The 288,358-nt window shown below is 35.6% G+C and overlaps 2 protein-coding genes across 7 annotated transcripts; one reads left to right on the plus strand and one right to left on the minus strand.

Moving 5' to 3' along the window:
• Positions 1 to 9,573: 9,573 nt before the first annotated feature.
• Positions 9,574 to 41,522, minus strand: PURG (purine rich element binding protein G). Its single transcript, XM_019750506.3, is given in 4 exon segments — positions 9,574 to 9,778; positions 9,781 to 9,814; positions 40,205 to 41,077; positions 41,389 to 41,522. Coding segments are annotated over 3 exon segments (969 nt in total). The 5' UTR covers positions 41,072 to 41,077; positions 41,389 to 41,522; the 3' UTR covers positions 9,574 to 9,710.
• A 504-nt stretch (positions 41,523 to 42,026) lies between these two features.
• Positions 42,027 to 158,313, plus strand: WRN (WRN RecQ like helicase). Of its 6 annotated transcripts, none has more exons than XM_074329689.2 (35): positions 42,027 to 42,212; positions 65,744 to 65,848; positions 66,499 to 66,611; positions 70,217 to 70,362; positions 70,832 to 70,980; positions 71,732 to 71,881; positions 73,010 to 73,079; positions 78,913 to 79,027; positions 83,515 to 83,935; positions 85,984 to 86,064; positions 88,529 to 88,667; positions 89,951 to 90,026; positions 91,543 to 91,610; positions 92,568 to 92,676; positions 93,254 to 93,322; positions 100,786 to 100,868; positions 104,651 to 104,757; positions 109,137 to 109,324; positions 110,894 to 111,068; positions 114,528 to 114,709; positions 116,961 to 117,062; positions 117,351 to 117,443; positions 121,476 to 121,617; positions 127,429 to 127,599; positions 127,677 to 127,774; positions 128,581 to 128,656; positions 129,472 to 129,548; positions 133,058 to 133,133; positions 133,364 to 133,476; positions 135,653 to 135,767; positions 142,608 to 142,739; positions 145,384 to 145,546; positions 152,338 to 152,555; positions 155,589 to 155,714; positions 158,110 to 158,313. In XM_074329689.2, the coding sequence occupies exons 2-35, from the start codon at positions 65,756 to 65,758 to the stop codon at positions 158,227 to 158,229; spliced, it is 4,356 nt and encodes a 1,451-aa protein (XP_074185790.2). In that variant the 5' UTR covers positions 42,027 to 42,212; positions 65,744 to 65,755; the 3' UTR covers positions 158,230 to 158,313. The 6 variants fall into 6 exon arrangements, with proteins under 6 accessions (XP_074185790.2, XP_088649608.1, XP_074185791.2 ...); XM_088793482.1 differs by having other exon boundaries at positions 42,029 to 42,212; positions 155,625 to 155,714; XM_074329690.2 differs by having other exon boundaries at positions 42,029 to 42,212; positions 129,475 to 129,548.
• Positions 158,314 to 288,358: the final 130,045 nt, after the last annotated feature.

The following is a 288,358-nucleotide window of genomic DNA, read 5'->3' on the forward strand; positions in this document are numbered from 1 at the left end:
GAACTGAAAACATATGCCCATGTAAAAACCTGTACATGATTGTTCATAGCAGCATTACTCATAATAGCCCCCGAGTGGAAACAACTCAAATGTTCATCAACTGATAAATGGATAACAAATCTGATATATCCACACAATGGAGTATTATTCAGGCATAAAAAGGAATGAAGTACTGGTAAATGCTGCACCATGGATTAATCTGGAAAACATTATGTTAAGTGAAAGATGCCAGACACAAAAGGCCATATATTGTATGATTCCATTTATGTGAAATGTCTGGAGTAAGCAAATCCATAAATACAGAAAGTAGATTAGTAGCTGACAGCCCCTGTGAGAAGGGAGGAATTAGGATTAACTGCTAATAGGAACCAGGGTTTTTTTGGGGGAGTGAAAATATTCTGGAATTAGATAGTGGTGATGGTTATGCAACATAGTGAATAAATTAAACCACTTAAGTAGAGCTTTAAAATAGTGAATTTTATGTTATGAGAAGTAGTATATCTCAATTTGAAAGAAAAGTTACTTAAAAAAACAATGAGGAGTAAAAGATGCAATGTTAAAAAGGTAATTTGGTAATAGTGTAATTAAGTATAGTAAAATTCCCTTTTTGTTTTAGAATTATGTGTGTATGTTAATATATGCATGTAAATAAATTTGGAAAACTGTTCAGTGAACTGTTAACAATAGTTATCTCTCAGGAGTGAGATTATGGAGGACCTTAGCTTTCTAAGTAATACATTTAGGTACTATTTGATTTAAAAATATATGTATAACTTTTGTGATTATGTAAAATCAAAGACTTTTAAATGATTACAGAAAGATGCTAGCAGAGTTTGATATTGAATATATTATATAGGAAATTAAAAAAATATTTAGATTATACAAAAATCACTCCATGTTTCCTTTTTGTATAAATTTAGATTTTTTAATATTGAAAGAATATTTTCTTTCAGTATGTAAATATATATAACATATATGTGAGATATTTGTATATTGAAATACTTTTTAAAGTTTTAAAGTAGTTGTTTCTTGCAGTAGAAATTTGACTTTTGAGCTTCAGAGTACTCACAAATATTTTAGTGTTATTTTTAAGTATATTACTCATGGTCAGTTCAGACTCCAATGAGGTTAATCCTACTCTCTCAATTTTGAGTATAAGGATCAAAATTATCCCTCTCTCAGTCTGAGTCAAATAAGCACCAACATGTCATCAGTAGCTGAGATGAGAGAGATCTTTGAGATCACAGCGGTCTTTCCCTATGTGATGGTGTGGCAGCCATGAAAATGCGCCTCCCAGATCTCCTACTGCAGGCAGGATAATTAACCAAAGCAGCAGTTACTGTGCTCTGACTTCCATCTCTGTGTTCACGCCAAGATCCATTTCCCCTGGATTGTTCCCAGTGACTGTCATGGCAAGGATTTGAAGGCAGACCCATTTCTGAAAGACATAGGACTCCTCTGAAGGGCATCTTAGCTTGAGGACTCTCTGTGGGCCTTGCAACAACTTCCTTAGAACAGTGCTGCAGTCGGACGTCTTCCCTCTCTCCTTCACAGGGGCTCCATCAGCATCGGCTTGATGGTTCTCCCAGTCTCCTCCAGCTCCCCATCTTTCCTCACCAGCATTTGCCCCAATAAATCTCTTATATATCTAGCCCTATCTTAACTCTTGCTTCTCAGATGACCTACACAAACACAAGTAATACCACGAATGATCCAAGAAAAGATTTTGATTTGGGACTGACCCACTAACCATCCAATAGGCAAAGAGGATATTAACCTGGGTGATAGGTGGGGCATGGATAGTCCCTAGCCTACAGTGGTGGGTGACTCAAGTGTTAAAAGACTTCATTGATGGTGACCCCTAAATGCCCTGGCAAAGGAGAATGCTGTTGCAGATGTGATGAATAGACATTTGAAAGCTATGGAGAGAATAATGTCCTCAAAGACAGCAGAGTTGGCTGATTACTGATAAACTGTACCAATGCCAGCACAGGAATAATGAGAAATCCAGAGCCACTATCAAGCAGTTAATGGCTAACTAAGTGTGAGAGCCAGAGGGTCTCTTCGATAGCTTATAAAAAGGCCTTTACCTCCTCTCGTGTGGGAGAGCAGACAGAGTTGAACAGGCTGAAGCTCAAGCAGAATTGCAGAGATTCCCCAGATGTTTAACTGTTCAGCCAAGAGAAATATATCTGATATATCAAGATATATTTAGATAATATATCAAGATAAATATATCTTGATAAATATACCAAGGTGCTGGTCAGGGAACAGCTGATATGCTGAAAAATGGGAAGAGGACCTGTAGATGGATGCCTCTGAGTATACTATCTCTGCAGGATTCTTTCCTGCCCCCGCACCACCACCCCCTTCCAAATCCTTTAGGCCTTCAGAGGTGTTCTGTCCTTCCCTGGTCTGCTAAGACTTAGCACTTGTATCATGTTAAAAGATGTTGCAGAGACCTCTCCCTCACAAGGCACATGTGCTCCCCTCTGCAGCTGCCCTCACCTCCTCCCTGTCTGATAACCAAGGTTCAGTCCCAGTGTAACCTGGATGGGTATGTGCTGGGAATGGTTAAGAAGGAAAGCGAGTATACACCAGAAGAGCTGCAAGAATTAGCTTGCATATATATAGACAGGAGCTAGAGGAGTACACCTTGGACTCTATTTTGAGAGTGCTTGATAAGGGGTTTGGACTTTAATTTTTTCGGTACCTAAGATTTTACACGTTGACAGGAACCTCAGGGAATGCAGCAAACACGCTGCTTGCCCCTAAGAGTGGTTCTTACAAGTCTATCAAAAACAACGTCAAAGAACGACAACATTCAGTGAAGTGGAAATTTCTGAGTTGCTCTTAGCAGGAAAGGATTCAGCAACAGGTCTCGGCTGCAGTGCCAGCTACACTGCTCATTGGTCCTTCTGGTCAGACGAAGGATAAAGAGGCCGAGGGAAGTGGGAGCTCCAGAGTGTATCCTGGGACCACCCAGGCTCTTGCCACTTCAGTTGGGGGTCCAAGGGTCAGGAGCATGCCAGGATACCTTCTCCTAAGTAAAAAACATATTGGTGCATCTTGCACCCCATGATTAAGGAAGCTCAGCACCTGGGTAGGTTTATTGGGCTTGGCAGACGACACATTGGCCCATGTGTACAGGTAACTGCCAGCGCTGAGTGGAGCTCAGAGCATGAAAGGCTCTGCAGCAGGTGCAGCAGCCTTGCTGCTTGGTCCGTATGACTGAGCAGGCCCTGTGGCTTTGTCAGTGTCAGTGATGGGAAAAGATGTGGTGGGAATGATAGAACTTTTCGAAGCCCCATTGGAGGAATCACAATGCAAGCCCCTGGGATTCTGGAATAAGACCATGCCAACCAGCAGGGGTTAGATACCTTTTGAGAAACAGCTCTTAGAGTGTCCCTGGGCCCTGGTAGAGATGATGGTTGTGGACCCTGGGTATAGAATTGCCCATTACTATTTGGGTTCTGTTGAACCTTCTAAGTCATAAATTGGATGGGCCAGTGGTAGTTCATCATAAGAGGGAAATGATATATCCAAGATCAAGCCTGAGCAGGACCAGAGATCGTGAGTACATTGCATGAACAAGCAGCCCAAAGCTTGTATCTTGACCGCTCTCAAAGAGATGCACCAGTGTCCCTCTCCTATCTTACACCTATGGACATATGGCAGTTCCCATACAACCAGCTGAAGGAGGAAGAAAAAGCCTGAGTTTTGTTTATGGGAAAAGTGGCTAGGTATGTGTGGGTGCAAGCTGAAAATTGATGGGGTAGCCTTGAAAGACAGAGGAGAGGAAAATCTTCCCAATGGGCAGAGTTGCAAGCAGTGTATCCGGTCATCTACTTTATACATGGAAGAAGTGGCCCGAGGTGAAAACACTTATGGTACCTGGCAGTTGTTATTGGCCTGGCTATCTGGTCAGGGGCCTGGAAGAAAAAGGACTGGAAGATTGGGACACAGGGGTGTGGGGTAGAGACATGTACTTGGACTTATGGGAGTGGGCATGAACTGTGAAGAGTTTTGTTTCTTACGATAACGTCCACTAGCAGGCATCCACCATGGAAAAGGCACTGAATAACCAAGTAGACAAAATGATTCAGCCAGTTGACGTCAATCAGTGCCAGTAGCCACCTCAGAACTGGCATACGGGGCACAGGAAGAGTGGCCATGCTAGCAGAGACAGGCATCCAACTATTTTGTAGTGAGGGAAGTGGATGGCATAGGCCTATGACATGACTATGACTATCACACCAGCCAGAAGAAGCCAGCGTCACTGAATACTGAAACAGCCTCCCAAAGGCACAGCAGATGCACCAACTTGAGGTCAATACTCTGAAAGCATGGGATGTCCCCCTTCAAGATACAGTACATGCGTTAAACCAGAGACCTCTATGTAGTGCTGTGCACTCAATAGGAAGACCACATGAATTGGGGAATCCGGGGTATGGAGGTAGGAATGGCCTCACTTACCATTACTACCCATGACCCACTGGGGGAGTTTCTGCAGCTCTGGGCTTTGCAGGGTTGGAGGTTCTTGTCCCCAAATGGGGCACATTCTTGCCAAAGGACACAACCAGGAACTGTAAGTGACAGCGGTTGCACTTTGGATTCCTTATGCCTAGGAATAAGCAGGTTAGGAGAGGGCTCACCATCTGGGCAAGGATAATTGATCTTCATCGGGAGAAAATAGTGTGCTTTAAACAATGAGGGTAGGAAGAAACATGGGTGGAACTCAGGTGCTCATTCTTGCGTCTTCTTCGTACTTCCTTGCCCCATTGTAACTGCTAATGGAAATGTGTTGCCACCCCGGCCTGAAGAGGGTATGATTACAAGAGACCAGACCCCTCGGAGTGAAGGTTTGAGTCACACCACCAGGTAAGCCATTGAGTCCTGCTGAGGTGAGGGGCAGTTTAGAATAAATGTGGAGGAGGAAGAGGATGAGTTCCCACTGGGGCCCTGAGATCAAACGCAGCACCACGGGTTGTGCTTTATCTTACTCCCCTTTTCTGAGCTTTTCCCTCAGAAAGGAAGGCCTGTAGGGACCATGAAGAAGGTGCTCCTCCAACTTAGGATGAGATGTAGATCTGTGCAGTGCAAACAGAAACCTGTGGTGGCCATAAACATGTATGTCTCAGATTTCCCTTAATTGATCCACAGACTTGCCACCATGCTCTGAAATCTATCACCACGTTTGCATGAGGTGTGCTTCCCTACGGCCACTCCCAGCCAATGCCTGAGTGTGGCAGGGATAATGAGCAGGCCCATACCTGTAAGATGCTGGCCTCCTGCAGGGTGACTCTGGCTCAAGGACTGCCCATAGGACTGGCTGGAACTTTCTTAGAACTGTGCCCAAGTTCAAGAAGTCACTTCCTTACTCCCTCCCTAGTTTATTCTCCTTCACAGGCGGCAGGCCTGCATCATAGTCTGATGGCTCCTTTTCCATGTTCCCTCACTGGCATTTCTTCTAATAAATCTCTTGCACATCTAATCCTATCTTGGCATCTGCTTCTTGGAGGACTTAGACAGACAGCTCATATATATGCCTGTGGGCGTCGAAGGTAGAATGGTAAATATGTCAGTCTTAAATCTAGTCAACTGGTAGTGGCTGCCAGGGGTTCTGGGTTGAGACAGACTCTAGAGCTGTATCTGGTGCTTTGTAAAGAATGCCATGACTTATTGGCAAGGTCTGCCATGAAGGCAAGGAAGGAGGGTCTTGACATTTCATTAGTAGCTACTTCTGGATTGGGATGTTCCCAAAATCTCTGTCAAGAAGGGTAATGATCAGAGAGGTGTTGTATGTGAAACTTGTGTTAATGATGAATGATATGCATAATGATAGTGAATGATTAATAATGATGGTTAATGATGAATAAAAACGACATAATAATTATATGATGTAATGATGTAATAATATGACTAGATGACATTATTTAAGTAAAGATAATGCTCAATGGTAATTATAAAATGGTATTATATCATTAAGGAGCCTAAAGTCATACTAACACAAGATAATATGTGGTTTAAGCATATTGTTAGGTTGGTGCAAAAGTAATTGCAGTTTTTGCAATTATTTTTAACGTTTTAAACTGCAATTACTTTTGCACCAACCTAATATATAAACAATAAAATTTTCACCCTGAAAGTGTCACATGGAATCTAGAAAAAAAGATTCAAAGCATAAGAATTTGTTAGTGGTCTCCATCTCTGACTTGACTGCTCTGATGAGCTGATGTGATTATTTCTGTTTCCTTGGCAGGTCTGTATTATGGAGCCCATCATAACATACTGCTGTTCCTTAATACTCATTTCCTTTTATATGACTTTGCACTTGTCAAGCAACATTCTGATGTTAGTTAGATTTTATAAGGAGATTTTCCTACTAGATAGAAAATGTGATGATCAGTTGATATAGGTTATTCTAATCTATCTAGCATTTATTTCCTTGTTGTAAAAAAATCATTTTTAAAATCATAAAAATACATACTGATTATTAAATAATTTAAAAAGTATAAAGCAAAATTTGAACTCCACTTCTTATGTACAGTTTCCTTTCAGTTCTATTTTGCAGGATTAACACTATTTTTTTTTTGTCATAAATTAATTTTCTCCACTGAGTATCTGCTGCTCAAGGTGCTTTCTTTATAACCTTGTTTTAAAGGAATCTCTTGTGTATTTACCCAGAATGAACTAACAAAACTGAGTTTCTAAATACATAAAACTGAGGGCCAACCCTTTCATTCAAAGGTCTTTCTAGCTTCATGAACCAGTCTTTCATTAAGTCTTTTATGATGGCAAACATTATGCTTCTCAAAAAGTGTAAGCTTTAGCTACCTCTCACAGAATATGAGACTAATTTATGAGAATATGTGTAATGCTCTGCTCACTGCATTTTGTGGTTTGTTCAGCCTTATGAACTACCACCACTCATTTGATTTTGTGCAAATTGTATTACACCTTAGTTATTTTCTAGGAGTCTTTTCACTGCCCCAAGGATAAAGTGGTGGAGGGAAGGTAGTGTAAGAAAAGTGATTTTAATCTTAGTGTGAAGTCAGGATGCACCTACTAAGACAGTTTTATAAAGAATGCATGAAGACATATCTGAAATTATGTCGGTTATAGATTGGCTTTAAAAAAAAAAAAAAAGCTCAAGATTATTATTGGCCATTTTCCAACTCCAAGCAATTCCTGATCTGATGAGAAAAATTAGTTCCCTAAGATGAATGAGGGTTAAGTTTTTAATGTACATGAAATTTATTTCAAAAGATGTTCCTTAATGAAGACCATCTGGATCATTATTGAAAGTGCTTTCATTCAAGGATTTACATAATGAGCTTAAGATCGCCAAAGGAAATTATTATCTTAGGAACAGAAAACACACCTTCCCAAAATACTGTTGATAAAACTATAAAGACAAATATAATTTTGTAACTTTAATAAAGCTTAAATAATGGTATTACTTAAAGAGGGAGGGACTACATAATTTTCATAAATGAATCAAACTTACAAAGTGTACTCATTTTATTTGAGGTTGATGAGTTTTAAAAATAATTTCATACAGAAAAAACTGATAAAAAATTTTGTGAGAATAAATTTTTCAGGTGGGACAAACAGGATGAACAATAATACATAAACCTAGTGAGTGTGGGGACACAATTAGAGATATTTTCATGTAGATTAAAACGTACATTTTTTTCAAAAGCAATTTATTCTCTCAGCCTTTCATAAATTAGAATTAATTTTTCTTTCAATTAACAGGCAAAAATATTACCACAGAAGTAAGATACTCTAAAATAGTCATAGGCCTACCTACTCTTTCTCTCTCTTTTTTATTAAAGAAAATCTGGAATTATTTTGTAGCACATTTATTACTTGCCAGTTTCCATAAAATGAAATGCTGTAAAGGTACTTACAAAACTATACAGTAGAAATATCTGGGCTGTGATTTAGTAAATATTGCATTTGTTCAAGTCCTGGAGATGTCGGCCTACTATCCATATTGGCTCTATTTTCTAAGCTTCATTTTCTGATGTTAGAAGTTAGGCATGATTGATTAACTATTTGAGGCAAAATTACTGTACCTTACTTTATATAATAAAGAACGACTGTAGTATGGGAGTGTCATTTCAGTCATGGGACACACTAGATTAGATTGATAGGTTTGATCATCTTCTATTTGAGATCAATGATTGCTGCTTGCAGAACGTTAATAGATGTGTTTTGATCTTTTCTTTTTAAATTTAAGATTATCTATGGGCTAGGCAAAATACCAAGGTCAGAATGTAAATTTGCACACTGCCTTAATATTGAATTTAGCTCTGGTTTAAGAGAAACAGCTCTCTACTCTCATGAGAATAGTAACTTCATTTGTCCTAATGCTGTGATTCTTAGTGCAGATGCTAAAATTAAACATGCAGTAAGATGACTGCAGGGGTCATTACGGCATAGGATAACAATTTGTCCTGGGAAGTTCCAATTTCATTTTTCCATCCTTATTTTCCTATGTGTGGAGTAGAACTTTTACTTTAAATATCAGCATACAGGGACGGCCTTTTCATTGTCATTGGAATTGCAATAAAGGTTTTGAGGCATACTTGCTTCCACGCAAATGCTATCTCATGGCTCAGCTAGATGATAAAACTTTATTAATAAAGTACTAAGATAAACAAAGGCACTCTAATGGCACATTTTTGGTTTTCTCAACTTACTTATTTCCGGGTTTGATAGGTCTAGTTTTTACAGATCTGATCTAAACTTGATTTTAGAAGCCAGGCCAACTGCATTTAAATTCCCAAAGTTACTATAATTTTGTAGGCACAAATGAAATAACAAAATAAACACATGGTAAGATCAATTTTTGGTTGACATGAGGGCCCAGTAGAACTAATCTGCTTTCTAAAAAAAAATTAAATCCAAACTAATGACACATATAAACCAGTTTATTAGATTGTCAGTGATACTTTGAGACGTATTCAAGTTAGTTTATTTTACTTCATATAAACAGAGGAAGGGAAGAAAGTTTTAAATTTCAAGCTTTGTTCCGCATGTGTGCAGTTAGCATCCACAAAAGCACCATTGGATATGGAAAAATTAGCACCACAGAATTTTAGGACCTAACTGTTAACATGCATCACTGAAAAACTTGGAACATGAAAATGGAAGTAGTACATGGTATGGTCTGTTATAAGCAATACAAGGCAATTTATGATTTGTTTTCATACAGTACAATACAATCACCAATCAATGAGAACCTTTTAAGTACAAGACAGGACAAAAAACACTTTGTACCCTGTTAACACTAAAGCAGTTACAGATTTAAAAACATGTTTCTTGTAAGAGGCAGTGGATTGAAATTATCCTGCCTCCTCGATTTTTAAATTGAGTTATATAGTTACATGATCTCTTAAGAAAGTATTTTCAAATTTATGTCTCTCTACCTCAATGCTGACAAATGGTCTTTTGAAAATTGAAAGGCTTGATGAATCAAAAAACCAAAATAAAAAGCCTGATAGAGTTAAGAAGTACTCCAGTGTGGTGGAAGATATCCCACATAAGATCAGTTTGAAAATGATGTCAGTGGTGTTGACACTTGTCTTCCCTTCCGTGGAGGAATGTCAAGTACAGAAGCCTTGCATTCTTGATGAACTTCGGTTCATTTCTTTCACCCAGTGCCTTTATTCTGAAGTGTAACATAAGAGACTTATTCCTTATTCCTCAACTGTTTTTGTAGTGTCATAGGGCTGTTCCTTATGCTGGATTTGACAACAGTGAAAAGGTTGATATTCTCTCTGGATTTAGGATAATTTGTGAGCTAAAGAAAAAATATTAATTTAAATTTAGCATAGATGAAATTTTAAAGGGAGTTTTACTATTTTTACAGTACAAACCCATAATGAATATCATTGAAAACCTTTCTGTTAGAAAGCATGTAACAAACCCTCAATTTTAAGTTGTGTCTAGGCCAATTTTGGCATATTAGAGGATTACTGTATAAGAAATGTGCAATAAGAATAGATAGATACAGGTATATTCAGATCTCAATGCATTGATGTCAAGGAAAATATATTTTTACTCACCAAGAGAAGAATATACCTTGAAGCATCTATGCAGACACATGAATCAATCATGTGTCTGCCCAAGTTCTAATTCTGGAATAGTGATAACAGGGTCGTTTAGGAAAAAGTACTCAATTACAGTACGGCAGCAATTTTACGTTGTATGTATTTAACAGCAAAACATTTTTGAAAATAGATTCAGTACTATACGATTAAGTTTACATTTCACCATTTCTATACTTGTAATACATGCGTTTATTTATTTTCCCAGTTTTTAAAAATCCCACTAGGACCAACATCTTTCAGAACAACAATCTAACATTAAACAAAACCTTCTAAGGAAAATATTTAGCATCACAGAAATTTGAGAAAAGTCTGTCCGCAGCATCACAAAATACTCAATAGATCTACATTTAAGATTGTTCATGCCATGACATTAACATACCTTTGGGTTAATATATCTTATTTTAAAAAGAAACAAAGAGACAAACCAAAGAATTGACATGGAATTTATCTTTAGTCCCTCCTTGGTAAGAGAAGACCTCTAATAAACTTGACTCCTTTCCGTACTATGTAATGATAACTGTGTCTATGAAGCAGCATTTACATTTAGTAAAACATTTAAAACTAGTGATAGAGATATGGCCACCACAGAGAAAGAATTAAAGGTAAGTAAAATTGTAGACAAATGTTTTCGTGTTTTTTTTTTTTTTTAAGTGAACTGTCCCCAAACAAAAAAGAAAGCAAAGTTTGTTCACTTTGAAATATTCTTCTGTTGAAATACTCTTCTTGGATAAAAGTTAGCCTATCTTTATAAATATCAAAAAGATGTAAGGTTACACTTCAAAAAAAATTTAACTTTTGAAAAAAATTATCCAATGTGTTTTTTTGCTGAATGAAATCCATTGTATAAATCAATTAGTAATTTTTTTGAAGAGGAAACAGCTATACACAGAAGCACATCCATGTTACCAGTTTAAACTTGATAATTCACCAGGCATGGCTGATTTGAGCATAGAAGAAACAGAACTGATTTCTTTTTTTTTTTTCCTTTACTTTTCTCTATTTTTCTTTTTCTTTTTTAAAAAAATTTATTGGGGTGACAATTGTTAGTAAAATTACATAGATTTCAGGTGTACAATTCTGTATTACATCATCTATAAATCCCATTGTGTGTTCACCACCCAGAGTCAGTTCTCCTTCCATCACCATATATTTGATCCCCCTTACCCTCATCTCCCAACCCCCCACCCCCCACTCGCCTTACCCTCTGGTGAACTGATTTCTTAATGTTTTAGGTTTACATTAATAAAAAACTCAACTAAACAAAATTGAGTTATGACAGGCTGGCTTAATAGTTTTGATTGCCCATATATTGGACCAACATTTCAAAACAGTAGTACCAATTAAAAATAAGATTTAAAAAAATAAAAGCTGTCAAAATTAGCCTTTAAATTTTACATTTTAACCTCAAATGACTGTAGACAAACTTAAACTAACAATTTTGCCATTATATCACTTTTGTTACTCTTGAGTTTTGTTTCTGTATTGTTCATTGTTTATATTATGTAATGCAATTTTCTGTTAAGTTAAAATAGTTTGAATTATAAGAAGCGTTAGAAAAACACATAAATAGGATAAATTTATAAAAGCATAAAGAATATTTTATGGAATTTTAGACAAATTCTATACAGATAGCTAGTTCAAGGTAATAAAGTGCCTTCATTTCCAAGTAACTGTTTTTTCACTAAAATATTTTAAGGCTTTATAAGAAACTTAACATTATCAGAAGTTTAATAGTATTATGGGGTTATGCTATTAATTAGCATTCTTTTGTAGTCTATTTCATTTACTCTTTTAATGCATATTAGGTTAGTTTTAATAATAAGCAGCTTAAATTGATAAAATTTGAATTGTAAATTCTAAATTCATTTTGTGAGGAAAGAGAAAGATGTACAATTTCTAAATGTGGTGATTTGTACATAAGACTCACATTTTGCTTCTGAACAATCTAGTTTTTGTCATAATGTACGGCAGCTAATGTCCCTCAAAAATTCAACAGGATATTTAATGCATGGCAAACAAGGACATCATTCATATATTCTGTTGTCTTTATATTTAAAATGATTGTGCAGCCTCAAATGAAAAGACCATAAAAAAACCTAAGATAAATTCTTTACATACAGGCACATAAATATTTTATTGCAACAGCTGATGTATAATCTGTATTGATGCCAACATCTAATGTTAAGGCATTTATATTTGTTTTCATTTTGTTTCTAATACCCATGAGTGTGTCACAGTAAAATACTGGTAACCTAATAGAAATATATATAGTAGCCATAATCATACAGAATTCTATTTCTTCTTATCATTTCACTTTGGAGGATATGAGCGTATTTTAAACACAGCTGTATACTTAGTTCTGTTGGCAGCTTCAGATTTTAAGATAAATTATGACTATATGGACACCAACTTACTCAATTGATTATAATCAATAAAAACTAATTAAAATGTTTGAATATTATCTTTCAGGAATTATTTCTGTCAGAAAATTACTAAAGTTGGGCACCAGATTAAATAGCCATGGTACCCAAAATGCTTTTCTAATTACCACTGGATTAATTTAAAGTGTTCCTTAAATTAGAGGTTTTTGAGGTTAGGATGGAGGAGGGAAGCTAAAACTCATTGCAAACAACGGTTTAAATTAAATATTCCACATACATAGAAAAACAGGAACTACCAGTAGGTAAAAAGTGCTAGTCTTAAAATTGGGTTTGGTTTTGAATCTAAAGCCTAGTAATTCCTGGCAATTAAAAAACAAATAAAATGGCATAAACTTTTATAATTGCACATTCCTTTACCAAAGTGCCACAAGTTACCAAAAGTTTTTTAGATGCACATGACGCTACTTTTCATAATTCAAGTCTATATAAAGTTTTACCTTTTTCATAATAATATAGTACAGTTTCACAAACTTAGCAGAAGTATAACGAGGAAGATGAATTTTTAATTTTCTAAATACAGTATAATGTGTTTTTAAAAAATGTTAGAACCTTTGTCATTATGAAGATTCAAATCGAAGTCTAGCTAGAGCATTCCCATAAAATCTGAAGATATGAGAATTTATTTGGGTGAGTTTTAGTAATACTTTGTTATGCAGTGCACAGACATCATATGCTTTCTTTTTTCAAACCATAGGTTTAGTTATCGTGTTTTAATCTGACTACATATTATCCTTACTTACTCTCTTTAATTACTGAAACAACAATATATGTAATAACCGAGTTTTGAAAACAGTATTAGAACTGAGGGTTCCAGCCTTAATTGCTCATTCCTATTAAGCACATCAAAAATGTTTGATGCATGGGTTATTAATTTTCATGCTTCTATCTCTTTATTCTAAGTAGAAATGCTAAATGGAAATGTATAAAGATAAAATAATAAGGACAAAAGGACATTAGAGACAAAAGCACCAATACATAGAACAAATAAAATAATAAGCAACTGTGTGGAAGTTCTCCATATTAATCAATTTGTTAAATCAGGGGAAGACAATAAAAAATGAAGATCTCTTTATTAAGTAATAATTATATTAATGTACATTTTAAAAATAAGTGACATGCACATAAGGTTAAATTTTAAATATTTTTGTTGGGTGTGATGAAGTTAAACTAGAGACGTGTCTCATTATAAACTGAGATCCCCCAAAAAATCATATTGTTCAGAGGAAAGAGAATGTAAATCATATCATCTGTCCTCTATTACACCACAGGCTAAACATTATTACCTCATTTAATTAGGGTGAAAAGCATAAAAGAGCTAATGTTAAAATTAGTATTAGTTCATAGTCATGTAACATTAAATGACTATAAAAAAGGAACCCCTTCTTTTTCCAATAGTTTGAGAATCTCAATCTTGGGTATAATGAATGACTATATAAAAACATACAAAAGAAATGCTCAATTCTATAAATTCTTCATCTTCTGAGCATGTAGACTGGGATACAAATTGGCATCCTAGGCCTCTGAGAGAATTAAGAAACTTTAAAAAATAAGTAAAATCAGAAAGGATCAGGCATGATAAATCATTGATAACAACTTCCCCAAACCTAGAATACTGATAGGTTAATCACAAAAAGGTTAGATGTTCATTCTATGTAATTTAATGAACCTTCTTATAGTTTCTAAGTATGAAAGTATAATCCCTTGTTGGTAAGTAATAGTCTTGGATAGTGGCAGCATTTAAAAATTGTTAGAGATAAATACATTAAACATTGACATGCAGATTGTTAATAGAAGCTGCAAACATATGGAAATTACACATTATATTTGATATTCCATCTATATTTAGCTCATATAATACCCCAAATATATGATTCTACAATCTCTCTTGCTAATAGATATTTTCTTGACTTTGCAAAAGGCAGGCAATTCTATTTACCTAATTTAGCTTTTCCTTGGTAACAGTCCTATAGTGATGACATAAATACAGCACATACCTATGAGAACTGTTTCTACCATATAATTTAATGTTGTATGCTATTATTCAGCTCTTTTATAGCACTTTTCATTTCCAGAATGCCCCACAATTAGTTATGATAAATATTTCTCATTGTCTCTCCATAAGGAAGGCAAAGCTAATAAATTGCTTCTGCAGTGGTGGAGCTACAAAGGGTTTTAAAAGATCTTGTATCTCTTTTCCGCTCTGTAGGCAGTTATCTAGCATTGCCATATGCTAACTATCTACCGTGTTTCTCCGAAAATAAGACCGGGTCTTATATTAAGGTTTGCTCCAAAAGATGCATTAGGGCTTATGTTCAGGGGATGTCATCCTGAAAAATCATGCTAGGGTTTCTTTTCAGGGAAACACGGTATACCACATGCTCCTTGGAGCCAAAGACTAGATTTTATTGTCTGCTGTATATCCAGACATAGCAGAGTGTTTAGCTTATGCTGTATGCAAAATAAAATCTGTTGATTTAATGAGAAACGGGATTGAGAAAACAGCCCCCCCCAACTGAAAAGCTGTGCTTGCCCGCTCTTACTTCTCCACTAGAGTAGGGTAGGTGATATTACTTCACCTATACAATAGGGTAGTATTACTGACTCTTAAATCATTATGGCAAAGCCTACATGGTATGTGTTCTCCAGATGACCAGTGATTTGATGGACTGTTACTACAACTACTTCTAAAATTTTGAATTACTCACCTTTCCTTTTGCCAAGTATTTAAATTAAAGGTTGTTTTCAGCATATGATACACTATTCTTTTCTTAAACTAATTCAGGCATAAAGAACAAAGGAAATAATCCTCATAGGTGTATAATCATTAGCATAATTATGGAAAATATCAGAAGGGAATGAAGACAGTTACACATATAAAGCAAAAGGAATTGGGGACTAGTGGATCTTCAATATTTTTGGAAATTAGAGCAGAAAAGTGAAGAGCCTTGAGAAAGTGATTTTAGTGAGCTACGTGAATGCTGAGGTTAAATTAGATTATGTCAAAGTCTCTTCCAGCTCTAAAATTCTATATTGTGCTATCTGCTTCCTCTTCTGATCAGATGGGTATCTGCACAGTATTCAAAGTATATACTTTTTCTTCAGACTTTCTGTTTTTTTAATTTTTGTGTTTTTAGGAGGGTGCAGCTCACAGTGGCCCACGAGGGGATTGAACTGGCAACCCTGGCGCCGTCAGCACCACGCTCTAACCAACTGAGCTACGTGGCCACCCACAAAGTATATTTTATTTTTAAGAAACAAGGATAGTTAAACTCAAAATGTTTGATGTTTTGGAACTTTTGAACAATGGTGAATATTAAAGTTTTCTTTAAAACACCATCACTTCTTTTGCAACAATACCATGTAAAGCCTTTTAAATCCTGAATAAATCTACTTGAACTATTTCAAAATAATGTGGATGTTATAAAACTTCATATTGTCAGCAAAATTAGCTCCTGCTCCTACTACTTTACATGAACGTGTCCCTTAAAGAACAGGTCTTACATTCAGGACCTTATTTCCAATTTCAAAGGGAAGAAGGTGAAATTATTTCTGGTAAAAATTAGAGTTCTGGTTTTAAATAGATCAGTGGAAAAACAAATGATTATCACATTAAATTTTAATCTAAACTGTTATACATGTTAGTAAAAACAGAACTATTAATTAGAACATTTTGACTGAGAAGCAACAAAAACATTGTTCATTCTTAAACTGGAAGCAAAAATCTAATTTTTATTAGCCAGAACCATAAATACATGGAACGAGGAAAGATGATTTACTATCAGCCTTAATTTCTGCTAAGCTATTACTTTTCAAAATCCTTCAAGCAGTTGTGTACCAACTGGCAATCAAACTTATACCCTTCTAATATTAAACTGGTTTCATCACTCATACTCAAATAGGAACAATGACCATAGTCTCATTTTTCCACATGGCAACAAACATTATCAACAATTAATTAAAATTAATTACAACTAAAATGATAAACTGCTTAAAGAATTCATGTATATTGCTCAAAAGTGGTTAAATGTCTTTATAATAGAACACATATCTTTGAAGCTTAGTATGGTAGCACTGCCAGTCCTCTTTATGGGTTAAATTATACTAAAGAGATTCTCTTGGTAGTTTAAACGTAACTTCCTGTTTAGAAGAAATAAGACTTAGGCCAAATTCTACACTAAAGTAGGTCATATTAAAGGGAAGTTTCAGAAGTTTTTGAATTATCAGAATGAAATATGAACATGGTAAAATAATTTAGGAACTATGGAGAAAAATAAGTATGAGAGGGAAGAAGGAAGGTGTCTGTTTTTAGTGGTACTCAGAAAGTCAAAAGAAATGAGAAAGTAAGTGGATGAAGGATTCAAAGAATGGGAATAATCTGAAAATGTATTAATATTCTCTCAGTAATCTGGCAAATTTATTTTATTTGAGTGCTGTTTTCCATAAAACTGATACACGCTCTGCAGTCCCATATGGTTATTCTTTCCTTTGCTGAATAGTTGTATAAACATTGAAATGACCTACAACTTTCCATAAAGTTAAGAAAGTGCCAGTTGGGTATGCCTATAGTATATAACATAGTGTTCTGGGATCTCTTGGTGGTTCAGCAGCTTCTTATTTTAGAATCTTAAAAGGTGGAGACGGTAAAAATTGGGATGGACTAGCCAAAGGCCAGCTCAAGCCTCTCCCGTGATTAGTTATGTCAAAATTCAGATTCCTCTTTGGTAAGGACAGAATTATCTTGCAAAAGGCAACAGCAGATAATAAGAATTCACCCTTTTGATTTATGTATTGGTACATATTTTACTATGGCTCATCAGAGTCATGGTATAATCTTTGCTTACATTTATTGCCACTCTCCAGAATCTCAATGAATCATTGCTTAAAATCATAAAATTTAAGCAAAGATTTAGCAAAAATACAATCTGGATGTTGCATTCATTGTATCTACTCTCCTTTCATTTATATAAATTATGGATCAGAGTGAATGTCTGGATCCACTAACTTAATAAGGTCTGTTATATAATTTTAAGAGTACATAAATGCTACTGAGGTTATCACCATCATAAGAAGTATATCCTCACCTGAAATTATTTTCACATTTACTTTCCAAGGTCAAAGCAGAAATATAAAGTGAAAGAAGCAATAACAAGTCTGTGGCCATTGCAGTTGCTGAAGTACACTTGCTCAGGACCTCTGTTTTTAATAGAATAATTTAGTCTCCCAAAAGAGTACCTCTTGATACATTAATTAAGGTGGGAAGAGTTGTTTGAATGCTAGGAGTACTGTATTGAATATTAATATTAGAGGTTATTTTGTCCCCTCAATTATTAGTACCTATAGGTTTGCTGCTATGATTTAGTAGTAGTATGTGTCAAATAAGATACTCAGTGAAGATCTGCTTATTTCTTGCCTGTTTTTAAAAAAATACCGTCAGCAATAAAAAAAGAACTATCTACTGATAAACTCAACAACATGGATGATCTTAAAGCAGGCTGAGTGAAAGAAGCCAAATACAAAAAATTCATGTTCATTTCTATGAAATTTCAGAATAGAAAAAACTAACCTGTGGTGACAGAAATTAATCAGATCAGTGATTGCTTTTGGAAGTTGGGATGGGGAGGGTGGGAATGTTTACTGGGAAAGGGACGTGGGAATTTTCTGGGGTGGGAAAAATGTTCTGTGTCTTGATAGTCATCAAAACTGATCGAATGATATATTAAGATCTGAGTATTTCACTTTATGTAAATTATATCTTAATTAAAATGTTGAAAAGCATTACTACTAAACACAATATTCTTGCTCAAGCATTAGAGGTTGGGTGGCATTTTTCTTTTTTTCATGTCAAAACTTCTCTCTTCATACTGTCCCATAGAGAGTAACAGATCGATCCTAGAATAGGAGCCATGGCTTCTACTGTACAGAGGACATGGATTTTATATAAGGGCACTGAACCAAAACAGGTTTTTTATTACTGAAGAAAAAAGAAGACAAATTCTTTTTTGGACCATATTCAATGTATCCGTTCTAAGAAAGGCTATAAAACGTATCTTATGTTTAAAAAGTACACTAGTTTCCCAAGTCTGATTTATCATTGTGAAAATATTAGTTTATAAAACCATAAAATTAATTAAAAACTTGGCTCAAATGCTATTTAAAAGTGATCATGGCAATATGTCCTTTACTTTTTTGGGGGTTCTCCAAGGATGGGTAGATATCGTGGAGTAAGTAATACACCACTAGTATTAGAAGGAGACTGATTAACTTAAAACATTTAGGTAGAAGGAAATAAGGTTTTACCTTATGCTACTTACTTGGTGCATCATCAACTGTATATATGGTATATCACATTTTAAAACCATTTTGAATGCTAGTAATTGGGTCCTATTTTATAATGCCTACCTCTCCATTTCAAATCTAAGGGGCCATGTGTTCATGAGTTTTAACGGGGTTACATTCAGAGTCAAAATATCCAGTGAATTCCCAATTTCCTACTGAAATAACTTTATTATACTATCTGAGAATTCTAAAAATAAGCAAAAAACAATTCTACTGGTTCTGGGAAGAAAATAGTAATATCCTGAACAGAGCTTATCTCCAAATAATGACAAGTATTCATGGGCAAAATTAAAACTGTAATAAAAAGTCAGATAATTATTTCTCCAATGTATTTCTTTTTGTAATTCTAATTCAAACCCACCAATGGTTTATGCTGTTGTAAATGCACATGTCATACAAAGACATCTTAAATGACATATAATTTTACTATTCTTCATCACCTCCACCTGAGATTAGAGGGGAAAAAAAAAAGTAAAAGTAAGCAATTTCCCTAGCACAATGCCTGGCCTATAGGAAGAAACTCGTAAGTGTTTGTTGAATAAATAAATGAATGCTTTCATTTCCCTCAAATTGCCATTTCCTACCTCAAATAGTGGCTTCTTACTGCACATTAAAAATTCAGTATGATTGAAGAGGAAAAGCATAGGCACATCCTTAATTAGCAAAAAAAGCAATGCTCTGAAAGTATTAAGCCACATATCATTACTGCTGCTACTGCTATTCTGACATAAAAATCACATAAACGTAAATCGACACAATTGTAATATAACAATGAACTGACACAAGATAACCTATATGTTTAGCTATACATTATTAAAAAAAACCTCAGTGACATTAAAGGACATCGTTTCCTTCTCCAGAGTGATCAATAAAAACTTACGTAATTAATAGAAAGGATAGCTGTGAGATGTTTCATGTGAACATATCTGAGATGGTGAGAGGTTTAAAGGATTTGTAAGTACCAAAGGAAAACAGAATACCAAGTGCTAGAAAAAATACAATTCAAGATTATATGAAATGAGGAAAAGCTCAGTATCAGGATGATCTGTAGGAGCCTCTGCCAGTAACTGGGCCCTAAATTCTAATGGTTCCTTTACTATCCTGAAACCAAGGGGTAAGGTGTGTATCAACTATGAGAAAGCTATTTTTTTCAGAGTCAAAATGACCTACAAACATAATCTTGTAATAATGTTTTCAACTTTCAAATTAAATAAACAAATGACAAACTCTTCTAGCTAAGAGAAAACAAATATTCTGAATGAATCCCAAGTACTATCTCCCACTCATTTTCAAGCAAAGTAATAGAGAAGTAGACATTGAATTGTGGAAAGACCATTTAATAAGGTCTAGTTCAGGCTCTGAAATGACTAATTAAATGATTTTGAACAAGTCACATGACATCTTTAATATTTTCTTATGTTATAAAATGAGGGTGTTACATCACTCCCACGGCTCCTTCAGGGAAAACAACAAACAACAAATCAGCAAAGTTCATGGCAGCTTTAGACAAGAAAATCTTAAGTTGTCAAGTCATTATAGAGACCTACACCAATACTAGGAAACAGGTGAATGTTATCCTTTTAGTAGTAGGGGAATTGGTCTTTAAATCATGCAAAATGCCTAATGATCATCTTTTTAAAAAAAGGAGACAAAGCAGTTCTGATTTTCTCCAGCAATAAAAGTATGCTTTACTATTTCTGAGTCTGTGCACAGCTTTCCTTTTTTTTTTTTTTTTTTAACACGTTGCATACGGCGGGGTTTAATCATCCGTACGCAACGTGTTAAGGAAGGTGCAGCTTACAGTGGCCCGTGCAGGGATCGAACCAGATACCTTGGTGTTAAGAGCACCTCGCTCTGACCAACTGAGCTAACTGGCCGCCCCCTTATTTATTTTCTTAATGGTGACTTTTGATGAGCAGAGATTTTTAGTTTTGATGAAGGCTAATTTATAATTTTTTTTCCGTTTATAAAAGTGTTTTTGTTTCCTGTCCAAGAAATTTCTGCTTAAGCAGTTGTGTGGTTGCATATTTAACAGAAAACAGTTTCAAAGGATTATAACTAACTCAACTCCCTTGCTATACCTGAGAGTTCCTGTGGTAAAAGAAGGCTCCTTTTCAATTTTGCATAATTTGGTTATACCTTCTAGGGAATGATATATTTTATGGGTTGGGAAAAATAATGGTGTTATTAATATTTATTAAATGCTTATTATGTGACAGAAACTTTGCTAACTGCTTCATGCATCTTAAGACATTTAATTTTCTTTAAGAGAATTCTTGTTGACTCTAGGTTCTGTGAGGGGAAGGAACAGTATCTGTTTTGTTACTGATACATCCTCTGGCCCTAGATGATGGCCCAGTACACAGTGAATCATTAATAAGTATAAACTAAATGCTGATTGAATAAATTCCCACAATAACTCTATAAAGTTATATAATTTGCCCAAGATTATACAATAACTGACAGAATTTGGACTTGAACCCAGGACTGCCTGGCAGCAAAGTCTGGTCTTTACTATCCTGTAGCATGTGTTTCCTCGAAAATAAGACCTAGCCGGACCATCAGGTCTAATGCATCTTTTGGAGCAAAAATTAACATAAGACCCGGTCTTATATAATGTAATACAATATAATATAATACCGGGTCTTATATTAATTTTTGCTCCAAAAGACACATTAGAGCTGATGGTCCGGCTAGGTCTTATTTTCGGGGAAACACAGTACTAAGACCACTGAGACTCCTGATAACTCTGGAGGGACCCAGCGCCTAAAAATACAGCAGAAATTACTGCTATTACTTAAGAAAGTAAAGCAAATGAGTTAAAATTATTATTGTTTTATTCCTCTCATAGCAAAAAGCACATGTGGAACTTCTGTAAGCTCCTTCTTGATAATCCTAGGCATATCGATCATTTTATAACTGTGGTAATTTGTGCAGATTGAGCCATTATGAAACTTTTATGGCCATAGAAATGGAGGGACAGAAAAATTCAATGTGCATGTAAGAATTTAGAGTTCAGCCTGCTAATTCCTCAGTCATGATGCTACAAAACCATGGTTAACTGGGAAGCCAGGAGCAAGGTCATTTATATAATGGAATTTCCTAGTCAACAGAGCTTTAACCATAATGCTTTAATTCTATTGAAACTGAATCCAATTGAATCTTGAATACATATAATATAGTGAGCATTGTTAAATTTTGTGGTGCTCTAGGATCTTCATGGTTAACAGCGATAATTCCCTTATAATGATGTCAACGAAGATGTGGGTTCTTGGGTTAATTTGATAAAAACTCAGAGCATCCCTTTCAAACAGGATTTTGAAAAAGCCTGCTTCCAAATTATTATGTGGTCATTTGTCTCTTGTTCATAACAGTGTAGGCAAAAAAATTCTCTAATTGATTTTTAACTGAACTCATGCAAATGAAGTATGTAGTTTTATCTCTTAAATTCTGTAAATAACAGTTTTTGAAGGGTACATTTTTTTTTGTTTTTTGAAGGCAATGCAGGCGCTATGACAAGACTTGTGTTCACTGGACAGGAAGGGATCCATCTATATTCTAGACATTAGGATTAAGTTCTGGAAGTTTCACTAAGGTGCAAAGACTAGGGAGTAAGACAAAATAATAGAGAGGGTCAAAGACTCAATAATTACAGGCAAAGAGGCTGAATCTAGGTTTGTGTATATTGAAGGCCAATATAATGACTTGATATGCCTTCTGCAAGGGCCAAAACAGTATATTGAGTGCAGAATTGAGCCTAAAGTTGTGACCAAAACAGGAAAATACCTAGGATATCTTTCAAAAACCCATTTAGCTATAAAAACATGTTTCATTTTACCGAATTTTGATGTCAAGTTTACCATTTAAAATTTCTATAGTGTTATTAAGAAGGCTTCAATGTACAGTGGGCTCCTTATAAGCTTTGGTATTTTATTAGACTGCAAAGTGATCTATACCAAGTCATTTAACCTGCCAAGGCCAGTTTTCTTCATCTGTTAAGTGAGGCTAGTGATATCAAACTAATCTAATCTAAATCAGTATTTTTACCAGGATGAAATGAGATATAATACTATGTGAAAAAACATTGAAAATATGTGAAATTATATGTAAATTATATTTTAAATCCCCTATTCTTTTTACATTTAACTGGAAAATATTGCAGAATTAATAGCCAGTTATGGAAAAACCTTCAGGACTAATGAACCTTTTGTACCAGTGACTAATTGAATTTATGCATTTTTTGGCTCTTCATTCCAATGTGCCTACAGTAAAAATTATTACAACTTCTGATTTACTAACACAGTCCTGGTAGAATCAGGCTTATTTTTTTGGCTGAGACATTGGTAAGATGGTCATAGTTGAGAACACGGATGGATGGATTTTTGTAAATTAGACATGTGGAGAGAAAAGGAGTTTGTGAAGATACTGTATGTGTGACGAAAGTGAAATAAATTTAAAGTGAGAATGAGTACAAAAGCCTAGGAGAGGGAGGGCCAATATGTGATATGAATGTCACTACTCCTTGTCTTCCTCATCCTTTCCCCAAGTCAAACATCCATGCACACACAGAAATCACAGCAGTCTTTTATGATGAGCCTGCATGGGGCTTCAGTCATCTCCAACCTAGAGCTCACGAAGTCATTACCACTTGAATATAATAGGCACATGAGATGAAAGAGAATTATTATTTTCTTCCTAGGACATCAAAAAGAGATTTGGCATGGGGAAAACAGAATTATTGTTTTAAATAGTATCGCTATAGCTCTCTAAATTGGCATCAATGAGATCTAGTTTGAGCACTATCACAGAATATAGAAAATTATGCTTACAGGATAAATTGTTAAAGGAAAAATAACACGCAGCATTTTACAATAGTTTCAAACATACTTCCAATATATACCAACACAGTGACACAAGGCAGATAATCAGATTAATATCTGATGAATGGAAAATGAGTGTGATTAAGCTCCAAAAGCTGCCTTGAATCAAATAATTTGTACATGGCACACTTAAAGCTAATGGCAGTGAAGTATTTTATTGTATCTCTATTCCCCGGCATAGGTCCTGGCACAGAGTAGCCACTCAACATCCATTGAGTGAATAGAAGAAGATAATTTATCTATTAAGCAAGGGAAATAATATTTCTAAAGTAAAATTCAGGATGTGCAGGAAAAGAAAGATCCCATATTCTACCACACCTCAATTTGTGAGTCAGTCTTTGAAATAAAATGACAAAGGTGAGACCTTAGGATTCTTTCAATGTCATGAATACTCAAAATAGTCCAAATAATACACAACTAAAATTTATTTGGCTTTATTAATTGTAGCACAAATATAACATTCATATTTACTTTGTCGTTATTTTGTAACAAAATTATTAAAACTAACTTGTTATTTAGAATTGAACTATTGAAAATCTAATTTAAGAATCAAGTTCTGTGTTTACCTAAGATTAATTTTTTCCAAATAATATAAAAAATTCCACCAAATAAAACATAGATTTTATGTAGTATGTTTCAAGTGAAGCAAATCACCTTAAAGGAAGGTATTGCTTGAATCCCAGCTTGGTATGTTGTTAAATGTAATAGTTGGGTCTTTTTAAAAAAAATGAGTCAAACAATAAATGGTAAATAATGAACCAAATCGCACATAGTTACCTAATGACCCAAAGGATCCTTTAAATACTAGGAATACAGTTTAATAATGCTTGAACAACAATAATGCAAACTAACTTTAGTTATTATAAATCAAACAGACATCCTTTACTCTAAGTAAATTTAATATTATAATTGATAAAGTAGGTAAATAATTGTCCAAGAAAGGCTCAGAAATTGGGGAATTTTCAGGTTGGCGTTCACGATATTTGATAAGGATTCCTACTGGCAAAATATTAGTGCTAGCTTGTGTTTGAGAATACAGAGGAGACATTAAGATCTAGACAGCATGTGCCCTGAGGACTGCATGGCACTAAGTGAATTTCTGTGATTTAGGTGTGATAATGGTGAGCAATGAAGAAAGATCTTAAACAGTGAAGGGAGCACTGCAAAGAAAAAAAAAGTAACTATTTAGTATCTTATTGAACTAAATTTACCACAACTCTTTCACTAAATCTTTCCAACTCAAAAGTTTCTTCTTACTGAGAATTTCTTATTTTATAATGAAATCAAAGGAATAATGAGATTTAATTTTGAAGAATTCTCTTTGAAGTAAATATTGTCAATATATTGCAGCAGATCATTAAAGAAAAATCTGGGCACTACAAAAAGTATGGAATTATTTTAAATTGTTCTCAATAAATTGCATTTGTCTGAAAAAAATCGTAAGACTACACTGATATTATAAATTGTTAAATTCATAAAGTGAATAAAGATTCAGTTATCATTATCCAAGAATCACAATCAATGAGTTTTTGTGTTAGTTCCAAGATAAATTAGGCTAAGAAAAGGTAGATTTCTTTTACGTCAAAATCATAAGCATTATACTCATCATTGCTGGTTATTTAGATGGATATTTCTTCTGGATTTCAGACTTTATTGACTTCTTAAAAAAATTTTAATGACAGAGGAAGACAAATTTTTGAAGAAAACTTTTGAAAAATCTAAGAGTTTTAGGAATGTTTCTTGGGTTGAGGATTTTCTTACTGCCAATGATTTTGAAAATAACATTTGAAAACACTCCATTTGCAGAAAATGCACTTTTATTTATGCCTATTTCCTCCCAAATTATGTTTCTAATTAATCTGCTTAAAGGTGAACAGTTTCGTATTGTACTAAACTATGATTTTGAAATCATTTATCGAACAATAACATTGTCAAAGTCCAGAAAAATTTCCAATCTACTACATAAATAATGCAAAAACAATCCTAGATTGTATAATATGTAGGAAAAACCTACAGAAATTCCAGGATTTACACCTAATTGCCCTGGTAACTACCCTCAAACCTTCAACAAACACAAACAAGCAAAGTATCCCTCTGGAGTCCCCTAGGTTTCATGGGGGAATAAAGGGTTAGCATTCCCTGTAAATCAGTGGAAAGCTACCAGGATAAAATATCTTTCATTTGCAGTCACCCAAAGACTCTAAGGATCTCTTAATATAAGCACAATTGCTTTGTAATTGTAAATCTTTCTACAGGTGAGAACTACAACAGTACAGGATAACTATAAGGATTATACCTGGATAGCTAAGTGGCAGTAACTATAAACCCATTACTGATGGGGGAAAGGTTAAGCAAAGATCTTTCTTATTTAAAAGCCGTTGAGAAGTAGAATGGTGGTTGCCAGGGGATGATTCATGCAGGGGGGTGGCGAATTGTTCAGTGGGCAGTTTCAGTTTTGTAAGATAAAGAAGTTCTGGAGATTGGTTGTACAACAAGGTGAATATATTTAACCATATAGTTGGAAATGGGTAAGAATGGTTAAGACAATAAGAAATGATTAAGATGGTAAATTATGCTATGGTATTTTTTCTTTTACCACAATTTAAAAAAGCTGAACAAGAGCAGAAGAGTGAGGTATTCAGATTGATTAAGGATACTTTTTCTGCTCCTAATAAACTGTAAGTTTATATCTAAAAAAAACGATTGATAAAAGTCATTTGAGATTTAGAGGGTCAACCTGTGAGAAGGCAAAAGACAAATCACCTATGAACTTGACTCAGGCTGGAAAGGCTCAGCATGCTTTGGTGATGAAATCTGGGGAGCATGCAATCAGTGGTTACATGTCAAGTAGTTTGAATTTGAGCTTAGGAGGTGGGGGAGAAACTAGCATTCCCGGTAATCATTGCCCAGAAAGCTAGCCAAAATGATAGTATAAAACCTTAGATTAAATATTTGGATTTATGTATTTAGCCTCTGTGTTTACAGTGAGCCTTAGATATTACTTGTTAATAGCATAACCAAAAACTCATTACCCTAGGGTGTTATGGCTGACAGTATTAAAACTAAAAACAGTCTAGCTAGAAAAATGATATGGAAGAAAGGAAGCAAGTCTAAATCCATGACAAAGAATGGTCTCCAGACCACTTGTATCAGAAAGAGCAAGACAAAAATGGCAATTTCTGAACCCCACTTTGGACCAACCAAATCAGAATTTCCAGTGATGGGGACCAGAACCTACATTTGTAATATCTGATGTACACTACTGTTTGAGAATGACTGAACTACATTTTAAATGGAGAAACCGTTATCACTTTAATGGAGGTTAGAACTCATCATAGAGCAAATATAGAGTTTAATGCTTAAGGGTATTCTTAATGACATCATCATGGCCAAGATCCTTTGAGTTCCTCAGAGGCACACTGAAGATTCTTTGCTGTTTCAAAGGAGGGAATACTGGATTAAAGCAATCTCTTTGAAGTAATATTAGAAGAGACACATTCTTAGGTGAGTCAAACGGTAGTTTGTGCTGCAGGAGTCAGCTATCTGGCTAAGCCTGAAATTTGTAGGGCTACACTGAGAACTTTCATAGCTCTAAAGCAGGGATAACAAATAGCAAATATTTGACATAAATGCTGGTCTTTCCTTCTAGGTGCAGATTTCAAATTCTCAACATAGCACTTTGGGGTAGCCAATAATTGTAGTAACAAGATAAAACCAATTTGTCATTACTTCTCCAAGGGCAGGGAAGGGGTGGGGGAAGGACTGGGCCCTCTTTATAATTTTACACACACACATACCCACACATGTAATATTTGTGCACAGTAAATTTTACTTAGCTAAATATTTAGAAATGTGTCATACAGATATAGTTTATAGACTTTGGTGTAATACATTTCAACTTAGCTCTCCAAAAGGTATTATTATTTGTTCACTTGAAATTTGGAAATGTTACAGCATCACCAGAAAGCACAGATGACTGGAAGAAGTAATAAGAAAAAGTGGACCCTGCAAATGAGAACTGAGTTTCATATTGGTTCATACTAGATCCCTGAATTTATTTATTATTGATTGCCACAGCTACCCTTCTGCCCTTTATTACGCATTGAAACTCTCCAGGAGAGAATCATGCATATTACTTGCAGCAATAATCAACTTACTTGGAAACTTATTCTCTTACACAAAAAATTTAAGGTGAAATTAGCAAACTTTTTTTTTAATCATAAGTTAAATTAGTAGGGTAAAAAAATGGAGAATGAAAATATTTTATTGCTTCAATCTTTAACTAGAATTTAATCTGGATTTTTATAAAGATAAACTTTATTTAATAATACCCAATAATTTGGTTTTCCAATTTACTGTACTATCGCTTATATCTTTCCAAATAAACCCGTAGCAGGTACTTTTGAAATAGCAATATAAATACTAAATTTATTCTTTCATGTAATTGTTTCTGAAAAAAAAACGATTAAAAGCGAACATTTTCTTATAAAAATGATAAAAGCTAGACTTAATTTTGCAGGGCAAATTTCATAAAACCTACCTTAACTATTTAATTAGTAAAGCTCATGAAATTTTGCAAACTGTTTCTTATGTTGTTTTGCAATAACAAGGGTTGGGAGGAAATAAGTTTTTTCTTAATGTTTTCAGAATAATACTAGAAAAATTGAAATCACACTTCTTTATTCAATCCTGTAAATTAACAGAGGGCCTGAAATCAAAAGTTCCAAATATTATTCCCCAAAATTCTGTCTCTCAGAGTCGAAAAAAATCTTCAAGGCAATAAAGATCAATCTTTTTTCTGATTTATTAATTTGCTGTAGGCATCCTACTTTTTAAGTGCATGTTTTTGTCTCTGCCTTAAGTAATTCCAGTAACAGGGAGGTAACACTACTTCTGGAGGTGTGCCCTCATGTTGAGTTGAAATCTTTAAATTACTATTCTGTCTGAAGCCTACTCAGGTTATAATTCTAAGACTTAAATGTTTTTAAAGTCTAAAATTTAAACTGTAGCTATAATACAGACAGGACAGAGAATTTAAAAAAGTTATACTACCTATAATGATACTGATTTTTTATGTCAGCAGTTAATCTTTTTACAATTAGGAATTCATTCACTGTTTTGGAACACTAATCATCAAAGGGGTAGTAATTGCAAAGAGAAGTTCATGAACTCATAGAACTGCCAAATACCTATAAATAACTAATTTAGTATTTCTGATAGGATGTGACTTACTAGAATGACAGCTATTAAGAGGTTATGTATAGTCATATGTATTAACTGTGTAGATGTATATATAAAATACGGTTTTCTTAATTTTGATTAACACATTAATTATAGAATGTGTATAGGCTGGTAAACATAAATTATTTTTAAATGTTAGTTACATTTTCAAGTAATATGCTTAATGTGTGTCCCAGGTGAAGTATTTCTAAATTTAAATCAATGGGTCTAATTGTTAATTTTTTAAAAGTACCGTAAGTACACTATAGTATATATATGGTTCCTCTATCCTACACATATAGATAGGACACAGGAAGGTGGTAAAAATATAGCTTTTAAAAGAGATTTGTATATTTCTTACCACATATATCTTAAGAGATAATCAATATTTTAAGCTTTAGCCTTTATTTTGTTTACTAAGCCTATTTTAGTAATTATGAACCATTTGAACTACTTGACATATACAAAATTATGTAACTAAACCAATTCTAACTTCTTCTTAAGTCCTAATATTTAATATTCACTAAAACTTGTATTAATAATTCTTGAGTACAAATTATTCACTTTCTTTTACTAAGATTTATACATCAGAGCTATTTAATAAATTAAAATGTGCTTTAGTCTCCATAAACCATGTTTCCCCGAAAATAAGACCTAGCCGGATCATCAGCTCTAATGCATCTTTTGGAACAAAAATTAACATAAGGCCCGGTCTTATTTTACCATAATATAAGACCCGGTCTTTGAGACCGGCTCTTGTATTAATTTTTGCTCCAAAAGATGCATTAGAGCTGATGATCCGGCTAGGTCTTATTTTCGGGGAAACAGGGAATTTGAAAGCTAAGCTTTTCATACATGCATTCATAATTGTTTATTTCTATCAGAATTATCTCAAGACAGCTGTCAAAAAATTAGAGGGAACTGAGAAAAGTTACTAACTGTAATGAAAAGACAAAAAGGGAATAATTTTTACCCAAACTCTAGTCAATTTAAAAAAAATGTTGCTTGTTTTAAGATTTGTAAACTTCTCAAGGCAGAATGAGTAGCACCAAGTCTTTCTTTCTACCAAGATGATACAATTGTTTTGACCAAGTTTCTCCTTCACTGTCTTTTATAGCTAAGGTAAAATCACATCAACTTACATATAACACTGGTTCTCAAAGTATGGTCCCCTGATCAGTTCACCTGGGAAAGTGTCAGAAATGCAAATTTTTAGTCCTCTCCTCAATCGCCTCTCCCCCAGACCTAAGGAACAAAAACTCTGGAGGTGAGGGCCAGCAATCTGTGGTTTAACAAAGCATCTTGGTGATTTTAATCACACTAATGTTTGAAAACCAGTAGCCTAGATCAATGGAGAAAAATGTCTACCTGTAAATAGGACAGTCATCTCAGTTTATCCTGCTGGAGTTAAAGAAGAGGACACAGCAATTAAATATGAAAATGAATGATGTAGGAAGAGTAAGATGGCAGGAAAAAGTGGCAAAAAAAATCAACATAACTCACTAATATTGATAAAAATTATTTTCAACTGATTTAACCAGTTATTTTGGGTTTATGAAAATGAGATTGCAGACACAGAGTGAGGAGTAATTTGTCTCCTCTCTGGTCTTAAGGGTAGAATTGGGATGACCCACCTACATATTCATCTGATGCCTTTTAAAAAAATTATTGACATTTATTTGAAATAGAGGTTCAACCTGTAAACTAAAGATCAAATAAATTGTATTATTAGCACTACATTTTAACCACTTAGATGAAGTCTGCTATAAAAGCAAAGGTCTCTTGGAACTAGCCTCATATATAGAGAGCAGTTTTGGATAAAATAATTCCCAGTCATTTGATACAGATTTATTTATAGTGGTGTTCGGAGGTAGATTGTGCTTTATTAGTTTGGGGGCTAACTTTCAGAATAAGTTTTAAAGGAAGTGTGGTCTGAATGAGCACAATTTTTGGCTTGTCAGTTGGGGTTCAAATATATTAGTTCTGAAATATCAAACCAGTGTCTAAATCTCTGGAAAATTATTAAAATGGAGATGATAATAGGGCTGTTATGAGGATTAGAAATTATAGATATAACGGTTCTAGTATATCGATAGTATATGGTAGGTATTCAATATGTAATGTTTATTAGTCCGAATACACTTTGACTCTTCCTTTTGTTACCACCTTCTGTTTAAAAATGGTCATGGTACAATTTTCCTGAGGCTTAATTCATTTCTGAAGTTACCTATCAATCATGTTAGTCAAAATATTTTCTGAAGATCCACTGTATATTGAAAAGTTGGAGTGACTGTCCTTTCAGTCCATATCATCCCAAGTGAAATGTCTCCTATTCACCCTAGAATGTTATACAGAAATATGGTGTAAGTGTGGAGATTAGTTGAGTGAAGTGATAGCCTTTCTTTCTTAGAGTCTATAGACCTAGTTCATAGGGCAATTTCTAAATTTTCAAAAGAGCAGCTTTAGTCTTTGTGTTTCAACTGTCATCTGAACAAATAAATAGGATGGAGTGGGGCCATGGTCATAGTGGGAGAAATTATAGTGTTGTTACCCAATTCCAACAGTACGGAAGGGAGGAAAAGAAGAGAAGAAATGAACAAAATACACGTGTATATGCACTTCAAAAGACACTTTGGTAACTTTTAAACATTATCTTTGATAAACAAATAGGCACTAAAAAGAGACATGTAAGGAGAAAGGTGTCACTTTTTTAATCCTCTCTATTGACAGTGGTGGTGGCGGACTGGGGTTCCTAAATAAATGCCACTAAGATAAAAACCTTGTGTGTGCTTCTTCTCTTACCCTCCAATCATCAACCTCTGCAGTTTCTCAAGGCTAAAAACAAATAAACTCCTTATGATGTTTTATCTTTGCTCACCCTACTTCTTATAGGTCCTCTAAAGCAGAACCATACTGTTCACAGTTAAGTGTCCTTCCTGATTTTCTTTGTTAGATGTCATTATTTGTTACATAGGACGTTCAATAGGACCAAAGAAATAGAGGTCAAAAGCGGAACTTGATCGTCAGGGACCACTGCAATGATAGTTGCAGTGTGTTGTTGTGTTATTTAGCAATGCGACTTAGGGTTATTTCAGGAACAATGGCATTTCAAGAAGTGATGTTAATTTTTTAAATCTTTTGCCATGCACAATATAAAAAATGATTACAGAATGTGTGGAAACAAGGGATGCTTCCAGAGAATGAGACCTCATATAGGTAATAAAAATATTTCTTTAAAAAAATTAAACCATAGGATAGTTAGGTAGTTAGTATACAACAATTTGGTCTTAAAAAGGACTAGGAATAAAATTTTATTTTGTGTGGCTAAAGAGATACATACATGTTATAAAACTGACACTTCTGCATGTTCCTTTGGGTATTTTCACAGGTTGCTGCATTACTATAGTTGTTTTTAATATAAAGAGAGAATCTCTTACGTTTTCCAATTCTGGTATTTTCTATATATTTTTTTCTTACACACTCCATTGATAGAGAATTTAAAAAGTTCAGAATAGGAGGCAACCTTAGCTTCTGGCACAATCTTGTTCATTTTTCATATAAGGAAGCCATACAACAGAAGTTAAATGATTTGCTCAGGGTCAGGCTATACCTTGGCAGAATTAGGTCTTATTCTTTCTCAAATACTCTTTTAAAGGTTAAATAAACAGGGATTTAGTTTTGAGAATGACTTAGTTCTCTCATTTCCTTTAGATTGATTTTTGTTACAGGCAAGCAAAATAAACAGCCACTACCATTCTCTTCTCTCTTTCTTCTTTTATATTACCTACCTCTAGGCAATAACTTCATCAAATCCACAACAAATAACAAATTATATCCTGAAGAAGAGTATTATCCTACAGAACCACTTTCTCTAAGAAAAATAAAATACTAAATATTTCTGAATATAGTACTTTCAGGTAAAAGAAATTCTGACTTTAATCAGATCAAATATCGTAATCAGATTTATAACATTATTTTGATAATAACAAAACCCAACAACTCTTGCCCCTCCCAATCATACCTTTTGAGCAACTCTAACTTTCAAATACTATGAACACTTTTCTTAGGGATTACTTCCCCTTTTCTTTACCCCTGATATTTCCTAGGGGGGGGGGAATATGAAAACAATGAAAACTTTTGAATAGAATAACTTACAGAAACCAAATATAAGGGGGTAAAATGGGAGGACAGACAACTCCTATTCAATCTTAGAAAAGTCAACAACATTCAAGAAACCGTATATTCCATTTAAGTCAGTATTTTCTTCATATTCACATCACAAACTAAAATCGCCATAACAGCATAATTCATAAGTTTTTATTTACTTAAGTATATGCCATTGGCCCCAGTAAGAATAAGCAACTTCTCACAAGGGATATTCAAAAGAAGGTGAAGTTTGGAAAACAATTTACCACAGACCAGCAATACGGGACACTCCTTGAGTAAGTACGGGTAATCATTATTTTTTTTAGACCAGATTTAAGAAAAATTCATTCTTGAAGGTGAATTTACCTTCCTTTTGACCCTTCTCTTTAAATAAGGAACAACACATGTATACCATTTTAAGCTTAAACAAGTAAAATACCTGGAGATCTTTCCCAATGTTGTATATTCTGCAAAGGATAATTACTTGTCATTAAAATAAGTCAACTCTTAGGCTTTAAAAACATGTTAAAGAGCATCCTGTCTTCTAACAACACCTCATTTTACAAACAGAAAATCATGCCACCAATTATGTAGATATGATTCTAAAGTTTAAACCAATGCTTTCATTTTTAAACCTTTTAGTATTTTCATAAAATTTACAGATACCAAACCATTAAAAAATTCTTTCTCAACCCACATATGCTTTAAGATATTCTTAATAGTATTGGATCTTTTACTCTGGTTGATTTAATTTATAACTAGATAGTATCCTTCTGGGTTCAAGTATGGGACCTTCAATTTTTCAGATAATTCTTCTTGGTGGTCATTAGAAAAGTGAACTTAAATGCCCCCTTGATGTGAATAAAAAGAGAATTAATTTTTTTTTTGGGGGGGCTGGGGAGGAGGTTGGGGAACTATTAAAGCAGCTTTGTTTACATTTTCAGGAATAGCAATTTTGCTAACTTTATTTTTAAACAATTATATTTGCTAGAATGGAGATGGTTTAGTTGTATTTGTAACCTCATAGCCTTCCGCAAATCATTGTATCTTCCGGTCCCAAGGACATCTCACAGACTCTGAGTCCTTCAATGGGGAATCAATGCTTTAAAAAATCAGGACTAGTTTTATTCCTTTGTTTAGTCTTGGATTTGACTAATTTGCTAAACTAATTATTCATTAATAACCTTCTCCCTTCTCATCATAAAAATGAATAGGTCATTCATTAATAACCTATACCCTTCTCATCATAAAAATAAAATCTCATGTTAATAAATCAAAATATTTCAACAGTCTTAACTTTTGCTATAGTTCTAGTACTTGCTCTTATAACTTGTTTGCTTTTTTCTTAAAAAATAAGATAACAGTAACAGAATCAATAAAAATTGACTAGAAGTAATAATTTACTAAAGCTTTTAAATATGGGTGTTTTTTTAATTAGAGAACAGAGTTAATCTAAAATAACACTTGGCTAAGTAATTTAATATTCTGTCAGTCCTGAACTGTATTACTCAGGAAAAAGACCAATACTTTTTTTTGAGGGAACAAAGAGGGGAAGATAGGAAGATGAGGTGGTTAGGGATAGGGAAGGTAAATTAAATATTTATAGATATTAAAATACATACATACAATATTTGCATTTTTAAGTAAATACCAATGGAATTCATTCAAAATTTCCTTGAGGTTCCCTCGGTGTAATAATATAGTTTAAATTAAAAGCTATGTTAACTAGATCAAGTATGGTATCTAAGTAAAAGGGAAAAAAATTCACTTAGAATAACAGATCTAAAACTGATATTACTGGTATAGGATAGTGTATATGGTATGTTTTAATTTGTATGTTTAAAAGGAATATATATACATACACATATGCTTGTATATGCATAGAAACTCTAGAAAGATACACAAGAAATTGGTAACGTTGGTCAATGCTTTTTACTTTCTACCCATCTGTAGCATGGATATTTTGTTTTCCCCATTCAAAAATATTGATTAAAAACTCACTACTAAAATAAATTTAAATCACTTAAAAAGTTATGTCAAATTAAGAAAAAGGACTTTTTTCACATCATACAAAAAATATACTAGCACATATATTGTTTTCCTAAGATCCACATAAATTTGGGTACATTTACTATATGACAGAGTAACTGTAATCTGAAGACTCAATTTTCACATGACATTAAATAGTGAAAAACACATTTTTCCTGTACCTCACTGCTACAACATTGTGGACTATGGATTGTCTCAACAGCATGCTAATATCCTTACTCTCTTTCTCTGACGGGCTAGCAATTAGATACTATTTCTCTATGAAACTCAAGAGATCTTTAAGGAAACTTCAGATTTTAAGAATCTTATTTGGCAGTGATAAGTATTATACCTGTATTATTCTGTTGGCATAGAATCAATTCTAACTTCTCTTTGTGGTTTACTTTGGATTTTATCCTGCCAAAGATGTTTGGTTTTTTGGTAAAGACAGACTTCAAACTATGTGGTGACCAAGCAAAGCCCTTATATAAAGTTTGGAATCGGATTTTTATAAATAGTTCCAATGAAAGACATTTGGGAATAGGCAAGAAAAGAAATTTTACACTTACAAAACAATTTTCAGGACACCACTTAAAATTTCAAAATAAGTCCTACTCACTTAATTACTAAAATAAACCATAAAACAAAATGGTAGTACATACATCAATGGTAGCTGCTTATTGAAAATGAGTGTCTGAGGGCATATTCCAATTTCATCCTCTTCAAATTATGCAGCTCAGATAAATGTTTATTTTACTGAAAATATGTGCAAAATTACAATATAAATACATGATTATATTAAGATGACTATTTATAATGTATTCGTATCCATAGATATAAAATGAATGCAGTAAATATAGCATACTCTCGATGAATTATTAGTACACAGTGTTTCTTAGTAAAGTACATACAACCTATTATTAAACAACATTATCTAGTTTTGAAATGTATATCCTAGGAAGTTTTTAGGATGGAAGGATACACTAAATCCCCCAGTATACCCTTTTTGGTCGGTGAAACTTAGTTCTTAAAATTTTGAAATAATATCATATTTATCTTACCAACTATTCTTAGGCTCTTTGCATTTCCTCAATTTGAAACTTTATTTCTTTACTCTGGGTATTTTCTTAATGACACTATATCAGCCAACCATACTTTTAATTCTAACACAGTATCATGTACTGTCTTTTCATTAAACACATATCAACAATGAAACAGAATCATTAAAAATTTTTTTGTCAGCACAAATTCTCAAAATTAACATTCAGGGTATTATGGGGCATCTCAATTAGATACAGTCTCAACTTTAATATTAATCGGGGCTAGGCTTTTTTTTTTTTTTGATTCTAGTCCTTAAAAATACAAATATGAACTCTACTTTAAAATTATTTGTTAAATGTATTGGGAATTGTTTCAAAAGCATCATCTACCCTGCTCCATTACACTGATTTAATGGAAACGTTTTGCTACAGCAGTTCCAACACAAACATATGCATGCAAGAGATCACCTTATAGATTCTAACTACGTAGTTATTGAAACACATCCCACCTGTCAAGTGGCATAAATGTACATCTTTTATATACAAAAGGTAAAGTGCATTATTAAATTAGTGAACTGACAGATTGTCTGCCTGGACCATATAGCTTTCAAATAGACAAATGTGAAATTCTCCCATTAGAACCAATTACTTCAAGAGGTTCCAACTAGCTTTTCCACCCTGTCATTTATTTTTTGGCCATGCTCTTTAGTGCAAATAAGCTTGTGTTTGACTCAAGTTTAAGGGACATGGCAATTTGGGGATTTAACAAGAAAAATTATAAAATGTGGCAGAACGTTAATACTTTTATAATACATTGCGTCTTTTGCATATAAGCAACAGATTAGTGCTGCTTTCAATTGCTAGGAGCACACTGCCAACTATTATGAGGAACCCGTTTCCAAATTTCATACTATTAGCTTATATTATTACAGTTTGAGTCTGTACCACATTATGCTTGGATTATTATGTGCAAACATCATCAGTGTTTTAGAATTATACAGTGAACTAGTAATTTTGGTTACTAACGTTAATGCTCATTTCTGACTGCTAACATCCAGATGCCTTAAGAGTTTAATGTCTTCAAGGCAGGGATCCTATTATTTTGAAGAATACCATGTACACTTGCAGCTTCACTTATGTCACAAATGACAATAAATAAAATGTATATTGCACAGATAAGAATAGTAGCTTATTTTATAAGATACATGGCAATACGTGTCCTAATACCAGAGTTTTTAACTGGATCTTATTTGATTATGGCTAATGAATGATTGGGAATTTAAGTATCAAAAAATCATAGCATCATTTCACTTTTCAAGGAATACATTAACTATGAAAACATGAAACAAAAGGACTGGTAGAAGGCTTAATGATTCTAATGTATAGTCAATTGCCGGTATATACGGTATATATGCATCTACCCAATCTATAGCTTTGAGATGGTAAAAACTTTGAAGTACACATACAATGTGGAAAATTTGGCTGCTTAACTAATTCTTTCCTTAAATTAATGCAAAATTTAATAATATTTATATACAATGAATTAAAGATATTTAAGTCTGACATAGTATTGCATGTATATGTATATATATATAACACACATATATACATACACATATATAGACACACACACTCAAATCTTATCAGACAAAAACCAAAAAAATCATTTAGACTTAACGGATATAAATATTTTAGAAGGGAAGGATTTAAGAGAGCGTATATAGTCACAGCAATAGTGATAGGAACACTCAAATACTGGAATATTCACAGCTCCAGTTTGCCAAAATCTGACAGGTTGATTATTATTAATAGGCACTATGATGGGCAGCAATAACAATCAGTAGTACAGTAATTCAAGTGCACACCACTCCTTCATATACCAAAAACTACTCTTATCAAGCCTATGATCGTTATTTTACAGTTAGGACGGTTTAAAAATCCTTGCTACTTTTAGAGTCTCAACACCCACCATGTGCTATTAACTCTAGTTATTAACATTATCTTCTAACCTTTAATTGTTCCATAGTGATCCAGATGGTCCACAATTATAATGAACTAATGACATTCCTTCATACTACTTGAGGAAATGTGAAATACAATCTGCAAACCAGCACCAGCATATGTCTGGGTTACTGATTGCTTGTTTTTAAGTAACATAAACCAGTGAAATTACTTTTCTTAATTCATATCATAAAGTTTTCTTAGTGACTTTACTTAGATGTATTTGGGGACAAACTTCTGGAGGAAAAAAAACTGTTAAAATAGTTTTGAATTACCTATAGCATATAAAAGAAGAGCTATATTCTGATCTCAATCCATGCAGCCAGCTCTCATCAATGAGAGCTATATTTGGGGGTTGAAATCAGTGTCTGGCTCTTAAACATGATTATATGGACTTATTGTGTAGGAGGGGAATAAAGCCAAGATAAAAGACAGTAATTTCATTCAGAATAAAATGTAGCTCAACAGATAAAAATTCAGTTAGTTAATACAGGGTGGGTTGGTACACATATACACTATATCCACTTGTTTAAAAAATTGCTTAGGTGTTGAAAAATTGCTGTGGCACTTCCTGGAAAGTAATTTTTAATACAGGTAAATGGGTGAGTCTTGTGTAAAGTAAACCTTTTTAAGTATTATAAAGAGCACCATGGAAAATGCCTGAATTTTCCTTTTAAATAAGTTTATAACCAATCTTCAAATATATTTTTCCCAGACTGAAAATTTATATTCTGAATGCTTTTTTGAGAAAACATTTTCTTCCTGGAATTAAAACACCTGTAAAAGTCAGGTTTATACTGGAAGTGTTGACACAGTTTTAAGGGTAGAAATTGCAAAAGTGTTACTAAAATATATTATTACAGATGTATTTTTATATCAGTTAACTGGTGCACCAACCCCTCTGAAATAGTGTTAAAGAAGAAGCATAAAATATAACACCTTGAGTCCATGATATATTTTGGGAAAAAACCTCTCACAACCTTCAAATTAGCAAGAAAAGCTAAAACATCAAGATTTCCATAGCAAAGCCATAGGATGAAGCCTCCCACTCAATAGTGACATAAAAGTAATTCCTGAAACTTTGGAGTGAATAAAATATATGATACAATAAACAGAGGTAAAGATGGGATTGTACTAGTTTAGAATAACCAATTAAAACTTTCCCATGGCTTTGATATGGCAACTATAAACTGTAGGGTTACCACAAAATTTGAAATTATAGAATACTATAGTAACTCTAAGGTTTGATTCTTAAATGGTACCTTTTAATATTCAGTTATCCAATGGACAATCAATATATTTCTACTTGTACTTTTATAAATATATTTATACTATTTTTGAGGTCAATTTCTGTTTCTGTGGTAACTGTCCTACAGGTAAGCTTCGCAGCTTTTAATGAAGTAGGGATGGAATACTTTTTTTGGGAAATTGTTAAATAGTAATTCACACTTCCACATTAGGTATATGTATCTTTTTTTCAGGATTATGTCATAGTGCAATGTAAATCTTAGTTATGGTATTTAGAAGGTCAGAATATCACATTTTGTGCTGATTTGCATACTTCAATAGTCTGGAGCAGATGAAGCAGCTAAACTATTTAGCTCTGGGAAGGTTGGAATTCCCGTAAGAATTATAGTGTTGTATGCAGTAACGTAACATGAGAATCAGACTCCTTGAAGTATAAACTACTAGAGGTATCACTAATAACAAAGGGCCAAAAAAGAGTAAAAACTTCTTCAAATGATTATGGATCAGTACTTTAGCCAATTTATGATTTTAAATTTTGCCTGATGGAGTTCAATTTCACTCTAGTCGAGGCATTCTTGGTCTTCACCACTGGCCCTTCTGCCATCCATTCTCTTTTCTTTATGGCTGTTGCAAATTTTCCTCATCTCTTCTTCATACTTGATAAAATTCTCCCCAAACCTTGTCCAAGCTTTGAATGGAACAGTAATAGTATTACGGTAAGGTGGCCTCACTTCACTTACCTTCAGGAAAATTCCATATTTATTAGAGCCCACATCAAAGTAGAACCTTTTATTGTCCACTCTGAAAGAAGTCCCCTCTGGGAGTTCAAGTGGGTCATCATCTCCACCTCTTCGTTCTTCTATGTCCCCTTCGCCATAGTCTTCAATTAGCTGAACCAAGGCATCACGAAACTCAATCATTCCTTGTGCTGGGAGGACAATAGTCTGTTCTTGGCCCAAACTATGGCCAAAATAACCTATCATGCCAGTCCCACGCATCATGGTTTGTCTAATCCTTAGGAAGCGACCCCGCTGATTTTCCTTTAGGTCTAGATAATATTTCCTATTGTCCCTCTCTATGTAGTCGGTTTTAAGGACACTGTGAGGGTGCTCCTCGGAACCCACCGACACTGGTGGGGAGGGTGCAGAGTGCTTCTGTCTTCTCCTGGAGCCTTGTTCCTTGCAGTGGCCGTGCTCTTGCCGGTGGCCTTTCAGGCCCAGGTGGGCGTAATGCTCGATGAAGTCCCCTAGACAGTCCTTCAGTTCCGCTGCCACTGACAGGGAGAGGGTCAGTTTACTCTTTCTGATATTGTCCTGCCGGCCTCTCCCTATCCACACTTCGGCTATCTTTAGGAACCGGCCCCGGGAGCTCTGCTTCACGTCTAGGTAAAACCTCTTTTTCTGGATGTCCACTCGTTTGGAGGCCAGCTCCTGGATTTCGGCTGCGCCCCCAGGCTGATTAGGGGTGGCTGAAGCCACGTAGTGGGGGTAGTGGGAGTGCTGGGCCTGGGGATAGAGTCTACTCTTGCTTAGGCCAGAGCCCCCTACATTCTTGCCGCCGCGGCCGCGGCCGCTGCCGCCGCCTCCCCTTCGCCTGGCTCTTTCCATCTTCAGCTGCAAGTGACAAACAGACACACGGGGTGGGGTGGGGGAGGGGTGTTGAGAACAATCGCAGACGCCCCTCGGCCTGCGCTGCCCCCGCCTCCGCCTGGGACCCCCACACTGGGTTCCGCTCCCACGGCGCCGGCCACCCCAGCGCAGAGCTCCGGCCCCTACCGGACGGTCGGCGGCGACGGGCGGCATACCCAGTTCTGCACCGCGCACACAGCATCCCTTCGCCACCCCTGGCCTCCCGCTCCCGCTCGCCGCCGGACCGCCCGCCTCGGGCTCGGCAGCCCCGGGGTCCCCAGCCAGCAGACACTCACATCAGCGTTGCCATCACCGCAGCCACCGATGCCCTTCACGACCGCCGCCGCCGCCAGCGCTCGGCCCCTCTGCTGCAGCCGCCGCAGCCGCCGCCCCCCTCCTGCTTCCCCGCCGCCGCCGATCGCACCACCTCCCGCCGGAGGAGCCGGGCAGGGGCATTGCCTGCGGCGCCCACCGCCGCCGCCCCTCCTGCGGCCGCTGCGGGGGCCGCCGTCTCTCTTCCGGCACTAACCCGACACCCGCCAGGGAGGGGAGGAGAGGAATGGGGAGGGTGGCGGGCAGTGGACCCCGCCTCCTCTAGCACAACCCGCTGAATGGAAGAGGGGATATCGCGTTCTCCCTCGGGGTGCGCCCTGATCGAAGCCCAGCGCGTGGGGATGGAGCGTGAGTGCGAGGTGACCCGACAGGTGTGAAGATGGGAATAAGGACCCGGGTGGCGAGAGTGTTCTGACTTCTCCAGAATCCGCCGGGAAGTAGGACTCTCGGCCCACCGGCAATCGCACAGAGACTACACTTCCCAGAGTGCTCAGCAGCAGCGAGAGTCCCTGCGCATGCGCACCGCTCAGTCAGCTGGGCTGTCTTGGGCGGGCTGAAACGGGGCGGAGCGGAGGATGGGGCGGGACGGAAGGGGTAGGACAAGGTAGTCTCCCTTAGGTGATGTGTACTTTGTGCGCCGTGACGCTCCAGCGTGCATTCTGCAGAGCGGGAATAAAGCCTGTTGAATTGGTGTCTAGCCTGGATTTCTGGGTTCCAGGACCTGGTGTTGTGAAGCTCCATGTCATCCAGCTGAAGGAGAAGATCCGTTGAACTGGCTCTTCTCAGGGTAACGTGTCCTCCCCACCCCTACTTCCGCCAGCTCCAGACCCTGGGCTATCACTCTAGCCTTCTCCGACCCTGGAGGTGCTCAGTTCCGCAGAGCAAGCCTTGGGCTGTGTGAGAGGGATCCTTAGAAACGGACATCTTCCTTCTCCTTTCCACCTCCGAAGCACCCAGGAAAAGGAATCCTGACCGCTCGCAGGCCTTCTCAGAGCTGTCAGTCAAAAAGTGTGTTTTCTCATCCCTTCTGCCCCCAGCTTGTGCCTTTCATGTGGTCTTAGGATTCTCTCCTTTCCATAAGGCCTTTACTGCTGCAGAAATTGAGCCACTCCATGTTTACACAATAAAGTCGAAAGAGATAACCTGATGCGCGTAATTTAACAAATTATGTTGGATTTCTTGAGTTCAAGTCAGTCCTTAATTTTTTTGTTTTGTTTTCTGGCTGAATCTGAGTTGTTTTCTGGATAGCTTTGAGTATGTAAAAAATACTACTCCCCGTGGAAGAGGGTAATAAAATTCTTAGGATGCAAATTTAGCAGTCTTTTAAGTCAGGGTACATTTTTGTATATTAACTTTTAGGGAGTGGAAAGTCCGGTGGGTAGGAGAGTTCAGATTTGATGTCACTGAATAGAAGAGTGGTCTAGGCTGTTTACATAAATTTGGAAGTCATCTGTGTGCCATAGATAATTTTAAAGTCATCAGACTGGATGTGATCTCCAAGGGAGTGCATGTAGATAGAAAAGAGAATGAACAAGCCTGAATCTAGAATGCTGTGATGTTTAGAGTTTGGAGAGGTAAGGAAGTACCAGCAGATGGTACTGAGAAGGAATTCTTATTGATGTAGTTGGAGAATCCAGAATTGTCACAGAAGCCCAATAAACTGTTTCACGAAGGTGGGTATGATTAATTGTGGCATATGCTGCTGGTACATTGAGCCAGATGCGTACTGAGAATTGACTAGGATTTGGCAACATGTAGGTCATTGGTAACCTTGATATGAGCCCTTCTGGTGGGATGGAGCCGATACAGTGGGTTTAAGAGACAATGGAAGAAGTGGAAATGGAGATGCTAGTCTCCAATGGATGACTCGTTTGAGTAGTTTTTCTATAAAGGAGAGGAATGGAGCAGTTAACCAAGAATCAAAAAACATTTTTTTTTTTTTTTTTTTTTTAAGATGGCAGAAATTGCAGTATGCTTATATACTGATGGGACTTTGGGACTTTTCTGATAGACTAGTAGAGAGTGAAAACATTGAGTAGATAGGGGGTATGGAATCTAGTGCACACATAGAGGGGCTGGATTTAGGCGCACAGTTAGCTTATGGGGAATATATATACCTATATATCTCTATATTTGTCTGTCTTATTCAACCTCGCATCATAATAGCATGGGCCAATTCTCAATTCCTTATTGACACACACACACACACACACACACACACACATATGAGTATGTATTCCTCAGTTGGCAAGCGGGAGACTTAGGAGAGCCAACGGTATAGTTCTAGTTCAAGTCTGAAGGCCTGAGAACCAGGAGAACTGATGGTATATATTTCAGTCTAAGTCTGAGTTTGAAGGCAAGAGAAGACTAATGGCATAGCTTGAAGACTGTCAGTCAGAGTGAATTCTCCCTTTACTCATCCTTTTTGTTCTATTTACGTCTTCAACAGAAGGGGAGGACAGTCTGCTTTACTTAGTTTACTGATTTCAGTGTTAATGTCATCTGGAAACAGCCTCACAGACATACCCAGAATAATGTTTAGCTAAATATCTGAGCACCACATGGCCCAGTCAAGTTGACACTATAAAATTAACCATCACAGTAGAGTATATGGGCATAGATGCAATTATGTAAATAAAATCAGAGTAGGAGCTTGTGTAAATTCTTTTTTGATTGCTTAAGTGAAATCTGAAGCAAGGTCATAGGCTTAAAGTGAGGAGGAGGGAGGAGATATGATAGATTTAAGTAGACAGGAGAAGGTATGCAATAGAAGGGGAAGATAGTAAATAATTAATGAAAAGTAGAATTGCTAGGAAAACTAAGGGCCCACTTGAGGTTGGTGGTCAAAATTTAAAATGACACCAGTCAACATTGGTTGTGTTTTTTACCCGCTGCATTCATTCAGCTGCATAGTTATAGGCACTGAGTAAGCAACCCTGTTTTTATTCAGGGTTAGAGTTTTGCTAGGAGAGAATAATGAAGCCAGCGGTGGGCAATGAAGCTAAGGGAGTAAGCAAGGAAGTAGTTAAAACTTTGTAATTTAAACTGGAAGTAAAGACTACTAGGGGGTGAGGCAAGTGAAAAGGTAGTAGGATCATTGGATTATTGGTCCCAGTTGGGTCAAAAGAGCGTTTGAGTTGTGCTTCTAGAGCGAATGAGCTTGAAAAATAGATGTTGATTGGGTAGTGAGTTGCTTGGGATTGAGATTATGGAAGGATTTAGTCATTGGTAATGAAATGATGTCCTCATGTGAACAGCCCAGTGGAGCAAGGTGTAGGTAAGATTATTGGAGGAGAGCTACTCAGAAAACTGAGAGACAATATTGCGCACCAAACATTGTGACCTACTGGACGAGTAGAGGGTAATAGGGGAGGCTATAGATATAAATGGCTACAGTCCTGGTGGCCACGGTGATGAGCATGGTCCATTAACACTTGATCTGTATCTAACACTGGAAAGTTAGGTATTGAGTTATGTATGGTTACATGGCAACTCATAGCCTATCCATAAGCCCTCATGGACTTCTGATCTTTAACCAAAGTGTTCTTTTATGAGTGGCAGATGACGGGAGGCATCTTTTCTTAGTTGTTGGCTTGAAATCCTTCACCAAAGGCTAGTGATAATGCAGCTTCTGTAGAAAAAGCTTTTCTTTCTTTCTTTTTTTTTTTTTTTTGTAGGCTTCTGCTTTGGCTTGTCTTATCTCTCAGGGTTGTGAATAATTTATTGGTGAGGAGGCAGGCAGAGAAGTAGGAACATTCTATGACCTATAATTTTATATCTAGGAATCTATCTTGTAGAAATAATAATATGAAAGCCTAAAGGTGTACACAGAGGTGTTCACTGAACGTTAGTTGTGATAAAATTTGCAAGCAACCTAACTGTCATCCATAGGGAATAGTTACTATTCAATAGGAATATCAATATCAATAGGGATAAAGAACATGCAATTCTATATAGTTCAAAAAGTCAGATCACAAAGTGGTCTTAGGTTTTACTTACCACATTCCATCAGCAGGGATATGTTCAGTTGCAAATAATGGAAAAGCCAAATCAAACTGGCTTCAGCCATTAGAGATTGCTTATTAGCCTATTTAATTGACATATCCTGAGACAGGGTGACCTTGAGGCAAGTTCATTCAGAGCTCTGACTGTTTTTCTGGCCCTGTGCTTGGCCTTCTTCCATGAGGCATGAAGGTGCTTTATCTTCTGGGTGATTTCTTCTATAGCCACAACCATAGCGATGTATTTCCCCCTTCACGTCTAACCGGAGCCAAAGCCTTGTTTTCCATACCATGGAAGGAGAATCCTGAGCTTTGTTACAATTGGACCACCTTGGATCCAGTAATATGAACAGGAGATGTAGACCAGAGAACTGAGACCTGTGTAATAGTTCTTATCCCTGAATTAATGGTGTGGCAAGAGGAATGGGATTTCCCTATTGGCCTTAAAACAATTGGGTGTCATTCCTGGCACTCACTGAGAGCTGAGGTGGGGAGTGCTAAATGGGTGTGTTACTGTCATCTTTCTTAGTATTAATGTAATCAAGCCTCTTTATCTTCCTCTATTCTTGATTTTACTAAAACCATGACACTGTTTATTCTCAGGATCCCAAAATGGAAAAATATAAGTCACTTTATTATTTACAGAGTCCCTTCCTGTTACTCTCAGATTGCTCAAGAACAGAAGGAGGTATACAGGGAAGAGGAAAGGAGCGAGGGAGAGAGAGAGAGCAGGAGAGGGGTAGACATCATGCTTGCTGAGAAACAAACTGTAGAATACTAATTCTCCCTTCACATACCTGACCTCAATTCCATTCTTTTACTTGTAGGATCCCCTGTTAACTGATTATATATCCTCCTGAATTGTTCTTTGCCTTTACAGAGACACAGAATTTCATAATTTAAAATTTAAATGGTATCTATTACTAAGTTTTTTTTTGGTTTTACTTAGCACATATGTTACAGAACTTCTCACTGTAATACATATAGCTGTATTTTATTCTTTTACTTACTGTTTATTATGCCGTATTATGGATATGTTATTGTTTAACTATTAATTTACCCTGTTAATTGCTTCTAGTATTTTTGCTATTACAGACTGATATAGTGAACATTCTTTGAATACATCTTTGTGCATATGTGCATGTATTTCCATAGGACAGATACAATTGTTCGTTTGAAGGGTATGCAGATTTAAAGTTTGGATAACTTCTACAAGTGATCAAAACTGTCTTTGAAAATGCTGAGCCAGTGTCTATTCTTTTGTAAATATTGTAGAAAATCTTTTTGACTTCTGCTGACAGTGGTATATCAGAATTATAGACAGTTTTGTTGGCCTCATTTATTGAATACTTTGTTTTTTCTTAAATATTAGGAATGCCTTCTTTATCAAATATGTCAAATTTCTATATTTACGTGGATCTGTTTCTGGACATGGTATGTTTTATTCCTTTGATTATATCTTAATTTTTATACCAATCCCACACTATTTTGATTACTGCTGTTTTGTACGGTTTTATATTTAGTAGAGTGAGTTTCCACTTATTGGTCTTATTTTTCAAAAAAAAGTATTTACTGTTCTTGAGCATTTTTTTCTTCCTAGTGAACCTTAATATAAACTTGTGTGGTTTGATGAAAATCCTGCTGACACTTTTTTCTTGGTATTGCTTCTGGAGTGTATTGATTTAATTCATATATTTACAGTTTTGAGACTCACTGTATCTTGTCTAGCCCGTTTTTCCACGTCTTAGTAAACTTCTCTAGTTATTTTTAAAATGGGTCTTATATATTTTATATTAGGTTTATTCCTCAATGGTGGTCATTTTTGCTGTTAGCTGAGTTTAGATATAAATTATATTTTTAATTCCTTCTTGCTTGTGTACAGAAAGGTACTTAATTTATAGAAAAGCACTTAATTTGGGTATGCTTATCTTGAATCTAGTCATCTCAGGAATATTTGTTCCTTTTAATTAAATAGATAAATTACCTGCCCTCAAAGAGATACCAGGAAAAATTACTTATTTTAGGAGACTTTAGTTTTTTGATAAAAATTAAGCTTACCTCTTGTAAAAGCTGGTTAGTAATAGCAGTCAGACTCTTTTAAAGGTGATTTTGTTTCATTGTTGATAAAATGCTTAATATACGGAAGGATTAAGAAAGAAGATGGTTTTTAAGTAATTTCTTCATGGGGAAATAAGAAATTAAAACAATTTCACATTCCCCCAAAATAAATAGAACCAATGACCTTCCCTCCTCAGGCTACTTCAAGGCTTTGTTTCTTTTTGACTCATGTTCTTGTCTCTGCATTTTTATGATCTCTTCCACCGTGAGTCTAATAGGCTAGCTTCCAGGGAAGGGCAGAGATTCACCTCTATTTAAGTCTCTTTTAGACTAATAAGATAGAGGGATGGGATCTTTCTAGTCTGTGGTAGGAAAAATAGAAGCCATTGGAAGAAGTATCAAAGCTTTGTTGTTTCTCCTGGAACTTTTGATGTGCAGGCATGATACATCATCTATTGGTACCAGATCTGCTTTTGCTGTTCATTCGTAAAATGAAGGCACTGAAATACAGTAGAAAGATAATTGGATTAGAAGATAATTTTTGCCTTCTAGGAGGTGTTATAAAATTGCTGATTTTTTTCCTTTTATTCATTTTACATAAACTTGCCCTGTCTGTGAAGAGACTATTTTAGGAGTTCTCATGAAAGATTTGCATTAGGAAAATTTATGGTTGCTTTCGGAATTGTGTATTAATTTTCTAATTTATTTTTCACCCAATCTTTGTTTTTTTATCCTTAACTAGTCTTCCCACATGTAAATTGGTCTTTTTTTTTATTTTGCCCCCGTCCCCCCCACCCCTGCTTTTTAAGCCATTGGTTTTCAGTCGAGTTGTAGTTAAATTGGTTTTATTGTAAAATTTATGCATTTTTATTTCTACCTGGCAAGGCTGAATTTCAACCTAATGCAGAGCTTTGCATCTGAAAGTGAAATATCACTCCCATTTAGTTATTTTCTATTTAATTGCTACTTAATGTTATTTTGGTTCTTGTTGTGATTTAAAAAGGTTTTGAAACTATGACGTTACAAAAATTATGGTATTGTAACTTTGTGTAGCTATTTTGTTTATTCTTATAATTTATTTTTATTTAGGATAAGGGATTAAAGGAAGACAAGGATTGACCATATAAATTTATTTTCACTTATATTTGTGTATTAGAATGCAAGCACAGAAAACTTGATTCAAATAGGCTTAAAAAATAAGGAAATTTATTATTAAAATATAACTTGAAGGCTGAGATAAGGCTGACTTGAAGACTGGTTTGGTCTATTGACGCTGACTCCATTTCTCATCTTTGCCTTCTGTGTGTTGGCTTCGTGTCTAAGTTGGCGTGTCCCCAAGCTGACTTCCATGATGGTGGCAAAATGGCTTTAGAAGGCCCAGGCACCTTCTCAAATAGAGGGCATCTCTTCTGGTAGCTTTCTTACCAGAGGAAGGCAGTGCCATTCTCAGAACCTTCCCTAAACACCTCCTCTTGTGTCACTGGCCTGAATTAAGTCATTTATTTTCTTATTATACTAAATCCAGGGGAATGTCTTGAGGGTAGGCCTGAGTTTCTGAATCATCGTTGTGGCAAGGGGAATTGGGACTCCCTTTAGATTAAGTCATTTATTTTCTTACTATACTAAATCCAGGGGAATGTCTTGAGGGTAGGCCTGAGTTTCTGAATCATCATTGTGGCATGGGGAATGGGACTCCCTTTAGATCAGCTGGGTTTATCATGGGAGCTGGGAGTGGGAGCAGCTTCCCTTAACACATTGGTTTTGTGGGTAACTGGTGATTATCTGAATTAAATTTATGGTACTGTAAAAAGGGTGCAGGGTGGAATGGATACAGCATAGGCAACCATCAATGTCCAATTCATAATGAGTCCTATAAAATATCATCGCAGACCATCTGAAGTAACAGTAATCAATATAAAAGGAAAAATAGACAGAGCAAGTTTTAAATGGACTTACTTGAAATCTTTCTTTGCAGTTTCCCAGTTTATAATGGTTGATTTCAGCTGACTGGCTATAGCTACTTACAGAACAGAGGAAATTCATTAAAAAAAATGAATTATTCAGTTGGATCGTGAAATTCAGTTATAAAGCACTTCACTGTGCCGTGGATTCAGTTCAGGTCAAGTCACGTTCTGGTTTGTGGGCAGTGAGGCTTTTCACAATGACACAGCATAGAGAGAGGCTTTTATCTTTTCCCCCTGTTGCCAGCATTTTAATGGCACTTTATTGTATTAATTTGGTTCCATTTGCACTTTATTTCAATTGACTTTATTAACAGTTTTTATTTATACTTTATTAATGCAAATTATATATTATATAATGTTTGACAGTAATGAAAATTTGGTAGACAAAGAAATATAAACAAACAGGTCTTAAAAAAACACAACCGAAAACATCCTGTTGCTTTTTAAAATTGCAGTGACTTACTATAGCCAAACCAAATGCTAGTAGGTAGTTTTATTTAGCTTTTCTAAATTTGTTTGGAGGGAAATTAAGATTAGCAGAAATCTAGCAATGGATTAATGGAAGTCTTGAAAGCCTCTTTAGGGAATTTACTGAGGGCTTTGTTATGTATTATTTGGTTCCTCTTTGTTTTTCTCCATCCCCTCCTATTTTGTTAATACCTGAAAAGTAGAAAGATATTCTTAAAAACAATACAGGGCAATACCCTATAAATTACACCTTCTACAATAAAATATAGAATGTGTATATGTGTATATATATGTTTGTATATGCGTATGTATATCTGTGTGTGTGTGTGTATATATATATCTGATATACAGAGGGTGCCAAAAAATGTATACACATTTTAAGAAAGGAAAAACACTATTAAAATTGCAATACTCAATATACACCGATAACAGAAGATGAATACAAGTCACGTTTGACTTCTGCAATTACAAGAGGTGCTCGAAGTGGTACCATCAGCATCCAGACACTTCATATTACTGCGACTACTGCTTGAGCAACGTTAACCAAAGTGTCCACGTGTATACATTTTGTTGGCACCCCAGTATATAAACTACTTGCTAATATATTAAGTATAGTTAAACTAAAAGGGCAAGGTTATATTTTCAGAAAATATGTCATATAATAAATTAAATCAGATCCAGAATTTTTAAAGTTCATTGCATTGTTAATTAAGTTTGAAAGGCTTTTTGACTGGAAGCTGTCTCTCTTGGTGAAAATAACAAATTGTATAGGTGAAACCCAAAGAATCTAAACAAAATTAAGGCATTGTTAACCAAATTGAATTGCCGAAGCATTTAAGCTGCTTTGGTTTTATAAGCTTCCTGTGTTAGGCTATTGAAAATACTTATTAATCCAATCTTATACTTATCAGTTATTGAAATTTCCTTTTTTCTATATTCTTTTCTACATACATGAGAAGTTTGATGAGTATATGAAGTTTACTACTGTAATGTATTAATAGATTGTAGACTGAAACCTCCTAAATATATTTTGTGTACTATAGTTAGAGAAAGAAAATAGATGCATGTTGAAATTCAGTACTCCTTGGGTCAGGTCTGATTGGTAAGAAGGAAGTCTTCTTGAATAAATAAATTAAATCCATTTTCTCTTCTCTATTTTAATTTATTATTATATTTAAAAGAACATTCTCCCTGTGAAGCCTTTCAGTGCTTAATTAACTTTGGATACATTTATATGCTTTGTCTAGTTTGTAGGGATTTGGTGTCTCTATCTGAGCCCACAAATTCTTCATCACTCTCAGTGCTCTAAAGGGAACGAGGTGTAAATAGCAGTAAATGATCTACCACTAACTACTCCTATCAGGATACCGGCTCATGTTTAACTAACTGCAGTTTAAAGATGTGACATCATGTTTATCTTCACATCAACCCTGTGGTCAGTAAGGCAATTAATATATAATAAAAATGTAATATAATAAGGCAAGTAATATAATGGGAATTTAATCCTGTTTTACAGATGAGAAAATGAAATTTTAGAAAAGTGGCTTATCCAAAGTCACATGGATACTAAGTGGCCAAATGTCAAAGAATAATTTTTCAAAAAATTAAAGACCGATTCTTACACAAATATAGAACGAACACATGTCCCATTTATTCAGTTCAGTACAGAGGGAACCAACAGAGATAAAATTGTTTCAAGGAGGTACAAAAGTTATATATATATATAGTGTATTAGTCAGGGTTCTTCTGAAAAACAGAACCAATAGGAGATATATATCTATATTTATGTCTATATCTATGTCTATATCTATATCTATATGTATATCTATATCTATATCTATATCTATATCTATATCTATATCTATATCTATTTAAAGAAATTTATTATAAGGGATTGGCTCATGCAACTATGGAGGCTGAGAAGTTCCGTGATCTGGCATCAGCAAGCTGGAGGCCCAGGAAAGCCAGTGGTGTAGTTCCAGTCCAAACCTGAAGGCCTGAGAACCAGAGGAACCAATGGTGTATGTCCTGCTCCCAGTAAAAATGCCCAAGAAACAGGAGTGCTGATGTGCAAGGGCAGAAGATGGAGGTCCCAGCTTAAGCAGAGAGCAAATCTGCCCTCCTTGGCCTTTTTGTTCAATAAATTGGATGATACCTATCCTCATTGGTGAGGGCACTCTTCTTTACTCAGTCTGCCTGTTCCAATGCTAACCTCCTCTGGAAACAGCCTCCCAGGCGTAACCCAGAAATAATGTTTTACTTGCTTTAGGCTGGTAACCCTTAGCCCAGTCAAGCTGACACATAAAATTGACTGGCACATATAGACATTGGAGAAAGAACTTTGCAATAAGATTTCTAGGTTAGATGCAAAGATGTCCTTAGGGCAATAAAACTGTAGCCTTTGAGATTATTTTTTCTACTGGATAGAATTCAGTTGCATCTTTACCAGACAAAAATTTACAAGTTAACGTGAAACTTCATAGAGTCTGAGTTTTTAATCAGTAGTAAATGATGTGTCAAATAAAGGTATGTTTCTTTATGAAATAATCCTTGGGTGGGTTTGTGCTCCTATAGGACACTGAAAGAACATACTGTCTTCTTTTTGTCATACTTCTATCTTTTGGGTTCTTTTTCTTGACACAGAGTGATATTGGAGCCTAGCCAGGTTTTCTGACTCCAAGTCCAGATTTCTTTCCACTCCCCTGCTTCTTCATAGTGTAATTTTTAATAGACTGGTCTGCTAACTTTTGAACTATCAGCTAGTCTTTGTTATTAGTTGTCCTTTGTGCACAGTGATGGTGATACAGCTTTCTTCCTCTGAGAAACGTTGTGAAAGTCAATGGATATATGTAAAACTTACATAAATGCCCAGAGTGATAGCTTATGTACCATGACTGCTCTTTTATGACATTTTGTTAGCAAATTTCAGAGCAATTATAAACATTCTTGCATTTTTGATTAAATAATCAGATTTTATAAAATGGTGTATTTCATCAGATTAGCCTTACACATTTTGAACAAAATAGAACTGAACCATTTTAGGTCGTAAGTGAAAATGTATCCACATTAAACAATATAATTGCCTATCAGAGTTAAGCATTGAACTATTTGCTGATAATTTTTTCCTGGACTTGAAATTATCTGTATCTGAAATTGTTATCTGCCATTTAACTTAACAGTGGTGTTTTTTCTCTTTTTTTGGTACATTTCAAAACGGTTGGGATACTTTATTCAGTTTAGCCCTCAAGCAAGTCAGTTACTGTGGTAACGGGGTAATGGTAGGTATTTATCTCCTTGCCTGAGTTAGAGGTTTTAGGAACAAAGATATCTCTGAGCTAATCTACTGAAACCCAGTTTTCTCTGGAGACTGGTGTTAAGTCTGTCTAGAAGATAACACTATTCTAAGTGGAAAAATATGTGCTCTTGAGATGAATTTCCAGTCTGCCAGAGTGAAATAGAATATGGTTTAAAAGCCAGGTGATTAAAGACTGTCCCTTTTTAGCTGATTTGGAATGTAATTGTTCTTAATTTTCCTAAATTTCTTCTGACTTAAATCTTATTGGTGTGATTTCCATTGACATTAACCAGAAATGGCTTCAGTAGATAGCTTGCCCTACAATTAATTGCTGTCAAATAAAATCACTTAAGATGAATTTCTTTCAAAACATAAGTCACAATTTTGGAAGATAATCCATTAACATTTAATTGACTAATATTGCTAAGCCTATAGTAAGCCCATTAATTTAGCTATCATAAGGTCCATTTTGCAACTAATTTTTCAAAAAGGTTTTACTAGGAAGTTGTATTCTTACTAGGTATTTTATGAATGTATAATGGTGATTAAAAAATAGCCATAGTGGGTTGATAATAACAGCAGCATTGGACATTTTCCAATCTTAGAGCATTTTGTCTGTGTTTTCCAGCAGCAGTTGGGAAACTGACCAGTGGGGCACATTTGACTTGCTTTTGTACTGACTATGAGCTAAATGGTTTTTACATTTTTAAGTGGCTGAAAAAAAAATTGAAAGAAGACTATTTCATGAAATTTGTATACATTCAGATTTCACTGTCTATAAATAAAGTTTTATTGGAGCATAGCCATGCTTATTCAAGTCTAGTCAATGGCTTTTGTGCTGTAATGGCAGACGTGACTAGTAGCAACAGAGACAATTTGCCTGTGAAGTCTAGAATATTTACTATCTGATCTTTTAGAGAAAATGTTTGCTAGCTCTTGTTTTATACTATAAAAAAAATGTTGCCTTGATTGTTCATTTAGAAAAAACTTTTCATCTTTTGCTGACATACTTCCATCCCCCATTGCTAAAAGTAACAGATGTTCTTATAGAAAACTTGGAACATTCAAAAAAATATAAAGAAGAAAATTAAAAGCCATCTGTAGTTGTGGGATAACCATTAATATTTTGGTATACATTGCTCCAGACCTTTAAAAATATATAATATGTATATATACATATGATATACAGAGGGTGCCAAAAAATGTATATACATTTTAAGAAAGGAAAAAACTATTAAAATGATAATACTCAATATATACTGATAACAAAAGATAAATATAAGTCACGTTTGACTTTTATAATTACAAGAGGTGCTCTAAATGGTTACCATCAGCGTCCAGACACTTCTGATTATGGCGAGCTCCTGCTTGATCAACATTGACCAAAGTGTCCACTTGTATACCATTTTTTGTCACCCCAGTATATATTTATCATACACACACACACACACACACACACACATTTATTTTATAAAATTAGTATCACTTGCTTTTTTTCACTTGATAAATTATATGAACATGTTTTTATAAATGTGTAGCGCTCTGTTTTATGGAATCATTTATTATATAACCATTTTTCCCTTGTAGTCTGTTTTCAACTTTTTATTATAAATATATATTACATTATATATTTTAAAAATATTGTATAACATGGATGACTGTCCTTACATATAGATCTTTCTGGGGGAATGCTGGTTATTTTTGTACGATTCTGAAAATGAAACTTTGGGTAAAATGGTATAAAGACTTAAGAAGTATTTTGAGGGAAATTTTGGTATTGCATGAAAATACGTCTTGGCCTGCCTTCATGAAGAAGATGGCTTATCTTCCAGTTATCCTGGGCTCTGGATAGGTACATTAATTTTCATACTACCCCTTCAAGCCAGTCCTTTTAATAATTTGACTGTTAAAGTATATGGTTGATACTGGCAGTTGATGGCTGGAATAACTTGGCCAGTGCCGTACACTGGGTTCATAGTTCTTACTCACAGTTCTGCAGCTTGGGAAAGTAAATCATTTGTTGGGTGGGCATTCCTAGCATGAGTTTCAAAGCCATGGAGTGGAGTAATGCTCCAGGCCAGGATGCATTGATACAGTAAAGTCAGAAGTGAGGGAAGGAGGGAGATGTGCTCCTTTCATTTTCTATTCCCCTACTTAGGTAGATACCCCAGCCTACCACCCTGTTTTTTGTGTGTACCTCTTAAAGTAAATACTATTGTTAGCATTTTCTAACTCTTTCCCCATCACTCACTTTGCAGTTGTACCTAGAAAAATGTACCCACGTACTTCACTCAAAGAATGATTTGTGAGGGGTATTGACTTAAAAATTTTTTAGGGATACCCATACCAGCTGGTAGCATTGATCTGTCTATAGCAGAGGTTATAAATTGAGAGGCTCAGAAGCTAAATTTTAGGGTCTTGAAAATTGATATCAAATGGAAGATAGCATAGTGACATCCAGTTCTTTGTCTTTTGAAAAATTAAGTCTGGCAACACTGGGTCCACTCTGACTATTGGCAAGAGTTAGCTGGAGCAACATTAGTAGCTTCCAGTTTGTGTTACAGCATAGTGATATGGGTTATAGGTAATGCAAGATTTTGATGGTTGCATATTTTTTTATAGCTTTCAAGCATATAAAAGCATTTTATAAAACAAACATTCAAAGATTTATAATAAGTAAAATTATATTTGAACATTCTTTATGTAGGTCCTTTATAAACTAATTGAGTTCAATAACATGTATGACTATGCATAGTAAACATGGTCAGAAGACTTGTGTTGTGCCTATATCATGTACTACGTCCTTCTGATTTTCCTGTTAGATGATTTCCTATCTAATTATTACTTTAATTGTGCATGTGTACATTATTTAATCATCAGGAAAGTTATGTGTGTTTGCGTACATAAAATTCTTTAAATTTTATTTGTCTTAATTTTTGTAATTTTACTGCTAACATAGAAAAGAGCATGATTATTAGCTAATTGTTATTGTATAATATTTAGTGTTCTGATAGAAAACAATTTTGTTAGTTTTCTTGCTTGTTGTTTAATTTTTAGTTATGTATTATGGGCTTTTAATGTGACAGTGTGTCAAACCCTGAGTTTGATAGGATCATATGATTTTAGAATTTAAAGAACTAGTACTTATATCTAAAAATAATAATTGAAAATATACAATTCAGTTGATTCAATATAGAAAATACAGGCCTTTATAACTTCAGAAATTCATATAAAATATTTTCGATTATTCAGAAATATATTTTACTTAAAATTTTTAAATATTAAACTAAACGAAAATAAATATTTCACTAAACCCAGTTTTTGTTTCATCTCCTTAATTAAAAAAAATTTTGTATAGAATGTGTTAAAAATATTCATAAGAATTCAAACTAAAAACTGACAAAACCTTTTTCAAAACAATTAAAGATCTACAGTATTTTAAATACTTTATATTCAAATAGATTTAATTTCTACAGATATTTACTTTTTCACTATAGTGTCTAATATATTGATTAAAGCCGGAAAGTTATCTAATTTATCAAACATAATAGTAAATATTTAATCAATAAATAGGCAATAAAAGATTATCTCAGAATTGGATTTGGTATTGCTGTAATTCTTCACTTTTCAGCCTAAATCAAATGAAGTCTGGATGTCAAACAAAATAAGTCTGTGGTATCTTTTTATAAAACATCTATTTTACTAAACAGAAGATTTAAACTTTTGAAAGCATCTTTGAGTACAAAATATGAACAAAGTTCTTTTAAGAGATTGATAAAAGTAATAATCAGATTGAGCTCAAGAAGCTAGTTACAGGATTGCACAGTTAAGAAAGCCCAGATACGTCACTGCTCTTTGTTTCTACCTGTATGGAACACTATGTTTGAGACCAGTGAGGCAAAGGAAATGGAAAAGTTGCCATTTTCGATTATTTTATTAGAAGATATGTTGAATATTTGTCCAATATATAAAGTCAACTCTAGCCCAGAAGATTATTTAATGAAAAAGGTGTTCATTGAAGATATGAATCTGTAAATGTTGGTAGTGGCCCTCAGTTAGAAGGCTGTATAGAATTCTTGAAGAAAAACACCTGGAAGGACATTATTTCCTTGGCAGAGAAGTTCCAACAAAATCAAATGTGGATAAAATATTCAAAGTTAAAAAAAAAAAAGAATAATTTGAAACATGAAAACAGAAGTTTGGGACTGACGGTAACAGGAAGGTATAAAGCCTTTACATTAAGTTCAATATTAAAAAACAAAACAAAACTGTTATGTTGTCTTATTCACAGAGAAGCTCTTATATGCGTATATTAAAATTTGCCTATAGTTCTAAATTCCACATGAAATCATGTTATAAAAATGATAAACCTAACGAAATCCAAGCTGCTATGGTAACTCCTTTTCAGCTTTAGGGAAATAAATGTGATTAGCTATTTCATTATGGAAGTGTATTAACAATCCAAAGGACAATTTATAAACTAAAAGAAAAATTTCAAATTATTCTATGTAAATGAGTCTTACTTTGCAGATTTGAAGTATAGTTATTGGCTTCGAAAAATGATATCCTTAACTGACATTTTGAGCCTTTGAATTAACTTAATCCAAAGTGCAATGATCATGTGGAAAATATATTAATGTGTACTCACAAAGTTCACGGATGGAGAGTAAAAATTTAACTTTGGGAGAGTGAAGTAGAAAAATAGTTTTAGAAGTGATGTTTAATTGGTGTTATGTGACTATTAAAGAAGAATTAATAATCCTGTAAAATCAGTGTGTGCCTGAGACAGAGCTTTAGCGTTATATCGAAATACTTGATAATAAATTCATTTGTATTCAAAGCTTATTTATATCAACAGAAAGAATGAACATATTTTTTAGTAGAAGAAAAGGAGAAGCTATTAAATTTAAAGAATTTTAGCATCCTTCAAGTACAATTTAAAGATATTGAATTGTTGGAATGCTGGCTAATCATGAAAAAGGAATTTTCAGTGTATTGGTGCAAAGCCTCCTTCTGCCATTTACTACCACTTGTGCTTACAAAGCTTCTTTATGATGGTTGCTACATGGAATATTAAGAAAATGTTAAAAGATCTTAATCAGGAATTGTATGTAGCCTTGTGAAGCATAAAACCTACTATTCAAAAGTTACATTCATCTAAACAATTTCAATTTTCTTATTTAAAGAGATTGAAATTTTTAAATTTATAAAGAATATATAATAAAAGTCTTACAAAATTTTATGTTCACATTCCCAGTTGCCCTTCCTAGAGTAGCATAAAAATATGTTCATTTTCTGAATGTGCCATGAACTTGTAAATGTTGTCAACTCCTGGTATAGACCTTCCTTTATAAATGATGTGGGCAATCGAAAATTATAGTGTACTTGAAAAAAAACATATATCAAGTTCACTAAACTGAACAGTTGACCCTTGATAAAAAATAATTTCTAATCAAAAAGAGAACTTAAAGTTTCTATAAGTATTATCAATGGATTCAAGAGAAAATGTTGAAACCTGTTGGAAACGGAAAATTTGAGGGTAGGAAAGGAATTAAAACATAATTTCCTAAATAAAATGCTCAGTAGAATTACTATGGTAGAACAAATAATGGCTGAAAATTAAATAGGTTTTTGTTCAGTGAACTGAACAACTGATTGATCCTAGGAGGGCCGTTTGATCTTTCCTGTCTTAGAGGACTTCCAGAGGAAATATTCTGATGGGCTCAGTGTGCTGGGAGGCTAGACCTTGAGATTACAGCTTTGGAGATCTGTGGATAGAGAAACTGCCTCCTGATGCTTCAGTAGAAAACTTGTTTCTTGGTTCCCCCTTTGCAGCTTCCTGAGGGACGCTAAGAGCTGACCACTGCTGATGGTACATAGAGTTATATAGACCAAATAATATAACAGTCCGCTTAAGGAACCCAGTATCAGTGGAAAGAACCATAGAACAATATAGAATAGGAAACTATTGAAACATCTTTGAAATAGTTAGGTTATAATTTTTGCAAAAGAAAGAAATAATAAACACATTTAGAGAGACTCAATTTGAGAACAAAGAAACTGTCCAGAACTGACAATCAAGATCTTAACATTATAAAAATTCAGTAGACAAACTGAAAGAGGACTATCACTCAGAGTGAAATTAGCATTTTGCAAATCAAGTGGAAGAAGTATCTTAAAGTACAGAACAAAATTAAAGAGGTGGTAGGAAGGAAAAAATAAGAGTAGGAGAAGAAATTCAGGCCAGAAGAAATTTACCAGCATGTGAGTAAATGGTAAATGTAGAAAGAAAAAAAAGGAATAGATGTGATAATTAATAACTAAGCTAGTAATAGGGGTATATTATTTTGCTACAGCTGCCATAATTCAGTACCACAAACTGGATGACTTAACAGAAGTGTATTGTATCAGAGTTTTGAGATGTTGGCAGAGTTGGTTCTTTCTGAGGGCTGTGAGGGAAGGATCTGTTTCAGACCTTCTTTCTCCATGGCTTGTAGATGATGGTCTCCATACATTTTTCCACATCATCTTCCCCCTATGCATGTCTGTCTTTGTGTCAAAATTTCCCCTTTTGATAAGGATACCACTCATTTTGATTAGGGACCACTCAAATGACTTCATATAAATTTAATTACCTCTGTAAAGACTCCAACTAAAGTCACATTCTGAGGTACTGGGGGTTAGAACTCCAACATATCTTTTTTGGGGAATGGATATAAATCAACCCTTAACAAGGGGAAATTTTTCTGATATTAAGAAAAGACTTGGATAGGAATCCTTTCCAAGGACTCATGGATCCCAAGGAGAAGAAAGAATGTACACTTAGGATCTTAAAATATAGATCCTAAATTTATAGGAAATTATAAAAATTCTTGAAAGTCTTTCAAGCTCCCTCACAGGGAAAAGAGATTACTCACAATTGAAAAAAGTATCAAAAACAATGGATTTCTTACTTGCGATATTGAAAGGTAGAAGACGGTAAGAGAACATCTACAAACTACTGAGAGACTGTAACACTCAGCCAACACATTTTCATTCTCCTGTTTAAAAAAATAAATTTTCATATATGCAGTGGATCAGTTTATTACCTACATATTCTACCTGATGAAAATAATTGGAAAAAGTCTGCTAAACAACAACAGAGTCAGATATTCAAGACAGGTTAAGATGAAGAAGAAACTAGTAAGCAATATATACATTTACATATATTTAAATTTATGCATACATTTATATTAAAGTGGATGGTGAAATTTATAACTTAAATGTTTAGAAAATAGTAAGGATTTTTGAAATAGAAGAGCAATACTAAGAAAATTAACCTGCTGTAATAAAAACCATAGCATCAAAAAACAACAGTTAAAAGTGTGGGAAAGTAAAAGCATTCTAAGAGTTTTGCCTTGCTAGGTAGATGGTACAAATGTAGGGTCTTTGTGGGGAAGGGATTTAGTTTTATTATTTTGCTGAGATAGTACAGTAATAGTAGGATGGAAAAAAGTGAAATTTTAACATTGACAATGGGGAAAAAAGAATATGAATGATAATTTCACCCAGTCAGAAAAAAAGGAAAAAGAGTAAGAGAAAACTGAAGAAAGGAATATAAGTGCTAATCAAAGTGAGATGAAAGGGAAAACTCAAGTTTTTACACTAACTGTGAATAAGATGAATTTCCTTATTGAAAGACAGACGTGTTCAAATTGAGCTATTCAAACCATAATACAAAAATAACAATAAAAATCCCAGATATTGTTTAAAGGCAGTCTTTAAAAAAGTGATAAAGGTTGAAAAGTGGCAGGTAGTGGTAGATAGGCAAGATGATTCCAGGAAAGTCCAAAGCACATTAAAATACATTCTTTATTTCAAAGAGGAATTTAAGATTCCTTAATGGTATAACGTGAAGCATTATGAAATGCTAAAAGACTTGGTTTTAGAAAAAGATGTGTCAAAGTTGTTCGTACTTAACAGCATAACAGTTAAATATATAAAGAAAAAATTCTATTGTTCAATAACTTGGGTCCTTTCCAAGAATAACCTTTATTTGATCAATGATTAAAATCCTCATATACGCTGAACAATTACCCTATTGCAAATTATTCTGCAACTTTAATTTTCTCTGTGTTTTATTGTCTGTCCCAAGATCTAAGTAAATTTGACAAAGATGTTAGGTTTGTAAACAAGTTTACTTTCAAATTCTTTTCCTGGAAGCATCTAGACAGAATTTTATGTTCAAAAGAGAGTATTTACATCTAAAAATTAGACACTTCAAATTAAAGTGCTTTTAATGTTGTAGGTGGCTGTCGTAAAGCATTATTGAAGTTTATTTTTGTTTTGGCAGTGTGAAGGAATTTCTTATGAAATTCCAAGAATTTATAGTTGTTTTTATAGAGTGATGTATTATTTGCAGGAACCTCAATTTTATGGAAGTTTTGCAAATGATCTACTCTGCGTACAGCAAAATCTTGTTTTCCAACTCTATAAAATATATTTTAAGGTTAAGAATAGACCCTCACATCATTCTCAATGGAGAAAAGCTAAAAGCATTTTCCTTCAGATCAGGACCAAGACAAGGATGTCCATTTTTACCACTTTTAATCAACATAGTGCTGGAAGTTCTAGCCACAGCAATCAGACAAGAAAAAGAAATAAAAGGCATCCAAATCGGAAAGGAAGAAGTAAAACTTATTATTTGCAGATGACATGATACTATATATAGAGAACTCCAAAGATTCTACCAAAAATACTATTAGAACTGATAAATGAATTCTGTTAAGTAACAGGATACAAAATTAATATTCAGAAATCAGTTCCATTTTTATACACCAATAGTGAACTATCAGGAAGAGAAATTAAGAAAACAATTCGATTTAAATTGCATCAAAAACAGAAAATACCTAGGAATAAGTTAAACCAACGAAGTCAAAGACCTGTACTTAAAAAATTATAAAGCACTGAAGAAATAAATTGAAGAATGTACAAATAAATGGAAGCATATACCATGCTCATGAATAGGAAGAATTAACATAGTTAAAATGTCCATACTACCCAAAGCAATTTATAGATGCAATAGATATAGATAGCAATTATAGATAGCAATGCAATTGCTATCAAAACACCAAAGGCATTTGTCACAAAACTTGAACAAATAATCCTAAAATTTATATGGAACCATAAAAGACCCCAAATAGCCACGGCAGTCTGTTGAGAAAGAAGAACAAAGTTGGAAGCATCATGCTACCTCATACCAAACTATACTACAAAGCTGTAGTAATCAAAACAGCATGATACTTGCATAAAAGCAGACACAGAGATCAATGGAACAGAATAGAGAGCCAATAAATAAACCCATGCCTCTATGGTCTAATCTGTGACCAAAATGGATGAAAGACTTAAATGTAACTCTACTATACTTAATACTTAAATGTAACTATACCCAACACTAACTATAAAATCCCTAGAAGAACATAGGCAGTAAATTCTCTGATATTGCTCTTACTAATATTTTTTTCTTATCTATCTCCTTGAGCGAGGGAAACAACAAAAAAAAAAAATAAATGGGAGTATATCAAACTAAAAAGTTTTTGCACAGCAAAGGAAACCATCAACAAAATGAAAAAAACACAGCCTTCTGAATGGGAGAAGATATTTAGCAATGATACATCTGATAGGGAGTTAATATCCAAAATTTGTAAAGAACTCATACAACTCAACACCCCAAATACAAACAATTCAGTGAAAAAAATGGGCAGAGGACCTGAATAGGCATTTCTCCAAAGAGGACATACAGATGGCCAACAGGTATATGAAAAGATGCTCAACATCACTAATCATTAGAGAAATGCAAATTAAAACCACAATGAGATACCACCTCACACCTGTCAGAATGGCGATCATCAATAAATCAAAATACAACAAGTGTTGGGGAGGGTGGAGAGAAAAGGGAACCCTCGTGCACTGTTGGTGAGATTGCAAATTGGTGCAGCCTCTATGGAAAACAGTATGGTCATTCCTCAAAAAATTAAAAATAGAACTACCTTATAACCCAGCAAGTCTACTTCTGGGTATTTATCCGAAGAAATCTAAAACACTAATTTGAAAAGATGTATGCACCCCTATCTTCACTGCAGTGCTATTTACAATAGCCGAGGCATGGAAGCAGCCTAAATGCCCATCAGTAGATGATTGGATAAAGAAGATGTGGCACATATATATGATGGAATACTACCTTTCCATAAGAAGAATGAGATCTTACCATTCCTTCAACATGGATGGACCTAGAGGGTATTATGCTAAATGAAATAAGCCAGACAGAGAGAGACAAATACCATATGATCTCACTTATATGTGGAATCTAAAGAGCAAGACAAACAAACAAACAAAAAACAGAGACTCATAGATGCAGAGAATAAACTGATGGTTGTCAGATGGGAGGGGGTTGGGAGCTGGGTGAAAAAGATGAAGGGATTGAGAAGTACAAATTGATAGTTACAAAAAAGTCACACGGGGATGTAAAGTACAGCATAGGAACTATAGTCAATAATGTAATCACTATGTATAGTGCCAGGTGGTAATAGACTTATTGGGGGATCATTTCATAAATTATATAAATGCCTAATCACTGCATCTGAAACTAATATAAAACAGTATTGAATGTCAACTAAAACTGAAAAAAAGACAAAAATGTTTAAGAACAGACCATATACATATACATATACATATATACACTTTGGGACCAACTTTTGACTCCTGTCAAAGGTTTTCATTTGTGGCAAATGTAAACTTATTAATAACCACTAACATTTGTAAAATGCCTTACAGTGAATAAAGCATATATGAGTATATTTTACTTATTTTATCTTATTACATATAATGCAGGTGCTAACACCAAGAATTGAGTTGTCAATTCTGATTTAGTGAATCATAGATCTTACCCAACTCCAAACTTTGCTAATGATTCGAAAAGTACAGGCAAGCACCAAGTACAGATGGAATATTTCTTTTTTTGGAACCCCAAACTGTTAGACACAGATCCCCAAAATGACCTTTTCTTCTATATTAGGACATGTTATGGTTTGGAATAACAGTAGTTTTGAGCAATGTGTGCAAAAAAGAATTGCACAAAGGTGGTTTTGGTTTTGGATCTCCTGTTTTATATTCTCTTAATTACACGGCTTGCTTGACTATCTTGATATACCTCTTTGGTATTTTTCTGTTTTAAATACCATAGATAGCTTTACAGGCCTATCATCTGGTTTGAGATCATTAGCATGTTTCCAGGATTCCTGATGGAGATTCCCGTCCCCTAGAAGGAAGAGTGAGTTACTAGTCTGCGGTTAACCCTTTCCTTCCCAATACGTAAGAGTGGTGGAGTTTGTTCTATGTGGGAAATTTTTCTAAAGTAATCTTTAAAATTTTCTTCCATACATTATCGATATTTTCATTTTTAGGGGTTTATGCTTGGCAAAATGAGCAATTAAAATGGATACTTGTTGGATGTTGTTTAATTTCTTCAGAGTTTTTATTGCTAAATATTAATAGGGATGACAGGCTACCCCTAAATCATAAATAGTTGTTTTGATTATTTCTCATAAATATGTTTCATCATAAGAATCTACAGGTATGTGTTCAAATCTGCTGCCCGTTTCCTAAAAATTTGAAATAATTGTTAGTATAGTTGGGGTTTGAAGAATTTTATTAAGAACTAAAGTTACTTCAATTTAGTATAAGTCACATGGATATAGATCCATTTTACCATTAACAAAAGAAATAGATCATGATTCTTTTATTCATTGTGTTCTCTATAACCATTCTTGAACTTTGATTTACACTGAGGACAGCCCTCAAAACTAGTAACAGATTGAAAAAAAATCCTCTAGGAAACTCTTATTTTTAGGGAAACTTGTTCACTTGCTAGGCCAAGAACATAAAACAAAACAACCCCTTCCCCCCAAAAAACACACAACACCTTAAGATAGCAAAGCTGTTATCTTTCTCAAAATTTCAAGTAGACTTGTGAACAAATCTAACAGTTTGCTGAGTTTATTTATATCTTCGGATAGACGATAAGAAAATTAAAGATGTCAAACATTTATAGCAATTTATACACCCAAGTATTCTCATCATTATTAGTATTTTTATTAGTTTCAGGTATATAAAGCAATGTAATAGTTAGACATTTATACCCCTCACAAAGTGATATTCCTCCCTCCCCCTAAGTATTCTCATTATTAAAAAGATAAAGATTATTTCTTGAAAGAATCAGTCATAGAATAGTAGGATTTTGAAACTGCCAGAACCTTAGAACTCAGTTAAACTGGCTCACTTATTTTGAAAAGGAGAAATAATAAATGTACATATAGTTATTAGATCTAGCGTATTTTATCTATTCTTTTGTGATTCCAGCTCTTAAATCCTGTATTTGAGCCTAGACGTCATAACTGACTTTAAATATGTATGTTTGTTTTTCAGTAATATCATCAGGCCTATCTCTGAGTTTGTACTTATTCACAATTCATTGTTTTTTTGATTTTGCAACTAGACCCTTTTAAAGATGAATGAAGAAAAATTGGAAACACCACAGAAGCGGAAACTTCCTACATGGATGTCTATGCAGAATACGACATGTGCTGTACAAGCAGCAAAGGTATGCAGTTCATCAATTATTCCTGCAGATGGGAAACTATGTAAATTTGACTGTAAAATGAGGCAATCCCCACTTTTACACTTCAGGTTATTATTTAAGTTAGAGGAACTGTTGTGGAATGAACTCGAATCTAGTCACTGAATGGGTGAATGGGATTAAATTTCAATTGGACTTACAAAATGAGAATTCTCACTCTGTACATTCCCTTTTTATCAAGTTTGGGTGGTTGACCTTACTACTTGTTTGCAATGCAGATGATAATTCAGACAGTATTTGCTTTGCTGAATTTTTATGGTTGAATGAGTTTAGGTCTTTGTAGATTTAAGATCCACCAACCAGTCTTCAGTCTTCAGCATTTTAAGGCAGCATTATTACATCTGGAATACTAATATAATTCCAGAAAAAATTAATAAAATAAATTTATATGAAAATAGTGTTACTTGCAAATAAGCTTGTTAGACAAATAATTTTACAATGGATGGCTTTATCTTTGTTACATTGTCCCTATGACTTTATTAGTCTGTAAGTCATTAGTTTATAAAACTTAGAACTATAATGTGAATGCGTCAGTGAACTTTATTATTTTAATGAATATTTATTACTTAATGTGAACTTTATTTGCTCCTTTTTGGAATTTTATTTAACTCCAGGCATCTGTTCAGAAGAGTGTTTTTGAAGATGACCTCCCTTTCTTAGAATTCACCGGATCCATTGTGTACAGTTTTGAACCTAGTGATTCTTCTTTCCTATCAGAAAATATTAGGTAAGAGATTTGAATTTCCTAGTTTCGTTTGAATTTGGACCCTTGGGAGGTAACTACCTATTGTGGTAATATTTGTAAGTATACTGAGTATACTGAGTTTTACAATTGTGGTATGTTCAATAGATGATTATGTCTGTATGTAGAATATCAGTGATACATTTTAATTCTTTTTAAGTAAAAATTTAAAATCACTGAATTAAATTTGTAATGTACCTGTTTATTCATTCATAAGCCTTTCTATTACTTTAGCTAATTTTTTACTTTCAATACTTAAGGTGTTATATATAGAAATACTGAACATGTGATTATTTCACCAATTTAGGGGAAAAAATGCAAGAATTATTTAAACTCTAATGCCCCTTTATATTTCATTAAAAATAATATTGAATAATGGCTGTGATTGGTTTTGTTGCATTTAGGTAGCAACAATTATAGCAAATTATCCTTAAAATAACATTAGAAATAACTGTATTTTAAAAATTATCTTGTTAAATTAGGACTCTGCAGTAATGCAATCTAAGACTTTTGAAGCATGTTACAAGAGGTAGTAGGGTATTTATTTTGATCTTTGAAGTTGTTGTACCTGTTTTTCTTTTTAAACTATTATATATTGGATTAAAAGAAGCAGAAGTAAGTTAAGCTATTTATTAATGATCTTCTGGTGGTAGATGTATTCTAGAAATAGCATTCAGGTGTCCTCACTCCCACTACAGTTATCTGTCCACTTTTGGGTCTTATATAGAACTTGTCTCACAGAGAAGATAATATCTGTTATTTGTGGTTATAAATTAACTCCACCATTTTACCTGCGACAGTGCAAGAGTATGTCATATCTGAAGGCAAAAAGCATAAGTGATTTGAAGAACGTAGTTTTGATGAGTTGTATATGTTTTATAAAAGGCAGGCAGGTTTTTTTTTCCACCTCTGCCCACTTTAAAGATTTTTGCTTTCACAGATTTTCAACATTTTGATTATGATGTGCCCTGTGTAATGTGGTTTGTGTTTATCCTGCTTGGTGGTTTATTTTGAGCTTTCTGGATCTGTGGGTTTATTATTTCTTGCAATATTTTTTTTCTTATCCTGTTGCTCTTTTCTTCTCCTGGTACTCTCTGTATGCAGAAGTTAGATAGCTTGATACTGGGCTGTTGATCCTGAGGCTATCTTTCCTTTCAGTCTTTTTTTGATTTCTTTCGTTCTTTTTTGTTTCTCTTTACTTCAGTTTGAATAGTTTGTTTTACTATGTCTGCAAGTTCACTTACTACTTTTTTATTCTGTAGTGTCTGATTTGCTGTTATCCCATCCTCTGAGTTTTTAATTTTATTGTATTTTTCACCTCTAGAAGTTCTGTTTGTTTCTTTTTCTTTTTTTCTTGTTTCCTTGTGGTTGAGAGCCCATGCTCCAACCAGCTGAGCCATCTGGGAGCTCAGTGGCAGCACAGCTCAAGGTACCGTGTTCAATCTTAGTTGTAGGGGGCAGAGCCCACCTTCCCTTGCAGGAAGAGGAGTTGAACCAGCAATCTTGTGGTTGAGAGCCCACCGGCCCATGTGGGAATCTAACTGGCAGCCTTCCGAGTTAGGAGCGCGGAACTCCAACTGCCTGATCCACTGGGCCGGCCCTATTTGTTTCTTTTTAAAAAACATTTTCTATTTTGGTTCTCATAATAGTCATGTTTTCTTTTAAATCTTTGAACATATAATAGCTGTTTTAATGCCCTTGTCTGTTAATTCCATTCTAGTTATTTTTCCATTAAATGATTTTGACCTTGGTTATGGGTCACATTTTCCTGTTTTTTTTCTCATGGCTTGCAATTTTTGATTGGATATTGTGATTTTACCTTATTGAATGTTAGATTTTGTTGTCTTTCTTCAGAGAAAGGAGCTTTGCTCTGTCAGGAAGTATCAGTTTTACATGTTGAGGCTTATTTTTAAGCTTTATTAGGACAGCTTTCTAAAGTAGCCTTCACTCTGGGCATAATTTAGCCCTATAATAAGGTGCGATCCTTCTGGAGTCTTCTCTGACTGCTCCAGGTGATCAATAAGAATCTCTACTCTGGCTTTTCAGAAGTTTAATGCCTCTTACTTCTATGTGAGCCATCAGAATTGCTCAGCTTACAGTTCCCTGGTTGTTCTTTGTCCAGCCTCATAGTTTCACTCTGTGCTTGCCTGTCCTTACCTGCCTAGCTCCCTCCTCTCCAGAATTTCACTCACAACTTCCAGTTGCCTCAACTTCTCTGGCTCAGAATCCTGTCTCCCCAAATCAGTGCTCTGCCTTGGATTCCCCTTCCTGTTCTGTTTGGAAAGTATTCCAGGCAGAAAGCTGGGCCAACAGTAGGAGTCACCCTTAGTTTCTCTTCCCTCAGAAAGCGCAATCCTGTACTGCCTGTTGTCCAGTGCCTGAAAACTTTTGTTTATATGTTTTGTCCAATTTTCTGTGTTCATGGAGGAAAGGTATATCGGAATCCCTGTTATTCCATCTTGTCTCAAAGCAGAAATTGAGTTTGAAACATTTTTAAAAATACGTTTTTAATTTAAAAAAATTTGAAATATGCAAATATAAACAGTAATAGATAATACAACAAGCACTTATATTTCTTCCACCTAGCTTTATTAAATCTTAATATTCATTTTCTTCAAATCTTTATTAAGAAATAAAACAATAAAATAACAGCTGAAGCCCCATGCATGTCCTTTTTGATTCTCCCCTCTGCAGCCATCTGAGATAACTTCTATTATGAGTTCAGTGTTTAGCATTCCCTCACGTTTTCTGTAATAGTCATAATTTTATATTTCAAAATATGTACTATTATTTTACCATTTAAAAACTTGAAAAAATACTATTACACTATATGTATATTCAGCCACTTATCTTTTTCATTCAACATTTTATGTTTTTGAGAATTTTTCATTTTGGAATACATAGTTCTATTTTACCTATTTATATAATATGTTTTGTTTCAATATGCCATAATTTGTCCATTCTTTTGTTGATGGAAATGTAGTTTGTTTCCATTCTTGCCAGTAGGAAGATTATTGTAATGAACATTCTTAAATGTTTCTGTCTGGTTGTGCACATACGAGAGTTTCATGTATTTATGAGAAAAACTTGCCAGGTTATACATAGTGTTTCTACATTTTTAGCTAGATATTGTCAAAGTTTTTCCAAGAGGATTTTACCAACTTAAACATTCACTAGTATATGAGCCGTCCCACTAGTAGATATCCTTCTCAGCACTTGATGTTGTGAGACTTTGATTTTTACCAAATATCTTTGAAATTGTATATCTTTAATTTGCATTTCTCTGATTTCTGGTGAGATTTTATGTCTTCACATGTTTGTTTGGATTTATTGGCCATTTGGATTTCCTTTTGGGAATTGCCTATTCATGTTTTTCTCCATTTTTTTTTTTTTTTACTGAATTATTTGTCTTTTTCTTACTGACTTTTCAAGGAATTTTTACTATTTTCTGGCTATTCATTAGCAGTTATATGTATAACAGATATCTTCTACTATTTGTGGCTTGTTTTTGAACTTTTTAATGATGTCTTTACTTATGCAGAAGTTAAAATTTTAATGTAATTGATTCATGTTATTTTTCCCCATTTAAGCATGAGTCTGTCTGATGGAGATGTGGTAGGATTTGACATGGAATGGCCACCAGTACACAGTAAAGGGAAGCTGAGCAGAGTTGCACTAATTCAGTTGTGTGTGTCAGAGAGCAAATGTTACTTGTTTCATATTTCCTCTATGTCAGGTTGGTATCTTTTCTTTGTTTCATTTCTTTATATAGTAAATAATTATATTAACTTTATTTCTATAAAATTAAGTTCTTGAATTACCTGACACTTCTCTCATCACGTTATGTTTAAGTATTTATGTTCCATCTGATTGACTCATACCCGTTTTGCGTAATTTTCACGTCTCTATCGTTGATATTATTCCTGTTTTAGAGAATAGAGAACTGAAGTTTAGAGGGGCTAAATGACCAGGATTATACTTTTAGTGCTAGTAGAGATAGCATTCAAACTAGTTATTTTTCTTGTCATTTATCAATCAAGGACTGTTTGTTTTAGGTAAGAAAAGAAATACTCATAGTGAATGTGTTTCTGAATTTAAACTTAACATGAACGTAGATTTAACTGTACACATAGAATGTGTAATAAGTAGAAAATAAGTCCATCATACTTGATAGAACGTATGGAAATAATAATAAAATGTTATAGTTTTTCCTCAGGGATTAAAAATGTTGCTTGAAAATGAAGCAATTAAAAAAGCAGGTGTTGGAATTGAAGGTGATCAGTGGAAACTTCTGCGTGACTTTGATATCAAATTGAAGAGTTTTGTGGAGCTAACAGATGTTGCCAATGAAAAGGTAGCCATAATACATATATTATTTTCATAAACAAGATAAATCTGTGTTTCATAGAAAGTCTCTTCTATCTGAATGTTAGACTTTTTGGAAAAATAATTTAAGCTGTATGTTTTTATAACAAAGAAGTCCCAAATGAGTGTTCCATAACGAAAACCTTCAGTTCTAATCTATTGCTTTAGCAAATAGTTTCTTTAAGCAAGTTCTTCCCCTATATTAGTACTATTTCACTTTGTTTCACATATTTGCAAATTTAAATATTGTATTTTATCTCTTTAATCCATTTATATCAATACCCAATTCCTATTTTTTTTTTGTTTCTTTTGAGAGCATAATGCATCTCTTGTGATAGATATCATGCTCTTAGTGGCAGTTTGACCATCAGTTCCATCGCCCGTATTTTACATATTTTATTAATATTGTCATTAGGTTAAATTCTCATATTTAGCCAAGTATTCGTTTGGCTGGGAAGTAGAAAGCCTACCAATCTATTAAACTTTTTTTCCATGAACAATACTTTTATAATCCAAGAATTTTAATAACTGCATTGGGGAATTTCCAGAATTAAATTCTTATAAATGTGGACTGCAAATGAGTTTTTTAATGACAAGAAATATATTAAGGACTGTCTATGCCTTATATTTTGGTATAACATTTCCAACTTTATTTGTGGCACGGTCATTTGGTAGTTTTTAGGAATATCTGAAAATAGAAGGAAATAATTTTTGCTATGTTGATTGTTCATTACTTCTAGCTGAAATGTAGACAGACCTGGAGCCTCAATGGTTTGGTTAAACACCTCTTCGGTAAACAGCTTCTGAAAGACAAGTCTATCCGCTGTAGCAATTGGAATAATTATCCTCTCACTGAGGACCAGAAACTGTATGCAGCCACTGATGCTTATGTATGTACCAAAGATCTTTAGATATGATGCATTTTTTTCAACCTATAACAAATTCCTTTAGAAAAATTTTATTGTGGTAGTAGCACAAACTCAGCTAAAACATTTAAAATTGGTTTGGCATTAAAAATGCTTAGGAAGACTTTCAGTGAAACTGTTAATTCTCAATATTAATGAACAAGTACCAATCAACAGATTGTTCAGTGTTAATTATTTTTATTGTCATGAAGCCAAAATAATGTCCAATTTGTATGTAAAAAATGTGAGTTCTCCGAAAACATGAAAGGCTAGTAAGCTCAGACTGAGCACACACAAATGGTATTGATGATGTTGATTTATAAGCAACTTCAGAATAAAAATAATTACAAGATAGTTTCTATATTGAAACTGGCCTTATTTTTTCTATTTAAAATGTGGTAAAAATTTAGAAAAATTGCCTCCAGACTTAGCTTTCCACTGCTGTTAGATGCATTTTCATATTTATAGTATATTCGTACATAATGAAATCTGGGCTTATCTTTATATATAGCACTATTGGTTTTTTTATTTCCCAAGAAGTATATTTTATGTCCTAGTCAATTTTTCTCCCCTAATTCATACTTTTATTTGTAGATGAATATCTTGTTGTTTCCCCCGCTTTTTTTCTCATCTACTTTAGGAATGGAAACTTTTATTTACAAACAGAAAAATATTCAATTTTGTCAGAAATCAGTTAATAATTTTCTTTATGTTCTGTTTAAAAAAATCATAAAACTTGATAACTAGCTCATGTTTTATAGCATTTTTATTTTATAGCATTTTCATGAGAAACCAGTGTGACTTGATTGTTCCTATTAACAGTACTTAGAAGAAGGACTGTTTATGGATTGACTAATACCTGCTTATAATATTGAGTGTTAGAACATGAAAACTTAAACTTTTATTTTTTAAAACATAGACTGCTTATTTTCTTCATTCTCACAATTGGTATGGTGAAAAAATGAAGACATTTAAATCACTGTGAAACACAGTAGGTTGAATTCAGCTTTTTGGGTGCTTCAGGAATCACTGTTTTAGGTTTTTGTAAAGATGGGTCAGAGTTTTATTTTGGTGATTTTAGTATGCACTTTTCATTTTTCTGTTTTTCTATAGGCTGGTCTCATCATTTATCAAAAATTAAAAAATTTGGGTGAGGATGCACAGTTGTTTGCTATAAATAAAGGTATGTTATGCTCTAAAAATAAAAGATAACATTTGAATTTGCTTTTTTGTTAGGTTTATCTCCAAAAAGACAGTATTTATACAAGTGCAAAGTATTTAGTATTATTACAACTTCTCGACTGTCTGAGCAGTGTTGACATTAGGTTAAGATCTATTTGGCCAAAGATAAGGATTTCAGACATGTTACTTGTGGCAAAGCAGGACTTAACTACTTTAATGTTGTAGCATTGCTGTTTATTAAGCTTCTAGAGTTGGGGCTTTGTGGCTTTTATAACATCGGTGATACAACCAGGTTTGTCCCAGTTTGAAGAGTATACATCCTTGTTATAAATATTTGGAGTGTGTAAGCTGCTTTATAGTACCCTGGTTTAAATTTCTGTATTTTCTCCAGGGTGGGATAACTCTACTGTTTGTCTCCAAAAAGAATGGCTGCCTCATTCAACTTCAGGGCCTTTCTCGGATATCTCGATAGGTCAGTGATAACAGACCAAGGTAGTAAATTGGAAGGGCCTGGACTTTTGTGTCACATAGACCAATGGTGGAATCCCAGCCATGTGACCTGGAATTTACCCATGTTTGAGTGGGTGATACGTGGGCGATAGCATAAAAAATATTTCATAGGATAGTTGTGGGTACTAAAAGGCACACACTCTTCAAAGCGCCTATATTGCTCTGTATGTAGTTGTTATTATTAGTCTTGTAGCTTCCTCTTAGAGATTTTAAGTAATTGTGTTTGTTAAGATGTTAATTAAATTAGGTGATTTTGCTAAATAAACTTAAAAATATGGCATGACCTTATTATATAAAATTATATAATATCCTGTATAATTGTTACAAGAAGGGATCCATACCCTCTGTTGTAGACCCTCCTTTACAAAATGTTAAAGTATAAGAGGATTTCTTATACTTTCTTTGTCTCCCTGGAAAACCACTTCTGATGAGCACAGGCTGACTTTCTGTAGCCAAGTTACTGTCGCTAGAAATTATCTTGATTACTGAGTCAGGTAATATGTTTTTGAAGCTAAGCTAGATAACAAGATATAAGAACTTGTTTAACTCATAATAGAATTGAATTCAACAGAGGAGATTCATGATTTTCTGATTTTGTGGTTTGCAGAATTGCTTCTAGGTTACACTTGCAATTTTGTCTGTCATGAAAATGCTTCTGAGGAATGTTTAAGCTATTTCACCAAAGTAACATATATTTATACTGGAAGTCCTGGTATCTGTGTACCTGCCATTGCAATGCTACATTCTTTGACCCTCACTTTTATTCTGTATTACATTTTATATCTAAGTATTTTGTGACATCTGAAGTGCTGTAACTTGAGTAGGATGCCAGTGAATTGTAATTAAGATAATCATTACTTTTTTCCCCTCCCTCCCTTCCTTCCTGATATTAAGTCAGAGATGTTGACCTCACCTGTCTTGACTTTCCCTGGTCTACATATGGATGATATTTTCAAGTGACCAATTTTGATATTATTATAAGATTTTGTTTTTTTCTTATTATTAAAGGATAAAAATAGATTAGAACATTAGAAAATCAGAGGATATTTGCACATTGTTTCTCACTGTTAAAATATTAGGTTATTCCCAATGTGATAGTTAATAAGCACTAAATGATATAGTAGTTAAGTATGTATTTATTCACTTATTAAATATTGTTGAGTGCTTTACAATGTAGGGATACAGTAGTGAACAAGACAGACATAAATCTGTTTCCTGAAAGGAAAACCTACAGTTTTGTAGGAATACAAAGAACAAAAAGGTAATTCCAGTGTGGAGAGATGAGTCTTATGATGTGGGAAAACAAGTGCTATGTTAGCACATAGGAGAGGCGTCCAATGCATGTTTGGAGGTATTAGAGAATATTTTCTGGAGAAAGTGATGTTTAAGGCAAGACCTCAGATAATTGCAGTAGTTAGCTAGCTGAAGAGTAGCAGAAAAGTGTCATAGGTACAGAAGATAACAGATGCAAAAGTTTCAGAGATAAGAGAATTCGTGGTATCTATAGGCATGTAGTTCAGTGTGGTGAATCATCAAATACGGCAGGGTGAGAAGTGAAGGAGAAGCAGAAAAAGGAAAGCAGGTAAGTCATGTGAAGGAGTTTACATTCCCTGCGAAGAGCTATCGAGGGTTTTAAACACAGGAGTGACGTGAATTACATTAAGTAATGACTTGCGCTGTAGAGCAGAAAATGGATTGTAGGACGGCGAGGGTTGCAGTCGGAAGATCTGTTAGGAGGCTATGCCACTACGTAATCCAAGTGAGGTGATGGTGACTTGACTTGGGGACAGGGAGAAGTGGATAGATTCAGAATACATTTAATAGGGCAGTAGGATCAACAGAATTTGATGAGATGATGAGAGCCACGTGACAAGGATCATTTCTGAGTTGTCGGCATGAGCAACAGAGATAAAAAATATTGATGAGGAGGAGCCATATTTGGAGATGAGGAGTCATGCAGTTGATTTTAAGTATGTTAAAGGAAGGAAGGCTTTGAGATAGCAAGGTGGAGGTGGCCAGAGGCACTCAGACATACAGCCTGTAACTCAGAAAACAGTTTGAGTTAAAAATAATTGGGAGTTAGAGATAAAGAACTGGGGCTAAGAACTTGAGGAATCATAGTATTTAATGTTTGCGTGGAGGAGGGGCCACCAGAGGAGTTGCTGTGGGCATAGAAGGAAATTAGGAGGTGTGGGGTGCAGAAGACCAACTTAAGAACATGTTTTAAAAAGTAGGAGGATGCACTCAACTGTTTTAAATTCTGAGAGTTTGAGAAACTGAGGACTTAGAATTAATCATTAGATTTGGCAATGTGGCAATCATTTGTAACCTTTTACTGCAGCTTTGGTGTACTGGGTGACACAAGAGGGTTTTGAGGAAAGAGTGGTCTTTTGGGGCATGTGCTGGTAAACCAGAAAAGAGTCCACAGGCTTCGGTACTAGAAGGTGCTATAACCATAGCAAGAGTGGAGTAGGGAATGATGTGGGTGGAAATCATTATCATAAATGGAGGGCTAAGTTAGAGCTAAGGAATGTGAGAAAGCATGTGCAAACAGCTTTTCTTTAGAAGCTTGTTTTGGAAAGGGAATATTAATGTGTTCATATAACATATTTGTTGAGTGTTTATTATGGGTCAAGTACTGTTCCAGTTGTTTCACTTGACTGAAGTGAGAGGGAACGAGCCACGTGGATATCTGAGGGAAGGACATAGCAGGCACACTGGCAAGAAGGGGCAAAGCCTCTGAGTGTGATTGCTTGCCTTGTTTGAGAACACTGAGCATAACTGAAGCCAAATGAGTAAGGATGAGAGCAGTAGGAAATGAGGCTAGAAAAATAGCTCGGGCCATATCATTTAGAGCCTTATACGCTGTGACTTCATGTTTTATTAATTAAAATAAATACAATGAGTGATGGGAAACCGTTACAGGATTTGGAGCAGAATGACATGATTAAAATTTTATTTTAAAAGGATTTTTCTGGCTGCTATAGAGGGCAAGTGTTTAGGCAGAGAAGTCAGTTAGGAGGCTGTTGTAATAGTCCAGGCAAGAGATGATAATTGTTTGGATTAGGCTGGTAGCAACAGAGGTGGTGAGAAGTGGTAGATTTTGCATATGTTTTGAATGTATATATTGTGAAGAATTTGCTAATGAAGTCTCTGTAAGGTGTGAGATATAGAGACTGAGAAAACAATCCAGATATTTTGGTTGGATCAGCTGATTGAATGGAAGGGTCTGTTAATGGAAAAATTACCGGAAGAGCAGGTTTTGGTGAGAAAAACCTAGATTTCGGTTTTGAACATGCTAAATTTTAATTCCTTTTGATATCTAAGAACATATCTTGGAAATGTGATTCTATGGTGAGGGGAAAGGTTGACACTGATGTAACTTTGGGAATCATCTGTAGGAAGATGGGAGTTAAAACAGTGAAACTGAATCAGATAAAATAGGGAGTGAATGGAATGAAGAACCGAAGAGACTCAAGTATTGACATCAAGGGCACACCCACATTCAGGAAGATGAGGAGAGTGCAGCAAAGAGAACTGAGAAGGGGCAATGGTAATGGAGCAAGTGTAGGAGGTGTGGTGTTCAGAAACTAAGTGTAGAAAATGGAGGAAGTTACCAACTATTTTAAATACCTTGGAGAGTTTGAGAGAGGTGATGAGGAACTAGAATTAACAATTAGACAGTGTGGAGACCGTTAGTAACCCTTCCCAAAGCAGCTATGCTGTATTGGTGGGGTTGTGAAAGCTGACTTGGAATCCGTTTAGGAGAAAATGGGAGTAGAAAATTTGACATAACTCTTTCAAGATATTTTGCTATAAATGGGAGTAGTGATATGAATACAGACTAATTAGCCCATTGGAGGTAGGACGATGAGATAGTTCTCTTCGTCTTGTTTCTATTTTCTTAGTGAAATAAGAGGTGAGTTGTTCCCTGAGTAAAAGGAGAAACAAACTGATATTGGATGCTGGAGAGAAAGAAAGAGGTATGAAACAGTCATCTTGAGAGTGGGAAATGCAGTCATTACTGAGGGTTCACTTGAGATCTGTGTCATGAATTTAAAGCGATGTGAGGTGAGTCGTCATAGATGTGTTTTATTTTCAGCTGTATTCAACTGTTTGGGTCTAGACATCAAACAGGTAAAAAAGCTGGATTTAATTAGAGTAGGGATTTTGCCAGGTAAATACCCTGGAGGGAGGAAGGAGCAAATGAGTTCAGTCCATAAAAAGCGAATGCTTACTATAATATGGGTAAGAAAGGGGAAAGTCAAAGGTGGTGGAGAGTGGGAGTGGAAAGGATAATAGATAAGAAGAAGGCTGTAGGGGCAATGGATTTGGTTCTGCAAGTGTGAAAGAATTGTTGTGTTGGAGACAGCCTGTTTGGAAGAAGGAGAACATGCTGGTATTCAGAGGGTGGAATGCTTGCAATTGAAGTTTGGAAGTGGTGACTTCATTGGCATTTATAAGGTCCAGGGTACGGCTTTGGGAATGGGTGGCTGAGGTTAACTGAGGAAAAGATTGTTGGAAATGGAGGGATCAAAGAACTGAAAAGGTCACACTTTTAGGTGGAGCATCTCTGTGAATGTGGAAATCATTAGAAATTATCACTGGAGTAGTAGTGATGGGAAAGGTAGTGAACCAGGTGCCAAAATCTTCAATGAATGAAAGGATGTGATTTTGAGATCAGAAGATAACTGCAGCAGTCAGGAGGAGCAGATTGTATACGTTACATGTTTACGAGGAGCTGAACTTTTTGAATGACAAGGTAAATGGTAATAAAGAGTAAGAACTTCTAATCCAGGGAAAGGTTTGGGAAATGAGAGCCAATTTTGTGGTACTGATGGGGAATGACATGCCAGGCAGAATGAAGTTCAGAGTTTGGAAGATGATCACTGATTAGAAAGGCCTCATGTTTTTTTTGGTGATGACTGATAATGAGGGCAGTGAGGAATGGCTATTGGGGAAGGTCATGTTTTACCAAACTGTATTTAATAAGTAGCAGCCACATGGTGTTATATTAATTTCTGATTTTAAAATAGTTCAAATTCTCATTTCTATCTTCTCCTTCTGCCTTGGTTGATAACCAGTGGGTTGTAATATGTATGAATGCATATCATTTCGAATTTATTCTAAAATTTAAATAGCAAAAATTTTAAAGGGAAATAAAATGACTACGATGATTTGAAGATAGGATAAGGAAGTCTTTTTGTTGGAATTCACTTAAAGAAAGAAAATGAAAATGTGAGCCCTAATACTATTTAAATAAATGTCTAAATATGTATCTCTGCTTTATGGTTTGCAGATTAATATTAATTCTTTTTTTCCAGAGGAAGAAATACTACCTAGTGATATGAAGAAACAATTGGCTTCAGTCTCTGAGGAGATGATGGATCTGGCTAAGCATCTTCCAGACAGTTTCGGAAAATTGGAAAATCCACAGAGGTTAAATATCTTCTGTTTTTTTGTTTGTTTGTTTTTTGTTTTAAATCAGTTCTGTCTGTTTTTATTGTGTTTTTCTATCTATGAGGAATTACTGTTCATTAAAGTAGACCCATAAATTTGCTTTAATACATGCACACAGACCGATGTATGAATTTGAGAGATATCTTTCCAATTGTTAAATTATGCATCTGTCAACAAAAAACATCCAGCCTAAGAGAAAGCATATAAGAGTTTATTTGAGCCAAACTGACGACAATTGCTGGGAAGCAAAATCTCAGCGGACTGAGAAAGTGCTTTGCGAAATGGCGGTTTGCAGCTTATTTTATACATAAAATCAAAAGAAGAAGGTTACATGAAATCCGTTGGTGATAGATTAAGGGGGTGGGAGAAAGCAAGTGGGGAAATCTCTGGGATTGGATAAAAGTAAATTGGAGAGACAGGTACTTCTTTCACATAGGTGGGTACAGGATAGTTAATAGTTCTCATTAGGCATGTTGATCAAAAGACAAGAATAATAATGAGGGATTCTGTACTTTCCTGCTCTGGTTGGGGCGGGGGGATTACTGACATTCCAAAGAGGTTATTTTAGCTGCAAAAAAACAACAGGCCCACTTACAGGCACAGATTACCTTTATGAAGGAAGCTAAAGATGTGACTTCCTGCCATGGCCCACGTAATTAGGAAATTTTTTTTATGCTTACACCATCTTATGTGGTTATTTTCAGTCTCCTGAGCTTGTCAGGTTTAATACGTGGCCCCTTTCCCGTCCACACATAAAAAAGTTTAAGGCTTTTCTGTCTGCTTTGTAGGATGTTTTATGAAACAAAGCAAAATAAAGTTCATAAGTCCACGTGAAGGAAAATATTTAAGAGTCAAAGTTATCTTTTTCTTTGTTTCTATGGGCATCTTTCATTTAATTATATTTTGTTCACTTGAAATCTATAAATAAAAACTTTTGTATTTACAGCTTCAATTTTCCCCTTATTATCTGATTATTATATAAAAAATTCCACCTAGTCAGTTCACTATTAGAACAGGAGGCATTCAGCTTTTAAAGATCATTTTAGAGCTAATGTACTAGATAACTTGAGATATTTGGATTAACAGACATGGGTCTACTGGTGCTGTGTAGCTAGCTCTTTTTTGGAACCAGGTCTTGCCCTAGTCTTACTTGCTGAATGACTTCCTTGTTAAATCTCTAAAAGCAGGATTGCTCTTGAACAGTGAATGAATACAGTGTGGTAATATAATTTTGAGGCAAAAATGCTTTGTAGAAATATGAAGCGGTTGAAATAGAATTCTGACTCTGACGAAATGAATGTTAATGTATTCTGTTTTGGATGAGATTTGTGATATATTTTGATTGAGAGATTTCCAAATAGAATATAGAAATTCAGCTCTTTTTCGAAGTCATTTTTTTCCTTCTACAAATTTGGTTTAGTAGTTTTTAATATGATTTTGAGAATTTCTGAAAGATGTAACTCTCAAATGGGAAGGGTACCAGTAAAACCATTTCTTATTCATTTTCACATTTTTTTCTCTCCATGAAAATGAGAAATTACCTTTTACATGATGTTTACATACATTTCAGATTTTTGTTCTGGCAATTAAAATACCTATTGAATGTAAATTACATATGCTTTAATGCTTTGCTTTATAATACCAAAGCTAAATAGGTTTCCTTAAAACTTGAGAATGGGAAAGACTGGATTCATTTTTAGTAAAGATAGATCTTGTAAAGTTTAAGTGCCAAAACAAGAACTAGTTAAATCTCTTATTTCAGGTTCTTTGTAACAACTCTTCAGCAATACCTAATTATGTAGATTATACCTCAGAGCCATGAGGGAACAAAAAAGGCATCTGAATAGCCATAATACATGCTCTAAGCATGAATTCACCTGACTGCATTTGTAGTGGAGTATGTGAGGCTACATTCAGAACATATTTGCTTTTCGTTTACAGATACAGTTTGCAAGTATCCAGTTAAAATGAAAACCAGGTATGGATAAGGAATGGTATGCACATGACAAATCTGGAGATTACAGTTGGCTGTCTCTGAAGGAGTGGCCAAAACTATAAAAATTAGAAGTAAGAACTTTTAGAATAGAGATTTGTCACAAAAGGGAACAGCTTTATGCTTCCAGTGGACCTGGGAAGGTATTGGACTATATTGAGTCATTGATTTAAATTCAGTACATATCTGTTGTATTGCTGTCATGCACTTGACGGTCTGCTGGGTGCTTAGGTTGTCTGCAGGCTACTACGTAATACACATAATAACAATCCTAAGAAAGAAGGAAAAGTACACTGTGCCTTACTGAAGAAGGCAGGACAGCTTTTGGTATTATTTAGAGTAAATAGTTATCTTACATAAAACACATTATTCTCTGATGTTGGCACAGGATAAGTGAGCCCTTGCAATCTTGCCAATCTATGTGTCACTCATTGTTGCTGTGTTTATATGTCACAACACTCCTTGTGCATTTAACAATTAAACTGTGTCACTTATCTGTTCCCACTAATATATTTACATACATGTCTTATATTTGAATACCTGTGTATAATGCTAAATGTTCTTTATAAGATTTGAAGAGTTTTAGATTGTTAGAATTACTGAGATTTTAGGTTTAAATTTAATTTTGCCTATGTTTGTATTGATCTAGACTTGGTCAACTTAAGCTTGAGCCCAACTTTGGAGTATTGTTAATAGTGCTATTTTTCAGTGTGGAAATAATTCATGAAACAACTCAGCATTTTTAATAGTTTATTCCCATGAATGATCAAATCTTTATTTGAATCATCAGTATAAAAACTTTAAAAGTCATGTTAGATTTTATTAAGTATTGATTTTAATATAGAAAAATTAGAAGAGCTAAACACAAGCATTAGTTACATAGTAAAGCATGTCTCTTTGATCATTATATTTCCTTTTCTCCCTCAAATTTCTACTTTTGTGAAGTAACTGAAAATTGCAGGAATAAAGTCCATAACCAACAGGCAAGATAGTGTGCTTCATTTTACACTCTGGCAGTGGTTTTCCTCTCCAGTTAACCAGGACTGGTTATAATATAGCTGTATAAAGTCACTTACTTAAAATGTTATATTAGCGGGCCGGCCTGGTGGCTCAGGTGGTTGGAGCTCCGTGCTCCTAACTCCGAAGGCTGCTGGTTCGATTCCCACATGGGCCAGTGGGCTCTCAACCACAAGGTTGCCGGTTCAACTCCTCGAGTCCCGCAAGGGACGGTGGGCAGTGGGGCCTGCAACTAAGATTGAACATGGCACCTTGAGCTGAGCTGCTGCTGAGCTCCCAGATGGCTCAGTTGGTTGGAGTGCGTCCTCTCAACCACAAGGTTGCTGGTTCGACTCCCGCAAGGGATGGTGGGCTGTGCCCCCTGCAACTAGAAAACGGCAACTGGACCTGGAGCTGAGCTGCGCCCTCCACAACTAAGACTGAAAGGACAACAACTTGAAGCTGAACGGCACCCTCCCCAACTAAGATTGAAAGGACAACACCTTGACTTGGAAAAAAAAAAAAAAGTTATATTAGCAACTATAATGAAAGAGTTAAGAAATTCAGTTCATATTTATTTATATACATCTTCTCCATATTTTTTTACTTCTTACATTTGCCCAGTGAAGGAAATTTTTTTCTATTATAAAGAGTATGTCTCTAGTTTTGAGATTTTTGAAGATGCAAAACAGCATCATTTTCGAATATCATAAGCACTCTTAGGTCTTGCATTTGGGACTAGTTTGATCAGTAAATGGAAAAAATGAGGTAAAACATGGGATCATAAACATTTTCTTTTAACTTAACATATTAATATGTATGTGTTCCTAGTCTTTTGGCATACATCATGGCTTTTTCATTAAATATTGGCCTGCTCTTTGGAGTTTTGCAGTTTCTTGTTTCAAACATCAATATGTATCACCTACAATTTCCAGTTTCAGTTTCTTTAAAATGGAGAGAAAACTTCAGACACTTGAAGCAATCTGAATGCAGAGTCCTAATATTTTTCCTCCAAACTTTTATAGTTATTTTAACTAGTTACTCAGACAGAACTTTTTTTTAAAAAGGCATTTGCTGAGCCTTTCCATATGTTCAACTTAGAATTCAGTGAAATAGCATTCGTTTTTTTTTGGTGGTCATGTATCACACTGATTTGATTTACATTTAATTAAATTAATTACCATCAAAAGTATGGCTGACATAAATATTTAGTTTGGGACCAAACACTGCTGTACTTAATAAGCATACCAGTAAACTGTTGAATGCAGAAGTGTGTTGCTGTACTAGAGAGCAGCCTGCCAGCGATAAGCATACGTATAGTGGGCAGTAGGGAATGAAGAGCAACCTTAATCTAATGTGTATTTAAGTGGAGGTCAGTTTAGAAAGCTGCTACTTATTCAAAAGCATTAAAACTTGTCCTTATAGTTAATGCAATTAAAGTTGAATGAACTTTTCTTAACTTTGTTTTTTTTTTTAGGGTTTCTATACTGTTGAAGGATATTTCAGAAAATCTACATTCAGTGAGGAAGATGATACTTGGTTCTACTGAGACTGAATTGAGGCCCAGAAGGAATTGTAACTTATTACCATTGGAAGATCCACCTGCTGGTAGAGTACAACAGAAACAAAATAAAGAAGGTGAAATTTTCACTAAAGTTAAAGATGAGACATGGGACACAGCACTTGATAATTTAATTACACATGATGGAGAAAATGTGCATGGAAATGGAGTGAAACGAGGAGGTGGATTTGAAGATGGACTAGAAGACATTAACTTGAAAGAGAATACAGAAGGAATTTATTTGATGTCCTTAGGTACTGAAGAATATGAACTCAAAATTTTGGAACAGCAGCCTCAGGAAAACGACCTTAGTGATGTTACTTGCCAATTTCCTGAGGTAACTAAATAAAGAGAAAACAATTCTCATTCACTAGTAGGGGTTGGCTGATTTTTTTTTTTTTAATTTAAAGGGACAGATAGTAAATATTTAGGCTTTGTAGACTGCACAGTCTGTGTTGTAATGACTCAATTCTGCCAACTATAGACAAAAGTAAACAATTGAGCTTGTCTGCATTTCAGTAAAAGTATTTATAAAAATAGAAAATAGGCTGGATTTGACTTGTAAGCCATATTTTTTGCTTCTCTTGACTTGGTATAATAAGAAACATCTTATAGTCTTATAGTGGAAAGATTTCATGGTGTCAGTAGGCATTTGTTGTAAAATATTATTTTAGCTCTTCTGATTCTTACATAATACATATCTGCTTTTTTTTTGGATTCCCTACATATTTACTAGTGTTTACTCTTATGAACTTAATTTTTGGGAGTATTTTTATTTCCTCATACAGATTTTCTTTACTTGCTATTATGAGAGGATTCCTCATAAATGGATGTTTTTGCTTGACACTAACATTTACTGTCATATGGAAAGTCAGTGACCTGTGTTTTTTTTTTAATAGATTATTGTTAAACATTCTATATTCTCTCTCAACTTCATGTTTTGATTTCTAATTATGTTCTGATTTGATTAGTTTGTGAGATTTTGTTTTTCTCTTGGCCATGTTAAGTATATTTTTTTCAAATAATGAAATTGTATAGAGGAATGTTTCTTTTATTGTAAAGACAGATCATAAAAAGAGACATCATATAACTATATTTTTATCTCATTCATTTTTTATTAGTTTTAAAAATTATCTGTGATACCCGTATTCAGTAGAATTTTATACTTTTTTTTTTACAATAACTACATTTGTAAGCTTTTTAAAATTAGATTTAAAAGTCATTTAATAGGGTTATTTCTCTCTCAGTTCTAATGGCAATCAAAGTCTCAGTGTTTGAGAAATTCTTTATGTTTTTGTTATTATTAGTAATCATTTCTATCAGCATATAAATACACTTTATTTTAAAATTGTTTTCAAACTATTCTCATGCTGACAATTTGTAAAACAGATTCCTTTTTGGGAAATGTCTTTTGCTATCATCTGCATTACTCTTTAATTTTCTAGAAATTTCATATGTGTACAGTTTAAAACGATGTTTCATATGGAATTATGGTCTGACTGACATCATTTACTCCAATTATTGCCATTTTTTACTGTGTAATAATTATTAGTATTTTTTTCCCTTTATTTGTTAAAGACCCCGTTTAAAAAATAAATTTTTCTCTTCTTGTATAAAAGTTGTTTTAAAATCTTCTTTTAAAGCTTAATGTTTGCAGGATGTTTAAGACTATACTTTCTTTTCCTACCTATAGTTTAAAGATTAGACATTTTGGTGGGTGTCCTCTCTTCTGTATTTCTTTTGTGGATATCTTCTACGCAGGTTCCCATGCTGTAGGACACTTGCTTCCTGGGTATTGCCAAATTATTACAAAGGTTCCTCATATCCAAACATCAGCACTGGCTAAATAAATAATTATCTGATGCTGTTTTTAAAATATATGTAGATACTATCTGTAAAATAGTGATTTATGTAAAAGTAGTTTTACAATCATAGTAGCTTTTTATGATCTTTTTAAAATCAATGGATAGAAAAGAACAACTATTGTTCCTGGCTTTGGACAGAAAATTTCAACCTTTCAAAGAAGTTCTTGGACTCAAAAAGTTTGGGAAACACAATTTGACATTGTTTAACCATAGTTGAACTTGTCTTTGTATTCTCATTTAGAGTGTGGGCTTTATTTCAAGTCTGTTTATCTTGTCTATCTTTCCAATTGCATTTCTTTCTTTCTCTTTTTATTTGGTTCTTTGTTTCTATGTTTATTCCTCCTCTTTCTTCCTCCCTACAACCTTCTCTTCCTTATTTTCTTTCTCTCTTCTTATCATATAAACCCAAAAATATATATTACAAATTTACCTATTAGACAAGAGAGCTATATTTTGTAGAAAAGAGGGTATGGAGTCAATTAGATGGGAAATTAATCTTTGAATTCTTTTTTTTTTAAAGCATTTATCTTCCAATGATAATGAAGAGGATACATCTTATGTAATTGAAAGTGATGAAGATTTAGAAATGGCAATGCTTAAGGTATGTTTAAAATTATAGAAAATTACTTCCAAATCTATCCAAAGGAAATTTAATTAAATAAAATGTTACTTAGTTCTAAACTGGTCCCATCACGGTGAGATTGCTATCAATCATGTAACATTAGATTTTGTTTTCTAATTCATATTTCTTTATATCTTTATATGGTCTATAAATAATGTTTTAGTAGCGATATACCAATTTTTACATACTAGAAAACAATTACATCACTTTCTTTTAGTCTTTTTCTGAAATGTGAGTAGTGATTCAGCTCTCCAGCATAGGTTTCCCTTTCTTCCCATTTATGTACAAAGGTCAGACAATTAAGTTCGCGAATATTCCTCGAAAAAGTGCTACATACCTCATTGCCGAATATCACTGTGGTCACCTTCGAAGTATTCCCCCTTGGGAAGCTATGCGATGCCAACATCTAGTCTACCCTTCAAAGCAATTTGGAACTCTTTTTCTGGAATGGCCATCAGAGCTGTCATTGTATTACTCTTGATGTCCTGAATGTCATCAAAATGTCTTCCTTTCAATATTTCCTTTCTCTTTGGGTAAAGAAAGAAGTCAATTGGGGCCAGATCAGGTGAGTAGGGAGGGTGTTCCAATACAGTTATTTGTTTACTGGCTAAAAACCCCCTCGCAGACAGTGCTGTGTGAGCTGGTGCATTGTTGTGATGCAAGAGCCATGAATTATTGGCAAAAAGTTCAGGTCGTCTGACTTTTTCATGCAGCCTTTCAGCACCTCCAAATAGTAAACTCGGTTAACTATTTGTCCAGTTGGTACAAATTCATAATGAATAATCCCACTGATATCAAAAAAGGTTAGCAACATCATTGCAACAAGTTCACGAACTTAATTGTCAGACCCCATATATCCCCTTTTATTTGGAAGTTCTGTTTTTATACGTTCAGTATTCTTCTTTCTTTCTTTGGTTTTATTTACTATGGGTACTTTCTATTTTGTAAATAATTTTCTAATATTTTAAATGGTTCAGTTTTCCCATTACCAATATTGAAATTACTGTTTTATAATTTATGTATTTTCTACTCTATCACCTAAGCTCCAGTTTCTTTGTCAGGTGTTGTGAACCAAAGATGAATAATTAGGGGGAAAAAAGCCTAAATTCAGCCTAATTAAGTGAAAAATGAAAATACAGAAGTTCACCATTATGCATACTTTTTGTTCCTCATTTTTAGATCAATGTGATGTTTCTTTTATGAAATGAGATTAGGTTTTTAATTCTTCAGTTTTGAGGCAGAGTAATGAGTAGTGATTAGGAATGTGGATTCTGATTTTAGATGTAGGTTTGAATCCCAGCTTCTCCATTTATTAGCTGTGTGATTTTGAGCAAGTTTGTTACTCAGTTAACAGTTGTAATTATTATTTAAGCTGTTACTTGTGAGAGCTTAGTACAGAGCCTGGTCTTTTGTAAGTGTTTAATAAATATTAGCTAATAAATATTAGCTAATTACTAATATTAGTAATAATAGACATAAACTGCTAAATCATGTTCCTCTATTGATTAACCATTTCTCTGAAGAATACTATTTAAGTACGTTTGTAGGATACTTGAGGACTTCTATAAACTTACATATTGAACCTCTTAGAATTAATCTGGAGGCCCATCTGAGAGAACTGTATTTTCAAAATTCTTTTCTAAGTATGTTTGTTGACTTGAATAAAAAACAAGAAACAAAATCACTTTTTCCCCCCTTTTCTAGGCCTGAAATGAATACACTTTTAAAAAAAACCTTTAAAGTCAAATTTATTAAATGGAAGTTTTATAAACAGAAAAAAATAAGAACTGTGGTTTAATAATTCTTCCTGTCACTTCCCAGTAAAAAATTTACAAATGAAACAATTTTGAACTATCCTAATATTCTTTAAATAGACAACTTTCATTTAGGGGAAGAAATCAGATATACTCAAGCCAAAATAAAACCAAAAAACTTTATGTCACATTTATAATGTTTCTTTCTTAAAATTATTTGAATCTTTTCTGCTCTGTTTTGACAATTCCAGAAACACATTTATTGTTTGCTTATAGTATAAACTCAAAATCAATGTGACTGACGTGATACAGAGGAATTCATTACAAAAATAACATTGAAACCCACATTTACCACTTGGGAATTGAAAACATTGAATTATGATAAAGAAGAACATGTTTTAAATTATATAAATTCATAATTTATGATAACTCTCCCCAGGTGCAGTTCATTATATGCTATTAATGACCCCTGTTTATGCTGAAAGTATTCCATCTCTGGCCTTGTGCCTTAGAAACCATTCTTAAGCACATACATATTTAAACTGGAGCACGCATGTTCTTTTGTGGTATTCCTTGTACATCTGCCAGCTTTGAACAAAATTGTAGGTTCTGTTAATTATACTTCTTTTGTGTTTGGTGAAAAAGATACGACACCATCAATGGTTTTAAAATTAGTTTTAAACTTTCAGTCTTTAGAAGACCTAAATAGTGGCATGGTAGATCCAATTCATTCAACATGCACAGAAGTGGAAAGAAATCTCGATGTTCTTTCTAAAGAAAATGAAGATGAGGTTGAAGCTATTGAAAAGGAAGAAGAAGATGATGAAGGTAAGCACTGTGCTATGTTTGAAATGACTCACCTCTGATACCTATCAATGACTTTCATTAACGGTCCAGTTTTTAAATGTTTTGAAGGTCAAGGATGTTGTGGCATATAGTTAATTAGATCTTAAAAACTTGTCATTAAATCCCTTAGTGCTTTGGTCTTCATAAAGCACAATAACTCTATTTATAAAAATAGAGTTATAGAAGGGTTGTATCATTTGGTGACTATGGTGATGTGAAACGTTTCATCCTGAATTTTATATTCTGTTTATCAAAATCATAAAAAATGTTAATAAAAAAATCATAAATTACTTACATTAAACATTATTATAAATGACATAGATACACAGTATCTGTTTCTTAGGAGCTTATTACTTAAAATAACTGGCACAATTTCAAATAGCAAAATGGACTAATTTTCCTACTGTGTGTCCTAACTATAGTAAAGAAGCCACTAAGTGAATCTCCTATTATTTAAATGTAACAGTATTTATTACGGCAAACTTTGGAGTCTTCTCATAAATCTAGAGCTCTATTTCATCAATGTTATAACGTGCAAATTTAAAATACATTTTGTAGGTGGAAAACATGTGAAGATGTTAAAAAATGTTTTTCCCTTTGTTTTCTTGTATTAAATGCAGACATAATATCTCCAAATCAATTTAGTTTTCTATTTAGAATTGTTAAAGCTGAGAAGTATAATATTGGATTTTCATTTGTTCAGAGATGAATTATCTTGATTCTTTGTGTTCTTTCTTGGCCACTAGTGAATCTTTCAAACTGAGCAGAAAATGAAAATCAGTTGGGTAAAATTAACTAACTCCCTTCTGTATACAGTTAGAATTTTGATCAAAGATTTGGTGGAATGGTAACTAAGATGAAGATTATATTTTATCTGTGGATTTTGTGACTGTAGTGTAATTTCTGATTACCATTAGTTGAAAGATGGTTTATTATAAAATTTGGATTTATATATAGCTTGGGTCTAAATGTTAGTTTTTAGAAGTATAGCAAATACTAAAACATTGTTTTTTTTACAGTGCTGGCAAAGTATGAACCACAACAAAGTTCTAAGCCTTAGCATTAGGTCTTTCTCAAGGTGTTTACCTGGAGGCATGACTGGTACCCAGACGACCAAATTGGTTGAATTTAAAAGACAGAAAACAGTTACCTTTGGTACCTATCACTGTAGTTTTTACAAGAAACCAATGAAATAAAGCTTTTATTCCCTCTCACCCTATGTACCTCTATTTTTAACATAAATGCACATTTTGTTTTATTTTAAGACCATTCAATACCAGAACCTAATGCAGATCAAATTACTTGCCTCAAGACCTACTTTGGCCATTCCAGTTTTAAGCCGTGAGTATAATCTCAATTAATTAAATTGCATATTTACTGTTTTCTTCACAAGGGAATAAAGGCTAAGAATCCACCTATTTAACAGTAACAGCACAACTTATAGTTTATACATGCACACTGTATTTCTTATAAGTGACTGCACACTTATTTTGAAGTAATAGTTATATAAAATTCATATCTGTAAATTATTTTTTTAAGCAAGGAAAAAATGGTTTTCCTGACCATAGAGAGTGCTGGGTAGAAACTAGTTTAAATACATTAATAAGTGAATCTTAATTTAATGGTGACTTGTTTTTCATTAAATACCTGTGTGCCTATTTTGTGCATCTTATTGTCCAAACCATGCTGATGTAATAGAAATTCATAAGACAACAGTTTGAAGAACAGTGATAATCTTTTCAGTTTTAATATATTCAAATGTATTTACATCTAAGGGGGCATCTTTCAAGTATTGAAACGAGATGAGGAACAAGTAAATTTGAATCAAACTAATAAGAATGTAAAAATCTAGACTGGAGTTTTTCTATTCTGGGAATTTAAAATTTAATCCATGGAAGCATTTCTTTCCGTTTTCCTTTTGATTTTAAAATTAAAAAAAAAAATAAACTGTGTCTCGTGTACAGAAAAGTGCACATAAATGTACAGATCAATGGATTTTCACATACTAGGCATCCGCTGTGACCAGCTCTCAGATAAGAAAGAATAGGTCATTATCACCACACCAGAAGATCACTTTTCCATTTGATTTTTTCCGTAATATTTTATTTTTTAAAGTGTAAAGATATACAGTAAAGTTGGAATTTTTTTTTACTATGAGTAACTGTATATTCAGCATTTTACTATACTTGCTTTATCACATTTACTATACTTGCTTGATCCATCGATCATCTCTCTATCCATTTCTTAATTCCTCCAGTTTTTAAAATTCATCTCAAGGTTAATTGTGGATATCGTTATGCTTCCCTCTAAATACTTCAGCATATAAGTCATTAACTATAGTTAAATACTTATTTATTTTTCTTTTGATGTAAAATTTAAATAGAAGGAAATGGTCAAACATTAAGTGTACATTTGCAAATCTTAAGTGCACTTGCATCCACCCATGTAACCTAAACCCCTATTAAAATATGGAACATTATGATCACTCCAGAAAGTTTCCTCATTTTCCTTCTCAGTCAATCCTTGCCGCTGGATAGTTTCTCTTATTTATTTTAAATCAATGATGCTATTGGAAATCTAGTTTGAACCTTGAAATTTATTTTACACTTTAGATATCTGTAATAAAACCTAATACATATACCAATTGAAACTCCTAGTTGTTCAGTCAGTTTGAGTGGGAGATTGATCAAATGGGTGTCTTCATTTAAAGTTCTAGGGTTCCTACATTTTTATATTGAAGATAAAAAATATAAAAGAAATGCTATTAGAGGAAATGAAAAAATTAAATGAGTTTCAGCTTGTCCTTTGAGTTTCTTATTAGTAAAACAAAATAGCTTTTTGCTTTTTTATCCTCCAGAGTTCAGTGGAAAGTGATTCATTCTGTGTTGAAAGAAAGAAGAGATAATGTTGTTGTCATGGCAACTGGTAAGTTATACTTAAGCAAATAAATAGTTTAATCATTTAATAAATAAAATTTAAAGATTTGGAAATGCCTAATCTTTCATTAAACTCTCAAAATGCAAATAAAGTAAGTAGTTCCCATTTATACACGGTTTTACTTTCTGTGGTTTCAGTTACCTACAATCAACCACTGTCTGAAAATACCGCATGGAAAGTTCCAGAAATAAACAATTCATAAGTTTCAAAATGCCCACCTTTCTGAGTCTCATGATGAAATCTCACACAGTCCCACTCTATCCTGCCCAGGATATGAATCTTCCCTTTGTGAAGCATATCCATGCTGTGTACACTACCTGCCCAACAGTCACTTAGTAGCCATTTCAGTTATCAGATCAACTATCACAGTATTGCAGTGCTTGTGTTCAAGTCACCCTAATTTTACTTAGCAATGGCCCCGAAGTGCAAGAATAGTGATGCTGGCAATTTGGATATGCCAAAGAGAAGCTGTAAAGTACTTCCTTTAAGTGAAAAGGTGAGTACAGTTCAATAAAGTATTTTGGCAGAGAGGAGACAGACCACATTCCCATAACTTTTATTACAGTATAATGTTATAATTGTTCTATTTTATTATTAGTTACTGTTAATCTCTTACTGTGCCTAATTTATGATTTAAACTATCACAGGTAGGTAGGTAGGTATAAGAAAAAACCATAGTATTTATAGAGTTCAGTACTATTCATGGTTTCAGGCATCCACTGGAGGTCTTGGAACATATGCCCTGTGGGTAAGGGGGGACTGCTGTACAAACACAAGTAGTGTAACATACAGAAGAGAGTGACCTGAGAGTAGATGCTTAAATTTATACAAGAATTTGCTCTTGGGAAGGTAGCATATTAGTAAGTGACCATTAGTATGTTGCAAGAAGAAATCAAAGTATCAAAGTTTTATTTTTATTTCAATATGTATTATTTTTATTTCAAGGATATGGAAAAAGTTTATGCTTTCAGTATCCACCTGTTTATATGGGCGGAATTGGTCTTGTCATCTCTCCTCTTATTTCTTTGATGGAAGACCAAGTGCTCCAGCTTGAGTAAGTAATGTTTTCATTGCCATATTATCTCTTTTTTTTCCTTCTGTGAAGGAAACATCTGATCTATCATGGATATTAAAATCTAGTTCCCAGTAACACATTTCTGTAAGTGTTGCTTTATCTTTATAAATAATAAATGACACTTTAATGGAAGAACTCACTTTCTTTTTTGAGATCTCTGTAATTCAAGGCCACCAAGTGGCCCTGAAAAAATTTTTTTAAAAGCAAACTTTATGCCAGTTTAAATTGTCTATCTCAAAATTATTTTCTCTTTTAGTTACTCTCGCTCTTCAGCTCAGTATGAAGTGTATACATGGAAGTCTGTATTTTAGTGATGAAAAAATTTTAAACTTTTTTAACTTGCGTTTGCAATTTTTGTTAAAAAACCCACCTTTACAACCTGCCTTCTCATATGGCCTTTGAAGGAATTTATCAGATTAATGAGTTACGAAATGAGTGAGAATTGCAAAGAAGAGGAATGTACATCATTATGTTTCTTTATTTCTTCTCACTTAAGAATGAAGTTGGTATATGTAGTGTGTACATGGCTCCAGAATATTTGTTTTCTTTCTTATAGACTGTCCAACATTTCAGCTTGTTTGCTGGGATCAGCACAGTCAAAAAATGTCCTACAGGATATTAAATTGTGAGTAATTTTTATTATTTCTAATCAGGTGGTCATATGTCTATGGTATCTGAGAGAATTTTGTACATAAAAAATTTTATTGAATGTATGAACAAAATGTCCATGATTTAAAGATGTAGTTTCTTTTTATAGTACATTTGCAGAACTGTTAATCTTAAAATCTTTCACATTTAAAGAAATTTGGTTTTTGGACTGTAAGGTGAACATTGTAATCATAGGATTGTAAAATTTTGGTTTTGGATGAGAACTTGGACAATTTCTAGTTTTTGCCTCATTTTACAGATGTATAGTTTTGCCTCACTTTACAGGAAACTGAGGCTCAAAGAAAGTAATTTGCCCAGGCACTCACTCAATGAATTAATGGCTGACCGGGGACTGGATTCTAGATCTCTTGCCCCACTAATCCCCCATTATGACATAATTCCTAACAAGAATAAAATTGTCAGACACACACAAAAATACATGTATGTGTACACTAATACACACACACACACACACAGTGCCAAAGAAATGTATACACATTTTAAGAAAGGAAAAACTGTATTAAAATTGTAATGCTCCACATATACCGATAAGAAAAGATGAAGACAAGTCATGTGTATACATTTTTTTGACACTCCTGGTATATTCAAATACAAACATACAAGCATGTATTTACTGAGTTTTGATAAATGCATATAAATATGTAACCCAAACCCCTATCAAAATATAGAATATTACTGTCACTCCAGAAAGTTCTTCACGTCCTTTCCCAGTTTATGCTTTTATCTTCCATCCTATAGCAAACCACCATTCTGATTTTTTCTACCATATTTTTGTTTTGTCTATTCTAGGACTTTGTATAAATGGAGTCATACAATACGAGCTCTTTTGTGTAAGACTTCTTATTCAGCATAATGTCTTGAGAATTCTCCATGCTATTGCATGTACCAGTAGTTTTTTTTTTTTTTAATACCAGAGTGGTATTTTATGGTATGAAAATACCACAGTTTGTTCTCTCATTTCCTTATAGCTAGATGCCTAAGCTATTAGGGTTTTGGGCTGTTACTAATAAAGCTGCTGTGAATATTCCTATAAAATATTTTTTGAACATATTTTTTGTAAACATTTTTCATCACCTTTATTGAGGTATAATTGACATGTAATACATTTTACATACTTAAAATATGTAATTTAGTCAGTTTTTGGCATCTAAATCAGCACGAAATCATCACCACAATCCAGATAATGGAAATACCCGTCATCCCCAAAGTTTATTCATACCTGTTGTAGTCCATTCCTCCCACCTTTCCCAACCTTCTATACCCCACACACCAGATCACCGCTGGTCTACTTTCTGTCACTATAGATTAGTTTATGTTTCCTAAAATTGTACCTAAACAAAAATCAGTCATACAATATGTGCTGTTTTGTCTGTATTAAATCATACAGCATCACTATTTTGAAATTCATTCATGTTGTTACATGTATCGAGAGATTATTCCTTTTTATTGCTGAATAAATTACATCATATGAATATGCCACAATTGTTTTATCTATTCACCTGTTGATAGCCATTTCAATTATTTCCAGTTTTGGGCTGTTAAAAATAAAGCCGCTATGAACATTTTTATATGAGTCTTTGTGTGGACATACGCTTTCATTTTATTGGTATAAACCATGGAGTGGAATGACTAGGTCATGTGGTAGATAAGTGTTTTAACTTTTTTTCTAATTGTGGTCAATTTACATAATTTAATATTCATCATTTTAGCCATTTAAAAAGTGTACAGTTCAGTGGTTTTTAATACATTCACAACATTGTGTAACCATCGCCACTAATTCCAGAACATTTGTATCACACCCCAAAATAACTCTGTATCCATTAAGCATTCTCCATTGTCCCCTCCCTCACCCCCTTCCAATCTAGTTTCTGTCCATGATTTGACTATTCTGGACATTTCCTATAAATGGACTCGTACAGTATTGTAGTCTTTTGTGTCTAGCTTCTTTCTCTTAGCACAATGTTATCAGCACTTCATTTCTTTTTATGCAAATAATATTTCATTGTATGGATGTATCATATTTTATTTATCCATTCATCAGTGGTAGATATTTAGGTTCTTTCCACTTTTTCGCTATTATGAATGATGGTACTTTGAACATTTATGTACAAGTTTTGAAATGAACATGTTTTCAGTGCTTTTGTGTATATGCCTAGGAGAGGAATTGCTGGGCCATACGATAATTATTCTATGTTAACTTTAAGACACTTCCAGACTTTTTGAGAGTAGTTTCTTTCTTTATCTATAGCCTCTATATGTCTTCCTCATTCTTTTCTCTGTGGAGATAAGCATTCCCTGCCTTTTTCGTCACAAGATAGGAGAAGATTGCTTTGCAACTCCTGTTTTTACATGTTGCAGGTCTTGCCACCTGCAGAGACTGACTGGTTGTTTCTTGATCAGAGAGACCCTCAATTTCTAGGACAGAGATTGATTGACTTGACTTTGATACAATGTCTAACCCTGGCCCAAGAAGATTTAGGCAAGAGCACAATACATAGGCGAAACAGGGTGCTGTGGGTTTAGTCATGGAGAAGGGGCAGGGGCAGGATAATGGGTTGTAACTCTCCAAGAAGGAGGGTAATATATGGGTGGATTGCTTACACATAAAAAGGTTTAATATAGGCTTGATCATTTAACTCAAGGATCAAGTTTTGTGGCTAGAGTGTTAGAAATCAGAACCAGGCTTCTAATGTCACCTTAATGCTGAATATTCCTGGACAGGCATTGATAGTTTTTATTTTGAAACACTGAAGTGAAATCAAAGAACAATATATGTGGATAAATATATACTCATATATACACTGGGGGGTGCCAAAAAATGTATACACATGACTTGTATTTATCTTTAATTATTGATATATATTGAGTATTAAAATTTTTTTTTGATTTTTTTAAAATTAAAGTTTATTGGAGTGATAATTGTTAATAAAGTTATGTAGATTTCAGGTGTACAATTCTGTGATACATCATTTATGTCACATTGTGTGTTCACCACCCAGAGTCAGTTCTCCTTCCATCACCATATATTTGATCCCTTTTACCCTCATCTACCACCCACCTCCCCCTTACCCTCTGGTAACCATTAAACTGTTGTCTGTGTCTATCAGTTTTTGTTTCTTCATTTGTTTGTCTTGTTCCTTGTTGTTTTCAGTTTTATATACCACATATCAGTGAAATCATATGGTTCTCGACTTTTTCTGTCTGACTTGTTTCACTTAGCATAATAATCTCAAGATCCATCCATGTTGTTCCAAATGGTACTATTTCATCTTTTATTATGGCAGAATAGTAGTATTCCATTGTGTATATATACCACATCTTCTTTATCCAGTCATCTATCGAAGGACACTTTGGTTGTTTCCATGCCTTGGCCACCATAAATTAAGCTGCAGGTAACATCGAGGTACATGTATCTCTATAGATAAATGTTCTCAGATTTTTTTGGGTAGATACCCAGAGAGGGATTGCTGGGTTATATGGTAATTCTACTGTTAATTTTTTGAGGAACCTCCACACTGCCTTCCATAGCGGCTGCACCAGTCTGCATTCCCACCAACAGTGTGTGAGGGTTCCTTTTTCTCCACAGCCTCTCCAACACTTGTTATTATTTGTCTTGTTGATGATAGCCATTCTAACTGGTGTGAGGTGATATTATGGTTTTTATTTGCATTTCTCTGATGATTAGTGATGTTGAGCGTTTTTTCATATGTCTATTTGCCATTTGTATGTCCTCTTTGGAGAAATGTCTATTCAGGTCCGCTGCCCATTTTTTAATTAGATTGTTTGTTTTTTGTTGTTGAGTTGTATGAGTTCCTTATGTATTTTAAATATTAGTCCCTTATCAGAGGTGTTGTTTGCAAAAATCTTCTCCCATTTCGTTGCTTGTCTCTTTATTTTGTCGATAGTTTCTTTTGCTGTGCAGAAGCTTTTTAGTGTGATATAGTCCCATTCATTTATTTTAGCTTTTACTTTCCTCGCCTTTGGGTTCAAATTCATAAAATGCTGTTTGAGCCCAAGGTCCATAAGTTTAGTACCTATGTTTTCTTTTATGCATTTTATTGTTTCGGGTCTTATGTTTAGGTCTTTGACCCATTTTGAGTTACTTTGGTACATGATGACAGACAGCAGTCTAGTTTCATTCTTTTGGACGTGACTTTCCAATTCTCCCAGCACCATTTATTGAAGAGGCTGTCTTTTCTCCCTTGTATGTTTTTTGCTTCTTTGTCAAAAATTATCTGCCCATATTTATGTGGGTTTATTTTGATTCTTCATTCTATTCCATTGGTCTGTGTGTCTGTTTTTCTGCCAATACCATGCTGTTTTGATTATTGTAGCCCTGTAGTACAAGCTGAAGTCAGGGAGTGTGATACTTCCAGCATTGTTCTTTTTTCTTAGGATTGCTCTGGCTATTTGGGGACTTTTCTGGTACCATGCAAATCTGACAATTTTTTGTTCTATTTCTTTAAAAAATGACATTGAGATTTTGATGGGGATTGCATTAAATCTGTATATTGCCTTGGGTGATATGACCATTTTAACTATGTTGATTCTTCCAATCCATGAACATGGAATGTCTTTCCATTTCTTTGTGTCTTCTTCAATTTCTTTTAAAAATGTCTTACAGTTTTCAGTATATATGTCTTTCACATCCTTGGTTGAGTGTATTCCTAGATATTTTTGTTGTTGTTGCAATTGCAAAATAAGTTGTTTTTTTATTTATTTTTCTGCAATTTCATTGTTAATATATAGGAATGCAATGGATTTTTGTACATTGATTTTGTAGCCAGCAACTTGACTGTATTTGTTAATTGTTTCTAATAACTTTTTGGTGGAGGCTTTAGGGTTTTGTATATATATATAGCAACATGTCATCTGCAAAAAGTGATAATTTAACTTCTTCATTTCCAGTTCAGATGGCTTTTATTTCTTTCTCTTGCCTGATTGCTCTGGCAAGGACTTCCAATACTATGTTGAAAAGCAGAGGTGATAGGGGACAACTGTGTCATGTTCCTGAACATAGAGCAAAGGGCTTCAGTTCTTCACAGTTACTTTGATATTAGCTGAAAGTTTGTCATATATAGCCTTTATTATATTGAAATATTTTCCTTCTATACCCATTTTTTTAAGTGTTTTAATCATAAATGGATGTTGTATCTTGTCAAATGCTTTTTTCTTCATCAATTGATATAATCATATGATTTTTGTCCTTTATTCTGTTTATGTGATGTATCACATTGATCAACTTGTGTGTGTTGAGCCATACTTTTGCCCCTGGCATGAATCCTACTTGGTCGTGATGCATACATCATGTTATGTATACATCTTTTTAATGCATTGTTGCATTCGATTTGCTAGAATTTTGTTTAGGATTTTTGCATCTGTATTCATCAGCAATATTGGTCTGTAATTTTCTTTTTTTGTGTTTTCCTTACCAGGTTTTGGTATCAGGGTAATGTTGGCCTCATAAAATGAGTTAGGGAGTATTGTCTCTTATTGAATTTTTTGGGAAGAGTTTGACTAGGACAGGTATTAGATTCTCGTTGAAGGTTTGGTAGAATTCACTAGTGAAGCCGTGTAGTCCTGGACTTTAGCTTTTGGGTAGGTTATGGGTGACTCATTGAATTTCCTTGCTGTTGATCAATCTGTTTAGATTTTCTAATTCTTCTTGATTCAGCTTAGGAAGATTATATGTTTCTAAGAATATGTCTGTTTCTTCTAGGTTATTGAATTTGGTGGTGTATAATCCTTCATAGTATTCTTGGATGATCCTTTGTATTTCTGTGGCATCCGTGGTGTCTTCCTCTCTTTCATTTCTGATTTTGTTTATTGTGTCTACTACTAAGCTGGTTATTTCATTCTTCATTTCTTTTATTGAGTTCTTAATCTCCAGAAATTCCACTTGGTTCTTTTTTAAAATTTCATTCTCTTTGGTAAAATGTTCATATTGTTCTTTGATTGTGTTTCTGAGTTCATTAAACTGCCTGTCTGTGTTTTCTTGCATCTCATTGAGATTTTTAAGGACTGCAATCTTGAATTCTGTATCATTTAAGTCACATATTTCCATGTCTTTAAATTCATTTTCTGGAGACTTTTCATTTTCTTTCTGAGCTGTGTTGTTGCCTTGATTATTCATGGCAATTACTGATTTATTATTTCTCTTCCTAGAGATCTACAGGAGTGGGTTCTGCAACAGGTTGATAGGAAGAGGTCTTTCTTTTGTTTTCCAGTAGGTGTTGGTAGAATGTTTTATTTACTCTCTGACTGCAGCCTTTTATTCTCTCTCACATTGTCGTGTTATATTTTCTCTGCACTGTTCTGGCTTCTCACACAATGGGGGGATTCCCTGGAAGGTGGGCTTCTACTTGGTGAACAAGTTGCCTGGGTCATGGGGCACTGTCTTCGAGGGAGATGTGGAGAGCTTCTGAAGTTTCAGAGCCTGTGTGTTTCAGTGGCTCTGTTTACTCCTGTAGGGATCCCCCCAGATAGTTGGGGACAGGGGCGGGGTGGGTTGTGAGAGGAGGCCCAGAGCAATGGCAGTGACCACCATCACAGCCAGTTCTGCACCCAAGGCTCCCTCCCCTTCGCCAGAACTAGTTGGGCTGACAGTCCGTGGCTGAAGGCCACAGTTCTCAGAACTGCAAATATTCTGTTCTTTTGATCTGACACTGCAATTGTTCAGCTTCTAGCACTGGGACGGTGGGGGCGGGGCAAGCTCTGGGAGGATAAGGAGGGGGCGTCTAGGCTCCGTGCCTGTGCATTCTCTCCTCTGCTCGGTAGTGAGGGCTTAAACCACCGTTTTCAGCCTCTGCCCTCAGTCTTTGCTCCGAGTTCTTAGCTATGAGCATTGAGTTCAGCCGTGTTATGTATATACTGTCCCCTCAGCCCTGTGGGCCATAAGTGGAGCCATAGCAGTCTGAATTCTTCCCTCTCCCGCAGCTGTGGTAGTTCCATAATGCAGGGAGCTTAGAGTACTGACCTAGGTCTGGGTTCTGTGCCTGCCCAGCCCCTTCCCTCCTCCGCTGCTCACCCAATTTGCCCACCTTTAGATGACTTCAATTGCGTATCTCTTAGTCTTACCTGTCTACTGTGGAGGGAGTCCTTTCTGGAATTATAGTTGTTTTTGTTGTAAATTCCAGGGGAGATTTCAAGAGGCTCACCTCATGCTGCCGTTTTTATGGCATCATCTGTATTGCAGTTTTAATACTGTTTTTTCCTTTCTTAAAATATGTACATTTTTTTGGCACACTATATATATAAATATATAAAACATATGTTTAGTTTTTAGTAAGTAGCATAATGTATTATTTAAAAAATTATAATTTATAATCGTTTTAAGTTGTAATTCATTGGGTGATTATTTTCTTTATTGTAATGTATTTCCTGTCCTGTTTTCTTTTTTTTGTTTGTTTGTCTTTACAGAGGCAAATACCAGATTGTATACTTAACTCCAGAATTCTGCTCAGGCAACTTGTACCTATTCCAGCAACTTGAGGCTACTATTGGTAAGTAATATAATAGGATCCTTTTATTGGTAAATGGTACAATGTAAGTATTTATTGAATTGAGTTATCTTTTAAAGTTAAACTTATGGATGAATACTGGATTTCACTTCTGTTAAAGTTTATTTCAAACATTATCTCCTCCTGGAAATCTCTGACTCTCCAACTTGGAGTCTTTCCTGACCTATCCCATTATACCCTGTAATTCTTTCTGCCATAGAAATTAGGCTCCTGTATTATAATTATCTATTTATATATCTGTTTTCTTCTGCTAGACTAGAAACTTTTTGGGGAAAAAATTACCATTTTTATTTATTTATATTTCCCTAGTGCAATGTGTGGCACATAGTAGCATTTAAGTGTATTGTTGAAAGAATGTTGAATCTCAGATTCTATGAAATTATAATTTTCGTTTTTTCATATTCTGAATCTAAATTAAATCTACCTTTGTTTATGAGACTCACCCTTCAACCTTTAGAAAAGTGTAGAACCCTTCAACCTTGAAACATCTGATTTAATGCCTGGGGTGGAACCCTAACATCTAGTTTTTCATAGGTGATTTTGATGTATAGTCATGGTTGGAAAAGATAGTACCTTTGATTATTTGCCCCGTGATTATGATTAATAAAAAAAATTAGATAGTAAGTCAGAGCTTATTTCCTAGAAAATATAAATATAGAATTAGTCAAAAGCTGACAGTTTTTTTGGGACTTAAAAAACTTTTGTCTCTTTGTTTTTTCCATTTTGATTGTTAGGCTAAGCTAACTAAGAATTGCAATCAAGCCTTCTATTGCAAATGCACATATTTCAAACATTCAGTTGAAGCAACCAATCTTAGTTTTGTGATATTATATCATTTCATTGTATTATTATGCATTAAAATAAATCCACATAAGTAAGGGTTTCAACGTTGCAGCATCTCATTTAATGGTTACTTGTATATACCTTTAGGAAAGCATTTAACAGTTTTTCTAAGGATATCATGAAAACAAATTTGTATCATTTTAGTATGTGCTAAATACCAGCAAAAGAATGAGGAAAGAAATTAACATTTGATTAAATATATTATCAAAGAGTGCATCCATCAGCTGTTAAACTCCCTTATTGGCATATTACATTTTTGCCTTTAATTGAAAACAAATTTGGTGTGTCTCCTGTTAGGTTGTATGAAGTTCTTATGAATATTTTACTTCAGATTAAGCCTAACTACCCTAGATACATAAATTTCCTGGTTTTATTGCAAAAGCTAGGGTCTGTGTCCACTGTGGTCTGGATATGTTTTGTTCCATTTTATTATTTTTTCTGTTTGTTTGTTTTGTTTCTATGATGGAGTCAATGATTAGCTTAAGTCTGTACTTAGATCCTTGAAAAGGTAGTTCTAATTCTCTATTTTTAATTTTTGTAATGGATTAAGTTATGAACACGGCAGTCATTACAGCAGAGTATTCTGTATATGATGTATAAAAATGATCTTTTTGGTTGACTCAATGTTGAACAAAAGGGGATAAATTCTGTTTGAAATATTTTACTTTGGCTTTTGTTTGCAGGAAATTGTAAAATACTTGCAAAGGTGAATATACTCAGAATTTATTTGTATAGTAGTCTGACATTTAACTAATCAGATTCATGATTTTTATGATAAATGTTATATTATTTAAGTAGTATGGATTTATAACAGAATCAACAAATGTAATTTATATGAAGACTCCTCAAACCCAAACACACTTGGAAATAAGGCTTGAGTGACAGGCATGCCAAAATGAAACATGTATAGAACCTGGTCAGACAGTTGGACTTACACATTTAAAGTGAAAGTTGGCAAAAGCTTGCCTAAACTGATTGTGAGGGACAAAGTTCAACTCCATTGAAAGGTAGTTAGACCTATAATTTTAAATAAAGGAGGAGCTACCATCTTTGTTTTAACCTATTTCATTTAAAATCTGGATCATTTAGTTTCTAAAGCCAAGGTAAGTAGTATAGTGGTAACATTGAATCCCCCCCCCCCACCCAGTGGTAACCAGAGAATTTTGATGCTAATCAACCCATTTTGCTTTTATTTAGTAGGTTTCTTTGTTGCTTTCTTTCCCCGCCAACTCTTATTATAGTTGTCAGTCTCAATGAATTATAATTGTTTATTTGCATGTCTATCTCTTCTTTTAGAATTATGAGCTCCTCAAGGTCACGGATTGCATTTGATTAATCTTTTTGTTCCTAGAAAAGTGTTTAGATCATAGTGGGCATTTAATAACCATAATAATAATAGTTGAATTTTTTTTATTGAGATTTCTTTTATGCCAGGCCTGTCTTAGCATTTTATATGAATGATCTAGTTTAACTGTCAGAGTAACTAATAAATGTTAGGTACTATTTATTGTCTACATTTTACTTGTGGGAAGCTGAGACTCGGAAGCTTGAGTGACTTGCTTAAGGTAATATTATATAATACAAATGGTAAGTGGCAGAGCCAAGTTCTGCATCCAGGTAGTCTGACTCCAGAGCACATGTTTTTAATCACCCCACTAGTGGTAGGACAATATTAATACTCAGATAAGTATCAAGTAATGATCATCCCAACTGAAGGAGAAAAATTATTTTTGTCTTAAGTATTAATTTGGTAATTGAGGGTAAAAGCAGTACTGTCATTACTCTGAAGTAGCTGAAGACACTTTCATGGATGGTTATACGATAAAGCCCTTTTCTGAAGTGCATTACTGTACACTATTGATTCCATTTCAGTGTGGGTGTGTGGTGGGGGGGCACAGTGGAGGAATAGCTAGGGGAAGAATGAACAAATTATATTCCTTCTTACCTACTTTGTACATAATGAGATTTAGTTCTTCCTTTACCATTGCACATTAGAAAATGTGGGTGTCATCCTGTGTTTTCAATACTGTCATTTCAGAGGAACTATCTGTAATATGATATGTGGCCAATCATGGATAGTGATGCATTTATTCTCACTAGAAATTTGCTGATTCTATCCCTTGATAGCTAATCCATGAGATACAATTAAAAGTATTACCAAAGAGAAATAGTACAACTCCTTTTTTTCAGGGCAGTATCATTACAGATGGTTCATGAGTGATAGTTTTGAGGACAAGTAATAATAAGAAACTAATTTCTCTGAGGAATAATGATGAAAGCTGAAATCCAATAAACATGTTCTTTGAATAATATGTAAATGTTTCCTTCTTTTATCCATATACCTTTAATCTATATATTTCCCCTTTTCTATTCTTGATAATGACTTTTGGTGTTAACTTGATATTACTTATGCTTATATTTTCATATCAACCAAGTACTGTTATGTGATTATTTAGTCTCCGTTCTGTAATACTGTGCTTCCCTGAAAATAAGACCTAGCTGGACAATCAGCTCTAATGCGTCTTTTGGAGCAAAAATTAATAAAAGACCTGGTCTTATTTTAGTATAAGACCTGGTCTTATATAATTTAATATAAGACCCGGTCATATAATATAATATAATATAATATAATATAATATAATATAATATAAAAGGGTATAATATAATATTGGGTATAATATAATATAATATAATATAATATAATATAATATAATATAATATAATACTGGGTATAATATAATACAAATATAATATAAAATATTTTTGTTCCAAAAGACACATTAGAACTGATTGTATGACTAGGTCTTATTTTTGGGGAAACATGGTATTTATACATTCTAAGTAAAGAACGTGATACTGTTTTAGATGAATTTATTTCTTTTTGAACTTTAATTTACCCGATTTATTTTTCTTTTTTGTAGGTATCACACTGATTGCTGTGGATGAGGCTCACTGTATTTCTGAGTGGGGACATGATTTTAGAAGTTCATTTAGGGCTTTGGGCTCCCTAAAAGCAGCGTTCCCGTCGGTAAGCTTTGCCAAGTACAGTGTCTTTGACCTTGTCCTCTACTACTTGTCTACTCAGTTGCTTGGTTCCAGCCACCCTGTTCTCTTTGACATTCTTCAAACATGCCAAATATGCTCTTCTGCTAGGGTTTTGTTCCCACTCTTCCCTGTCCCTGAATACTTTTTTCACCCAGTTAGTTCACAGGGTGTGACCTCTTATTCTTCTTAGGTCTATGCTGAAATATTACTTCCTGATTGAGGCCACCTGGGCCACCATATGAAAAATTTCAAATTACCCCCCTTTCAACATTCAACGTTTCTCATATTCCTTTACCACTTTTTAATAGCGTTTATCACTGTTTAACTTTCTGCATTATATTTTGTCTATTGTCTGTGAGTCCCTACTAGAATATTCTTTGTGGGGAGGAGTTTTTGATGGATTAGTTTATCAAATCTAGAACATAGTGGGTGCTCCATAAATAATTAGGTAAATGAAAATTGAATTCTGATGAGAAAGATGAGAATCAGCTCTGTGTAACTTTCTCACACAGGTAGTAAGTAGTAGAGTTGGGCAATAGTTAAACAGTGGGGCATTGCTAGCTTCTAAAGCAAATTATTTGAAAGAAGTGTGAAACATAGTTTCTGCCCTAAACTGGCTCATAGTACAGTAAAGAAGTTTAGATTCATACCTATAAAAAATAGAAGCAATGGTACCAAACAATAAATGGTATGTGGAAAAATATGAATAATATAGAAAGATTAATTGTATTAATAGTACATGTAATAGAGAAAGAAGATGTTTATATGGTAAAAGTCACTAGGCTCATTGTACCTTGAAGACTTCCAGTAATGCTTTCTATTAATTTAGAATGGTTTAAAGTAAGTTTTTGGAAACTAGGAAGATTGCTTTCTGTATTCCTTTCTTAGGCCTTTGATTCTAGAAGGATTATGTTAGAAATGTTTTAAATATTCCATGCAGTTCTTAAAAACTTTTCAGTGTTGAATTTTAAGTCTTTTATTATGTCTGTCTGTGGACTCCATTGGATCATTTTCATTTCTTGGAATGATTCAATATATTATAGCATAGAGTGTTCGTCAAGTAAAGGCTGAGAAAACCTTTTCCCCTAGTGTTTTCATGAATCCTCCTTATTAGCTAAGTGGTGAGAAATGCCACCTGGTGGTTGAGGAGCTCTCATTTTCCTTACTGTTCTCAGTGATTTTTTTGTTTTTTCTTCCTTCCAATTGCAATTGCATGGGACAACTGGTGTAAACCTGCAGTCCTTCACACCACATTATTTTCAGTATGTTCAAAAACTGCAAAGAAATCACTAAACCAGTTGGCACAAAGATTCCAATTTAGAGAGAATCAGACAAAGTGAGTCTCAGGAAAGAGCAGCCAAGTAAAAAGCTTTATGTCAGTCTTAAAATTCTATAAATTTCAAATAAGCGGAACTGTGAGATCCATCAGACATGTTGGTTCTTTCTATTCCCCAGTCCTTTCACAAATATCATTGCATAGCAGACAGTAACTATTTGGAATGAATGACTGAATGAATGAAGTATGATATTATGGATTACAGAGTTAGAATTAGCAACATGACCCAAATTTAGAAGCAGATGGAACAGTTCTAATTCTCTGAAACTGTAGTTGCTCTTCCATTGAAATATGTGACTTAGATAATTCCTAAATTTATAGTCAGAAGATTAATTTACATTTTGTTGCTTGTTTTAACAAAACCTGGCACTTAATTAACCAAAGAAACCAAGACTTGCCAACCTAAAGAATAAGAGTTTCAGGTGTTAAGATCTTGATATAACTAGGTGGCAGTATAATTTATTGTCCAAATCAGTTCACTTTTGACAATTAAAGGGTGTAAGCTATTAATAATTATGCTGTCATGACAGCATAAACTGGGAGTGTCCCAGGAAACCAGGATGTGTGGTCACCTTTCTTTTAATTAGCCTATATGTTATTTTTAAGGTTCACTCTAGTTTATACATTTTAAATTTCATAAAGCATCACAAGCTTCTAAGAGAAAAGATTCAGTCCATTTTTGTAGTGAAAATAAAGACTATTGTTCCTTTAAGTTTAATATATTCTATTATTCTACATTCTAGTTGTGGAAGCAACATTCTTAACTGACTTTCTAGAATGTTTGAGACAAAAGACTGAATTTATAGTGATTTTTCACTGTTAGCAGGTCATATGACTAGAGAGTTTCTAGTGGCAAAATGGGAATTTTTTGTTAGAGAGTCTAATATCATGAGACTCTCCCTGTCTCATAATTTGGTGAAAAACTGAGGCCTGGAGAATTTAGCCCTTGCCGAGTTCAGTGGCAAATCTGGGAATAGTGCCCATGTCTCGAGTTCTTGTATAGAAGTCTTTTCAATTATTGTGATAACAGTATCAGTAGTAGCTGACACTTTTTGAGTGTTTGTTGTGTACCATGCGTTATTTTAAGCACATTAATATGTTTTATCTCATTAACATTATGAGATTGTGGCTGTTATTGTAGCTATTTTATAGATGAGCAAACCAAAGTTTGGAGAGTTAAATAAACAGCTCAAAATCTCGTATCTAGTTAGTGGCACAGGCAAGATTTGAACTCAGGCAACTGATTCTAAGCCAGATTTTTTTTACCATTGTGCTGCTATTTTGCCTGATTTTTCTATTAACTTCTTTAAGAAGCGTCATGTTTCATGCTTATTTCCTTATTTTCATAAATATATTGCCCACCACTCATATATTATATTGCTTAGAAACAAAGTAAAACATCTTACAGTTTCTGTCCTGAAAAGTTCTTCCTTTATCTGCATGTGCAGTTAAACGAGAAGTATTTTATTAGTGCATTTATAAATTGAATAAAGCACTTAAATTGATGAAAATTCTTTGTTGTGAGGGTGAGATTGTGCATGTCCTAAGAAATTCTAGTGTACAAATTCTCTTCTTTTCAGCTTTATGTTTGATATAGATATAGATGTTTTCATTGCGTGTGTGTGTGTGTGTGTGTGTGTGTGTGTGTGTATGCTTGATTAGCAAAATAACTTCTTTGTAAATTGGCCTATTCATCTGTAAGTTCTTAGGTAGGCACTTGCTAAATACAGAGAATGGTCCGATCGTAAGCCCAGAAATCAATGAAGTTAATTTTGGAGTTACCGTTTTAAATAATTTCACAGAATTTAAGGTTAGAGAAAAAAATACCAATTACTTGGTCACGTTTGTTTTGATACTCCCAAAGTTAACTGATACTTTTTACATGAGCTGTGAGATAATTTTTAATTCAGTAAAGCTATATTTATTGTAAAGTAGTTTATAGTTTTTTTTGTAAAGCAGTTAAATTGTTTTTCAAGTTCTATAATGCTTTTTTACAAATTGCACATAAATTTTCACTTACATACAAGAGAATTGCTTAAGCTGATTTTTGAGATAATTGCAATGTATCTGAAGAGCTATTTTATCAGGATATTGTTTACTGTGTTTGTAATGGGCCAAAAAGAATATTTTAAGAAAGTTGTATTCTTGGGTATAGAACAGTTAATGATTTAGGAACAACTCTAAGACTTAGTCCATTTTTTCTGATTATGAACTACTAGCATTGTTGAGTATAACTCCCATGATAACAGAAACAAAAATGTTAAATATAGTTTCATGGTAGGTATGATGTTATCTTACTTTAGAATTTCTGAAAGATTACATACTCATGTTTTTCCTGGTACGAACTGTGCTCCCTGCTTTGGCTGCTAATCCAGTCAAGAAGTCTGTGCTAGACTGAAAATAGAACATGACTCGGTTGCTCAAGAAATCAATTAATCATAGATGTCTCATTTTATGCATTTTTCTTATTTATAGTATGCCATGATTAACTTAGTAAAACTGCAGAGAGGTTATTCTGGTCGTTGAGAGCTTTGCTTCTAGATCTGAGAAGCCATAAACCAATATATTTAAAATGGGAAACAAAAAAAGAACCATTGCTTTGTATAGTTAGATTTTCAGGGAATGAAAGGGTTTATAATTTGTGAATTATAGAGTAATCAAAAATAAGGCACAGCAATACCCCCACTTTTACTAGTACTATTATGAATATCATAAATGGAGTGGTAGATAGCTAATAAGTAGTCTTAATTTAATAAGACAAGGAAATTACATTTATAAATCTAATGAATTTAGTATATTATTTAAATGATTTTTGATTTAAAAAAAGTAAATATTCAGAGGCTGAGAAACACGTAAGTAGGAAGTTCTCTATTTTCCTTCTTTAAAAAGGAACGATTTTTAAAATTGTATTTTAAAAACGGTTTCTCCTATAATTGTCTCCCAGTCTCTTTGTAAGAAGGTGGTAAAATTGTTGGGAGTTAATGAGCGCTCTCTCCTTTTAAAAAAATCTATTATACTTCATTCAGGTTCCAATAGTTGCACTCACTGCTACTGCAAGTTCTTCAATCCGGGAAGACATTATACGTTGCTTAAACCTCAAGGACCCTCAGATTACCTGTACTAGTTTTGATCGACCAAACTTGTATTTAGAAGTTGGGCGAAAAACAGGAAACATCCTTGAGGATCTGAAGCAATTTCTTGTCCAAAAGGAAAGGTGAGGATTTCATGGTTGATAAATTTTGGTAACTACTTCCTTATTTTCAAAAAAAAAATATTTCATTTTATTTTTTTATTTTTATTCTTTCCTTCTAATTTGTATTTAACAAACTTCAAATTTTACTTAGCATTGGTTCAAGTCAAGTGTGGTGTTATATAATCAAGACAGTGACTGAGGAAAAAGTCTATGTTTGAAGTCAGAAACTAATTCTTTTAATATTTTTATATGTCATACTGTTGCCTGAACAGGACATACACTCTTAATTGACAAGAAAACAATAAAAACAGATGAATTTTTATATGAATTTTATCTAGTTCACTAATTATATGACTCAGTTGAGTATTAGGGAAATTTTCAAAGTCATCTTAGTAATAAACACTCTATGAGTCCATGTCCTGTGCCAAGGACTGTCCTAGGCACTTTATGTAAGCAATCTAGTTTAATCCTTATAACTGCTCAGTAAACTACATGTTATTTTTGTTTTCCTGAAGAAACCATCACGAGTACATCTTCCTGTTTATTTCATTTGACAGCATTTCATATGTGTGCTGAGAGCTTTGCGGGGCCTTGTTCCCTGATCTGTCTCCTCAGTGAAAAGCTTCTAATTTTCATGTTATGACATGTGTTTTTAGGTCACAATACATGGAGATAATGTTTGTCTTACAACTACAAGCATAAAATAATCTAGGCAAATATTAAAAAATCTTAAAGAGCATCATTAGTGTTTTCCTTTTCATAAAAGGATAAAAAGCAAAGAAGATCAGTGTTAGGTTAAGGAAACTTAGGTATAACTCTTAGAGACCTTTAGGATAAATTTAAGTTGTAGAATTTGCTATTGTCTTGATTGGCCTATATTCACTATAAGACAAGAATGTAATGAATATATTCTGAGTGTTCTGGCTATTCTAGAGATCTCTCTAAAGTTAGTGCTTATACTTCATTTCCCTTCCATTCTAAAGGGAAATCATTCTCTTGAAGGAGGCTGTTTAATCTAGGCTAGAATCCCCACAATCAGATCATTATCTACTCTCTTTATGTTTGATCCTTTTCAGTGGATATTATTCTCAATCTCAATGGCATTTTCTCCTAATAACACTCTCCTTTTTGAAAGTGTTTACTTTTTTGTGTATGTGACATTGTGACAGCCTCTCTTTATGCTAGTATTGTTCACTTTGCTATCTTATGTAAACATATGGAAATTGCATTTCCAATAGTTTATAAGTTTTTATCAAGGCTTCTGCTTAAATAAATAAACTTGTCTCTGGTTTTAACTTTAATTTGAACAAAAATTGAATCAAAGGTGTTTGGTGTTTAACATAATCCATTTCCACATTTGACTTGCCATAATGTTTTAGATTTTCACGTAGCTAAATATATCATTGTTTTCTATGTGCTTTCTCATTTTTTAGTCATTTACTAAAATGAAAATTAAATGAAATTACATTAAAATTTTAAAAAGGAATGGAAAATTAAATAAGATAAAACTTAAAGAGGTCTGAAGCATATATATTTACACATATATACATATATATATATATTTGTTATTATGTTTTTCTTTTTCTTTAGTTCTGTCTGGGAATTTGAAGGTCCGACTATCATCTATTGTCCTTCCAGAAAAATGACAGAACAAGTTACAGCTGAACTTAGGAAACTGGCGTTAGCCTGTGGAACATACCATGCGGGCATGAATATTAACTCAAGAAAAGAGGTTCATCATAGGTTCATGAGAGATGAAATTCAGGTGTGAAGATTGGTCATCATTACTCTCTTCCCCATAGTGGGAACAGATGTATCACTAATATTTATTTACCAGATTTTTATTGAATACCTGGTTTTTATTGAATATTTTATTGAGCATAAAATAGTTCCTCTGAAGGAAGGACTCATATATAATGTGGGGGATAGATACATGAACAAACTATTACAGACTTATATAAATAGCAGCCTGTACACAGTGCTGAGGTGCACAGAGGAGGGAACGCTATCTGTTAAGGTCGGTTGTGTAATGGGGATGGTCCATCCAGGAAGAAGCAATTTGCGTAGTCTGACAAACAAACAGAAGTTTGTCATGTATGCAAGGCCAGCAGGTAAAGAGGGAAAAGGAATGGTTCTAGAATTCCAGGAAGAAACTAGCATGTGCAAAGCACTGTGATATGAGAGTGCATACTGGGTTCAGGAAATTGTGAATAAGTTGGGAGAGTTGCAGAGAAAGGGAGTATGGAGTAAAAATGGCTCAATGGGAAGGTATAAAGAAAGGCAGGGGGAACTGTTGGAGATCATAGGAAAGTTGGTTGGCCAGGTTATATTATAGATGCCTGTGAAACTTGCAAAGAGACAGGCTGGGATTGGAGTGATTTTTTTCAGACTACTTTCAGCCTTAGTATTTTTTATTTAAATGAAATTTTATCTAATAGGTAACACAGATTGAAGTAGAATAATTCTTGTTGAAGTTGATGTGAGGGAGAAAGGGGTCCAAGAGTCTCCCTATTTCTAAGACATCTGTGGGTGTCTTTCATAATCCTCAGAGTGCCTAGAATGGAGTTTGAAAACCATCACAACAGACTATTCTGTGTTTTTGCACATGATAATAATATTTTAGAAGCATTAGATTGGTAGCACTAAGTAGGAGAAAAGGAGAAAAACTGAAGAAAGGAAGGGTATTGAAGGTACTATGAAATGCTGTAGCTGAGATTCCTATAGTGATTGAAATCATGAAATAATTCCAGTCTGTAATGATTCGAACCTGGTTCAGTGGGTATCATACAGAAGATGTGGGGAGATTTAAGGTTAAGCCACCTTAGTAGGTTTCAGTCAACAACTTCACGGTCCACGTCATATCCACACTGTGTCACTATAAGCTTGTGGACCAGCCCTCCTCTCCAGTAGAAATGCACTTCTGCGGTGCATTTTTCTTCCAATGGGTCATCCATTTCCTCTCTATATAGCCCTCCCTATTATATGTAGTTGTTAACCACCCCAAACCAACATTGTTCAAACAACTTGCCTCAGGTCTGGTTTGTATGTACTGTCTGTAAAATTCACTATGCCTTGACATGCTGTAATGCATACCTGCATGAAAGCATCTGTTCTCTTTCTTCCTCTTCTTTCCAAAGATAGGAACAGGTATCACAGCTGCCAGATAGAGATGTTACATATTCTTAAATGCTTATATTTTTATTCTGTTTTTCTTAGGAGCTTGAAAATTATCAGATCAAATTTATTAGCTGCTGCTTACTGAATCTTAACAATCGATGTTCAAGCTGTTAACTGAACAGGATTTCTTCTATTATTGTGTACTGCTTATTACTCATTTAGGTAGAAACATCTCCCAAAGACAGGAGAGTACAAACTACCTGTATTATGTTGTGATGGGAGACTTTGTTGGAAGTATCTGGTTTTCCTGCCAATACATAGCTTCACTGAAATATTAATGCTTTGAAATATGGCTTTAAAAACCTCACAGTGATCACTAATCATACCTAATATCTGGAAGGTATATATATAGGTATATGCTGCTATATACAGGTGTCACAAATTTTCATCAACATTATGAAAATTAATAAATTAACATTGATTATGTCACCGTAGGCTGGCATCAGGGGTTCTGCTGTGTCTTACAACTGGCTGGTGTAATGTACTCCTCGTTTGCCACTATAAAGAGTTTAGAAGTGTTATATTTGAATTGAGAGTTCTCAGGGTGATGAAAATACATTTCGTCGTGTATATAGAATGGTCTGGTGCTTTTGATATTACTTGCCATTTATTTATTTATGTAGTGCCTACTGAACATTATATATATATATATATGTACAGAATTCTAGATATTTACTTTCCTGTCTTTCTACAGTTGATTTATACTTTACTATGAGCCTAAAAGCAGAGCTGATCTCCCTAGCTCACCTCCCTAGCTCTTAATGTCTTGGATTGAGTGTTAGAATTGTAGTATTTTCTATTTTACAGTTTCAGAAAAAATTCTTTTTTCTTTCCAATTATTCATAAACAAATCTAAGCACCTTTGGATGTAGGTTTGTATTTTTAGTTTGTGACCATTGATTCTTATTTTTAATCTTGACTTTTAGTTTTATGTTCTTTTGTATTTTATTTGCCTTTTTGAGGTGGTTTGAATTCTTTCCGTTTCTGGAATTAGGTTATGAATTACATGATAAAATATCTTTATTTATACCTGGGAGAATAGGTTGGTTTCATCTAAGAAGAGTATCATATGATGAAAATTAAATTCTCACCACACACACACACACACCCACACACACACACACACACACACACACACCCCCCAATGGTAACTGAGGTGATGGATGTGTTAAATAACCTTATTGTGTTAGTCATTTCACAATATGTGTATATATCAAATCATCGCATTATACATCTTGAACTTATACAATATTATATGTCAATTATATCTCAGTGAAGCAGGAAGAATTGAATAAGAAATAACATTAAAAAATAAAATTTGACTTATGTTGCTTATTCACTCTTAAATATAGGAAAATTGCCTAGTCTTATTCACTCTAAGCTTTTTCTTAATATATTTTTATTCCTGTACTTATTTTTCTCTCACCATTATAATACTTCCTCTGATTTGTTCGGTATTTTCAATCTACAAGTGATTGGTTGAAATTACATTGAATTCAGTTTCATGCCAGAGACTTTAGTTAATGAACTAACTATTCTTATTAGAAGGTCAAAATTGTTCCAATTTCCAGGTATAAAACAAGTGATGGGGATGTAATGTACAGCATAGGGGATGTAGTCAGTATTATTGTGATAGCATGGTACAGTGTCAGATGGTTGCTGGACTTATCATGGTCACTTTTTTAGGTATATAAATGTTGAATAACTATGGTGTATACCTGAAACTCATATAATATTGTATGTTAGTTATACAGAGGGTGCCATAAAAAGGTATTAAAGAAAGGAAAAAACTATTAAATTTGTAATACCACGAGTGATGCTAGCATTCATTTGATTAATGCCATCTTTTGAGCAAACATCATACTGTGCATTGCTACCACAATTCAATTCAACTTCAAAAAGTAATACATAGATAACATCTCGTAAAATGTGTACTTTTTTTGGCACCTGTGATATTGCAATAAAAATCTTGAGAAATAAAAGGTGAAAATGTAGAATTTGAGTTCTGCTCAGTGTTTTGTCAAACCATGTTGTTATTTATTCTCAGTGTGTCATAGCTACCATAGCTTTTGGAATGGGCATTAATAAAGCTGACATTCGCAAAGTCATTCATTATGGTGCTCCTAAGGAAATGGAATCATATTACCAGGAGATTGGGAGAGCCGGCCGTGATGGACTTCAAAGTTCTTGTCACGTACTCTGGGCTCCAGCAGACATTAACTTAAATAGGTAAAAACATTTATTGCTTTCACCCTTGCAGATTTCTTTTTTCTTGTCATATAAGCTTTGAAAGTATTTGAGGCAGCATCCAGAATTTCAAGTAATGTGTATAAGTGCATTTAAAACCAAAACAATACTGAGGACATCTAAGAACATTTGTGATGAGTGCTGCCACCCAGAGGAGGTGACCTATTTCAGTTATGCTTAATTTAGTATGAAGAATTAACTAAATCAGGACTATCCTGGGAATATAACATAGATCCTATGTAATATTTTTGTAATATTGTGCATCGATGAGCTTTTTTTTTTCCTCCTCAGGTCCTCTCAAGTTTTGATATGTCTTCAGCCACAGTTACTTCAGATGCCATTGATTTTGTTACTGTGTTTTTTCATCCCATGCTATAATGGTGCTTATTCCAAATGACTTTTGTCTATCCTTGTTTGGCTGTCTTTACCATTTGTTTCCTTTGTCAGTTTTATGAGAGCATGCCAGTCCTTGAATAATCATGCTGCACTGTACTGATTGACTATCATGAAAGAAATATTAAGTGTTCAGTGTTTAAATACAGGAAAACCATTCTATTTAAATACTAAACAGGCATTTTGTTGGCACTTAAATTCTGTGAGATTTATATTGGAAGGGAAAACTTCACCTTGCAAAAATTTTAAGGGCAGCATTTAGCAACTGATTCCCTTATCCATAGAGGGAAAAACTCAGGATAAAAACTTGTATGTTGTAACTGATGGGCCTGCCAAGTTGAAGTATTTTCAAAATGCACCTCCATATAGCTAGATAAATTGAGCTCTTGAATGGACATGTTAGCCCATTTTGTTAAAAGGATGAGAGTGCCTATCCAATACAGGTTTTTGTTTGTTTGTTTTTTTAGTGCCCACTATGTTCCGAGCGCTACGCTTTATGCTGGGGATACAATGATAAATAAAAGCGGATGTGGTACCTGTTTTCAGAGTGTCTACAGTACAATGGGAATGGCAGATCTTGGTCACATAAGCATACAACTATGGATACATAGGGTTCATTCTACCATTCTAATTTTGTGTTTGAAAATTCCAATCTGAAGGTTTTTAAAAAGGGATCATGCTAATATGTGTAAAATTACAATTGTGTTAAGTGCTCTGAAGGGAAGGTGCAATGAGCAGTGAATATATAATGGGTGTGAGTTTACCATGTTGCAAAGGTCAGGTAAGTCATCCTTCAGGAAGTGATAGGGTAAGTTGAGATCTGAAAGAAGATCAAGGATTAATTAGGTAAAAATGTTTGCTATAAATTTTAAGCTCTTCCTTTTAAGACTAGTCAGTAGTTTCTGTTTCTTAACATAGAGTCAATAAAATCATCTTAAACAGAACAATTGTTTTCCTTTTGACACTAGTGTCTATATAAAATTTTTTATAAACTGATTTAAAATAATTGGGATAGAACACAACTCTCCATGCTACTGTTACATTTGGGATTATGTCAAACATTGATTCCTACCAGTTCTTATTTATTTGTGCCTTATGCTAAAGGTGTTGAAGGATTAACAGCCTGAGTTTTATATTGTGGCTTTTCAGGTTCATCAATGGAGATAGTTCCTGTTTTCCTGGGTCTCAAAAGATATTTTAAATGGTTTTTCTCATTAAGATTTAACAGGAAGTAACAGTGATTAGTAATCAAATAATGGTGCCAGAAGACCCATGCTTGAGTCTTTAGTATAGACAGGTTGATCTTTGCGTCCATCCTAAAGGAAATAAAACTAGGGTTAATTAGGATAAAAAAGAATTTAACAAGGATTGAGGACACATCTTATCAACCTTGTGACAAACCTCTTAGAAAAAAACTAAAAAGTTTTAGAATACACGGAGATGCTGGTTCTCAACTGTGAAGATGACTAATTCACAAAGTGTGTAGAGTCTCTCCTATGTTAGAATCCTCTGACTGAGAAGAAACTTGACTAGTCATCACTGTCAATATGTAATTATATATTTCTGGTTGCAGAAGCCACACCATTGGCAAAGTCTCAGTGTAGAGAGAGGATCTAAGTAGAATTCTTTCAAAAATAATTTTCATTAAAAACTAGAAAAATGCTTGCCTCTTGTGGGGACATTCACTGGGAAGGGACATGAAAACTCCCTGGGATGATAGAAATGTTATCTATCTTCATAGGGGTGTGATTGTTATAGGTTATGAAAAATAAACAGAAAGTAAAAAAGTAACAAAAGCGCTAAGTGATTTATGTATTCCTATGATGTTTTTAATTGACAGGTACCGCCTTAGTGAGATAAAAAATGAAAAGTTTCGATTATACAAATTAAAGATGGAGGCAAATATGGAAAAATATCTTTATTCCAGCAGTTGCAGACGACAGTATGTATTATTTATTTTATATCAATTAATAACATGGATTTATGGATGGTGCTCTTTTAAGAAAGAAGTTTTGCAAAATAATTATGAGTATTTAGAAACAATATTTTGTTGGTGTTACATATGTACTGAATTTTTAAGGCAGCATTCTTTTTGCCTCAGTAAGCTGAAGCCAAATAATGAGGTCCCAGGTGAGTCAATTAATGATGATTTCACCTCATTATTTTCAGCAATGAATTTAACATATATGTTTTTGTTCTTTTATTTAATTTTAAATTTTCTCTTGGGTAGAATCATCTTGTCTCATTTTGAAGACAAACAACTACGGAAAGCCTCCTTGGGTATTATGGGAACTGAAAAATGCTGTGATAATTGCAAGTCCAGGTAAAGATTTCTCCTAGATGGACATTCTAAAAGTCTTTGTTTCTCTTCCTTTGCAAATAGTTTTTAATCAGTTTTTGTTGAATGATATGTATTGTGTTTTTTAAACAAAATAATGAACTTACATATGTAATAGATGACAAAACAGACAATATTATTTTGCTTCGTAAATACACAAACCAATAAAATGGTAGACCTAAATCTAGACATATCAGTAGTTGCATTAAATATAATAGGTCTAAAACACCATTGTTAGAACTGGTTTAAAAATATGATCCAATTATATGCTGTCCATAAGAAATCCGTATAGGTATAATTATATACGTAGGTTAAAAATAAAAAGATAAAAACGAATACCATGAAAACACTGATCAAAAGAAAGCTGGCGTTGTTATTTTAACATCAGACAATAGAGACTTTGGAGAAAGAATATTACCAGAGATAAAGAAAGACATTACATGATAAAAAAGGGTCAGTCTACCAGTGTATCACACACATATGTATACACAGAGAGAAAGAGACAAAGAGGTGGGGAGAGACAGACAGACAGACAGACGGACGGAGACACTGGGATAAAGAGATAGAGATATTGATTTTAGGGAATTGGTTCATGCAGTTGTGGGATTTGGCAAGCCTGAAATCTGTAGGGTAAACTGGCAGGCTGGAAAATTGGGCAGGATTTCTATGTTAATAGTCTTAAGTTATAATTCCTTGCTTTCCAGCAAACCTCAGTCTTTGCTCTTTAAGGCCTTCATTGGATTGGATGAGACTCAATCACATTATCAAGGATAATTTTCTTAAAGCAACTGATTGTAAATATTAATCCCATCTACAAAATACCTTTATAGCAACATCTAGATTAGTGTGATCGACCAAACAATTGAGCCCCATAGCCAAGCCCAGTTGACACATAAAGTTAACTGTCATATCTAAGAATACGTAATCCCAAGTGTGCGTATATTTTACAAAAGAACTGACAGAATTGAAAGGAGAAATAGAGAAATTCATAATTACAGTTGGTAATTTCAGTTGGTAATTTCATCTTCTTTCAGTAAGTAATAGAACTAGTAGATAGAAAATCAGTAAGAAGGATAAACAGAAGTGTCAACAAACGGGATCTACGTAATTAACTTTTGCAGAACATTGTACCCAACAGCAGCAGATGCAGAGAGAACATTCACAAACATAGACCATATTCTGGGTCATAAAACAAAACTTAAATTTAAAAGAGTAGTATTCACACACAGTATGTTTTCTGACTGTAATGGAATGAAACTAGAAATTAGTAACAGAAAGATAACAGACTACTAAATAACCCATGAGTCAAAGAGGGATTCTCAGGGTAAATCAGAAAATATTTTGAATTGAATGAAATGAAAATATAAAATGTATGGGAGGCAGGAAAGCAATGCTGAAAGAGAAATTTAGAGCATTAAACACTTATAACAGAAAAAAGTTTCAAGTCAGTAATTAAGCTTTCACCTTAAGAAGCAAATAAGAGCAAAGTAAGCTAAAAGGAAGCAGAAGGAAGGAAGTAATAAAGATAAGAACATAAAACAATGAAATAGAAAATAGAAAAACAGTAGAGAAAAACAATGAACTCAAAAGCTCATTCATTGAAAAGGTCAATAAAATTGATGGAAACTTCTAACAAGAAAATAAAGAGAGGACACAGATTTCCAGTATCAGGAGTAAAAGGAATTTCAAAGGAATTCCATCAGACATTAAAAGGATAATAAGGAAACACTATGAATAACAGTGTATGTACATTCAGTAATTTAGATGAAATAGAGCTATTCCTTGAGAACCTCAAGCTAACAAAACTCACCCACATTGAAATAGATAACCTGAATAGTCCTACAACTGTTAAAGAAATGGGATCCTTGTTAAAAACCTCTGAATATAAAATTCCTTAGCCCAAATGATTTTAACGGCAAATTATACCAAACATTTACAAGAAGAAATAATGCCATTTCTACAGTATGTTTCCATTTATATGATATTCTCTCAAACATAAGACTGTACTGTAGGGATGAAGAAAAAACTCAATGGTTTCCAGAGGTTCGAGGGAAGGGAGAGAGTATGATTACAAAGGAATAGTACAAGGAAGTATTTTGCAGTGATGGATTTGTTGTGTGTCCTGGTTGTGGTGGTGGTAGCTGATTGTGGGGCTGGTTAGATGAGTCTATGCATGTGAATCCATGGATGTGTTTAAATTTGTAAAACTTTACATACACACACACACGCACACACTCACACAGACCACAATCAGTTTCACTACATATTAATTGAAAAAATAAAGTGAAAACAAATGGTATACCTAGTTGAATTAATCGTATACCTAGGTGTGGTAACTGTGTTACTATTAGACACAAGAAGTACTATTAAGGATGGAATGTTCTCATGTAGTCTGTCCTCACCAAGAGGACAAACTTGTTCTATGCATCGAAGGAAAAAAAGAAAAGTTACAAAAGTACAAATTGACAGGACAGCTGGAAGAAATCAACACATCCATGATCAAAGTAGAACAGTTTGATATAAATTTTTAGCAATCAAAAAATTAGTAAGCTATTGAAAATTTGGTTAACACAGTAACAAGTCTGATTTATCAGACATGTCTTATGTAGAACCCTGTACCAAACAATTAGAGCAATGTATCTGAAACACTTTTACTTCCTGCCCACAAAGTTAATGATGATATCTGTATAGCACACAAGGCTAGTTGAATCTAGATTCTGTACAGAACCTTAATGTGTGAAGTGATTAACCTTTCAGCACACCTATAAATTGTTTGTAGCACACTGGTTGGGAAGGACTGAATTAGAGACTACACTTCTTACATATACGTGGAATATTTATAAAAATTGACTATTATTAGAGCAGTGATCGGCAAACTATGGCACATGAACCAAACTTGCTTGTTTTTGTCAATCAAGTTTTCTTAGAACACAGCCGTGCCCTTTTGTTTATATATTATAGTATCTATAGCTCTTGTTTCAGGGTCAGGCTGAGTAGTTGTGACACAGACAGAGACTATATCTCCCACAAAACCTAAATTATTTATTATCTGGCCCTTTATAAAAAAGTTTTCTGACCCCTGTGCTAGATTGCAGCATGTCTCAAACGTTTTCAGTGTGTTGGAATCAAACACATCACATTTTCTCTAGAATGCAGTTGAATTAGAAGTAAATAAAAGGATAAACAAATTCTCACTCGTCTGGATATTAAAAATAACACTTTTAAATAGCTCATGAATCAAAGAAAAAAAATCAGATTGGAAATTAAAACATTTTAAAAACTTAGTGGTAATTCCAATAATATACATTAAAGCTTATAAGATGTAGCATAGAGTACTTTGTGGAAATAAAGAAAGCAGTTGAATTAGGTAGTTGAATTGCATTAGTTGATTTTCTCTAAGGAGTCCTTTTGTTCTCAACCCGCTTTAAAGAATTCTCATTTGTATTAATGATAATTTCAAATCTACCTGAAGGATAGTTTAGGAATTTAACTTCTAAAAAGGACTTAAGTGAACAGTTTATAACAGATTATAATTTATAATCTTTGTGTCATATTGTACAGTCATTACAGTTTAACAATTTATTGCATGAGAGATTTGTTTTTAAGTTAAAAATGTGTTTTGGCAACTTTTCCTTCCAAGTTAAGTTCTTCCAAACTTAACACACAAGTCTAATATTTATATAATCAGTCGAGCTCTCCGAGCTGTACTTCGGCTCTCTGCTTAAACTTCCTCCTCTTCTTCTGTCTATTATGGTCGAGGTACCTCCTGTGAAACTTGGGTTCTAGGGCACTGGAGTTGAGAACCATCAGCGTAACGTACGTGTGGTGCTACATTATAGTTTATATTTCATGTTTTACATACTTCATATGCACTTGACTGTAATGAACTTTTCTGTAGCTTCTGAAGCAGTTGGCACATTTGAGATATTTTTTACTTGGCTAATTATTACATTAAATCTTTTTATTTCTGAAGGTATATGCTTTGGCTAAGCTTTCTAACATACTGTTTTTATTTAGATTGAATCATTGCTTTTCCATTGATGACTCAGATGATATGTCACAGGACTTTGGTCCACAAGCATTCCAGCTATTATCTGCTGTGAACGTGTTCCAAGGAATGTTTGGAATTGGGGTTTCAATTTTATTTCTCCGAGGTTCTGTAAGTATATCTGTGAATCACCTCCATAGTTTTTTTCACTCCTATTACACTTTTCTTCAGAGGTTTGCTGTATTACAGTTGTAGCTTTGGCTTTAGAAGAATTATTAGAAGCACAGAGAGTCATGTTAAGTTATAGTTAGGCACTGTATTCATTACTTCTGACCTGTGTGTATCACGTCTACCACTGATTTCATGTTTCAAGCTGACATTCAGCTCTGAACCTCAGTGTGGAAGCAAGTTTATTACCTGGCAGTTGGGTGAATCCCTAGACTGTTTTTTCTTAGGATAATTAAGAAAAGTTAACCTTTATTATGTCAAGGGACAAGTTAGAACAAAATTGTATCGTTTGGTGCCCTGGAAAGTAGTACATTCTTTGAACAAAACTTTAATTTCAGTGATTATTTGTGGAAACAATATTTGGCAGTATATTTTTTTCTCCTATTCTGTTTCTCATCAGAAGCATTGAAAATTACAAGGAAGTTTTTTATTTTTGTTTTTTGCTTTACCAATGAATAGTCAATTCAGCTACTTTTTTTTTTCAGTGTGCCAACATTATGCTAACAATAGCAGGTGAATATGAATAAGTCATGACCCTTACAGTTAAAGAGCTTTTTCTGTAGTTCTTTTGTTTATATAATTTTATTCCTGATGTAGAAGTCTGTAAAGCAAAGATAAGTATTGTATATTAATATTAGCTGAATAAATCAGAAGTGTGATAGAATCCTTTGCAAATATGTATATTGACTAAAAATGTACTTAAAGTAGAGATTAAAATTCTCACTTGTATGTAGCATTTAAAAAACATAATTTCAGTAAGCATTTATTTGTCGAATACATGAATGCTTTGTGTGAATATTTTCTGAGTTTTTATTTTGCTTAGGAAGGGACATATTCAATTAGTCAGTTATAAATATTTTTAATGAAATATGTTGAAAATGTTAACTTTTCGGGTCATGATGTTTTTAGAGTCTGAATGGAGTTCAAAATTTGTTTTTAAATCACACCACATTTGATTAGAAATTTAATCCTCGTGTTGATTAAGGAATTTGATTTTAGCTGCTGTGAGTTTTTTTTTTTTTAATAAAAAGGATTTAAGTTGAAGGGATAGGTTAAATATAATGGTATCTCTGAAAATTTCTTCTATCTCTGTCATCTTCAAGACCTGTGTATGCCAGCTGAATGTATAATTTAGAAAAATTATTCTTGTTTTAATTTGCTATAATCCAGTGGTATCCAGTATCAACAAATAAGTGTAAGTGGGCTCCTAGACAAATTTGAACTGGTCGCAAGAGGGATCAGATTTCACCTATTATTTGAAAACCAAGTCAGACCACTTACACTGGCTGTCTCTTCTGGGAGTCCTCAAATTAATAAGTTTTTTCTTTGTGAAATTTTATACTACCCTTGCTAGGTAAAGGTGTAAAACTTTTTAAAAAAGTACCACTTGGCAAAAATTTGTAGACATTAACTAGAGTGAAAATAAAGCAGTTTTTTCACCCTCCATATCAATGATCTTGTTATCTACTGGGATATTGTTTTAAAAATTATAAGTGTATTTCCCTTGGGCATTTAGTAAATTGTCCACCTTAACTAATTTAGGCAAAATTAATGTCTTTGTAGATAATTTTGATCAGTAAGATGATAAATATCTTAAACTGGGAACTCTTGGAGTTTATTTAAAGAGAATATTTGTACATATATACAACAAATATAATTTCAGCAGCACATGATTTTCCTTCCTTACACAAGACTTTTCTAAATAGTATAAATGATTATGCAGCCCATTCAGGTATTTGTGAATGGAGTTTAAAACTGTTTTTAAAAGCACAAGTTTAGTTAGAAATTAAATAGTAGAAATGTTGCCTAAGGAACTTTGTTTTAGTGTCTAAACAGCTTACTACATAAATATCTTCAAACACCCTGTGTGAATAAGTGATAAGATGTGCAGTTATCTTAATATTATAGATCAGAAAATAGAAGCACTATCAGTAATTTGCATTACCAGGAGATTAAGTTAAACCTCTTTCCTGATCACATTATAAAAGGGGTAAACCTTATGATGGTGGCAGAATTAGATAACACTTTTGATACAAGATGCTTTGACTGTAGGCAGCCATCAGAAAATTATTGGTAGTTTTAATCACCCTTTATAATTTTTAAACTGTCTGATGCTTAATTTTCAGTATAAGCTATTTTGTCTGATTGAATTGTATTCCTAGAGATAAAAATTGGTACTTTGTTTTTGGTTTCATTATGTACATAGAATTACAGCTCCAGAAATGACGTTTTAAAGCCCTGAAGTGGCAGCTGTGAGCTTCTTTGGCCTGTAGGAACTGGGAAAAAAATAAACGGAAAAAAAATTAATAAAAATATGAATAGCAACTATGGGTTTGTTTTGTACTCTAAGAACATTGGGATTTAAAATTTTGTATTACTGTTTATAATTTCTTTCCCACTAGTTGTTAAACATATATTTTTGTATAGGGCACTATACTGTTTTGTGGGGAATCAAGAAGCTAATCAGAGAAGTGGCAAATTTGTTTGTTTTCTCTGTCAGTCAGATAGTGGTACAAAGATTTTGCTTTTATCAAAAAGTGATACTTTGAGTTGTGTGCTCTAGCCAGTCAGCTGTCTTTATTCTAACACTTATCCATCAATTTTTAAGTTTCCATATTCCTTGATATACCAGTTTGGTGCCCCTTATTTTACTAGCTTCATACTAGTAAATGTGTTCACTCACTTCACTTTTTTCTGCTTATGAAAGGAAAGGCTAGAGGAATAATGTTTAGTGTCCAGATTGCTAGTAAGTACTAGATAGGCAACTTAATACCTTTGGTGTTAGTTTGCAAGCAGAAGCATCTTCTACTACAAAGTTATGCCCTAGCAGATGCAGTGTGCCGTTACGAGTATTCCAGGGAAAACTAACTAAATACCACGTCATGATTTTTCCTTTAGGATTAGGAAATTCAGGTTCAGTTAAAGGATCAGCTGTTAGCTAATAAAAACTAAGTCAATGCTGTTGACCAGGCCCTGTCTTGGTTACTCAATCTTCACAACGTCCCTGAGAGATAGAAACTATAATTATTCTTGTGCAGCCAAGGAAATAGAAGCACAGATAAGTAATTTGCCCAAAGTCAAAAAGCTGGTAAGTGTCACAGCTAGGACTTGAACTCAGGTAGTCTTGCTGTACTAACCACATTCAAGGTATATGTAAATGTATATGTGTACATGTACGTATGTATATGTATATTAGTATGTGTGTGTACGAGTGTGCACGTGCATGCACATGCGTGTATGGAATAGGAATAAAAGATTAGAACCAGTAGTGTGGAAGCCTGTGTTCTAGTCCTAGCTCTAGGACCTTAGTCTACCATTTAACATCTTTGAGCCCCTGATTATTTGTTCCCAATATGAGTAAAAAATGACTAAGTAGATCAAGAGTTCCAGCATTCCTTCCAGCTCTGAAATTATATGATGTAAGTCAGTTACATAGGTAGGGATTATTAAGAATAAGGTGGGTGTTTCAATTTCTGTAAATCTTGTTCTAATAAAACTTTTGTAACTAAAATCATGACACGAAAGCTTATTACTTAGCTATTTTAATAAAAAGAGTTCTATTTTTATTTATAAGATTTAATCGAATGCATGTTACATGTTTGGTTAACTAAACTTACTGGAAGCTCACGTTTTAAGCTCAGTATGTAGGCCCTCATGTGTCTCTGATGGGAATTTATCCCAGTCTAATCTTATTTCAGCCTCGTTTGCCTTTGTGTGAGGGATCAGCTTCGTTTAGGCTATTTCAGTTGTATTCACATTTTTAACATTCCAAAATAATAAGGTTGTAACTATAACATTCTCATCTGTTGAACAAACCAATGCATTCATGAGACTCTTACTGTGCCTGAGTTATATCTGCTGAAACTCACCGTATAAATACGTTTGATTTTGACCCCTGGATTTTTACATGCATTGATTGTTAAACCTACATTAGAGTATAGATGAAATGTAAAAATGTTGAATGACAGGCGGTGCCTGTTTCAAAAATTTTAGACTGCATGTTATATTGAAATCTTTAGAATACAGTAACCTCTTGACATAGTCAAGGATTGAATGTTTTTGAAACATGAATATAACCTAAAATCCAGTGTTTATATTAGAAAGCTCATAATCACTCTAAGTAATTTAAACATAAAGGTACTTAATATTACTAAGTATTTATAGCTTTATCGTATTGTCTGTAAGATTATATTGAGAAATCGTCCACCACAAGAGCTGCTGCCTCTTCTGTGATCGAGAGGCTATCTGTCAATGAGGAAGCAGCCAGTACAGTGCCTGACCCTGAACTGCACCCAATAGGGAGCTGTAACGATCAGGAAGGTTCTACTTTTGCATGCTCTGGGGACCACCCTGAGCTTGCTATAATCTGTATGTATAAGATGGATGCTTTTTGACACTTGGGAAGCTAAGGTAGTAGTTGTGTGCTGGATTCTTTGTTAACACTTTCTTGTAAAAAGCAAGTGCCTCCACAAATGCAGCTGCAAAAATAGCAGAAGAGCAGCCTTGCCTCATTTCCTGCTCATAGATGTCACGTAAATGCCTCTGGCTAGTGGAAGTTAAATTATATTCAGAACCCTAGCTGAAAGGGAGTTTGAGAAATCGTGTTTGTAACTTCTCTGGTAGATGTTACAGTGAATGAAGGTTACAATGACCCCTGAATTACAATCTGCCATATTCACCACATATACATTGGATAAGAGCAATTTTCCATAAAGCCCTATATATACCACGATATGCATTTGAAAGTAGTATTTGCTTGTGTAGGATGAATGAAAGCGGTAGTTAGAGGGCAAAGTGAATGGAAAGGTACTTTATGAAGAGTGAAGGTGGGGAGAGTCATCTCTGTTAGAGAACAAGAGAATTGCATGTGACAGACTAGCTTCCCCAGTGTTTCTAGAACTCGATGGCTACAAAGAGTCTCTCCCATTGGAATATTCTCTTCACTTAGGGAAAAATATTTCAAAAGCAGCAGCTCTTTAGCACATACCCGCTTTTCCTGGTGTAGCTGAGTGAAGCAGCTAAATCAGAAATGATTACCGTGTTTCCCTGAAAATAAGAACTAGTCTTATATTAATTTTTGCTCCAGTAGGGCTTATTTTCAGGGGATGTCTTATTCTTTTTCATGTACAAAATCTACATTTATTCAATTACTGTCATGTCATCTTCTTCTGGAACATTGTCATAACGTACTAAATGAGTCCGTCTGGCTGAGCTCAGAACTGGGGCTTATTTTTGGGGTAGGTCTTATTTTTGGGGAAACACAGTAAGTGAACTTGTCAGTGAATCATGAACAAAAAGCACAGTAATGACAGCCACGTGGTGGAAACCGAGTGATTGCACTGCGCTCCCTGGTTACTAGCTGTTGGGTCACACTGCCTTTTAACACCCGTGCTTCTTAGTCCAGAGCTGTAATTATGATCACTGTTTTCAAACAGTAATGTGTGTTCATACAAGGTCTAAATACTAAAAGTGAAATAGTCCAAACATATCCAGACCTATACATGGGGAAATGCAATGTGAATTATATGTGACATTTTCTGCCATTATTTTAAAAAAACAACAGGAGCACTATTTTGATTACATATTTATTTGTGACTTAAGTATTCAGAGCAGGGAGGATGGGTATAGAAATTTTGTAGGTTTTTAAAGCTGAAATTTGGTGTTAAATCCAAAGACTCCATAGACAGTTTTGTGGTTTACTTCCTGTTTAATTAAATAAGCATTTTTAGATATTGATTGTATTTCTAATTTCAGAATTCACAGCGTCTTCCAGATAAATATCGCAGTCACAGCCTTTTTGGCACTGGCAAGGATCAAACAGAGAATTGGTGGAAGGCCTTGTCTCATCACCTCATGAATGAGGGATTCTTGGTAGAGTCTCCTGGGCGTAGCAAATTTGTAAAAATTTGCCAACTTACAAAAAAGGTATGTGATGTAGAAGTCTACCTGTTCGATACAATTTTTCTCACTGTGCATTAAAAGCTTCTTCTTGCGTTCAATAGGGTAGAAATTGGCTTTATAAAGCCAATACAGGATCTCCTCCGAGACTTATCCTTCAAGCTAATGAAGAGTTGTGTCCAAGAAAGTTTCTTCTACCAAGGTTCATTTTTCTGTTTTCTTTTTTTGTTGTAACTTCTGGGTTTTTTGTTGTTTAAATGATTCAAATTATATTCAATTTACAGGTACCACAAGGTAAAATGGGTAAAGATACTGTTTTTGCATATCTTTTTTAGTCAGTTTGGGATATAGGTCAGTGGGAGAAAGATAAATTATAGAACACTTTTCTTGGTCGACAGAAAATAGCTGAGTATAGTATTTAGAAAGCTGCTTTCCCATTGATTAAAGAAGAAGCATTGAGATCAATGTGGAAGAATCTATATACTATATTTTCTTTTTATATGTAGAAGGTGGGAAGGAAATACACTTGTTACCTGCTTTTTATATCTTTACATGCTATCAATCATTTATCAGTTTTTTAATAAATTGATATATGATTGATATAGCATTGTGTAAGTATGAAGTGTACAACACGTTGGTTGATATATTTATAGGTTGCAATAAGATGATTACTACAGTAGCTTTAGCTAACACCTTTATAAGGTCACATAATTATTCTTTTTTGTGTTGAGAACAATTAAGATCTAGTGTTAGCAACTTTAAAGTTATAATACAGTATTGTTGACTACAATTATTATGTTGTGCATACATATAATCAGTTTTTCTTTTAAACTTAAAGTTTAAAGGGCTTTGAAAGCTCTTTCAGAGCTTTTTCTGAAAAACAAACATTTTAAAAATCATCAGTTCTAAGAGTAATATAATTACATCTGCCTTCCTAAGAGTGGAGGTATGATGTATTAGATAATTACATTTTAACATTTATAATAATTTAATTTTATTATTTTTCAGTTCTAAAACTTTGTCTTCGGGCACTGGACAGCATTCCTCTAATCAAGTACCACTTGAATTAACTGCAGAGAAGAAGGTTGGTTTTTATTGAAGAGGTGGTTCTTATTTGTTTCATTTTTTTATTGATGCAACCCTTATTTAAAAATTTTATATTTTAATTTCCTTCCAATTAAAGAGGAGCATGCCATGTATAACAAAGTGTAAAATTTTGAAAAAGAAGTGATAATGAATAGAATAAAGTGTGTGGAATGTAATTTCTGGGTTAATAGAATAGGGAGAAGTATTTGACAAAGTAACTTATTTTGATTCTTTTAAGTCTATTTTATAACTCATTTGGCTTGCAGATTTTTGTTTTGTTTTGTTTTTACATATTTTGATACTTACAGTTGATAGAAAAATGACCCTGATTCCTAAATGTTCTCATTAAAGTTACACATGTGCACGTGCGCACACACACACACACACACACACACTTTCTTGCTTTGTTTTTGGACCTTTTACAAATTAAATACTTACCTGCAAGCAGATTTCAGCTAGTTAGAACACGGTTAATAGATAAAAATGCTTCTGGTGAACTTGCTCTGTTTTTTTAAAGTATGCAGAATGTAATTGAATCATTTTTGTAACTTGGGCTCTTGCTATGTCTCAAATAATTATTTTGATGATAAATTTTCTATAGATTTGGGAGGAATGGGACATTATGTTGCATTTCTAACTATTTTTAGAACCTTAGAAGTTAATAATTCTAGAGGTTATTTTCAGGTGATTTATCTGATGAATTGGTTGTCAGAGGAAAAGTTGTCATTATAGATGTTGTGTCTTATTTTCTTCATATTTAAAAGCTTTTTGAAACTTCTAATTTTTTAAAATGAACCTCTCTATGTTTAAAAGCAGTTTAACTTGGCGAAGATGTATTCCTACAAAACACATGATAAAATTTATTCTGGGACTAACATTCCTAAAAAAAGGTACGGAGTTCAAAATTTTTCTTTTCTATACTTACTTTATCAACACTATTTTTCTTTCTTTCCTAAAGAGAAAAGCCTGTGAGGTGTTGGGCCATTTCACTTGCATAAGGAAGTTAAAGTTAAAGCATAAGCCTACAACGTTATAGTTATTAGAGCAGACCTGTAAAATGATGGTACTAATACTAATTTACTGGCTAATACTTCTTGGGTATTATTGTTTGCCAAGCTCTATGCTAAGTGCTAAGCATTTTTTTTATATGTGATATCTCATTTAATTCTTACAACAACCTATGTGTTAGCTACTATTATTTATCCCCATTTTATAGTTGAAGATACCAACAGTTAAGAAGTCAACTAATTTATTCAAAAGCATACAGGTAATAGCAGAGCTGACTTTCAAATCTATATTTGTCCAAATCTATATTTGTCAACCTCTAGCATCTAAATACTAATTAATTTTATTTGTATGAAATATATATTCTCATTCCACTTTTTAAAAACAAGATTCTATGGCAACATAAAATGGTAGGTATTAGAGTTGGTAGAAAATAAAGGTAATGTACCTATTGTACTTTAAATTTTAATATTTGACTTGCTGACTTAATAAAAGTGTGGAGAATGTACAGAATGACAGAAGGGCTGAAGATGGAGAATTTGAAAAACTCCCGAGGGCCTATATGCAGATTAAAATAGACTATGTTTACGTACATATCAGAGGGGAGTAAATTAATGTGCTTTAACACTCACTTTCTGACAGTTTGTTTACTCAGATAATACTACTTTGGATCTGACAGAAACATTTACCATACCACTCTCCCACCACAAACAATTTCTTTTTGTTTGGATATTACTATGTTTTATATAAAGAAAAAGTTTAAGGAGTGTACAAAACAATATATTCATTTGACATACTGAAGCATTTCTTCATTCAAACATTTACTGTGTTCTTACTAGGCATCTTCTTTGGGCCAGGTACTGTTGTAGGCACTGGGATTCAGTGGGGAATAATAGAGACACATAGTCACTGGTCCTCCCAGAGTTTCTACTCTAGCGGGATATACAGGTAAGGGAACATAAAATTACCATCCAGCATTATAATACTTTGGAGACACATTTTTGGAAGTGACACTTGAGGTTTCAGTAGAAGTTTGTCCAGTGAAGTGAGGGAAACTTGTCTAAGCAGAGGAATGGCTCACATACTAAAACCTGAAAGCAAGAGAGGGTATGACATGACTGAGGCACTCACTGGTATGCCAGCAATTATCTGGTAGAGAGAAATGAGAGTGGTAACATTTAAGACTGGAGAACTAAATAGGGCCCAGGATATCCATGGTTATGTCAAGCACTTGAGTTGGGCCATAAAGGCCATTTGGAGCCAAGGAAATGTTTTAAGAAAAACAGTGTCCTGAAGAACAGGGACAATTTATGATAGAGAACAGGGGTTGACAAACACTTTGTAAAGGATCAGATAGTAAATATTTTAGGCTCTGAGAGCCATGTGGTGGTGTCTGTCTCAACTACTCAACTTTACCGTTGTAGCCTCACTGTGTAAACGAATGAGCGTGGCTGTGTGCCAATAAAACTTTATTTATGGACACTGAAATTTGAATTTCATATAATTTCCACATGTCACAGGAATGTTCTTTTGATTTTTCTTAACCATTTAAAAATGTAAAAGACCATTTTCAGCTTTCAAGCCTTACCAGAACAAGTTCATTTGAATTTTCATTAAAATAATTCATGTACATGATTTTGAAGTCAGTTGGCACCTAAAGGCATACAACAAAGTTCACACCCTTGCCAGACCCGCTTTGTTCTGTTCTATAGAAGCAATCACCCTCAAATCTTCTGCCTGATTTCTCTGGTATTTGACACCATATTTCTAAGTGACATGCTTGGGTTACTATTTTTTGACTTACTAGTTTTAGAAATTTTCTGTTGACATCCTATAATGGTAGGTTAGGGCTTATGTCCCATATCCCCTTCCCTCCTTTCCCCTCCTTTGATTCCGCCCTACCCCCACAATAATTATATTTCAAATTTTGGTCATATTAATAATTTGTTTTTACATTATTATATCTACTCAAATATTTTATACTACTAAGCCAAAGTATATTATGATGGCCACTATCACCTTAATTTTCCTTGATGTTACTGCCTTTTTTTGTTTTCTTTGCTTGTGTTTTAGTGTTCCTATTATTACTTTTTCTTTTCTCCTATTTTCAATCTCTTTTTGTTCATTTATTCTCTTGAGTTCCTTGACTATATTGTCTCCCATCTAATGAAAATTTAATTTTAGTTATCAAATTTTTAGTTTCTATGAACTATTTCTTGTTCTCTTTCTTTAATATATAGCAATCTTTTCTTTTTTAATGGATATGGTACCTCCACTTATCTCTTTGATGATATTGAGCTTTTCTTCTTTGTATTTGTAATAGCATTCATAGGCAAAACATTTTTTATGAAACATTTCCACGTGTATTTCTGCTTCTGGGACACGTTAGCCAGGATTTTGCCAGTATATATGGTAATAAAATTATTACTTGTGAAATAATTTAATATGCTTTTTACAAATAGTACATTAGTATAAAGATTTCCATAAATGCTAAGATAAAGGTTAATGTAATTATATTATTTACAACAAATTTGTAATTGTCTTGTAATTCATTGAACTGGAGTTATCTTTCTTTGGGTTCAAATCTATTTAATTTTAGTGATAGGATTTGATAACTGTGAAAATGAAATCTTCCATTACTCTGTAGATTTCAAATTGTTGCAACAGAAATTTATAAACAATTCTTAAATATCAAACATGTTCTCCCCTTCCCTCCACCCAAAAAGAAGGAATTTATTTAAATTTGGCATCTTTTATATAGACTATTTTATACCATCTCATTTTTATAACTTTTTATCTTTATAATTAATCAATGAGAAATGCTCCTTGTAGAAATTGGTTTTCTATCTAGTTTGCTGCCTAGCACCTTTCATACCAAGTTGTTCGCTAATTAGGTGTTTTTATCCTTTTTAGGAGTCAAAAGCAAAATTATTCCTTTTGGCTTATTTTTGTTTGTTTGATTTTAAAGAACATTGTGAATAATTTGATTAATCCCATGCTAATGTTACTTACAAACCAAAAATTAGTGATATCACAGCAAAGAATCTTAGATTGTAACCCTCTTGGCTAAAAAAAAAATGTTATCTATATCTATAAATAAGGAGTATTTCCTTCGAAGCATTTGGTTGAGGAGGAGGACAGGGCAAATGCAGTTCTTAAGTACACTAATTTTGGAATGAACTTGAATTACGTTTTAACTTGACCGTGATAATGAATGTATTTAATCTAAAATGTTTAAAATCTAAACTGTCATATGAGTAACAATTGCCTTATTGGTGTTGGGAAGAATAATGTTAGCATAGACTTGGAAACATATTCTCATTTTGGGGTGAAATAAAAAGTGAACATGGAGAAAGAAAAGCTTTTATTATTTGTTTTCTTTTAAATTTTTTAGCATCATGGTGCAGTCACCAGGAAAATCTTACACATCCGCAGAACCTGCTATTTCCGCTCAAGAGCAGGAGACTCGGGTACGGCTTCTAAAAGGCAGTTAGTTTTTGAGAGTTTAGTTATGATTCTGTGCATGCTTAAAATTCTGTTGCCAGTATTTTAAAAATTGTTCTTTAGTTAAGAGTCTGATACAGAGTTCAGTTGATTTTTCATTCTAAGGGAAAATATATCTAAAGCTCTAAAAATAAAGGACTGGGTTTGTCTAAGTACATCTTAAAAAACATTGAGTTTTTTTTTGTTCTTTGTTCAGACTGTGTTATACAGCAAATTGGTAGAAGCTAGGCAGAAACATGCCAATAAAGTGAATGTTCCTCCAGCTGTTCTGGCAACAAATAAGATTCTTCTGGATATGGCCAAAATGAGGTAAACTATCTATTTGTTTATATTCTAACTTAATTTTCTTCTAATGTAATAGATTTGTAAAACATACCTTAAGTGATAATGACTATGGCTCCAACTGTCAAATCTGTTGAATATGACATCTGTCACATCTGTTGTTGACTCCCAAATCTCCCATGCTGCTGCCAATATCTTCGCTGAGCTTTAGTTCCCTGCTCCTGTGTGAGTGAAAACCAGCTGTTTTCAGCCATCAGATCCAGTACATAAAAAAAAAAATCTCAGTTGTTACCCAGCAACCCCCCAGATGTGCATTTCATGCAAATACCAAAACTCTTCTTTCTGAATTCTTTGTTTTTGTTAGTCATACCATGTCACTCCCAATAACGCATATTTAAAACCTCTGATGTTATTTTCACTCCTCTAACATATATCACAGTCTTCCTTTTATTTAAATAGTTTTTAGACTTTTTTATTTAAATGTTTTTTGTGTGTGTCTGTCTGTGCCTTCTTCCCTCTTTTTAGGAGCACCGTGCTAGTTCAGACCCCGACCCTTGGACTATTGCGAAAGCCTTTTAACTAGTTACCCTTAGTGTCTCTATCTCTCTCTCTCTGTCTCTCTGTCTCTCTCTGTCTCTCTCTGTCTCTCTCTCTGTCTCTCTCTCTGTCTCTCTCTCCCCCCTGATATACGAGTACCAAATTAATCTTTCTTTATCATGTACCTCTGCTTAACTAGTTTCCCATTATCTTAATTTCTTTAGCTTACAATTCAAGGCCCTCCATTTTTGGACTTAAACCTACTTTCCATCTAAGTCATAGAATTTTAAATGGTTTGTCTTTCTTAGGTTTCTTACTATTTGTTGAAGACCCGTTTTCAACTTCCATGTACTTATTTACAATGTTCCTTCTGCTTTGTAGTTTCCTTGATTCCTCAAAACTCCTATTAGGAAATTCTTCAAGACCTGGCTTTATTATTATTTTCTCCATGAAGTCTTCCATGTTCTTATGAGCAAAGTAATTCCTCTATTTGGAATTCATAAAGGACTTTTAAATATAAATTTTGGAGATGTTCCTATGGCACTTATCACACAGTGCTTTATTTTTTGTTATTGACATACATGTGTTATATCTTCTAGATTTTAAACTCTGTGAATAATGATAATACTCATACGTTCCCCATCCTTTTGTGTCTTCCAAAGCACCTAATAGAATGCCTAATAAACACTATGTGGGCAATAAATATTTAGCAGAAATTGTTTGCAGAGCATATAGTTGCTTGATAATTTTATTTGTCTTTTATACTTCTTTAAAAAATTGTCACTAAATATCTTCCAGAGATGTTTCATTATTGTAGAATTTTCTAATAATATTACATAGTGCTTATTATCTCATAACAATTATTTCATTAAAAATAAATATTCAGACCATACTTTAATATTCAGTGAGGATTTTTAAAGAAAAAGGGGTAATCATTACATTGGCAGATTTTTAAGAACGAAGACATCAGACGTTCTCTTGGGTGTTGGACATAATAAATATTGAGTTAAAAGACTGAAGTATTTAGGTTTATTGTTATAGATAAACACTTTATATATATTGAATGAAATTTTCTTCTGAGTTTCTTAGTTATCCTCAGTTAGCACCTCATAGATTTTCTTTTTTTTTATTTTAATTAAAATTTATTGGGGTGACAATGGTCTAAAAAACTACATAGGTTTCAATGCTATATATACATTGTGTATGCTATATATACACACAATGTTGTATATAGCATTGTGTGTTCACCACCCAGAGTCAGTTCTCCTTCCGTCACCATTTATTTGACCCCCTTTACCCTCTTCTATCATCCCCACTAATTTTTCTTTTCATAACTATAAAAATCATAATAATGATAAGATCAGTAATAGAGTAGAACATTAGCCTATATCTTTATGATAATGATCTGTTTACTAGTTGGTACTGTGTTTTTGTGGTGTTGGTGTTGGTGTTTTTATTCACTAATGGCTAAAACAGCTAATCTTTAAATGGTGGAAAGCAAAGAAAACATTCATTATAAAATGCTGTTACTTGTATTATGCATTGTTGTTGGTTGTTGAAAAAATTACATGTTTATTGAGTGTCATTATGAAGCTAAACATCAGCTATGTTGCTGGACTGATAATATTTCAGTGGTTTCTTGACTTCAAAATTTTTTAAACGACAGACCTACTACCGTTGAAAATGTGAAAAGGATCGATGGTGTTTCTGAAGGCAAAGCTACTATGTTGGCCCCTCTGCTGGAAGTCATCAAACATTTCTGTCAAATAAATAGTGTTCAGGTAAAATACTGTGGGTTGTGGAGACATGAGAGGAAAAAAATTGTTGACAATTTAAAAAACACCCTTCAAAAGCAACATTTTCTCCCTGTATTTTCATTTCTGCACTGGGTACTTAGAAAATGAATTCAGATTGTTTCTACAGTAAATCAATTATAAGAATATGCTAGTTACCTAGTTTTTTTAATCATCAGTTAATTTTATTAAAAAAGATCATTCACATTACAGGCAAAATCCTTGTAAAATTGAGAATATCTATAATATCAGGTATATATATTCTTTATTAAATTTACTGGGGTGACATTGGTTAATAAAATTATATAGGTCTCAAGTGTACAATTCTGTAATACATCATCTATATATTGCATTGTGTGTTCACTACCCAGAGTCAAATCTTCTTCTGTCACCATATATTTGACCTCCTTTACCCTTTTCTACCTTCCCACTCCCTAGTTCCTTAATTTTTAAAAATAGTTTTTTATTTTTCAATTACAGTTGACATACAATATTATATTAGTTTCAGGTGTACAATATAGTGATTAGAAATTTATATTTAATAAAAAAATTTTTTTGAAAGAAATGTATATAACTTATATAGTGATCACCCCAGTAAATTAAATACCCATCTGACACCATACATAGTTATTACAGTACTATTGATTATATTCCTTATGCTAAACTACATCCTTATAACTATTTTGTAACTACCAATTTGTACTTCTTAATTCCTTTACCTTTTTCATCCTACTTCCATCTGGCAACCATCAATATGTTCTCTGGATCTGTGAATTTGTTTCTGTTTTGTTTGTTTGTTTATTTTGTTCTTTAGATTCCACATATAAATGAAATCATATGGCATTTGTCTTTCTTTGTCTGACTTACTCCAGTCAGCACAATCTCCTCTAGGTCCATCTATGTTGTTGCACGTGACAAAATTTCAGTCATTTTTATGGCTGAGTAACATTCATTATATATATGTACCATGTCGTCTTTATCCATTCACCCATTGATGGACACCCAGGTTGCCTCAGTATCTTGGCTGTTGTAAACAGTGTTTCAGTGAACATATGGATGCACTTGTCTCTTCGAAGTAGTGTTTTGGGTTTCTTCTGATAAATACCCAGAAGTGGGTGGAATTACCGAGTCCTTCTTTGTCTCTTGTTTTAAAGTCTATTTTATTGGGTATAAGTATTGCTAGCCTAGCTTTTTTTGTTGTTTTGTTTCCATTTTCATGAAATACCTTTTTCCATCCCTTTACTTTCAGTCTCTGTGTAACTTTTGATCAGAAATTGGTATTTTGCTGACAGCATATGTAAGGGTCTTGTTTTCTTATCCGTTCAGCTACTCTGTGTATTTTGATTGGAGCATTTAATTCATTTACGTTGAAAGTAATGTTGATAGATATGGAGTTATTGCCATTTTGTTATTCATATTTTTGATATTTTTTTCTTCTCAAAGAAGTCCTTTTAACATTTCTTGTAGTGCTGGTTGGGGGTGATGAAATCTGGGAAGCTCTTTATCCCATCTTCAATTTTAAATGATAGCTTTGCTGGGTAGAGTATTCTTGATTGTAGGTCCTTTCTTTTAATCACTTTGAATATTTTCTGCCAATTCCTTCTGGCCTGCAAAGTTTCTGTTGAGAAATCAGCTGACATCTAATGAGAGCTCCCTTCTAGGTAACTAACTTCTTTTCTCTTGCTGCTTCTAAGATTCTTTCTTTGTCTTTAACCTTTGGCATTTTAATTATGTTGTGTCTTGGTGTGGGCCTCTTTGGGTTCATCTTTTTTTGGGACTCTTTGTGCTCCCTGGGCTCGTATGTCTCTTTTCTTCACCAGGTTAGGGAAGTTTTCTGTCATTATTTCTTCAAATATGTTTTCAATTCCTTGCTTGCTCTCTTCTTCTGGTACCCCGTGATGCAAATGTTGGTACGCTTGATGTTGTTGCTGAGGCCCCTTAAACTTTCCTCATTTTTTGGATTCAGTTCTGTTTTTGCTGTTCTGATTGGATGTTTTCTGATACCTTATGTTCCAAATTGCTAATTTGAACCTCTGCTTCACCTAATCTGTTGATTCCCTCTAATATATTCTTTATTTCAGTTATTGTATTCTTCATTTCTGACTGGTTCTGTTTTACGTTTTCTATCTCCATTATTCAAGTTTTCTATCTCTCTGTTAAAGTTATCACTGAGATCATTGAGCGTCCTTATAACCATCTGGTAGATTGTCTCCATTTTGTTTAGTTCTTTTTCTGGAGCTTTGTTCTATTCTGCCATTTGGGACATGTTTCTTTGTCTCCCCATTTTGGCTGCCCCCCTGTGTTTGTTTCTGTGTGTTAGGTAGAGCTGCTATTTCTCCCAGTCTTAGTAGCATGGTCTTATGTAGTAGGTGGCACAATCTCCATGGTCACCTTAGGTGGATACTCTAGGTGTGTCCCTTGTGTGAATTGTGTTTGGCCTCCTCTTGTAGTTGAGCCTTGGTTGCTGTTTGCATGTCAATGGGAGGGACTGATTGGTTGTGAGGACAGACCGTGACTTTAGTGGAGGAACTATGGTGCAGAGGCTGACCCTGTGGAACAGGATTTGCTTTAGCAGAGTTCTGGTGCCTGCACAGTCTGCCCTTTGGGTATGTTATCTGTGGAGGTGACCTGTTGGTACTCCAGCTTAATCCAATTCTGGCCACCAGGCATGCTGGCCCTGGGGCCTCCTTTGCAACTGAGATATCCCTCCCAATTTTTAACCTTCACATGTGGGTGTGGGACCAGCCCATTTTGTGTCTCTGCCCCTCCTACCAGTCTTGCTTTGGTTTCTTTTGTATGTCTTTAGTTATAGGACTTCTGTTCAGCTAGACTTCAGGCAATTCTGAATGATGGTGGTTCTATAGTTTAGCTGTAATTTTGATGTAGTCTTGAGAGGATGCAAGTCTGGCATTTACCTAGTCTGCCGTCTTGACTGGAACTAGACTCAGTCATCTTGGGTAGGCTCATTTGAGCAGCTATAAGTCAATGGGGAGCTTTGTTTTTTTGGCTGGAAATGGGCGGGCCACCTTAGCTGAGTCTGCTTAGCTCTATATGCCTCTTACCCTTCTCCTGTGATGGACGAGAGCAAGAGGAATCATGCAAGGGCTCTTGAAGCCTAGTCTCAAAACCAGGACATTGTTACTTCTGTCATATCTCCCTCGTGACCTTATTTTAAAGATAATACTAAGGTAGTTGTCCAAGTTACTCATGTGTTTGTCTTTTGTTGGGAGGTTTTGTTTTTAAATTTGAAAATAAGTACTATGTATTAGGTTGATAAATTACTTTCAAATGGAGATAGAAATTAAAGCTGCAAAGTAATCCTAGCTATAGTTGGTAAGGAGCCCAGCCACTTTGTTTTTCTCATTTTTGTTATATACCCTAATTACTCTCCCCTTCCAGGCATGCTGTCTTTTGATATTAACTAGATTTCATGGTATTATCTTCAGTCATCATATTGTTTTCTTTGTATCTTTTTATTTCTCCTTGCTGTGCCATATATGATCATTTATTTCCATAAGGATTGTTTGGGTTTCTTTAAACTCCACATGCAGACTCCACTATGCCTCAGCACAGAAGGTGATTGAGTCCCACTTTAGAACTCATTCTCTAACTCGGACTATAACACTTCTGCTTTTGTATGTAACATTTCCCTCTTTTGATACAGAATATATTTGGCAACTTTAAATTTTGTTTTCATACTCTCACTCAAGCCCTCATGTGAAAATTCCTCATGTTTCATATTGGATATTTTGAAAATGAAGTTATAATTTTTTAACAATATGATAAAGAATACCATACTTATCAGTGGTAATTGAATTAAGTTTTCTCTCTTCGAATACTTAATGATAGGATCTGCTTTCATGAATCAGTGGTATTATTTAATAATAAAAGAATTATCCCTCCCAACAGAGAAAATTGAAGTAGGGGAAAAGATCAATGCTCTAAAGGATAGGTATGAAACTTTTTTGAACCTTCTGGTTAGAGAAAATGACTGCTAATTTCTGTGGTTAGGAATTATGCCTGCACTAGTCTGCAAATTGAAACCAATTATTAAAGAAATAAATTAATAAACTGTAATGTATATTAAGCAGCTTTGTTATTCACCACTTTCATTAAACTTTTACTAAACTTACTTAAAATTTTGAAGTAAAACTTAGATACTGCCATAATACAAATCCAAAGTTATAAATATGAAGATGTGGATATTAAAGATTTAGGAAAAATGTTAACATTATTTTATAGAAAGACATTTTATGAGAATTATAAAATTTTAAAAATGTTTACCCCCTTTGAAGATGAATTCATAGTTGGTAGCTACTATAAAAACCTTAAAAAGAGATGGATAACTATTTTTTTAACTACACATAAAAAATAGATTGAAACAGCGTACTGTAGTCATAATAAAACCTATAACAAACTAATTTAAAAAATTAAAATTCTAGTCCTTTGATGAATAATATTGCTATCCTTTTGATAAGGTTGTTAATCATTGTGGTCCATTATGTATACCCACATGAAGAAGAATATATGAGCTTTTCTTGGGAAAGAAATTTATTTTTTATATTCATCTATAATTCAGGAATTTTAATGAAAGATTATATTAGTTGAGTATTGGTTTACTGCATGGTGAAAAATAGAAATGTTTACTTTTTCTATGTTATGTATCACATGGCTAATTTCAGAATTTGAATGATCTGATCCAAGGCAAAAAACCTTTTTGGCATTTCCGTTTGCATATGGAAGAATATCAGCATTATACTATGACATTAACATGAAAGATAATTACAATCGAATAACCCTAGGGGTAGGAATTTGGTGTTCTGAGCATATAATACACCTAAATAAAACATAGCCAGGTGTTACATATTTCTGTTTTTATTTTGAAGCTTCAGAATAGCTGTGTATTGCAGTTTTTATAAAACATGTGTCAAGACAGAATCCATATTTTCTGGAGAAGCCTAGCTGGTTACTCACATGGTGGCATTTGTCATGGTCTCGCTAGGGGTTCAGTCCTCATCCTTGTGATCCTAAAAGACTCATGTGTCTTGTCACAGAATAGTTGTATTTGGGGGAGTAGATTGCATTATCCTTCTCTGTGAACTTGGATTTATGTATATGTGTGTGTACATATATAAATATAAGTGTACATATTAGAATGCAAATTCAGTAATTTATAGTGAGAAATATGACTGGAGAGTTCCACTTGATCCAATCAGTGTGTTCTTCCCTATAGAAGAAGAAGATATATGGGAAGCTGGCTTATGTGAAAGTTGTTTAGTGAGTCTGGACTATCAAAGGGAAATTCCAATAGTGTCTTAATTAGTCTCAGCAGCAAAGGCAGGTTGAGGAATTCTCATGTACTACTTGCCAAAGAAACTGTAATATTCAAATCTAGTGAGCCAAGATGTCTTCTCATCTGAATAGTGGTTGACTAGGTATTGCCTACTTTTGTTGTTCTGCCTTTTCTATTTATAACCATAATTGATCACTGTCTATTCATGTAGTCTTTTATCTACATAAATGATTTGATTGTTGCTTATTAGAATCATATTCTGGCCCTACCTTCTTGAGATTATTACTCTTAATATTACTTTGCTAAGTGTTTTGGATGTTTCTAAACCCTGTAGGCACACATTTATAGACAATGTCATGATTTTATCCCATAAATCCTAAAATCTTTATGAATTTGCCAATCCGTATAACTCACAGTGGTCACATTTCCAAGACCTTGGTATAGGGGTATCCCATTGTTGTCTCCAGGTATAGATTACACTCTAATCCTGAGGAATCCGGCTAATGGAGTTTGATTTTAGGCATTCCTAGAAACTTAAGGCCAAATTTGACTATGTTAAGGTGTCAGATGGGAACACTGCATTTTGATTTACTAAAAAATGTTCTTCTTTGAAAATCTAGTTGTGCCTCGAAACAACCTGGAGACCTTAGGTCTGTGGTGTTATCTGGCTTCTCTGTTCACCAGTCTGTGGTTGTCCGCATATCTGAACTTCACTACAGGCTCACTTTTTGTCTAGGGTTGGAATGGACTAGTGTGGGTTGCAATATGCCAAGTTCTGTTGGATTTAATTCTTGTAATTTAATATTGGTTTTTATGTTTTGGAAGGTAAAGTTGGCATTTTGGAGGGAAACCATTCATATATCTATGTGAATCATACATCATATAATTCTATGATAAACTATCACTGGGTCTTTCCTTTTTTTTTAGACTTTAAAAAATTCCAGTATTTCTTCATTAATCTTATTTTTCAATCCTTCTGCCGTTTATTTTCTTTCAGACATCTCTTAAGCAACCATATTTAACAATTTATATAATGCTTCACATTTAGACCCATAGTGTATATGTATCCTTTTAAACAGTATATGTGTAGTTATGATATATTTACTTACGACATACTAGCAGAACTTGTGGTTATAGTACCTAAATTTGAATATTGATTCTTCTTATTCATTTATTTAATATTAACTTCCAGGGGATTAGGAGCCTTATTTAGAGGCAGAATGATCCACATTATAGTTCATTTTTATTTCCTCTTATTTGCTGAAGGCAAGACTAAGAATTTCTATTTCTATAACCATGTTTATTATACATATTTTATTAAAAACATATTCCCTCTAGCCTTATTTTACCTTTTTAAATCAATATGTAAAAAAAAAGATCATTTTTGAGCTCATAAAAAGGAATTTTTGACTGTTCCTTAGAGGTTTTATTTGTATTATTTTTTTTCCCTAATGCCTAAAGATCATATTGATATTCCGTCTGTGATTATATTGATATTATTATTGATCTTTTGTGGTACATTTAAAATTTTGTAGACAGACCTCTTTTCAAGTACAAAGCCTCAAGAAGAACAGAAGAAAAGTCTGGTGGCAAAAAACACAGCAAACTCACTTTCACAGACTATAGCCATCACATATTTTTTATTCCAAGAAAAGAAGATGTCTTTGGTACGTATTACTTTCAAAGTGAGAGGGAATTTAAAAATTTATCTAAACATGTTTTATCAGCTTTTCAATATTAAAGATGTGATGGGATAAATTTCTTCAAATCCTGTCTACTTTATATTGCTTCATTTTATATTTAATTTTAGAACAGAATGTCATTTTCTTCTTCTGCTAAGCTTACCTCTGTCAATTAAGTAAAAACAGCAAATAGTTTGACCGTGATTATCTTATAGAGGTTGTATCAGAGGTACTGATAAACACATATATAGTTTAGGGATATTAGAGCACTGTATTTTAAGACTATTAAAAAAAATCAGATTAGCAGTTAAAAACTTAGTATGTTAAAAAAGGAAGATGCAGAACAGTGTGAAAAACAAACATATAAATGTGTATATGCATGCTTGTAGTCACATACCCTTGTGTATGTATACAGAAATGCATAGAATATCTCTGGAAGGATGTTGAAGAAGCTAGAAATAAGTTAGTAAAACAACAAACTTACTTTTCAGTTTTTGTCCTCTAGTACTATTGTGTTTTTTTGACTATGTCTGGTGCTCTTTGGAAAAAATCTTATTCCTGTGAAAAATGGCCATACTTAATGTTTCTTCATTGTTCTGCCATAAATCATTAAGGCTGTTGAGTATTTTTTTAAATATACAAAGTAGAGAGTGCATCTTAGTGGAATAGAGACAGAATGAAGCTTCCAGGTAAGTTTAACTAACTTGAATTTCCTATCCTCTCTGACATTAAATTGATTTGTAACAGGCTATGTAGTCCAAGGTCTGCTTTTCCTATTCTGGGTCTCCATCTACTAGGCCACATTACACACCTTTTATTTTGGCTAAGGTACAATATAAATAAGAATAGTTTATAGCTTGTCTTAATTACTTAATAAATGTTCTAATTAGATAGTCAAATTCCTTAAAAGTACAGAACCCATTACACAGGAAACCATTGTACTATTTTTTAAACAAATTACATGATAAATAGTAATTTAAGTTTAGTCTTTTAAATAGTAACTTAAATGTACATGTTAAATATGTGTATATATATATATATATATATATACATATATACATATATGTATATATATATATATCATGTTTCCCCCAAAATAAGACCTAGCCGGATAATCAGCTCTAGTGCATATTTTGGAGCAAAAATTAATGTAAGACCTGGTATCATATCATATCAATCATATCATATATTAAAGACCGGGTCTTATATTATAGTAAAATAAGACTGGGTCTTATATTAATTTTTGCTCTGAAAGACACATTAGAGCTAATTGTCTGGCTAGGTCTCACTTTTGGGGAAACACGTCATATATATATATATATATATATATATATATATATATATATATATATATATATATATATATGTAATTCAACCACATATATATATGGTATAACTAAATATAGTTCCTAAGAAAATTTGGTATGGCCTCCAAATTTTCTGAGTAAAGTGTATGCTACTACTCAGCCATGATACGATGTTTCATGTATTATCTTACATATTCATGGTTAAAAATGTGAAGAGTAGTATATTTTCATTTATGTCTTTTGCTAATATTTGGTTGTATATTATTGTATAATATCATGGTGTAATTATCTCTACCTCCCAGGAGTCTGAGAGGGTCTTGCCAGTTAACCACAAAACTAAACATGCCTAAGGACTAATTAATCAGGAGCAATAATACAATTAGTTTTAGGTAATTTGATGCCCGGTATCAAATAACCCTGATGTTATGCACACATGGTGCACACTGTCTAGTAGAAAAGAGTAGACATTTAATGAAAGTAATTTAAAACCTACCTTTGAAGGATTAAAATATTGCTTTGAATGCTCTATTCTATGAAAACATCAATATTCACATAAATACAGTCCAAATTCAGACTTTCAAGATGTGTTAAAAAGAGAGTATCATGAAATAATTTAGATCTGAGTGACTAAATTCTCTGAGCGTTTTAAAGAATGTTTTATCTAACACATATCTTAAATGGATTTGGAACTACATTTATTTAAAAAGCTACATAAATATGTAACATTGTCTTAAATTTAACACAATTCATGTTAAATTCAATACGAGGCAAATGATGACAGCCCTTGTTAAATTGTGGTTATTTTTATTTTATGAATAGATCCAATTTAAAACACCTGTTATAGTCTTCTCAAGAACCTTTTATAGAATGCATCTGGAGCCTGTGTTATCACTAAGCATTTTAGGGTTGGTCTTCTTGGAAATTCATGTAACTAAAATACCATGTTGTAAGTATATAGAATACAGGATTACAGTTCACTATATATATTTTCAAAAGGTTGTGGCAGTTTTTAGACTTACATAGAATGACTGACTACTGTCTGCCACTGATAGGTTTTTAAGGTGAAAATTGCAGAGGGATAAGAATTCATTTCTTAGCTAACGCTGTATGACTTTTACTCACTATAACAAGTAGAGCCTGTAGAGTTCTATAATGTGGGTAGTTTTAAAGACGTAGTTAAAATGAAAATTTTAAGTGAAGGTTTAATACATTGTTTATTTCTCAGTGAATGTTTTATTACCTAAAGGTTTTGGCCACTTTGAATACTGTATAGTAGAAACTTTAAAAAAACCTCACTGGTTGTTTTACTGCTACTTCTCTAGGAGAGTGTAGCTGAGAACAGGAATCTGCCTCTCTCAGAGGTTGGCATGCACTTATCCCAAGTGGTGAAAGCTGGCTACCCAGTCGATATGGAGCGAGCAGGCCTCACTCCAGAGGTTCAGAAGATTATTACGGATGTCATCCGAAACCCTCCCATCAACTCAGGTGATCACCATGACCCTGCTCTGCAGCCTTAATGACTTGAGTCATTGAACCCAAGTGAAGTAAACAAGCAGTTCATTAATATGTTTCACCTTAACAATGTCAAGCCTTTATGCTACTTTGAAACCTTTACTTTTGTAGTGCTTTTTGTTTTAGAAAAAAGCAATATTTCTTCCCATTATCATTTAGGGGAAAGTCTAAGTCAGAAATTTTTGTGTGTTTTTTTCAGCTTCAGATTACAATTTACACTCATCCTAAAGCAGTGTACTTTCATCCTTTTGTGATTTCTACCTCATCACTTGAAAAAAAACCCACAAGGTTTTTCGATATTCATTCCCCCAAATTATTGACTCCTACTTTTTCTGATTCCTTGTCATTCATTGGTTTCACTTATGTAGCCTTTCAAATTGTTTTATAGCCAGTGATAGCTGTCATTGTGACACTGAAGGTAGACCAAGTTCTGTAGGCACGTGTAGAAGGGTTTCCTCTTGTCACTTTGCTGTGGAACCTCAGCCATGCTCGTGGAGATCAAGCCCCTTTGCTTGCCCTGCAGACGTTTTTTAATATGCCTATTTTAAAATTATAATTCATTTTTTACAGAAGTAAAGATGAGGTACATTTAAAGGACTTTTACTCCTAAATGTACAAATATAAACTGGACGTGTTATATAACTCAATAAATGTGATAAATCTTTCCAGACTGTTAGGACAGCGCAGTGGACAAAGAAGAAGCCTTATCTCCAAAGCTGCAGGGCAAATAATTACATTTTTTATTACCTCAAATTCTTTCCCACTTGGGAACAGCTACATGGTTCCTCCAAAATTTGGAAATAAGGGGAATAAAATCATCATTTGAAAGCACAATTAATACTATACTGAATTGATCAGATCAAAGATATTCAAGTCACCTTAACAGGCAGCCTTAATTCTAGGCAAGACTTGACTGAAGGTCTAAAGAAAGGACACTTTCATCACCTCCATTGATCACCCATGGAATCACAGGAAAAAGAGAGACACGGAGGCGAGTTTGGGCATTAGTCATCTAAGTTAATTTCAGGGAACTGAAATTTTTCTTTTTATTATACCATACTACAATTGTATTGCCAACTATTTAGAAGAAAGAAATATGTAATTTCTAATCCTGGCCAATGAGACTTCAAGTATATTAAGGGCTTGTTGATAAGTTATGTCAAGATCTTATTTGAGGAAAACACCTTAACAATGAATTCTGTTTTTCTGTCGCTTCTTGGCTTTCTGGTTATCATTTGATTTCCAGTGTGGATCTGTCTATAGGGAAAGTATGCACTAGTCTACCAATCTGGGTACTTATCTATGTGATAATTGTGAATTCATAATAGTAAATTAATAAATTAGCACTTTGTGAATTTGGTTACTGTGGGTCTATTAAGGTTAAATTAGGTCTCTAAATCTGAAATCTGAGGGTCTAATCCTGGCCTGTGATAAAATATCCAAGGTAAATTAGCTGTGAGTCATGGTTTGAGAAAGCTAGCCAGCTTTCCTGGTCGCATTCCAGTTTTCCTCCTTCAGCAGCCGTTTTACTAGAAATTAAGGCGGAAGAGGAAGGAAAACACTAAATTACTTTGCAGGATTAAAACTGTGATTATATAAAACCCCTTTTTTGTCCAATGCAAAATGAAGTAGTCAGAGATTCAGAGGCCTTTTTTATTTTAATCCTCTGGAATTGTTTTTTTCCTTTTTATATGTATTGTCTCTCAGAACTCAGAGAAATGTGTCTTTGATGAGCTGTTGGATGGTAGGCAGTATTCTCTGAAAGAGTTCATGCAATTTTTTTCCTATTGACATGTTTGCTCTCATTTGGCTGCCTTCTTTAACTCCTGAAAACTGATGATGGATGGATGCTAGCCTAGTCAGTAAGAGCAAGGCTCTGGTAACAGCTGATCTGTTTCAGATCTTGGCTCTACCATTGTAGACCTGTTACCTTGGGCAAATTACCCAATCTTGCTAAGCCTCAGTTTCCTCCTCTCCAGAACATGGAGGGATAATATTGCCTCCTTTACAGAATTGTGAGAAATAATTAGATACTGCACTGAATGTTCTGGTACTTGGTAAGTACCGTTAGTCCTCAGGATCCTCGAGTTTGCATCTGCAGATTCAACCAACCATGGGTCAAAAATATTAGGAAAAAAATTCCAGAAAATTGATCTCTAAACAATACAGCATAACAACTATTTACATAGCATATATATTGTATTGGGTACTATAAGTAATCTGGAGATTTAAAGTATATTTAAAGTATGTGCGTAGGTTGTATGCAAACTCTATGTCATTTTATATAAGGCACTTGAGCATAGGGTCCTGGAATTAATCCACCTCGCATACCAGGAACACCTATATTTCATAAATGGCAGTGGTGGTGGTGGTGGTGGTGGCAATGATAATGAATATGATGATGATAATTGAAGAAGTAGATGGTATGATCTTCTGGCTTCAATATACCTCTTAATATGATTACTTTTATACTCTATCCTTTTCAGGAGCTAATTAAGAAAAATACGAAGTTAATAAATAAGTACACCCGAAGGGAGGTTTCAAATGTATCTTATAGAAACAAACAACTTCAGTAATTCAGGCAGGTTATAATTATCTGTCTTCCTTTTTTTCAAGTACTGAAGAGTTCTTGGGCAAATATTCTTAAATGACATCAAATGAAGGTTCTAATTTCAATTCATTATTGGTAGGGGAAAATGGTAGAGGAAGATTTAAGATTGTATAGTTCAGCCAAGTATTGACAACATCTATTTTGTTTTGCTATGGTGAAGCATTGAGGTGCTGCTAATTTGCTTCCTAAATAATATAATTGTAAAGTTACAGAATTTTATATTTGGTAGGAAATTGGAAATCATTATATTTTCATTTTCCGACTCCCACCTGTTTCAGAGATAGGACTCTGAGGCCTAAAGAGTTGCAAATTGTTTTAATATAATGTCAAGGTTAATGATAGAACGAGGTTTTCCTTTTTCCTATACCATGTTAAAGTTGTACTGCCAACTATTTAAAAGAAAGAAATACACACTTCCTAATCCTGATAGAGGATTTGGGTTTATAAACCTCTAATTGATGAGTCAAATAAATGTTCTTAAGTATATTCAGTTTAATATCTTTATATATCTAGTATCTTTAAGTATTCTCTACTATATCTGGTACCCACTACATTCTGAATTTTAGTTAGCAATTTCAATTTCTGATGTAACATTTTAAATTAAGAAATATTAAAATCAAGAAGAATATATAAGCATGAAAAGTTCCCTATTTATTATTGCATAGCCTGATTCAATAAATATCAGGGAGATGAGAAAAATATTTGTAATCGTTAGTGACTAAAACATTATTTAAAACATTTGTCTTCGGCACTGTATACTTATTGCAAATAAATTTTCATTTGGGGATATATATTAAATTGAAGTTCCAAAGAACAGTATAGAATACTTTTAAACACTTATTTCATCTTTCTGTTGACATACTGTATGTAGGCTGTACATATAATAAGGAAAAATGTATTGTACTTTACTTCCAAAGCCAAAATTGAGAAAGTTAACGATTGTGAGAACCATGAGTTCTAAATTTTATTTCTTTTGATTTTACATTTATAGTCTATAAGATATAATTTATTGATGTGAAATTTTACTTTTTTAATTTTATCTTTCCTTGATAAAACTATTTGTTCTCTTATTGGAGAAAATGTTGCTGTTATAAATTAAAATAAGAAATGAAAATATACATACTATATTAATGATTCAGATATGTTATTTTCATTGTTATTTAACTGTAGCCATATCACATAATTCAGTATTTTAATGAGTAAGTTTGATTGGCATTTAAATTTTGAACAATCCTGACTTGAGGATTTTCTATATTTTATTATGGCATAATCTTAGACCTAAAAATAGAATATTTGTGAGTTGAGAAATTATATCGATTATTTTCATACTGTCTTAATTTGCTAACTAGATTTTTGTCCTTGTAGCTTAATATTTAAAGGAATTCTGTACCTCTTTATTCTTAGTTTTATTATGTTTATGTAATGTTAAGCTTCTTTTATGCAATTGAGATTCTAACTACGCTTAGTAATAAATGAAGCAAGGCATTTAATGAGGTGCCTGGATAGTATTTTGAATAATTTCATTCTCCCATTCTTTATGTCCATGTGCCTGGAAAATTAAGGGTGCTTTCCAAGGGACCTGCCACAAAAGTAGGGGTAATATGATCTCTTTTAAAGCACTGAAAGAGTGTAGCCAGTGTTCATTATTTCATTCTCCAATAGATATTTTCAGCAATTACCTGCATGGAAAGTTAGGGCAGAATAATAATAAGCATCTTTAGAGCTAGATGCCACTTACTTGCATATGTATGTCTATTATAGGATGACTTATTTGCATATGTATATTATAGAATGACTTTAAGATAAAAATATAAAGGATACTTACAGAAATGTGTAAGTAAATAAATGAATTTGCTAATTATATCTTGAAATTATATTCTAATTACAGTATAGCAACTTTACATGTATTAATCATTAATGGTTTAAAAAACAATAGGCAAATGTTTGTACGTCATAATTTTATGAAAAGAAGATTCTAATACTAGAAATGGGTTGTTACAAATGGAATAAAATATTATTTCCTTTTCAAAATAATTCATTTAGCCAATTATCTTATGATAGGACAAGACTGTCTGGATGTTTCACCCAAAATTAGCATCTGAATTTTACATTTATACTATGGTGAAACTAAGGATGTATAGTTTGTTTATCCAATATTTAAGTACTTAGAGAAGAACATGAATGTAGTATAATGTAATTGTGTTATTTGGCTAGAGTATGGGAAAATTTGTATGGTTTTTCTGGTGCAGCACTATCCAAAAAGAAATATAATGTGAGCCACATATGCAATTTTAAATTTTCTAAAAGTCACATTTAAAAAGTAAAAATAAACAGATGTAATTAATTTTATTTATATAATTTAATTAACCCAATATATTAAAGATGTTATTTCAGCGTGAATGAATATAAAAATTATTAATGAGATATTGATGAGGGTTTTTTTGTACTAAGCTTTGAAATCAGGTATGTATTTTTCATTCACAGCATATCTCATTTCTAATGTTAAATTTAATTTGAAATGCTTGATCTGTATTTAGCTTTTATAAAATTTACAATTTAATAAATAGATGAAGATAACCCAATTTATTCCAAACATACTTAAAAATTTTCTGATAACTGAATCAAGTATCAGTGTTTAAATTTAATTTAAGATTAATTAGAATTACTAAAAATTAATAATTGAGTTCCTCAGGCATATTAGCCACATTTCAAGTGCTCTGTAGACATGTGGCTAGAGGTTATTGTCTCAGACAACACAGTTATAGAGGTAGTTTGGCAATATGTGTCAAAATATAAAAGGTGCTTAACCTTTGAACTAGTAACTTCACTTCTGGGAATCTAGAAATATGGAAAGATATGTGTAATATAATGTTCAAAAGAACGTTTTCTTTTTCCAAAGGAAAAATGAGGACAAATGAAAGGGAACTCAAAGTAAATTCTGTTATATACAAAGAAGATTCTGCAGCCATTAAAAATTTTTGAAGTAGTAAAATTGGCAGAATTTCAATGGTATTAGGATGGTATAATGACCAGAGGACAAATAAAAGTTTAGTTTGGTTGATAGATGTGATAGTCACATTGCTGATTTTATCACAATTAGAAGTAATCTTATTTTTCCAAGGTTTTGATTAACATCAGTTTTCGATTTTAAAACTTTAAATTTAGAAAGAGTACAAGCCAAATAATTGGATAGCCCATTATCCTAATAATCTGTTAGCTGTGTTACCTTCTCTTTTTTAAAAAAAAACAAAACTGCAGTTTTTGGGGGGACATCCTGAGTAGCAAGGTAAGAATTTTGGAAGAAAGGAGACTACAAACCTGAAAACTCTAGTAAATCTAAAAACCACCTTTTCAGAGTGTCATTTAAAAATACTTGGTTTCTGATTGTTAATTTGAATTGGGTGTCATCATTAATGTTTGATACCACTTTTCTATGTTACATGAAGATGAGTGAATAGGTTTAAGCTGCTTTACTATACTTTAGAGAATTGCAGATGAATGATGCTGGAAGGAAGTACTTGGAACATAAATAGTGGTCTGCTGGGGAATTGCTACATAATTTGTAAAAGGTGTGAAGAGACTAACATAGTCTGAATCGGTTCTGTTGAGTTACAAAAATTAAAAATTCCTTGATTCTGAAAATAAGATGTATTTTCCCCAAAAACTCAGTTAATATGCATTTTAAATAATTGATGTGTTTTGTCATGCTGCAGTATCCACTGAAAGGATCCTTTTTATTGGCCTCTTATTTACAAGTATAATTAGCTTCTATTTTAAGAATAAGTTATTTTCAAGACATTAACTTGTAATTAATATTTGGAATTTGAAGCATATTTCCTTTAGAAACAATTCTTGGAATTGTGGCTTTGATTCTCAGTGCTGCCCACAAAAATTATGAGACATAATTTATGCAGAGTCAGTGGCACTGACCTGATTTTGGATCTTGTGGGCAGAGGGTGCAGGTAGTTCAGGAGTGAAGGATACATTTTAGTCACTGCCCTTCTGTAGGGATATCCTCATTTGAAAGAGGAACATTTTTTTTGGCCACCTTCCTCTTTTATATCTTCTAAATATTTCACTATTTCCAGCTCATAGGTTTTCTAAAATGTTCTGTGTAATTTATTTTTAAATCTTATTTTTTCATCCTTTACAGAGTTGAATAAAATTAAATTAATTAGAATGTTTGTTCCTGAAAACATTGACATGTACCTTATCCATATGGTGATTGAGATCCTGGAAAAAGATAGTGACAACAGACTGTTATTCCAACCTTCATGTGATTCCAACAAAAGGAGATGTTTCCCCGACTCTGAAGAGAGCTATTCAAGTTCTAAGAGAAGCAAGGAAGAAGAAGTTGGCCCTAATACCAAGGTGTTAATTATATGCAGAATATTCATAAAGTGTCAGTTTATTTAATTTGCATATTCTAATCCTAGAATGCTGTATGTTTTCAACTGTCACAAATTCTGATATAAAGCTACTTTTTTTTTTTATCTGTGTGCCATATTTCTTTTGCTTTTTATAAATCTGAACTGAGAAAAGTGATTTTTTTAAATGACAGAAATGGTGAATGTTTTATCCTTTTAGCTTATTGTGTGGAATGTCAGCTTAAGTTTTTTCTCTATCTTCAATTATATAGCCTGGAAATTCTCTTTCTTTTATAGGTGTAATTAATACTGGCATTAAGCATATGACAGTTTATGTGATTAATGAAAATGAAAACAAATTCTATTATAAATACCTCCCAAACTGGTTTGTCTATTATTCTGTCATTTATCATACACTGTTGCTGTTACTGTGTTTCCCCGAAAATAAGCCCCAGATCGTCAGCCAGACGGATGCATTTAGTACGTTTTGACGATGTTCCAGAAGACGATGACATGACTGTATTTGAATAAATGTAGATTGTTGTACATGAAAAAATAAGACACCCCCTGAAAATACGCCCTAATGAGTCTTTTGGAGCAAAGATTAATATAAGACGTGGTCTTATTTTCTGGGAAACACGGTATACTGACTATCTCAGGTACAAGGATAATTGTTGCTTGTGGCTCAGAGCATATTGCAATGTACTTTTTGCAAGATCAGAGAAAGACCAGGCATTTAGTATTATTTTAGATAGCACATTTTATTAAAGTCAAATGCTTTGAAAATTATTTCTCTGTGTATGGTGTGAAAAAAATAGTGATCAGAGAATAATTATTCTTTGACAGTGTGACTCTATAAAATGATTGTATAAAATCGAAAATCTGGCCTTCCGTATCTTTCAGGTCTAAAATTACATGACTCCATGATAAACATTTGTGAAAACAAATAATTAATTTAAAAATTTAGTTTCTACATGATAAATTCAGCATGGTAGTAGGTGGTTGCTAATATTTATATTAAAGAATTAGGAACTCCATTTCAGTTCTGTGATAATCTTTATAGGTTTTCAACAGTTAAACTGCTTTTCTCAATAGCTTAAAAACGAGAGCTGATCTTATTTAATTCTGTACTTCAGTTAGATTTGTATATAGTCTTGTTCTAGATAACCTCATGAAGTTTGATTAATTGGAATTCTTTACATTATTTTGACAGTTGAACTAGCTATAAAAAGGGCATTAAAGAAAATATGTGTTGGGTGGTGTTAGTGATATTTGGCTTCGATTCCCAGCCTTTTATTTCTGAAATCTGTACCAGGTGCCTAAGACCTTATTTTTTCCCTAATTTCTACCTATCAATACAGGAAAAGGTATAACTTTTAATTTTTCCTTACTTTTTTCTGAAGCACATTTATAGTAAAATATTATTTTAACCACACATCAACAGTTTTGCTTTTCCTCTATCAAAATAACATTAGATGCCAGCAACAAAGTGGGGGTTGGTGGGTGGGACTGGATTTAGCTTCCTTTCCTCCCATTTAAGGGAACAAGGATTTGGGCACTGGGAAGTAGATTAAGAAGTGAGTGAGCCAAAGTATTTTTCTTTTATCTGCCTCCTGGTATAGAAAACTTCAATACTGTGGAGTCTGTCAGAGGCCTAGTATCCGGATCTTTCTTTCATATGTTAACATTCATCATCTCTACAAACCTAGTTGTATCCCTTAGTGTTTTTCTTCTTATAATTATGAGGCTTCTGATAAAGAATAATGTCAGAACAGTTTCTTTTTATTACTTGACGCATCATGTGATTTACAAATATTGTGATAGCTATTAAGATAGAGGCCCAGTCATTCCTCTGTTTAATGGAGGAAGATTATGTCTTGGATATTTGGTGGTTCTGAATTAAGAAGTACACAGTGGGTTCTTTAAATATGTCGTTTTTTGTTGTTTTTTTAATTTCTGGAACTTTTTTAATAGTTTTAAAATTTTTGTTTCAGGAAACTTTTCTTAGATTTTACTTTTGATTTCTAATTTTTTCTTGAGCTTTTCCACTCAGTTTTGAGTTTTTCTGATTTTGATTTATGAAGTTCTATCATGTTTTGAATCATTTTCCTAATGTTTTTTAGCTCATTTTCAGAGGTTACAGTTTTATTCTCTATCTTAGAAAGTCTTTTTGATGTCTTGGATTTGACCTTGACACTTTTCTGTTGCGTGTTTTCATGTGACATTAGTTTCCCTGCAGTTTCTAAAGAAGACATGGTTCAGCATAGTTTTTCCAAGTTCACAGAATTCTCTCTTCTGTTGTTTTTGTGTTATGTTCAAAATATAGAAACTTGGTTTATGAGATACATTCCTCTGTCACTTTTATCTGGGCTTCAGAAGCCCTCCCACTTTCAGATGCTGTTCTCAAATTAATCTATCATGCTTTCCAAAATACCTGTGGGCTATTTTGGGGTCCTCATGTTCTCAGGCACCTCACTGCTTGCCTCTGCTTTCCCACATAGAGATGCTATACCGAGCAGTTCTTATGGCTATTGATGGTTTGTCCTTATATATATTTTCGGTTTCCTGAGGTAACTTTCTTTGTAAATGTAGATGATAATTTTTTGCTTTTTCCACCTATTTCTATTAGTTTTAATGCTAGGATTAAGAGTAAGTAAAAAACTATGCTGGTGCTTCCATCTTCTCAGAACCCTTTCCTCCTGTATCACTTTTTCCCTTCTATTTCTTCTTGATTGCCTAAGAGAGAGAGAGAGAGGGAGAGACAGAGAGACAGAGAGAGAGAGACAGAGGAAGAGAGAATGAGAGATAGATTTCTTGCCCTGCCACTAAGTTTCATTATGAAATAAAATATACAATATTATTTACAAACTATTGTAAGATACTCAGAAAAAATGCCTTATGGGTAAATCATTGTTAAAATACAGTACTTCAGAATAATAAGAATTTTCTTAAGCTTTGCTTTTGTAGGCATAGTTTTTTTTTCCCTAAGGAAATAGTACATGCTGTAACTATTTTGTGTTCTATAAAAATGTTAAAGGTTGATGGAAAACATCATTGTAATTTTTCACCGAAGGATGAGAGTCACGGAAATTCGCTAACTGCTTGGAATCAGCCTCCCAGCGATTCAGAACTAGAACTTTTATTTACAGATTCTCATTTACAGGTAAAAATTGATTTAGTAAAATAGTTTTCATGATAAACACATCAGGCTTGATAACTAATATGTTTAGATTTATTTTTGTTTTAGATGAAATTAAATATGAATATAACATACATATATCTCTATTTGGTTACATATATACATGCACATGTAATCAGCAAACGAGTAAATGTTTTGTGTGCTCACCTTAATGATAATAGTCTGTTAATAGAATTTGGAGTATGAAAAAGATGTAAATATCCCCTTAAAATGTTATGATTGCTGGGAATTTTAGTCTACTGATAACGAATTAGTCTCTGCCAGGCATTTTTTTTGATAGGTGACCTAGACTTCATAACTTAAGTCTCTCCATATACTTATCGTTGAGATTCAAAAGATACACTCAATGTAAGTAAGCATTTCCCCCTTTCTCAATGAAATTAGATCATTATTATAATTATAAGAAAAATGCTGAAAATCATATTCTATAGAAATATTATAGAAGATAAAATACTTTAAATGATATTAGCTACCAATTAATGAATGTCACAGATAAATCCGAATGTGTTTTGATATTTTACATATATTTTCATTACATAAATTCTCATTTAACTCTCCAAATAATCTAGTAATGATATGTGCTGTTACTCTTATTTTCTGTGTGAAGAAATTGAGGCTTACATAACATTCATAAGGGCATATATTTAGCAAGTGACTCAGAATTCATACATAGTTCTGTCTGGTTTCAAAGTCCCTGCTTACTCCATGGTATTCAGCTACAACAAAGGACTTTCGGTTTTTTTCCTTTCCTCTCCTACTGTTCAGATTCCATGCTGTTTTACTTTTTGGCTGTGTTATAATCTTAACTGGTTTCCTTCCCCAGATGCACTCAGGGGTTCCAACTCTGATTGTAAGCAACTGTAGCTGTCTGTGGCTGCAAGGGATTTTGATATTAATAAGATCCTTTGAGAAGAATAAATATTTCTGGGCCAATTTTATCCCTACCCAAATGCCTTTTTTCAGTGCCATTTTATATCCCTAATATTTATTATTTCTAAGGCAAACATTATAGTATCGTACAGTGAATATAAATCTAATTTCTTCTCCTGGTCTTTTCTTCCCTACGAGGAAATCGGTACTCAGGACAAAAGTTGCTATCTTAGCCAGTTCTTTTTTTTTCAGCTTTTGTTGAAGTGTGAATAGTCCTTTCTTCTACACTGGATTTCTTTAATTAAGCTGGAACAGCTAACAGTTCTTACCTTTTTTTTTTTTTTAATATAAGGTTTCACAGTTTTCTGCCAAGGATATTTTACTTTTTTTCCTACCCTTAAATATTTTGAAACCATTTTTAAACATAGAAAACATAATAAAACATAGCAAGCAGTTAATGAACAATATATAGATATAGTCTTCATTTTTGAAATTGAGTAAATTATGCTTTTATATCTTAGGCTAACACGCACATTATAGCTCAGATGAGGCCACTTTACCGTAAAGTCCTTCAAATACTAGTTCTAATAACTAAATTAACTCTGCTGGATTCCAAGGTGTACTCATGTAAGAATAATTGTCATGTTAGTGTGAGTTTCTAGTGCTGAAACTGAGATAATACAAATTAATACCATTTTAGACTTAATGGAACACTTACCTACTTAAAATTGTTTTTATTTTTTTCTTGTGCAGATTGTTTAGTACACAATCACTGCCTGTGGTTCTTAAAACAATTTTTCTTCAGGGACTTTTAACTTAGGGTCCTGAGACATCCTTTGGTGCGTGGGCCCACTAAAACTGTGCAAAGTATTGTGTACATTTGTCTTGTTTTTTCAGAAGTAGATCTCTAGATTTTAGCAGAATCTCTAAAAGAGTATGAAACGAAAAACAATTTTTTAATTTATTCAGCAAATTTTTTTTAGTTTCTGCTGTCTCAGTAACTCTGCAAGGTACTGCTGACGAGTGAACCACTCCTCTAGTCTGTCTACCATTGTACATGTAGAAGTTATGTTCTTTTTCAAATGCCTAATGTAACTCTGTGTGTGTACGCGTGTGCCCACACACATTCCCTGGCGGACATCTTCCTCAGCACATTAAATTCACTGTTTTGGTCAACTCTAAGCAAATACACCATGGAACATAGATATGAAATAATATCTAGTTCTTTCCTTCCCAATAAGTGTCTACACTTAAGTGTCTTAGAATACGTAGCAGGATGGTAAGTAAACTGTCTAAAGAAATGACATAGTGATTTTGTATCTCTTTTATTTACTTTTTGATGTAGAAATAAATTCTGTAGATCTCACTATTGTGTTTTATTTGGCAAGAGAAGGATGTGGGTGTATATTCAGTAATCTATGTTAGTTTTTTGTAATTGACACACATTTTCAACAGTACAAATATTTCCTTTTCTGTTTCTTTCCTATAGACTTCATCTGAAACCTCAAAGAGAAAATTACCTGAGTGGTTTGACAAAGGAAATACGATCTTAGCTGCTTCCAGCAAGAAACCAATGGCCAAAACAAAAAAGAAGGGTCTTTTTAGTTAAGCTGGCAGTTGCCAGAAGAATTATGTTTCTCTAGAAAATCCAGAGAAGTGAAAAAGAAAATAAAAATTATCAACAGTTCCACCAGATAAACAATTAGCCCCTTTTGTGTATCCTGCCAAAACTTCTCATCTTCACTTCTTTTCTTAGTCTGTTACATGAATAATGCATGAATGAATTTTCTTTGTAAAACATTCAAGCTACGCTAAAAACATCTTTCGACAGTCCCCATATTCCTTTTTCCTCACACCCATTACCAGCCCTTTACCAGAAGATAACTCCTATTATATATAAGAACTATAGTTCTTTAGTCATTTCTTCTGCGTTTACATGCCTTTGCATATGTATCTACATATATGTTATTTTTTCAACACAGGTGAGATCACACTTTATGCAATTTTCTGCAACAAACTTTTTTACTTAATATGGCATGAAGACCTTTTTTATATTGGTTTAGCTCATTGTTTTTTACAGCAACATACTATTCTATTGTATACTTTAATTGATATAATCACTTCTATTGGTGATTTTGTCATTTTTTCTATTTCAGATTGTTTCTAGAGAAACAAACATATTGTTTGTTACTTATTTCATTTGACTATATTTTGAACATTTTTTAATGTCATTAAATAGTCTCCCACAGAATCTTGTTTTGTGGCTTTATATAGTACAGTGATTCTCAGAGTGTAGTCTGCAGACTATTGTTAGGAGTCCCTAAGACTCTTTCAGGGGATCTGCAAAAGCAAAACAGTATTTTCCTAATACCAAGATATCTTTTGCCTTTTGTACTATGTTGATATTTGCAATGAGGGTGTAAAGCAACAGTGAGTAAAACCAGTGGTACTTTAGTGCAGATCAAGGCAATGGCGCCAAATTATTGATTTTCTTAATTCTTAATCCTTAAGCACACCTGTTTTCAATATTCTACGTGATGAAATGGCAAATACGCAGAAGGCACTTATGCTACCAAAGTATGATGGTGATCGCCAGAGAAAGCACTCCTTTGATTTGTGAACTTAGTTGCTTTTTCCCCTTTGCAATACCATTTCTACTGAAAAGAATGACTAATAGAAAATGATGATTGGTTATTCAGATTGGGTGTGTGGTGGACATTTCTTCAAAAGTGAACATCAGCTTCTCACTTCAGGGAAAAATGATGGGTATTTGTTGCCAATGATAAAATTTGAGATTTCTAGCAAAATTTATAATTTTGTAAAACTTGTGTTTGCTACCAGGAATGTGACGGCTTCCTATAACAAAGACTTTTCTAATGTGATGAGTAAGGTTATTTATTTATTTTTTTATATAATGATTTTTGTCAGTATTTAGAAGATCTGCATAACTCAGTGAACCAATATTTTCTGGATGATTAATACATTATCTTATAAAATCATGCACAAGTAAGAGATCCATTCAGAGTGCACAATGGATCAATGGATTTTAACATGGCAGTATATGAAAACATGATTTATATGGTTTCAGATTACACATTGCAACCAATCTTTTAAGGAACTAACATTTGTCCAGTTTTGGGATAGTTTCAAAGAAAAATGTCTACAATTATCTGGAAAGGCTATTAAAATACGTCTCCCTTTTCCAACTACGTATCTGTTTGAGGTCCAACTTCCTTCATACATTTCAGCCAAAACAGCATATCAAAACAGATTTAACAAAGAAGCAGATCTGAGAATCCAGCCAGACAATGATGCCACTTTTCTCACAATTATGTGGAGGGGATTTTTTTGTTTTAAACTGTCTTTATGTTACTATGTAATAGAATTACTATTGTTATTTATAAACAAATTAATAAATATTTTAAAATTTTTTTGTCAGTTTAATTTATAAAAACAGTAAATAGTGATATCTATAACCCACATTAGCAAAAGCTCTTTTGGGTCCTCAACAATTTTTAAGAATGTAAAAGGGTCCTGAGATCTAGGAGGCTGAGAACTGGTGGTATAGTGTTTTGTTATACAGACATTACTATGAATTATTTAACTTATTTCATATTGTTGGACATTAAAGTTCCTCCCAATTTTTCTGCTATTTTAAGTACAGCTTTGAACATTCATGAAATGAAATATGTTATATTCTCATGCCAAATACATAGCCAGAGGGAGAGAAAATTATTATTTTCTTTTTTATGTAGTGAATTTTATTATGCCTTCCCAGCATACATAGTTCTTGACCTCTGTTTGGGTTGGTTCAGGGAGAATAATTCCAACCTGAATATGGGATTGGCACCTACGACCTCATCTGAGCTAGTCTTTGGTAGCAGTGTTTGGATCTGGGGTAGGTATGTGACCTAAGCTGTCCAATCAGAGTATGTCTCAGGACATTTTATGAAATGCCGAAACAAGTATGTTCTCTCTTACCCTGCTGTTACTCATGGGGAAGCATGAACCTTGGGCGTGTTGGAGCAATTTTAGGACCATGAGGAATCATCCTGGTGAGATTTCTGGCATACTAATTCATGCCTTTCCTGAAATCACAGACACCTTTGAGTATTTCAGATACCCGGGTCCTTAAATTCCCTTCACTTACGTTAAACTTGTTTGAATGAGGGTTTTTTATTTGTTTTTAACTTCCACTTGTGTGCGGTTGTCACAACAGTTACAGTCATGTGATTGATAGGAAGACCCTTCAAAAGGCACAAAAGATACAAAGTTTCTTTAGTGGTAAAGGATATAGAAACTCATAGAGATAGTTCCACAAAGTAGAAGACGAAGCAGCACGCTCCTAGGCAGAGGCTTCCTAGAGCTCCAAGTCTCCGTCTTCCATGAGTTCCCTCAGGGTTTTGTGTCCTCCCCTCTCCCTGCTGCCCCACCACCACCACCAGGGTGTGTTGTGGAAACTGCTACCTGTCCCTGCCTGGTGCCCAGGTACACAATGATCACAGCACACTACGGTATAGGGTACTTACTGTAAGAATAGATAAACTGGACTTTAATTTCCTGGGTGTGGTATCATTCTTCAGCAGTCTCAGGCTTCAAGTCTGTCTCAGGTTTATTCTTGAAAATAAGGAGTTTTCTTTTAGGATACTATTATTATGATAATCGCCTCCAAAAAGTATTAATTACTTTCTCTTCTGTGTTGTTATTGGACCACAGAACTATGACTACAGAGTCAGGCAAATCCCTGACAGTATTTAGAATTCAAGAAAGCTGTGGTCTTACCAGATAGTTAGAATAAGAAAAGAATAGATTCATCCTATTCAAAGTGATTGCAATAGAATTAACTAAGAGCATGAAAGTTTCGGTGGAATGACCTTAAAGTCATGTTAGAGCTAAATAGACATGTATCTAATGGGAAGCAAAGAAATGCAAAACTGACAGAAACACTGAAGAAAGCTACAATCTTGATGTGAGCTGCAAACTTCAGCAATCTCAGCTGTCTGTGAAGGTATCCCCATAATTTTGCTTGGGAAGGCAATTCAACAATTGGGGATAACGTACTTTTCTTCCTTACTGAGTAAATGTATTTAAACCTTGGAAAAAAATTAGAAGTAATTAGACAGCAGATTAACTTAAACCTTTAAAAGTAATACTTTAGGGTTAAGAAAGAAAAAGTACATATTTGATTTTGTAATGCTTGAGATAATGTAACGTATTTCATAGTAACAGATTAGTTGTAACTCCAATTTAAATTGTATCATTGAAAAAAATTAGTATCTGCTCGTGACTCTTTTTTTAAAATTAAAGTTATTGGGGTGACAATAGTTAATAAAGTTACATAGACTTCAGGTGTACAATTCTGTATTACATCATCTATATATCACATTGTGTGTTTACCACCCAGAGTCAGTTCTCCTTCCATCACCATATATTTGCTCCCGTTTACCCTCATCTACCACTACCACCCCTTATCCTCTGGTAACCACTAAACTATTGTCTATATCTATGAGTTTTTGTTTCTTTGTTTTTTTGTATTGTTCCTTTGTTGTTTTCAGTTTTATATCCCACATATCAGTGAAATCACATGGATCTCGACTTTTTCTGTCTGACTTACTTCGCTCAGCATAATAATATCACGAGCCATCCAAGTTAAAATCCTACCAAGTTTGAAACAGTGAAATATTTAATAAGAATTTTTAAATTTGTTATTGCATAGAAATGCTGTCGTCAACAAATTTCACTTGCAAGATAGAAAAAAGATCTAATGGTATGGTTACTATTAAGACTAAGATTAATATCTATTCATTAAACCCACAGCTTTCATTATATTTCAGAAAAATTAATATAACCAGCCTCACATCCAGCTTTAATTTCTAACTCAATTTAAAAATATTGAGAATTATGTACCAGTTATGTCTTCATTAAAAAATGTTTGCATCTATAGCATGTAAGACACTGTTCTGGCCTCATAAAAGATGGAACAAATAGGAGACTGAAACACAACATACATCTCAAGCTTAAGAGGGGGAGATTTACTCTGAAGAACTCACAGAAGAGCATCTCACAAAAGTATTTTCCTACAGGAAACAAAACATTTAAAATATTTACTTCACATGCTGAATAAGATGTAAGAAAAAATGGCCTCTGTGAATAAAAAAAAAGTCATGAAGGAATCGTAATAATAACAATTACAGCTAATAATGTATTAAGCATTCACTGTGTGTCATACCCTGTGCAGCTAGCCTTCAGTATAGCCTAAAAAGCTAGAGTCATGTATTTGCCTGTTTGTGTGAACAGAACGTAAAGGAGGGAAAAGAGATAACAATATCTGAGTGAATGTGTAATGAGGTGGGGTTAGTGGCCACGTGGGACTTTCCTTATATATTTTTTAATTTGACTAAACTTAAAATTGATGATAAAAGGTAATACAATCACCCAAACTGTAAGTTCAGAGGATTTTTACCAAAACTGGTGCTTTCTCATCTGTGAAAGAGGAGTATTGGGTGAGTGAGAGGACGGACTTAGCAAGGGAACACGGGTAGTGGTGGGCAACAAAGCTGGCATCCTCTCTGACCATGAGAAGGGAGGCTTTTCACTTGGGCCTCCCAACCTTATTTCTAGAAGACTGAATGTGTTGGAACAGTGCACTCGAGTAAGGAGTGTTACTGCTTCTGAAAGCTTCTGAACTGTTGGACCAGCAGAGTCCTGGCTGCTCCTGGGGCTTGGAAACATAGTGGGGCTGAGAGTACAGGTGCCAAGGGGACAGCCTGCCCTCTACTGCCTGGCACAGCAGGAATGCTTGAGTTCTCTGGGGAGTGAGTGGACCCCTTGGAAGGAGCTGGGTTGAAAGACTATCCTGGGACCCTCAGAAGAGGGCCACCTGCTGGGTCAAGGCATCCCAGAAGCAAGAACATACTTGGCAGGATGTTGGAGAGGGGTGACCCCCTTAGATCCTTAGAAACTCCAACTGTGGCACGCCCAAAGAGAATCAGCATTTGGATATTGGCCAGTGGCTTGAGCAGCCATCTGTCAATTAGCCAGAGAAGCAACCAAAACCAAAAGAAGGGAACAGATAAGCAATTCTGCTGGTCAGCCATGTGATTTAGTTTTTCCTCTGCCTCTTCCCTACCCTATTTCCAAAGGGCAAGTGCATAAAAGAGGGAGGAGGTATGAAAGAGACAGCTGGACCCATCAGTCTAGCATAAACTGTTGTCAGAGGCAGGGGTGAGAATGAGAACTTTGGATCAGGTATATGACTGAAGACTTAAAACTGAATTGAGACTGTTCTAACATCCAAAGTGATGGAAAATTCCGAAATTGGGCTGAGATATAAAGGGAGCCACTGCCCATGAGGAAAAGGGGGCCTGACACTTGGTAGCAGTAACGAAGAGTAAAAGTTTATTTTTGTACAACATGTCCACCATTATGTGTTTGTGGGAGCATACATGGTGGACTGACACACATTCCTAATTAATACTTGGTATTTCAGTAGAGTGGAATTGGTGGAAGGGCCAGCCATTTCAATTTTTATAATCTCCATATTAAATTAAATCAGTACATATCACTTTTCAAATTAAGAAGTAGGCAGAGCATTCGAGGATGATGATGGCCTAATGAATATGTTTACTTCCATTCCTGGTTGCAGCTTCCATCCACCTCCCTTGGGCTGTGCCCCAATGGCCAGGACTGGCAGAGGAGCAGGACCCCAGAGTGCTGCCTGGAGTACTGGAATGGGTGAGACAAGCTGGGGAGTCCCCAGGCAAAGACAGGAAAATGGAGGATTTTAAGGAGATTACTGGACCTCAAGGGGAAGATGAGTCTAGGTTTGCTGGGATATGTTAGATCTTGGCCCCCAAAGAACTGAGGGAAAGTAGACAGATAGACCAAATTCTGTCCCTGAGGTGGAAGAACGCCATGACACCTTGGGGATGTGCGGTGAGGTGGGAGGTTTGCTTATCCTGGTGCATTGACAGACATCTGGTGACCTACCTCCCACTAGACCCCTTAGCAGCTGAGCCGTAGTGAGAAGACACCTTTTCCATGAGGTTAGGAATCCTTGGTACCAAGGGGACATGTTTACCTGGAATCCATAGCCACCCCTGTTTTCTAGACCATGCTCCCAGTACATAGGACCCCAGAATGCCTGGCCCAAATATTCCTGAGCCCCCAGGGACCTCTGGCCTTGATTCCCCCTCTGGTGTGCTTATTTCTTGGCCTGAAGGGTAGCCAAAGAATGGCGGTTGGAGGAGTGATGGACCAGGCGTGGATGTCTGTCTGAGTGTTCATATGTACGCACAGGAGACCCTTTGTGGTGCAGAATAGTCAAGGCAGGAGTGGGTTGTGTCCATGAGCTGATTCTTCCTGCACTAACAGCACGGTTTCCATCTATAACTACTGTGGGGACAGAGCCCCAGAAAGAAGTTTCCAGGCTCTCGGCCTCACATAGACAGGTGCCTGGCTCAGGTAGTAAATGGCCAACTGTGATTGCATGGCCATCAGCTGTGGCTAGTTGGCCGTCAGCTGTAACCAGTGAGCCATTGGCCACTAATATAACTGCTGTGGCTACGCTAGCAGAGGAGAAGGAGAAGAGAGAAAGAATGGGGGCTAGCAAGAAGATGGCGGCTGGACTGGCAAGCGTGGATGGCGGTTTGCGGACAGTGTGGATCCAGCCTCCAGTGAGAGTATAGTGCCGCCAGAGAGAATATAGTGGTATGACTCCCCTACCTATGGCTCCGTGGGTGTTCCTTTTTGGCCTCACCATATCCTGCGTTCTTGTATGGGGAGCAGGAGCAGAGACCCCGCAGGCCGCCCTGCACGACAAATGGCACAGCGAGCAGGGCCTCCCTGCACGACACTACCTCTGGTTCTTGGTAGTTAGTTGTACATTCATTAAAGTACTGCCTCTGCCACTTCCTAGCTGTGCAACTTCGGACAAATTAGACACTCCCAGCCTCATTTCAACACCTTGTCACATGAATAGATACTGCTGGGATTAAACACGATGCACAATTTAGCAGTGGTTGGCACACATAGCTGGTATTTACCCAGTGGCAGCTATAGAAATTTTTAACAGAAAAGGCACAGTCTGGCTGGGTGCCCAGAGGAAGGCAGCCTGTCTCTCTAGTCATTACTTGTTGGGTGCTACTTAGTGAAATCGCTGTGGTCTAGCATGTGCCCCGTATTGTGCTTGCTCAGAAATCTGGGGGGTCAGCACCTTGAAGGGGAGCCTTCTTTCAGGGATTGATTCAGGCTCCTATTATCCAAGTGGACAGAGACTGAAGTAAATATACCACAAGTATTTATTGAGCACCTACTGCGTGCCAGGCACGGTTGTAGATGCTGGGCATACAGCAATGAACAAAACAAAAAAAAGTGAAATGTTATTTCTTAGACGATGATAAGTGGTGGGAGAACAAAGCAGGGAAGGCAGTAGGGATTGTCTCAACCTGGGACAAGGAAGGTCTTGCTGAGATGGGGAGAGTTGAGTTCTGGAATTAGCCTGCGTTTGACAACTTGTAACTGCGACCTTGAGCAAGTCAATCCTCTGTATACCTCATTTATTAACACCATTTTTAGAAGAGGAAACAGAGGCTTAGCGTAGTTGGGGGTAAATGAAGTACAGCATTTGGCATAGTTCTTAGTACACTGTAGGAATAATAACATTAGCGATTCTCATCCTGATGGAGGATGCTCCTTAGTGAATGCCGGGGTTCGTAGTCTCGTGGAGCCGAAGAATGGATACAGGGAGAGGCAAAGAGTGGAACAGGAAGGTAGTTTATTATAGCAAGCAAAGAGTTACAGCTCCTGAGTGGGAGCGGGTACCGGAAGCTGGGATGCCCACTAGCTAAGGTGAAAAGCTTCTGTTTATATACCTTTATTTCTACTTGGGAGGGGGATGATGGGATGCTGGTGCCTATGGATAAAATATTCCCCAGACTCGCTCTACTGCTCAGCTTGGGGGAGGCCATTAAAACAAACCCATTTGTCCCAGAGTATGATTGGTGATATTTTTGTCCTGGTACAGTTGTCCTGTGTTCTGTTTTTGTTCTGTTTTTGCTCAGTCTAACATGGAGTCTCTAATTGCCTGATGTCACACTAACTAACCTGTCTCAATCCTTTTCCTATAGGAAAGCTACAGGGGCAGCCACATTATAATCAGAAGGTTTCTTAGTGGTTTGGTCAAAGAAAGGGGATTTAGGTAATTTTGGTATTTAAGGGCGCTGAGCTAGATTTCTTGATGTACCAAAGCTTTTAAGAAAATAATTGGAATAATAAAATATTTGGAAATTGATGAAATATTCCGGTTCATAAAACAGTTATCTGTTAAGACAGTCCTAAAATTTCTGAATATAAATTACTTTTCATTTCCTCAAAGACTTCTTCCGTGTTTCCCCGAAAACAAGACCTAGCCAGACCAGTAGTTCCAATGCATCTTTTGGAGCAAAAAATTAATATAAGACTCAATATAATTATAATATAATATAAGACCCAATCTTATATAATGTAATATAAGACCTGGTATAATATAATATAATATGATATAATATAATGTAAAGACTGAGTCTTATATTAATTTTTGCTCCAAAAGATACACTAGAGCTGATGGTCTGGCTAGGTCTTATTTTCGGGGAAACTCAGTTGTAGCTGATTAAAGGTACCGATACTTAAGCTGAACATGCAAGAGAGTGAGGAACAAGGAGAAAAAAGGCATCTGCTGAAATTCTACACCTTAGAGATATGGAACTTGACAAGCCTCCCACCCCCGCCCCAACACCTCTTTGTCTTAAGTTCTAATAGGGGCAGTTTATTATTTTTATTGATTCACTTGAATTTTATAGTTTTAAGCATCCAACAAGAACTCATCAGTTTATTTCTTTTCTTTCCTTTTTTTTCGGGGGCGGGGCTCATTTTCATACTGGAAACTACAGGAACATTCACCTCACTGGTTCAAGAGCATCATCTGCTGGTCAATTTTGGTAATTTCAGGTTATATTGTGTACAGGAAAATTAGACCACTTGTTTTGGTTTTGGCTTCAGATGTGTGGGTAATGCGTCAAGATTTGGAGGGAAAGGGAAAAGATGTTTACTCTGGGCCAGTTTCTGTGAGCCACAGAGAAGCTGCAATCTGTTGATTCATTTACAGAGCAACAGGAATTTGAACCTAAGTCGATCAGTTTGGGCATTAATAGGATTTACTTCTCTCAAGTGGAAATCTTTTTTTTTTCTTTTTTTTTGACTTGTTTTGAGAATATTCTCTGGCTCCCCACAGTCCAGAAAGTGGCTTCTTAAACTTTCTCTTCACACCTACCCCAATGCCCCAACATAGAGAACTCAACCCACAGCCTCACATACAGAATGAAAGCAATGCTTAATCCTCATTTAACGAATCTCATGATGATGTCTAGTCTCCAAACCTAATTCTAAGTTTCTTGAAGATAGACTTGTACTCCAGTAGAGAGCATCTTCGGAGCTTAGGGTAAGTAACTTACTGCTTACCATCCTAGATGGCACCTACCTTCAGGCCTACCATCCCCAGCGGTGATAGCCACGGCCCCAATAACCCTGTGTTAGGAGCTGAATTATGTCCCCCGCCCCCATATTCATATGTTCAAGTCCTAACCCCACCCCCACCTTGTCCCGTGCTTCAGACTGTGACTGTATTTGGAGATAGGGTACTTATAGAGGTGATTAAATTAAAATGAGGACATTAGGTGGGCACTAATCCAATATGACTGGTGTCCTTATTAGAAGAGATTAGGACACAGACACACTGAGAAGAAAGACCAGGTAAAGACACAGGAAAAGACAGCCATCTACAGGCCAAAAAGAGAGGCCCAGAAGAAACCAAACCTTTGACACCTTAATCTTGGGCTCCAAGATTATGCAAAATGAGAAAGATTATGAGAAGTGAGAAAAGATTATGAGAAGGGAGAAAATGAATTTCTGTTGTTTAAGTCACCTAGTCTGTGCTACTTTGTTATGGCAGCTCCAGCAAACTAAAACACCCTGAGACTCGAAGTTGCAAATACAGTACATGTTTATCAAAAAAAATAGAAATACAACTAGAAAAATAAATTCCTGCAACTTACCTACTCAGAAGTAACTATGGTTTCCAATCAGGGGTTTGCTTTCTTGTTCACTTTGAAATATGTTTCCACATCTTGTCATGTCCACAACACCATTGTTAATGGTTACCCAGCATTCTATTGTATGATGTACCATGCTTTATTTAACTAATCTCCTATTTTTGGATAGTTAGAATGTTTCTACTTGTCACTGTTATAAGCAATGCTGCATTGCAAGTCCTCTTAAATACTTTCAAAAAATGAAAATCCTTTTGTTAAAAATATCTGGATATAGACTTATAGGGTCACAACTGCCCATTTTAAGGCTTTGATACGTATTACCAAATATTCTCCTGAAAGTGGTCATTTCCTCACTATCGCTAGCACCGGGTATTATCATTCTTTTGTATTTTTGCTAACCTGTTAAATAAAAACTGGTCCCATTACTGTGCATAATTCAAATTTTTTTTATTACTGAGGATCATACATTATTTCACGAGTTTATTGGTAACTCTTTTTTTTCTTTATCTATTAAAAGCTGGGTCTTCTTTTTAAAAGCACATAAAATTATAAAAACTTTTTTATGGGTTAAGGATTTAACTTTTGCTATGTTATATTTATTTCTAAATTTCCCCCGTTTCTGATTTACCTTTTAATTGTATTCATACGTTTTCACAAACAAAATAAAATATAAATATTAAAGTGTATTAAGCTCCATTTAAACTTCCTTTGGTTTAGAATTTATTTTGAAATAGGGAGTGAAGTACGACTCTCGTTTCCCAATGATTAACCAGTTGCCTTAGGACCAGTTATTGAACAACTAATGCTTTTATGGTATTATCTACTAAATTCTTATAAAAATTGGACCTTTTTCGGTCTTTCTATTATGTTCCATTGATCTGTCTATCAGTTCCTGTGCCAGTGCTATACTATTTTAAATATTGCAACTCTATAATATATATGTTACATAATATATGTAGTGTATATTATATTATACATACCATATAATGTATAGTGGTATCTGCTATGGCAAATCCTTCCTCATCATTTTCAAAAATTTCCTGGCTAGTCTCTTAAGTTCATTTCTCCTAATGAATTTAGAATGTTAAATTCCAAAAAATTATTTTGCACTTTTGATTGGGATTGCTTTAATTTTGTAGATTAATTTTGGAGATAACTCATATAGTATTATCAAAATTTTCCTATAAGCAACACAAATTATTTCTTGGTTTTCTCAGATTTCTCTGTTACTCAGTAAGTGTTGCAGTTTTCATCATCTAGGTCTTATCTATATCACATATCTTAAGTTTATTTCTAGGTAGTATTTATCACTCCTGTTAGTGCTATTATGAATAGAAACTTTTCTCTTTACATTTTCTGCTGGTTGTTATAATAAGACTAATAATATTTTTTGAATAAGAACTGTAAGTTATATAAATTTTTAATTGGTTATTTATGATTTTCTGAGTAGCCTATCATTTCATGTGCCCAAAATGATGATGATTTATCTTGTGCATTATGAGTATCTCTTACTTTTTTTTATTTTTTATTTTTATTGGGGAATATTAGGGAGCACTGTGTTTCTCCAGGGCCCATCAGCTTCAGCTCCAAGTTGTTGTCCTTCAATCTAGTTGTGGAGGGCGCAGCTCAGCTCCAAGTGCAGTCGCCGTTTTCAATCTTAGTTGCAGGTGGCACAGCCCTCCATCCCATGTGGAAAATCCAACTGGCAACTGAGCCATCCGGCTGCCCCTCCGGAAGCTCAGTAGCAGCTCCTTGTCTTCAATCTAGTTGTGGAGGGCGAAGCTCACTGGCCCATGGGGGAATCGAACCAGCAATCCTGTTGTTCAGAGCTCACACTTTAACCAATTGAGCAATCTGGCCGCCCGATGTCTTACTTCTTTTTGAATTTGAAGAAGAACCTTGAGAACAATGTTGAATAATTGTGATGAAATCAAGTATGTTTATCTTGTTTCTAGCAATAATTTTATTTTATCATTAATTATATTTAATAGTGATTTCTGAGCAATACTTTTTACTATACCCAGGAAATTTCCTTCTATTTGTAAATTTTTAATTTTTTCCAGAATGGGTGTTATATTTACTAAATGCCTTGACACCTGTCCATATTATTGATATATTTTCTTTTTTATATTTGGTTTGTAAATATGACAATATATATAGAAATGTTTTCTAATATTGATCAGTTCATATTTTTCTTTTCTAGTGGTGAATTATTTATTTAAATCAGAGCCAGATTTAACATATTTATATTTTACTTTGTATTATGTTTATAAGTATGATTTATTTATTTTCCTTCTGTCCTTCCCTCCTTGCCTCTCCCTCCCTTCCTTCTACTCCCTTCTCCTTCCTTCCTTCCTCCCTTCCTTCCTTCCTTCCTTCCCTCCCTCCTTCCTTCCTTCCTTCCTTCCTTCCTTCCTTCCTTCCTTCCTTCCTTCCTTCCTTCCTTCCTTCCGCAGGTATTAGCATATGGCTGTCCTAGTTCCATTAAAAAATTGAGATGCTTCTTTTCTTTATTTAAATTTTCTACTATTTTTGTTGTTTCTAAAAATAATTTTATTTTTGAACCAATTAAGGTAGTTTATATCTGTAGAGTTTATTAGTTTGATTAAAATTAACAAATTTCTATTAAAAAAGTTACACATGATATGGTAATTGAAAAATTTTCCTTTTCCTTTTACAACTGTGATTATATTCCATTTCCAAGTCCTTATATTTTCATTTTTCTGATTTTTCTCTTGGTTAGACTTGACTATAGTTTGTATATTTTATTGGTCTTTTCAAAAAATTGCCTTGGTATTTATTCGATTTTTATTTCTTTTTAATTTTATAATTAATTGATTTCTGATTTTATCATGACTAATTCCTATTTCTTGCTTTCATTTGGTTAATTTTGTGCTTTTTCTAGTTTCTTCAGTTAATTTCTTTATTTTTATTTTAAAAAAATGTAGTAATAAAAACAAAGCCCCAAATCTTACTCTGATTGTTTTGGGGTTGTTTCGTGTACTTTGGTATGTAGTATTATATTATAATTGGTACAGATGGCATTAAAATTCTTACTTCTTCCTAATTCAAGGATCACAAGGGACACTTATTTCAAATTTCCAAGGGGTTTGACTTTTTTAAGTTCTGCCACCATTTTTATTTCCAGTTTCATTGAGTATAGCAGACATTGGTAATAGGCTGCCTAATATCCATTTCTTCCATTTTTTTCTAGAAACTGAACTCCGGTTTTGTCAAGGGCAAAGTATCCAGCTAAAATTACTCAATTTTCCAGTCTACCTGGTAGCTAGTTATGGCATATGACACAGTTCTGACAATGAGATGTAGGCACCAGTTCCTGTGGACAGAGTTGCTTTCTGAATAAAAGGGCAAAGACTTAACCAAGAGAAAGCCTGTTTGCCTCTTTGTTCTTTCCCTTTCCTCCTCTCTAAATTTCCTCTCTGAAATACAGTTGTGCTGTCCGGATGTACAGGAGAAGACAAGCATAAGGATAAACTCCAACGTGCGAATGGCAGAGCAGAAAGATAGAAAGAAGCTGGGTCCCTGATGGCATCGCTGAGTAGATGTACGAGCTTGGGACTTCTGGTCTTATAAGGCAAGTGAAGACCTATGGCACTGATAGTTCTGTTTCCTGTTACTTGCAGCTGAATGCATTGCTAATGGACACATTACCCTGTAACCAGAGAATACAGTCGCCAAAAGTCTACTTTCGTGTATTAACTATGATATGCTAATTGCTATAATGTACAGACTGCACATTATAAATCATAATGGCCCATTCTCTTTGTTTAGGGGTGGGCATGGACCTTAGTTCTGAGCAATGAGACAATGAGGGAAGTCTCTTGGTTTGGGGGTGCTTCTGGGCAAGATTTCTTTGCTTCAAAAAGAGGATCACAAGGAAAATATCTCATGTCTCATCAATCTCTCTCTCTCTCTCTCTCTCTCTCTGTCTGTCTTTCTCTCTCTCTCTCTCTGTCTCTCTGTAGATTTGGTGTGTGGGTTGTGAGGCCTAGAGCTGTTGAAGCTTTCTGGTCGACTTGAGGGGAGCAGTTGACCCTCTGAGCCAGTAGAATATAGAGATGGAAAGAATTTGGATTTGCTGATATGGTTGAAAGGCTGCCTTACCTTGGGGATTCTTTTTTTTTTTGGTGTGAACCAAGGACTTACTTAAGCTATTTTGGTGAGGTTTTCTCTTACTTGTAGCTGAAACATCATCTCTGATGTATTGCTGCACCATCGAGTACTTCATTCTCTCATTCTGCAATTCTTATTACGAATATATTTATGTTTCTGGATTTACTACTGTTATTAGCATCACATTTTCATCAGCACCAGCAATAGCATCACCAGTAACATCTATCAGGTGTTTTTTAAGTGCCAGGCTCTGTACCACATTCATGTTACATTTTGTCATTTAAATCTTGCAACACCCCTGTGACTCAGGTATTATTATTATTATTGATCCTACTTTATAGATGAGGAAAATTGAAAGGCAATGTAATTCCCTGGGTCTCCTATTTAGGAAGTATCATAGCCAGGATTCAAACCCAGGCCTGACTGACTTTTAGGCTCTGCTAAACCACTATGGTACAGCTTCCTACATCTCTTCTGTCACTCATCACCATGGTATCTTTTTCCTCTGAGTTCTGGGAATATTTTTCAAACTAAACTTCCCATTTTTTATATTATTCCTGTGATAGGTAACATAGATTAAAGCTTCCATTCTATTTCATGTAGCCTGTAATTTCTTTTACATCTAAAACTGACTTCCCTGATCTCAGATTCCCCCCACCCCTTCTAGATGCAACAACCTTTTGAATTGTAGCAATAATACAACAGGGTATTTTGAAGTTTAGTGTATGTTTCTTGCGGGAAAGTTATCATAGAAGAACATATACTTCCATTCCACAGGTTGGACCATGTCTTTTAAACCACGAGGCTGGTGATTTCCCTTTTTAGTTTAATCTTACATGTAATTTGTCTATAATTTCCAGTGTTAGAATTAGAGATTCAGAGATGCTGTGAGTCTCTGTTTTAATCTTTCAGTCCCAGAAAAAAGGGGAAAGAGGACCACCTGTCTTTCTATGGTTTTATTTTGCCAGCTTAATTTCTAATTGACTGTGAAAAACATCAAGAACGCTATAGCCCATGGCAGTTGAATGGGCCAGAACTTCACAACTGAGCCAAGTTATTTCTTTTCCATGTTTATTGTGGCAGCAGAAGTCAGCAGAGACCATGCCTCTTGTGCTAACTCACCCTCGTTAGGAACCTACCATGGCAACAGCCCCATTTGGCACATGATACATGAGGTGGGCACTGCACTCTCTCCCCTGCACATTGACCCATATTGCATTCTCTGAAGTTGCTCATGGGGTCAAGCTTTGTGTCCTTGTCACCATCAGCTCCAGACTTGGAGGATGTTGTTTGTGCTTGATTAGAGCCTTTTGAAAGTAGGGCAGAAGCTAGAGCCAAAGTCAGATATAAAACAGGGAACTTTGAGGCTGTGTCAAATATTTTCCAGATGTTGCCTATCCTCTTCCTTTTCACTTCTCAAGGGCTGGCCTTTGCTGTCCTACAGAGCAGTACAAAGATTAGGTCTTCGTGTCTCTGACTGTCCTGCCCTCAGACTCATGCCCTGGATCTTATATACCCCCTTCTTCAAGAATCTTTTATGGGTAACCCCATCCTCCCTCAAGAAAACTATACTTATTCCATAAGCGGTCTTCTTTCTTGGCTCCTATCTGGGTCTGTCTTGCTTCTCTTTGAGTTTACCAGAAAAGATGTTGCTGTTTGCCTCTGTAGAAGTTTTTAGGCAGGAGAACCGGCTGGAGTCCAGGGTGGTGCACAATGTTTAAATTCTAGTGTAATATTCATGGTGATGGAATTGCTAAGTGATCAACTAAAAAATCAACTGTCTATAAGGTAGTTTCTTAAAATAAACAACACAGTCTCATCTCATCGTAGATAAAGAAAAGACTTTTTTTTTTTAAGCAGGATTCTGGCTCTGCCTTTAGGAAAAATCATTCCCATCATTGTGCTAAAGTATATTTCTTGCTTTTTATGAGTGCTGGAACATTCAGGTGGGCCTCACCAAATTTTAGTGTCTGCTTTATCTACGAATACTATTAAATATGATTAAATTATATTAATGTATAGTCTCCTGAAAATGGAAAGGTTTATTGAGAGGTTTTTAAAAAAAATGTCTCCCACCATACGCTATTCCCAGATGTCAGTTGGTCACCATCCCCTTTCCCACTCACCTCTCCTGCCTCTCTCAGTGAACGTAGCATAATTAGCTTGGACTGTCTGCCGACTGCGTCCTGGGAAAGTTGAGAGCTTACCCCATGCCCTGTACTAATCCTAGGTTGTTATGATGTACTTTGCTTTTGTGTCAAGAAATGTATCCTGTCTACCCTCGTCCCCATACACACCAGCTTGAAGGGAGAACTTACCCTTTAAAATAATTTATTCACACAAGAAGACTTTAGGAGCCACATTGACTTCCCGACAATTTCAGTAGGGAGGTGTATTCATGTGTAGGGGCTTGTGCAGCAGACTCCACGGCAAGTAAACCCATTTTGAAGTTCATGTCCTTCCCAAAGTTTCCTTGAGGCCATCACATCACTGGGATGTGTCCTCAGGCTGTGCTGAGATTTAAGGCTCCTTTTCTTCCTCCTCCACCTCATCTCTCCTGAGAATTTCAGATGTTTCCCCCTATGCTGAACGGGTCCTCATTCTTTTCTTGTCTTTTTTTGATGTAGGCACTAGTGAGGTCCTTGGCAGGAACTCACCTTCTGCCTCCAGACTTTTGACATTGTAGCAAGGAGAAAGTCAGTGCTCCACTTCAGAGGATTTCTGATGGGTAAAATTACCTCTCTGTCTTTAATCTTAACACACTGCCCATGTTTAGTGTTAGCTGGGAGGGAAGTCGTGTTCTGGTGCTTCAATGCCTCCTGACCTTCCCAACTTCATTCCAAGGGTGACATTGGGCCTCTGCTATCGCCCACAGAGCCTCCACTGTCTCTGGGCCTGTGACTCAGAGTTTACTGGGGTGTATAATTTTTTTTTTCTCTCAGGAATCCCAACTCCTTATTTTCTGCCCACTTTGCTTTTGTATGTTGGAAGTTGGAATGGTGGAACCTTCCTTCAATTTGATTCTAGTTGTACTGTATCTTGTAGAATTTTTTAGACGTTTCTGGCTTCTGGTAAATACCGTACTGTGTTCCAGAACTGGTAAAAATTCTGCCATATTTTTATATTCAGAGGAAGTTAAATAAGTGGACTTCTAATGCCATCTTGAAGTAGGCAAAAATCTCTCCTTGGCCTAATCCCCAACCTTTTTTCTCCACAAACTCTCTGTCACCTAGACACGTTAGCTCAGTCACCAGGAGCTTGCTCTACACAACTTTCCATTGGCTAGATTGCTCTTTCTTCTCTATCTCTCTAAATTCTAGCATTCTTCACAAGCCAATTCAATTCTTCCTACTCTATAAAATCTTCCAAAGTCATTCAGACCTTTTTTGAACATCTTTATCTTTTTCTGGTTAAACAACTCTTTGGCAATTTATCTAGGACTGTTTTATAGTTTCCTTTCTATTGTTATTTACCCAATACATGTTTTAGTTTTGTTTCTACTCTTACACTTTAAACTTCTCAAGGACAAGAAGCATCTTTGTATGCTCCACGGTACTCAATAAATACTGATTTTGTGTATTTTAATTTAGTTGGCAATAATTTCTAAATATTCATTAGAAAAAGTGGGTACACAGTAGTAAGATGAATATAGTACTTTAAGGTGGAGGTTATTCTTTAGTTAAAAAGGGGAATATAGTCATAATTGTATCTGCAATAATTGTATCTGATCACTTGGGTTTAGGGAAATTTATTCCTTATGGATTTATCATAGCCCAGAACCACCTCCATTTTTCCTGTGCTCCTAACACCAAGAATTGTATCAGCCAGCCATTCTCTTTCAAAGACTCTAGATTAATTTTAAATGGCAATATGATGGTGGTTGTGGTGGTGGTGAGAGGTCTGGAGAAGGATTGGGGAAAGTGATGCCAACAATAGAGCAAGATCAGCAAAATGAGTCTCAGAAGGATTAATAATCAACCAGGATTAAAGACTGGGCATAATGGGGTAAGTGAAATTTGAAGTTATCAGTTTTCCCAGACTACCATCAATTCTCAGAAATGCTCTTGGTTTCCACTGTAATTTTCTAACTAATCAGATGAACTCTGCCTTTCAAAAGTGGTAGGATCAGCTTGTTATATCTGTACTAATTAATCCTGTTATTTACTTTGGCAAGTCTCCCCATAATTCATATGCCAGGACCCTACCCTGCTGACCAATCAATAAGCATGCTCAGAGTTCTGTCAAAGTGAGCTGAGATACTGATTCATAAACAAAATAATGTGCTGCCTGGTTTTGATGATATTAAAAAAGTAACCGATTTCTCAAGAGTGTGCTAATTCAATATAAGATCATAAAGGAAATTGACTTGCATTTAGAGATAGGTGATTCTGGAACCTACCAATTAACCTGCTTCCCAAAGTTTATTTCCTCTAATGGGGAAGAACTTATAAGGTTCAGATGACTCTAACCCAGATCTATTGGTGATAAAGTGCCCTAAATATATTCAAAAGTCACTAGTTTTTCTGGGCATTTTCCTTTCTTTTTTCTTTTTTTAAATTAAAGTTTATTGGGGTGACAGTTGTTAGTAAAGTTACATAGATTTCAGGTGTACAATTCTGTATTACATCATCTATAAATCCCATTGTGTGTTCACCACCCAGAGTCAGTTCTCCTTCCATCACCATATATTTGATCCCCTTTACCCTCATCTCCCACCCCTCTTCCCCCTTCCCCTCTGGTAACCACTAAACTATTGGCTGTGTCTATAAATTTTTGTTTCTCATTTGTTTGTCTTGTTCTTTTGTTGTTTTTGGTTTATATACCACATATCAGTGCAATCATATGGTTCTCTGCTTTTTCTGTCTGACTTATTTCGCTTAGCATTATATTCTCAAGATCCATCCATGTTGTCAAAAATGGTCCTATTTCATCTTTTCTTACCGCCGAATAGTATTCCATTGTGTATGTATACCACAACTTCTTTATCCATTCATCTATCGAAGGACATTTTGGTTCTTTCCATGTCTTGGCCACCATAAATAAAGCTGCAATGAACATTGGAGCACACGTGTCTTTATGGATAAATGTTTTCAGATTTTTTTTAGTAGATACCTAAGAGGATTGCTGGGTCATACGGTAATTCTATTTGTAATTTTTTGAGGAACCTCCACACTGCCTTCCATAGCGGCTGCACCAGTCTGCATTCCCACCAACAGTGTATGAGGGTTCCTTTTTCTCCACAGCCTCTCCAACGCTTGTTACTATTTGTCTTGTTGATGATAGCCATTCTGACTGGGGTGAGGTGATATCTCATTGTGGTTTTGATTTGCATTTCTCTGATGATTAGTGATGTTGAGCATTTTTTCGTATGTCTATTTGCCATTTGTATGTCCTCTTTGGAGAAATGTCTCTTCAGGTCCTCTGCCCATTTTTCAATTGGGTTGTTTGTTTTTTTGTTGTTGAGTTGCATGAGTTCCTTGTATATTCTGGATATTAGCCCCTTATCGGAGGCACTATTTGCAAAAATCTTCTCCCATTCAGTTGGTGGCCTCTTTATATTGTTGATGGTTTCTTTTGCTATGCAGAAGTTTTTAAGTTTCATATATTCCCATTCATTTATTTTAGCTTTGACTTCCCTTGCCTTTGGAGTCAAATTCATAAAATGTTCTTTGAACCCAAGGTCCGTAAGTTTATTACCTATGTTTTCTTCTATGCAGTTTATTGTTTCAGGTCTTATGCTTAAGTCCTTGATCCATTTTGAATTAATTTTGGTACATGGTGACAGATAGCAGTCCGGCTTCATTCTTTTTTACGTGGCTATCCAATTCTCCCAGCACTATTTATTGAAGAGGCTATCTTTCCTCCATTGTATGTTTTTAGGTTCTTTGTCAACAACTATCTGTCCATATTTATGTGGTTTTATTTCTGGGTTCTCCATTCTATTGCATTGGTCTATGTGTCTGTTTTTCTGCCAATACCATGCTGTTTTGATTATTGTTTCGGCATTTTCTTAAGACAAATATCTGGGATGAGAAACAGAAGTTGAGTCACCTTTATCATTTTTGCTGTGATCCAGTGCTGACTGTGTGTGTGTGTGTGTGTGTGTGTGTGTGTGTGTGTGTGTATACACTTACATGATTATACAAATTCCTATAAATCAAACTTTTGAGACTGTGGGGACAGAGCCAGGAGTGCAGTTTCCAGGCTCTGGGCCTCATATGGAAAGGTGCTGGCTCAGGTGGTAAATGGCCATCAACTGTGATTGGATGGCCATCAGCTGTGGCTAGTTGGCCGTCAGCTGTAACCAGTGAGCCATTGGCCACTAATATAACTGCCGTGGCTATTCTAGGAGAAAATGGGGGCTACCAAGAAGATGGTGGCTGAGCGAGCAAGAGTGGATTGCAGTTAGCATGGCGGATTGCAGCTAGCAAGTGAGGTGGGTTGGCAGAGAGAAGTGGACGGCAGGTTGTGGATAGTGTGGCTCCAGCTTCCTGTGTCTCCAACCCAGCCACTAACGAGAATATAGTGCTATGACGCCCCTATCTATGGCTCCATGGGTGCTCCTTTTTGGCCTCACCATATCCTGCGTTCTTATGTGGGAAGCGGGAGCTGAGACCCTGCCTGACACCCTGCATGACAGAGACAAAGTGAACCAAACATCAGTGCTAAACTTGAACCAGCCAGGTTAATTATTTCCTGAACAATGAATTGAATTGCACGTTCATAACAATTTCTTAAACCCTAATCCAAACCAACTTGTTAAACTAAAAGATCTGAGTTCAATTTAATGGATTTCTTCTTCTCATTTTTCCTTATTTTCTCCTTTACCTTCCCTTTTTGTCTCTCCTTTACTCTTTTCTACTTTTCCACTATTAACAACTGAAACTAACTAGTTTTATTGGTATAATTTCTCCCTTAAATGTATGATAGAATTCACCACTAAACCATCTTGGCCTTAATTGTCTTTTAAAATTCATCTTGGTTCTTGGTATGGCAGGTAGGTAACTTTTTAAGTTGTCCCATGGACAATTTATGTTAAGCTTTCTGCTAAGCCCTGCTAACACCTCTCTGGAAAAAGCGAGGCACTGATTCACAATTGCCTTGGTGCAGACAGGTTGCATGGAAGTTCAGCTTCCCACCTTGGCCCCAATGTCACCTTCCTGGCCTGCACTACCTCATTGTTTTTAAGTCGGGGTGTAAGATCAGCTCCCTACTGAGCCCTGCTGCCTCCAGGAAGAGGAGGAGGGCGAATGGAATGTTGACTAACTCACCTGATACCACTTCATTTCACCTAGTTGTTGCTAGGTGGATGACGGCTCTGGTTCCCATTGGGCCCTGCGGACACTGGCAGTGGAAGGGCAGGAATGCCAGCTGGCCCTGCTTTGCATGGCCTCATTCAATTTTGTTATTGTCAGGTGGGGCTGGAGGCTCAACTCCTTTGGGCCTTGCTGACACTATCCTGGTGGGGAAATCAGAGCAGCACATGCTCCCTGCTTATCCCCACCGACACCAACACCAGTGCATGCCTGCTCCTGAGTGGCAGGGTGGTGGTGTGATGGCAGATTCATATGCTGCTAACGCTGTGGAGACCACAGGGAGATGTGAGTGGCTGTGGTTTTTCCCTTTGGTGTTAGGGCAGGTTTTACCAAAAAGATCTTCCGTTGCTAGGTCACGATTTCCCCAGTCCTTCAGCTGGGAGGGACTGACTTTTCTTGGAGCTTTTTCCATCTGTGCCTGTTGGAAGCTTCTGCAGCACCATGTCCAGAATATAAAGGAGGCCATAAGGAAACTCAGACTGAGTAAAATAGATTGTCCTCATCAGTGTGGGTGGGCCACCATTCGATCCATTGAAGACCTGAACAGACAAAAAGGAGAAGAAAGGGCAAATTTGCTCTCTGTTGAGCTGAGACATTTATCTTTTCCTGTACTCAGGCCTTTGAGTTTGGATTAGAACTACACCACTGGACTTCCTGGGCCTCTAGGTAGATTACAGACAGCAGATCATGGGACTTCTCAGCCTCCATTATCATGTGGGCAAATTTCCTCATGATAAGCTTCTTTCTGTATATCTACATGTATACTATTGGTTCTGTTTCTTTGGAGAACCCTGACTAAAATACCCTGGGAACTCACCACGGAGTCATTTCTCAAGTCCTGAGGTCCTAGGCATTCCACCTTCTTTCCACCTTTCAGGGACTTCCAATGCTTTTTGTATTGTATCCAGGACTTTTTAATTGTAAGGGAGAGGAGCTGAGAGGAATAGGGTTACTCTTCTCTTGGAGGAACCAGAAGTCTAAACATTTTTTTTTTTATAGTTAATATTTCAGCATTTTATTATTTCATTTTATTTATTTTTTTTTATTGGGGAAGGGGAACAGGACTTTATTGGGGAACAGTGTGCACTTCCAGGACTTTTCTCCAAGTCAAGTCAAGTTGTTGTCCTTTCGATCTTAGTTGTGGAGGGTTCTGTTCAGCTTCAAGTTGTTGTTCTTTCAGTCTTAGTTGTGGAGGGCGCAGCTCAGCTCTAGGTCCAGTTGCCATTGCTAGTTGCAGGGGGCACAGCCCACGATCCCTTGTGGGAGTCGAACTGGCAACCTTGTGGTTGAGAGCCCGCGCTCCACCCAACAACTGAGCCATCCGGGAGGCAGCTCAGCTCAAGGTGCCGTGTTCAATCTTAGTTGCAGGGGGCAGAGCCCACCATCCCTTGCGGGACTCGAGGGATTGAACTGGCAACTTTGTGGTTGAGAGCCCACTGGCCCATGTGGGAATCGAACCGGCAGCCTTTGGAGTTAGGAGCATGGAGCTCTAACCGCCTGAGCCACCGGGCCGGCCCCGTAAACATTTTTAATATGTAAAATTTAGTTGCTGATATGGTAAGAAGAATCATGTGAGTAGAGTTAGTGAATAGCAAGTCCTCTGCAAAGTATTCCAAACAACTATGACTTGGAATTATAGATAACTTCAGAGAGGCAGTAGCTTCATGTGTTAAAACAGAAGAGGGAAAAAAAAGCTCTCATTTGGTAAAAGACTTTGCACTGTAATAATTTAGAATTATTTGAAGCTAAATTTGTCATTTTAGATACTCAATTAATTTTTAATCTTAATTGATTTTTTTCCCTTTGAGCTGTATTAGAAACTTGATACAATATTTAAATTTATAAACCTTATTAAAGATTACTAGTGCCTAGATCTCATTTTTTTTTTCCTTTAAATAAAATGTACTTGGTAAACTTCAGGCTCATGTGGGTATATAGGTATGCTTTTCTTCAACTCAAACCTGAACCAAGAAACTTTTGCTTTAGTTTTAGTAATACTTGTCCCAGATGTTTAAACTGTATTGTTCTGACTACTTGGATAGTCTGACTGAGAGATATTGGATAGGCCTTGATTGAAGCTTTCTACGTTTCCCTTTATTTCCTTTCTTCACTTCCCAAAAGTGTTAGAACTTTTGGAAAGATACAGACTTCTATCTGGGCTGTCCCCACCAACCACAGGGATCTGAGAGGCACCACCTTTCTCTGGGGAAAGGATATCCCTCAGACCTTTGCCCCCCCCTTAGAGACAGGGAGTAAAACAGAGGCAGAGAACACTTGAGATGTCCTAGAACCGACATCTACTCCTTGGTTATGCTTGGTTATCTTGTCTTTACCAGCTCCTGTGATAACTCTGTTTCTTTACTTCTACTTTGCACCTTTAGGCATCCTAACAGAAAAAGCAAGTCACTGACAAAGGAGAAAATCAAACTGTCCCATGCCACTCTCCCATGTCCCCAATATTAATGGACAGTGTTCACAAAATTCTGTGAGAAAGAAATTTTCACCCAAGAACATTAACCAATGAAGATGTCCTTCAACTATATTAGGCACACATTGCCTAATACAAAAGCATGTGAGAAATACAACACTCATGAAAATTTCTTTGCCAATGAATCTGGAAAAATAAGAGTTGAATCAAAATAAAGGATTTAAGAATAAAGATGCTGCAATTAAATGACTGGGAGCTGCACTGAATCCATTGTAGTGTAGCACAACACAGATCATGCCTAGAATTTCCCCAAAGTCTATGCTAAGCAAAACCAGGGTAATTTTCTAAGACTGAAACAAAACAGCTCTCTCTTTTGCATCTATGTCAGTTTCTCTGTGCTCATGGGAAAAGTAGAGCAATATCACTTCAAAACTTGATGGAAAAGAAAATTAAATTCTTAACCCTGGGGCATATGAAATTGTAAACTGTCATCTTCACCATCCCAGCAAGGGTCCACACTCTCCAAGACTGTCATTTAGGAAACAGGAGCACAGCTGAAGTGATGATGTTTTATCTGCCCTTCCTGCTTGTGACAGACTACATGCATCAATTTATTTCTGCATTTTCTGAAGAACTAGGATATGGTATTTCACTCCACTCTGAGAGCCCCTTCCTGCCAAGTGATGCCAACCTGGGGATACATGATATGGCACCAAATGGAATCAGTTATAGAAACAAGTCACAGAAAATTTTAGGACCTTGTTGAGATGGAGAAGTCACTAAATTAGAGACACAATGTTTATGAAATCCCAGGGCCCCAGAATGTTGATGGAACTGGGGTTTTGCTTTGTATAATAATTTATGGTGGCCGGGAAATATCTACCTAAGTAAGCCCAGTTTTTTATATCTATGAGAATAGCAACAGCACTGTCACCTAACACTAAACAAAAAGAAATAAGATGTGTTACATTTAGAGACGTTGATGTCATCCCCAGTCGAGGCAGCCTCAGTGATGGTGTCAGAGTTTGGTAGGAAGGAAAGGGAACTATGAAGTGTGTCCCCCCACATCCCCTGGGCCTAGTGAAAACTTACAGCTTATTCGTGGCTAAGTAATTGAACCTTATAAATGTATTCAATGAAATCTCCAGTTTAAGTATGTAGAAAAAAGCTTCAGTGACTTAATAAAAACTTGGAAGTTCCCCTGCAAAAAGGAAGGAGGATCTTCTCACACCAAAGTAAAGAAACACAAAATAAAATAAAAAAAAAACCCCTCTCTAGAAGTGACCACAATGAACAACTTTGTGTGCATAACTAATATTGAATTGGCTGCCAAATACCTATGACATGTTTTAGTTACTTTTAATCATTTCATATATTTCTAAGCTTTTATAGGTGGAATTCCAAACAATAAAACGAAGAGGAAGAAATAATCCTGTTGCATAACATAAGGATTATACTTTCTCGCATCCTTCCAATGTGAGTATGGTTCAGGTTATCTGACTTTTAGCTACATTTGTGTAAGAATTATTTTTAAAAAATTAATATGGGATCCACTGTATTGTTAGTAAAAAAAGCAAGTTTCCAAAACCTGCCTTAACCTATAAAGATTTCAGCTATCTGAGTCAGAGGAGACCAGGACAGAATGAATGTTTTACTAAGAGACCTGTGAAAAAAGTAGAAAAAGAAAAATCTCAAAGTAGTGCGCTTTTGGAATAAATGTAGGCCTAACATTCTGAAGGGATCCTTCAGTGCAATAAAGAGAAGGATTTCTGTTAGGGTATTTAGAAAATCTAAGAGATGTGTTTGTTTGGGCTCTTCAACCTCTGAAAATAGCGGGTTTTCTCCTACAAGTGGTGTACAGTTTTTTTTTTTTTTTTGCTTGAAACATTTTGAGAAAATGCTCCTGTACAGGAACTTTCAAAGTTATTTTCTGAACTGTTAAACCTTTTTTTTTCATTGAACACTTTGTTATAAACAGCAAATCACTTGAAAAATAGATGATTCCTTCTCATAGTCTTACTTTTAGTGCGAATTGAAAAGATTGCTTTCTGCTTCCATGACTTAGTTTTTATGGGGTGTCACTCTTCCTGACTTTGTCTCTTACCCATTTTGTCTATTACAAGTGCGAAGGGTTCAGTTTCAGTGCATGATCTGTGTCTTTCTGTAGATTATTTGCTAAAAGTGATGGGAAGGAAACATTATAAAGTTTTACTGTATTCTTCTCTAGGACAACACTGGTAGGTCGAATGATGTTTTATTCTCCAATATAAAACCAGCCTTGGTAGGTGGGGAGAAGAGCGTCTGATTTCTACCAGGAAATTACTTACAAAGCCAACTTAATCTTAGAATCATGAGGAGGAAAGAATCTTGAGATGTATTCTAATCTGCCCCGTGTTCAGGTAGGATACTGTGGAAGCACCAGGCTCATTTTGTTTCTTTTCTTCTTTCCCTCTTTTTCCTCCTTATACCCTCATGGAACTTTTTCAACCTCTTTCCAGAGTTGGCCAGAGTTGAAGGAGAGGCTGCTGGCTGAGGGATCACAGGAATTAAACCTAAAGCAAATAGAGAATCTGGTCTTAAATCCAAAAGAACTTATTGACTGACCCATGATCTGGTCTAATTCCCGCTCAGGAACTGGGTCTCATGCACTTAGCATTGCTATTTTGAGGAAATCGCAAAGTTTGTGGTATGAATGAGGATCAAGCTGTGACCCAAGGCATCTGCGGAACATGGTGAGGAAAAAGCCACATTTCTGGGTATGTACAGAGGGTGCCAAAAAATGCATACACATTTTAAGAAAGGAAAACTGTATTAAAATGCAAGGAGAACTGACTCTAGGTGGTGAACCACACAATGTGATATATAGATGATGTATTACAGAACTGTACACTTGAAACCTATCTAACTTTACTAACCATTGTCACCCCAATAAACTTTAATTAAAAAAAATTGTAATAATATATACTGATAACAAAAGATGAATACAAGTTACATTTGACTTTTGCAATTACAACAGGTGCTCAAAGTGGTTACAATCAGTGTAAATTTAATACAGTTTTTTCATTTCTTAAAATGTGTATACATGTTTTTGGCACCCTCTGTATTTGTATTGGTTCACTTACCCCGAAGGCTGTCACATCAGCACTCAGAGTTTTTCTTATTGGCTCAACTGTTTCTATGTTAGTGCAGACAACTATAATACCACCAGGAATCAGCACTTTAAAAACAACATTTTTTTGTTTTGTTTTGTTAGTAGTTTCTGAGGAGTAATTTCTTAGAGCTTTTGCCCCCTAAGAATGATATTTTCAGTACATAAAAATGCTCCCCACTTACCTTCTGTCGTCAGTGCTGGGATGCCTATCCCTCTTTATGGGGAAGGACTGGTCCCGCAGGTGCCGGAAGTGCTGCCAGAAGGCAGCCTTCAACTCCCGCTGGAAATTGCCCAGGGCTGTTCTTGAGGTCAGCCTGCAGTACAGACTGGTTTCTGGGGGAACATAAGGCCATGTGCCTTTGCTGTAATGCGGGCCAACTCAGGTGGGCCGTCCCCGCTGCACTGTGCTCCATGAGGGAGGCTGAGGTCTTTGTTAAGCCTGCTCCACGGTTCAGCTTCTCTCTCTGCTCAGTTCTGTTTCCCTCCACTCCCTTCTGCAGAGGTTGAGTCCAAGAGCTTTCTCTAATAGACTTACTGCATACTAATCTCTGTTTCAGAGCCTACTTTCAGGGAACCCAACTGTAAAAATTCTCCTTTCCTAGTATTAGCAGGGAGGACAATCACAAACAAAACTAAAAAAAAAAATATTTCTCAAGTTATTATTGTAATAGTACATTACACAGCATTGTGCTTTAGCACGACAAAGTCTAGCTCTCATCTTGGAGTGGGCCACAAAAATAGGTAGGTGGGACCCCAAACAACTAGGTAGAAAAACAGTGAGTTAAACTTTTTTTTATAGAAAAGAAATGTCCAGAGCAGACCCAACACCAAGATGGCGACACAGGATGCAGCTGCCTGCAGGACTGAGGGCACAGACTAGACAGAATGCCTTAGTTTGAATTCTTCCTCTGCCATTTACTGTTCTGTGTCACACGCCCCTCATTTGTAAAATGAGTGTAATAGTAATTATACCATAGGTTTGGGAGAGGCTGAACATACAAACAACAGTGGCCAGACCATATATGTAAAACAAGAATGCTAACCTACAATCCATAGCAACCGGCCCAGGAAACCAACCCATTATTTATAGGAAGCAGCCCAGGAAGCCAGCCTACTGCCTGCAAGTCAGATATGTGGGAAATCAAACCATTATTTCCAGCAAACAATCCAGGAAGTCAAACAATAACCCCTGCAACAACTGGCCCCAAACAGCCAGGATTTGATTAATAACTAACAGCTGTTCTAAATGTTGTCTTTGTTTCCAACTTAGGACCAAGCAGCCTGTCACATAGGATGTCCTTCTCCTGGTGCTGCTACAGCTTCCGCACACCAACCGCCTGCGGCCAGGCACACCTGAACACTTCCCTTCTTTCCACTCTAAAACTTCCCCCTTTCTCTGCCTGCCTTTGAGTCTCTGCCAAATGCAAGTGGCGGTGGTTGACTTCCTTGCTATAGCCACCTCTGAATAAACAGCCTCTGCTTGTTCTTATTGGGGCAGTCTTCATTTATTTCTACAGTTGTTATAAGGAGGAAATGTGTTAACAATTGTAAACCTCTTAGAAATGGTGATTGGCACATAATAAGCGTGATACAAATGTTGGTTTAAGTAAAATAAGTAAAAAGCAGTTCATGTCTTAGGGGTAGCATCCAGCCTTAATAGTTTCCTCATATGCATTTTAATTGGAGTTGTGTCCTTTTGTTTGTTATACTAAGCCACTTTTATTTCCAGTGGTTGTTTTAATTTTCAGAAGTTCTCAAGTGGAGACATCTACCTACATATTCTGGAGAAGGTTCTGCAGCAGACACTAAGGCAGACAGGTGTCCTTTCCTTCCCTCCAGATGGCTTCTAGGACTGTTTTCTCAATCTGTAGAGGTTCTGGTGTTAGATTCTCAGCTTTCCCACTGACCACTTTGATTCCAGCTAGCTCTCTAGGTCCAAGACTCTTGGAACGTTTTCTTCCCTTGTTCCACTACTTTGCGGATCCCTAAAGAAAACTACCCTCATGCATTATGTTGCCAAGTTCACACATCAATTATACTATCTTTTCTGGCCTCATTTGAAGGAAAATTCCATCCGGAAATTCTATACACTGTAGTCCCCCCTCTGCGAGGGATATGTTCTAAGATCCCCAGTGGGTGCCTGGAACTGCGGATAGTACCTAACTCTGTATATACCATGATTTTTCTTATGCATACATACCTATAATAAAGTTTAATTTATAATTAGGCACAGTAAGAGATTAACAACAATAACTAATAATACAGTAGAAGAATTTTAACAATATATCGTAATAAAAGGTATGTGAATGTGGTCTCTCTCTCTCTCTCAAAATATCTTATTGCACTGTACTCACCCTTTCACATAAAGCACTTCATGGTTTCTCTTTGGCATGTCCGAATTGCCAGAACCTCTACTCTTGGGCCTTGGGGCCGTTATTAAGTAAAATAAGGATGACTTGAACACAAGCATGGTGATGTCATACCATGACAGTCAATCTGATCACTGAGGATGAGCTGCTAAGTGACTAATGGGCCGGGAGTATCGAGAACGTGGAGACGCTGGACAAAGGGCTGATTTCATGTCCCAGGTGGGAAGGAGCTCTCCGTGGGCTTATTTTCCTGAAACTACCCATCAGAAAACAGGAGACTTTTGCAATGAGCCTGGCCTGTTGCCAATGAGCTTGGTTCTTAATGTTGCTCCCATAAGCTCCAGGCTATGTTTGGATTTGGCAATTCTATTTTTGGTAAAAAAAAAACAAAACAAAAAACATATCTTGACTTAGTTGTGTGCTGGTTGGAGGAGAATTTGATCTCTTCCATAAGCAACCTACAGCAGGCCAGTTAGCTTAGAGGTTAGACTCTGAAATGAAGGCGTTAGGACCTGGCCTTTGGTCTGTGTAGTCAACTAGGTGGCCGCTTAGGAAAGGGAGATCAGCCCTTTATGGGAGGAAGATTAATTGATAATGAAGACGGTAACTTTAATAATATGTGAACACTTAATAGTTGAAGCAAAAGAGTGAGTGTGGGGAACAAGTTTCTAATGGAAGAGGATTGGCAGGAGGTAATTAAAAGCAGTTTAAAAAGGTGACAGTTTGGCTTGAAAGCTGTGGAATCACGGACAGGGGATGACAGTGAGCAGGTTAGGCTCCAAGATGCAGCCATGTCTCTCTAAGAACCACCATCCATTTAGGAGGGAGCCTTTCCTCAGAGAGGCTGGTTGGAATAACCATCCATGTAGAATCAGCTTGTAGAATTAATTCCTTAAAAGAAAGCTTTGTAGCAAATTATGAAACCAATGAGCTGACTACTGCTCTAAGGAGGCAAGTGCTTTGTAGCAAATTAGAAGGGACATTTTAAGAGAAAAGAAACTCTGCCAGTGACAGCTGACATCAAACTTGGAGACAGAAGGACTATGTAATGTAACAGGTGAGTCTGAGTCATCAAGAGTGCCTAGGAATGTATTATAGTATGCAGAGCATTGGGAAAGTATATAAATTCTACACTGAAGTTATTTATATATAAAGTTGTTTCCTGTGTGTTTTTTTTTTTTTTTTTAGGAAAATATTTCAGAATCAGGTTTGTATTAGTCAGGGTTTTCCAGGGAAACAGACCAATAGAAACAAATATATATTAATTACAGGAATTGGCTCATGCAGTTATGGTGGCCAAGAGTTCCCACAGTCTGCCATCTGCAAGCTGGAGAACCAGGAAAGTCAGTGGTATAATTAATTCAGCCTGAGTCTGGAGACTCAAGAACCAGGAACTCTGATGTTGGAAGTCAGAAGAAGATGGATGTCCCAGCTCAAGAAGAGAAGAAGGCATTCTCCTTCCTTCGCTTTTTTATTCCATTTGGGCCCTCAGTGGCCTGGATGACACCCTCTCACATTGGTGAGGACAGATCTCTTTTACTCAGTCTACGGATTCAAATGCTAATCTCTTTCAGAAACAGCCTCCCAGGCATACCCAGAAATAATCTCACTGGCTATCTGGGCATCCCTTAGGCCAGTCAAGTTGACACATAAAATGAACCATCACAAGGTGGTTGGTAACTAATCTGTGTTGATCAAGGATGTGTTAAATGGGGGTGAGCCAGCACGGTGCTGGCACTGTCACAGAACAATTCAGGGTGAGACATTCTGTGAGGACTACAAGTGACATGGTCCTGGTATCTAGTTCTCTTAGATAGTGGATTTGGAGGTAGTAAAATGTCATGTTTACTTCAAGTTTCTTTTTTTCATGAATGAAGCATATTTTATTTTATTTTACTTTAATTCTATTGTATTATTTTCATTTTATAAAATTAAAAAAAATTCAGGTGTTTTTCCAACACACAAAAAAATGGGACAATGAATTCAAAGTTTCTATATAATGTAGCATGGTCATGATATCATTAAGCTTTCCAATATAAACAGAAAAAGAGGCATCTAAATTAATGTTAATTTTTGGTGAATCCTTTAAGATAAAGTGGTTGTATTATCTACTTCTTAGTAACCAAACAGACTCACAACATGGGGTTTTTATTTATTTATTTATTTTATTTTATTTTAATTTAATTTAATTTAATTTTATTTTATTTTTTACCAACATGGGGTTTTTAGGCAGTAAAGTATTAGGTGGAATTTACCCAAACGTCTAATTTTGATTTTTGAAGAGTTGATCTTGAGTAATACCTTCAGATAGCGATTAAGTAGCAGGGTCAGGTGTATATTATTGCCACTCATGGTCTGTGACATTAAAGCCATACAACTCACCAGAGGAGAATATATTTTTCTTTCCATTTTTTAAAAAAGACAGGTTTTTGTGGTGATGTTTTAACATCTAAAACAAAAGAAATCATAAAAGCTGAATTTATTGCTTATTTAAGGAAGGGAGTCTTCATGAATCAAAGGTTTACTCTTTTAAAAATGCCATCGACTATACTCTTCCTGATAGCAGCAAGTTAGACAAATATCAAGGACTAGTTTCCAAATTAAAAATGGTTGTTTAATACTTCTGAAGCAAGGCATTGTTTTCTTAATGCTCTGTAATAATTATTATCAAAGAACAATAAAACAGAGTATGCAAAATAAAATATTTGAAAAGGCCCTACTACTTCTTACCCTAACTTCTATTTTTGACTCCTAGCTATTCCTTTTTAAATTTACCATCATAAAAAAAAAAAAAAAAATTACCATCATATTTCTAAATAACCTATTTACATTACTATTTCTTGATTTCTCCCTCCCTAATTTCCACTATGGAAGATGAGGATTTAGTACTTTTATACCCATCCACCCACCCCTCCACACATATAACACTCTAACCTACTAACATATATGATAAATCAATATTTATGTTTGTTATTGTGACTATGTAAATATTTTTCACAGCTGAACTATGTGGTGTACTGTGATATTTTTGTTTTCTATATGTTAAATATATCTTTGCTTTAAATTTTCTGAGTTTTCTGTTGATCTATTTAATTTAGTTCCAAATTGCACCTGTAAACATAAATTTCATCTCAATATATTTATACATGTAAGGTAAGCTCCTTTCTTGATCTTCCTTCCTTCCTTCCTTCCTTCCTTCCTTCCTTCCTTCCTTCCTTCCTTCCTTCCTTCCTTCCTTCCTTCCCTCCTTCCCTCCTTGCCTCCCTTCCTCCTTCCCTCCCTCCCTCCTTTCCTTCTTTTCTTCCTTCAATCCTTCCTCCTTCCCACCTTTTTTCCCTCCCTCCCTCCCTCCTTTCTTCCTTCCTTTCTCTTTCCCTCTCTTTTTCCTCTCTAGCTCCTCCCTCTTCTCTCTTTTCTTCCTTGGTGACTTTATTTCTGTAGCTCTGGGTTCTCCTGCCCTAATCTGGATAAATTCTCTCCAAGAGGGTTTCCAAATACTGGTTTTCCTTTTACTATCATCCTGGAAATTGTTTTTCCTTTTTCCTGAATTGGATTCCATGCCTTCTTATTTCTTAGTTTACTCCCATACTTGCTCAAGCACATCCCCCAGGAACTTCTAAAGAAAAGGTACATGTCAGATTAATTTTTTGGTTTGCATGCTTGAACATATTTTCATTCCCTTATAGTTGAATGATTTCAACTATGTATCAGTCTGCTAAAGATGCCATAACAAAATACCACAGACTGGGTGACTTAAACAACAGACATTTGTTTTCTTACCGTTTGGGAGGCTAGAACTCCAAGATCAAGGTTCCAGCTGATTCAGTTTCTGGTAAGAATTATTCCTGGCTTGCAGACAGCCACCTTCTTGCTATGTCCTTACATGGCCTTTCCTTCGTGCGTGTGGAAAGAGAGCCAGTAATGGAGTTCCCTGGGGTCGCTTCTTATGAGGACGCTAATCCTATCGCATCAGACTCCATCCCATGACCTCATTTAACTTTAATTACTTTATTAGAGGATCTATCTCTAAATATAGTCACATTGGTGATTAGGGCTTCTATATATATAATATATATATATATATATATTATATATATATATATATATATATATATATATATATATATATATATATATTTTGTTGTTGTTGTTTGTTTTGTTTTGTTTTTTGTTTTTTTGGTGGGGGGACAAAAACATTCAGGCCATAACAAACTATATATATTTTATAAATGTGTGTATATATATATATATATATATATATATATACAGTTTTTCTAATATATATGTATTTTTTTCCCTTAGAATTTGAAGGCAATTCTCCATTATCTTCTAGTTTCCAGAGTTGTTGAGAATTCTGAGACTGTCCTCATTACTAAACCTTTGTATTGAATTGTTTTGTCTTTCTGGAAGCTCTTTAAAATTTTCTCTTTATCTTCAGGCTTCTGAAATTTCATGATGATGTGATTCAATGTGGGTTTTTCATTCACTATGTTGGGCACTTGGTGAATATTTTCTTTTTTTTTTCTATGAGTTTATTTCTGTTTTACTTGGTTGTTCATTTTGTTCTTTATGATTGAGAAATTCGTATTCTTCAGTTTGGGAACATTAAAAAAATTTCTGAGATAATTTCTTCTCTATTTCTTTTCTAAAAAAGAGATATTATTTTTCTATTACAGCTCTCCTGATCTGATCCTTTAACTTTCTTACTAGATTTTATTTCCCATATATTTTCTTTTTTTTAATTCCCAATCTGTCTGTTGAATGTTGGTATCTGATGTAAAGCCCTGAGGCGAGACAGTATAGATACACTGTTCTTCCTACTACAGGAAGGCAACTACCTCTGATTATACTTACTAATAAAAATGAAAAACATTGCTTCATACCCACTAATTGCCAGGGGGTATGTTAATTTACCCCAGTGAAGATGCCACATCTGAATTTCAGTACTGATTGGCATCCCTATCTGCTGCTGTTTGTGATAATCTGTAGCATCTTCATGCCCTATCTTGCTTTTGCAGTGGGCGAAGGCAAGTGTTAAATGGTGTGTTAAGAATACCATCCCTAGTATCTAATGTCGTCAAATTCACAGAAGCTACAAGTAGAATGGTGGTTGCCAAGGGTTGAGAGTAGGGATAAATGGGGAGTTTTTTAATGGACGATAGAGTTTCAGTTTTGCCAGATGACAAAGTTCTGGAGCTCAGTTATACAACAATATGAATATACTTCACACTACTGAACTGTACATTTAAAAATGGGTAAGATGGTAAATTATGTTATGATTTTTACCACAATTTTTGAAAAGTTTAAAAAATTATTATCTCTTCATTTCTCAACTATCTGGTGGCACTAATTGTTGCAATTACCCCAGGGATGTAGTATTGTATTTGGCTCACTATCTTGAAAGGGTTGAGGCAGTTCCAGAAGCTTCCATTCTACCCTTCTTATCCAAATAGCCATCACTTCATAGACCAAGGAGCCAAAGGGGAGATTCTACCAGTTGCAAAATACATCTATTTCTACTTTATATTCTGTGATTAGGGAGATTACTATGGATAGGATGGGTCTCTGGTCCCACTGAATCTACCGGGTGATCAATTTGGGCCAAGACTCCATTTATGCCTGACATCCTAAGCTTTCACTCTTGACTGGTGGGCCGCAATGGTATTTTGGATCTCTGGAGAATAGAGTCACTTCAGAGCCACTATGTAACTCCAGAAGGTCTGGTATTTCACCTTCCCCAATGTCCAGTATTCTCTTAAATGACAGTAGGTACCTAGGGAAAGACTTGAGGGATGAGCTATGGTAAACATCTGGGGTTTCATTGCAGGATCCTCCCTCAAAATTCTTGCTCAGCCAAGGGATTCTGGGTCTGTGAACTTATTTAGATGTGGGAACTAATTAAGAGGGTGTGAGTTCCTCACTACAGCAAGTCAAGTTAGGTTTCTTCTCAGTAGACCTAGAATGTTTGCCAAGCTGCATCCTTTGTTAGCTGCCCATCTACTTCATTTCTTGGGATTCCATGATCAATTATAATCCTATAGAGTCCTGTGAGACTTAACGCTCTGATAACAACTCGACTTTTTGGGCTTATTGTGGTAATTGTATCCACCTCATCTGTGCTGGTGAAAGCTATCACTTGTCCTCTACTATTTGGGGATCCCATTATTTCTGCTGAAACCAGGGAGTATTGTGGCATATCTCCCTGTTGTCGTTGGTTTATAGAGGAAGCTACCACAGAGCTTTTTCAAAGATCCTGGTTATTTGTCCTCCCCACCAAAAAATATCTTTCCCTCTCCTCAGTAAATATCTTGATTTTTAAATGTCTTGGTGAGTGGAGTGTCCTCAGGTCCTTCTAGAGGGTAAGGTTAGGTTAGAGTTGGCTGAGTGGTTAGAGTTGGTCATAATACATCTGGTCCAACATTTCCAGATTCGTTCTTCCACAGTAAGCCAGAGAATTTTTGGCATTTTAACTTTATTTATTTCTTGTCACTGTTGAGTCCAGGCTTCAATTAACCAATCCAGTAGACTGTTAATACCACCCTGGGTGCTAAAGTCAATTCATTAAATTCTATTTCCTGGGTAAGTGTACCCATAACAATGATTGCAGTCCAAACAAGCTTTATATTTCAGTTTTCCTGGTGACACACTCTTCAAACCACTTGCATGCTTGCTTTTCAGAATCCTGCAGCAGACACTGTATTTCTGTCTGGGCTCTGTTAGTATTGAACTCCCATTATGAACTTAAGAAACGTTTGAGGGGCTGGGTCCTTAGGAAAATAAGCATCCATTTTTTGAGGTAATTATCCCAGATATACTCATTGAAATTATTTTCTCCTTCAGAAGGCAACATCCCTAAGATGGAGAGTGGGGAGGTTTAGAAAGATTTGGGGGGTTCAACGTTCTCAGATACATTTCTGACTGCTCAAATGCCCCCCTCACATATCTTAGGTTCCCACTCCTTCACCACCAGTTAACATCCCTATCTTTGAGAAGAGATGTGGTGGAGCTGAACACTTAATAGCTTCGCAACTTTACATCTCCTAAAATCAGGCGTGCTCTTGGTCCTCAGCCATATCTTCTTTGTGACTGCATAAGACAAGGGAGTCTTTAAACCACTGAATCTTTCTGGTTTTCCACTTCTGTTTTGAGTTAGATGGTCATATACTCCAGTTTCTTCTTTTCTCTGTGTATGCTCTCTAGCACCATCAGAGGAAGCCACCTGGCCACACAATTATTTGTTTTATTTGGATAATTTCTACTTTTATTAAAAGTAAAATTGAATAAGTGATTTGATTCTGTTATACTCTAACTAGATGAGTTATTATTTTTCCTTGAAGTTTCCAGGGTTTTTTGCTTGTTTGTTTTTAAAGATTTTTATTAAAGATATAGCTAACATACAATATTATATTAGTTTCAGGGGTTCACCATAGTTATTCAACATTTATATACCTAAAGAAGTGATCACCATGGTAAGTCCAATAACCATCTGACACCATACCACGCTATCACAATATTATTGACTGTATTCCCTATGCAGTACATTACATCCCCATGACTTATTTGTTTTATACCTGGAAATTTGGACCTCTTATTCCTCTTCACCTTTTCCCCTATTTTTAAAATTTTCAACTATATTTGACATTCAACATTATTTTATATTAGTTTCAGGTGTACAGCATAGTGATTAGACATTTGTGTAATTTAAGAAGTGATTCCCCCTGACTAGTCTAGTACGCACCGGGCACTATACATAGTTATTACCATATTATTGACTATATTCCCTGTGCTTTACTTTACATCCCCATGACTATTTAGTAACTACTAATTTGTATTTCTTAATCCCTTCAGCTTTTACACCCTGCCTCCCAAGCCCCTCCCACCTATCACCCCAACAAATCCAGTACCACCTGACATCATACATAGTTATTACAATACTATTGACTATATTCCTTATGCTGTACCCTACATCCCCATGACAACTTTGTAACAACCAATTTATACTTCTTTTTTAAAAAAGTTTATTGGGTTGACAATGGTTAGTAAAGTTACATAGGTTTCAAGTGTACAATTCTGTAATACAACTGTATATCACATTGTGTGTTCACCACCCAGAGTAAGTTCTCCTTCCATCACCATATATTTGACCCCCTTTACCCTCATCTACCACCTCCCTCCCCCCTTACCCTCTGGTAACCACAAAACTATTGTCTATGAGTTTTTGTTTCTTTGTTTGTTTGTCTTGTTCCTTTGTTGCTTTCAGTTTTATATCCCACATATCAGTGAACTGGGTAAAGAAGATGTGATATACATACACAATGGAATACTATTCTGCCATAAGAAAAGATGAAATAGTGCCATTTGCGACAACATGGATGAATCTTGAGATTATTGTGCTAAGTGAAATAAGTCAGACAGAAAATGCTGAAAACAATTTGTACTTCTTAATTCCTTCCCCTTTTTCAGCCACCCCCTCAAGCCCCTCCCATTTAGCACCCATCAAAATGTTCTCTGTATCTATGAGTTTGTTTCTGTTTTGTTTGTTTGTTTATTTTGTTCTTCAGATTCCACATATAAGTGAAATCACATTGCATCTGTCTTTCTCTGTCTGATATCCTCAACTCAGCACAAACAATACATTTCAGGTCCATCCATGCCACTGCAGATGGCAAGAACCCATTCCCTTCCATGGCCGAGCAATATTCTATTGTATACATGTTTGAAAAAAGGGGATATATTTTGAGGAGGATTAATGGCAATGTGTCTTTTACTGTAATGGAATTTTTTTATTTAAACATTCACCATATTGTTTGATCACACCTCACATCCAAACTTCATGAGGAACTTTTTGTTTACTGTTGATATGTGTACCTTAAAGAAAGTCCTGTAAAAAAGTAGTAGTCCCATTTCTCCGTAGTTCCAGATAAGCCTCATTTGTTTCATGTTCATTATAGAAATAATTAACTTCCAATATAAAAATAATTAACTTTTATTTTTCCAAATATTAAAAAAAAAATCACATTACAAGGCATTACTTTTGTAACCTGGGGAGCTTCTCAGGAGGTGATGGGCATGGAGAGAAGAGACATATTTTAAATATATTAAAATGGTCTGATGATTAGGCTTTGGAGACTGGATTGAGGGGAGGAATCTAGAATGGTACCCAGTTTCTCACTTAGGTGAGTGGTTGGATTGGTGGTGTTTTAACCAAGACAGAGAACACTGGAGGTGTTGTAGGACTGGGTTGAGAAGATATTCAGTTGTGTCTTTGCAGAATTTAGAGGTAATTCTGAAATGTGCCAGTAGCAATGTAGAGAAGACTGACTTCAGGAAAGTGGCAGAGAGACTTCAGGAATTGAGGAGGGAGATCCCAGCTGGAGATGCAGATTTGGGTCCTGGGCTTGGAGATATTTTAGGGACATGGATAGGAGTAGTGATTACACTAATTCTCTTTAGAAAGTTCATAGCAGTAAGACAAACCAGGAAAATCAAATGTCTCAGGGGAGGGGAGATAATGTTACACTTCTGTTCAGGATCCAAGAGGGATTGCAAAAGTGTACTTTGGGACAATACCAGGGGCACATTTGACCGGTTCACAGTTTTGTCTTGGACTGGCCCAGATATTAGTTTCTGAAGAAATGCAGTTTTAAGGGCACTGAGCTGCCTTATAGCTGGATTCAGAGTGTGACTCATTCTGTGATAGCCGGGTTTTGAGACAATGAAGTACTGGCCACCTGCCTCCCTTCAGGGCTGTAATTAGCTGAGGCTTTTCTGCCTTTTGTCATTTTAAATGGTGACTGCCAGTGCCTAGCTTCTAGGAAGCTTGTGCTTAATCTGTGAGAGAAATGAGTGACTCACTCTGTATTCCCAGTCTGCTCTTAAAGAACTCAAGCTTTCTTAAATGGACCCCAAGGGAACTCCTTGGAGCTCAATATGAAATTCATCTTTATTTCTGAATTACTCAGTCCTTTCAGACTAGTTTCCATTTCCTGGGGAGAAGCAGTTCTCTGCCGGTTTAATGCTTGTTTCTTGTGGATTTCTGTGTGGATTTCTCCTATTTGCTAGGGTTCTTATGTAGCACAGTCTAAGGTTTTCTCAGATCTTTGTAAATAGCCAACCTCCACAACTTTCAAACCCACTGATTGTTGGATAGCCTGTTCATATCAACTGAACTTCCAAACACTCTTAGCGTAATGGCCACGAGGAAAGGAATGAGAAGAAAATCCATCTTCAGAACAGACATCCATTTTAACATCTACTCAGTCACCAGAAGGTTCACTTACAAAGGGCTTTGGGACTAATCTTTCCTTAGATGTACACTTTGGTTTCTGAGTTGATTTACTAGAAAAGCCTTCGCCAGATATGACGTTGGTCAGGCTATCTGCTTTAAGGTTGAATGTGCTCCATGCCTTATAGAACCAGAGTTTGTGGTCTGTAACAACATAGGGTGTGAGGTCATCTTCAGCTATCCCTGTTTGTTGTTTCAGAGCACCAGAGCAGTGAAAACAATAGTTTTGTTCTTTAGGACTGTGATCTAAAATAGCTTTAAATAGCAGTTACAATTAAAAAGACTTCAATTGGACAGACTTCTTTTTAAGAGGACACAGAAAGAGATGAGAGAGTAGGGAACCCATAACCTTCCTTTTTTAAGCCTCTTGTAGTCTTCAGGTCTTTCACAGTTTCTTTGTGGCTCAGAATGGTGGGCTTTTCTACTCAATGGAGTGATGGAGCTTTCTAGAGGAAGCTCCTTTTGTATCTTTAGTTGTAAAAAGTAGAGTTTTCTATATTTTCTTACACCCCAAATCCATCAACATATTTTCTGAGATGACTTCCAGCAATGGAGGATGATAGAGGTGGATTTTCCTTTGTTCTCAGAAGTCCCAGTTCATAATAAGTCACTATTTTTCAGGTAATACACAGGCTTGACTTTAATAAAATATCTTAACAAATAAACACAGAAATTTACCAAAGGTGTAAATCAGGGGCATGGTGATTTATATGACAAATTATAGGTCTTCGTTTTTTTTTTTTTTTTTTTTTTAAGTTGCTGTTTTGAGACCCCTAAAATGGTTTATTTTTTTAAAATTTGATTCATATATACTCAGATACATCTAACATATAGACAAAGAGTTTTGATACTTGAGTTTTGACACTCATCTTATAAAAAGATAAGTGTGTACATCTAAGCCAAAAAAAGTGGCCTAATCATTTATTGTTTGTAAGAGCATAAATATTCAAATATTATATGTATTATCCTATGTCTAATGCTCTGATTTTTAAAAGTTTTATGTTAGCTAGCTAACAAATTGTAAAGGAAATTACCTAGGTTTCTCTGACAATAATCAAACTATGATGATTTTTTTCATAAGCAGGCTTAAAGATACTACTTTCAGTATATAGACTTACTAGAAAGACAGTGAAAGAAAGTTTTGGGTGTATTTGCACTGATTTGTGATGGGGGAGTTGCCTGCACACAGCTGGCAGACTCCTGTGGATATCTACATATTCACTCATGGGACATGTAGAAAGAACCCAGCTACAAGAAGGCAGAACGAAGATCATGGTTCTCTTCCCCATCTTCTATGATTTCTTGGCGACTAAATGGGAAACAAGGAAGGTATTGAGTTTGTGGATGGATCCGCTACTTGGTAAGAGTTGAGAGAGCACTATTCCTGTGTCTATGGTGGCTGTTTCAACACGGTTGTGTGACTTTTGGTGTGCAGAGGGTTGTTGCTCCAAGGGGCTGTCAGAGTATGTTCCACATTTTCCCTTCTTCCTGTCTCACAGGGCAAACCTCCACTTGAAGACTCTCATCTCACAGGTGTCCTTCAGAAATGACTTCATCTCCCATATGGAAGGAGACTCTATTTTGTCTTGGAGTTCCCATTAGAGTTCTAGAAAAACTCTGAAAGAAGTCTAAAGCTAATGGAAATATCTTCTTTTGAGAAGTTTTGGGTTATGCTAAGAAGTGATCTAGGACACTGAGTTGGAGAGCCATTGGTTACGTGGAAAAAATATAGTCTGATTTATTGATGAAAAAGAGAGAGCTATGACTTCAATATTCACTGAGGTTAAGAAAAGCACTCAGTGTATTCAGTATTGTAAGAAGAAATAGAATAAAAACATTTGAAAACACATTGTGCATTTATTTATCTGAAGCTAAAAAGTTGATTGGCATAGTGTAACTATGTTGATGAAATTGTTCATGGGATTTAAATATTTTGCAGCTATGTGTGTAGGTGAATGTGTGTACATATGTGCATGCATGTCTGTGTGTGTGATGCATGGTGGGAAGGGTAGGTAGAATTTGAGCCTGTAGGTTAAAAAAAAACCCACACACAAAAAAATCACTGGAAAACTTTGTAAATGTGAATGAAGAATTGATTTATTTTTCACTTCTCAGTGGTTGTATACAACTTAGGATCCAGTTTAAACAGGATCCAGTTTCTATTTGCTATTCTTATAGAGAATAAAGGCTTAATTTCTGATCTTAACTGTTAGATAAATGTGTCATTAAACTTGCTATTGTACAGAGTCAGGCCCACTAGCAGCCCCTAATAGCTTTTCTCCCTTAGAGTCCCTTTGATGTCCTAAACTGATAGTGTGCTGTTACTGTATGTGTTCAGGACTCATATTTTGAAATGCAGTGACCCCGGTCTTATACTGAAAGAGAATATTCTCACCAAGGAAGGGTGTTTGAAAGTCCAAGGAAACAGAGAACAGAGTACAGTCTGAGGAGTCCCATGGAATTAGTGCACCCATTTATGGCACACGTAGAGAATCCAGCTGCATGAAGGTACCCACTGTGGGAGGAAATGCTGAGGACAGTAATGGACAAAAGACAATAGTCAAACCCAACAATGTGCAGACGTCTAAGACAAAAATCATAACTTCAAAAGAATCATTGACCTACCTAAAGAAAAATGGAAAAGAATCTGCAAATGGTGGCTTCCTGGGTTATGTTGGAGGTAAAACAATCAGTTCAGCTCCCTGCTTTCTGCAGGACCAAGGCTGTCCCTTGGTGGCCTTGTGATGGGGATGAAGATGAGCCAGGTCCTGGTGTCACTTTCTTCTGATAGCCTCCTGCCTCTTTGGAGAACCCTTCTGACACACTGAGGGCTCCAGGCTGCCTCCTGGCTTCTCAGAATTCTATTGACATGTGCCAATATTGGGACAAGATTCATGCTCCAATATTTCAAACTCAAAATTTATCAGTCTAATGACATATGCGTTTTGAAGTTCTGCTAACTGCTCTATGATGGGACCATCAGCACATTAATTCTTTTAGTATGTTAATTGCCTAATCATTTACATTCTTTCCACAAGTATAATATTTTAACATGGTCAAAATGCACACTTCATCTTAGAAAGACTTGAGAGTAATTCTTATGGCAACACAGAGCTGGAAGTGATGTTGAAGATGGGTCAAGCCCTATGCTCTCATTTTATAACTGAGATAAGTAAGGCCCCCTAAAGTCCCAGGGCAAGAACTGGACACTGGCCTCTTGACTCTGCATCATGTGTGGTGAGAATCAGAGTCACCACAGAGACGGGGTGGGGTTTTGTGGTTGTTGTTTGGAGGCACGGGGGGTGCTCCTCAAATCGCCAAGCCCTTTCTACAAGTAGGACATGTGAAGTTGGTTATAAAAAAGGGAAGATACTGATCCTGCCTTGGAAGAGAGAGCACAAATATCCTGAAGAGAAAAATCACAACCCTGAGGAATATATCTATACTGATGTGTTGGGGAGGAAAGAACTACCTCCTGAAAACCTGGGTCTCACACAACCCATATAGTTCCCTCAATTTGTTACCTCTGCATTTTACAATTACTGAATGCGAAATGTTGTAAACTCAAGGGTCATCAAAGTGTGCTTGTTACCTTATCTTTTTCTGCTGAGATTGAGACTGAATTCATTTGAATTACTGTAAACCCTGAACTGAGGAGAAAATCGAAGGGACTGTACCTGGCATAAGAAGCAGGCTTGTCCTGATACTCAAGGAGGAAGAGAATTGGTAAAAATCAGGTTTTAGGCTTGACCTCCGAATAATACAGGCATACCTTGGAAACATTGCAGGTTTTGTCTGAGACCACTGCAATAAAGTGAGTATTACAATGAAGGGAGTTGTAATCGTTTTGCTGGTGGGAGGGTCTTGCCTTCCGTTTGTAAAAAACACAACATCTGTGAAGCACAATGAATTGAAGCACAAGAAAATGAGGTTTGCCTGTACTTAGGAAGTAAAGAGAAAATGAAGACAAGGATGTTAATTGAGCTGGAGGAAGAAGAGAATTTCCTCAGAAAGACTGAGATGTTACAGTTCAGGTCCGACAGATATGAAATACGTCAGAGCTGTGTTGCTTTCAGGATAGGGCTTGGGAAGGGGGATCTTATGACTGGTGAGTTGTTTGAGGAGCATCCAATTTATGATATTACCCTTCCCTGTCTGGATTCTTACCAGTTAAGGATGAAGATGCAAGGAACACAAAGCTTAAAGGGAAACCAGATATTAAAAGGCTTTAAAATATGTGCAATGGATCCTGGGGAAGAAAAGTAATCTCAGGTAAAACCCAAACTTGGAGGCACTACCTTGCAAAGTTTTCTATTTTGCTATGTTGGAGTAAGTCATGGGAGGATGTGACTTCCAGTTGACCCTCAAGTTGCACCTGAGCAATTGGAGTCTCCCTACCCACTCCCTGGTCCTTGGAATGTAGGTTCCGCCCTCCGTTCCCACAGCCAGAGCCATTTTCAAGGACGCAGTCTTGAGAGAGCAAAGTGTTACTGAGAACAGCTGGATGGTATATGTGATTGAATCCCATTAAGGCCTCTATATAAACTGAGATTCTAAGGGGGTCGGTGCAGAGATCTACTCATTGTGCAGCACTCACGACAAGCCTCATAAGTAAGTTCCCTTGCTTATTATACCTGCCACCCACCCATCTGAATGGTCTGTCTCCTTCTTAGGTCTTTCTTTGCCCTCTATGTGTGGGGACCAGCTTCAGATTTCATCTGGGAAACTCATGAGGTTGCAAACCAACATGCCACAGGGCAGAAGTGTCTCAAATGCCATTGTGGCAGAGGGTGCAGTAGGCATAGGTGAATTATTTTTCCTAGGAGAGAGGATATATAATATCACAATGACCTTTTTGATGGTGTATTTCTCCTAATGTGATTCTGGATTGCTTTAAATACTGGGTTTTGAGAAGATTCTTTTGTTTGGAGTAACTATGGTAGGAACTGGCCATCTGTGTTTTCTACATGTTGGGCCGGAGGACTAATGCTTGGTGTCTTCTTTTTTTCTTTTTACTCTGACTCTTTGAAGAAGAGGTTTAAGGGAGAGATGCGAGTTTGATTAATTCAACTAGGGAGGGAATGAAGGTGCTCGTTTTGTGAAAGTTAGGGTGTGGCTACTGAAGCAGGGACCTGACTCTACCCAGGCAACGAAGGGAAATTTTTCTACAACTAAGCAAAATAAGAATTTGGGAGGGGAACAAATTTTGGGATAAATTTTTTTTTCAGCCATAATATTCAAGAGGATTTTATTTCTGGAGTCCAGTTTTTCCTTAGACACTTACTATTTGAAGGGATGCACGTTGTCTAAATTTGGTGCATACTTATATCGCTGCTAAAGGATTGGGGATTTAACAGTGTCCTTTGTGCTCCTTGCACAATTTTTGGGAGCTATGTAAGACACTGAAGCTGGGCATCGTTTGAGATGGGAAAGAGGTAGGGAGTAAATTTTGACTCAGGTAACAGGATGCAGTTTGGCCTTGAAGTTAATTTAATGTTTAGTTTTGGCCATTTCAGAGCCTTTAGGTACAAAAGTCTCATCCACATGAGCCCAAGGAAGATACACAAAGAGCAGTAACAGGTGTAGAAGGAGAGGTCTCATGAAAGTGGAAGCAAAACTACCCTGATCTGCTACAGGTTTTCTTCCTTGAGAGAGTCACATTCCTAGCTCATTGTGAACTTGGTTGTTCCAGCACTGAGGTAAAAGAGTAAAGGGTGTGTGTGGGGGGGAGGGGAGAGGGTGTTATAAGTGGTAGTAGTGAAGGGAAGGCATCTCCATTATTACTGTTGACTATTGAAAAGGGAATTTCTCCTCCATGATTCCTGATTTCAGAGGTGGGGGCGCTAATCTGTTGGTTAGATACAGCTTTTCTGTCAGGAGGGGTTTAAATCTGCCAGAGGTCATTCCCATGCATGACATGGTTTCTTGTGCTTCTTCCTGTAAGCCCGTCCTATCAGGCCTTGTATAGTAGATTTCCCTTCTCTGGACACCCCTATTTTCTAATTTCTCAGTGTTAAGTTAGTGGGTAGTTGAGTCATGTCAGACCTCTGCTGGGGCCATCAGGGGTTGTGTATGTGTGGGGGACTAATAAAGCTGATAATTTGGTACCTGTCAAGAACCTGGAAAAATCCTGCATGTCTAGGATTAGACTATTACTTTGCCAGTTACATTTGGCAAAACTTTTCGCCTGGAGAGAGTGGGGCTTAATAGGCTGTCACTTTTATTCTTAGAGCAAGACCAGAGCTGCTTCATCCCAAAAACTTAATTTATACAAGTTGCAAGACGAGAAAGGAACAGAAGAATGCAATATACTCTAGAATTCTTAGGTCTTTTGCTCTTTGACTAATTATGCACACTTCTTATTCTATAATAGTACTATGAGAAAATAGAGGAAGCTCAGTTTTAAGTGACACAAATAAGAAAAGTTATAATTTCATCTTATCACTCTCATCAACTAGGACGTGAAAAGGAGTCAAATAATTTCACTCTTGGGTGAGAGGGAGCAGCTCTTATCCTAAGAGTGGCCTGATGGTGGACACAACTGTCCGTTGGTCCTTCCTAAGATGGGTAGAAGGAGGTTTCCACCATTCAAACATTTGAATGAAAAGAAAGAATCTTTACCATCAGAGGTTTGAGAAAGCAGCTCTTGTGATACTTGATGCTTTTTTTCCCTCTTGGATGTGATTTCTTTTTATTATTAGTTTCAGGTGTATGATATTTGATTATTAATAAACATTTGTGTAAATATTAACCATTTGAGTAGTACATTGACTGATGTCTGTCTCTTAGAATTCTGAGTTTTGTTTCTTACAGCCTTATATTTATATTTATTTAAAATATACCAAAGGAAAGGGCACATTCCCTGATCTTTGGCCAAGAAAGTTCCCAAACACTTTTTTAAAACATTTATTTATTTATTTATTTATTTATTTATTTATTTATTTATTGGCGTGACAATTGTTAGTAAAATTACATAGATTTCAGGGGTACAATTCTGTATTGCATCATCTATAAATCCCATTGTGTGTTCACCACCCAGAGTTAGTTCTCCTTCCATCACCATATATTTGATCCCCCTTACCCTCATCTCCCATCCCCCAACACCCTTACCCTCTGGTAACCACTAAACTATTGTCTGTGTCTATGAGTATTTGTTTGTCTTGTTCTTTTGTTGTTTTTGGTTTATATACCACATACCAGTGAAATCATATTGTTCTCTGCTTTTTCTGTCTGACTTATTTCGCTTAGCATTATATTCTCAAGATCCATCCATGTTGTCACAAATGTTCCTATATCATCTTTTCTTACCACAGAATAATATTCCATTGTGTACATATACCACAACTTCTTTATCCATTCATCTATCGAAGGACATTTTGGTTGTTTCCATGTCTTGGCCACCGTAAACAAAGCTGCAATGAACATTGGAGCACACGTGTCTTTATGGATAAATGTTTTCAGATTTTTTGGGTAGATACCCAGGAGAGGGATTGCTGGGTCATATGGTAATTCTATTTGCAATTTTCTGAGGAACCTCCACACCGCCTTCCATAGTGGCTACAACAGTCTGCATTCCCACCAACAGTGTATGAGGGTTCCTTTTTCTCCACAGCCTCTCCAACACTTGTTACTATTTGTCTTGTTGATGATAGCCATTCTGACTGGGGTGAGGTGATATCTCATTGTGGTTTTGATTTGCATTTCTCTGATGATTAGAGATGTTGAGCATTTTTTCATATGTCTATTTGCCATTTGTATGTCCTCTTTGGAGAAATGTCTCTTCAGGTCCTCTGCCCATTTTTCAATTGGGTTGTTTATTTTTTTGTTGTTGAATTGCATGAGTTCCTTGTATATTTTGGATATTAGCCCCTTATTGGAGGCACTGTTTACAAAAATCTCCCATTCAGTTGGTTGCCTCTTTATATTGTTGATGGTTTCTTTTGCTGTGCAGAAGCTTTTAAGTTTCATATAGTCCCATTCATTTATTTTAGCGTTTACTTCCATTGCCTTTGGAGTCAAATTCATAAAATGCTCTTTGAACCCAAGGTCCATAAGTTTAGTACCTCTGTTGTCTTCTATGCAGTTTATTGTGTCAGGTCTTACGCTTAAGTCTTTGATCCATTTTGAATTAATTTTGGTACATGGTGACAGATAGCAGTCCAGCTTCATTCTTTTTTACGTGGCTATCCAATTCTCCCAGCACTATTTATTGAAGAGGCTGTCTTTCCTCCATTGTATGTTTTTAGGTTCTTTGTCAACAACTATCTGTCCATATTTATGTGGTTTTATTTCTGGGTTCTCAATTCTATTCCATTGGTCTATGTGTCTGTTTTTCTGCCAATAGCATGCTGTTTTGATTGTTGTAGCCCTGTAGTACAAGCTAAAGTCAGGGAGTGTGATACCTCCAGTATTGTTCTTTTTGCTTAAGATTGCTTTGGCTATTCGGGGTCTTTTGTGGTTCCAGACAAATCTGATGATTGTTTTGTTCTATTTCTTTAAAAAATGCCATTGGGATTTTGATGGGGATTGCATTAAATCTGTATATTGCTTTGGGAAATATGGCCATTTTAACTATGTTGATTTTTCCAATCTATGAGCACGGAATGTCTTTCCATTTCTTTGTGTCTTCAATTTCTTTTAAAAATGTCTTATAGTTTTCAGCATATAGGTCTTCCACATCCTTGGATAAGTTTATTCCTCGGTATTTTATTCTTTTTGCTGCAATTGCAAAAGGAATTGTTTTTTGTATTTCTTTTTCTGAGATTTCATTGTTAGTATATAGGAATGCAACAGACTTTTGTACGTTGATCTTGTAGCCGGCAACTTGACTGTATTCGTTGATTGTTTCTAATAGGTTTTTTTGTGGAGTCTTTAGGGTTTTCTATAGATAGTATCATGTCATCTGCAAAGAGTGACAATTTAACTTCTTCATTTCCAATTTGGATGCCTTTTATTTCTTTCTCTTGCCTGATTGCTCTGGCAAGGACTTCTAACACTATGCTGAAAAGCAGAGGTGATAGGGGACAGCCCTGTCGTGTTCCTGAACATAGAGCAAAGGGCTTCAGTTTTTCACCATTAATTATGAGATTAGCTGAGGGTTTGTCATATATGGCCTTTATTATGTTAAGGTATTTTCCTTCTATACCTATTTTATTAAGTGTTTTAATCATAAATGGATGTTGTATCTTGTCAAATGCTTTTTCGGCATCAATTGAAATAATCATATGATTTTTGTCCTTTATTTTGTTTATGTGATGTATCACATTGATGGATTTGCGGATGTTGAACCATCCTTGTGCCCCTGGGATGAGCCCCACTTGGTCGTGATGAATAATCTTTTTAATGCATTGTTATATTCGATTTGCTAGAATTTTGTTTAGGATTTTTGCATCTGTATTCATCAGAGATATTGGTCTGCCAAACACTTTTATTACATTATCTTTCTTTATCAAAATTTAAAATTTATTTGTAATCAAAGCTTTTCCTTATGGCTTCTGAATGTTGCATTATGGTTACAAATGTCTTTTCTACTTTGATATATGTATGTGTATCTGTGTATATATGTGTTGTCCTATACACATACATGTATACCATTCATACTCACATTTATCATCTATATTCATTTTGTTCTTTATTCTATCGTATATTTATTGGAAGGAATATTCTCTTTTCTTCCTTAAATTATGCCTAGAAGCATTGGCTAATCTAACTCACCAAAAAAGTGTGCAAGGAGTAAAAATTTGTAGAGTTTATTGGGCAGCAATGTGGAGAATGGGTTGGAGGGGTGCAGATGGGACAAGAATGGGGACAGAAAAATCAATTAGAGCTGTAGTAATAGCAAAAGAGCGGAAGGAGAGGCTGGAAACACAGCCGAGGGGTAGCCAGGGCCTGACTCCGTGACTGTTGGATGTGTGTGGAGGACAGGGGAGGCCTCGTGTGCCTGGACCATGGGGCTGACCAGATATTGGTGCCTTTCACTGAGGGGACAAACACCAGTGAAGGAGCAAGGTTTTGGGAAAAGAAAATGAGTTTGAGAAATTTTAATTTTGTCTGCTTAAAAGGAATAGGAAATGGGTCAAGGGAGAAAAGCCTGGGCATGCCCGGCAGCAGAGATGGGGGGTGGAGGTTGGCAAGGATGGTAGGCTTTGGACCAGCAGGTGTCTGCTGAGACTCTTGGTAGGCCAGAGATCAGGAGAGAGGGCAAAAGCAGGGAAGGAAGCTAAGGCTGAGTCTCCCTATCTACAATTCTACCCACAAACCCGTTTTCTATCCTCTTCTCAACTAAGACGGTTCAAGGCAAACACCTTTAGGATGAAAGGAACCGTTTTCCAGAAATGTTTTCTTGACTTGGAGGTGGAAGTTGTAATTAGCAGTGATCGTGTGCAATTGTTGGAGGAAAAGCACTCCTGTAGCTAGTTGCCCTAAGTACTGTGTGCTGTGCTTGTCGCTGCAATTTCTATGTTGGCCACTGGATGGCGGGCTCAGTTCACAGAAACACATACCCAGGCACCAGCAATGTCCTTTTCTAACATTAATAACAAAAGACACGGTTATAGGAGTCAAGATCGGCTGTTACGTAGAATTGAGAGGATAGAAACTTAAAAAAGAAAAATAACCCTTCTATTGAATAATCGATTTGGGCATTTACTGCTTGATGTGTGTCTTAGAAACGCTTATTGCTTTTCTTAGTCCCTAACCCTCCAGGACACTTCATTCGTGAAAGCAATCAGTAAAGATGAATTTAGACAAGCAGGTGCCAAAATCACATAGTGATCAAGTTGTTCCTTAATCAGACAAGCTGACTTTCATTCCAAGACCCCACATGTCTAACATAGCCCTTAGCCCTTCCTACAGGTTAAATTGTGTTCCCCCCTGAATGTGACTGTATTTGGAGATAGGGCTGTTAGGAAGGACATAATAAAGGTTACAGGAGGTTATAAGGGTGGGATAGTAATTCTGTATGATTGGTGACCTTCAAAGAAGAGGACTCGGCATTTCAGGATTATTTTAATGGTCAGAACTGGGGAGTTGAAGAAGTCCTAAAACAGAAGAATAGAATATTTTCCTCATTATTCCCAACTGTCTTAAACAAAACAAAAAAAACACCAAAATGTCACGTATTTTATGTGTGTGTATATATAGTTTTTATTATATATATATATATATATATATATATATATATATATATATATATATACTTTTTATTTAGGAAATTATCTAATATCCAATTGCACGGAGCCAGAGAAAAGTGAGTTGACAATCCATGGCAAAACTTCTGAAGTTTTCCCTGCCAATTTTCCCCTATGTTACCGAAAACTCCTTAAATGGGGACAAGGCCATTGATTCTGCAATTTGGAATGAGACTTAAAAGTGCATATCCCTAGAAAGTTAAAGTATTGTCTTAAATCCATCCTAAGGTGTGAAAGATGGATTCTTTTATATGTAGATGTTTCAAGGAAATAAGAATGGGGTTGCTGGTTGTGGGAACAGAGCCAGGAGTGCAGTTTCCAGGCTCTCGGTCTCACATGGAAAGGTGCTGGCTCAGGTAGTAAATGACCGTCAACTGTGATTGGATGGCCATCAGCTGTGGCTAGTTGGCCGTCAGCTGTAACCAGTGAGCCATTGGCTACTAATATAACTGCTGTGGCTACGCTAGCAGCAAATGGGGGCTAGTAAGAAGATGGTGGCTGAGCCTGCAAGCTGCGCAGTGAGGGTTGCTAACAGTGTGGCTCCTGCTTCCTGTGTCTCCAACCCAGCTGTCAGAGAGAGTATAGTGGTATGACTCCCCTACCTATGGCTCCATGGGTGTTCCTTTTTGGCCTCACCATGACCTGCGTTCTTATGGGGGGAGCGGGACTAGAGACCCCAGAAGAGACACCACCTGTCACCATGCATGACAGTGGTAATAAAGAAAAGGGAAAGGTGAGGAAGGTATAGAGAACAAAAGGGCATAAGAAGATAAACTATCCTCTTCGGAATTAGCAAGGTCCAGATCTGTTGTGGGGACAGAGCCAGGAGTGCAGTTTCCAGGCTCTTGGCCTCATGTGGAAAGGTACTGGTAGTAAATGGCCATCAACTGTGATCAAATGGCCATCAGCTGTGGCATGTTGGCCGTCAGCTGTAACCAGTGAGCCATTGGGCACTAATATAACTGCTGTGGCTACGCTAGCAGAAAATGGGGGCTAGCAAGCAGATGGTGGCTGGCAAGGGTGGATTGTGAATTGCAGATTGCAGAGAGGTGGATTGCAGTTAGCAAGTGAGGTTGGTTGGCAGAGCCAAGTGGATGGCATGTTGCGGATCGTGTGGCTCCTGCTTCCTGTGTCTCCAACCCAGCCTCCAGCGAGAGTATAGTGGTAAGACTCCCCTATTTATGGCTCCGTGGGTGTTCCTTTTTGGCCTCACCATATCCTGCATTCTTATGTGGGGAGCAGGACTAGAGAGCCCGCATGACACCCCGTGTGACATCTGTTCAGTAGCCTTCAGATTTTGTAGTTTTTAAGTCACTTACAAAAGGGAGACTCTTAAACATGGAAAAAATCCAGACTTTAACCTAGATAAGAATTTGAGGTTCAGTTCTAACACTTCTGCCTTTGGGCAAGGTGCTTTCTGATCTTTTCTCCTGATTTCTAAAACAGCGAATTCCTCCTTATGGAGTTGTCTGGAGACATAAATGAGGTGATGCCTACAAAGCCTCTAGGCTTGTGTGGCACAAGAGTTGGTGCTTGAGGTTTTTCAGTGGAGGTTAAGTATCATAGTTAAGAGTACAGCCTTTGGGGATCACAAAATTCGGTCCAAATCCAGCTTGGCCACTTCCTAGCTAGGCTGTTGGAACAATTTGCTTTATAAGGTTCTCCATCTCCAAGCTGAAGGTCATATTCACCTCCTATTGTGAGGCTAAGACAACATGCATCAAGTTCTGTGTATAGGGAGGGCTACTTATAGGAGATCAATAACCAGCAGCTGATACTATCACCCATTATGCTAACACACTGTACTTAGCACTGGGAAAGAAATAGTAGATGGAAGCAGCAGTAGATCTCTTCTGCTCAGGCCTCTGCACTTGCTTTCATAGTGTCCTCTAACCTAACTCTGATCATGCGATGCATTCATGTGTTTATGCATCAAGATCTAATGTGACATTTCTCAATTTTTCAAAAGCCATGACTCCTTTTGATGAATGTAAAAAAAAAAAAAATCCTTCATATTCCTTTCCAGATTTTACTTTCCTGCCCTTCTATCCACGCCCTACTCCCATCTGGGCATTGCCTTCAGGGGAAAAAAATCTCTCACCTGAGAGGCTTGCCATTACCCAAGGCAGAACTTTCTACCTGGGCAAAGGTCCTTGGGACCTCCAGGGGCTTGTAAGGGTGACAAAGGAATGATACCCCAAGCTAGGTGACTATCATCCACCCCTCTGCTTATTTCATGGTGAAGTCTCATGTTAATCCTACAAATTCCCCCTCAAACATCCATTCTTCTAGGAGCCCTTTCCTAACCCTGGCCTTTGTGGGAGGCAGAATTCCATAAAATGACCCCCAATGACCCATGCTCTTGTATGAGCCACTCCCCATGAGTGGGGGCAAACCTGTGACTATGATGAGACATTGTTCCTGTGATGAGAGTTACTTGATATGTCAAAAGTAAAGGGATTTTGCAGATGTAATTAAATTCCCTAATTAGTTGACTTTGATTATCCTGGGTGGGTCTGGCAGACACTCTGCTGGCCTTGAAGAAGCAAACAACCACATTGTACACTGCCTATGAAGTGAAGAAACATCCAGGGAAGCAAAAGAAAATCTAGAGAGAGGAATGTGCAATGTTTAAAGGAGGAAGAAGCAAGCTGCTTCAGAGAAGTAAATTGAGCCAAGGGCTGAGAAATATCCATGTTATTACCTAGCAATCAGGTGGTCAGGGTAGATTTGGTAGAATGACTTGGACAAAATCAGATTCCAATGATGTGAATAATAAATGTAAGATGATGAGTAGATAAAGCAAACACAGATAAATCTTTCAAGCAGTTGTACTAGGAAAGGAGAATGAGAGGGCAGTAACCGAGAGGGGAACCTACGACCACAACACAGTTTTTCATGGAAAATACTTGAGAAATGTAGCTACTACTGGGAAGGACAAAGCAGAGTGAGAAAGGTGAGCGGAGGTTACTTCATGACATGAGGTTCTTAAGCAGGTAATCCTGAACAAAGATGGGGAATTTTTCCTGGGCAGGGATGGGCTAACTCTTTCACGTCCTTTGCAGGAAAGCCAGGTTAGGTTTAGATGCAGATGAGTTTTGAAAAGAGAATGGTTCATCAGGTAGGGAAAACAGGAAGTAGAAACATTCTTACTGATGACCTCTATTTTCTCCATGAAATGAGAAGTAATGCCATTTACTTGTAATGAGATAGTGAGTGTTTGGGCAGGGTTTGTGGAGTGAGGAGTTAAAATTACTTTAATAATAAATTATAACATACATACAGACAACTGTACAAATCATAACAATACTGACCAATAACTTATTACAATGTGAATCCACCTGTGTGGCGACCACCCATTTAAAGACAGAACATTACAGCAGCCTAGAAGCCCTTCCCATACCACCACCAAGCAGCTAATGCTTGGTAACCTAAAGTAACCACCACCCTGACTTCTAACACCAGAGATTAATTTTGCCCTTTTTGTTACTTTGTTTGACTGGAGTTATATAGTATGTACTCTTTGATACTTGATTTCTTTTTCTCTGTATTGTGTTTGCAAGATTCATCCATGTTGTTGTGTATAGAAGTAATTCATTAATTTGCATTGCTATATAGTATTTCACTTATGAATATATCACAACTTATCTTTTCTAATGTTGACTAACATTTGGATTATTTCCAATTTTGGCTACCACAGATAGGGCTGCTATGTAAGGATGGTCTTTTCATGTCCATACAATGCATTTCTGTTGGATAGAAATATAGGAGTGGAAAAGCTGTACATTAGGTTATATATACATAGGTTCAATTTTCAGAAATACTGCCTAGGAAGGAAAGATTTGGCAGCAGTCTTGCAATAAATTTTCTCCCTTTATTGGGATGCCTGGGAAAGAAAGAAAAATGACCCAGGTAAACCCTCTTATAAACATGCTAATGAAAGACCTGCTGGCAAGTACACTGATGGTATTTACTAGTATGAGAGTCCTTATCTGTGGAATGCTTTTTAGTAGGATGGACTTAGAGTTTATGTGTCTCTTTGTAAATAAACCTGGAATGTATGTCCTTATGGGTTAAGGCTTCCAAGAAAATGTCACCTAAGTTATTTAATTATCAGATTGTAAAATGTAGACATTTCACAACTGAAAGAGCTCCTATTTGTATATGTGACGCCCATATGCATTACAGCCTCCTAACATGACAAGAAAGAACATGGAGAGCAGCATGGGTAATCACCTATCTCTCTTTTCTTCGCTGGTATCTCACAATTACCTATATGCTTCTAATTATTTGTTGGTATGGGGGAGATCTCTGAAATTTTTTTTTTTTGGGGGGAAGGGGAACAGGACTTTATTGGGGAACAGTGTGTATGTCCAGGACTTTTTTCCAAGTCAAGTTGTTGTCCTTTCAATCTTAGTTGTGAAGGGTGCCGTTCAGCTTCAAGTTGTTCTTTCAGTTTTAGTTGTGGAGGGCGCAGCTCAGCTCCAGGTCCACTTGCCGTTGCTAGTTGCAGGGGGCTCAGCCCACCATCCCTTGCGGGAGTCAAACCGGCAACCTTGTGGTTGAGAGGACACACTCCAACCAACTGAGCCTTTCGGGAGGCAGCTCAGCTCAAGGTGCCATGTTCAAGCTTAGTTGCAGGGGGCAGAGCCCACCATCTCTTGCGGGACTCGAGGAATTGAACTGGCAACCTTGTGGTTGAGAGCCCACTGGCCCATGTGGGAATCGAACCGACACCCTTTGGAGTTAGGAGCATGGGGCTCTAACCGCCTGAGCCACCAGGCCGGCCCGAGATCTCTGAATTTTTGAGTCTGATTTGACAATCTGATTCTTTCTTAATTCACTACCAAACTATCTTCCACAGTGATTGTTCTAATTTATCCTTCCAACAGGAGTGTAGAAGAGTTGCAATTACTTCCATTCTTGCTAACACTTGGCAATATCAGTCTTTTTATTTTAAACATTCTAAGTGTTAGTCCTTTGATTTTGTTTTTTTTTCCTCAAAGTTGCGTTGACTATTCTTGACCCTTTTATTTCCATCTTCATTATAGAATCAGCATGTCCATTTCCACAACAAATCTGCCTCAGTTTTGATTGAGATAACGTACACAAATGTTGTAGAAAGGACATATTTTCAATATTTGTGTGTTGAATTGTGTCCCCCCAAAAAAAGTTATGCTAAAGTTCTAACCCTGATACCTATGAATATGACCTTATGTGTAATAGGATTTTTGCAGATGTAAAACTTAAAATGAGGTCAGACTGGACCAAGGTGGGCCTCAAGTCCAATGACTAATATCTTTATTAGGATAAGATAATTGATTTTCAGACTTCTTTCTTTTCAGATATATTCACTAAGTACTATAGATTTCCCTCCAAGTACAGATTTAGGTGTACTGCACAATTTTTGGGATGTTTACACCTTCATTTTAACTAAAGTATTTTCTAATTTTTTCATTTCTTCTTTGAAACATGGGCAATTTTGAAATGTATTGTTTAATTGGAAAAATTTGGGTAATTTCTTGTTGTATTTCTGTTTTTGAGTTCTAGTTTAATTTCATTATGATCAGAGAACATATTCTGACTGATTTTGATCCTTTGAAATGTATTGAGACTTGCTCTATGGCCCAACATATGGTTAATTTTGCTAACTATTCCATATATACGTGAAAAGAATGTCTTCTTCAATTGCTAGGGTGAGAGTTCTATATAAATAGATCAATTTAATGAATTGTTTTCAAATTTTTTCTATCATTAATTGATATTTTTGTCTGTTCTATCAACTATTCAGAAAGGTATGATAAATTCTCTCAGTATGATTGTGAATTTGTCTACATCTCCTTTAATTTTGTCAATGTTTCCTTTATTTATTTTAAGGTTATATTATTATATGTGTGCACCTTTAAAAATTTTATAACTTCCTATTTAAATGGTATTTTTATCATGACAAAATATCCTTCTTCATCTGTAATAAAGTTTTTTGCCAAAATGTCTATTTTGTGTGATATTAGGATACCTACACAAACTATCTTTTGGTTAGCGTTTGCATAGTACATATTTTTCCAGTTTTTACTTTAGGCCTTTTGGTTTCTTTAGATTTAATGCATGTTTCTTATGAGGAATATAGAATTAAGTTATCTTTTTTTTTTCAAATCTACCAATTTTGTCTCTTAATTGGACTATTTAGTAAGGCTAACTATTGTAATTACTTAAATATTTGTTTTTAAATCTATCATTACTTTTTGTTTTATATTTTTCAAACTCATTCTATGTTCTCTCTCTTTCTCTTTTTTGTAGGTCTGCTGGTGATAAATATTTATGTTTTTACTTTTTGTTTGTTTGAAATGGGTTTATTGAATTTTCACTTTTAAATAGTAATTTTTATACTGTATAGAATTTTAGGTTAAAGTATTTTGAGGATATTATTTCATCATCTTCTGGTTTCCATTATTTCTCTTGAAAAGTTATCCCAAGTCTTTTTGTTTCTCCTTTGAAAATAATCTTATTTTTCTAATTTCGGCTACTTAAAAAAATTCTCTTTACTATTATTTTTCAGCAGTTTTAGTTCTGTAAATAAACTAGGTATATCTTACTCTGATGTACTTGGATATCATTTTCTTTGTATATATCTGGCTTGGGGTTTGTAGTGTCTTTTGATTAATGTCTTTCATTTCTTTTGGAAAATTCATAGCTTTATTCATATAAATTCATAGCTAATATATATCAAAATATTGCTCTAATCTCATTCTCTCTTTTTCTGAGAGCCCAATTACATGTGTTAAATTTCTTTTATCATATTCCTTTGGTCTCAAACTTTTTATATTTTCCATTTTTTTCTCTCTGATTCATTCTGGATATTTTCTTTTTAAAAAAGAATATATATATATATATAGTTTTTTTTTTTTCAAGGAGTTTTAGGTTCACAGCAAAATTGAGTGGAAGGTGAAGAGATTTCCTATATACCCCCTGCCTCCATACATGCATAGCTTTTGCCATTATCAGCAGCTTCCATCAGAGTGGTACAATTTTTATAACTGATTAACCTACATCAACACATCACAATCAAAGTCCATAGTTTACCTTAGGGTTCACTCTTGGTGTTGCACGTTCTATGGGTTTGGACAAATGTGTATTAATACTTTCTATCATTATAGGGTATAATACAGGGTATTTTCACTGCCCTAAAAATCCTCTGTGTTCCACCTATTCATCCTTTCCTCCCATCCCATCCACTGGCAACCACTGGTATTTTTACTATCTCTATAGTTTTGCCTTTTCCAGAATGTCGTATAGTTGGAATCATACAGAATGTAGCCTTTTAAGATTGACTTCTTTAACTTAGTAATATGCATTTAAGGCTTCTCTATATCTTTTCATGGTTTGATAGCTCATTTATTTTCAGCACTGAATAATACTTTTTTTTGGATATGTAACAGTTTACCTATTATTCACCTCCTAGAGGATATTGGTTGCTTCCAAGTTTTGGCAATTATGAATAAAGCTGTTATAAACATCTATGTACAGATTTTTATGGAGACATGTTTTCAACTCCTTTGGGTTCAATACCAAAGAGTTGTCTTATAAGTATATACATGTTTTGTGAGAAACCACCAAACTCTCTTCCAAAGTGGCTGTACCATTTGCATTCCCACCAGCAATGAATGAGAGTTCCTGTTGTTCCACATCCTTGCTGGCATTTGGTGTTGTCAGTGTTAAGATTTTGGCCATTCTAATAGATGTGTAGTGTAATCTCATTGTTTTCATTCGCATTTCCCCAATGACGTGTGTTGTGGAGTATCTTTTCGTATGCCTATTTGCCATCTATGTATCTTCTTTGGTGAGCTGTCTGTTAAGGTCTTAGGTCCATTTTCTAAATTGAGTTGTTTTCTTATTATTGAGCTTTAAGAATTCTTTGTATATTTTGGATAACAGTCCTTTATCCGATATATTTTTTGCAAGTCTTTTCTCCCAGTCTGTGGCTTGTCTTCTCATTTTTGACATTGTCTTTCACAGAGCAGAAGTTTTAACTTTTAATGAAGTCAAGCTTATCAATTATTTCTTTCATGGATCATGCTTTTGGTGTATCTAAGAAGTCATCTCCATACTTAAGGTCATCTAGGCTTTCTCCTATGTTACCTTCTAGAAGTTTTGCAGTGTCACATTTTACATTTACATCTATAATCCATTTTGAGTTAATTTTTGTGAAAGGTATGAAGTCTGTGTCTTGATTCATTTATTTGCAGTGAATGCCTGACTCCTTCACCATTTGTTGAAAAGACAATCTTTTCTCCATTGTATTTCTTTTGCTACTTTGTCAAAAATCAGTTAATTATATTTATGTGGTTCAATTTCTGGGCTCTCGACTCTGTTCCATTGATCTATTTGTCTCCCTTTTTGCCAATACCACACTTTCTTGATTACTATAGCTTTATAGTAAGTCTTGACATTGGGTAAGATCAGTCTTCCAATTTTGTTCTTTTCCTTCAATATGGTGTTGACTATTATGGTTTTTTTTGCTTCTCTGTATAAAATTTAAGATCAGTTTGTTGATATTCACAAATAACTTGCTGGGATTTTGATTGGGATTACACTGAATCTATAGAAATAGTTGGGAAGAACTGACATCTTAATACTATTGAGTCTTCCTATCTACTTGATACTTTCTTTTGAATTATCTTCTTGTCATTAATTCTGTCTTAAATTGATTAATATTAATAATTGTTTTCTTAGTTTCAGATATCTATTTTATTTTTAAAAGTTTTTATTGTGAAATTTTCCATCTTGTTTAAGTTGAATATATCAGCCAAGATTATTTTAAATTTTGTATCTGACATGTTTAATATCTGGATTTCCTATGCGTCTGTTTCTGTTCTGTTTTCTCTCTTAATGTTCAGACAATTTTTATCTTTTTGATGCCTGATAATTTCAGATCGCATGCTCTATATAGTATATAAAAAATTATAATGAGAAATTGAGGTTTTGGACAATGGTATCTTTCTCCAGCAATGAATAACTTTTGCTTTTGGAAGGCAGTTAGGCCAGGAACTGATTATCTCAATTCAATCAGATACTGAGATGTTTTAAAGCTTAGCATCAATCTTTGTGAGGATTGTCTTCTACTGACTCAGAAGAGTGAGGGAATCTTCATTTGTAGTAAATGTGCCCCCAAGACTAAATGGCCTGAATATGATCATATGCTCATTTCTGAATCACTTCACCTAAAGAATGCTATTTATACAGTGGCTTAGGTCTGATTGACCTTAACCAATTAACTGTGACAAAGATAAGGGGACTGTCCTGATTAGGTTAAAATAACCTGGTCCCACCTGTGGAAGTGGGTTTAATCCAATTCTCTAGCTACTGTATGGTAGCTATATAATGCTGAGTAGGTAGAAAGATTCAGGGAGAGAACTACAGTCTACTATACATGTTGACTGCAAAGAACATTAAATCAAGACTTGAGAAGTCTAGAGTTCTAGGCTTGTCTTTACCACTAATGTGAATATATGGGCCAGGATAAAGCACATTATTTCTTTAAACCTGAAAGTTTCAAGAAAGTGAGGGAGTAAGATTATGACCCATACAAAAATGCCTCTTTATTTATTGTGGGCCAAATGGGATCTCATTTCACCTCAGCAGAATAGCCTAATTGTTGTTTGAAGTTTTGTGTAAGATTTCCCTTGGTTAAAAGATTCCTCAGCTAAAGAAATATTTAAAAATGAGTAGACTAAATGATTTTAAACATCTTTAGTTTTATTGTTTTATAGATGTCATAGATGTAAGTTAGTAGTCCAAATAGATTTTTGCTGTTTAGTTTTGAATTTTTGGAACAAAAAAAACCCGCTTTAATCACCACTTTATTTAATCTCTTCAATAAAAAGACAATGACCACAAATTTCATTTTAAGGCAAAAAAACATTAAAGCTAGAAACCTTATGATGGAACAATGTGATATGCCCAGGTTTGCCAGGAACATAACATTATAAATGAAAGAAAAATAATGAGTAACTCTTTTTATATCATAAAAGTATAGACCAGAGGTTAGCTGATTTTTTTTTTTTTTGAAGGGTTATGATAGGAAGAATTCTAACATGGCTTCCAAGATTCCTGGACCCTGGTATAGCTATACCTTCTCCTAGTTGTTCAGACACTAATGTTGTTTTGCTCACAGAGATTTTCCGGATGTAATCACGATTCAAATCATTAACCTTAAAATGGAGAGATTATCTAGGTGGACCTCACCTAATATCTTGAGGTCTTTAAGTGTCAGTCTAGGGCTCAGAGACAGAGGATGTCAAAGATTTGAAACATGAGAGAGAGTCAATGTGTAAGAATTTCTCCATTACTGACACAAAGGTACAAGGGACCACGAAAAGGAAGGCAGGTGGCCTCTAGGAACTGAAACTAGCCCCTGGCTGACAGCCAACAAGGACAGGGACCTCAGGCTTACAATGAAAAGAAATTGAATTCTACTACAATCATGTGCACCTGAAAGATGTATTAGTCTGCCAGGGCTTCCATAACAAGATACAACAGGCTAAGTGGCTTAACCAACAGAAATTTATTCTCTCACAGCGCGCGCGCGCTAGAGAGAGAGAGAGAGAGAGAGAGAGAGAGAGAGAGAGAGAGAGAGAGAGAGAGAGAAGGGGAGATAGAGATCCATTGTCTCTTCCTCTTCTTATAAAGACACTAGTCCTCTCAGATGAGGGCCCCACCCTTATGGTGGCCCAACTTAACCTTAATTACCTCCTTAAAGGCTCTATCTACAAATACAGTCACACTGAAGGGGATTAGGGTTTCAACATGTGACTTTTATGTGGACACAATGTGGACAAACCTTGATTTCAGCTCAGTGAGACTCTGGGCAGAGAATTCAGCTTTGCCAAACCTGGCTTCTAGTCTCCAGAAACTGTTAAGATAATACACTTGTGTTGTTTCAAGTTGCTAAGCTTGCAGTAATTTGTTATGAAGTAATAGAAAACTAAGACAGGGGCAGCTAGAAATTCTAGGCTAATCTCATTTTATTCATGAAGAAAATCATGCCCAAAGAAGTACAAAGTGATTTGTTGAAGTTTACTCTGCCAGTTAGAGTTGCGGAAAGACAAATACTCAGCAACATTATGCTCAGTCTAGACCTCTTTCCACTCTAGTGTTTACTTCTTTACCTCCTGCTGATGTAGCCAACGAGGTTTTATTCTAAAAAAAAAAAAAAAAAAATTTTTTTTTTGCCTCAAAATCCCCTTCCTTCTGCTTTTCAGAACTCTGCACAGATCACTAAGAAAGCAGGATCCTTATTTTACTTTGAATGGCCTCTGAGACTCAGTAATTCCCATCAGTATCTCTCTCCAGAGACTTAACCCCCAACTTGTAGATCGTTCTTGCTTCTGGCTCACTACTGTGCAGGGTTTCTGTGAATATGGTCCAAAGACCACCTCTATTTGAGTCCCCCGTGGCACTTGTTAAAATGCAAATTCTTGTCCCCAAGTCCCGCCTTGCAAAAGATTCTGATTCAGTAGGTGACGGTGATGCACATTAAAGCTGCAGAAACACTAAGACGTACTTTATGCTGCCATGTGTGCAGTGTGTGCCCTTTCCTACTTGTTGGCTCCTCAGCTATTGGAAACATCTGTTCATCATTCTATGCATAATGAGCACTAGCATAATTCTGATTACCTCATTCCCACAAGACTCCAGTGAGATGGGTTTATCTTATCTTCACTGGAAGGGATCCAATGTTCGCAACCTTGTATTCTTACCTCAGCCCTTTGCCTGTTTTTCCCAGGCTGCCCCCACCTTATCGTTCCTTTCGTTCTGCTTACTCCAGCTCTCCCCATTATTACCAAAGAAGAATGGTTATTGGAAAGCAACTACATGATCCCCTGTGATTAAGAACCTTCTATTGAACACTTGGGGTTTATATAGCGAGAGCCTGATGGTTTGGTTTTTGAGTGCTGTCAATATCAAGAGATTTGTGTTGAGACCATGGTCAGAGTTTTGGACTTCGTTTCTTTCTTGGATGTTGGGGGATATGATCCTACACACTTTGGTAGAAATCAGTTACTACCATCTCCCCCTTGTCAATTTAAGGAGGTTGCTTCTTGGTCCTTGGCTTGAAAAACAGGAGTCTCTACTTTCCTTATTTGGTTCCCCAGCTATCCTAGGTGTGATTGCTCTTAACATTTAAGTTTCCTTTTGTCAACTGTTTGCTGTCGATTTGGGCACATGGTCCCACAAAGTTCATTGGACTATTATACAAATTATGCAAGAAAGTTATGATTTTTGTGGGTCTGGATGCCATGTATGTTTCGAGGATAGTGAACAGGAAAATTACTCTGCCACGGGCTGTTCTTTACATAAAGATGTGAACATTTAAAATGGACCAGTTTGTACAAAACAGCTTTGAATACTGAATGGTAGGGTGGGAGATACTTTGGGAAAAACTTTAAAAATGTATCTAATTTGGAAGCCAGGATTAAGGGATATATTATAGTTCATTCTATTCATTACTACATTTAAAAGTGGATATTCTGGACTGGCTAAGACGTTATCAGTTCTGCTTTTAACTCTTGGCATAGTTGTCCCAGACTGTTTGTTGGCCTTTAGAGATTAGGGTGTCTTAAAGAATTAGGTGGGCCAAAGTGTTTGCAAATTCTATTAGTGATGCTCTGAAATTCCACAAATAAAAAATATACTCCAGGCTCCTGGTTTCTCAGTGGTGCAAACATATTGCAGTCTGAACCTCTGCCAGTTTATATCTGTTATGCCACAGGCAATAGGAAGTGCTTTCCCCAGAGGAGAGTGGCCAGTTTAGCTGGGGTCCCAACCATTGAATATTACAATAGGGAGAGGGCAGCCTACTCCTAAGTGTTCCTACATATACCCCTTTTCAAGAGAAGTCAACAATCTAATTTTGTTGTGAGATTTATTGATTTTTAACTGTTTGCAACTAATTCAATTTTTAGAAAACACTTTGTGTGCGAATCAAAATACATCTCTGGTCAGACTTTGGACATTTAGGCCACCAATGTGCAATCCAAAAACTCCAGTTCTTCATAAAGCTAAAGAATGTATCCAGAGAAGGTGTCTTGCCTTGGAAGCTATTAAATGATGACTTTGAAACTATGTGCCTAATATCTTGAATTTATTTTTATTAACTCTATGGAAATGGCTTTACCTGGTTTGAATGAAGTTCTAGATGAGTCCAGCTCACAGAGGGTCCTGAGCCCACTTAGTGGTCATTTCTCCATTTCTCAAATATTTGATTAGAATGGAAACACTTCTAAGTAATCTATGGGTCAAAAATAAAATCACAATGAAGCTACGGAAATAATTCAAATTGAACATATTTCCAGTGAGAGATGATGGTGAATTGGAATAGAATGGTAGTGGTGGTGGAGGGCAGAAGTGGATATATTTTGAGTATAGAACCAACAGAAAATACAACACATCAAAATTATAAGACGCAAGTAAAGCAATGTTTAGAGGAAAATTTCTAGCTTGAAATATTTTTTTATTAGAAAACAAGAAAGGTTTTGTTTGAATGAACATGCTTGGAAGTTGATAGCACTACTACACTTGTTTCTTGTTCTATGTGTTAAGAGCTTTTATGGGGAAGGCCAACTGGAAACCTCAGAAATTGTTCTACATCCTGGGGAAAAGCATTACAGATAGAAGGAATAGCAAGTGCAAACACTATGAAGAAGCATTATACTTGGTGTGCGTAAGAAAAAAGAAGCAGGCCAGGCTGGAGGAGAGTAGGTAAAGAGGGAGAGTGGTAGGAGGTGGTAGCCAGGGCTAACTGGCTTGCAGGATTTTAGTCTCAGTAAGATGGCGAGCCAATGGAAGGTTCTGAGTAGGGGAGTGACATGATCTGACTTAAATCTTGGAAGGATTGTTCTGGACACTCTGTTGACAATAGGCTATATGAAGGCAAGGATAGAAGGCAAGGAGATCAGTTAAAAGGCTTTCAACATATTTCCAGTGAGAGATGATGGTGAATTGGAATAGAATGGTAGTGGTGGTGGAGGGCAGAAGTGGATATATTTTGAGTATAGAACCAACAGAATTTGCTAATACATTTATTATGGTGTGTGAGAGACAGGAGTACAGATTGACTCCAAGATATTTGTTTTATTTTTAAGTGTTTGTTTCCAGTTTTAACACATAATTGACATATAACATTGTATAAGTTTAAGGTGTACAATATAATGATTTTATATGTGTATACATTGTGAAATGATTACCACAAGTTTAGTTAACATCCATTGCCTCACATAGTTACATTTTTTTCTCTTGTGATGAGAACTTTTAAGCTCTACTCTCAGCAACTTTCAAACATACAACACAGTGTTCTTAACTGTAGTCATCATGTTACATTATATCCCCAGAACTTATTTATTTTGTAACTGGAAGTTTGTACCTTTTGACAACCTTTACCCACCCAATCCCCTTACCCTCCAACCACCCCACCTCTGGCAACCACCAATCTGATCTTGGTTTGTGTGAGGTGTTTTTTTTGTTGTTTTATTTTGTTTTTAGACTCCACATATAAGTGAGATCATATCATATTTGTCTTTCTCTGACTGATTTCACATACCACAATGCCCTCAGGGTTCACTCATGTTGTCACAAATGGCAGAAGTTCCTTTTTTATGGCCAAATAGTATTCCATTATCTATATTTATTTATTTATCTCCCTCCCTATCCCATCTCTATCCTTATCCCTATCCCTGTCCCTTTCTATATGTATCACATTTTCTTTATCCATTCGACTCCAAGATACTTGGCTTGGACAACTGGAAAGGTGAAGTTACAGTTTACTCACATGGGAAGTTTATGAGAGCAACAGGTTGAAGGAAGTGTGCTGACATTGGAGGCTTGGTTTTGGTCATGTTAAAAGATATCCTTTAAGTGACTAAGTAGAGATGTAGATTAGACAGTTGTATATATACATCTTGAAGCCAGAACTTTAAAATAAATGTGTGAGCCAGCAGCATCGAGATGGTATTTAAAGCCACACACTAGATGATAGCCCCTGGGGAGTGAGTGTAGGTAGAGAATATATGTGTATATGTATGTAGGGTGTAGTACGCATGTCCGAAGAATGTTTTAGAAACTCAAGTTTGATATATGATGGGATTAATATAATGTCCCAAAGCAGAAAGAAATTTCATAGAGAATTACAGAAAAGTTTGTAGGCTTCCGCACTTTACTAAATGGCTGAAATGGGAAAAGTGAGAAACCTTGGAAATAGTTACCATGGAGACTTCAACATTCCAGGAATGGTAAGCTGACTGGACCTAATTGTGACCTGAAAGCCTTGTGTAAAAGATGGGCTGGCAACCAAAGCAGACTTTCTCCCTAAGACTTTGAGAAGCAGCCTCTCTCTCCCCAAGGGAAGGAGCCATATGGCTTTTCAGAGAACAGCCACCAAATTCAAAATATACTCCACTTTGCTTTGTCTAGTCTGTTCTTTATCTGAATCTGACGTCCAGGCCATTTTCCACAGAGAAAGTGTAATAGGAGATCAAGACTGGCAGGATGACGGAAGAATGAAGGTGGGAGTTGACCACAGGGACTAGAAAGGGAACAAGTAGTAATATGGGTAGCTGGGAAAAGAACTGTATAGAAGAAAAAGTACCTTTGCTCGAAGGAGGTGGTTAAAAAGGTAAGGATAGAAGTGCTGTTAAATGAGGGGTTAAAGGCATTAATTTTTCTCCCATTCCCATTTTCTATAAATTGATAGTAAAATAAATACAACCATAACATGTTAGAGAAGAGGCAACAATGGACAGATGTCACATATGTTTAGAAGACCGAAAGCAGAACAGAGGATGATGGAAACCAAGTGCTGCTGCTGAGAATTTAGACCTGTTCAGGTCTTGACAGCAACAAGTACCATAGGGATGAAATTGAGTCATAGGGTTAAAAACAGGTGGGAGAGTCACCTGAAAGTTTCTATGTTATACAGTCTGACCACATCTCTTACCCCGCCTGAGAAGCCAGATGTAAACTCTAGAGATTTTAAAGGAGAAGGCAGATTTAAGAGACACAAACTATTTCTATATTTTCGCTCTGGCGCTCGCGCTCGCGCCGCCCTCCCTCCCTCCAGGGTCTAATGATAATTAAGTTCGTGAACTTGTTGCAACGATGTTGCTAAACTTTTTTGATATTAGAGAGATTATTCATTATGAATTTGTACCAACTGGACAATTAACAAAGTTTACTATTTGGAAGTGCTGAAAAGGCTGCGTGAAAAAGACTAAAATTACCTGAACTTTTCTCCAGCAATTCATGACTCTTACAGCATGACAACGTACCAGCTCACATGGGTCTGTGTGTGAGGGAGTTTTTAAACAATAAATAAATAAATAAATAACTGTATTGGAACACCCTCCCTACTCACCTGATCTGACCACCAATGACTTCTTTCTTTACCTGAAGATAAAGGAAATATTGAAAGGAAGACATTTTGACAATATTCAGGATATCAAGGGTAATACAACAACAGCTCTGATGGTCATTCCAGAAAAAGAGTTCCAAAATTGCTTTGAAGGGTGGACTAAGTAGTGGTGTCAGTGCATAGCTTCCCAAGGGGAGTATTTAGAAGGTGACTGTAGTGATATTCAGCAATGAGGCATGTAGCACTTTTTCTTGGATGGATTTGTGAATGTAATTGTCAGATCTCGTGTGTGTGTGTGTGTGTGTGTGTGTGTGTGTATAATCTTTTATCTGTCATACATTTTTCATGTACTCTCTGAAGGTTTTTTAAAAAATTATGTGCAGTTTGCTTTTATCCTTTCTATACGTTGTTTTTCTTATTGAGTTTTTCATAGGAACTATTTTATCTTAGGGTCCTCTCTGAGAGACTCATTCACAGAAGGGGTCTTTTGATTAACATTTTCATGTGATACAAATAATTTATACTTTGTACCCACAAACTTCTCTCCAAACCTCCTTTTTATGTCAATTTTCCCACCTAGTTGCTTACAAGTCCCTTACCATCTGACCAAACCATCAGCTACGAGTTGGGAAAGTTTCAGGCCATCTTTCCACCTCAGCAAAGTGGGCAATAAAATGTTCTTGAACATTTTTATTTACTCATATAGTCCAAAGCTATCTGTAAACTATGAAAAATATTTTCCTTCTCTATCAACTTAATGTAGGGACCACCTTATTAGGTCATAAATAATGTGCTGATGGCAATATGGCAGATCAGTATGAGTAAGTACACAGGGAAAATAAAGCAAACTCATGCATTTTGTGCCTTAATGTCTATTTGAGTTCAATCCTATTTAGACCTCTTCCACTTGATTATAGAGTCCTGCTTGGCACTCTAGTCTTCATGGCTTGGAGGTCAGCCAATACCCAAACCAGGATGGGTCACTCCAGTTGCATGTTCATTCGATGTGTCATGGTCAAGCATGAATTCTCTACCAGGTATAGTAGCCTGAATAAGAATAATTACTTGCTAAAACCCTACATAGGATTTTGCTGTCATTGTTCCACTGGGGCTTGCTATAATCTTCACATAGTATCATGGTTGACTATGCACATTTGAGAACTATGGAACTTGCTGGGTCAAAGCTCAAACGGCAGAGTTGCTTGCTCTGCAACTGGACAACTGGAGAGCCTTCGTTTGTTCCTAGCTCACTCATGTTTGGTAGCCTTTTGGGTCACTCAATAAGTAGACCAGTGTAACCCACCCAAATATGGTATGTTTTCCATAAAATCCAAGTGGGCCACAAGAAATTGACTAATGCTGCTTTGGTGAGATTAACTTGTAGAAATTGGTCTTTCATATTGGAAGAGATAACCTAGTATGGCTCAGATCACTGAACTCCCAGAAACTTTACTGAAATTATCCCTCAGTTGGATTTATTTCTCATTTGTTGGCATGTATATATCTGGTACCTGCTACTTACTGCTCACTAGGTCCAATCAGCCTCATATCATCAATGTAGTAAACCAATGCAATGTCATGTGGGATGGTAAAGCAATCAGTTTTCAAGAGATGGGATAGCACTGTGTCAGAATTTTCAAAAGTTATCCTTATGATCCTGCCAAATAAATCAGAATGCTTCTGATATTTTTCACTTTGAGGGACAGGTAAAAAGTATTTCTCAGAAAACTATCTGCTACTAGATTGTTGATTGATCACAACGAAGAGACCACATTTGGAAGAGCAGATCCAATGAACGTCATCACCGGATTTAGTTAGCAGCAATTCAGTGCTATCCTCCAAGACCCAGTTGTCTTCTGGCATAGACTAAATGGTGAGTCAAATGGCTGTATGATAGAAGTCACCCATCCTGTATCTTTCAAATTCTTCTTGGTAACATTAAACTCAGAATTTTCCATAAAGATACGGGATTACTTTTGATTTAATATTTTGGTAGGGAAAAGGCGATCCAGGGGCTTTCACGTGGCCCTTCTTAGCATACTAATTCTCACTCAGTGGGTTAAGAAGCCAATGAGGATGTTCTGTCATTTGCCGAATATATCTTCCAATGTATAGAAACTAGAGAAATATCTCTGGAATAGGTTCAGTATTTCACTTGGTCAATCATGTGGGGACTTAAGTTATAACTCCATTTGCCACATGGTTTCCAGAAACTCTCACCCTGATTTGAAGATTACATGAAGTGTGTTCCGGGTCCACAAGGATTAGCCTTAAGTCAGAACCAGTGGCTACAGAGACTTGCCATTATAAAGTTGTCAATTAGAATCCATATATAAGAACACTGTGATGGTCAAAGGTTTTCCATTGCGTTGCCAATAAATAGTGTTGGTTTAATTGGATATCAGTATAGAAAAATGGATCTTGGCCCTTACCTAACATGATGCACAAATATAAATTCCAGATGAATCACAGATCTTGCTTTGAAAAGTAAAACAATAAATATCTTAGAAAAAAGACGATTTTTATAATCCGGGAGGAGAGAGTCTATGACAGATTCTTAATGGCATACAAAACAGTACAGAGAAAGGGACATCGTAAAGGAAAATTTGATAAATTGGACCATATTAAAATTAATGTGTTTATCAAATGAATGATTAAGAAACTGAAAGGGCAAGCCACAGTTGGGACTTGTATACATAATATGTAAGAATGCTTACAAATTAATAAGAAAAATGCAGAATGACCAATAAAAATAGCTAAAGGATGTGAACCCAAAAGAGCATACCCAAATGGTAAGAAACATAAAAAGGTGGTCAAATTCAGCCATCAGGGAAATGCAAATTAGAATCACAATGTGATACACACATATACACACATGTAGAATCGCTAAATTGAAAAAGGCTGTAAAGGTTAAGTGTTGTCAAGGATGGTACAGGTGGAGGGCAGTTGGAATTCTCATACACTGCTGATGGAAGTATAAATTGGTATGACCACTTTGGAAATTGTTTGATAGTATCTACTAACATTGAATATGCACATACCCTATGACCCAGAAGTTGGTATATACACTAAAAATGCATGCATGTTTTCATAAAAAAAATATGAAAATAACAGTAATAAAAATTATGAAAACTGGTGAGCCGATAACATGTCCCAGTGAATTCTTAGAGTGGAATCCTAAACCCCCACTTGTCCATCTCTTCCATCTCATTCCATTACATTTTATCACATTTTTTATTTCTAATTCTGACCTGTTCTCTCCACATAGCAGGACTCTCTTGTTTTATAGTGGAAGTGTAAATATTTTATTGAGAATGCCAAATAGTTATCTGAAATTTCCTGCTGGGTCCTCTAGTGAGTAACTTCCAGATACTTGCTCTTCACTTAATCCTTTAGGACAATTTCTTTCACTGCCTTGCCATAGTCCCTTGCATCACCTCCATGCATTTTTTTTCCTTTTTGTTGACTGTCAAATGTGCTGAATCCTTTCCAATTCACTGTATGCTAACATACAGTGTCTAGAGATTGCACTTGCCCCCAGTCTCTACACTTGATTTATGGTTAAATTCTCCTGTAACAGATATTTATGTATATATTCTCCTCTACCATGAAGGCACCTATAATCAACTGCTCAGTTCTTCACTACGTTTAACCAACATATATATATATATATATATATATATAGATAGATAGATAGATAGATAGATATAGATATAGATATAGATATAGATATAGATATAGATATAGATATAGATATAGATATAGATATAGATATAGATATATATGGTACATGATACACAGCAAGTCCCAGAATGCACAGTACCACAGCTAGATTTCTTCTTATCTTTTACACCCATCCTGCCCTGTTCCCTCCTTTGCCATGAACAGGGGGTATAGCAATTAAAACTTTGAAAAGCTCACATTTATGATATCACTATATAGCATGTATCCATAAGTGTTCCATTTTTGTGGCTTGAGAGCTATCATATTCTTAGCCTTATTTACCTTTTTCCTCTTCTATCATGAGCACTAGCAGGTAGTTTTCCTTGGTGTACCATTTTGGTAATCACTTCATGAATATTGCTTCATCTGGAAGGTGAACAGAGAACTATAAAGCTATTTTGAGATGTGAGAGCTGGGCTGTCAGCTGTGCTCACTCATTACGTAAATGACTCATTTCAGTTTACCAAATTTACAAAGTATGCAATACCAATCTGTGCTTCAGTAAACTTTTAAATTTTAGAATTTCAACAGTCTACTGTCTTGAAATTAAAATACTAGATTTTTCCTTATCTATCACTCTAATTTATATGGGTACTTTCTCAGTGGACTTCCAAGATCATTCAGGAATAGAAGAGACAGGTATTTTGAAATGCAGAATATCAAAAGAAACAGATCCTCGGTAGAACATTACAACCATCATTTCTCTGAGGATCTGGTTCATGTATGTTGACTGTTACTTTGATTCACTTTTGTTAAGTGCTATTTCTTTGAATCTGTCTTCCATCTCTACTTAGACCAAAGGATCAGCAGTCATATTTTCTGTTCTGCACCTTTAGGGCCAGATCTCAGGCCCACAGGAGATTTCATTTACATGGTCTTCTATTTTTTGACACACTTTGTAAGAGAGTAAGAAGGCCAGGACTAGGAATAGCTGTGAAATAAACGAAGTAGGTCTTCAGTATCCTGAAGACAAATAGGATGTTGTCCATTGTGCCTGGCACTCTTCTTCCCGTTCTCTTCTTATTTCATTAAGTACAATTTATTGCCATGAGGTATCTCTACTGGGAGTACTGAACCACTTTGATTGTACAGTATGAAGTTATGGGACCAGCACAGTTACCACCTGCTAATGGAACTGATGTTAGAGTTGCTGATACTAGATTGTTAGGTTGCATTTTCTTAAGTGAGATAAAATAGGTAACCTGATGAGCACTTCTACTTTTTCATTTATAGACATAGTCTTATAAGAAACTTACAAAGAACTAAGTACATTAAGATTTCAAATTCACCATACCTTAAGCCAGTGGTCAGCAAATTTTTTCTATCAAGGGCCAGGTAATAAATATTTTAGGCTTTAGGTGTCATGTGCTCTCTGCTGTGGTAGCATGAACTACTCAACTCTGCTGTGGTAGCATGAAAGTAGTCATAAACAATATGGAAACAGGTGGGAGTGGCAGAGTTCCAATAAAACTTCAATTACAAAAGCAGGTGGCAGGGAGATTGGCCAACAGGCTGTAGTTTCCCAACCCCTGCTTTAAGCCCAAGATAACCTATTCTCTTGGGTCATTTTAGTTTCATCTCTCCCATGTGCTCCAGTTCCCCCAAAGAAAAACACTATAATATATGAGTGTTCCACAGCCTAAGCATGTAAGAAAACAAAACTCTGTGAGATTTTAGGCCTCTTAGGAAGTTATTCTCTTGCTACTGAGTCTAAATCTTAACTTCTAAGTTAAAGTTATTCCTAAGGCTACATTTCCAGTCCCTACACATGACCTCTGTTACTGAAGGCAAGACACTGGCAAGGGAGGACAGGTGCTGTAAAATTGTACTCACCGTCTGGTCAAACATAGTGGGAACCAATTGTCTCTGAAGACAAGGTGTGAACACCTGTTCTTTCTTGCAGACTGAAGATTTACTGTTTCAGGTATATGAATTTGTATTTTGCCTACAGCTATGGCAGTTAAGCCTATTTTTAAAGCTTGAGCAAATCCATCCTCAGGTTGGGCCATGGTTGGTTGATTTATGCCTCAAAAATGCTACATTCCCATGTTGGAATCTGACCAACAGCTACATTGTTCTGTACACTGCCTGCTGTTTCTTACACTGATAATTACCAGAGGCTAATTTACAGATGCCAGCGGGAACAGAAATGGAGTGAATGGCTGCCCACAGAGCTAGGAATTGGATTTTATCAGGAGTCATGGAGAAGCACATTTGTTAAAAAAAAAAAAAAAAAAAAAATCCAGAAAAGTGGCTAGTTAAGAAAAATGATAGCAAAATGATTTATCCAAAGGACAGTGAAGTATTTAACAGCATTGCTTTAGAGTTAGACAACCTGTGTTTAATCCCTCATTGCGCCACCTAATAGGTAGAAACCTTGGCTGAGTTACTTCTTGAAATCTCAATTCTTCACCTGCAACATCAAAGTAATAGTAGAATCTACTTTAAAGTTGTGAGGATTAAGTAAACACGTGTAGAACATTTATCTGAGTATATGGAACATAGTAAATGATCAATTAATGGTTGTTGTTATTATTATATTCTAATTCATGCCTCCAATCTGGTGTTTTAAGTTTTCTTCTGTATTCAACAATCACACACATTTTTACCTTCCTCATTTGTTCAAGGTTACTGGAAATTTCAAGATCATTTGATTGCTTATCTTATAGAATAGAAAACTTGAAATCCGTGAATTTAAATGAATTGTCCAAGGTTAGAGGTTGATGGAACCAGAATTGAAACCCACCCACTGATGTTCCTTTTGTTAACATAGAATTTCCCAAATTTGAGCTTCTCCAGAAGGGTACACTGATCCTTTTTAGCTCAGCTTAGTTCTCATGTTATTCTACTAATCTTGGCATCAAAGTCAAATTTATAAACAAAATGACCTTTGGCAAATTATATCCCCTTATCTCAGTTTTTCTTTTACAAAATGTGCAGGTTTGTATGTAGAGATGATCCCTATAATTTTTCCAGTTCTGAAATTCTAAACATAAAGGTTTTGTAGAGAAACCCATCGCTGAGGTGAACAACTAGTGTCAAGGAAATAGGTAGGCGGGGGTTGACCCACGTCATCATTTTCACGTGGGGATGGGTAACTAGAGTTAAAGACGAACTCAGGATTGCATCTATCACCAAGACTGGGGTTTCCTGCACCTGCAAAATGTCCTTGCTATTGTATTTGACGGCCAACAGAGACTACCCCTGGAATTTCATCATGATATCACAGGGATTTTAGAATTTGAGGAAAACTTAAGGTATATAAGGAGTAAGCTGTGCAAATAGTAAAGTATGTAAAAAGTGTCTTTTTATTGAATAATTACTTAGGCAAATTTATATTTATCTTAGAAACTATTAGTCCCATAGGTTCTTAACAATGAAAATGATGTAGAATTTACTTTGAACACATACACACATACAGAGTGCACTTCTTTTGCCAATTACATTGCTCAGTGTTCAGGGAATTTAAACTGAACTATTTTATATTTTAGGGGGCATTTAGTAATAAAGCTGAAGAGGGCTAGCTCTCAAGTTGATGCATAAGTAATTGCGGTCTTTGCAATTATTTTTAACATTATAAACTGCAATTACTTTTGCACCAACCTAATAGTATCCTAAATTCCAGTATAATATTCAAATCACTAAATTAAGATAATCTTTTTAAAAATAGCATGGGGGAGAACAGCAGAAATATTTAGCAAGAGTCTTATAAAGTTGTTTAGAATTGTTAATTAGAGCTGGAAATTGTTCATGAATTTAAATGATAAGTGAATAACCTAACACATAAGTAATGCTACTACTGCTTATAACAGTAATCAAAGTTTATACTTGGAGTAAACATTATCCTTGATGTGTACATTTCAAAATCAACAGAGGTTTCTAGAGATTTATATTTTTTGAATAATTATCCCAAAAGCTGGGTAATTCTCTATCACGTGCGATGCATAAGTAAACTGAATTAGGCAGTCAATACTCAAATTGTAATTTTCTATAGTGAAGCCCATCACATTTAGGCAATATGGTATTGTGGTTAAGAGAGTGGGTTCCAGAATCAGACACACTTGCATTTGATTTAGTTCTTTGCGTTTTACTGTGTGACCTTCAGTGAAGTACTTGAGTCATCTAAGCCTCAGTTTCTTCATTGTGAAATGTAGAAAGTAATCGTGGCTATTTTATAGGTGGGGTGGAAAGAATTGTGATAATTACATGTAACCTGCTAAGCACAGTATTTACCAAGTGCTTTGTGCCTTTCTTAATGCACAGCTTTTGGAGAAACATATACAACTCTCTGTTTATAGCAGACTTCTTGCTGGGAAGGTAGGGGGCTGCAGTATGTTTCTGCCCACTTGGTTGTCTGTCAGAGCCAGGTGAGCAGTGGGCAGGTGATTGTTATAAGCATGCAGGTGTGACAAGTCCTTCAAACACACTGATCAAAACTTTTCAAGCTTGTATCTTGAAATGAGATGCTTTTTGTTTGCTTTTCATTAGATGTAGAATCCACTTCTTGGCTTTGTTGGGTAATTCAAACCATCTATATTTGCCCACCTCTTTTCAATTCCTCTGAATCTCTGACAAATCTCAGTAGAGGTGTGTATTAGAAAATGTGATGGAGAATATTTATCTTTTTGGAACTTAAACTACAGAGAATTTCTTAATAGATTTTTAGCTTTCTAGAAGAAGAACTATAATATGAACCATTATAGAAGTAGAACATATTTTTGTCTATTTATATAAAGAAAGATACCCATTTTTAAACTTTGAATTCAGAAATTTGGCTTCAGTAATTATGTAATATTTCTAGCTCAATTAACTAACTTACATACTACGATGGGGATAAATTATTCTTTTTGTTTTTAATAGAAAACTTGAGATAAACTTTTAGTCCTTTGGAGTTCATTTAAATATATGTCATTTCATGTACTGGGGTGGAACTCCCTTTCGATAGTAGATGATAACATCTCTCATTCAGTCTCAGAACTGTGATGTAGATAAAACAAAATATAAAGTGATAAAGGGAAAATTATTCCAAATTAATTGAAATAGATATGAAAACTGTATACTGTGAAGATGTACAATACAAATGATTTTATTTGTGGAAGACTGAAATAGTATCTGATGCATAATATGTGCTTAATATATGCCAGGTATTATTATTATCATTATTATTATTACAGAGGAGAATTCAATTGTGAATAATAGGAAAAAGGGCTTTTTCCTACTTACTGGATAACATGACTTGCATTTTGACTTGATCTTTGATAACACTTAACAACAAATACTGTTAGAATAAAAAAGATTGAGTGTCCTAATTTATTGTTAAAAGTGTAAATGCTAGCATTCTTAATAAGGTTTGATTTTCTTCATTTGATTAAGAAAATGTTATGTACCTATTATCGTTCAGAGAATTAACAATCCACAGGGACCCCAAAAGGAGAGCAAATGGATTATACGCACCAATACGATAGGCTATTTTATTCAATTGTCAAGTGTAATTATAGTTGCCAAATTTATTAAACCCATATATCAGAAATGTTTTCCATTTTAAGAATTTTGACTGCTAGACTTGTAGGGATTTGACTTTCTAATACATGGTCAATATAAAATAATCTCTTTTTCTAATGCAACTTTATCATTGCCATTTAATGTTCAGGGAGGCAATAAACCTTGTAGTAGCAATTCTTCACATTTAGATAGAGCTTGAGAGTCTACAAAGTGCCATCATATCCATGAACCCATTTCCATGTGAGACAGGTGGTATGATTTCCATTTTACCCGTGATTCAGAGAAGTTGCTCACCCCAGGTTCCTCTATTGGCAAGACCCTGAGATGGTCACTCTTTCTACCACATCACAGTTTCTTGCAAGCCACTATGCTTATACATTTTGTTGTATCACAGCAATACTTAAAAATAAGTAACAGCTTTTAGTAGTCTCATGTCATCTAGTGATTTTAGCTAAGTGCATTTTTTTCTGTGCTTACTTTCCACTTGAAAGCACAGAGGAGATCCTTTACCTTTCCTTTCCCATGGTATTATTTGAGGATGGATGAAGCCAGGGGAATAAAGAGCAATGATGCCCCAGACCCCTTTTTAAAGAACGTAATTACTTTCTTGTAGCTATATTCATTGGCTTCCAGGGAGATCATGAGAAAATCAAACAGCTGGTAAACTGTGATGATGGTGGACCCAGAAATATAGCAACAATAAGGGAGACATTGCATTTTTGAATCGGATGGTCAGTTAATGGGGAACCTTTTTTTGGGAGTGCTCTGCAGCCACTATTTTTGTTTCTTTTTTCAACTTAGTCACACATTATAACTCAGTGAGGCAAGTCAGGAGAACAGTTCTTGGCTTCTAAACAGTGCATTAGGCCACTTATTCATTTATTCTAACAATCTGATTCTAGAGTTGTCACCTGTTTTGAGGAAACTCATTCAATCAGTTGGGTACACTGGAAAGCCCATTTCCCCCTTATTCCATTAGCTTCCTTTACAGTCTCAATTTTGAAGAAAATTGAACCAAAGTACAGCAAGTCTGGCCGAAATATCAAAGGATAGTGGCAGAGTCAGAAAATTTGTGATCACATTGCTTTTCTCTGATAGAGGCCACAGCTCAGGAAAGCAAGGTCTCTGAGTCAAGGAGTTATACAACTATTTGATTTTCAGAGGTCCTTAGACCCATTTTGCTACAGGTGGGTTCTTCTAGAGCAGGGGTGTCAAAACTGCAGCCCACGGGCCAACTGCGGCTCGCAATCCATTGTTAATTGGCCAGCAGCAAATTCCAAAAATATATTTAGTTTACTTAAATAAACCAGGTGAGGCAATACGCACTTCACCTCGAGTGAGTGGCCTGGCTGTTTGTGTATTTTACCGCATATGGCCCTTGGTGAAAAACGTTGAAAAAAGTTTGGACACCCCTGTTCTAGAGGCTCCAATTTTTTCTCCTTTTTTGACATTGCTCTCTAACTTCTTATACTATAATTCCCCCTCCACACACACATTTTCCCATTGATGTTGCAAAAATTACATCAGTTGTCTTATAGAATTTACCCCATTTTGTTTTTACCTTTGTTCTCTTTGTGATGTTATTTAACTTGACCTATTGTTCCCTATATTTTCTGTAATTAGGAGTTAGTCTTAGAAGATTGATTAGATTCAAGCTCAGTTTTGGCGGCAAGAATACTACATAGGTGGGTATATGCGCTTCTGATTGCATCACATCAGTAGGCACATGATATCTGGCTTTTCCTATTTGAAACTTTAAAAATCCAGTCTGAGTCCATAAGTAGCTAGGAAAACTTTGGACCTCACCATTTGTTTTCCATTTGCCAACTAAAGTGAGGTGTGAACAGTGTTAATGAGAGATTACAAATGAAATAAACCTCTCTTGCCAAATACTTTTAGAAAGGTACTTTGAAAGAGGATTTGATGCACCTTATATGAAAAATTACCAAAGATAGAATGTCACAATACTATAATGAGGATGGAGGAGGGGGGAAGGTGATAGGATGTCACAGTGGGGCGTGAATATTGAACAGGAGTCTAAGGCTGAGGGGTCCACCTATGACAAGAAAGCTACTTGTGTTCTTCAGCAAATGAGCATGCCGGTAAGTCTGGTTGAGATGCTCCCAAAGGCTTTTCTACTTCTTCAGGTGTCAATTTTAATTCTGCAAACATCTACCAAAAGAGTATATATTCACAGAATTTGCTAGGTTTCATGGGACACTTAGGAAGATGAGCAAGTCCATTTCTACCCCCAAGATGCTCATAATTTACCAGGATGACACACACGAAGGTGCTTTAATCTGGGTCAGATGGTGTTTAGTGCTGTAATAGAAGTGCCTATGTCAGGGCTATGGGAGCACAGTGGAAGGAACTATTAATTTCTGACAGATAGGATAAGGGAATTCCATGGAGGATATGGCATTTGAATTGGATTTGAAGAAGATAAATGGATTTTACTCTGTGGAAGAAAGAAGAAAGGGAATTCCAGTCCAGAGAAATAGCTTGAACAAGATAAAGAAATATTTTACAGTGTATGACGTTTTCAAGGAAGAGTAGGAGGTTGATTCTAAAGAAGCATACAGTGCACATCAGTACATGGAAAAGAAGCTTAAAAACTAAATAGACACACCTGAAAAGGAAGGTAGAGAACCAGATTGGGATAGTTTTAAAAGCCGTGTTAAGGAGTTTTAAATTTTTTCCTGTGATTCATTGGAACCCTTTCAAGAAGAAAAACATTACAAAATTTATATTTTATGAAGGGTCATTTTGTGGGTAGCCTAGAGAATCAATAATAGCAGGCAAAGAATGACCCATTGGGAGGCCACTTTAAATGTTTGGGAGTCTGAAAAGAGAGGAAGGTATGGACTCAACAGACAGTTTAGAGTTTGAATGGAAACGGCTTGAGAAACAAATGCAAATGAATTGAGAGAAGGGAGTAGTTAAAGATGACAGTCATGTTTTTAGCTATGAAGTAGATGATAATGCCATTCCACTAGAATAGAGAACTGAAGTTGTAGAACACTTTTGGTGAAGGCAAAAAATGAGATGAATTTGAAACTGTTGGGTCTGAACTGTCTGTGTCATATTAATTTATTTAACAAATGAATGAATGACGTACCCTATCCTTGTACCCTATCCTAGGTGCTGGGAATAGAGAGTTTTTTTAAAAAACACAACAAGATAAGCCTCCAGCTCTAATGGAGCATGCTTTCTAGTAGGGGCACACTGACAAAAAACAGGCAGAAAAAAATAATTTCATTCTAATAAGCACCAAATGGAAAATAAAAGAAGATATTGGAAAAAGAGCGACTGGGATGGGGGAACTGTTAGAATGGTCAGGAAAGTTCTCTTCAGGAAAGAATCCTTCCTAACAGAGACCCGAGTGATGAGAAGCCAGTCATAAAAGGACCTAGAGTAAGAGAACTGTAGGCAGAGGGAACAAAGTGGAAAGACTCCAAGGCAGGAACCAGCAATGCATGTTCAAGGATGAGCAAATAGGAATCAGCCAGGGACAGAGATAGATGACAAATTCACATGGAACAGCCGCGATGCCAGTGGTGTGGGTCTTGTAACACAAGAAATTTGTTTTCAGTAGGAGCACACAGGAAGAGTGGTCAGCAAAGAAAACACATTCTTTGATTTACGTTTTAAAATGACCACGCTGATTGCTGAGAGGAGAAAGGACTCAATGAAAGAGAGTGGAAGTGGTGAGGTTAGTGAGGAAGCTCTTGTAAATGATGGTGGTGGATCTGGTTAACAGGTGGTAAGAAGGGTAAAAATCTAGATACATTTTGAAGGTTGAGCCAATTGGATTGCTAACGGAGTGGCATGATGGTGGTGGTGGAGGGTGAGTAAAGATCGTGGCATTTGTTTAAAGGATGATAATTAGCAGTGGGGTGGTGTGGTCCAGGCTCAGGCATGTGGCAGGGATTTGAAAATTTAGGGCTAGAATGCATGAGAGAGGTAAAGCCTACAGAAATGGATTTCAGAGTAATCTCCCATGTGATGAGACAAAAATTTAGGATTGTCTTCTAAAAAAGAACTGGAAGATTGGTCATTGAAGATGGGATTGCTCATCTGACACACAGACAAAAGCAGTGGTGGAAAGAAGAAAAAAGACAAAAAGATTATTTCTCTTCTCTGCACTAGCTCCTGCTCCTACAATATGAGTGCTGTGTGCAGATGACAGGCTAGAGAAATCACGGTACTGCCTGGTTGGTGGTGTTCTGAAGGACAGTGAATGAGGAAATCATAGCAAGTAGAGAGAAAAGAGAGTCTATCACTGATGGAAAAGAGAGATGCCAGCTTGACTGAAGTAGAGCTGAAAAGAAGTTTCTGGCCAGTTATGAGATTAAATGCATGAGCTGATGTCAAAGGAAATGCTTGGAAGTTGAACCAAGGGCCCCCAAGGAGGGGAATAAAAAATTGTTATAAATTAGGTAATTAGGTTTTGCAGGTTGGGCATCTAAATGTAGTATATACATATTATATGTGATACTTTAATATATTAGTTTAACTAAATTTTTAAATAATTTTTAAGAAAAATATTTATTTACCTGAGGGGATTCATAAAAAATTGTAGGGATGATAATGTTACATATCATAAATTATATTTGCAGTCTACGGCTGGATATCATATATAGAGAAAAGTTCTGAAAATAAAATTCTCAGTGATGTCCACAGTTCCAGGGTTGATGGTGGAGAACTAGAGATAGGGTCTGAGTAAGAGCAAATATTGTAGAAATCATACTAGTAAGAATTGACATTAAAATCATAATCCCAATGTTAACTAGACTTATTATGGTGATTATTTCACGATATATACAAATGTCAAATTATTGTGTTATGTGTCAATTATACTTTAATTAAAAATAAATAAAAATTGAGTAAAATAGTCGAAGTATTTAATACATTTACACTCTACTGTGTTTCTTTCCCTCAAAATGCCTAGAATAATGAACAGTATAAAAAATAACGAAGAAAAAGTAAAATTATAATCCCAAACTTTTTATTCTGAATAAAATTCTTTATTTTGATGTGTTTTAGGCACCTCAGATTTACAATCAACATGAAAAAATTAAATTCATGATTTCCTCATCGATACCCTCCTCTTTAACCCGACAGATGGCGCCATGCAGTTGATCATGTTACAAATCGGGTTGTCAACCTTATGTCGTTTTTTCCTTTGTGTCTCCCACATCCTATCTGTTAGGAAGGAATCCAGGTGCTTTTATCTCCCATATACTTCTCCTCAGCCTACCCTACTCTTCTCCATCCTTCTGTCACTCAATCAGACCGAGCCACTTACTGCAGCTACCACACTCATCACCGTACTGGTTCAGGTCAATGTTCTCAGAAACCAGGGGACATTTCGCAATGTCTGGAGACAGCTGTGATTGTCACAACAGAGGACAGGGGTGCTACTGGCATTTAGTCAGTAGAGACCTGGGATGCTGCTAAACATGCTACAATGCATAGGGCAATCCCCAAACACAACAAAGAATTATCTGGTTCAAATTATCAATAGCACTGCTGTTGAGAAACCTTGGCAAAGGGACATCGACTTATCATCTGCCTTTCTCTATGATAAAATTTCTCCAAAGCAGTCTGTGTAATCTAAAAGTAAACATATAATTATCATTATTTAAGTGAGAGACATTTCTATGCATTACTGAAACCCAAAATGAAAGTCCATTTTATACTAAAATGACAAATCCCATTAAATAAACCCAATTATTCCAAAAATTAATGATTATTTCAATAGTTAACATTAGAAAAACATTGGTTATCCTAACCAATACTCCAGTATGCAACTGTCTCTGCATTAATTTCTCTATGATGCGGCTGTATACTTGTTCTTATTAATTTCTTTTATAACTATTATGTTTTTTACATTTAAGAATATGCTCACTGCATATGTAATATTTGGTGTTTAGTAATTAAACTTATTTAAAAATTACAGCAAAACCGTAAATACCAAGGAAATGAAAATAATGCAAACAGTATCACATTAACTAAACAAATTGACATCATGGAGGGAACAATAAATACAATTTTAACTGTTATAAACTGTGTTGCTAAAATTAACTAAACATAAGCACTTCAAAAGGAGGATTGAAAACAACACAAGTTGTGTAATTGAAAAGTTAACTGCTTCATGGCTCTCCTCTCTTGAGATGGCATGAGCTCAAACTCCTAGTAGGTGGAGGGAAAATGCCCCTTAGTTTGAGGTAGGATTTCATATGAAACTCCAGATGTAGTTAGTTTTTCTTAACAAAAATGGATATAATTGATAGGGTGCGAATATATTAGATTTATGTTTTTATATTAAGCAACAACATAACAATAAAATGAATCATGTCATGTCCTGCTTAACATCCTTCATAAGTTTTCTTTGCCATTTGGATTAAATTTAAATTCTGCCTAGAGCTTAAAAAGCTATGCAAGTTCTGATCTCAACACATGCCACTCTCTCCTTCCTCTACAACTTGACCTTCTTGAACTTCTTTCAGATCCTTGCTCATGTAATGCTCACTCATCCTTTGATCTTTGCTACTTTGCACGTGCTGCTTTCTGACTGGAGCATCCTTCTCCGTTCCTATCTATGCCTAACTTCTTGGCAGGTTTCTCTATCCCCGTTACCTATTTGCTTTGAGTTTTAGAGTGTGTATTTGTTGTTTTGTCTGCAGTGTTGGAAGTTCCTGATGTTTCGGTGAGGCTCATTTAAGTTTCCAAGAAAGTACACGCCCTCGCTCCACATAAAAAACTATTAGAAGCAAAGCAATAAGTATTTTATCAGTTGTAAGTGTGGTGCTCCACTAGTGCCATTGACCTTCCCTTATAGCTTGGGTTTGTTATAGCACAATTATGATAGTATACACCTGAGTAGAGCCCTCACAAACTCTCATTAATAGCAAAGTAAACAGAATCTGTAAGAGATGATAACAGAAGAGCATCACTAGGAAGGTAGAGTCCAGAACAGAGTTCAAACTCCTTGAAGATTCCATACGATATTCTTGGTCATTCTCCAATTCTGTCATTAAATTTCCTAAGGGTGACCATTTTTTTTTTGTATGATCCTACCCTGTTTCTCTGAAAATAAGACCTAGCTGGACAATCAGCTCTAATGGATCTTTTGGAGCAAAAATTAATATAGGACTGGGTATTATATGAATTATATTATATTATATTATATTATATTATATTATATTATATTATATTATATTGACCCGTTCTCACTTTACTGTAAGACCAGGTCTTATATTAATTTTTGCTCCAAAAGACACATTAGAGCTGATGGTCCAGCTAGGTCTTATTTTCAGGGAAATACGGTAGATCCCATAGTTTAATAAATCCAGTTATGCTATTATCATCCCCAAGTTAATTATTTCTGTATAATTTTAAGAAGTAACTTTTCCAAGATGAACTATAATTTTCATCCTGTGGATAATGCTTTGACCTTCTCTTTAGAAGAGAAAATGTAAAACTCATCTTAATGCTCAGTGATTGGGAGGATGTGTTGCAGACTCACCCTGTGATATCAGAAAGTCCATTTTGGCTCAGTTTGAATTCTGGTTTCCGACAGGGCTATGCCCTTGCTCTATAAGTCCTCGGAATTTTTAGCTGATACTATTAGGGAGTGAAATATGATAATCTGTCAAACTGTCAGTGAATGCTTTCTCTAAATATAATAGGAGCTTTATGACCAAAAGGCAACACTGTTTGAATTTTATTTGAATAGGAATTTATGTATAAGACATTGTGCTGTGTATATAAATTATGCTGTCTAAATAGGCACAGAAGCATTCTAGAGGTTAGTTTAGGAAGTAAATTCTTTATGTGTTAGAGAGGAGCAGCTTAACTTAAAATTCTGAAGACTGTAGCTATTCGAAAGTGAAAAGGAAGCAAGATCAGAGACAGTGCACGTAACTATGTGAAAGCCAATTTTAACTGGAAAATGAGTATTGTACCCTAGTCCTTAAGGACATTCACCAGTAGTTCTACCACCTTCCCAGGCACATTCCAGGTACAGAAGTTAGACATAGATGTATGATTTTATTTGGCCAATAGTGAGCAGAAGTGATGAGGGTCTTTTCTAGGCAGAAGCCTGTTAAAACCAAGTTGGGATTTTCCAGTTGTCTTTATCCATACTCCACTGACTGACAATATCTCAGATGGTGGAGTCTCCATCAGTGTTGAAGTAAACCTCTATCATTTTGAACCATGTGATTTTGGAGTTACTTGTTATAATACTGTAAACTAGCCAATCCTGACCAATATAGTAAGCTGTTGTTACCTTACCTAAACTGAAAAAAATTCAGAATGTCAGAGTATATTTGATTCTCTGGAATTGTCATCATTTTATTTGGAGGCCATCAGGAGAGTGTATGAGAGAACAAGTAACTAAATATCACAGAGCTATGATTTTTATATACGACACCTTCAATTGATTAAGTTGAATAAAAATAGTTTAAATTATTTTTTCTAACTTATTCACTAGATAATTAATTTAATTTAATAATTGCTTAACATAATTGTACATTGGTTATTTGCTTATAAAGTATAAATATTATATCCCTCCTTTAGTTTGACTCATTAATCTTGAAACTCCCAGGCTGTTTAGTTACATATGAGGTGTGATCAAAACATACGATGAATGTTTAAATTTTAAAAAATGTATTATAGTAAAAGACATTGCCATTAATCCCCTCAAAACACTCCCCCTTGCTTCAAAAACACTTATCCCATTGTTCTTGCCTCTTTCTGAAGCAGTTCTGGAAGTCTTCTGTGAATGTCTTTAGTTGCACCATCATCACTGCTTCCATGCTCTGAATCATTTTGACTTTGGGGAAGAGCCAGAAGTTGCACAGTGCCAGATCCGGTGAATAAGGAGGATGAGGACACACAGTATTGTTTTATTTGATAGAAATTGCCGTATACCAGAAGTGATGTGTGACACAGAACATTGTCATGATGGAGGATGATTTATAGCATACTTTAAAACACATCTTCTCTCTACCGTAGCTCACACCCGACTGTCTGCACCCAACAAGTTTAAACTTGTCACATACTCTTACTAAAGTTCCAAGCACCACTTCCCACATTGAAGATCCCTGCCTTTCCGTTGGATGGCACTCAACAGCAGCATTCACCATATTTTGTGATCACAACAGAAAGGCTGTGTCACACGTTGCTTCTGGTACAGCCATTTCTGTCAAATAAAAACTTTACGGTGTGTCCTCATCCACCTTATTCACCGGATCTGGCACTGTGTGACTTCTGGCTCTTCCCCAAAGTCAAAATGCCCATAAAAGGTGAATGTTTTGAATCGATTCAGGACATTGAGGCAGCCATGACAGCACGACTAGACACTTAAAAAAGAGGACTTATAGAACTGCTTCAGAAGGTGGCAAGAACGATGGGATAAATCTGTTTGAAGCAAGGGGGTGTATTTTGAGGATTAATGGCAAGGTGTCTTTTACTGTAATACATTTCTAAAAAAATTTAAACATTCACCATATTGTTTGATCACACCTTGTATATTGAAGCTACTGAAATATGTTAGCCCTTAGAGATAGAGTACAGAATGAGTATGGTGGAAATCTTAAAAAACTAGTTGCAAATTATCAAATTTTCTCTAATCTTAAAATATGTTGCTTAAATATTTTTCACACTCTGATTTACATTAAATATTTAAAAAAATACATCTGGCTACTCAACTAGATGCTCAGTTTTTTTGTTTTTTGTTTGTTTTTGTTTGTTTGTTTGTTTTTAAAGGCAAAGGCTTGTCTTAGCTGCATCATTAAAAAGATTTGCTGGTCCATAGGGTGTACTCTGAAATGTTTTGTATATTTGAATGTTTAGAATTAAATGAATTTGCAAGTAATAATAGTCATGACATGTGAATGCTGACCAACAGAACTGTATTAAAATGACAGTGTCAAGGAACTACTAATTTTTGGAATAGAGGTATAGCATAATCCTGTTAGGGAGATAACTAGTTGTTGGGAGCTTATTTGGAGTAAACTGTCATTTTGATCACAGAGAACACAGTTCTGTTTAATATTGTGATTTCTTAGCTCAGAGTCATGTATGGTAGCCAAGAGGGTTGGAGAGTATCAGAGTAGAGCCTAGTAGGATGTCTTTCTATCTAATTGTGGCAGTGGCTTAACTCAAACAACAAGCAAACAAAATGTTGTCTTTAATATTACAGACTTTATTCAATAAGTTATGACATTTTTCTCATCTTTCTCATTCTAAAGCTTCATGGGCTACATGCTTTGATTAGATCTTTAAAGCATCTAGAATGGTGTCATATAGACAATAGGAACAGCCAATTTTGGGGTGAGTCTATGTTCTAAGCACTGTAGTAGATATTTTACTTATCTAACGTAATCATTCCAACAAACTCATAATGCACGTATTTATTATTTCATTTAATAAATATTTATGGATTTTCTACTATTTGCCAGGCACCACGTTAGACATTGGTATCAATTACTCCCATTTTACAGGTGAGAAAACTGAGGTTCTGAAAAGTTTATTTAACTTTGCTGTGGTTACTGTGGTAGGATCCCAAAAGATGTCCACATCCTAGTTCCCAGAACCTATGAATATGTTCCCTTATATGGCAAAGGGCACTTTACAGATAGGATTAAGGAATCTAAAATGGGAGATTAGCCTGGATTGTCCAGGTAGTTCTAATCTATTCACATGACTCCTTAAGAACAAAGAACTTTTTGAACTGTGTTTAGAGAGAGATGTAATGAAAGAAGGAGGGTCAGATAGGCAACATTGCCGTTTTTGAAAATGGAGAGAGTTCCAAGAGGCAAGGAATGCGGTGGCCTCTAGAGGCTGGGCAAGGGCAGGAAACTGATTTTCCCATAGGGCCTCCAGAAATGAATACAGCCCTATCACCTTGATTTTGTCCCAGTGAGATCTGTATTAGATTGACCTGTAGAACTATAAGGTAACAAATTTGTGTTGTTTTAAGTCACTATGTTTGTGGCTTTTTTTAAAAAAAATGACAACAATAGAAAACTAATACAGTTCCATAGAGAGCGTTAGAAACATGATTTTATACCAGTTCTTTCTGACTCAAAATATGCATTCGTTGTATTAAGTAATACTGATGAACATAAATTATAGCCAGGAAAGTATCTTTCACCTCATTTTCAACGGAACAGCCTCTATTTCCCTTTTTCCTCAGTTACAACTGATGATATTGTTTTGAATATTTACTTCTTCCTTATTGGATACTGAATAATTCTTAATTAAGACACCTCACATTCCTCTGAGGGGTGGGCCTACCACACACACTAAGTTAATTGCAGCCTTTCTCTGGGGAATTTGAATCTTGACTGGTATATTGGTTTAAATGCTATTTATATGGCAGCAAACTAGATGTTCATAAAACCCTTTACTGCTACAAATCTATGATATATAAAAGTGAAAAAAGTATTGCATGTCTATGATGTTGGGAAAGTAAAGGAACTCATCTGAGCAAGAAATTAGGAGAAGGATTCAAAGGGCTAAACCAGGATTGGAGCTTGCATTTGCCCTAGGTTATCTGTTTATTCTTTGTTGTCTAGAATGAGTGTTTAATGGTCATATTTGTGGAAAACAAAGATATAGCTTAGGACCAGTGTGTGAGATCTGATGGGAGATTTCCCTCCCCCACACATGCTATAACACACACACAATAAAACTGAGTATCCAGAAGTGACAGTGTTACTTGATAAATCATAAAAACAAAACTTACCACATAGAATGTCTTTCTTAGCTTTGCTTCTAAGCAACTAAGAAGGAGAAAAATTTCATGGAATCTTGTGGCTTGAATTCACACTCTCTGTATGGTCCCAAAACCTCTAAGATGGAAATCTAGTTTAAAGTGATCCCAGGTTGTTAGTGTTTCATGCACTTATTTGAAGTAAACACAAATCCTTCTTGAAGGAATATAACATCAGCCTAGACCTCAAAGAACTTCCATAGAGGGGATTCTGAGAAACAAAAACTTGTGATTAAAAAAAAAAAAAAAATCACTAAATAAAATAGAAAACAAGTCCCCTTGTCAGTAAAAACAGAAAACCACTGAAACAGACCTGCAATGACTAGAGATACTAGAATTATAAAATAACTGTGATTAATATGCTTACAGAAATAAAAGATTTTATGGAAATACAATATGGGGAACAACATCATCACACTTGTCCAGATAGAGTAGAAAAAAGTAAAACTCAGAGACATGAAAAATGTAGTAATTAAAATTAGAAACTCAATGGCTAGATTATATAGTAGATTAGATATAGCTAAAAAAAAAGAATTAGTAAACTTAAAGGTAGAACTGAAGAAATTACATGAATCCAGTTCAGAGAGACAAAGAGATGGAAAATACGAGAATGAAGTATAGAATGGGAAGGTCCAACATGGAATACAATTAGTTCTAGAAGAAAAGAATACAGAGGATGGAGATTGGCAATATAAATGGGACTATTAATCTAGAATTTTCTAGCATTGAAGAACTTAGATTATTATATTCAGGGAGCCCTAAAAAGGTAAGAAGGATACATAAAAAGAAATTCACATTTGGATACATTATAAAAATGCAGCTAGAAATACATAGTAGTTATTTATAAAGAAACAACAAGCAGACTGATGCAGTAGAATTACAACTTCAAAGTATTGCAAGAACAAACTAGAGAACCTAGAATTTTATATCTATCAAAAATATTTTTCAAGAGAGGGATAAACAAAGACTAACAACAGTCTTTTACTAGAACTTCTAAAGAATACATTTCAGAAAGAGGAAAGATTCCAGAAGAAAGCTCTGAAATGTAAAGAATAGTGTGCGTATCTCACAAAGCTAATTCATCTCCTCAGATGCCCTTTGTTCCACCTGCTTCCCAGACCCTCAGTCACTTGGTCCCACTCAGCAGTTGCTGCATCCTATGGACTTCTCTCCAGCTTGTATAGTTCTACTGATTGGGACATCTAATGACTTATCCTCCTTGGCTGCTCTTGTGCCATCCGGTTATCCAACTGTATACCTGGTGTCTCTGGCTATTTCTGCCTCTGTGACTTGGATGAAACTCCACATGGTGGGGCATGGTGTCTGCACCCCAAGGTGCCAATTGGGGGGCCCGATGAAAAACCTGAATGTGCAGCAGGAGTCAATTTCCTACTAGGCAAACTTTAACTTTTAAACAGGAGACATAAGGCAGCCAAATATATAAACTTTCTCTCCTCCTCTTTGATATGCTGCTCCAAGTGATGGTTACTTCTTGCAGCCCATTGTGAAGTGGGAGTCAATGTGATAATATGTCATTTTTCATTGTTTCATATCTTTTCTTTCCTTATTTCCCTTTTGCTCACCCTAGGTTTACTAAATGTTTATTAAAAAACCCATGCTAAGACATGAGTGATGAAGATGAAAAATCTATGCAAAGATTGCATAAAATAATAAGAAGAATAAGATAAAAAATTAAAATTTATGGCATTAAAAATAATCCTAGACAACAATTGAGATTAGTGATTGTAGTAGAAAGTTCTAAGATTCTGATCTTAATACAAGTTAACTTGGCACTTTGTAAATTTAACCAGGATTAAAAATTCTCAGAGTAACCCATAAAAAGTACGGTGGAACGATTTCTAAAGAAGGAGAGGAAAGAAAATAAAATCAGGGGAAACAAGCAACATTAAAACCCTCAGTCTACATTGATTTTTGTATCCTGCAGCTTTTCTGGATTTGTTTATTTATTTATTTTTGTTGGAGTCTTTAGGGTTTTCTATAAAAGAATCATGTCATCTGCAAAAAGTCACAATTTGACTTCTTCATTCCCAATTTGGATGCCTTTTAGTTCTTGCTCTTGCCTGATTCCTCTGGCAAGGACTTCAATACTATGTTGAATAACAGTGGTGAGAGAGGGCATCCCTGTCTTCTTCCTGATTTTAGAAGAAAATATTTCAATTTTTTACAATTCAGTATGATATTAGCTGAGGGTTGGTCATATATGGCTTTTATTATATTGAGGTACTTTCCTTCTATACCCATTTTATTAAGTGTTTTAATCATAAATGGATGTTGTATCTTGTCAAATGCTTTTCCTGCATCTATTGATCTGATGATATGATTTTTATCCTTTATTTTCTTTATGTGGTGTATCACATTGATCAGTTTGCATATGTTGAATCATCTTTGTGCCCCTGGAATGAACCCTACTTGATCGTGATGTATCATCTTTTTAATGTATTGTTGTACTCGATTTGAGTGTTTTGTTTAGGACTTCTGCGTCGATATTCATCAGAGATATTGGTCTGTAATTTTATTTTCTTTTTCCCCCCATACAACCGAGCAATCCCTTTTCTGGGTGTCTACCCCAAAAATCTGAAAACATTTATCCATAAAGGTATATGTACCCCTATTTTCATTGAAACATTATTTACGATGGCCAAGACATGGAAACAACCAAAGTGTCCTTTGATAGATGATTGGATAAAGAAGATGTGGTACATATACAAGGTCAGACAATTAAGTTCACAAACGTATTCTAGAAAAAGTGCTACTTACCTCATTGCTGAATATAACTATGGTCACCTTGAAGTACTCCCCTAGGGAAACTACGCACTGACACCAGCCCCTAGTCCACTCTTCAAAGCAATTTTGGAACTCTTTTTCTGGAATGGTCATCAGAGCTGTCATTGTATTATACTTGATGTCCTGAATGTCATCAAAATATCTTCCTTTCAAAATTTCCTTTATCTTCTGGTAAAGAAAGATGTCATTAGGGGCCAGATCAGGTGAGTAGGGAGGGTGTTCCAACAAAGTTATTTGTTTACTGGCTAAAATCTCCCTCACAGACAGTGCTGTGTGAGCTGGTGCTTTGTCATGATGCAAGAGCCATGAATTGTTGAAGTTCAGATCGTCTAACTTTTTCAAGCAGCCTTTTCAGCACTTCCAAATGGTAAACATGGTTAACTGTTTGTCCAGTTGGTACAAATTCGTAATGAATAATCCTTCTGATGTCAAAAAAGGTTAGCAACATAATTGCAACAAGTTTGCAAACTTAATTGTCAGAACTTGTGTACAATGGAATATGGGTCATTAGAAAAGATGAAATGCTGCCATTTGCAACAACATGGATGGATCTTGAGATTATTATGCTAAGTGAAATAAGTCAGACAGAAAAAATCAAGAACCGTATGACTTCACTCATGTGTGTGATATAAAACTGAAAGCAACAAATGAACAAGACAAACAAACAAAAACTCATAGTCACAGATAATAGTCTAGTGGTTACCAGAGGGTAAGGGGGGAGGGGATAGGTAGAAGAGGGTAAAGGGGGTCAAATATATGGTGATGGAGAACTGACTCTGGTGGTGAACACCCAAGGCAATATATAGATGATGTATTATAGAATGTACACTTGAAACCTATATAATTTTACTCATCCATATCACCCCAATAAACTTAATTTAAAAAAGAAAAATATCATCATCATCATCAAAAAAAAATAAAAATTCCTCAATCTACCCAAAAACAGGCAAGAAGGAGGAGGGGGAAAGTTTGGTAAGTAAAAAGTACAAAATCAGGTGGATTGTTTGTAATCACAAGCAGTGTAAGAGGAAAATCTACACTTACAAAACAGAAATAAAAAAACTCGGACTTGATGAAAACATTGAAAACTGAGATATATACTATTTATTAAAAACATAAAGCCTCAGTTGAAGACCAAAATAAGAAAAGATAATGCCACTCAAAAACAGCGACTCTCCCAAGCTGGCATAACTATATTAATGTCTAACAAAGTAGACTTTTAAGACATAAAGAGGCAGAGGATCATGACTAATGGGTTTCAAATCATCAGGAAGATGCAACATTCTAAGTCTGAATGCTCCTAATAATATACATTTGAAATATATAAAACAAAAATTTATACACTATACACAGAAGTTGAGAAATCCACAATCATGGTGAAATGATTTTTAACACACCTCTCTTTGTAAGTGTTGAGATAAGCAGACAATTTGAACAACATAATTGTTACAAACTTTAACATTTCAAGTGGCTTAAAACAATGTTGGTTTATGTCTTCTTGCACTAAGCAGTCTAACACAGGGGTTCCTAATTGGTAGGAAGGTGCGTGTGGCATGTGGGGGATCTGTGCAGTGTAGTTATTCAGGGAACTCGGACACAGAGCTCAGACATATGTCTACACCTAACTGCAAGAAAGGCTGATCTAAGTTCACCTAAGTATAAGATCAGTATTTTTAAAAGTGAGTTGCATTTTTATATAAAGTGTTAAAAGAGTTAGAAATTCAATTAAAATCCTGGTACCATTTACAATAGCAACAACAATGTGTAGTCTCAGGAACAATTTGTGGGAAGTTTTACAGAAGATCTGAATAAATGGAAAGATATATTATGTTCATGGATAGAAAGAGTCACTATCATAATGAGGTCAGTGCTTCCTAAATTGATCTATAGACTCAAAGCAATTAAATCAAAATCCCAAAACATTTGTATGAAGGAGCAGAGAGTATGAAGAATAGTCAAAACGCTCCTTATGAAGTTGAAGAAATTGGTGGAGGAGGGGGGATTGGTCTAAAAAAGAGTAAGAATTAATGCAAAGCTCTATTGATTAAAAGAGTGTGTTATTGGCACAGGGGATAAAACAGATTGATAGGGTAGAATAAAAGGTCCAGGAATAGATCTGTGTATTTGGAAACCCAATTTATGGCAGAGCTGATACTATCTTTTAGCAAAGATGAACTATTCAGTAAGTGGTGCTGGGAGAGTTGCCCATCATATCCCTACAGACTGCCATATACACCCAGATCCATCCTTGCTAAATCAAAGACATAACTGAAAGACAAATCTTTAAAATGTCTAGAAGAAAACATAGGAGACTATCTCTATGATCTCAGAGTGAAAAAAGGATTTTTTAAAAGCAATAAGCAAAAATGCTAAACGTTAAGACTAAGTTATACAAAATTAACAATGTTAAAACACAGAATGTTCACCGAAAGATACCTAAATACAAGGTATCTTGTAATAAAGTACCAGTAATAAATTGTAATAAGTTATTTGCTAAACATATAACATTTAACATTTGTTAAAATCCATAATATAGAGATATTATCTATGATTCAGTAAGAAAAGACAAAGGTCTGATAGAAAAATGTACAAAACACCTCTCCAGGCATTTAATAGAAGAGTAAATAAAGGCATATGAAAATATTTTAATCTCATGAGATATTTATACCAATAGTTAGAACTCAGGAGAAAGCAAAAATGTGAGACTTTAGCTTTCTTTTTGCAAATAAGTTTATTTTTTTCCTTTTCCACACCATCACCCTCCTTTCATTCTTCTTCAGTCTCCATCTTCATCTTTATCATCCACCGCTTAGCACGACAGTCTGTAAGCAAAATGTAATTTTGAAAGTCTTAGGTGGGTTTGCTTCCTTTCTTAAGATATAGTGCTGCTTCAAGACACTTTTTGGGTCAATTTCCTAATTTTTGCCTTTATCTCAATGGAATGAATCATGCCTGTCAGTTCAGTGGAGGAAAAAAAGAGGAAATCATCAGTTGCCCTTATTTTAAAATCAAATTTATAATTGCACGTCTAGAGCTATCTGAATTTTTAACAATAGAAAGAGAGATTTAGGTTATGAGAATTATTTGGCTTAGTCTACAGATTCATGCTTCTGGCCTTTAATACATCCATTTGTATTATTATTCCAGGAAACTAATTTCCTGTGCTACCATTTGTCATTTTCTATATGTGAATAATCAGTTCACTTTTCCCCAAACACTTGAAATTTTGACACAAACCTGACACCATGGCAGCCACTTAAGTTTTATTGTCAAAGGCAAAAAAATTCTGACTTAGCTATGAGAAGAAATAACGTTTCTATATTTGCTCACTTAGAGAGTTCAAGTTCACTGGAGTGCCTGGTCTTTTTTGCTTGAAGCCTTGAAACAGAGGAAATCCCCTGCCTCCCAGAGAGATTCATTAGTTCCAGAGAGTAAAGGTGTATGTTGTCACCTACATGCTTGGGAGCAATACTACTAATGGTCAGTTATTTTCAAGGGGAAAGTGCGATGAGGTCATGGAGAAGTTCAAGAAAGGAAAACGTAATGCATGATTTATAGTCAATATCGGACATAAGCTAATTTTTCTTTTTGTTTTATATCATGTGATTTCTGTCATTCACAAATTCTGTATTCTGGCTCTTTTTCTGATTCACCATTCATTCACTACACATTTATTGAGCACCGATTATATGTCAAGTCTCCTCTGGGTATTTATGTTATACAAGCGAACAAAACTAATAAAAATCTTTGTCTTCAGGATCCTGCTTTCCAATGGGGGAAGACTAGCAGTAAACAGTAAACATAATGAATAAGTAAGTTAAATGAAATGTTGGAAATTGATATGTATTATAGAGAAAAGGAATAGAGCAAGATACAGGACACAGGATTGATGACAGGGAGCGGTATGATCTTGAAAAGGATTTCGGAATAGTTTTCCATAGGAAGGGAACATCTGAGCAAAAATTAAAGGAGGCAAGGGAGTATGCAAAGCTGATATCTGTATGGAACATTCTAAACAGAGGCCATAGTCAGTGCACAGGCCCTAGGGCAAGAGCATGCTTGGTGCACTTGAGGGACAGTAAAGAGGCCAGAGTAGCTGGAGAGGGGTGAGCACAGGGGAAAGGATAGGAGATGAATTCTGAGAGTGAACGGCAGGGAATGGAAGGAGAGCCAAGAGTGGGGGAAGGCAGGCAATTAGAGCTTTGTAGGCCATCAACAGAACACGAGCTTTTATTTTAAGATTTAACTTAGAATAAAGCCCATTTAACACACTTAGGGATGCCTATGGTGAGAAAAGTCTTCTAGGGAGTGAGTAAGCAACAAGAGAGACCAGTTAGGACATTGTGTCACCAAGGAGACATGATACTGATAGATGCCAAGGGCTAACAGTGGAAGGAATGAAAATGGACAGCATTTCCTGACAGGCTGGATGTAGGATTTAAGAGAAAGAAGTCAAATATGACTTCAAAGTTTTGAGTCTGAACAGCATGAAAATGTTGCCGTGGACAGAAATGGTGATGACTGCATGCAGAGCAAGTTCGGGGGATGGGCGAAGACTGAGAGTTTGGTTTTGGGTATTGCAAACGTGTGCTATCTGTTAGAAATTTATATGGAGTTGAAGAGATAGGTATGGGCTGGAGATATAAATGGGAGACAAGACACATATTGATTCCAAGTTGGGAGTCTGGTTGAGATGGCCAAGGGAGTGATTAAGGATAGAAAAACGGTGACAGAGTAACTACTCCAGGGTTGGAAGATCAGGGCAACTAGCAAAAGAGATGGAGACTGAGAGGCAAGGAGGTAGGCCAGAGAACGTGCGGGATCTGTTAGCCAAGTGAAGGAAGTATACCAATGTGAAGGGTGAATTCAATTGTATTAAAAGCTTCTGAGAAGTCAAGGACAAAGCCGACTGAGAATTGGCTTTTGGATTTGGGTCTCTGGTGACCTTTATAAACAATGGCAGTTTCGTTGGTGTGATGGATGATGAAAGCTTGAAAGAAGTGGGTTGAAGAGTTGAGGGAGGAGAGGAATTGGAGACAGTGAAATAGCCAGTATAGACAATTCTTGAAGAATTTTGCTGAGAAATATGGCTGTAGCTAGCAGTGGAAGGTTTTTTGGGCCTGTTTTTGTTTGTTTGATTATTATTAAGAAGAGAAAAATAAGAGCAGTCAAAGGGGAATAATCAAACAGAGAAAAAAATTGATGATGCAGGGGAAAGAGTTTTCAATACCTGTTTCAATTTCCTTTTCTACCATGAATTTTACCTCATTTCCTCAGGCCATTTCTCCTTAGAATGCATTTGTTCCTTGGCATATCTGGCTGACACAGACTTTGGAACTTCACCAATCAGCATCTCTGTTCAAAATAGAGCAAAAAATGATTCAGAATGTAAAAGAGAAGAATCTGTGGAAAACTGACAGCACGTAATGGATGAAGCAGTTCAGATTTTAACAAAGTTTGATTAAACATGAACACCTACTTTTTAAAGCATTTGTAGTTAACAACACAATTTTAGAAAGAAATCCTGGAAATAAGAAGGCTGTCTTCTTGTTTAATGTTCTAGGAAGGTTTGGAAGGGCCTGGAAGAGTTTACCTTCTTTGGACAAATGTGGAACAATAATTTGCTGTAGTGTAGAATTCACCTTCAATGCTGGGGGTTTCTGCCATTATCAGTTACCAGAAGCCAGAGATAGAACTGAAACTCTATAGAATGCGAGAGAATGGAGACAAATGCCTAAAATGTTCTAATACAGTTCCTGTTTTGTAGCCCCTTCTGTGATCTTTAACAAGTCATTTAACCTTCATGCTAAACTATTCGAGTTCACGCTTAGACTTGAGTCATCCAAGCTTTCACATTCCTATTTGATTCCTCATATTAATGATGCTCTACTTTTTGTCCTTCTTAGGACACCATTGTCTTGTAACCATGGCAGGATTTTAGGTGTGGATGTTTTGTGTTTGGGTTATTTGATACAATAAGGTAAAAAGGCTTAGACCTTTCAAAAGCATCTTTGTATGCGTGTGGAGGATCTGTTATCTTTTCTGTTCCTCTCCTCTTAAGGAAAATGAAAAATATCTTCAAGTTGAGATCTCAATTATGGAAGAGTGGCTATTCAGTGAATATGTGTATAGGAGACACCTTAGGAAGAGGTACTTTAGAACTCTCAAAAAAAAGAAAGCCCAATTTCGATAGTGTTTTCAGTTTAAATATCTCAAAGTCTCAGAGTCTTCGAGCATTAGCCATTTTGTGGTGCCATTTACTACATATTAGCAGTACATCTTACATTCTTCAACTTGAAGTTTGAAAGGCCTGATCAAAGAATAAAGACATAGAGAAATAAGAAAAACTTGTGTTAATATCTATCATTAACATTATTTTGTGAAAATAAGTTTAATGAAGTGTCCTCTATTCCCCAGTAATCATTTTATTGTTCAGATATGCTGGGAACCACAAGGATTTTTAATAACCTTCAATGCTTACTGATTCAGATGCTTATAATTTGATATCAGCAAAATGCATCACTAGAGAACCCAGCAGCAAAGTCATAAACCTTTGATTTACATCTTGGGGCTATCTGAAGTGAAATTGCTTTTCCTTTGTGGGCTGGCATTAAGAAAGAGATCTCAACATTGGTAGAAAAGAGATTTGAGGTTTGCAGTTTCCAAGGAAGATCAATTTTCATTTATTAAGAGTACCTCATTATGTGGTACTTAAGTGGAGGATAAATAATTCTTTCTGTATCATGGGTATTCCACGGCACTTTTAAGTGCTTTTGTTAAGTGCTTTCTCATTTAGTTAGAGAAGACTAAAGTAGCTGCTGAAGAATCCTCACTTAAGACCTGGCTATAAATTATTGCTCCCCTGTAGCTTTTCTGAGCATATGCTTAGGGAAAAAGGGGGTTGTTAAGAAAAAATGGAATTATATTCTCTATCCTTGGCTAGGAAGTACCAGTGAGACAAGTTTCTTGTAAGTCTGATTCTTAAAAAACAAACAAACAAAAAAAGCTTTGTGGCAAGGCAATTAATTAAGAGGGAAAGTACTGAGGATGATGACCTTTCTACAATGACAGAGAAAAATGAAATTGGTTTGAGGTTAAAAAAAAAATAGAGAGATTCATTAGACAGTCTCAGGTTGCTATGGAAGCTGATTTTTTCCCCTTATGATAAAAAAAATTAGCAATTTTTAGAGGTGGTTCAGTTTAGTTATTGATGGTATGGTTACCAAGTTCTAAAGAATCTCGAAGGCAGAAGCGGAGAACTAAATGATCCTTTGTACTTTCTACCAGCCCAGTGATCTAGTTTAGAAAACCAGATAGTACACCTAACTTCATAGAAATCTAGAAAAATGGATAGTCAGAGAACAACCTGGATTTAATCATCAGGTTATATAGTTTGTGAGGAATGGGATTTCCTTTCTTTTGCCCTATATGACCCTAAGAGTTTTTTATTCTAAGCCAAGGATGGCAGCTTGGAGTGAATATTGGTGCTGCCTATATTGGGAAGAATTTTGAGGTCATAATCAATTTCATTGCAAAGAAACATCTTGGTTTATTAGTGATGTCAAGAATGACTGTGTTCCAATAAAACTTTATTTACAAAAACAGGCAGCAGGCCAGATTTAGCCCATGAGCAATAGTTTACTAACCTCTGTTCTGTAGATTGTTAACCAAGACCTACCTGGTCAGAGTTCCTAGCTCTCTGCTAATGCCATCATATTTTCTCCAGATACTCTTTGTGTAGGCGTTTCACTCACTATAGAATCCATCATGCTTTCACCAAGATTGTTGGACAATATACTTTCCCAAGAGTAAATGCTACAAAAGGGAGAAACCTGTGCTAGAGTAAAAGCTGCTGCTTTGTCAAGGGAAGTATATAGGTAGCACAACTTGAAATGCATGTGTCCATCCCTGGTTACATTGGAAGCAAATTTCTGGGGGAATTGAACATAAAATTAAGTCTATTTGAGATGGAATGCAAGTCCCAAGCTATGACTTAAACAAAAACAGCAGGATCAAAAAAATTAACAGGGTGATAACTTATGAGCTTCAAAAGTACAATATTTTTCATAGGAATCAGTGCCTCTTGAGAATGATATTTTATGTAGTTTATTCCATTTTTATTGCTTGAGTAGATTAGAAACTCATCCTGTACGATCTGAATGAAATTACTCCAATTATAACAATATTTTCTATTATTATACTTCCCAAATCCTGCCAAGTCACACCTGCACAGGCCTGACTCTGAACAGCGTACCAATGTGAGCATACTTTCTATGAAGGAAACTTTAATCCATTCCTAGTCAGAAGGAAATTCTAGTTTCCTGCCAAGACAGTTGTACATTTTGGCCTAAATATAAGCCAAGCAGATAAGTTCCTATGTTATAAGATTTGAGCAATGTAGGCTCACCTATTGAAAAATTTCTTTCTCTATAATATACTAAAATGCTTGAGATTTCCAAAATGATAATCAATCTTTAAAGCCCTGTATGTCAAATACACAAAATAAAGGCATAGAGTAAAAAGGAAGGCATGAAAAAAAGGCTATAGGAAAAATATTTCCAGTTTTAGCACAGAAAGAATGGGAATAAAAATATGGCTATGAATTAGCCATGTCAGTTATAAGAATGATGCCAAGATTCTTTTTGAAAAGGGGAAGACTTCCAATTTCATGATGAATATGATACTCAAGGCCTTCAGTGTTACTGTTTTTATGGCATCATCTTTCCAATCTCAGTAATTCAGAGTTGTGAAATAGAAATCACTCCTGATTTGAAGTGAAGGATATAATTGGTACTAAAATACAGAACAGTAAATAGTAAAAGAGGCAGAGAGAATCGAATACATGGAAATATGGAAGAGTTCAGTTTTTTACATTGCAACTCAGATATGCATGAAAGGTAATGCCTTTTATTGTCTACAATTGGGGATGGTGGGCAAAGGTGACCAGAACCGTTATTTTTGCTGCTGGTAGAAAAAAATAATAAACATATCCCGAAAGGTCTTCAGTCCATTTCAAGTCAATTTAGTAGTCAAATTTCTTTTCGGGGCTATTTGTTTCTCTTTTCCAGAAACATCTCTCCCGATCTTTTCTTTGCAATTTGGAATGAGGTGTGTAGAGAAGTCTCACGGCCTGTAGGTCTCCTTGGTCCAAGTGCTGTCTTTCTCTCTGGAATCCTGCTGATACCTGAATTACCACTGGTCTCTGGGTTTTGGCCTCTGTTTTATTTCATCCCCTATTGAAATGACTGTGGCTATTGTTACTTTAGGTCTGTACTATCCATATGATTAGAGAGAACTTTCTCTGTTGCACCCAACTGTTGATAGGAGCCCACCTTGGTTCCTGTTAGCATAGAGCCTCCGAGTCCTAACCAAGTCCTCTCTCCAGCCCCTGACTTAGGCTCTTGACCAATGACTCAGCATCTTCAGGCCTTGCCTATCCATGCCAGGTTGCCATTTCTGTTCTGATGAAGCTGTCCCACATTGGCCCAGAGTCACCCTGAAAGATGGTCTCCTCCCGAGAAACCAAATGGAAAGTGGGGCACTGGTTCCTCTACCTCCTCCAATCTCTTTGGAGCTTCTGTATTCTGAACGGTCTCCTTGACACAGGTCTTAGGGCAGAGGCCCAAGGGTTGGAGATGTCACATCCTCGAGGGACCCTGGCATAGTCCTCATCCTCATCCTCAGTCTGAAATCTCTCTTCTTCCTCCAAATTGGATTTCTACTCTTCCTGTTTGCCTGTTAGGGGCTGGCCTATGTCCTCCTTCTGCTCATCACAGCGGACTGTTGTTCTTGTACCTATCCTCCCGTGCCCTGTACACTTGGGTGAGTAACCATCCTGGTTTGCCTGGGGCTGACCTGGTTTTAGAAATGAAAGTCCTGTGTCCTGGGAAACCCCTTGGTTCTGGGCAAACCGGGATGGTTGGTCACCCTACCTGTGATAAATTAACTTCATGGCTAAACTTCAGTGGCCAGAGAGCTGTATGTAGAGGAAGGAAAATTTGATTACTCAGAAAGAAACCACATGTGGAAGTACAGAACTACAAAATATTTTTCTTCACTATAGAAATAATGGCAGAAAGTTTGTTTCTAGTATACCTAGCAACTAATTTGTTGAAAAGGAGCTGAAGTCACTGCCGAATTAAAATCTGGCCAGAAGCTGATTTGTTGAAAGTAAAGTGGCTGCCACATATGTGAAAACCTTTCTTCTCATTGTGGAAGTTTTTGCTCCAGAAAGCTAATCAAATTCAAAACTATGAGCAACTTGAGTCATTTAAGACAATATTTTACTGCAGAATAACTTTAAAACTGAGTTCTGAACTAAATCTTAAACATAGACATATAAATGGATATTTTCATTGTGTTAAAGCAATATTCATTCACTTTCACTTTATATCATAATAATATTTGAAATTGAATAAAAAATGAGTATAAACATGAAAACTATCAGTAGATTACTAAAACCATGCTTGATTTTGGGCGATCAGAGGAAGCCAAGCAGATTCTCTGGATGTGGCTATGAGAACTCTTCATATTGACAAAGGGCAGGCAGCCTGACACGGGCAGTCCTGGAGGGGCTGAGAGGCAGAAAACATGGACCAGAGTCTCCGGCCTGTCGGGATCTCAAAAGCACATCCCAAGACCAGTAACGATTCAGGCAACAGTGATGATTCGAAGTTTCTAAGAGACAGTAGCTAATTTCCAACACGTAGCTGTGGATGAGGCCAGGGGAGGGGACATGGATACTGGGAGAAGACTGACTGAGCCCAGTGGACAGCCGTTAAACATCCAGAGGGCTGGTCGTAGGGTAAGAGAGCAGATTTTGAGACAGAAGAAGACCAGCAGGAGCAAAGAGGAATCAGGTACCTTAATAGAAGTTTGATCATGAAATAAATGGGCCTAAGGAAGCAGAAAAGTGACAATGAGAGACCACTTGAGAGCCTGGTGAACTTCAGTGGCGCTGCTGACACTGGATGTGATCAGAGGCTATAAAGACTTAGGGTGCAAAGTAGGTAGATTGATACTACAGCCTAACAGAATATTAGACCACCATGTTCACATTTGTCTGGACCCCAGGACTGGATGAGCTTCCAGTGGGGGAGAAGTTGGAGGAGCAGGGAAGGTTCAGGCTGGTAAATAGGATTAGGGACATAGGGGCCCAAGTGCTGTTTTATTAAATTGCTTTAGAGGCTGCCTGTAGCTACCCAGAACTTTGCTTCACCAGAGAGATCAATTGAAGTCTGAATATAAGAGTGGGAAAGGATCCATTCATTTACATGTTCATTTAAAATAAATATTTATTGATTCTCTGTTATTTGCCTGTGTTGGGTGCTAGGGAAACATTGGTGAAAAAATTAGTCCAAGTTGAAGGAAGACTTATATTCTTGAGAGAGGAGTCAGACAAATGCACAGGTACTCGAGGAGCTGTGCTGCGAGTATCAGGGAGGGTGTAGGAGCACACTGGAAGGGCACCCGATTAATCTAGGCTGGGTGAGTGCGTGAAGGGCTTTCAGTGAGTATAACCTCATTTTACAGTGGAAGAGCAGAAAGATTAAGTAAATCATTTTATGTTACCTAACACATCAAGGCTGACGTCTTCTTCAGCACAGACATTATCCTCTAGGTAATCGTAGGCACTTGGTGAGGCAAAGCCTGGCAAAGTTCTAGGTGGAACCAGTGTCCCCACCTCCTCCCTCTACCTGGGCAGGGCTGCTCATGGCCTCATCTCTCTTGGCCTCCAGGTGATACGAGCACAGACGTGCAACTCTCATGAATGGCTGACATGCGAGCTCAGATTATTTGTCCATTTGCAAGGCTGCTTCCTTGCTTATCCTATAAAAGACGATGAAGTTTTGGGTAGGCAGGGAAGCCCTTCTGGAGCACAAGCTTGCCCTGGCATGTCCTGGCCTCTGCGTACTCTCCAGGGGATGCTGACAGCCTGGAGGACTGTGTGCCTCCTCTTCTCTTCCACCCTCCCGCTTGCAAGTTTCCCTGATAGAGTCGGCTTCACGCCTGCCCTGGGTAATATTGCGCTGTTTGCTTCCATCTATCCCGTCAGTCTTCCACGTGCATCTGCCATATACATTCAACACACAGGCAAATGTTCAGGACCAACATCTGGATGGGTGTAGAAACAAACTAGCACAAATCCAGAATTTGGTAAACACTGTTTATTGCTATACACAGACGGAAAAGTAGAGGACTGCGGCACTCCTTCATATGGTAACCTCCATTAGGAAATTAAATAACCTGCAGAGTATGTGCTAAGTGTTCTGGTCACCTTAGGTGAGAAGAAAAAGTAAAAGATGGAATGCTTAATCTCTTGGAGGGCAAAGCTATTTAGTGGAACTACCGTGTGGTACAGGAAATAGGAGACCTATGATTAAATTTCAGTTCTGCCACTCTGACTTTGAGTAAGTCATTTTTCCTTTTAACGTCTTTAAAAATTGGCTACTACTAAGAATATTTTTAAATTGTTGTTATAATTAAATAAAGAAACAAAGTAACATAGTAGCATAACACAGAGTCTGGAACAGAACTGATGTTTCATAAATGTTTACTGAATTCAGTAATGGTAAAACATACGCATTAATAGTAAAGAACCCCAAAGAGCACTCAAAACAGCATATAATCAAGTGCTAAATTGTGTGGAACACAATGGAGGAAGTCATGAAGGCTTATTCACAAGTGGGCTTGATGAAAAATTAGCTGTCACATTGGGGTAATGAATTTCACATGGACTCGGTCACAGGATGCAGCCATTTGGATGCTGAATCCATAATTTTAGTTTTACATCAGATAAAAAGTATGTACATTTTTTTCTGATTTTAAAAGCAATATAGACACATTGTAGAAAATATGAGCAGTACAGAAACGTTTAAAACAAAGTCAACTATGAAACTAATTTCTAGAGATAACAATTATTTAAAAAAATGTATATATATTCTGTAATTATCCTGCTTTTTAATATCCTGTTTGTTTTTAACTTATATTGTATGGTGAGAAATTCTCATTTCTTTTTAAATTCTTGGAAAACTATATTTTTAATATATTAAAACTATTTTAATACATTTTAATAACTACAGTTATTTCATTATGGATGTACTGCATTGTATTAATTATTCTCTTGTTCTATTGGAAATGTTTCTTTTCTTTTCTCTCTTTTTTATTTGCAATTAACATCTCTGAGATTCAATGTTTGACAGTATTTGAGATCATTCCCTGAGAACAGAGTCCTAGAAGTGGAATTGAATTATCAGGTCAAAGTGTATAAACATTTTAAGGTTCTTAATATGAATTTCCAAATTGCTTTCCAGAAAAGTTGTATCAGGGCATGTCTATCAGGCACAATTTATAAGCAAGCACAGAAGTATAATTATTATTTTTAAATTGGTGACTTGGCACGTGAAAAGTAGTATTTAAAAATGTATATTTACTTGGTTCAGAATGAGGTTGAAAAATTTTTCTCTTAATGGTCTTTGGCCTTTTAAATATTAAGATAGTACTGATTTTATTTTTAAATTATATTTACAGTAATATTCCATTGACTGATGTATTACAATTGTTTTTTTCCAGTTTGTAGTGGTCTTTTAATTTAATGTTAGTATTTTTTGCTGTATATAGGTTTTTTTATTTTCACGTAGTCAAAACTGTTCTTCCTTTGTGATATTTTCTCATCCATATATGTGTATTTTTTTTCTCTGTCTCAAGATTATTTTCTTTAACACAAATTTTTAAAAACTTATTTTTTGTTGAGAAAAGACTTTTCAAACAGATATTAAAGAGACAATAACAAATAATTTGGCATCGTTGTAAGAACACACATGTATATCATACTATGTATAGGAATTTGGTCTATGATAAAGTTGACATTTCATCAGGAAAGAAGGATTTGTCAATAAAATATTTAGGCAATCTAGCTACTTATTACTTTACTTATATATTTTTCTTAGTGTTCTCTCTCTCTCTTTCTCTCTCTCTTTCTCTCTCTCTCTCTCTCTCTCTCTCTCTCTCTCTCTCTCTCTCTCTTTCTTTCTTTCTTTCTATTTGAATCCTATTTCATTGCTTGTATTTTCTCCAGTGTTTTTGATGATATATACACAGTTTATATTTTCATTAGTTATTAAGTTTAGGGATTACTGTAATTTTAACTTTTCAAAAGCATACTTTGCTCTACATTCTTTGTCAATGAACTATAAAATACCCTTTTGACCTCTCTACTCAATACAAAATTATACTGTTTTTGTTTTTTTCAAACCAAATGTGGAATTCATTTTTATGATAGGATTTTTGTCAATTTTATTTTTATCACTATTTTCCTTACATTTTAGATATAATATATAAAATATACATTTATAGGGCGGTTGGTTAACTCAGTTGGTTAGAATGTGGCGCTAATAACACCAAGGTTGCCGATTAGATCCCCACATGGGCCACTGTGAGCTGCACTCTCCTTAAAAAAACAAATAATCTCCAGGCAGAGGAGAGGCTATATAAAGTACACATTTATATATCCATGCTTCTATAATATGTACTGCGTATATTTATTTTATATATATATATATACACAAATATATACATTATTGACAATGTTCATTTACAGAAAAGCTTTATAACTATTAGTTATTTAAACTTATTTTAAAACAAGAACACGGACAGTTTTCTTTCTTTCTTTTCATTTTCTTTACCCATGAATAATAATTTGGCTAAGGAAAAATTTCTTCGATTAAAACATTTTCTTGCCAAAATCATGTTGACATTGCTCTGTTGAAATCCAGTATTTATTTCAAAGAAATCTGAGGCCACTTTGATTTTTATTTCTTTTCAGATTATCTTTTTCTGAAAATCTAGATGCTTGAAATATTTTTTTCCTATTAACCAATAATCATGAAATATCTGGATGTGGGTCTTTTTCTCACTAATTTTTCTTAATATGTGATGGGCTTTTTTGCATCTATACAACTTGTATTTTTCTTTCAGATGTTTCCTTCAGAGCTTTTTATACCCATTATAGGCTCATGGACTATGGAGGCCCATCTGATATCTTTAATTCTCACTTAAAAAAAAAAATAAAATTTTTGTTTTATTTATTTATTTCTTTTTGCCACTGACTTTTATACATGCTATGTTGACTGTAAAATCTTCCATAAGTCTTTCTTTTAGTTTACATTTTGGCTCCTACTAGGATTCTTCCTTCCAGTCACATTTGAATTTTAGTATGATATAGAATTCTGAAAATATCTCAAAATTTATCTGGTAGTAAGGCATGAACAAGAGTAATTTGAATGCATTTAAAATAATTCTCACTTTTAACAACAACTTCCTGGGATCTTCTACTCCAGGATTGTAGGTACCTATAATAGTTCCAACTTCTTATTTGGCCAGGAAACTCCACTTCAGAACTTTTAAGTACATGTTTCTCAATAGGACAGGGTAGGCACCTGGGCAGGGCAGGGAACTAAGGCAACATCCAGTGGAAGTCTCAAACCCTGAGTCCTCTATGAATTATTGTCTAACCTTCTTCCTCCACTCAAAAGGCAATGGGCGGACAGTGGTGGCAGAGACAACTTGAGCTCTGCGTGGAAATGAGCAGGACATGAACACAGGAAAATCAGAGCTAGATTTTTCGATAGGGGCAGATCAAGGAGCAAGGCAAGATCTGAAGTGTCCAGTTCAAGGCAATCAGTGGAGACCAAGAATGAGAGCCAAGAAAAAGTTTTGCATAGATAGTTGACAAAAGGGAGTGATTGTCTTAAAAAGGCAGGGCCCATCGCCATCCTGGATTAAAAGTATATCTGGCCAATAGAACCCAAAGTGCTGATGCAATTGTTCTATATCTGTGCTGTTCAATATGGTAGTCACCAGTCACTGTAACTATTGAGTTAAGGAACTTGATTTTGAATTATATTTAATTTTAGTAACTTAGATTTATGCAGCACGTGTAACTAGTAGCTACAATTTTGGACAATGCAACTCTAGAGTGGCTTCCTAGGAAGGGAGCCTTGGAGGGTGCAGGGTCATCTCTAATACCATTAGCTTCCTGGACAGTGAACATCTCTCCTAGAGTTGGTGATATATTGATTATGAGCCTCATCATTTGATATTGTGAAGTTTTATCATTTTCTGTGTCTTCATAGGGAATTTGGTGGAAATTTGGGAATTACTGCATGGGAGAATGTTAAATACCATTCATAAGTCTACCATAGGTGTCTCTCTTTTATCCTCCTTCCATTCCTTTCTTCCTTTCTCCCTTTCTCCCTAGCTCTCTCCCTCCCTCCCTCCCTTCTTCCCACCCTCCCTCCCTCCCTCCCTCCCTCCCTCCCTCCTTCCCTCCTTCCCTCCTTCCCTCCCTCCCTCCCTCCTTCTTTCCCTCCCTAGTATAAGTTTGTAAATAATGGTAAGAATCCTTAGGCCAAAATTTTATAATCACTTTTTATTCCTCTTCCTTCCAAGTTGGGCCCTTAGGAAACCAAATTTTATTTCATATATATATATATATATAAAATAAATGTTGAGCAGTTAGGTAGGATGGCACATAAAGAAGAAATACTTTTAATTTCTCAGTTCAGAGCTTATCTTCTTAGCCATTTTACAGCATTATCTTCCTTAAGGATATTTTAAAAGCAAAGAAAATTTGAATTTCTATTTTTCCATGACAGGAATGCGTTTGTAGGGAAGTCACTTTATAACAGATCCATCCACTAATTGGTTACTTGATTAATAATCAATAAACATGGCAAGCTTCTGTTTTATGCAAGTCTCTGTGCTACTTACTCTGGAAGAGAAAAGGGATACAGTGACAGATGCACAGTCCGAAAGATAGCTTTTGTGATTTTTCAGTTGAAATAAAAGTCCAAGAAAGATAAAAATTAAATAACACTTGCTTATGCATTAAGTATATTGACATAATCGAAAATAATGTAATTGTGTGAAATTTGGACAGCCTAGAAAACCTGTTTTTTTTATGTGCATTGAAACATTTCTTGCTTTAGAGAAGTTGATGTTCTAGCTGAGGAAATAAGATACGCACAAAAATGTAGCCTACCCAAGGAGAATGCTGAGCTCTGCCCGATTAATTTATTTTTAAATTAAAAATTGATAGTTTTGTATCAGTGTTGAGACCTACTTTATACAAACACACAAAAAACATCTTTAATACTCCTTTACCTTCTCTTCTTTATAATTACATCTTAATTCAGCTTCAATGTTTCTTTTCCAAAAATAAGATCAAGGGTGAATCAGAATGAGTGACACATTGAATTCTTACATTCCACACATATGTGTTGTATCTACTTCTTGCTAAGTACTGGGCTAGGACCGGGTCAACAGAAGAGATGCCTTTTTCCTGGACAGTCTGCAAAGACTGAGAATGAATTTATACTTGACATGAACGGTTTCTGTTGCAGAGAGAGAGAACAAAGTGTGAGAATCTGGAGAGATACTTGTCATCACAACAGGGCTAATGTGTTACTCTGAAGTGCAATTGGAAAGCTTTGGTATCATTTCTAAGTCCTCAGAAGACCTTTATTTTATTTTTGTTCCTGCTTTTGCCTTGGTAAGCCTTAGCATCAAATTGAAGCAATTTTATGTTTCAAGAAAGGAGTGAATGAAAAGGAAAGAGAATCTTAAAAGCCGATGACTCCAGTGCCCCCTCCCAACCACAATAGCATGGGCTGTCACTTACAGAACATTTGAAAAGTTTTGCTTTGACTCTAGCTTTCTCTGTACTGTCAGTCAGTGGGGCCTCTGAAGCTCTTGGGAAATAATTTGGATACAATAAGATTTGTTTTACTTTTTTTCCCCTGAAAATGGGAAAATAACAATCTTAACTAATCTCTCTCTCTTTTTTTTTTTTTGGCTAATATTGATTTATTAGTGGATCCATATGTTTGCTGTTCAGCCTCCCAGAGGAAGAGTCCATGTTATTTATAAGAAGATAGGCGAGAAGGAGGGAGAAGAAAAGTGCAGATTGGGAGGCCTCTGACAGAAAGGAGCTGCAATGACCTACTGAGCTTTATTCTGTACGACTCAGCATCGTCTGGCTTTGGTGAGTTGAGATTCCCTGTATTTCTTTATTTTCCTTCTCCTAGTTATCATGGAAAGAGGACTGCAAATGATGGACTTATTTCTACATACAGCTAAAGAGTGGTATAATTCAAAGTAGATGAAGGTGACTGGTTTAGGGTCAACAGGAGGCAAGACTGGTGGATGGAGTGGTGTGTAGTAGGAGGCGGATGACCCCTTATGCATCAAATGCTGAGAAAGATATAAAAACATGAATTAATTCCAAGGGTCTGCAGAGTCCCTGAAAGTTTCCTGGGAACTCTAGGGCTCTGTGGACCACATTTTAAGAATTGCTGCCCTAGGAGTAAGTATAGGTTTTAGCACACTGATCCTTAAGCTTTTGTGTTTTCATCGCACTTTCAATTATTGGAGATTGTATGACAAAAGTAAAAAATTTAAAAGCAAACACTGTTTCTTGTTGTTGTTGTTGTTGGAAGCACATTATCGAAAAGTTAAAAGAGATACTAAGTGGCTAAATAGACTTCCTGGAGAATTTTATGTTTCCATCTTTCCTAAACTCTCCTGTGTAATTTTAAGTCAATATCATGTGAAGTATTCCATGACTAGGGAATATGGCATCATAAACTTAGGAGGAAGATCGTTTCCCAATGAGAGAAACAGAATTAGCCTGAAATAAATACATAAATTTCAGATGCATACAGTTTATGCTTTGGGGGATTAGATGAAAAGAGTTAGAAAATTACAGAAAATGTGATTTTTGTGCTATAGAAGTATTACTAGAAAACGTAAATGATTAGACTACATAGGTAGACAATCGCAGTGCAGTGAAGGAAAAATTTCTCTAAATTCTAAGAGGCCTTCAAGCTTAAGAATGAACTATAAAAATCTGGATGGGTAGTTAAGATTTGGAGGAAAAGGAAGATTAACTGAGGGTCATTAATTAGCTCATGCTGGTTAAATTCACAATGTTGGCAAGAAAAAAGTCTTTTAAATAATACATTATGAGAAAATGCCAGTACAACAGTGTATTCATTAGAGAAAAATATCAAATATGCAGAGAACGTTAACATTCTATTTAAAAGAATGACTTATTTTAATGTATGTGATTGTGTCTAGACTACAGAAAAGGTCATTTTTTTTGTTTTTAAAAATATAAGGTCCTTGAAATGACATTTACCTTATTAAAATAGTCAATTAAATTTATTTTTAGAATTTCTCCAAACCGTGGAGTATGACATTCATTCAAAGTTATCTCTAACCTCACTCTGAAAAATAGAAGATATTTTTGGAGAAATTTTATTTCATAATAATATTTTATGTAAGAATACTGAGGTCTATTTGTATACTTAGTTCCATAGTAAAACGTAGTTTTCTCATACTTTTTCCAATATAACTATACAAAATTTTCCTATTTTTTCCATCCAAAAGAACTGCCATAATCCATAATGGCTTTCACATCTTAAGTGTTTCTCACCCTATTAGAGGTAATGGCACACAATATAGTCATTAAAGAGAATGGTATAGAATACAGTAATAGATTCTGAGGAGAAAAATTAAGTTATATGTATGCCCACTAGTGATATATGCATATATATGTTAGTAATGCATACAATAAGAAATACACACACACACAAAATATTAACAATAGTTTTCTCTGAGTGTTGGCAAAATCAAAATCAGGAACAGACACATACAAATTAAAAATAAAATATTGCATTTTATTTATAGTAGAAAATTTGGAAAGGTAGAAGTTAGAGAGAAGAAAATAAAAATCTTAATCAAGTTGGAAAGATAAGACATATAAAAATAACTAGAATTCAGGGTAGAAGAGTCATACATTTATTAGTATTCCAGTGACATACTTTGGCATTAGGAACTATTTCTAGCTATAACATTAGAAATAAACTTATACCACTTTAAATCAAGGTGCTAGGCACAAGTTTCACTCCCAGATTATTTTGTTGTCCTTATGAATGAATAAAGGTGTAAAGTCAGGATAGAAGAATCAAAAGCTCTGAGATTTCAATTTGTACTATTCGTACACTTTAAAAAAAAATCTCAATAGGAAAACCCACTATGAAATCAGTCAGATGGGGGACACCACCCACACTCTCTAAATAGACAAAAACATCTAAATTCTGAGAATTTCTTTGCCTCATGGAGCAATGCCATCTTCATTCCTACAGGCAGGATGGGAGGTAGGAAAGAGGCAGAGACAGTACATGCTGAAAAGGCTTCAACTTCACAGAAAAGAAAGGGCTTCCAAGCATTATTTGCCAACTGATCTTAACAGAAAAGTGGTCTGGCCTTCTCCAAAATTGAAGGCAGGTAGAAACATAAACAGAAAATGACATTGGGAGACTCTGGGTCCAGCCTGAGAGACTCTACTCACTAGAGAAGTAGATTTTCAGTTTCCTGGTCAAACTGTTGAAGGAAGAGGGGCTAATTTCTCAGGATATTTTTTCTATGGCTAGAGTGACCATATATTCCAATTTTCTCAGCATAGCTCCAGTTAGTTCCAGTTTTCTTGGCGTAATTATTAATAATCTCCTTTCCTACTCTCAAAAATATCCTGAAAGATAAATTATATGGCATTCTTCTTATGGCTGAACTGTTGAGGAAATTGTAGTGGATGTGGAAGACTGTTGACTCGCTGGCAAAATGGTCATTCCCAACCATCTTCTCTTTTATCATCTTCCATTACAGAGTCCAGGAAAGTGACGTACTCACTTTTCAGCCTACTTGCAGCTAGGATCAGCCATGTACAGTTTTGACGAATAAGAACTTTTTGGCAAAGTTTACAAATCTATTAGTATTGACTACTTTTCTTCCTGTTTTAAATATGGATGTGGTACCTACAGTCACCCTGAAACTGAGTGAAAGGCCTAGGGGTTCTCAGAGACCCAAACCCTGATAGTATTGAGCTGCTGATACTATACCAGCAGTGAGCTAATCCCCAAACAAAGTGCAACTCTATTTGTTTTAGTTTCTTTTAATTGAGTTTTCTGTTACTTGCAGCTAAAATCATTCCTAATATACACAAGGGATTATTTCTTTCCTTACTTTAGATTATTCCGCTGGTGTGCTAGACCTGGGATTCAACCTCTCTTTTTGGTATGAAGTTTACTGCCCTTTGGTGATATTAAATCAGTCCTTTGACTGTCTCCCATTTAAACGACATACAAATATCAAAACATGAAATGATTGAAAGAGCAAAGAGAGAGTGTGTAGAGTGAGAAGAGGGGAGGTAGAAGGAAACAGTTTATCTTCTTTTATCAGAGGTAGTTCTTATTTTGAAAACACAACAGTTATTTTCTGCAAACTCTTAAGGACTGTGCATTTGGCAAGGACTGTTCATTTTTCATCTTCTTCCCTAATGTCTTAAGAGAGGGAAAAGATAAATCTGAACGTCATCGGGATACACACGGAGCTGAGGGCCACAGTTCCTCATTAAGTCCTCTCCAAAGTCCCACTTGGATGCCTCAGCATATGAGATAAAGCGACTACCCAATGACATCTTCCTTTTCTAGGAGTCAAAAGACCCCAGATTATGTTGTCTTAATGAGAGTGGTATAAGAGGGCTGAGACGCTGCTACAATCCTCTCACAGTGCAGGCTAGATGGCAAGGTCCCGGTTCTCTGATAATTACTACTTTAAGGGGATAAGTATTTTATTGCAGTGCTACTGAGGGAACAGAATTGCAATCATAGCAAGCCCTGAAGTCATCTAAGTGTTGCAAACTAACCCATATAGAATTCACTTGTACCTTGCTAGAAATAGGAATGCCATTTTCTTAAAGCTTAAAGGGAGAGAAAAGTAATTTGGGAAACAGACAATCCTTTGAAAGGTTCTCCTTTGCGTTCTTGAAGTTCATGTTTCCGCTGAGTCCAGAAGTGTGGTAATTTAAAAAACTATTCTATGTTTTTCCACATGGTTCCCTCCATCTCCTACTAGCTCCTTTTCTTAATCCACATCAAGAACCTAATAGGAAATTATCAGTGCTTTTCCTGAGTGTGGTTCTGCTCCTACAACATTCCCTGCGAAAATCAGGCCACAGTGATTCCAGAATCCATCTTATGAGCAGAGTGTCTTTCGGTTGTCATCGGACAGCTGGGTTTGATGACTGGTCAGCAAAAGAGCAAAACAGACAGAAATCATATTTTTGTCAACTTTTTTTTTTCTTTAGTCTGAAAGCTAGATGAGCGCTAACAGAGATGATTTTATATTTTTGATGGGGAAAGTACTTTAATGGCCTATTTTTCCATGAAATTTGCATTAAAAAATGGATGTAAGTACACAAAATTTTTCAAATCTGGTCATGGAGCATGTAGCTTTTTTAACCCAAATTTTCTCTCAACCCATCTTCCACTAGCTAACTTTCCTTTACAGGAAAAGTTAACAATTACTGAATTTTCAAATCTGATTTACAGGCCTGTGTAACACATTCCTATGAGAGTCTGTTTCTCCTCTTTGTTAAAACAGAACGAAAGGTTTACAATTTTGGATATTTTCTGTTTAGGCTAGTGGGGTGATGGTGGTACAACAACTCTGTATACATTGTAGACTCCTAGCCCATGGGAAAAAAAATGAAATTTACTCAGCAATATCTGACCAAATACCAGAATGGAGCAGGCCAACCACGAGGGTGAAATCAGGGCCTGTTTCAGCAGCAGGTCCAATAAAAACAAGGAAACAAACGCTTCCAGTATTGCTCCAGGAGAAAAACAAACCTTTGTTTCATTGAGTTTTGCAGAATGGAAGATGGTATTCCACAATTTTCCTAGTTTCTACAACAAATTTCTAATATTAGCTGAATATTTATAAAGTGTCTGATTGTGGGAAGGTAATTATTCTCTATATGGCAGATGGAGTTCTATTAAGTTAGTACTTGTGGCATCAATAAATAATGAAATGATTTCTCAATAAAAAGGACCCACTTGGTAAATTTTCCAAGACAGCTATAATCTTGATCTCTGAGGACCTGAAGATTCTTTACCAATTTGTTTATATATTAAATCAAATGTGCATGTTGTGAGATGGGTAGGCATCTTCCTCAAATTGTAGATACAGAGACAAGCAATGTAAGTTGAAATAGAAACCAAATTCTCTTAGGAACTTTGTTTTAATTGTACCTACCCACTCTACCAGCTTATCTCCCAAAGTATTTGCCTTGAAGCCACATAGCTCAGTCTCTCCTCATATGTCTCTGACTCCCCCAAATCACTGACCCTCTGCCAGAGCCCAGCGTAATTGTCTGCAAGTGAGTGATACTGTATAGGCCCTTTAAGAGGACATCTGGGTTTCCCTGCAGCCTTGTGTCCCACGCTGGTGGTTGGAATCTTCACTATTTTTCACATCTGGCTGTGGAGCCAGATGTTGTGGGTGCTCCTCTTCCTGGTGTCAGTACTCTGGGCTTGGGAGCCTGGTGTGGAGCTGCGGTCCCTGGCTCCTCTGGGGTGGGGGCACCTCTGTGGCTGAGATATCCCTCTTGATTCTCAACTACTGCACATGGGTGTGGGGCTGCCTGTTCCATAGCTCTGCCCCTCCTACCAGTCTCAACATGGTTTCTTTTTAATATCCTTAGTTATAAAAATTGTGTTCAGCTAGACTTCAGATTGTTCTATACTTTAATTATAATTTTAATGTGTTCATGGAAAGAGGCAGGCACAGTGTTTATCTACTTTGCTATCTTGGATCTCTCCCGTTAATATCCCCACAAGACATTATTAAAAGAAATTGAAGAAGACACAAAGAAATGGAAAGATATTCCATGTTCATGGATTGGAAGAATCAATACAGTTAAAATGGCCATATTAACCAAATCGATATACAGATTTAATACAATCCCCATTAAAATCCCAATGACATTTTTTAAAGAAATTGAACAAAAAAATCATCAGATTTCATTTCTGAGGAATCACATAAAATCCCAAATAGCCAAAGCAATCCTGAGAAAAAAGAATGAGGCTGGAGGTATCACACCCCCTGACTTCAAATTATATTACAAAGCAACAATAATCAAAACAACATGGTGTTGGCAGGAAAACAGACACACAGACCAATAGAACAGAACTGAGAACCCAGAAATAAACTCACACATATATGGGCAAACAATTTTCAACAAAAGTGTCCAGCACATATAATGAAGAAAAGAAAGCCTCTTCAATAAATGGTGCCCAGGAAATTGGAAAGCCACATGCAAAAGAATGAAACTAGACTGCCATCTGTCATCATGCACCCAAATTACCATATTTTGCTGTGTATAATGTGCTTCCATGTGTAATGTGCACCCATGTTTTTGGCCTAAACTTTCAGGGGAAAAAGTCTTTCATTTTAATTTTTTAATTCAAATTTTTTGTTCTTTACATTTAGGTACTTGTTTTTTTGTATTATAAAGGAATTTTAGCATTTATTTTTAACATATTATGGTACAAGAAATTTTATGTAACAAATAATTACAAAACACAAGAACAGATACAAGGTACAAAAAATTATATGTACCAGTAATAAATTTAAGATGTTTACTCATCATAGAAGGCCAAGAACTCTTCATCATTACAAGTTTGTCATAAGTTCAACAAAACCAATTATCATATTCTAGGGTATTATTTTGCATATGGATATCATTGTTGATTTCTAGAGTTACACGTTTAACTCATAAACATAAGTAAAAAAATTAAAAACATTTATATAGATACGCAATTAGTACTACTCATGTACAATGTGCATCCTTATATTTCCCTCACAAATTTGGGCAAAAAAAGTCTGTATTATACATGGCAAAATAGATTCAAAACTTACATTTAAGACTTGTTGTGTCATTGGAATTAAACCCTGGTCGTTCGCAAAAGGTGGAAAGAATTCATAGACTCAGCCTGAAATGAGGAGAGCAAGGAAGTAAGTTCATTGAAGAAGAAAGAAGCTGGCCTAGATGTTGCTGGGGCAGAAGACTGTACCTAACTTTAGGTTAGCTTTTTCTTATATAGGAAAGTGTAGGTAAATTTCCTTATGGCAGGAGATGTGATGTACAGACTGAGGTCATTTGATTGACATCTATTGGTTTTATAACTAGTTTCTTTCTGTGCATGCTCTTACCCAGAATGCGTACAGAAAAAACCACTCGGGGGGAGGCTAGCCTTAATGTTCATTCTGTTCTAATTGCATTATAATTAGGCTAGAGTTCAACTAACAGGCAGGTTTTGGCAGTTTGCACGTGTGTGAAGAACCAGTTAAAATCAGTTGGGTCTATCTCCTCTTTTTATGGGGTTTTAGACATCTTAGATTTATTTCTAGGGGATGAGCCTGGGTGGTTCCTGGAGAGGGGATGCAGGCCTGGGCAGGCCCCCTTCAGGTGCACTTTTATTAACCCTTTTCTGTCTCATCAAGACCTTAAACAATAAATTGTATAGAAGAAAACATAGGTACCAGACTAGTTCACTTTTTTTAAAAAAATTTTTATTGAGGAATATTGGGGAACAGTGTGTTTCTCCAGGATCCATCAGCTCTATGTCAAGTCATTGTTTTTCTTTTTTTTAATTTAATTTATTGGGGTGACAATTGTTAGTAAAATTACATAGATTTCAGGTGTACAATTCTGTATTACATCATCTATAAATCCCTTTGTGTGTTCACCACCCAGAGTCAGTTCTCCTTCCATCACAATATATTTGATACCCCTTACCCTCATCTCCCACCCCCCACCCCCCTTACCCTCTGGTAACCACTAAACTATTGTCTGTGTCTATGAGTTTTTGTTTCTCATTTGTTTGTCTTGTTCTTTTGTTGTTTTTGGTTTATATATCACATGTCAGTGAAATCATATGGTTCTCTGCTTTTTCTGTCTAACTTATTTCACTTAGCGTTATACTCTCAAGATCCATCCATGTTGTCACAAATGTTCTTATATCATCTTTTCTTACCGCCAAATAGTATTCCATGGTGTATATATACCACAACTTCTTTATCCATTCATCTATCGAAGGACATTTTGGTTGTTTCCATGTCTTGGCCACTGTAAACAAAGCTGCAATGAACATTGGAGCACACGTGTCTTTATGGATAAATGTTTTCAGATTTCTTGGGTAGATACCCAGGAGAGGGCTTGCTGGGTCATATGGTAATTCTATTCGTAATTTTTTGAGGAACCTCCACACTGCCTTCCATAGCAGCTGCACCAATCTGCATTCCCACCAACAGTGTATGAGGTTCCTTTTTCTCCACAGCCTCTCCAACACTTGTCTCTATTTGTCTTGTTGATGACAGCCATTCTGACTGGGGTGAGGTGATATCTCACTGTGGTTTTGATTTGCATTTCTCTGATGATTAGTGATGTTTAGCACTTTTTCATATGTCTATTTGCCATTTGTATGTCCTCTTTGGAGAAATGTCTCTTCAGGTCCTCTGCCCATTTTTCAATTGGGTTGTTTGTTTTTTTGTTGTTGAGTTGCATGAGTTCCTTGTATATTTTGGATATTAGCCCCTTATCGGAGGCAATGTTTGCAAAAATCTTCTCCCATTCAGTTGGTTGCCTTTTTATTTTGTCAATGGTTTCTTTTGCTGTGCAGAAGCTTTTAAGTTTCATATAGTCCCATTCATTTATTTTAACTTTTACTTCCCTTGCCTTTGAAGTCAAATTCATAAAATGCTCTTTGAATCCAAGGTCCACAAGTTTAGTACCTATGTTTTCTTCTATGCAGTTTATTGTTTCAGGTCTTATGCTTAAGTCTTTGATCCATTTTGAATTAATTTTGGAACATGGTGACAGATAGCAGTCCTTTTTCATTCTTTTGCACGTGGCTATCCAATTCTCCCAGCACCATTTATTGAAGAGGCTGTCTTTCCTCCATTGTATGTTTTTAGCTTCTTTGTCAAAAATTAAGTCATTGTTTTTCAATCTAGTTGTGGAGGGCGCAGCTCTCTGGCCTATGTGGGAATTGAACCGGTGACCTTGGTGTTATGAGCACTGCACTCTAACAACTGAGCAACCAGCCGCCCCCTAGTTCACTTTTAAATCAATAATTTGGATTTATTTTCCAGGAAACTCACTCACTGTCCTTTCCTTACCACTCCTTATACACACACACACACACACACACACACACACACACACCCCTCATGCATATCACATTCTACTTGATTGCTTGGAACTTTTCTGCATCTTTTCTACTTTTGCAGAGTTTGGATTTTTTTCAGAGACATTTTTAACAAAATTAGGAATTTGGGTTAAATGTAGCAAAATGAGAAGGAAAAAAATGATGGCTTATTTCTTTACTTTGAAGAGGCAGTGACATTCCTGGGCAAAATGTGGTCACAGGCAAGTTTTGTGCCATGAATCCTTTTTTTTATGATACATAAAGACACCTGAAGCATGCCAGGTAGTTAGTTATGACCAGATAATAGAGTTCTTATTGACTATACAGAGAGTATATATAGTTCTTATTGACTATACAGAGAGTATATATATATATGATTTCAAGGTACTAATTCATATATATATATATATATATATATATATATATATATATATATATGTACAGAGGGTGCCAAAAAATGTATACACATTTTAAGAAAGGAAAGAACTGTATTAAAATTGTAATACTCAATAAATACCAATAACAAAAGATGAATACAAGTCATGTTTGACTTCTATAGTTACAAGAGGTGCTCAAAGTGGTTACCATCAGCGTCCAGACATTTATAATTATGGCGAACTACTGCTTGAGCATAGACAATATCTCTTAAAATGTGCATACATTTTTTTGGCACTGTGTGTGTGTGTGTGTGTGTGTGTGTGTGTATTTGTATTTGTATTTGTATGTGTGTATTTATTTATTTCCAAACCTGGTCCATAAAATATTCTGTATTCCACATTTCTTCCCTCACATTTTCTCCACATTTTCTTCCATCCAGAGTAACCTTAGGAACCATGCAAGCCATGTAGGAGATGGCAGAAACTGTCTGAGTCTCTGCGTGATTATATAAAATGGAGTTCTCTCCTAGAAAAATTACATTTTATGTGAGTGAGAAATAAGCTTTTCTTGTAAGATTTTGGAATTTATAGGTTAGAGTAGCTAGTGTTGATTTCAAGGTACTAATTCCTATATCATTTAAGTGGTGTGCTATTGTAATAAAAACCTAAAATGTGTGACATTGGCTTAGCAGTTAGGTAGAAGGAAAACTGATATCACAGTCAGAAACACTGGAGTTCCATCTTATGCAGTAATAATGTTTTTGGTAAAAGCATCAACCTGAGAAAATTTGCAGTCAGATCTTGTGCCTAGGAGCCTCTAGCTCCAGGATATGAGGTTGAAACAGTATCTTAGGCATGTGTATTGGTTGTTATTGGTTGTCTTTAACAAGATATTGCAAGAAAAAGAGGAGCTCAAGAAAGAATTGGCTGGTTTGGAAGGAGGGATTGAAGGGAAGGAAGAAAGTCTAATAATCAAAGACTTTAAAGGGTTGGAAAAATTTTGCTCTGCTGGACTTCAAAATAGTAAAAGATAAGAGAGAAATGTTTTGAGTACCTGAGACCCATTAAAAATCAGCCTTAGGTAAAAATTCTTTCAGTAATAGCTATCATCTGCATATCTAAAAACTCACTAATATGCTATGCTAAATTTAACTAAATTGATTATTAACCTTGAGATACCTTTAGTGATTTAAAAAACTGCCAGAAGCTATGAAACTTGAATTTTATAAAAATATGTTCTGGATCAAATTCTGAGGCAGAGTTGGTAGTCTGATCGGAGCAAAGCATAGTGCTAATTAGAGGTGGTAATGTTGGTGATTTTTTTCCCATGTGGGGGAGGAAGAAACTTTCCTCTACCCTCAAGGTTCTTTTGGCTGGTTTAATAATTGAATCTACATGAGACAGATTAACAAGAGAAAATAAACAAATTTAATTACATATGTATGGATGGGAACCCCACATACCCAAGAGAGTCAGAGACCCCACATACACGAGAGATTTAAAGGCAGAAAGTTACAGTGTGATATAGTTGACATTCTGAGCTAAGGATGAGGTAAGGTGTCTTGGGGCTTCAGAGGGGAAGAAGGTCATTGCAGGATGATAAGAAGAACAGATGTTCAGTAATTAGTAGTTTGCTGTGCCCTATAGGTAGGTCATAAAAAGTTATTTCTGGTGATAAGTTATTATGGGCAAGTCCCATAATTTAAATTCTTTAAGGGAAAGGTGAGTGTTTCTCGTGAGCTGGCAGGGTCTTATTGCCCTCAGCTCAAAATAATCCACAGGCCAAACTGGCACGTCTTGGGGAGGCCTGTTTTGAACCCCTACACCTGTGTAACCAAAAAATACATGTTATCCATACAGTTGTTGAACACTTCCTACACGCATGGTGTTGGGATGTGTCAGCTGTAATGAGATTCAAATCACATGTGCAAAAGCAGAAATGATACAGAGAGCTAAAATACAAAGTAAAACATTAAGAACTGCCAGAAGTGAGATAGAATATCTTATAGGATTTCAGAAGTTGAAATAACTTCCAGCTAGAACATTTATGGAAGACGCATGTCAGGCAGAGCTTTTGACTTGGGCTTCAAGGGACAAGTAGGACTTTGATATATAGAAACAGTGGTGGGACAGGACATTGTAGGTGAGTAGAAAGTCATGGTTAAAGGCATGAAGTGAGAACGCGTCCTCTTGGGCTCAACATATATTTAGGTGAGTAAGATTGAGAAGACAGGCCAGAGATCTGAGGATCCTAGATTTGAAACTATGTAAGAATGTGATATTTAGGCATTAGTTAATGTGAGGACTTTCAAATATTATCAACAACATAGTCATGTGGTTAGAACTATAGTAACTGAATGTAACATCATTTGGAGAGATAATAAAATGGAGAAAGAAGATATGTTTGCAGATCATCAAAATGGGTTTTGCAGTGGGAAGGTGAAAGAGTGACAGATGCACAGAAGAAATTTAATAGGATCAAGGAAATGTGTGAATATGGGAGACGGAGGGTAGGTTCAAGATGTAGAAAGAAAAATTTATGTTGTGATTTCTTGGTCTGTCCATACTTATGGAAATATAAGAATGCATTGCATAAGAATTTTGTGAAATCCAAAATCCTGAATGGGTAATTACCTTTCTCAGTTAAAAAGGAATGAAATGTTAAAAGCGATTTACAATCTGTTGCTCACAGAGGCACTGTAAATAAAGAGCCAGGTAGGGCAAACATCTCTTAAGATTAAGTTAAGTGTATTTTATTATCTTAGTATAAAAGACTCTATATAGTTTGATGACAGTTAAAAAGAGTCAGACTTGTAAATAAATCCAGTTAACCACCAAAATTTCTAAGTCATGGTTCCTATAGCGAATTATGATTATTCACTTTAAAGTTACTGAAATGTTGGAATGTTGATTTTGTTATAAGAAAGACCTGAGTATGTTTGAATGCAAGCTCCAAGAACTATTATATTTGTGGTACCCTGGCAAGTTACATTATCTCTCTGAACCTCAGTTTTCTTGTCTATATGTGGGGATAATAATATCTAGCTTGAGGAGTCATGGTGATTTAATGAGTTAATACATTAAAAGTGCTCAGAACCTAGCAAATTCTCAATACACTTCAGTGTCTGTTGTTTCAACTACTATTGCTACTACTGTAGACTTTTTTGGCTCGTGTCCCATGTAGTGCATGAAAGAGTTCTAGAGAGATGACTTCATGCAACTTGGAGGTCATATAAACACAATTACACAGCATCAAAGATGAGATTAAATTCTTCGTAATGAAATCTGGGGTAAGCCACCAACTTGTGTGGCCTTTAGAAAGTAATTCGTTTCTGTGGGCTTCATTGGTAAAATGAGGGGGCATTTGTTACGTGATTTCCAAGGTTCTTTCCAGCTTTATTTTTCTATGACTATATTCACTGGACACCCTTCTCTATGGGGACTACTTTGTTTACCATTATTCCTAAAACCTAGCACAGTACTCAGTGCTTAGTAGGCCCTCAATAAATATTTGTTGCATGAATAATAGTGCAGTTATATTGAAATCCATCTAATGAAGGGCCCATGGATTGGGTTATTATTTTTGCTACAGTGTGAACTTTTATTACTTGGTCCTATGATTTCTCTGTTCCTCTATATAGAAGGGAAAAACGTAATGGTACCAATCTAACACCACAGAGCAGGCATTGAGAATTAATCAGTCTATTATAGTTGAGCCTTTGGGTGAAAATGCTATATCAAGGTCAATTACATTAAGGAGTATTTTTCAGATCATGATTATGAAATTGGCGGTAATGGTGTTTGCATATGAAAATATATTCATAAATACAACAACCTAATACTTGAAAACTTAAGACTTGAATGAAAGTTTATTAACACAAAACAGTATCAGCAGTATTTGGTCACAGTGAAGGAAAAGGGGGTGATTCCATGTTTGGATAAAAGGTGAAAGCTAAAGGGAAAAGACACTAACTGTAGGAAGTGAGGAAGGAGGGAACTGGTCAAGAGGAAGTTTAGAGTGGACACTCAAAGAATCGACTACAGGCCGCAACACAGGTGATGGAAGCCCTTGCCACTAGGGAATTATCAGAAGTACTTGATATGGGTCTGGGCTTTGTATAGTCACATGCAGTAGGATCTTGAGTCTGTTTTTAAATATCAAAGTATTCGGTGATCCCAAGACACTTTGAAATCTGATAAATCTGACTTCCTTCCCTTCCTCTGCCCTCCCTCCCTCCCTCCTTCCTTCCTTCTTTCCCCTTTAACCCCCATATCTCCACCATCTCTTCTCTGTCTCTCTCTCTCTCTCTCTCTCTCTCTCTGTCTCTCTCTGTCTCTCTCTCTCTGTCTCTCTCTCTCTGTCTGTCTCTCTGTCTCTGTGTCTCTGTCTCTCTCTCTCTCTCTCTCTCTCTCTCTTTCTCTCTCTCTCTCTCTCTCTCTCCTTAAACCAGACTCCTCTGTATTCTTTTAACCAAGTCAGTTTCTTCAGAAGGCTCAGGATACTTCAGTGAGTCTGCCTGTGGCAGTTTGTTTATCACTGTTCTATGGGGATATTAAAACATGAGTTTCAACTATGAAAAGCAGAGTTGGTCTGTAGTTAGTCCTTACACCACATCAGCTGATGGAAAGTAGGACAAATAGTAGACAGAATAGTGGATTGCATTAGGAGATTAGTTTGTCTCTGCTCTGTGCACTTTGAATCATGTTTTCTTATTTGAAGTTATATATAAAAAGCAGTATTTCTACGCTGATATTTACATAAGTGAAAAGAATACAAAGCTAGGAGACACCATACCTGAATTCTGCCATCAAATAGCTTCATGATCTTAAGCAAATAACACTTTACATGGACTTCAGTGTTCTTTTATTCAAATAGGAACAACTTTCACACCTTCAGTTATTTATTTATTAATTCTTCCTGTAAACATTTTTTGAGTGCTTACTTTGTTGCCAGCTGCTGTACTAGGGCTGGAGATTTGTAGCCTGTATAAGACCTTCTTCTCCTCATGGTCCTGGAAATGAAACACAATGCTCCATTGTAGCGGGTTCTCATAAAAATCAAATGAGACAATGGTTTGGAAGTGCTTTGGAAAAGATTAAAAAAATATCACTTTTCAAATGTTACACTATACTAATATTGATATCACAGTTGTCACAACCTCAGGATGGCAATTAACTTACTGTATCTTTTATTGTTGGCATTTGGGTGAAGAAGAGTTTGTGATTCAGGTAAGATGAGAGCATTTGTATTCCTAAAGAATGTTTCCCATAAATTGACAATTATTAAAATTAACCTGTGAAGTTAATTACGGTGTCTGACATGGATAGCTTTTGACTTTATGCAGTTATGTTCTTGACCAAATGAGGTTTTCCTTTTATTAGTTTATGAGTCACAGGGCAAGCATGACTGTTGTACTGTGAATGCTAAATCAGGATTAAGGAGCTTTAGTTGCTTCTGGCCTTGAAAAACAAAAACCCTTTTGGGCATATCTATTTGTGCTGTTTATTGTGAACAGAGGCACCTTTTATGGCTACTTCGGGTGCAACCAACCTCTCAATTACTTGGGCCCTGGGTCTGCTGTGACCATCTCCCTTTAATTTCTGATGCTTTGGCTTCTAGAATTCCGAAAGGATGCCGAATCTCCTTCATTAGTTCTTGCTATTCTCTCTCTGTCTCTCTGTCTCTGTCTCTGTCTCTGTCTCTCTCTCTCTCTCTTTCTCTCTCTCTCTCTCTCTCTCTCTCTCGCTCCCTCTCTCTCTTTCTAGAGCTCACCAGCTCTGGGAGGAGGATTGCATCATTCTTACTACAAGACTACTGGGGGCTTTGGGTACTCTCTTAACTGCTCATATCCTTTCCATTCCCTTCAACCAAGGAGAAGAGTGACAGATTGTTGGCTGAGAGTGTCAGAGTGGCTGTTGGCCAATGATTGCTATACATTCTGTTATTAATAATAGCAATCATGAATAATATAAAACAATAGCACTGTGTAGAAGCTGATATTCATGCTGCTCAGACTCTTATTTAAAGAACTTTAAAAATAATTCTGAGGAGACTTGCAAGAATTTTGGGTTACATGGTGCCACTTGGCCACAACGACTGACAAGTAGTAATGAGCAGGGTGTTTCTTGAAGGGCAGACAGAAACACAGGCACAGCTTCGTTGGAAGGTTACATCAGAACTGGGTGAGTGAGAAATAAATCTTTGTTGTGTTAGGCCACTGAGGTTTTGGGCTTTGTTTGTTCATTAGTGTAGCATAAACTATTCTGACCACCATATATCACTTATATGTCACTCGTATCTCTGCTGTTCATTTTTTCTCATAAGCTAAGTATCGAAGACTCCATGGCCAAGTCACTTTAGTCAAAAACAGTTGTCATTCATTGTACTTTTATCAAGATAGGAGTGTTTTGAGACATTTGGTGTAAGTAATTTAGAAGCTTCAGGAGAATTGCACAAATTCTAAATTCCAAATGGTGGTGGTTACACTGAAAAACTTAAGCAGCTGTCCAACCTCCATCTAAAGTTTATTCCTGTAAGGTCTACATAAGAGTAAATCTACATAAGAAAATCTTGTCTCCTTCTTACATTTCAGAAACAAAGCTTACTGATCATGAAGCATGACTTATAGGTTTAGTACTTATAGTTCACTTAAATTTAACAAACATAAGTCATAGAGATATCGGTTGGTTATCTTATGCATTATAAATGCTATATAACGTTGTAGTCTAGATCAAGTTTTTATGATAGGGAAAACTAAATGTGGGTGATTTTTATATCCACAGTGTGGTCACCAAGGGTTGAAAAAAAGAGGATTCCTTTCTTTATCTTTCATGGAGGGAAGCAGGGCACTGTGTTTTATCAATTCTGTGCACAGTGGAGTGTGAGAATTTCCTGAGAATGGGAGGAGGAAATGCCTTCACAGCAATGTTAACTAACCAGCAAACAAAAACTGCCAACAAATGCTTACACCGATTAGCAAACAATACGCATGAAATTCACAGATTTCCTAGCATAGCTAATGGAGGAGAAATTCTGCCTCAGATAAGTATTATTCAATGAGAATATAAGGGTACTATTACAATATAAGATAAATGTTTTTCAAATTTTTTTTTTAATTTTATTTTATTAAATTTATTGGGGTGACAATTGTTAGTAAAATTACATAGATTTCAGGTGTACAATTCTGTATGGCATCATCTATAAATCCCATTGTGTGTTCATCACCCAGAGTCAGTTCTCCTTCCATCACCATATATTCGATCCCCCTTACCCTCATCTCTCACCCCCCATCCCCCACCCATGTTTTTCAAATTTAAGATTAAGTGGAATTTTTTTCTCCAAGTCCTGTACAGATCTAATATACATCAAATAGAATTGCTCTGATGAAGCGGGTGTGGAGGTCAAGAATTCTGCTGTTTAATACCATCCCTTCCCAAATCCTAGTGACCAGGACAGGGCTCATCAGAGCCCCAGGACTCCTGGACCATGGTTTGAAAACTACTAATCAGGATGGTGGTTTGAATCAAATCTTGGGTTTCTGATGTATTGAATCTTTTAACTCTCCCCCTTCTTACCCACCCCCCTCCACTTGCACTGGGTGAAACTGAAAAATAAAGAAGCAGAAGCAAATGTCAAAAACCCCCAAACAAGCATAAAAAAGCAAAACTCAAACCTGTGTTCTCATTTATTCAGAAAGGCAATGGATCACAAAAGAGAAAAGAATAAACCCTTAGTAAAAGCAACTGTCCATTGAGGTTGCAAATAAGATGACATCTTTTCTCTTGCATGTTAATTGCAATTTCCGTTTATGGTCTGTGATATGATGATCAATCAATTGTAACTGCATTTTGTAGATAGTAGCAACTGCAGGTATGGGTGCTGGGCTTGACATCACCAGTGATTATGTCATTTCTGGCAAACTCCACTCAGATGTGCTTTGAATGATTTGGTTGTTCTTTGCTAAGCTGATGTGTACTCCGCCTCAGGCGCACGTCATGATCAGGTTACTGACCCATTTAGGGGTCTCCATCCTCTGCAGCCATAGGAACATTAAGAGATATTCTCAGTCTCTTCATCCCTCTTGACCCAAGTTTTCTGGAGGAAGTGTGGAAGTGAGAGGAGGAGGGAAAGTGGCACGAGAAAGGAGGAAAGGAGATGCTGATGAAGTGAAGGAGAAGAGGGTAGAAAGCTATGGTAGAATATCAGTCATCTCTGGTGTCATAGAACTCAAGAAGAATGATAACAAATATGCATTTAACATTCTTCTCTCTGGCCCAGAATTTTCCTTCCAGCTAACAGTATGGCTGAATCGAATATCTGGCAAATTTGCTGCAGTGTTACCCAGGAAATCTCCCCAGTATTGATGATGTTCAACTTCTTCTTAGGTCACAAGCTGCTTTCCAGTGTCCAGTGCAGGAAATGTGAGTTTTCTGATCGACGACAGGGGCCCGGGAACCTCTTAGGATGGATGGATCTTCCAATCCTACAGAGGGTGGCACAGTACCAGTTTAACTGGTACTGTGCCGCCCTCTGTAGGATTGGAAGATCCTTCTCTACTCTGAGAACCTAAGACCAGGACTTGGGTGCAGGGAGATGAGTTGGGAAATGAACCCAGGAAACACAAGTGAGGAAATGACAATGTGAGACAGAGAAGGGAGAAAACCCAACAAGGGTATATCAGTAAGTGGTTACCATTGTGGGACCTCAAGAAATTGTGCGTGCTGTGAATGGGAGGCTGAGATATTGATCCACTAACTTCTGCCTCCCATTTGGTGAAGGTGGCCTCCAGTGGTGTAAACACCACAGTTCTGGTTCTAACTGAGTGCAGCAGGGCTAGTTCTTTTGGTGTCAGAGAAAGCCCTCTGGCTGAAAAGAGAGACCCCGGAGCTAAACAGAGGCAGGAAGCTGTCTGCAGGTCAGCAATTGCCTACCCATACCTGCACATGAACTCAGCTGGGTCGAAGGAGATAGGCTGAGTCATTAATAGTGGCAGCTACAGCCTTGCACCTAGAATGGGGCCTAGTGTCATCCCCTTAATAATAGGAATCAAGAAATATTTACAAAATTAAGCAATGTAAAACATTTTAATCTAGACAAGTTTAAAACTAGATGCCCAGTTTGAGTGAGCAGAAGTTGTTAAAGAGAAGAAACACCAAGAAAAGCATAGAGGAAGAGGGAAATAGGAACAGAAAGTGAATTTCTATAGGTTGAAAATGATTTGTTCATTCAGAATATGTTTTTGAGCACCTATTATATTCCAGGTACTACTCTAAGTTGCACAGAATCGAGCAGTGAATAAAAGTCACAAAATCCTATGACCTTAAAGGGAGGAAGATAGAATGTTAGGAAGAGAAATAAGTTGAGTTTACAGTGTCCTTGATGATAGTGAGTGTTAAGGAGAAAAGTATGGCGGGGACTAGGAGGTATGGGGTAGGAATGTATCCCAATTTTAAATAAGTTGTGCAAAGTAGACCTCACTAAGAAGGTAACTGAAGGGGTTGAGGGAGCCTTGAGGGTATCTAGGGAAAGCATTCCAGGCAGAGGAATTACAAGTACAAGGTCCCAAGGCAGGAACATGCCTATGTGGGCAGGAAAATTAATTTTCTCCTCTACCCTTCTGAATTCTTGGCTGAGACCTCTGTGATAAAACATAGCTTAATAAAAGAAAAACAGAAAACAGAACCCAGGAAAAATGAGTAACCCAAAGAAGTGACTTGAGAATTCAGGCTTAAATATTATCTTAATAAGGAAAGGGAAGGAGGGAACATAGACCGCTTAGGAGAGTGTAAATGATTTTTAGGAAAGACAGATTGGCTAATGGAAGAATAGATGGGAGGTATGATAGTTTGTGACAAAGTTTGTGAGTCTGGGTGTGGTGTTGATTTCTAGTCTTCTGTCCTGTGATGAAACTCCACAGAAGGAAATTTACGACAATTGAGTTCCATTTGCCAAATTTTACTTTAGGCAGACAGGGGAATTCAGAGAAAGCTTCTCCCTGCATTTGCTGTTTTTCAGTTCAAAATAATCAATATACCAAAGTATGTGCCTACAGTTCAAAATAATCAATATACCAAAGCATGTCCTGAACGCTTAAAGTCCTATTTTGGGGTGGCATATTTTGCGACCTTTCACCTGGCAAGTGGGGTGAGCAACAAAGGAGACCCATGTGACTGAAGCAGTTGAACAAGAATGCACATAGGAGGGGTGAGCATAGAGAGGAAAACTTAGAGTACATAAAGTAAGCCAGGGTCGTATTTGCAGGGCCTAGCATGACTTTTTAAAGATTTATATGTCTACTCTTAGTACAACAGGAAGGCATTGGAAGGTTTTGAACAAAGATGTGATGAGACTAAAGGAAAGAAGGAAGGAAGGAGGAAAGGGGAGAGGGAGTGAGGGAGGGAGGGAGGGAGAGAGAGAGAGAGAGAGAGAGAGAGAACGAGAGAGAGAGGAAGAAATCATTGCCTTTTACAGAGAAATGGCAAATGGTTATGTGAAATTGGTGGCATTTGTTAGCGTCTCCTTTCTTAGCCTCTTTACAGCACTCTCCACAAGGGGAACATTTTATACCGCGGCTTGATTTATAACTACTTCCTACCGAGCTGGAAGATCAGAGGTACCTGGGCATGGATCTCTTCTACCAGCTTCTCTAAACACTTTTATTTTAAGAGGTATTTTTCAGGTTAAAAGGCAAAATAAACATCTTAAACTTTTATTTGGACACAGTGGAAGAAATCTAGAGATTTCTCACCCTTGAAGAATCTTAGAGGATCTGTGAAACATACTCTTTGAGTTTGCCTGATCTTAGCTTAACAACCAACAATATTTTGAAATTATGTTGTCATATATATTGGTTAGGCCCTTTGGTTGTAAGCAATAGGAGCTAATTTAATTGACACAATGTAGGGTGGCCCACAGAGAAGCAATAATTGAAGACCTGGCCTTCAAAAGAGGTGGGAGCTAGGAAATTCCAGGAGGACCAGGTAGCAGGAGTGAATTAAGAGTCTCAGAGGTACAACCCTGACTGGATTCAATTAGCTTCAATTCCTTTTGTTTTTTCCCCATCCCTGCAA

This window comes from Rhinolophus sinicus, chromosome 16 (genome assembly GCF_057876585.1).
Source record: "Rhinolophus sinicus isolate RSI-liver-muscle chromosome 16, RSI-T2T, whole genome shotgun sequence".
NCBI lineage: Eukaryota > Metazoa > Chordata > Mammalia > Chiroptera > Rhinolophidae > Rhinolophus > Rhinolophus sinicus.

Excerpts from the sequence above, each read along its gene's own strand:
- WRN (XM_074329689.2), top strand. The coding sequence starts at position 65,756 with ATGAATGAAGAAAAATTGGAAACACCACAGAAGCGGAAACTTCCTACA. Across the intron at positions 127,775-128,580 it reads AGAAAGTTTCTTCTACCAAG|TTCTAAAACTTTGTCTTCGG; the intron begins GTTCATTTTTCT and ends ATTATTTTTCAG. Across the intron at positions 145,547-152,337 it reads AAACCCTCCCATCAACTCAG|AGTTGAATAAAATTAAATTA; the intron begins GTGATCACCATG and ends CATCCTTTACAG.